The sequence below is a fragment of the Dromiciops gliroides genome, chromosome 4, assembly GCF_019393635.1.
Source record: "Dromiciops gliroides isolate mDroGli1 chromosome 4, mDroGli1.pri, whole genome shotgun sequence".
NCBI classification, from domain to species: Eukaryota; Metazoa; Chordata; class Mammalia; order Microbiotheria; family Microbiotheriidae; genus Dromiciops; species Dromiciops gliroides.
In genome coordinates, this window is record NC_057864.1 from 225,788,349 (window position 1) to 226,076,706 (window position 288,358).

Below are 288,358 nucleotides of genomic sequence, written 5' to 3' on the forward strand. Positions count from 1 at the left end.
GGAACACTAATGAATTGTTGGTGGAGCTGTGAACTGATCCAACCATTCTGGAGAGCAATTTGGAATTATGCCCAAAGGGCGATAAAGCTGTGCATACCCTTTGACCCAGCAATCCCACTTTTAGGTCTTTTTCCCAAAGAAATCATGGAAAGGGGAAAGGGACCCACATGTACAAAAATATTTATAGCTGCTCTTTACGTGGTAGCAAGGAATTGGAAGTTGAGGGGGTGCCCATCAATTGGGGAATGGCTGGACAAGTTGTGGTATATGAATACAATGGAATACTATTGTGCTGTAAGAAATGATGAGCAGGAGGAGTTCAGAGAAACCTGGAGGGTTTTACGTGAGCTGATGATGAGTGAGATGAGCAGAACCAGAACATTGTACACAGTATCATCAACATTGAGTGTTGACCTACTGTGATGGACTATATTCTTCTCACCAATGCAATGGTACAGAAGAGTTCCAGGGAACTCATTATAGAAGAGGATCTCCAAATCCAAGAAAAAAAAAAAAAAGAACTGTGGAGTATAGATGCTGATTGAACCATACTATTTCTTTTGTTTTGGGTGCTGTTGTTTTTTTTTTTTCTATTTTGAGGTTTTGCATTACTGCCCTGATTTTTTCTCTTATAACAGGATTAATGCAGAAATAGGATTAATGTTATTATGGATATATATATATGTGTGTGTGTATAGATATATATGTATATGTATATAGATATATAAATATAACCTATATCAGATTACCTGCTGTCTAGGGGAGGGGGGGAGGGAGGGGAGGGAGGGAGAAAAATCTGAAATTGTAAAGCTTGTATAAACAAAAGTTGAGAACTATCTTTACATGTAACGGAAAAAATAAAATACCTTATATGTAAAAAAAATTAAAAATAAAATAAAATTTAAAAAAATCAGGCACACATAGACAGGTTCCCCTTCATTAACCAGGAAGCTGGACTGATGCTTATCAAAATTATATTATGGTGAAGTTAAAAAAAAAAAAAAGATCACCTAGGACCCTGAACCCAAGAGCCTTAGTAACACCATTGCTTCTAGCCTAATTTGCTTAGCCATCATCCTGAAAAACAAAGCATCTGAAGGTGTAATCTGGCAACTGATCCTACAGGGTTATAGCCATAGCTATCCAAGATCCAGAAAGGAAAGTTCTTGCCACAAAAGTCCTTGTCACTATTAAATAGTTCAATATCAGCAGCTTATATTATTTAGTTAGGGCAAATGACATTAAAGAAGTATTAACTTCTGCTTTGCTTCAGCACCCTAAAGACCATCTAACTTACCCACTAATTCAATTTGACTCGCAGCAGAAGAAGTGTTGTTCTCCTCATTAAAACGTGAGCTCCTTGAGAGCAGGGACTGTATCTTTTGTATGTATCCCCATTTCTTAGTACAATGTTTTATACATAGTAAGTGCTAGATAAAAGCTTTATTTACTCATCTATCAACCCATTCAATTATTCATTATTGTTATGGCTAGAATTTCTAGCATGAAATTAAATAGCAATGGTGATAATAGACACCCTTGCTTTACCCCCTTATTCATTGGAAAGGCCCTAGTGTATCCCCATTACTTATAATGTTGTCCTTTGGTATAATATAGATACTACTTACCATATTAAGGGAAGATGTCTCTGTTACGATGGTTTTTAGTGTTGTTGTTTTTTAAAAGAGGAATGGGTGTTTTATCTTGTGAAAAATTTTTTCAATTCTATTGATATAATCAAATGATTTTTGTTCTTGTAATTAATATGATCAATTATGTTTATATTTTTCCTCATAGCGAACAAACCTTTCATTTCTGATATAAATTTAACCTACAAATAGGGTAATAGTGTGTATGTGTAATTCTTGATATGTTGTTGTAGTTTCCTTATTCATTTTTTATTTATAATTTTTGCATCAATATACATTAGGGATATTGGTCTAGATTTTACTTTCTGTTTGACTTGTGGTTTAGTTATCAAGACTGAATTTGTTTCATAGAAAGAATTTTGTAGTACACCTTGTGAGAAATTATAATAACCAATATTTTGGGGAGATTCAGAGGTTCCCCCCACCCTTTTCCTCTTCTGGGTTTGTTTCTTAAGTGTCCTTGTCACTATAATAAGTCTTTATGGTGTGATTCCTTTTTATTTATTTATTTAGTTCTTTTGGTTTGTGTGCCTACTAATTTTTCGGGTCTGCTTTCTGACCTTGAAGTTTATGTTTAGGAAGTTTTAGTAGGTTATTGGTGGACTCAATCACTGTCAGCCAGATAGAAAGCTATGCAGGTTCAGAGTGACATAAATACAGGGTCCCTTCAGGCTTGAGGTTCTTGTCTTCATTACTATTCTGCAGATTCTAGACTGTGATGGATGTTGGACCTGAAGCCCTTTTCACTCCTGGGTCAGAGCCACACAACTGCTTTTTAGCTTCTGAATTTGTTTCTCAGCATGCAGCGTCCTTCTCACTCTGTACAGCCTCCTTGCACCCCTGACCTGAAGTAGGACCCCATCTCAATTGGTTCTGAATTTTTGACTTGGAACTTTTTATCGAAGACAGAATTGCTAGTTGGTACTTTTTCTTTCTTTCTTTTTTTTTTGCATCTTGCACTAAGTTAGAACTCTTCTGTATGGGTCTTGGACCCCTTTTTGCTCTTGTGTATAGCCTCAGTCCTCTATCAAGTTCCTTTGCACTGAAATTCTATGTGCTAAGGGTCCCTTGTTCCACATTGTCCACTGACCTCTCTGTCTATCTCCCTGTGATGACCTGGGCTAAAAATGTGATTCATTGTGATTTTTTTCTTGGATTTCCTGATCTGGACTCCATCTAGTACATTTTCCAGATCTTTTGGAGAAAGAGTGGTGCTGAGGGAAGCTAAGCTGCATTTCTTCCTGCTACTCTGTCATCATGGCTTGGCCTGCTCTGTTCTATCTCCAAGAGAGAGATCTCTGTTCAGAAGTTTTTTATAGCAGCTTTATTTATAACTAACTGCAAAAAAATGTAAGCAATTAAATGTCCAAAAATAAGGGAATAGTTTAATACAGTCTGCTATATTACTGTAATAGGATGTAATTAGGACTGAAATGCATAAGGAATATAAATAAATCTGGAATATTACATAAATCTTATAGTATAATATAAACATTGAGATCAGTGTCTATAGTTATTATGCATAATCAGTAAATCATTAAGTAATTATTAAGCTCTTACTGTACACAAGGGCACTATGTTAGGTTCTGGGGATACACCTATAATGTCCTTTTTTTTTTTTTTTTTTTGCGGGGCAATGTGGGTTAAATGACTTGCCCAGGGTGTCACAGCTAGTAAGTATCAAGTGTCTGAGACTGGATTTGAACTCAGGTACTCCTGAATCCAGGGCTGGTGCTTTATCCACTTCACCACCTAGCTGCCCCCTGATCCACCTATAATGAATGAAATAATTCCTACCTTCAAGGAACTTTTATTCCAGGACGGGGGATGAATCGATAAATAACCATGGATTGGAAGCACTAAACGTGGATCCCATGGAGAAGAAAGAGTGCTGGGGAGAAGCAGAGGGAGGAGTTTGAGGTTTCATTTTTAAAGGGTTTTTTTTGGAAAGAAACCAACTCCTGTCTGTGCCATCTTGGGTGGGGTTAGTTCATTAACATGTCCAAGTCATCTCAAAGTTATTGGCATAACTTTGAAGTAACATGTCAAAATTATTAGCACATTTTTGATGTTTGGCTGGTCTGTAACTCTGAAGGTCTGGATTTTGTCTGAAATTTACAAATCATAGAACCAGAAACCTTAACAAGCAAAGCTGAGATGACTTTCCTTGATTCAGCACATATTACCTGGATGTGAATTTTGGCTAATATATGATTGTTTTGGTTTTTAGTTATGGTTTTTTTTTTTTTGGTCATGTCTGATTCTTCATGACCCCTTTTGGATTTTTATTGGCAAAAATACTGAAGTGGTTTGTTTTTCCTTTTTCACTAATTTTACAGATGAGGAAACTGAAGCAAACAGGGTTAAGTGACTTGCTTAGGGACACACTGCTAGTGTCTAAGGCCACATTTGAACTCAGGTCTTCCTGACTGGCACTCTATCCACTGTTCTTTTGATCTTTGGGATAGTTTGTATGTGACTTCCAGGTTCCCCATTGCAATCTTATTTCTTGCTATTGCTTCTTTATACAAGCTCCTCATAATCTAACTTATTATATTTACTTGAAGAGGTAGTAGTAGTTAGGAAGACCAGAACAAGATACAGCTTTAACACAGGGGACAACAAGGACATATAGAAGTCTATACATGAAAACTTATAAGTGAAGCTTTTCCTAATCTCCCCAACTTCTGGTATCCCCCACCCCCATCCCACTATTTCATTGTATTCAACCACTTTGTATGTATTTGCCAAGGTTCACTTCAAATTTGTATCATATTTATTGACAGGTGTACTTGTCTCCTCCTTTAGAATGTAAGCTTCATGAAAGAAGGGATTGTTTCATTTGTTGTGCATTTACCCTGGCTCTGGCTTAACTAGACATTGATTGATATAGAATAAACAACAAGGGGCAGCTAGGTGGTGCAGTGAATAAGGCACCGGCCCTGGATTCAGGAGGACCTGAGTTCAAATCCAGCCTCAGACACTTGACACTTGCTAGCTGTGTGACCTTGGGCAAGTCACTTAACCCTCATTGCCCTGCCAAAAACAAAAAACAGAATAAACAACAATACAAATAAATATAAAGCAGTTCAAACAAGTTAGATTTCAGAGAAAGGGGAGTGACAGACAAAGGGACTCCAAGGGGCAAAGGCGTGTGCAGAACATTCCAGATCCTGACACTGAGTGAGTGAGTGAGTGAGTACATGAGTGATGTGTAGGAGTAACAGAGAAGAAGCCTGTTTGGCTAGACAGCAGAATTCAGGAGAAGCAATGTATAATGTGGTTGGAAAGACTGGTTAGGGCCAGGTTGGGAAGGGCTTTGCTTAAGAGTTTATATTTATCATAAAGGCAATAGGGAGACACTGGAGTTGATTGAGTACAGGAATCACATGGTCAAATGTGCTTAAGAAAAATCCTAGGGTAGCAGCATATAGGATAGTCTGGAATGGGATTAGAGTCTTGAGGGAGTGAGACCAATTAGAAGACTGTTACAATAGTCCAGGAGAGAGGCAATGAGAAACTGAGGGGTCATATGTGAGAAATGTGGAAGTATTAAATGGCAAGATTTTGCAAATGATTAGATATGTGAGAGAGGGAGAGTGATGAATCAAGGATGTTGGTCAGGTTATAATTCTCAAAAGAAAAAGGGAAGTTTGGAAGGGGGGATTTGAGTGCTCTATCACTTCAGTTTTTGACATGTTGAGTTTGACATGCCTCTGGGACATCTAGTTTAAAATGTTTAATAGGCAAATCTTAGTGGGCAATTGAAGCTCAGGGGAGAGCCTTGTGCTGAATATGTATATATACACAAATACATATATATGTACATGTGTATGTTCTCTATTGTCTATCTATCTATCATCAGTCTGTCTGTCTATCTATCTATCTATCTATCTATCTATCTATCTATCTATCTATCTATCTATCTATCGTCCTAGTTAAACCCATGGAACTAATGAGGTGACTAAGAGAGTGTAGAGAGAAAAAGATATGGGGGCTTAGGTCAGAGCTTTGGGAGATAGCAGTGTTAGCAATTAATAATAAAATAATTTAAAAAATGGATTTCTTGGGGGGAACCAGAGATTAGTTTTTGTTTTTAGACATTTTTTAGGTCTTCTGAGGTTTGATGTTTCCTTGAGACCATGTGTTGTCTCTTTGAGAGACAGCTGGGGTCTTTTTGGGCTTTTCTTCTACTAATTGGCACGCTGAAGCTCTCTCCCTGCTTTCTTTACAAGGCCGCCTGAGACAGTGAGAAGTTAGGGTGACTCATGGTCAATTCTGTACTGTTATAGTATATATATATATTTTTTAGTGAGGCAATTGGGGTTAAGTGACTTGCCCAGGGTCACACAGCTAGTAAGTGTTAAGTGTCTGAGGCCGGATTTGAACTCCGGTACTCCTGACTCCAGGGCCGGTGCTCTATCCACTGCGCCATCTAGCCGCCCCCTGTTATAGTATTAATAACATAATAATATGCTTACCCCAAACTGCTATCTATAGCAATAGTAATTATTTTAAAAAACACAGCAGGTAATCCATGGATAACAAAGCAGGTAATGTCCTGAAACACCAAAGAGTAGAGAAGGTCCAGGAAGAGAAAGTAATTAATAGTAGAGCAAGTTAATTCTCTGGCCCCTATCTATTTCTGCATCACAGAAATAAAAGGGCTGGAATTACTGTCAGCGCCTGGAGAGCAAGGATTATTTTTTAAGTTTTCTTAGTATTCCCAGCACTTAATGCAGTCCCTGGCTCACAGTAGGCACTTAAGAAATGTTTATCGACTAAGATAGGGACCCTTCCAGCTCTAGATCCATGGAGTCTGACAGCATGGGCAACATTCCATACCCATAATCCTCTTCTTCAGGGGAGGGGTCACTTATTTTTAAGTAGTATTAATATTATTCTCTACAGCGTAAACTCTTTGAAGGTAGGTACTGTTAGTCTCTCTATCCTCGCAGCCTCGCACATAGAAAGTGCTTAATGTGTTTGCCGAATTGAATTGCATTAGAATTACACTTACTAATAACAAAGAATATTTGTTGACAGAATGAATGAAACTAGCCGTGCTGTGGGTCAGAAGTGAGAGTGGGTGTGTATCTCTACACTACAGAAGGGCTCCTGAACTACCGGGAGACCAGGTCTGGGCAAGTCTGCAGGGTGGAGCGAGCCCAGAGCGAGGTTGAAACTGATTGGTATCTGGAACGCCGGAGGTGGGCGTGGGTGGGGACGGCCTCAGCGCTGGGGAGCAGGAGGGGAAGGCGGGCTGGGGGGACGGGCCGGAGGCGGGCACTAGCCGCGCCCCTCGCAGGCGGAGAGAGGCCGAGCTTGCTGCATTGCAGCCGCCGCGGCGCCGCTCCACTCCTCCCGGACAACAATGGCGGCTCCGAGCCCGAGCGGCGGCAGCGGGAGCGGCTCTCCCGGCGCCGTGGGGCCCCCCGGGCCAGGCCATACGGCCGTCAGCAGCATGCAGGGTAAGGAGCGCCTCCTCGCCCCGCCCCAAGACCCCCGAGCTGCCAGTGGCGGCCGAGGCCTCGCTCTCTGCCCCCCCCCCTTCCGCAGCCCAGAACCCCCCCCCCACACCCCCCCGCCGCGGGCTTTCCTGGCCTAGTAGGCGCCGCTCTTGGGCCTGGTTGTGCCGGCAGCCCCGGAGCTTTCTCCCACAGCCCCCGCCGCTCCTAGAACCTCCTTCTGACCCCGGCCCGGATTGGCCTCGGCCTCACCTGGCGCCCGGGCTGCTCAGGCCCCCCAGGGATCAGTGCCCTCAGCAGTGCCCTCCAACCTGGTGATGGTGCAGCCCCCCCCCCCCCCCGACCGCCCGCCCCCGGAGGACGAAGGCGAGGAGGAGGAGGAAGAGAAGGAAGGCCATGCTAAGATTCTCGCTGCCTCTTACTTCGTAACTCTCCTTAGGACAAATGCCTTATGACTTTGGCGTGAATTGGCTTTTTGGGTGGGGGGAGGGGGAATCGAGCCAAGTTTCATGGCTTCCCCAGGAGTGCCCCTGGTAATGAGGTGCGAAGGTGGTGGGGATTTTTTGGTTGTGGTGGCAGTCCCTTCCATTCAGGCCTTTTTGCTTGAACTTGGATATGAGAAAATGGGAAACTTTATTTAAACCAAAGAACACAAACGTGTATTGTTATGACACTGCCTTCTCGTGTTGTCGCTTAGCTTTTGAAAACATCTTTTAAGAAGAGGTTTTTTCTCTCCTTGTTAACTGAGCTTAAAAGGTGCAGAAATAGGGTTGACCAAGTCATGCCTCTGACCTATACTAGTTGTATGACCATGGGCAAGGTGCTTGACCAATTAGTGCCCCCGAGCAATTCTCCTAAGATTATAAATTACAGATGGATTGCTAGGATGAAAATCACAAGTTTAGATTCCCCTCCCACCTCTCGAGCCCCCCAACCCCCCTCCCCCCAAAATCTGAAGCTTTTGACAGAATTCATCATTTTAGTCATACATACGTGCTTGGGGTTTGGGAGCAGTTGAAATTCAGATGTGTTTTGTGTAGCCTTAGGAATCTGGTAACTTTTTACACTTTTTTTTTGTTGAATGAACTGAACCGGGGGACAGTGACTATTGTGACATTTTGATTGCTCTCTTGGAAGAGTTGGTTGTCTGTAAACACTTATTAAGTACCTCCTGTATGCTAGGCATTATGCTAAGTGGTGAGGATGTGAGGAAAGGCAACAGACAGTCCCAAGCCCTAGTTCTAGGAGTTCACAATCTAAATGCCTGTGATAAAATACAATAATCATCACAGGAAAGGCCAATATTAAAAAGGGATCAGGAAAGGGTTCTTTTAGAAAATGAGACTTCAGGGGGCAGCTAGGTAGCACAGTGGATAAAGCACTGGCCCTGGATTCAGGAGGACCTGAGTTCAAATCAGACCGCAGACACTTGATTACCTGTGTGACCCTGGGCAAGTCATTTAACCCTCATTGCCCGGAGGGGAAAAAAAAAGAAAGTGGACCTTCAGCTGGAACTTAAAGGAAGCCAGGAATACTAGGAATTGGTGATAAGAGGGAGAGCATTCAAGTTGAACAGCAGATATCTCAATACTTTGCAAACCTCTATTTGTCAAACAGAAGTACTCTGTCAGATGGGTTTATTTTAATTCTCAGACATTATAAATATTCCTGTTTCCTCCATCAGTGTAGATCACAACTCATCTGCATCTTTTCATCCTGTGTGATTCTTGTTTATGTTCTATAGACACTCCATAAGAGATCTATCCAGTATTCTTTGGGGCTTCTGAAATGTTACAGATATCAGCACAGCATTTGGGCTAATTGTTGGTTATCCTTCCCTGCCAATACTTGACCCACTAACCTTTTTTGGATCATATATGTCCTTGATGATATCTCTTAGGCTATTTCTTTTTTAGGTAGGTCATAACTAGAAATAGGCAGTCTACTTGGATCAGCCATCAGTGTTAGTGGGGAAAAAAGACAAACATCAAAAAGTTAAGTAAAGCAAATTATTATAAAGTATAAAATGAAGTCTAGAGGCAGCATGGTATATTGCAAAAAAAAAAAATGATGAACTTGGAGTAAAGCACTAGAGTTCATATCCAATTACTGTCATTTGCTACCTGTGTGACCTTGGGCAAGTCACTTAAACTTTCTGGGCTTTGGTTTTCTCATCTGTAAAATGGTGGGGATTTTGGACTAGATTACCCCCAAGGTCCTTTCCAGCTCTGGTTCTATGAAACTTTAAAGCAGTGGAGTCAAACTCAAATAGAAATGGGGGCCTCAAAAACTATACTTAAGAATTCCTTATGTTTTATTGTGTTTTTATTTATTTTGTTAAATATTCCCAATTATATTTTAATCTGGTTCAGGCTGCACTAAGGAGGCCCTGTGTTTTGACCCTTTTCTTTAAGGATTCATAAAACCTTGCCTTTATTTGTACTACTCACTTCACTTAACTTCAGCTTGAAAGACCAAACAATCCCAAAGAGACCTTTGAGGTTGAAGTGTGAAGTGGCCTTAACTGTAAGGAGGTAACAGGAACCTCTTATGAGTGTTCTGTTGTTTTAATTTTTTTTTTTTTTTAGCGAGGCAATTGGGGTTAAGTGACTTGCCCAGGGTCACACAGCTAGTAAGTGTTAAGTGTCTGAGGCTGGATTTGAACTCAGGTACTCCTGACTCCAGGGCTGGTGCTCTATCCACTGCGCCACCTAGCTGCCCCTCTGTTTTAATTTAAGAAGCCGTAATTATAAAAAAAAATCCTCAAATGAAACATTTCCTGTAGTGTCTAGTCCCAGAAATGTCTAGGAAGTAGTAGGATACTGAGGGAGCTGTGTGGAAAGAGCATTGGATTTGGAGTTAGAAGACCTGGGTTTAAATCCTGACTCTGCTACTTAGTGCCACTGTGACAATTACTTAAATTCAACAGGTGGTTCAGTGGATAGAGCACTGGCCCTGGAGTCAGGAGGACCTGAGTTCAAATCTCACTTCAGACCCTTACTACCTGTGTGACTCTGAGCAAGTCACTTAGCCCCAATTGCCTTAAACATCCAGGGCTATCTTCAGTTATCCTGATATAGTTATATCTTGCCACTGGGTCAAGGTGGCTCTGGAGGAGGGAGTGAGGTTGGTGACCTTGCACCAACTCTCCCTCACTTAAATCCGATTCACTGCAAGTCATGACATCATCTTAATGTCACGGTCCTCTTCAAGAAGAACAAACAACAATAATAAATTCAACAAACATTTAAGTGCCTATGTGCCAGGAAGACACTGTGCTAGGCAGTATCTATACAAAAACAAAGATAAAACAGCCTTTATTCTTAAGGGAGGAGGCAGCTAGGTGGCTCAGTTGGATAGAGGGCTGGGCCTGGAGTTAGGAAGATATGAATTCAAATTTGGCTTCAGACACTAGCTGTATTACCATGGGCAAATCACTTAACTTCTGTTTGCCTCAATCCTTTGTAGAAGGAAATGGCAAACCACTCCAGTATCTTTGTTGAGAAAACCCCATGCACAGTGTGGTCCATCTGGTCATAAAGAGTAGGACACAATTGAACAAAAACTCTTAAGGGTTGTATTCTATCAATCAATCTTTATAATAATCCCTCCCCACTCTCAGATTCTGTGATACCTGTGAATCAAGCATTTATTAAGTGCCTACTATTTGTTAGATGCTAAGGATATAAGCTTACATTCCATGAAAGGAGAAGCATCTATACCTATAAGTATTTATAAAATAAATACAGGGTAATTTGGGAGTTGTAGGTAATACTTGTCAGGATCAGCAAAGGACTTTTGTGGGAAGAGCACTTGGGCTGAGTCTTTGAACTGGGGATTCTGAGAGTTGGAGATGAGGGATTGCAGTCTAGGCATAGGGAGACAGCCTGTGCCAAGGCAAGGGATGTGAGAGATGTAGTGTTGGGAGGTGCAACGAGAACACTACTTTGACTGAACTTCATTTAGGAAGGAACACATTAGCCGAGACTTGAATGATTCTAAGAGGCAGAAAGAAGTGCCTTTTAGGCAGGGAGGATGCTCTGAAAAGCAAAAGCTTGGAGGTGGCCTGTTGAATTTTTTTTTTTTTTGGTAAATATTTTTTCCAATTACCTGTAAAGATAGTTTTCAGCATTCATTTTTTTTTTTAAGTTTTTTTAAGGCAATTGGGGTTAAGTGACTTGCCCAGGGTCACACAGCTAGTAAGTGTTAAGTGTCTGAGGTCAGATTTGAACTCAGGTTCTCCTGACTCCAGGGCTGGTGCTCTATCCACTGCGCCACCTAGCTGCCCAAGCCTGTTGAATTTTGAGAACAGTTGTTAGGCCAATTTGGCTGGAATATAAAGTACATGAAGAAGAATGTGCAACAATTCTGGAAAAATAGGTGGGATCCAATTTGTGAAAGGCATTAAAATCTGAGCTGAAGAGTTTTTATTTTTCCTAGAGGTAATAGTGAGTCACAGAAAATTTTTGAGTAGGGAGTGACATGGTCACACTCGTGTCTGAAAAATGTTAATTTAGCTGCTATTTGAAGGCTGGATTGGCATCAAGATTAGAAGACTATGTTATGGAACTGATTAAATAGAAAGTCAAGACTGGAAAGAAATGAGTAGAGGCGATTGATTTAGAGAATTGGTACAGTGGAAAGAATACTGCTTTTGCAGCCCAAGAGACAAATTGGGAGGCTATTGCAATAGTCACCCTTTACTTAGGATGATGAATGTTAGTGGAGAAAGGGGGATGATTGTGGGAGATGGTAGAATCAGTTAGACTTAACAACTGATTGGATTGTGGGGATAAGGGAAAAGGAAGAGTTGAGGATGGATGGTTCTTCCTTTGGTAACCTGGGTGACTGGGTGATGGTCACTCAGCAGAAATAGTAAATGAAGTCTGGAGGAATGAACAGTTTGAGGATAAATATGAGTTCCATTTTGGAGGTGTTAAATTTGAGATGCTAGGCTTCCATTTCCTCCTACAAAATGAAGATGTTGGGTTAGATCAACTTTGAGGTCATTTAAAAATGTTATGATTTTATGGTTTTTAAAAATTTGACAAAGGATAATTATAGGAGATTAAAAGCCTGTTTATATGCAGTACATTTTTCCATCAAAACTTTCCCTGGATCATGGGGTGGGATGCCTTTTTAGACTATCTAGTTTTTCCATTTATCTGGATTATTTCTAGTCCTGATGGATCAACTCAATTTAAGAATTGTTTAAGGTTCTGTCGTGCAGAATATTGTACTAGGTACTAGAGAGTCAAGCAAATAGAAAATATAGTTACTGCCCTTTACTGTGGTGTTATATAGTAGGGTTTAAACTTTATCCGCTTGTGACCCCTTCTCGGGCCTTTTTGCCTGAGAAATTTTTACATGACCCCAGGTAAATAGGTATATAAACTAGGTATACAGTAATCTTTTACTATTGTCTGATTTTTCTCAACCCCCACTTTCAGTTATGACCCATAGTTTAAGAAACTAGGATATATAGGGTCATAGATTTAGAACTGGAAGTGACATTACAGGTACAGCTCCTTCATTTTACAGATATATTCTTGTACACTAATAAGAATAATAGTCTAAATTGAGGGAGACAGCAATGCCAAAGTAGGTGTGGCAAAGTTAAGAAAGAGATTGGACCTTAGTTGAGCCTTAAACATCAGAGATTCTGAAAGAAAGGATGAGAACAGAGTATATTCCAGGAATGGGGGGCAAAATGTACCAAGAGGGAGATAGTATGCTGAATTCAGGATTCTTAGTAGTCCAATTTTGTTTGATCTTAGAATCTGTGAAAGAAAAGAATATGAAATGAAACTGGAAATGTAAGTTGGAGCCTGATTGTGTACAGCCTTAATGCCAAGCTGAGGAGTTTATTTATAGGGGAGACAGCATGATGTAGTGCATTAGATTTGGAGTTAGGAAAACCTGGGTTCATACATAGTTTCCCTTAGACACTAGCTGTGTTACTTGGGCAATGCACTTAACCTCTCTGTGCTTTATTTACTTTATCTGTAAAATGAAGGGTTTGGATTTGATAGCCTCTATGATCCTTTCCTGTTCTGAATCTGTGATCCTATAGATGTATTGGAAAGGGGATATTCTAGAAGCAGGAATTTTGATTAGGAGGTATTGTAATAGGTGATTAGGGCCTGAATTAAAGTGGTCGCTGGCGGGGGTCACCTAGGTGGCGCAGTGGATAAAGCACCAGCCCTGGATTCAGGAGGACCTGAGTTCACATTTGGCCTCAGACGCTTGACACTAGCTGTGTGACCCTGGGCAAGTCACTTAACCCGTCATTGCCCTATCCCCCCACCCCCCCCCCACCCCCCCCCAAAAAGAAGAGAAAAGTGGTAGCTGTTAGCAGAGAAGAAAGGGGTGGTGCTGTGTCAAGTTTTACCTCCACAACTGATTAGACTTAGAGGTGAAAGAAATGCTTGTTGATTGATGGTACATAGGTGCTTCATAAGTGCCTTTTGGTTGAATGAGTGAAGATTGAAAAGGAAGAGGGAGACAAGAGAAGAAACTGGGAAGTAAGCACTTACTATGTGCTAGGCACTGTGCTGAACACTTTACAAATATTATTTTATTTGATCTTCACAACAACTCTGTGAGGTAGGTGTTACCCCCATTTTACAGGGAAGGAAACTGAGTCAGAGAGGTTAAGTGAACTTACCCAGGGTTATATAAGTCTTCAAAGTTGGATTTGAACCTCAGGTCTTCTTGTTTCCAGACCTAGTGCTTTTTCCACTGCACTACTTACCTGCATCGGCTGGTGAGCCCTGGGAAAAGACTCTTATTTGGCAGTTATGAGATGTTGGCAAGTTTTTTTTGGGGGAAAAAAGATTTTATTTGAGATGATGGGGTTGTAAGCCAGATTGCAAGGTTTTGAATACTGAGGGAGGAAGAAGTTGAGGCAAGGGATGTAGAAAACTTTCCAGGGGTTAGGAGGCTGTGAAAGGGAGAAGAGATGGGATGATAAAGTAAGGGGATGGCAGAATCAAATGCATTTTTTTTTAAAGCTTAGGAAGACATGAGCATATTTGTAGGCACCAAGAAATAACTGATAAAGGAAAAATTGAAGATTTGAGAGGAATGTCAAAGAGCCTAAGACAAGGGATGACTTTGGCAAGAGAAGGGTTACCTCCTTCTAGAGACTAGAAAAGGAGTATTGAATAGAGAACAATGTACCATGATTTTGTGGTGTGGATTTAGGGAAAATTGGGAATTCATAGGAGATTGCTTTATTTTCCAAGTAAATTAGGTGATGAGGTCTTCTGTTGAGAGGGAATAGTGATAGAATTGTGTGGGCGACTTGAGAAGAGAATATTTGGAACAGCTGTTAGAAGAGCTGATTGTGGTAGAGAGAGATTAAAAGGATTGCCCCACAGCTGTTAGGGCCTAGTTGAGATTAGTTTACATAACTTTCTAGAAGTCCTAGTCAGCAAGTTTATGTAACTTTTTCCATCAAGTTTAACAGCCAGGAAGAGAGAAAGAGATAGGTAGGGCTAACTCAGGGTTGGAGTTTGTCAAAGTATTAGCTGGCTTTGTGTCCCACCTAAGACCCTTAATAGTTGCGTGAACCTGGGCAAATAGATTAACTTGTATTAACCTCAGTTTCCTTATATGTAAAATAGGGATGATAATAGCATCTGCCCCTTTTGATGATTGAGAAGATCAAATGAGGTAATGTATATAAAGTGCTTCGAGAATGTTGCAGCCTGTATTCATGTAAACTATTATCAATGGGGCAAGGGCATTGAGTTTAGAAGACATTGGATCATGCAACTGATTAAATTTAGGTTCACTACTGGAAAGAAATGAGTAGGGATGATTGATTTAGAGAATTGGTACAGTGGAAAGAGCACTTGTTTAGAATCAGAATCTGGATTTGAATCAAAACTCCTTATTGTGTGACATCAGGCATGTCAAGCAAACCTCATGGGGCCTCAGGTTTTTAATCTGTAAAATGAAGGAGTTGAACTAGAAGACTTCTCAAGTCCCTACCATCTTTAAATCTATGATTCTGGAGGTTCCTGAGATGACAAAGAATTGATTTAGGACAAGTGGTTACTTTATATTGAAAAGAGGAATTTCAGAGTTTTGGATCATGAACATAGCACAGTTATGGGTGATGGTGAGATCTAAGACTTGATTACCTTTGTAGGTTGACTGAGGTTTTGTTCTGAGGCTGGTGTGTGCATTCTGAATTAAAAAATAGGAATGTTTAAGGAATTGCTTTTGATATGATTTCCTTCCTCTGTGAGATGCCCTGTGCCCCTTCCTATTTTATCTACTCCTATTTGCCACTATAATTTTAGCTGTTTCTGTTGATTTTCTGAGTGGAATGGGAATATGATGTTACTACGAATGCTGCTTTTAGATCTGAACTGACCACTTATGTTTTGGAGACAGTCCTAAGACTATAATATGAGGGTTGTGGTGTGCTTCAGGAAAATGCAACATATGTCTCTATACATAATATTATGGTCATTTATATGTATATATTTGTATATACATATACACAAATGTATATATACATAAATACACACACTATATGTACACACAGTGTGTGTGTATATATATATATATATATATACACACACACAAATACATTTTGGGGGTATAGATGTGTGATTTCATCAGTATAGGGAACTCTTTGGATACTTCCTCTAATAACTTGAATTATGCTATCTTAGAGAGTTTTCTGGAGAATTGAGAAGTTTAGTAACTTTCCCATGATTATAAATTATATGTCAGTGTTAGGACTTGTACAATATGTCTAACTAATTTGCAAGTTGACCCATCCAATACACCACATTGCCTCTTGCACTACAATATATTGCCTGAAGAGAATTACACAGGAGAGATAAAGGGTAGTAGAAAGATTTTTGATCAGAAAAGGAGGAGAACTAGTTAAATATGGATAAGTGATATAACCCATATTAATTTTTCCAAGTAGTTATTCCTTATTTAATTTGTGATGGTCATATTGGATATTCTCTGCCATACCAAACTTGTACTATTTGGACATTTCCCCTACTATTCACTATCCTTCACTTTGGTCTGGTTATTAAGGATGGTGAAGGTGAACCCATCCTGGTTAGAATGAGTTAGAGTGGGTGACCCAGCCATGCTTAAGGAATAGGTTTGAAGGTCTTTCTACCTTTGGGAATCCACTGTCCTGAGGATTGCACTTAATGTGTCCTGACTCACTATGTAGCCTTTCATTCTTGTGAATTGCCCAGTCTTGTTCCTCCCATATTTCTCTGAACTTCTAATGTTTGTTTATTATTAAAGAGCATAATAATATTCCATTAAAGTCTTATTTTTAAAAATTCTAATTTTATTAAAAGTTTTATATTTCTTTATTTCCTACTTGATGGGCCCTCGTTTATTTTGATGCATATGGTATTTTTTTGTGTGGTTATGTTTTCCATGGGGAATATGACCAATAGTGCAATTAGTGGTATAGGTGCTATGAACAATTTGTTACCTTTTCTTGCATAATTCCAAATAATTTTTGAGAAGACTTGGACCAGCTTTATTAAGTGTATTAGTTTGCTTTCCTGTAGCCTCTTTAGTGCTGACAATCCTTCTATACTATTTAAATAGGGTATGGGGTGAAGCATTAGGTATTTTAATTTGAATTTCTCTTCTTTTTAGTATGTCCTCTCCTTCACCCCTTCTTGTGCTATCCTGACTGGGGCTCCACAGTACTTGAATTCTTTCTTCTTAGCAGCTTGCAATATTTTCTCCTTGACCTGAGAGCTCTGGAATTTGGCTATAATATTCCTAGGAGTTTTCCTTTTGGGATCTCTTTCTGGAGGTGATCGGTGGATTCTTTCAATTTCTATTTTACCATCTGCTTCTAGAATATCAGGGCAATTTTCCCTGACGGTTTCTTGGAGGAGCTCTTTTCTTGATCATGGTTTTCAGGTAGACCAATAATTTTCAAATTATCTCTCTTGGACCTATTTTCCAGGTCAGTAGTTTTTCCCAGAAGATATTTCACATTGCCCTCTATTTTTTTATTCATTTGGATTTGCTTTATTGTGTCTTGGTTTCTCATAAAGTCACTAGCTTCCATTTGTTCAATCCTAATTCTTAGCAAGTATTTTCATAGAGCTTTTGTACCTCCTTTTCCATTTGGCCAATTTGGCGTTTCAAGCTGTTGACTTTTTTCTCATGTCTTTCCTGCATCACCCTCATTTCTCTTTCCATTTTTTCCTCTACCTCTCTATCTTCAAAGTCCTTTTTGAGTGCCTCTATGGCCTGAGACCAATTTGGAAGCTTTAGGTATAGGGGCACTGATGTTGATATCTTCCTCTGAGGGTGCACCTCATTCTTCCTTGTCACTGAAGAAACTTTCTATGGACCTCACCTTTTTCTGTCTGCTCATCTTGCCTTTCTTTTACTTGACTTTTAGTTCCTTAAAGTGGAGCACTGTTTCCAGGCTGCAGTATCCCAAGCTTCAGAAGTCCCAGGTGGTATGATTTAGGGAGAATCAGGTTCTTCACTCCATAGATGACCCCAGACCAACTTGCTAATCAACCAGCTTTGTGTGTTGTGGTTGTCAGCTCTGATGAGCCTGTGCCCCTCCCCCACTTGGGCCAGTGCTACTCAAGCCTACCTCCTGGTTCCCAGCAGGGGTGAAAAATCCAAGTTCTGTCTCAGCACCAGCATAGACCCCTGTAGTCTCCTCCCTGACAAGGACTTGGCCCTCTCACCAGACTGTGAGCTTAGTTCCAGATGACACTGGTGCTTCAGCTGATTCAGAGGCTCTGTGGGTCTCCTTTTCTGGTGAGGCCTTCCTGGGACTGGATCTGTGTCAGGGTGACTGTGGGGTTGGGCTCAACTCCTCTCTCAGCACAGGAGCTCCCTCCTTCTGACCTTCCAAGCTGTTTTTGTTTAGAAGATGATTTCAGCACATTCTTCTGTGGGTTTTGCTGCTCCAGGCATTGTCCTGTTCTATTATTTGGATGTTTTTTGGAGCGTCTGTGTCATGAATTCGAGAGCTCACTGCCTTTCCTCTGCCATCTTGGCCAACTGTTGCCATTATTACTTTTTTTAGCAGTTGATTGTTTCTTTCTTGGACTATTGCAATAGTCCAAGAAAGTCCAATAGTTTACTATTTTCCTTCTCCAGTTCATTTTCCACATAGCTACCAAAATAAGATTTAAAAAATAACATCTGACCACATGACTCTCAAACTCAAAAATCATCTCTAGTTCCCTATTGCCTCTAAGATATGTCAGCCTGACATATAAAGACCATCATAATCTACTTTCATCCTACTTTTCCATGCTTATTTTTTATTACTTTTCTCTCACTAGTCAGGCCAAACTGATTTGTCCCTTACCGTGACATGAAAAGTACGTTTCATCTCCCACTTTTATGTCATATATATGTGGTGTGTACTCCCTCTTTTCCTCTGCCTCTTAGAATCCTTACTTTTCTTTAGGAATCAACTCAAGTACAAACTCATAAGCAAAAGCCTTTCTTGATTCTAATGGTAATCAGTAGTTTCTCTTCAGTTTTAAAAAAATTATTTAGATGTTTAAATGCTGTATCCTGCTAATAAAATGTAAGCTCCTTGAAAACATGTACTGTTTTTCCTTTTATCTTTGCATTTCCAGTCTTATGTCAGCTTAGGAAAATACTTATACCTCCATAGATGGTAATCCTCATGTGACTTAGTAGAGAAGTCCTAAGGAAGAAATCTAAGCTATCAATGTGTGAAAAAACGTTAAAATTACTAATTATTAGAGAAATGCAAGTTACAGTGCCTTTGAGTCCTTTATCTCTCACCCATTAGATTAGTGAAGATGACAGAAAAGGGAAATGACAAAATTGGAGACTGTGGGAAAATAGATACATTAATGGAGCTGTGAATTGGTCCAGTCATTCTGGAAAGCAATTTGGAAGTATGCCCAAAGAGTCAACTGTATAAGCTAGTGATAATATTACTAGGCCTCTACCCCAAAGAGATCAAAGAATAAGGAAAAGGAGCCAAATTTACAAAAATATTTATAGCAGCTTTTTTTTTTTTTTGGTGGAAAGGAACTGGAAACTAAGGGGATCCCTATCAATTGGAAGTACTGAACAAATTGTTATGAATGTAATAGAATATTAGAGCTCTATAAAAATGAGAAAAGGAACTGTTTCAGAGAAAACTGGGGAGACATATAAACTGATAGGCTGTGTGAAATGAGCAGAACCAGGTGGATAATATAGAAACAACACCATTGCAAAGGAAGACTACTTAACACCGATCAGTGTAATGACCAACCATGGTTTTAGAAGATTGAATGAAGATGGAGTATGCTACCCATCTTTTGAGTGAGGTGATAGATTTCAGAGTGATACATTCATTTTTGAACATGGCCAATGTGAGAATATGTTTGTTTTTACTCTGTGTATGTTAAAAGGGTTTTTGCTTTTAAAAATTTTCAATTTGGGGGTAGGTGAGGTATAGGGATTGAGTTACCAGAAACTACAACAACAACAAAAGAACAGAGGGAAGTCCAGAAGGAATCACTGATAAGCAAGATGATTTTGAAAATTAAATGTCAAGTTTATTAATTTATTATAAAATTAAAAAGAACAGGAGGTTCTACATAATGGAGATTTGCAAGTATTGTGTACAGACCCCTTATGTTCTATAATGTATATTGAAATTTTCATTTTATTTGATGTTTTCTGAATTAAGATTTTTTTTTTTGGTGAGGCAATTGGGGTTAAGTGACTTGCCCAGGGTCACACAGCTAGTAAGTGTCAAGTGTCCTCCTGGACACTCAGGTCCTCCTGAATCCAGGGCTGGTGCTTTATCCACTGCGCCACCTAGCTGCCCCCTGAATTAAGAAATTTAAAAATGTTTAAAGTAAATTTTTAAAAAGGAAAAGGGACATTCATAAGTTGAAGAATAACTGGGGGAGTTCATGACATTAGACTTAGTTGAAGGAATTGAACATGTTTAGCTTGGAGAAAATAAGACTCAGGAGATATAATAAGGGTCTTCAAATATTTGAAGGAAGAAAATTGTAAATATAAACATTTTTGAAAGTCTGAAGAACTATGATCAGTGCAATTATCACTGACTCTATTAATGTTAAACATGTTTACCACCTAATAGAGATGATAGATTTAGGGTGCAGAATGAGACAAATTTTTGTGTACAGCATATGAGGAAATTTGTTTCATTTGACTGTAAATGTTTGTTACAAGGAATATGTTTTTCTTTTCTCTTTTTCAATGAGGTAGAGGATGGGGAAGAGAGGAAATGATTTTCTGTTAATTAAAAAATTAAAAAAACAAAGAGGTGGGGACACTACAAACAATTCTACATACCAACGATGTGGAATGTTGCATTTTCAGATGCAGTCGCTATGGTCAGTTTTGTTTATTTTTTTTACTTTGTTACAAAGCAGACATCTAACAGAATGTGGGGGTAAGAAAGGAAAGGGAAATGATTATCTTTATCATTATCACACATAATAAAAATCATTCTCACATAAAAGAGGAACCTCTATAAGATGAAGAGTGTTGAAACACGGATGAAGGAATAAGAGAATAAGTATCCTGTGAAATGAGCCAAAGGTTGAACACAATTATACACGGGCCACCTTTTCCTCCTCCCTCCCAGCCTCCAAAGATCAAAGAATATTTAATTGAAAGGGGAAATAAAATAGGAAGGGACAAAGAGGGTTATGTTTGAGAGGGAGGACAGAATAGGTAAGGGAATGATTATAAGCAAAGTCCAACATGAGGGGTGGTCATCAAGAGGAATTTTAAAGGAAAGGAAGAGAGTGAAAACCTAGGATGATGGGTAGTGCAAGAGGAAGAGAAGATGGACAATGGTATGGAAATAGATCACTTCATTTATAGATCATATCTGTTAGGAAAACTTCATTTTTTAAAATCTACTTATTTGTAGAGAGGAAGGTGGAATACAGAGAGGAAAAGAGTACAAAAGGACAAAATGGAAATTATATAATATAATTATATTGTAATGGTGAACTTGAATAGGGTGAGCTTACTCAAAATGGAAGAGGATAGAATGGACTAGAAAGCAGAATCTAACAATGTTGCTTACAAAAATATATTTGAAACAGATTTACAGAGTTAAAATGAAGAATAAAAGAAAAATCTCATGCTTTGAATGAATTGTAGAAAGCAAAGTGTAGCAGACATGATTTCACATAAGGCTATAGTAGATGTAGTTACAATAAAAAGAAACAAACATGGAATCTCCATTGTAATTGAAAGACACTATAGATAATAAATCACCATCAATACATAATATATATGCACAAAATAGAATAGCATCTACATATTTGAAAGAAAAGGTAATTGAATCTGTGGGAGAAAAAGATAGTAAAACTGTTGTCTAGAGGGACTTCAATGTACTCCTTTCAGATGTACATAAATCTAATCAAGATAAACAAGAAAGAAGTTAAGGACCTGAATAGGAATTTAGAAAATTTAAAGATGTTAGCTTTCTATTGATTATTAAATGGGAACAGGAATGAGAGGTATCTCAGCCATGCTAGGCAACTTTACAAAAATTGACCCAGCCTTAGGGCATAACAAGTTCACCAGAAATTAAGAGAAGCAAATACTAAACATATCATTTACTGATAATGGTGCAAAAAATTATATTCAATAAAACTTCTTTGAAGAAAATTAAAATTTAATTGGAGACTAAATTTTTAGTAGGTTTTTTGTTTTGTTTTGTTTTTATGGGGCAATGAGGATTAAGTGACTTGCCAAGGGTCTCACAGCTAGTAAATGTCATATGTCTGAGGCTGGATTTGAACTCAGGTTCTCCTGAATCCAGAGTTAATGCTTTATCCACTACACCACCTAGCTGCCCCCTATTGGAGACTAAATTTTAATCCTGAAGAACTGATGGGTCAAAAAATAAACCATAGGAAAAACAATTATCAAAGCAAACTATGACAAGAATACACAATTTAAAAAGAAGTCCTTTTGGGATACACCTAAAACAGTCTTTAGGGGAAAAATTATATCTCTGAACACTTTAATCAACAATGGAGAAGGACAAATCAGTGAATTGGTCAGTTGATTAATACAATTAAACAAAGATGCCATTGAATTGATAAAACCAGGAGCTTTTAAAAAAACCCTAATGAACATTTAGCTAATCTGATTTAAAAAAAGAAGAAAATCTTGCCTTTATCAAAAATGAAAATTCCCAACAATTGAAGAGAAAATAAAACTAGACTCTGTTTTGCCCAAAAATATGCTAATAAAATTAATACCTCAAAGGGACTGGATCAATACTTACAAAAACATAAAATACCTAGATTAAAGAAAGAAATTTAAGTAGCTCTCTGTGAGAAATTTATTTTTCTTTTTCTGAACAAGGGAATCAGAACAAATAATGAAAACCCAAATGGAAAACAACTTCCAGGACTGGATGGATTTATTAGATATTAAGGAACAATTCTGTTTACAAAAATGGGGAAAGATAGCACCTTTGCAATCTCTAATAGATATGGTCTTGATACCTAAACCTGGGAGAGAAATAAGAGAAAGAAAACTATAGACCAATATTCTTTTTTTGTAGACCAATATTCTTAATGGACAGATATTTTCAATATAATATTAACAAATAAGTTACAATAACACATTAAATAAATAAAATAACACTATGACCAGGCTGGATTTATACCAGGAATGCAGGGTTGGATATAAAATTTACCATATTAATAGCATAAATAATAAAAAACATTTGGTTATGTTAATTGTTGTTGAAAAGACTTTTTTTGAACAGAATTTTATTTTCCAAAATATATGTAAAAACAAAATTTTAACATCAGTTTTTAAAAAAACTTTGTTCCAACTTCTCTTCCCCCCTCCCTTCATATCCCCCACCCACAAGAACTCAAGCAATTTAAAATAAGTTATACATGAGTAGTCATGGAAAAATTCCCCGTATTAGCTAGTTGTGAGAGAAAACAGTCAAAAACCCAAAAACTTCAGATTAAGGAATTGTCAAAGAGGAAATGAAAGAAAAAAATTTTAAATGTGTTTCCATCTGTTTTCAGGTACTATCAGTTCTTTCTCTGCAGATGGGCTGCAATCTTAAGTCTTTCAGGGTTATATTGGATCAGTGCCTTGCTGAAAATAACCACACGCTTCCCAGCAGATCATCCCCCACTATTGCTGTTATTTTGTATACAGTACATTTCACTCTGCTTCAGTTCATGTAGGTCTTTCCAGATTTTTCTGATAGTATCCTGTTCATCATAACCTGTATATAGTACCTTAAGCTTGACAGAGAATTTTCTTCGTAAAAGCCCAACAAAGTAGATACCATACATTTTGCCATTATAATCAATCATCATAACTGTTTCCCTCCATCCCACATCCTTCCCATGACATTTAGTTCTCTTCTTTTTACCTATTCCTCCTCAGAGGTGTTTTACTTCTGACTATCCTCTCCTTCGCTCTGTACTCCCTTTTTTCACCCTTCCTTCCTTAGCCTCTTCCCCTCCTATTTTCCTGCAGGGTTAAATAGATTGCTCCTCCCAATTGGGTATGAAAGCTATTCCCTCCATGAGCCCACTCCAGTGAGATCAGGGTCCCTGTGTTCTAAGTTTTTCTTCCCTCCTCAACCCTCCCTATGAGATCAAGCAGTTCAATATGTCATACTGGTGCAGTAATGCAGAACATCTTCATCTTCCTTGAAAGTGTTTTGCTTTTTACTGCTCTCTCTCCCAATCTGCCCTTTCCTCCTTCCCTTCTTCCCCCCTCCCCTTTTTTCCCTCCCCCCTCCTCAGGGCAAAAATATATTACTATACCTGCTTGAGTATGTATGTTTGTCCTTCTTTGAGCCAATTCTGATGATATTAAGGTTCACTCACTCCCCAACTCCTTCCCCCTCTTCTACTCTCCTCCATAAGCTTTTTTCTTGTTTCCTTCATGTGAACTCTCTCCCCAGACCATCTCTCCCTTTCTCCCTCCCCCAGTTTATTCCTCCTACACCTCAAATTTAATGATGTCATCATGGATTAGTTAGGTGGCACAGTGGACAAAGCACTAGCCCTGGACCCAGGAGGCCCCCAAGCCCAAATTCAGTCCCAGAAATAAGACACCCCACCCTGTCTGCCTGACAAAAAACAAAATATAAATGCTTTACAGATATCATCCCTTCGTATTCAGTTCAGCCCTGTCTTCTGTGAATTTCTTACTGAGATAGTTCTTATGATTTCAAAGTATTATCTTCCCATGTAGGAATGTAAAATGGTTTGATCTTTTAATATCCCTCATGAAGTCCGTTTCCTGTTTACCTTTTTATGCTTCTCCAGGGTCTTGTATTTGAAAGTCAAATTTTCTATTCAGTTCAGGTCTTTTCATCACAAATGCTTGAAAGACCTCTTTCTCATTGAAATCCCATTTTTGCCTCTGAAAAACTATACTCAGTTTTGCTGGGTACTTGATTTTTGGCTGAAGTCCCAGTTCCTTTGCCCTCTGGAATATCATATTCCATGCCCTCTGGTCCTTTAATGTAGAAGCTGCTAGATCTTGTTTTATCCTTGTTGGAGCTCCACGGTATTTGAATTCCTTTTTTCTAGCTGCTGGCAGTATTTTCTCCTTGACCTGGGACCTCTGGAATTTGGCTATAATATTCCTGGAGGTTTTCCTTTTGGGATCTCTTTCAGGAGGTGATCGGTGGATTCTTTCAATTTCTATTTTAGCTTCTGCTTCTAGAATATCAGGGCAATTTTCCCTCACAGTCTCTTGGAGGATAGTGTCTAAGCTTTTGTTTTGGTCATGGTTTTCAGGTAGTCCAATGATTTTCAAATTATCTCTCCTAGATTTATTTTCTAGGTCAGCTGTTTTTCCAAGGAGATATTTCACATTGCCCTCTATTTTTTCATTCAGTTAGATTTGCTTTACTGTGTCTTGGTTTCTCATAAGGTCACTAGCTTCCATTTGATCAATCCTAATTCTTAGGCAGTTATTTTCATCAGACAGTTTTTTAATCTCCTTTTCCATTTGGCTTTTCAAACTGTTGACTTTTTTCTCATGACTCTCCTGCATCACTCTCATTTCCCTTTCCATTCTTTCCTCCTTTTCTCTACATCTTCTTTCTATTTCTCCTACTTTCTCTTCAAAGTCCCTTTTGAGAGCTTCCATGGCCTGAGACCAGTTCATATTTTTCTTGGAAACTTTGGATGTTGGAGCTTTGACCCTGTTATTATGACCCTGTTATTATCTTCTTTTTCTGAGGTTGTATTGTGGTCTACCTTACCCCCCAAAGAAGTTTTCGATGGTCTTCTGCTTTCTCTGCCTACTTATTCTGGCTTACTATTTCTTGGCTTTTAACTCCCCTTCTTAAAGCGTGGCTCTGCTTCCAGGACACTCTGTTCAAGCTACAGCGTGGCCCCAGGGCTGTTTGGGCTTCTTCTCAGCCTGCCTGGCCTTGCTTTTATTTGATTTTAAACTCTCCACTGGGGGTGGGGTGGGGGTGGGGCTGCTTCTCAGCTCCACTCCTGTTCTCAGCTTCAGAGGGTCCCAGGTGTTTTGGGTTGAAGGGGGGCAGGTTTTAATTTCACCTGGCCTGTTCTCAGGTCCAGAGATAACCTCAGGCCTACTTACTAAGGAACCAATCAGCAAAGCTTTCTGTGGTGTGGTTCTCAGCTTCCAATGAGACTGCTCCCCTGATCCCCTCCCCCACCTGGGTCTCCAGCCACTCAGGATTTCTTCTTGGTTCCCCACTGGGGTGGGACAGTCAAATCCTTCCCCCCAGTCCACTGGAACCCCTGCAACCCCCCCCCCCCCCAAGCCATTCAGTCTGACCCTGCGCTTGGTTCCAGAAGACCCCGGTGCTGCAGCCTATTAAGAGGCAGCGAGGCAAATTCCTCTGGCAGGTGTCTGGTGTGTCGGCCCGATTGCAGGGTTAGGCTTTATTTGTGGCCCAGTACAGCCCCCTGAAATCTATCTATAGCTGGGGAAAACTCTCAGCCCGTATTTTTGTGTTTTTTCTGTCCCAAGGGTTCTTTTATTGCTGTTTTTCGGGTGATTGTATCAGCAGCCCTGTGGGTTTAATGTCTTTCCTGTGCCATCTTGGCTCTGCCCTCTGAAAAGACTTTTGACAAAACCTAATCCTTTTTCCTATTAAAAACACTGGCATTGGGGCAGCTAGATGGCGCAGTGGTTAAAGCGCTGGCCCTGGATTCAGGAGTACCTGAGTTCAAATCCAGCCTCAGACACTTAACACTTACTAGCTGTGTGACCCTGGGCAAGTCACTTAACCCCCATTGCCCCGCAAAAAAAAAAATAAATAAAAAAAATAAAAACACTGGCATCTATAGGAGTAAATAGACTTTCCTTCCCATCTATCTAAAACCAACACTATATTATATTTAATGGAGAAAAGTTAGAGACCTTTCTCATAAGATTAAGGGTAAAGCAAAGTTGCAAGGCAACAAGGAAGCAACCATTTAATAACAACAAAAAGACAGTCCTTGCATTCTAATGGGGGAAGACAATTGTCCAATAGGGAGCTCAAAGGTAGTGAGAGGGCAAGGAACTCGCTAATAGGAAGTAGAGGGCTGTTCCAGGTTGAGAAGGCCACAGGGTTAGAAAGATGTTCTAGGGTGAGGAGACCTGAGGCTGTAGCTGAAGCATAGTGGTCAAGTCCAGAATATCAGAAGCATATCTGGGTGGAGAGAAGGGGGAATGAAGGATACCCATTGTCACTACTAGTATTAAATATAATGTTAAAAATGGTAGCAAATAGACAAGAAAGAGAGATTGAGGGAATAATCACCACAAGGAGGAAACTTAATTTTTTAAGAAATGACTTAGAGAACAATAAATACAGCCAAAAATTTGAAGCAATAAATATAGCATATAAAATTAAACCCATGATAAGTCATTTGTATTTTATCTTTTCTGTTCCATTCTGTCTTTTCCAGCAGATTGCTTCCTGTGCATATCTACTCTCTATCTTCAATGGCTCCCTGTCTACTTCCTTACGGGCTTCAAACAAACCCATGTCTCTCCTATCCTCAGAAACCCTCACTTGATCTATGTATCTTCTCTAGGTATAGTTCTATATCTCTCTTCCTTTTTGTGGCTAAATTGTAGCTGTTCACTACAGTAAGTGCTTCTATTTCCTTTCCTCTCACTCCCTCATCATTGAACTGAAATTCCTCTCTCAAGTTACCAGTAATCTCTTAAATCACCAAATGCTTTTTCTAAATGTTTTATCAATCCTAATCCTTATGGGCAGTTGTTGATACTGTCAGTTACCTTCATTTCCTTGATACTATCCTTTCTAGGTTTTCGTGGCACTGCTCTTTCCTAGCTATCAGTCTCCTTTGCTGTAGCTTCATCTGGGTTGTGCCCACTCACAGTGTTTCCAATGGTTCTGTCCTAGGCCCTCTCATGCTTCTATACTACAGCTATTCTTTCCATGTTATGTTTGTTATCATGGTTTTGATATATCATGGGTTGACATAAGAAATTATATGGGAATTTTTTTTTGAGTTTTATGGAAGCCACGGATGACATGTGAAAGCCAGCAGATGACACAGAAAAAGTTTAGAAACTCAGAAATGCATGAAATATATATACACATATACATATATGCATACATGTACGCATACACATAACATACTTCACATGCAATATTGTATGATATCAACCCAGATTTTAAAATAAACACCCTATAAAAGAAAAAGAATCAATTCAGACTTATTCTGGTCCTAAGGGAGGGCAAAAAAATTTTATGCAGGTTTTCCAGATCGCTGGCTGCATGCCCTATGATGTGGAAGGGATAACTTCATGATCTCATTAGATCTCATGAATTCAATTATCTCTATGTTGATGATTCTGAAATCTACCTACCCTACCCAAATCTATCTTTTGACCAAGTCTTTATCTCTCTCTATTGGACATCTTGAACTAAATGTCCTGTAGACATCTTAAACTCAACTTTTCCAAAACTAAACTCACTATCTCCTCCTCCAAACACCCCTTCCCCCCATATTCCTTATTATTGTTAAAGATACCGCCATCCTCCTAGTTATTCAAACTTACAACCTAGGTGTCATCCATGACTCTTCTTTGTTAACCTCATCTAATTTGTTGCCAAGTTCTGTCTACTTTACCTACTTAACGTTTTGAATATACATCCTTTTCTGAACCGGATATTACCTTTGTGCAAGCCCTCATCATCACAGACTTGAATTTTCAAATAACCTCCCTTGTTGTTCTCCTTTGTTCAAGTCTCTCCCCAGTTCAGTGCATACTCAACTGTCAGATCAGTCTTCTTAAATCACAGGCCTGGTCAAATTAACCCCACAATTCCCCTTTTCAGTAAATTCAGTGGCTCCCTATTATCTCTGGCATAAAATATCATATCTTCTGTTTGACTTTTAAAGCCTTTTACAACCTAACCCTTTCTTGCCTTTCCAGCCTCACTCCCCTTACCCCCTTCACTATTCTTTGAGTCAGTGACACGGGCCTCCCTGCTTTTTCACTTTCAAAATACTCTGTCTTCCATTTCTGAGCATTTTTATTTGCTATCCCCATGCCTGGAATTCTCTCCCTCCTTATCTCTGCCTCCTGGATATCCTGGTTTCCTTTAGGTTCTAGCTAACAAAGAAGAAGCCTAGCCTTATTTCCTTTAATGCGATTCTTGCCTTTCCTCTGTTGATTATTTCCAACTTGACTATGACTATGTCATGCTTTGTACCTAGTTATTTTCTTGTTACTTCCCTCATTAGACTGAGAACTCCTTGAGAACAGAGACTTGTCTTTTGCCTTTCTTGTGTCCTTAGCACAGTACCTGTTACAAAGCAGGTGCTTAATAAATGCCTTTTGAGCGACTGCTTATTTTCTAAGTTAAGTTGGACATGATGTTCTCTGGAGACTAGAGAACAAAAAAAAATTCTGGAATTGCTACTGAGGGGAACACGCAAGTCAATCAAGGTGGAACAAAAGAATTACTGCATAACAATGAGAGTATGGTTGATATTAGTTCACATTCAGCAGATTTGCTGGAATTGCTTTAGCAGTGTTCAATAACCTGGAAGCAGGAGCAGATGGTAGGACTAATTCAGAGTTGAGGTTCAGTTAGGCATGAGTGGCAAAAAAGTAAGAGTAAGGTGTATGATGTATATCTGACCTGGTCAACTGTGACAGTATCAAGATCTTCCATGCTATTCAATCCCCATTCCTCATTTAGATTAGGCTGGTCCTTTCCCTAAAAGGCAAGGAAGCTTATATCTAGAAAACTTGTTTGACCTAGGAGGCTGAGGCTCAAGTGTTGCTACTGTTTATGCAGCTTCTTGTTATGTTTAGGTTTGGTACGTTGTGTTACTGTGACTTCATGTACAGAAGGTCCATCTGTCCACCTATGCAGAATCTGGGGTCCTTGGAATTTCTTTCAAGGATGTATTGGAGTGGGATTTGGCTTGAGGTAGGGAGACCAAAAGGAGGCTGTAGCAGTAGTCCAGGTGGTAGGTGATGAGGTCCTTAACTAAATAAGGTGGTAGATGTGTGAGTAGATGAAAAAAAGGTGGATGAGAGAGAAAAGCTATTTGACAGATATGTGTAAGATGAGTTAGAGAGGAGTTGGGGATGACACCAATTTTATGGACCTAGGAGACTGGAAAAAATGAAAGTGTCATGGGGGAAACACTGGTTCTGGATATCCCTCTGTTAAAGAATTAACTCTTGCACACTATGGTATGGGACTGGGAGAAGAAGTTTAAGACTTCAGCTCCCAGGGAGGAATAGATTTAAGACATTTTCCTCTCTGAACCAGAGGGAAGACAATGCTTTTGTAGGAGGGGGAATAGATGGAGGAAAATTTACAGCTGTTGGGGAGTGGGGGTATACTTGCCTAAATTTCAAGGCACCTGATTTTCTGGGTACCTTTGACATGTCTGTTTCATTATCTGGTTGATGACCTGCTTTGTTTTCCCAAAGGAAGAGTAATCTCTAACTGACCTCAGCCAGTTGAGCCTTCAACTGGACCGAGGCCTCCCACTACAAAAGTAGGGAAGAAATAGTGAAGTTTGGATGGAGGTTTTGTATAGGGGAATGGATGCTGAGTTCCCTTTTGGACATGTTAAGTTTAAGATTCATGGCATATCCATTTTAAAATGTCCAATAAAAAGTGATAACTACCAGATCTCAGGAAAGAGACTGGGCTTAGATATAGAGATCTGGGAATCAGATGAAAATTGAACCCAAGGAAGGTCATGAGGTCACCAAGTGATAAAGTATAGAGAAAGAAGAGAAGAGAGCCCATAGTGGGTTTAATGAACTAGCAAAGGATACTGAAGAGGAACATCAAAAGGAGTTAGTTGAACGATGAGGTCAAAAGCTGATATTGCAAAGTGTTTATTATTTATGAATTTTAAAAATTCTGATTTTAATATTTACCAACCATTATCAACATCTCAAGTCATGAAGAACAAGGAAGAGGAGATGACACACGAAACTGGGATCCTATAATGTTTTAAGTTTTAAAAATATCTTTATAATTTTAACTGGTTAGTAACAATTGCTTTATTGTTTCCTTTTTCTGTACTTCTTCCTTCCCTCTTTGCAACTTTTAAAAATGCTTTATTTTCACATCTTTAACAGGCCATCAACTTCCTTCTCTGAAATAGGTGCTTCTCTCTCTTTTCCAAAGACATGTACAATCATTAAGACAAATGCAAATCAAAACAACTCTCAATTTTCTACCTTATCCTGATTAATGTGTAATCAAGCAAATAAAAATCTTGGCCAATTGGAGAAAATACCTATCTGTTTCTATATTTCTCTAGTCATTCACTTCTCTACCAATAGGTGAAAGATAGGCTTTCACACCAGTCTTTTGAAGTAATGATTGGTGGTTGTTTTAGTCAAAGTTCTTAAGTCTTTCAGAGTTATTAACCCTCACATTATTGTGGTTAATATGTAAATTATTTTCTTGGTTCTTCTGATCACTACAGTTTGTACAATTTTTTCCATATTTCTCTGGATTTGTCATATTCCTAATTTCTTATGGTGCAGAAAAATTCCATCACATTTCCGTAAAATAGTTTGTGCAGTTACTCACCAGTTAATAAGTATCTAAATTGTTTTCAGTTCTTTGCTACAAAAGTACTGTTGTAAATGCCATTATACATAAAGGTCCTTTCCTTCCTTTCCTGACCTTCTTTGGGGGTACATGCCTATTGTTTGATAGGTAAAAGTTGTATATATAGTTTACTGATTGTTTTGATATAGAATCACTTGACTCCACTTAATTCCTGCCCTCCTCCAACCCTTCCAAGGAATTCCTATTTTCCAAAAGAGTTGGATAATCTTTCATCTGAGTAAGGTAGGAGATACAACTTTGTTTTGATCTGCATTTCTCTAATTAGTGACTTACTCTGTTTTTTTCACATGGTTATTGATAACTTGCATTTCTTAATACGAGACTTGCCTGTTCATATTCTGTGGGCTATTCATCTGTTGGGGAATGACTCTATTATATATTTGTTTCAATTCTTTATATATCTGGATGTTAGAACATTATCCAAGAGTCATTTGTTGTGAAGATTTTTTTAAAACAAATTGTTTCCATTCTCATTCTAACTGCATTTATTTTGCTTGTGCAGAAGGCTATATTGGGTAAATAGAGAGGAAATGTATATTTTCAATTGCTAGCTGAAGTCCATTCCTAGTAACTCCATTCAAGGCAATAACTAGTAAGTTACTCATTATTTTAACCTCTTTACTTCATAAAGCCTGGTAATTTTGCCTGAAACATGCTGCTTATTCATCGTTTAGTAATGCTTGTGCTTCTCTCCCCACATACAAATTCTGTTCTTTTTTCAAGGCCTACCTAGAAATCTCCCTCTTCATTGAAGTCTCCCTTAACTAATCTCTAACCTACTGTGATTTTTCTTTTCTTGTTTTCTTGGCACATATATTTCTTACAGACTAAAGAAACCCAGGTCCTTAAAACAAGATCTTAATTTAATTGTTCAATGGATTATTGAATCTTATTTGTAGTGCTGTTGTTAAGGGCAGTCATTTGTTACTTAAGATGCAGAACTATTAGAAAATATTGCTGTGACTGGGTTTGTCTACAAATTAGGTTTAATTCACATATACATGTGAAAATAAAATATCACTTAGGGTTAATATTAAGGAGACCCCAGTTTAAGTAAAGAAGTGATTGCAGTCAGCACTAGAAGGGGAATCTTAAATCTAATACATGTAATTGTAGGGCATGTTACTCCCATTATCAGATTGGGTCCCTAGAGCCTGGCTCTCAAGCCAGCATTTTTATAGTGCTTTAAGGTTTGCAAGGCATTTTATACACATGCACATGCACATATATATATACACACACATACATATCTCATTTGATCTTCATATCTGACAATATATCATATCTAAGGATCTGTAAACATACCCTGTGAGGTAGTGAAATAGGGAAACTGATAATGAGAGAGGTTAAGTGACTTGACCAAGGTCATAAAGCTAGTAATTGTTTGAGGTGGGATTTGAATTTAGGTCTTCTTAGCTTCAAGTCCACCACTCTATCCATTAGAAGCAGACTTTAGCTACTGAACCTTTTAGGGTCCCTGCTGAGTTTTCTCATGCTGTGTGTGGCTTAGGAACCCAAAGATGTATGGGTTTTCCTCAGTGATTATCAGTGGATGTTAATTAGCCAGATTTAATTAGTTTTTAGAAAGTGGTATCTTACTAAATTGGTATAACAAAAAATGGTTGGTACAAAACATCTTTCCAAAATCTGTGATGAAATCACCCACCAGTGCATAGAAAAGTCCAGTCCACCAGTCCAGAGAAAAGTGAGCTTGAGTTTTGAGGACACATTTGGTGAAGGGATAACTTTCTTTTTTTTGTGAGGCACTTAGGGTTAAGTGACTTGCCTAGGGTCACACAGCTAGTGTTAAGTGTCTGATGCCGGATTTGAACTCAGGTCCTCCTGACTCCAGGGCCGGTGCTGTATCCACTGCACCACCTTGCTGCCCGAAAGGGATAACTTTCATCTTATTTTCTCTTTTGTGGGGGCACTCCTGATTTTCCCTGTAGACATAGCATAAAGATCCCTTGTAGAGTAAGCTGCTTTTTCCTGTATCTAGTTTGTTCTCATTTCCTAATGCAGACAATGCCTCTTTTGCTAGGAATTCTCCTAGGATGCTAATGAAAAAGTTCAAATCCTCTGGCCCTCTGAAACCAAGACTGTAGGCTGGGGTTGGGGGGGGGGGGGGAGGAATCTCCCTTTTCTTATCTGGTTCCTTTTTATTGATTGTCAGTGGAGATTCCAGACTTTATTCACACCTGATTATTTCAGTAGAGATAGATGGTGTTTACCTGATAAAGATAGTAGGGCTCTATTGGGGTGGGGTGGTTGCCTCAATCTGCCTCCCCCCCCCCAATAATTACCCTCTGTTTATGGACATTAGCCATAACTTGTTCTTTAATCACCTAATACACTTTATTTCTTAGTTGGTAATGTTCTCTAGTTGTTTTTTTTTTTTAAATTGACTTGTTTCTTATCTGACTTACTACAAAATTCTGTAGAGCAAGAATTGTATTTTCATTTCTGTTGTAGCTCTGTGAGCTGGGCATAGGAACAACCTGTTAAATGCAAATACAGTGATCAATTTTAATTCTCCTTATTTCTTAAAGACCTCAAAGTAAATTCAAGTTATCCTTTCTTAGAAATTTTATAGTGAGGGAAGAAAAGGGAGATTAGGAGGAGTTATTTTAGCTATCCTGCAGAGGCTGAGAATTGCCTTGGTGATTCTTGGTATGTTTGGCTCTGAGTGTCCCCTTACCCTGATGCTGATTATCCCTCTGTGATTGGTTTCAGGGTTTGTATGAGTTCCCTTTGGAGAGTGACCCTGTTGTGGTACTGTGATTCCAGGTTGTAGTTCCTGAAAGGATTGGTGCTGGGTGAGGGAATTCCTGCAGACTTTGAGGTAATTGTCTTTGGCTCTGTTTTCTTTTTTTATGATGGGATTAATGGTCTAAAGAGAGATAAGTCTTTCAAAGGGGTGTAAGAAACCTTTTTGTTTGTGTTTGGCCTTTTGGCTGCAGCTTTGGTGTAAAGGCCACATCTGCTCAGGGTGATTTTTTTTTTCCTGATGCCTTAAATCAGATTGCTGGATTCATAAGAGTTCCTTGTAGTAGTGTGAAGTTGCTAGGCCTACCTTGAGCCCACACATAGCTTTGGTGATAATTTATTTTCGTTTCTGATGACTGGGTTGTATCTGTTTCAGTGGTAGACTTATTTTTACTGTTATACTAATTAAGGGCTACCAGTGTGTCAGACACGTGGGCTATCAGATTACCCCTATTTTATGCCAGCCTCTCACCCCCTTTCCTGATTCCATAGACCTTGCCAAACTTTTTGATTGCATAACCTTATGGGCAAAAGTTTTTTGAGCACACGCCTCCCAATATGTATTTATTTATTCTACTATTTTACATATTAATTGAAAAGGATGAGGTGTTTTTTTTTTTTTTTTTTTTGGTGAGGCAATTGGGGTTAAGTGACTTGCCCAGGGTCACACAGCTAGTAAGTGTTAAGTGTCTGAGGCCGGATTTGAACTAAGGTCCTCCTGAATCCAGGGCCAGTGCCCTATCCACTGTGCCACCTAGCTGCCCCTAAGAAGTGATATTTTAAAAATATTTTTTATTTACTAATCATCTAAAACTTTTTCCTTTCACTTAAATTATTGATAGCATTTTCAATGAGAGCAGTGTGATTGAATATGCTTTATTATTTCTTACAATCTTAGTTTAACACTTTGTAATAATTCATGCTGAAAAACAAAGCTCACTACAATGGAAGAAATACATCTTGCTGACTATGCTTACTAAATCATTTTTACTCATTTTCTTTTTAAAAATAAATTTATATTTTGCTTTTACATTACCTAGTTTTCCCCTGTGTGTGTGTGTGTATTGGGAGAGTTTTCCTGGCTCTGCAGTTGTTCATGAAAATCTTTCTAGTTTCTCTGTATTCATCATAGTCATGGATTCTTACAGCTATTCAGTTGAAGAGCATCTACTTTCCTCTCCCTAAGTTCCTTGCTACCACAAAAGTGTTGCTAAAAATATTTTGGTGTATATAGAGAGCCTTTCTTTTTGTCAGTGACTTCTGCTAGGTATACCTGGCAGTGGAATCTGCATAATTCCAATTTGCTTTCCGGAATGTTTGTTAATTCACAACCCAACTCCACCAGTAATATTCATTAATGTCTGTCTTTTCACAACTCAAATAGGATTTATTAGTCCCACCTTTTGCCTCATCTTTGCCAATTTGTTTTGTTTGAGGTAATATTCATTTTTCAATTTCATGTACAAATTATGAGAAAGTTTTTAATTTCAGTTGGTAAATTTCTGTATTCTATGATGCCAGTTATTTGGTTTTACAAACCAAATTTGGTTTTACAAAATGAAAAAGTATTACTTTTTTTTGTGGGGCAATAGGGGTTAAGTGACAAGTGTGCAGATATATGAACCTTTTTATAGGTGCCACACATTGTTTTTGCTAATGAAAATTTAGTTTTAAAATGTCTTAATAGAAAAATTAAATAATTCTGATGGCTTCATGCTTTTAGAATATTATCTCAAGTCACTAGAAACAAGTGTGTGTGTATACACACGCACACACACACACACACACACACACACTCAAGGTTAAGGTAGTGACTAAATAATCTTAATTTCAAATTTATCTGTCCAGTTTCTCAGATCTTATTAGATGTTTGTATATATATGTGTATGTATCTATATACATATATATATATTTTTTCATTGCTTTTTACCACCTACATGTGCTGAGGAAGAGCTTAGACTATAGTAGAAAGGATAATGTTCCCCATGCCATTTGTTTGTTGTTCCCTTGTGCTCCTATTATTAGTATTTTTAATCCTAGGAATCTGAGCCACTTGTTCATTTTGCTAGGGTTAATTTAGTTATAGATCATTTATAAATCTACTTACTAGTAGGCATATGTAAAATGAGTACATTGAAAAGTACTGAACATGAATAAATGAGTGAAGATGTTACTGTCACCTTGTGGAACTACATCCCCAAGTCAGAATTCCTTATGAACTTATGAACATAGTTCTGATGAACTATGTGACATATTTGACTGTAGGTTAAGTGAAGACACTATTGTAACTACATATGAATAACTTTTAATTTATTTAAGTTCTCATATTTTCTTCTCTTACCCCATTGGATCTTCTTGAACACTCTACTTTGCATACCACAGTCCTAGACAATGTAGGATTAGAGTAACATTTTTGAAGTTGAGAACTTCTCAGTTACTTTGGGCAAGTCATTTAATTTCTGTGGCCTCATTTTCCTCATCTTTAAAATACAGGTGGGTAGACTAGATTTATAAGGTCTCTTTTAGCTCCAAATGATATTATTACATCGAAATCATAGGTGTGTCCTGATTAAATGTTTGACTAGTAACCCTGATTTATGAAAAATTTGAACTGGAAAACTGGCAATACAAACATATCGAACCACATGTCTGTATATAGCATTTAGTATAAAATTACAGGAACATATTGCATTTGTTTTTGCTGGGCAATGAGGGCTAAGTGACTTGCCCACAGGCACATAGCTAGTAAGTGTCAAGTGTCTGAGGTTGGATTTGAACTCCCTTGCCACCTAGCAGCCCCCAACTACTTCTCTCTCTCTCTCTCTCTCTCTCTCTCTCTCTCTCTCTCTCTCTCTCTCTCTCTCTCTGTTTTTTTTTGTTTTGTTTTGTTTTTGGGGGTGAGGCAATTGGGGCTAAGTGACTTGCCCAGGGTTACAAAGCTACTAGTAAGTGTCAAGTGTCTGAGGCTGGATTTGATTGAACTCGGGTCCTCCTGACTCCAGGGCCGGTGCTCTATCAACATATTATAATTGAGCTTGAAATTATGAGCCTGATGTGGGATAGAATTTGGGGCCAAATTGATTGTGAGTCATCCCAAAAGAATTACAAGATTCAGTGACTCGGTTTCCCAAGTTTTATTGCAATACTGTGAGTGACGACAGGGAGAGAACCTGAAAAGTGGTGGAAAGGCATCTCTCGAATGGTGAAAGGAAAGACAGTTATATTTATAGTATGGATAATTGATTAATAATCTCCACCTTGGGTAGGAGGTTCAGGGGAGGGCTTATCCTAATTTGGAGTTCCTGGGGTCCTAAGCCAACCCCCGAGGCAGGTACCTTTTTCAGTGGGGGTGCATTTTTTGGGGGGGTTTACATGTCATAAGATGAATCTGGGGACAAATTTGGCCTTTTCTGCGCATGTCTCTTTCTGATTCCCATGACTAGTTTCAAAATATCTTCATTTTTCATTTTTTTTTCTAGTCTTAAGTTTCTATACCCTGTCAATTCCTTTATTGTTATAGTCTCAGGCCTTCATGGCCTAGCTCCCTCTGTTCCAGTTATGGGTACTGATTTCTGTGGGTAAGAGAACCTAGCATCCTGACTTGTAAATTATCCATTAACTGGGGTCTAACTCCCTTTTGGAGCTAATATCTGAATTAAAGCTTGGGTCTTAGGTTTTTCTATTAACCTTTATTGTATTTCTTTTCTTTTTTTTTTACATACTGTGTTTCCTCACATTTTTCATTAATACTGTTTGAATGAAAAAACAAAACAAAAAAACAATGGCCCCTTTCCTTTTTCAATAAAATTTTAAAAAGCTAGTTTTTCCAATATCTGCTTTTGGCTTCCTTTATTTTTGTGGTTATGGTAGCTTTGAAAGATAAGTCCTGTGATTATTAAATGAAATCCTTTTGATGAGAGATCTTTAAAATGAGTGTGTTTTTAATATTATACAAACTTTCCTTCCCATCCTTAATTTGGCTCTATCCCAATTTCTTCCCCCACCTTCCTTATACCCCAAGGATTGGGAGGATTGTTGATGCCCCTAATTCATGTTCTCTAAACCATGGTGAAGAAGTACCAGATTTGAAGGCCTAGATTTTGATTTTTGGCTCTGCTTGTTATGGAATCAGAATAAATAAATCACTTCCCTTTTTTGGATTTTCTCATTTTCCATAAGAAGATTTGACTATGCCAGGGCTTTTATTCTGTTTTTGGTGGCTTGGTCCCCATTTGTCAGTCTGGTAAAACCTGTGGATTGCTTTTCAGAATAATATTTTTTAAATGCATAAAAGAGGCTTACAAAGGCAACCAATTGTATTGAATTATACATATGTTAACCTGGAAATTAAGGAAACAGAGGAACCTAAGGGCAGAGGAACTATAGCTTGCGAATTGCAAAGCTCGAAATCTAGGAATACCCAAAGATGGAAACTGAGGACAGTGTTTTTATGAGGTAACAGAACAGAAGGGAACCCAAAGATCGCTTCAGAGTCTGGTACAGCTACTTAATGTAAATGAACCTTTTAACAAAAGAAACAATAGAACCGTTCCTAAATTAAGTATAGATGCTACTAACTCTAAATAGAAACTACTTAATGTAGGTGTAGGTTTTTACATATAAAGGTCGGGGAGTAAGGCAGGCATCATTTTGCTTGGGGGGAAGGTCTGTAAATCCATCTAGAGTCTGGAATTGACAAAGACAGTCAGCTCCAGGCAATTCATCTGCCTGGGTAGGGTGACTGGGTGAGGAATCAGTCAGTTCACAGTAAAGTTGTAGTTATCCCATATTAAATTTTTTTTAAGAAAACAAGTTTATGGACCAAGCTTTTCTAGACGAGACAATCTTTTAACATCCCTACTAGCTCTTCTTTTTTTCTTTTCCTACTAGCTCTTAATCCACTGTTGTGAGGAGAGTGAAAGATTGGATTATTTATGTTCCTAGGACCAGAGGTGCTTAAGCCCCCAAACCAAAGCTTAAATGAAAATGATTTATTAACTATAAATAGTAATTTTTGCAGATAATGCTTTTTCCGCCTTTCCTTTCTTCTTTTATAGACATATTGTCATCTACTGTGAAGTTTTATTGATGCCTTTTTTATAAAATGAATTTTCAGATGCTTTAAAACTATAAAATGTAATGTAATCTTAACCTGCATTAAGAGGTATGCAGTATACAGAATTAGGGTGATATTGCTACTCTACTTAATTTGCCTTGGTCAGGCCATTACATTTTAGGAAATGGATAAGTTAGTGAGCTTCTAGATAAGGTCAAACAAATTAGCAAAGGCAAATCAAGTGTCCTATCATCAGATAACAAAAGCAACCTTGTTTTACATGTTGCAAAGTCCCTCCTCTATATGGATAAGTTTTCCTACCAACTTTTTCCCTTCAAGGTGTGAATTTTTATAGTGTAGGATGCATTAAGTATTAGAGATATTTCATTTCTTGATTGTTGCTTCTCCTTATTTGTCTATATATCCTCTTGCTTAGGCAAGACTTGAGTGATTACTGTAGCTTTAGATGGAAAATCATTTCTTTTAGGCAATAGGTTTTTTCTTCCATCTTTTCCTTATTTATATCCTCCCTTTTTATCCATCACCCTGTATGTAAAATTAATATCTGAACATTATAACACTGTCACTTCTGATTTGACTTTAGGGTACATGTCAGATATGAAGTAACTTTATTACTTTGAAGTAGGAGAGTAATAAAAAGATACTTGAAGTGAATACCTCAGAATTTGTTGACATTGGTTTGGCAAGTCTTTTTTCCTATAGATAGCACAAAAGTAACATTTAGTTTAGAGGATAAATTATACCACCTTTCTGGTTAAAGAGTTCAGATGAACAGGATTAGATTAAAAGAGTCCAAGTTTAAAAGAATAGAAAGTTTGTTAGAAAGAAACAATTCACTAACCATATAACAGGTTACACTGCATCATGATTATAGGAGTTTAAAAATAATCTTAGCAGGAAACATTGAAAAAGAATATATATGTGTGTGTGTATATATACATACATATATATACATACACATACACATACATATATATATATATATATATATATATATATATATATATATATATATATATATTCACAGAATATGCCATGGTAATCCTGAACAAACACAACTGAGTAGTAGTGATGGAAGTTTTCTTCAAGATTTTTAACATTTGCCTTTTCTCCTACATCTTATGATAGTTTATCTGCAATGAGATTTGCTTGTTGCTCCTTTTTATTTGTTAAGATCTAATGCTTATACTTTGTCCTCTTTTTTTCTTTCTTCCTTCCTTTCGCGGGGCAATGAGGGTTAAGTGACTTGCCCAGGGTCACACAGGCAGTGTCAAGTGTCTGAGGCTGGATTTGAACTCAGGTCCTCCTGAATCCAAGGCCAGTGCTTTATCCACTGCGCCACCTAGCTGCCCCCTCCAGTCTTTCTTAAAGTTTCTTTTAATTGTACCATCATTACCCCTGCCCTACCCTCCACTTTTTAAACTTTCTTCAAGTTTATCTTGTATTTGGCTTTACAATTCCTACTTAATTTCTTCAAGTGTATCAGTTATCCATTTAAGGATAGCATGTCCATTTGATTTATCTTAATTTTTTTTTCTCTGTGTGTATGATTTCTGCTGACTTAGCATTTTGAGTTGTTCCATGGATTATGTTGTGTGTATGTGTGTGTTTATATTATATATAACAGTTCTGTCCTTTCCCCCCTCCTCACACCTCATTGATTGATTTTCATTTATTTTAACTATTTTGCTACTCTTTGGTATTTCTGTATTCTTCTTTCTTTCTTTCTTTCTTTCTTTCTTTCTTTCTTTCTTTCTTTCTTTCTTTCTTTCTTTCTTTCTTTCTTTCTTTCTTTCTTTCTTTCTGTCTGTCTGTCTGTCTGTCTGTCTGTCTGTCTTGGCAATGAGGGTTAAATGATGTGCTCTGGGTCACACAGCTAGTAAGTGTCAAGTGTCTGAGGCCGGATTTGAACTCTGAATCCTCCTGAATCCAGGGCCAGTGCTTTATCCACTGCACCTCCTAGCTGCCCCCTCTGTATTCTTTTTTGAAGGGCATGAGCCCTCCAATTCCCTTAAAGTTTGGTTGACTGAAAAGGTTTCTCTGACTCTTGAGGTGTGGGAGACATTTAGTCCCACATTCTGTTCTAAAATATGAGGTATATTGTGAGAGAATGGTAGAAAAATCTGTATTGAAACAAAACTTCGATTTACTTTTGAGGTAATTGGGGTTAAGTGATTTGCCCAGGATCACAGAGCTAGTCAGTTTCTGAGACTGAATTTGAACTCAGGTCCTCTGATTCCAGGGCTGGTACTCTATCCACTGTGCCACCTAGCTGCCCCAATTTTATTTTATAAATACACTCCATAGTTGGTTATAAATTTGCTATTATCTTTTTTTTTTTTTTTTTTTGTGAGGCAATTGGGGTTGTGACTTTCCCAGGGTCATACAGCTAGTAAGTCTCAAGTGTCTGAGGCCGGATTTGAACTCAGGTCCTCCTGACTCCAGGGCTGATGCTCTATCCACGCTATTATCATTTTGTTCAAGAAAATGATGATATACAAGAAGTGTGAGTTTGACCCTAAGAAAAATGATGGGTGAAAATACAAATGTAAAACAGAAAGGAGAAGCCAATCATTCCCACTAGGCTTAAATGACTTGCTTGCTTAAATGCATCTAAAATGATTTGATTTGGTTTTATTTTTAATTTTTATAATTTTTATTTTATTTGTGATATATAATTATATTTTATACACATACCAAACATATATAATATACACAAAGACATATATTACATATGTAATGTAAATTTTCTACATTATTACATTTAGATATACCTAGATATATTCTAATACATATAACTTAAAATATTAATTAAATTACTAATTTTATTTCCTTAAACAACTGTTTTAAAAATAACAAATACCTATCAATTTATATAAATAATTTTTATGACAAATTTGTTTAAATAGAATTACTATATACATAATACCTAAATAACTCATAAATATACAACATATATATGTATATATATGTGCATGTGTTTATAAATACATATATACCTCTTGTACCCTTCCCAGTACACCCTTCCCCCACCTTTCCAGATTAAACATTTTTATTTATATTTTTCTATTCCAATATCTATCCCTCCCTTGCCCCCTCCTCTCCCACCTCTCTTAGGCAGTAAATAATCCGATATGGGTTATACATAAATGATCATGGAAAACATCACCATATTTGTCACTTAATCAAAGAATGTGAGAAATAGCATGCCCCAATCTGTTCCATCAATATCAGTTCTTTCCCTGGAGGTGGATAGTATGTTTCATCAGTATTCCTTTGGGATCATTTCATTGCTGATAATAGTAAAGTCATTTACAATTCTTCAAACAATATTGCTGTCCCTTCATAGAGTATTCTTTTGGTTCTGCTCGCTTCCCAGTACATCATTTCATACATGTCTTTCTAAGCTTTTTTGAAACTCTTATTTTTTCAGATAATTTATATAGTATTGGGATTAATTGTTCTTTAAAAATTTGGTATAAATTCACTTGTGAATCCATTTGGTCCTAGATATTTTTCAACTCATTCAACTTCTCCTTCAAAAACCCAGATGCTATACCACTTGGTGTATACCTGTTAAGTATTGATGTGATTTCATTGCCCATGGTATCTCTCAACAAAATATAGTTTCCCTCCCCATTTCTCCCAACTAGATCTGTTTTTGCCTTCGTTTTGTCTGAAATCATAATACCACTACTTTCCTTACTCCTGTCAAGGCATAATAATAGATCCCACTCCAACTCTCTACAGTCACCCTGCATGTATTACTTTGCCTCAAATGTGTTCACATTTATAGTTATGATGACTGACTGTATCTCTCTATGCTGTTTTTCATCTGCTCATCCTTCCCATTCTGATCTCCCCACCCTCTCCTTTCCCACAACTGCCTTAACTATGATCACTGCCTTCCCCAATATCCCTTCCCCTGTATCAGTCCCCCCCCCCCTTTGTCACTGACCCTCTCTGAACTACTCTATAGGGTAAGATAGATTTCTCTATCAAACTGAATATATTTGTTGTTCCCTCTTTGTGCCAACTTTGACGAGAGTAAGGTTTAATCTTTGCCCATATCCCCCATCTTCCCCTCCATTATGACAACCTATTCATTAATTCCTTCCTTCCTTCCTTCCTTCCTTCCTTCCTTCCTTCCTTCCTTCCTTCCTTCCTTCCTTCCTTCCTTCCTTCCTTCCTTCCTTCCTTCCTTCCTTCCTTCCTTCCTTCCTTCCTTCCTTCCTTCCTTCCTTCCTTCCTTCCTTCCTTCATTTTTGTGCCTCTTTGTGTATGTGTGTATGTTCACCCCATTTAGTTTATCCCTTCCTACTTCTTCCATGTAATTTCTTTTTAGTCCTTTATTTTATTTTCTATGGTGTTATATCAATGTCACCTTATGATCATACCCTCTGTCTACATATACTCTTTATTTGGGGGGGGGGCAGGGCAATGAGGGTTAAGTGACTTGCCCAGGGTCACACAGCTAGTGTCAAGTGTCTGAGGATTTGAACTCATGTGGAATCCAGGACTGGTGATTTATCCACTGTGCCACCTAGCTGCCCCTATATATACTCTTTCTAATCATTCTTATAATACATTTTTGTACATATATCAAAAGTACAGTTGTAGTTGAAAAATGTATTTGAGTTTTCTTTAGGACTGATTGTTAATTTATTTGTGCAAAGTCATAGAGCTTGTAGGAAGAAAAGCTAAAACCCTTCTCCTAGCTCCTAATCCAACACTTCCTGAAGTATACCACAGTGTGTCCAAATCAAGCATAACTTTTCAACTAATGTAGTTACTTTAGGAATGAATTTCAAAGTACACAGAAATAAGCCACATGATTAAGCATTATAATATTCCAAATTTAGGAGTAAAAGAGAGGTAAGACAGTTACTCAGACAGCTTACAGTTTCCTGGGGGCATATAACATGTACTCAGATAAATAAATTTAAAGTAATTTCAGGGGGAGAGCTCTTAATAACTGGGTAATCAGGAAAAGTATCTTGTAGGAAGTAACACCTGAAGTATGTCTTATAGTTATTTTCTTTTCTCTTTATATTTTATTTTGTTGTAAAAGTAATGAGCACCAAAAAAACCAAGAACATTTCCATATTGAAAAACAGAAAAGAAAAAGGATCACATATGAAAACACAAATTTCTTATAGAACTTGTTTTTTTATCCTCAGTTTAACAGATACTGAAAAAAAACCTTGCATTTGCATTTCCATTTCCATTATAGAACAAGAAGGAATTGTATATGAAACTGTAAATTTCTGTCATTTAGAGCAGTTTTTCTTTTAAAGTATAATAAATTCAACATGTAACTTTTAAATCTGTCATGCTTGCTTGTGATTCCCTCTGTCCTTTTATATTCTCTTTTTGGAACACTACCCTTCTCCCTCCTCCCTCTAAAACTCCCCTCTACTCTACTGCTTCCCACTAAAGGGAGAAAAGCAGAAATCTTCTAACAAATACACATAGTCAAGCAAAACAAATCCAAACATTGGTCATGTCCATAAATGTTTATCTTATAGGGCATCTTGAGGCTGTCATTTTCAGGACAGAGGTAGTATGCTTTATCATGTATTATTTTATTATAGTTGATCATTACATTGATCACAGTTTTTAAGTCTTTCCAAGTGATTTGTCCTTATTGTTGTTAGCTTGTTTATTGTGTGATGTTTAAAATCTAATGTGGGTCCTTACGTGTCCCCCCCCCCTCCAGTTTTGTGGCGGAAACTAGCTAAGATTTACTGATAAATTCAGCAAGAATTTAGGCTTTTACGTATTTATTAAAGTGTATTAGAAGTTATTGAAGAGAGGGAGGTTGAGAACAGATCTTATAGAATGGAAAATCCTAGTTTAGATCTATTTGCTATAGCCAGAGAGAAACCCTTCCTTTTCCTAGCAGCCCATGTGAATTTCTGCTGACAAGCTGATGTCCCTGATGAAAAGAGGCTGATTCAGTGAGTGAGCCTCACCTTCCTACTTCCTGTTTTCCTCCCCACAAGGGGAGGTCCTTCAAGCTCATTGGTTGAGGGTGGTCTCTTGTTGATGTAGTAGTCCACAGCCTCTGAGAACAACACCCCACTCAGGGCCAGTCAGGTGTGGTCTTGATTCAATCATCCTTAAGTAGGTTCTCAGTCAGTCTCTGTCTCACCCAATTCAATCAATTCCAAATCAGTCTTCAGGTGGGGCCCCTGGGCAGCTGCCAAATCCCTTTATCACAATTGAAAAGCATGACACATTTAACATGATACTTTCAACCTTCTTTTGACTCCTGGATTTGCTTCATTTCTCTTATGTATTTAAAATGCTTTAATGGCCATCTTTTTTTACCTTTGTTTTTTTGTTTTTTGTTCTGTAACCCTACCGCTAACTCCTCTGTCCCAAGTCTCTCCCAATAAAGGAAAAAAAGAAATACAGACCTTGTAATAAGGAAGCATACTCAAGCAAAACAAATCCATACATTTATGTGTCCAAAGGATGTGTCTCTAATTCTGTACTTTTTATCTATCACTCCATCTGTCAGGAGACAAGCAGTATGTTTCCTCTGGAGTGGTGGTAGGTTACTGCATTCAGTAGAGTTCTTTCAAATTTGTTTTTCTTTACAGTGTTGTTCATTGTATGATTTCTTCTCTTGGTTCAGCTCACTTCAGCAGTAAAGGTCATACAAGTCTTCCAGGTTTCTCTAAAACTGCCTTTTATAATTTTTTTCATAGATATGGTATATCCCATTCCATTCATATAACCCCAGTAAGAACAAAGGATATGAACAGGAAGTTTCAAAGAAGAAATCAAAAGCAATCAACAACCATGTGAAAAAATTCTTCAGATCACTAGTAATTTGTCAAATGCTTTTTTTTTTTTTTGGTTTTTGGTTTTTGGTTTGGGCAATGAGGGTTAAGTGACTTGCCCAAGGTCACACAGCTAGTAAGTGTCAATTGTCTGAGGCTGGATTTGAACCCAGGTACTCCTGAATCCAAGGCCAGTGCTCTACCCACTGCACCACCTAGCTGCCCCACTGTCAAATGCTTTTATTAAAACTACTGTACCTCACAGTAAAAATGACATAAAAGAAAAATTAGACTTTGTAAAAGGGGCTGTGGCAAGAACAGGCACATTAGTTCACTTTGAAATTGTGGATTGGTTCAGCCATTCTAGAAAGCAGTTTTTAACTAGATCCTCAGAATTGCTTAACTGTGCTGACCCTTTTACCTGGCAATGCCGCTAGTAGATTTATGCCCCAAAGAGATCAAAAACAGCGAAAAGACTCACAAATGCAGTAGTACTTATAGCTGCTCTTTGGAAATAAAAAGGGTGCCTGGTCATCAATTGGAGAGTGACTAAACAAACGAATCTTGAAATTATTTTAAGAGGTGGAGGTGAGGAGGGAGTGAACTTTTAGGCAATGTAAGGTGCATTATGTATCCAGTTAGTAAAGGAGGTGGCACATAGCATTCAGAGAAAAGTAAGGGGGACAGTTGGTGTAGAATTGAGAATGTGTGAAGGGGAGCAATATGAAATGTCTCAAAAAAGTAGGTGGGTATTTTATTTTAAGAGGGCTAAAATGCCAGTCATTGAAGGTTTTTCAATAAAAAACATCATTATTTACCTTAGAAATATTAATTTGGAAGCTATATAGACAGTGAACTGAAAAAATAGATAATGGAATCAAGGAGAACACCACAGTAATCCGGGAAACAGATGATGAGGGCCTGAACTGGGATGGTGAAAGAAAGGGATATTATATAATGTGAAGATAACTGGAGGAAGAATCAACAAATTAGGAACTAGTTGAGTGTTGGGGTTGAGGGAGAGGAAACAGTCAAAAGTGACTCTGAGGTTGCATGCCTGGGTGATTGGGAAAAAGGGAAGTTTGGAGGAGGGATGGAGTTTTTGGGATATTGAGGTAACTCAAAGTTTTAATTCCTAATCACTAATAACATTTAAATGGATTTGAAATTAAAAGTATGATAAAGTACCTTTGGACATATGTCCCCATTTACTGATGTGTAGATAATGCAAGAAATCTAAAGTTATGTTTTTAGGAAATTCCACATGTACAGTATTTCAGCTAACAAGAGGTAATGTGAACTGGTTTTCTGTTTTTAAAAACTATTTTATTGAAAGTTGAAAACTAAATGTCATGTTATTTTAATTTTGGTGTGATTCTTTGAATTACATTCAATGAACTGGAACTTATCTCTTTTACTTTAGGCTTTCAGATAAACTTCTGTGAAAAGGCACAAAGTAAGCTATACATTTTATAGTTATGCTCCTTTTTTTCATATCCATCTTGGTATTGGGAATGTGTCCACTATTATTTCAACTAACCAACCATGGCAATTTTACATGAATAGAGCTTCCATTTTTCATTCTTTTATCAATCACATTTTCTCTTAAGAGTTATTTATTATAAAAGTTTTTGCCCCCTATCTGTTGAAAATGTCACAACTGGAATGGTAAAATAGATGTGTATGACATTCAGATTGCTGATATTAAACCATAATTTTAGCTCACCAGTTATGACACACTTTTCTAGATGTAAATATAATCTTTTATGAATATGTAATATATATAATAGACTGTCAGATTGGTATAGATCAGAGTTTTTGAATATATACATTGTATATATTTAAAGCAAATTTTCTCAGAAAAATTTTGTAGCTATATCATAAAACTGATAGTTTAATTGTTGTGCATATTTTCAGATTTTCTTTTTGCTAGTTTGTGATAGGAAAACAACTATCCCAAAACAAGATATTGGAATTCTTTTATCTAATTAGAAAAGCTTAAGTATTCCATATCTTAAACCCCCCCCCAAACTAAACTAGTTTAAGAAAAAGGTTATTATATTCGAATTTTAAAATTTCAGTTATGTAAAATATGGTCTTAACAAACTACTTAATCGAGATGAATAGAGGAGACAGACTTTCTTCAGCAGCACCTTTCTCCGTCCAATTCCCCACCTTGCCAGAGGTTTCAGAATAGACTGTAACCTTAGATATTGAGACTATTTCCACTTTCCCCATCTCACCCAAATGGCAGAAGGTGGTTTGTGATATATAAAGCTTTTAAATATATTTTTATAAGGATTTAATAAATGATGTACAATCAGTGTCTATTACCTCTTCTGCAATACTATCCTTGAGTTTTTAACATTTCAAATTAAAACTTGATACACACTTGTTTTTTAAATGAACATTTTTACACATACACAAATCCAGTTTAAGTAAACAAACAACTGGACACTGTTCTCATCATCCCCCCAAGACAAATTACACCCAAACATTACTTTTTGAACTTTAAGAAATACCACCAACTCTTCTTCCCTTCCTTCCCTTTTTGTCCTGCATGAGTAGTTAAGTTTTCCTTTTGTTTAAATTACAGCAGGAAGGTTTTTAAAAAATGTTTTAAAAAACATTTTATGTGTGTTACTGTCAAAAACATCAAAGACTGTACCAAGATTTGGCAAGGTATTTTAAACTGAGGCATTTTAGTATCAACAACCTATTCATCTATGCCATTGGACTCTCATCATGGGAGGGGATGATTGCAGATGGTCATTAGCAGCAATTTTTTCTCCCCTTACCTTCCCCTAATTGTGACAGGTGCAGTGGATAGGTTGTTGGACTTGGAGTCAGGAAGACCTGAGTTCAAATCCTTCCTCATACTTAGTACTAGTGTAACTCTGAGCAAGGCGCTTAACCTCTGCCTCACTTTTTTCACCTGAAAAAGGAGGGTATTGGACTTGATGGCTTCTGAAAGATCCTTCCAGCTCTAAATTCCTGATCCTATGACTACTAAGTTTGGTATTATGTGAGTCAGGAAAGTCCTGGGATCAAGCAGCAAAACCAGTTAGTTTCCATAGTTATATTATGAGAGAGGTGCCTATTCATTGCTACCTCCAAACAGTAATGTTTGCAACATAAAACAGTTCCTCTACCCCTGGCTCCTCATTTTCATGAGGAATTTCTCTTCTTTCAGTGATTTTTCTTCTTCATCCAGGTCTCCAGTATTTTTATTGCCAAGTGAGTTAGCCTTTCTTGTTATTTCCTGATGGTGTGGTTTTGGCATATTTCTAAATTAGCTTTATATCAGGTACATATTAAAAACAGCCCGATTGCTTAGATGTGTGTGGGGTGTGCCATGACTCAAATGGGAATGGATAGTCTGAAGCATTGAAGCATAATGGAGAAAGGAGATGTTGGTGATCATAGCACTTTTCTTTTTCATGACCTCTGTATTTAAGGATCTGGCAGCAGCACCACCTGCTCTGGGTAAAGCTATAGACACACCAGAGATCCCCCATGATAGGCATTCTGAATCTTTCGTGTCATAGACCCTTTTGGCAGCTTGGTGAAGCCTGTATTATCAGAATAATGTTCTTAAATGCATAAAATTAAATTCACAGGATTACAAAGGAAACTAGTTATGTTGAAATACAGTTACCAAATCAATGTATTTTAAAAATTGACAGGTTAAGAACCCCTGTCTTAATGGAAAAGAAATAGATGAAGGAGGAATTGGAAGAAGCTAGCCAGCCATAAATTTGGAAGTCAGTCAACAAACATTTCTTAAGTGCTTACTATGTGCTAAGCATTGTGCTGGGGACATATAGAGAATCATGAAACAGTCCCTGACCTCAAGAAGCATATATTACAGTGGAGATAGCATATAAATAATGAAGTATGTGAAAGACACAGACAATAGATGAAGGTAATCTGAAAGGGCAAGAGGATTTGGGAAAGGGCAACAGATTGGGAAAGATCTCTTGAAGAAAATGGCATTTGAACTGAGTCTTGAAGAAAGCCATGGAAACTATGAGGTGGAGGTGAAGAGGCAGAGTGTTTTAATCACAGGAGACAACCATACAAAAGCATGGAGTACTAAGTGAGCCAAGTGTCTTGTTCTGGAAACTACAAATAGACTAGAGTAACTGGACAGAGTGTGTGGAGGTAGAAGAGGGTGTGAGAAGGCTGGGAAAATAGGAAGGGGCCAGGATATGTTTAAGTGTCAAACAGCAGACTTTATAGTTGATCTTGGAGGTGACAGCGAAGCTAGTAGAGCTCATTGAACAAGGAAATGATATGAACAGAGCTGTGCTTCAGAAAAACTACATCATCTGCTTCATTTTAAAATTACTTGCCTCTGCAAATATTTCTTTCTGGTGCTGGACCTGTTGATCCATTTTAATTTGTATAACTGTGTTTTGAAAACTTAAAAGTCAAATTTCATTTTTATATTTCATTTTTCTGTTTGCATTGGAAGTTAGGTATAATTTTCTTTTTGTTGGTTAAAATGGTCACACAAAATAGCTATATTCCTTTTTTTTTCTTTCGACACAAATCTCAGCAAACTTACAATCCCTTCACATAATACAATATCTAAAAATAAGGAATTTGAAAAATTAGACATTAGAAATTCTGAGAAAATGAATTTTCTGCCCTGGTTTTATTGAAACCATTGTTTCTACTGTTATCTTCAATGAGTGGAAAACTTCTAAAACAAAAAAAAAACAAAACAAAAACCCTCCAACTCTTCCTCCCAAAAAACCCCTTCAGAATAAAATTTTAGTTCAGTATCATATATCCTTTTTAGATGATGGTATTTAAAACCATTGGCCAGGTAAAGGGAATTTTGGTGAGATTCAGAATCACTGCTGAAAACTCAAGGTTAAAAATAATACTTTGTTATTCCTTAAAATGACTTATAAGACATTTTTGATGACTAATGGAAGCTCTGAAATTTTTTTTCCTCATCGTCTGACTTTCATATAACTTCTATTCTTTATGTTGTTATGTTAATTAAAAAAAACACCACCACAATAACTTATTACAAGTTGGTGAATTTTATTGGAGAACAATTATAGTTTGGGATTGCACAATTTTTTTCTGGGCACTAAATTTCTTTAGTAGTTCAGTAAAAGTCTCATTTTGTATGCCTTTTTATATGTATATTTATGTATATATTTTTGCTTATATTACAAGAAAGTAATAAATGCTTTGCTGATATTGAGATTTTTATGAAGTTGGAATATCAGGTGGTAAACATGGTTAAATATTTAAAACAAATTTTCTGAAAAAAATTGTGTAGAACCCTTAAAATTGGTATTATGATGGTTTAATCAATTGCTGTTTAAGAATATGTTGCTATTGTGTATAAAGATAATTTTATGGCTTGTGGCAGATTTGGATTACCACATAATGGTATTCAGATCAATGTGGTTAATTTGTGCTTCTCATTCTTTTGCAATATAATTTGCTTTACCTTATAAAATAAGAATTCTTTAGGGCTCTGATTCCCAACCATTGGCCTTTGGGTTATTGCAAGGAGTTCATCAATCCTTCAATAAGCAAACATGCTTTTTGCATACTGAATACATATCTTGCACGTAAATATGATGCTAGATTTCAAATATATATAGATGCTTATGTGATTAATGAAATTAAAATCAGTATTAAAAGCATTACTGAATTCATAGTAACCTTTTGGCATTCCTTTATTTTTTCAATCAATATATGTGAATAGCATAACTACTCTCATCCAGGTTGGGGGTGGGGGGAGTTCATAGTTTTTGACTTAAAGGGTCTGTCATACTCAAAATTTAAGTTCAGATTTTCAGATATGTCAAAAGTAATTAGGTAAAATTTTCTCAGGTATGCTTTTTCTTTATGAATTACACATCTTCCAGTTTGGATGAGAATTGTGCACTGTCATTAATGTTACATTAGATACTTTTCATTCTGCAGTTTCAAGAGCAAATTATAAATGAAATATGTTACTGAATAAGAGATTGTCAGTTTTGAGTTTGGTTTGTGAATTTAAGAAAGGATTTGGTTTTCCTACAAGATGTTGCATTTTAATTTATACAGTCATAGATTTCTTTCTTTTTTTTTTTTTAATTTTAGCAGGGCAATGGGGGTTAAGTGACTTGCCCAGGGTCACACAGCTAGTAAGTGTCTGAGGCCGGATTTGAACTCAGGTACTCCTGAATCCAGGGCCGGTGCTTTATCCACTGAGCCACCTAGCTGCCCCCCAGTCATAGATTTATAAGGCTCTTTTTTTTAATGCTATACTTCATCAGAAATCTGAACCACTGTTGGCTCAAGAGAAAACTTTGGAAAATCTTCAATTTGTAGACAGCTTTTAGTGATATGTTTTAGTATTTCATTTAAAAAATACTATGTTAATTGGGAATATTTGGATATGAACAGCTTGTTTGAGGGGAAGTATGCTGTAGTTGAAAGTGTGCTAAACATAGAGTCTAGAGTGACCTGGGTTTAAATTATACCTCTGGCTTCTGCTAGCTGTATGACCCTTTAGCATTTCTACAGTTAGTTTCCTTTTCTGTAAAATGGTGATAACAACGCTTATGGTACCTACTTCATAGGATTGTTGTGAGAAGAAACATGATAATATATGGACAGTGCTCTTCAAAAATTAAAGCATTATATAAATATTAACTATCACCATCACCACTACCACCACAATCATCATCAACATAATTTCTTTTAGAGACTATCTGGAGAGGTTAGTATTCTACTTGTTATCCTCTTTAAAAAAAAAATGATTGCTATTTGTATAGCTATTTACACAAGTTCTGGGTAAGCAAAATATTATTTACTAATATTATACCAGTAAAGTATTGACCACATGTCTCCCATGGTCTCAGACCATGTGGTAGAGAAAGCAGGGAGAGAGCTTCATCATGCCAATTAGTGAAAGCAGAAGAAAAAGCCCCAAAAGACCCATGCTGTCTTCCAGAGAGAGTAGCACGTGGTTTCAAGGAGATCCAAAAGAGCTCAGAAGACCTAGAAGACCTTGAGAAGACCCATGCTGTCCTAAAAGAGAGAGAGAGGCATTTGTTTTCCAAGGGTTTTTATCCTCTTTTGATAGGCAGGTTGATAAAAGCTAATTGGTTAGTGTTATTCAATTCCATTGGTTGACATGATTTGAAGGTGGTCTATTATATTAACATGAACTCTAGAGATGACATCAGGGAAAAGAATGCTAAAGATTCTCACTGAAGTAGGCTCCAGGCAAAGTCAGTGACTATATGTGGTTTAATCCCAACAGTCCTTCAGTGATCTAGACAAAAGAATATCTCCATTTCTTTTGTTCCCTTGGGTTTGTCCGAGATGAGATTTGTTGAATTTTCTCCTGGAGAACTGACTGTACTGGTTTGGGGGAGGGGGAGGGGGAGGACAAAGATGCACAAAACATTGAAAAACTGATATGTGGGTCTCCCAAGAGATCCATCATTAATAATTGTTTTCTCACACCTCCCCTTCTTTGTTAATAAAATCACCATCATTCATCTTCACATAATTCTGCTTGATATGAAAAAAATGACTGAAAGAAGTGATCCTTCCTTCCTTCCTTCCTTCCTTCCTTCCTTCCTTCCTTCCTTCCTTCCTTCCTTCCTTCCTTCCTTCCTTCCTTCCTTCCTTCCTTCCTTCCTTCCTTCCTTCCTTTTTCTCTCTTTCTTTCTTTTTCTCTCTTTCTTTCTTTTTCTCTCTTTTTCTTTCTTTTTCTCTCTTTTTCTTTCTTTCTGGCAATTGGGGTTAAGTGACTTGCCCAGGGTCACACAGCTACTAGTAAGTGTTAAGTGTCTGAGGTTGCATTTGAACTCAGGTCCTCCTGACTCCAGGGCTGGTGCTCTATCCACTGCGCCACCTAGCTGCCCCGACTAGATTAACTTTTAAGATCACTTATTATCTAGCTCACAGTAACACCAAGTCCTTTAGAAGCAATGAAAATTAATTTGGACATAGATACTCCTGTCTTTTTTCCTCTTGTGGGTTCCTTATGGCAGGGAGCTACTTAGTTCAGATCAAGCAGAAATAAAAATTGGTGATTATTTATGTTAAGGGCTAAAATTCTAGCTAAACTGTCTAAAATATCTAATGAGTGGTCGCCAATAAATTATAAACTTTAGCAAGAGTTAGACTTTTAAGCATTTATTAAGGAGAATAAGAATTTGGTAAAGAGAGAGAAAAAGGCCTAAATTCCTAGCTATTAAAGGGAGAGCACATTTCTAGCTCCGCTCTCCACCAGAGTCCAAAGGAAAGAGCCCGAGACTCAGCGCCAGTCTCTTCCTTCCTCCTCCCACTAGTCTGCGTCACTTCCTCCCCGCCAAAGAAAAGACTCCTGGTCTTGCCCTCAAAGACCTTCGCTTCATGGGCAGAACTCTTCTACAGTAAGTATCCAGCAGGTGGCGTTATTCCAATCGTTACATTTATGGAATTTTTTCATAGGGGGCCCAGAATTTAGACTCACCTAGGAATGGTTGCTGTCAAGAACTCCGTATACTCTAAGCAAGTAGGCCTTTTTTAGAGTTGTTTGGAAAATGGAACACTTCAAGCACTAGGAAACCAACTTGTTCCAGCTCACATCTTTATTTTGATTGCTTCATCTGTTTATCTCAAAAGTTAAAAATATTACCAGATCATCATTCTGATAATCTGGAAACATTCACTCTTGCTTTGGATTGAATATGTGCAGTAGTATCTGTATTATAGAATGGCAAAATACATTGCCGGTTTCAAAGCAAGATTTTTCTAATATCATCTTTTCAGGGAAGAGAAATAATTGTGGACTCAAAGGAAAAATATAGTCCATTTATGTAGAATTATTGTGAGATAATTCTTGGTCTCCTTTGGGAAAGTTAAGCAGGGCCTGAAAATACCCATAACCCTCCCAGTATACGAAATACCCCACTGAGCTCTTCACAGAACCATACAACTTTGGAGTTGGAATGGATTATTAGTAGTCATCTAGTTTGTTATAACACTCATTTTGAAACTATCTAATTCTATTATCATTTAGTGCATCTTCCCATCTTTTCCATAAGAATACAGTGAGATACTTTTTCAAATACTTTATGAAAAATGAAACTACCAATTTAAGTAGATATTTTTTAAAAAATTAGTATGGCATGACCTGTTCTTAATAAAACCATACTTCCTCTTTGAAAGTACTTCCTTTTCTAGATATTCACTTAACTATTTCTCTAATGATGCATTCTAAAAATTTCCCAGGAATTAAAGTCAAACCCGCTAAACATCTCTTTCCTTATTTGAAAACTGGGATTTTTTTCTTTTCCAGTGTTGATATGCTTCCTCATTCTCCACAGTCTTTCATGTATCATTAACAGGGTCTCAGAAATAAAACCTTCCGATTCTTTCACTACTGGATATGTAATTCATTTGGACCCAGGCACTTAAATTTATCCAGGGCAGCTAGGTGCTCTTATCTAATTACTTGTTTGGCATATCAGTTCCTATCAGTCATTTTTTTTTGTGTTTATGCTGTTTTAAATTCATCTTCTGTTACCTGCTGTTGCTTGTCTCTTGCAACATCTTTTAAAAATCCAAGTTGGTTAGGGGCAGGTAGGTGGTGCAGTGGATAAAGCACCAGCCCTGGATTCAGGAGGATCTGAGTTCAAATGCGGCCTCAGACACTTGACACTTACTAGCTGTGTGACCCTGGGCAAGTCACTTAATCCTCATTGCCCAGCCCCTCCCCCCCAAAAAAAATCTAAGTTGGTTGCTGAGTTCCTTGTGCATCCACATTGGTATCTTAAGACAAATCTCATTTTTCTTCTTATCAGAATTATTTCCCTTTGTGTCTTCACAGAGTTTTATTATTTTGAGCAAATTTTCTATAGCTATCAGGAAGGACATACCTTAGGCGTGGCTGCTTAAAGAGATAACTCCAAAAGTCAGGACCACCACTTCTCATTCAAGCCTTTCCCCACCCCCAAAGGGAACCTAACATTTTCAGGTGGTCACCCCCATCCATCCCTCACCATCTGTCCTCTATAAAAGCTTTTGCCTTTCTTCTGTTTGAGAAAAAATGTTTCTCAGAATCATGTTGTCTCTAAGCCATATTCTCCCCTTGAGGTGAAGTCTTTGACTTCCCTCTTGGTCAGTCTCTCCGGCACCCAAACTTGGGGCACAGGATCTTCCTCTCTTCTTTCATATATTCTCTCTCTCCTGCCTGACCCTTGCCAGCACTGGGCTTTTCCACACAACAGGCAGAGGTGTCTCCCTCCTCATATCCTACCATTGGGTTTAATATCTCCTTAAATAGGACAATGTCTGGGTAAAGATTTAAATAGCCATAAGCCCATAGGGCAGAGAGGGAGTGTTCCAAAGGATTCCCCTTTAGGGTGAATCCTAAAAGATTAGGTGTCAGAAATATGGGGGGGGGAAAGAGGTGGTAGGGGTCCTTAGCTATTCTTTAAAGAATTACACCTTTTATATACAATCTGATTAGAATAAAAAGGTCTTTTATTTGGATACTGGAGAAAGTGACCAAGAAGGAAGTCAAAGACTTCACCTCTAGGGGAGAGAATGGCTTAGAGACAACTTGACTCTCTGAGACACATTTCTCCTGAAACAGAAGAAAGGCAAAAGCTTTATTAAAGGACTGCTCTTTAATATAGGGTGAAGTAATCCTAAAGGCACAGTCTGGAATGTACCCTAGATTCTGGGTGTATTTCCAATGGTTTAGAGTGGGGATAGGTGAGATTTCACGAAGCTGATTATATTTATTCCTACATTTGGAAAAATGCAGCATTTTTCCCCCTCCTGGTTTGTTTTTGTTTTGTTTTTCAAGAAGCAATTGGGGATAAAATTTTCCTTTGACATATACCAATTAGATGATTAAAGGCAAGTCACTTAACCTCTTAGTTTCTGAGTCTAACACTTTAAGTTTCTGATAAAAGGCTGCTTTATATTGGTGGTGGGAATTTCTATATTTCTTATCTTAAAGACTATGTTTTATTTAAAGTTGAACTATTGACAGTATCAAAATACTTTGTAAATTTGAAGCATTCAGAACAAAGTAAGCCTTTTATATTTCCCTAGTCAATTCATTACCTTATCCCACGCACCACAGCAGTTTTCTAAAACCCCTTCATTTTTCCTTAAACTTCTCACAGATCGTCCTACTCCACTCTTTCAGCTGAGAACCTTGCCACATGTTTCACTGAAAGCTTTGAAGATTTTTGCCAAGAGTTAATTCTTTCCCCCCTTTCCTCATCTCATAAACTTCAGATGCATTCTGCCACTATCTTCTCCTTTTCCTCTGTCTCACAGGAAGAGGTAGCCAATCTTGCTAAGGCAAACCCCTCTACCTGCACAAGTGATGCTATTCTGATCTTTCTTCTCCACCAGATTGTGCCCTTTATCATCTCCACTCTCTTACTTGTCTTCAGTCTCCCCTTGTCTACTGGCTGCATGTTTTTTCTTTTTTCTTTTTTGCAGGGCAGATGAGGGTTAAGTGACTTTCCCAGGGCCACAGCTAGTAAGTATCAAGTGTCTGAGGTCGGATTTGAACTCGGGTCTTCCTGGATCCAGGGCCAGTGCTTTATCCACTGCACCACCTAGCTGCCCCAAAAGATGGTGTTTCAGAATGGGATTTGAGTTTATGTGCCACACCTAGGAATGATTCACTCCTTCCCAAGGATGGAATATATCTGACAAAGGCTGATGAGATTGTGTTTGTTTGGATCTGGCCAATCTTATTATCCTCCTAACATTTTTATTTCATTTATTTATTTATTTTTGTGAGGGCAGTGAGAGTTAAGTGACTTGCCCAGGGTCACACAGCTAGTAAGCATCAAGTGTCTGAGGCCAGATTTGAACTCAGGCCCTCCTAACTCCAGGGCCGGTGCTCTACTCGCTGTACCACCTAGCTGCCCAAAGCTTGTCAATTTTAATCAAGAGAGTAGTCCCCCTTTTCTCCTCCTACCTTCCTACCACTCTGGTACAGGCTCTTACTCTTGGTTGGTCTCTTGGCCACAAATCTCTCCTCACTCCACTCCATCCTCTATTCAACTGCTAAAGTGATCTTAAAAGTAAAGACTAAGTTTTGTATTTAGTGAACTCCTATGACTCCCAGTCACCTCCAGGATCAAATATAAAGTTCCCTGTTTTGGCTTTCAAAGAAAGCCCTTATAACCCATCCCATTCCCCTTTACCTTTCTAGTCTTCCTACACCTTATTCTTCCCCATGTACTCTGAGATCCAGTAACACTGGCCTTCTTGCTATTTCTTCCACAAAACATTCCATCTCCATCTCCAGACTCCAGGTACTTTAGCTGCCTGTCTCTCATACATGCAATGCTTCCCCTCCTTTCCACCTCCTGACTTCACTAGAGTCCTTCAGGTGCCATCAAAAACCTGACCTTCTATAAGAAGGCTTTCCTAATCCCCCATAGTACTAGTGCCTTTCCTCTGAGACTACCTTTCACATCCTGTATGTAAATTATTTATACATAATTGTTGGCATGTTGCCTCATCCATTGGAACTTTAACTCCTTGAGAATAGGAAATGTTTTTTGGTGTGCATGCACACACACATGTGTTCTGTGTCTTTGTTTTGCATGTCAAGTACTTAGCACAGTGCTTGGAACATAGTAGTCTTTTAATAAATGTTTATTGACTAATAAGTGATTATGATAATAATACTGATAATATGTTAATAATGCTACTAATAATGTGATAATAAGACTAATAGTGCTGATAACAGCAGTTTGAGTTGTTTGGAGGTTTTGAAGACTTGGAGAGCTGGAAGGAGACATAGATGGTAGTAAATGTTAATGATTTGGAAAATAGTCAGGGGGGGTAATATCTAGAATTAATATTCTTCAGAGCTAATTAAAGGTCCTAAGAAATCAGTAGTGGTCAAACCATTTTATGTGTTGTAAGACGTTTCACTAGTCTTGGTATCCAAGCCTAATGACCATCCAATTCCTTTGGGCTGGATATGTGCATGAAATTAATCACAGCTGCATATCCAAATAGTTTTTATATGAAGACTTTAAACATAAGATAATTGTAGTTCTAAAAGGCAATTAGAATGCTTCCAAGATTCCCTAAAGCACAATTTAAAACTAGATAGCATGCCTACCTAAGGTGGACTGATTCAACTAGGAAGTACAGTGGATTAGAGCCATGGCTCTAGAGTGAGGAAAATCTGAGTTCAAATTCTGACCCTGGGCAAGTCACAACTTTCTGTTTCCGTTTTCTCATTTGTAAAATGGGGATTTTGCCTGTTATTCCAGTTATCTTTTGATATCCTACTTTAGTGTTTCAGTCCCCTATAATGAATGTGTCTTTTAAAAAAAAAGTTATTTCTAGAAGATCTCATAGGTGTTCATAGAACTGATTGAATTTGGCCTTTTCACCATCAGTGGTTGGAACATAGACTTGTATTACAGGGATGTTGAATGGTTTTACATATGAAGAATGAAATGATTATCTTTCTCTTATATTAATAACCAGTTATCAAATTAGGATTGAGGTTTTTTCCCAGGGATCATCCCTGTAGGCAAACAATCAGTATCTAAAGGACATTGCTGATAGATGAGATTGTTCAGGAACTGTGAACATCCAGAGAATCTAATCTAGGTGAATTCCAGCCTCAGGCTCTTGACACCCTCTCCTGACTGTGCCCCCCCCCCCAATATTGTTTAGTGGAAGTGGTCTGGTTGGAGATGGATGCCTTTGTCTAGAGTGTTGTCATAAGCTGAGTCTTATGATCAATCCACAGTTCTCAGCTGGAGCTGAAGGTTTTAGGCTGACATCTTGGTCCACCCCCTCATTAATTTTTTACCAGTCAGGGTTGGTCTCTGTCTGGGGTTCCCATTTCTCCAAAGGCATTTATGCATTCTTTATTCTTCATGGTTTTGTCTTTGGCTACAGAGAGAGACCCCTGATCATCAATTTATTGATTATTTGCTAGCCCATCAATGAATTGATTATTTATTTATTTTTTTGGGTGAGGCAATTGGGGTTAAGTGACTTGCTCAGGGTCACACAGCTAGTAAGAGTCAAGTGTCTGAGGTCGGATTTGAACTCAGGTCCTCCTGAATCCAGGGCCCTAGCTGCCCCATGAGTTGATTATTAATTACCCAGAAACTCTGTGTCTCAGGTGCTTCAGGAAACTGAGGCAGACAAAGGTTAAGGGACTTGCTCAGTCACACAGAAAGTGAAGCAAGAAGAATGTCCTGATTCTAGGCTCAGCACTCTTATCCACATCACTACTTAGCTGCCATGTTGTGAAAACACTGTATGTGTAGAGGGGAGGCAGAAGGTCCATTTTTGCCTTTTTTAAAGAATGTTTTCAGTAGTTATATTATCACCTTTTATTCCTTTTATTAAAGGTAGAAAAAACCCTATCTCTCAAAAAATGAAAGGATTCAATAAACATTTATCATGTTACTCGCCCATCTTAAATTTAAAATAGCTCAAGTATATTATTATATGTCTTCTGAATCCTAGGAATAAAAAACCCACAAACCAAGGAGCTCATGTTTTACTGAAGGCAAACATATAAAAGCAAACGTAAGTTAATTTGGAAAGCAAGAGAGCACAAATTAAATGGGGGACCAGGTGGTATTGGGGTTGAGCCTTTGAAGGAAGCTAACGATTTATTGTGGAGCGCTGGGCAAGTTTCAGGGATGAAGGACAGTCTGTGTGAATGAATGCACAGAGGTAGGTACATGAAGGGGAATAATTTTTTTGTGTGTATGTGTGTGTGTGAGGCAGTTGGGGTTAAATGACCTGCCCAAGGTCACACAGCTCGTAAGTGTGTCAAGTGTCAAGTGTCTGAGGCTGGATTTGAACTCAGGTCCTCCTGAATCCAGGGCCAGTGCTCTATCCACTGTGCCACATAGCTGCCCCGGGAATAATTTGAACTAAGAATTAGAAAACAGGAAACTTGGGAAAGGCATATTTAGGATGACAGAATTGTTTTAGATCTGTTTAAACATAATAAATAAAAAGGCAAGGTTTTCTAAGTCAATATATGGCTGTAGGAATCTGTTTCCATTAGATTTTGCTATGGTCTAACAGCATGCTTAGAACCCAAACCACTCTGTCTATGAAGGTCCATTTTCATTTTAAAATAAGGTTTTATTGATTCTTTTAAAATATCACCTGTATTTCCCAGTGTATGTTGACTCATGCTCTCTCCTAGTATAACAAAAAATGTAAAAAAGATTAAAAAATAGTTCCAACAAAATTTAACAACACATTGAAAAAAAGACTGACATTATATGTAGTGTTCCAAACCTACAATCTCCTACCTTCTAAAACGAAGATTGGGAGCTATCTTTTCACAACTCTTCTTTTGAGGCCAAGCTTGGTCATTATAATTCCATAATATTCAGTTTCTCATATTCTTGTTGTTTTAGTCATTATTAATATTGTTTTGTGGTTCTATTTACTTCATATCCATTTATGTCTTACCATGCTTCCCTGTTTTTATCATATTCATTGTTACTTATATTACATTAATATTTCATTACATTCATGTACAATACACATTATCTAGCCATTCCTTACTCATTGGGATTCTAATATGTTTGGAAATCCTTGCTATTATAAAACTAAAATGCCAGTATAAATATTTTGATGAATACAGAAACTTTCTTTTTATTTTTAACCTCCTTATTTATATATACCTAGCAGTGGAATCTCTCGGTCAAAGTTTAGTAATTTTCTTTAGTTGCTTTTCAGAATGGGTGGACCAATTAATAGCTATGCTAACAGTGTATTAGTTTGCCTGTCTTTCTACAATTTCTCCAGTATGGACTATTCCTAATTTTGGTTACTTTATCATTGCTTTGTATGAGGTGAACCTCAAAAGTGTTTTGATTTGTAGTTGTCTTGTTAGTAATTTTGGAGCATTCTTCCATGTGGTTGTCAATAGTTTGCCATTCTTTTCAGAATTTTTTGTTTCTACTCTTTGATAACTTATCATTGGAAATGTTTTTTGGTCTTACATATTTGTGTTGGTTGCCTATATTGTATATCAGACCCTCATCAGGGAGATTTGATTCAGTGGTTTTCCCCTCCCTCCCCCCCATTTCTCTTTTTTATCCTAGTTAACATGATGGTGCAAATAAATGCTTTTCCACTTCATGTAATCAAAATTATCCATTTTATCTTTTATGATCAGCTCTATCCAGTCAAATATCTATTGAGCACCTACTATGTGTCAGATGCTGTGCTAAATTTTGGGAATACAAAAGGAAACAAATATTCCCTGCAGGTGTCTCTCTGCCTCAAGTGTTTTCCCACTTCATTCAGCTGCCAAAGTGATTTTTGTAAAGCACATATCCAACGACTTCACTACCCTACTTGGTAAACTCCAGTGACTTCCTATCAATTCAGTTATTGTTCAGTTTGTGTCTGATACTTTTTGACCCCATTTGGGATTTTCTTGGCAGAGATACTGGAATGGTTTGCCATTTCCTTCTCCAGTGGATTAAGGCAAAGAAGGTTTAAGGTGATTTGGCCAAGGTCACACAACAAGTGTCTGAGGCCAAGATTTGAACTTAGGTCTTCCTGCTCTATCCACTGAACCATCTAGCTACACCCCTAGTGCATAGTAGGCCCTTAATGTTTATTCATTGATCTCTCTCTCTTCATATATATGTATGTATATGTGTGTGTGTGTGTGTGTGTGTGTGTGTGTGTATACACACACATGTAAAAGACACATTCAGGATAACTTGGAAATATTCATCTGGGGGAGGTACTAACGAAGGTAGAATTTTAAATAGGACCTGAAGGAAGTCAGTGAAGTCAGAAGATAGAGTAGGGGGATAGCAAGTGAAAATACAGAATTAAAAGAGGCTTCTATTACTTCTTTGATTAAAGCTTTGTCACTTTTTGGTTGTATAACCTTTATAGTCATTGTGTGAGCAATTTGTGGGTGCTTCCCATCTTTCAGTGTCTCACAATCTGAGAAATCTCTTAAGAAATCTTATCTAAATTTTATATCTCATCCAGTGATCTGAACACAGTAAACACATGATATTCAACATAATTTATTGAAGTCTGAAGAAAGGAAGCATTGAGAACCTGACAGTTTAAGTGGTCCTTTCTTGGCACTCAGTCATTGACAGTTCTTTGTTTTCTGTCCCTCTTCAACAATCATTCTTTGACCTTTTTCTCCATTAGAATTTGAGATCTGCTATTATGATTTTTTGTTTTCACTCCCACCAAAAGGGACAAAATGGAAACTCACTTCTTTAGTTCTCTAAACATAATCTGTTTTGCACAGTGTTTCTGACAAAATAATTTTTTTTTCAGGTAAGACAATGAGCTGCTTTTTGTAACAACTGACTATTTAAAAATATATCACCTAATATCAGAAACAAACTTTCACACTATTTCCCCCCATTATTCATGGAGGAAAGATAAGTGTTTACTCTCTTAGCTCAGTAAAACAAAATATTCCAACTTTAAAAACAGGTCTTTTTTGTTCGCATAAGGATTTTAAACACCTCTTGGATTAAAGTAATTATTTTTACATTTAGACATTGTAGGTATTCTCCTAGAGACACATTATCCTTAATATGAGCAGCCCTGAAGAGTTCTCTGCAGGCCATCATGCCAGAGGGTCTAGTCCTCTCACCTCTGGCTCTAAGAAGCTTTAGCCATGCACAGTCACACCACAGTAAAACCATCTCAGCACTTAGGCTGAGGGTAACTGACAGGCCTCAAACCCGTCAGTGAGTTAGGGGAGATGTCTACCCTAAATATGGGAACACTTCCCCCTGATGAATGGGTGGATGAGAACTATTTTTTCCAATGGCCATGAAGGCTGCTGAAATGCAGGTGGTATGGAGTTCTTAGATCTTGGTCAGACATCAAATACACCAAGGTCATCTACCATATTCCCAGACCATTTTCAGTTGTTTTGACTTTCTTCTTTCCACTAGACTTTGATGACTCAGGAAGTGAAAGAGAGACGGATGATTATGTGTACTCTGCCTTACTTAAGTCCAATTTACACACAAGTCAGGACATCACCCCATGATGTTATTGGTCTTCTTCAAAAGCAAAGCATAAACAACAACATTCTAAGTATAGGCAAATGACCACAAGCAAATAATCTTTTAGCACTGAACATATAAATCTCAATGTGTAGAATGACAGAAACATATTCATAAAATGTAATGGGGGAAAATGGTTTAGCATACCTTTTTTGTTGTAGGTATTTGTCCTATAATATGTGTTAAACCAATTTACTTAAACAGTGTTTAAGGTTAGGAATGGAATCAAAATTGTGGAATGAGAGTTAGTATTTTTTCCTGTATAACAATCTGGTAAATATGTCAAATCAAATCCCAATTGAGAATGCCAAGGAAGTTTTTTTTCCCCTCCAGACCAGGGTAGCTTAGGAAGATAGAGAGGTCTGTGGATACTGGGGTGGGACTGGCCAGGAGCATAGTGCAAAGAGATGCCAAATGATCTCCTAACTCATATTGGGAACAGGAATGCATGCCAGATATCTCACAGCTTTGTTACCCATTACCCAGTTCCAGGTCACAGATCCAAGGAATTGAGGGGCAGCCCTCAACCAAGTGTAGAAGTCTAGCTGAGTTCTGAGCACAAAACAAATTCCAGAATCTTAACAGTATGGCTCTGAGCACAGGAGCATGGGGGGATTAATTTCTAGCCTTCAGTCCAGCACATAAGCTTGTACTGGAAAAACCAGGGCAAAAGACCACGAGCAAAAGGGAAGCAGCAGTTCAGTCATTTTGAATCTTCACAACCTCCCAGCAAGATAACGGTGACTGAGTTCAGCATCAGTATAGTAAAACTCAACCACACATATAACAGTTGACCCAAACCTAGGTCAAGAACTTGCAGAGGTCATACCAGGTGAGCTGTGAATAGATTTCTTCCCAGGTCATACCACTTTGGAAGCACTGAGAACTTGTAGATCCTGGACTGAGCTGTGAAAACAAAATATTTCTCTCAATCCCCAATAATTGAACAGAGATGAAGACTAGAATAAAGTCCAGAGTCAAGAAGTAGACTGGAAGAATGAACAAATAAAAAAGAATATAACTATGAAGAACTATTATGATGACAGGAAACAAGCAGAAGCAAATGAGCGTAGTAACCTAATGTTTGATAAATCCAAAGTTCCTAGCTATCAACTCAGTACTCTACAAATGGGGAGAAACTAGATGTAGTCAAACATCTCATACTATGTATTAAACCCTGAATGGGTACGTGATTTATACAAAAAGAACATTATGTGTCAGATCTATGGATAAGGAAAGAATTCATGACCAAACAAGAGATAGATTCACAGGAAGTAAAATGTACAGTTTTGATTATATAAGATTAAAGCATTTTTTTGTACAAAGAAATCCAATACAGCTAAAATAAGGAGAGAAGCCGGAAATTGGGAAAACATTTGCAAGTTTGCCTGATAAAGGTCTTATTTCAAGATATCTAGGGAACTGAATCAAATTTGCAAGAATAAAAGTGCTGATTTATAAATAGAGAAAGGCTATGAATAAGCAGTTTTCAGAGGACAGAACCCAAGCTTTCCATAGCCTCATGAAAAAGTGCTCTAAATCATTAATAATTAAAGGAATACAAATTAAAACAATTCTGAGATACAATCTTATTATACCCATCAAACTGGCTGTGATGACAAGACAGGAAAGTACCAATAGCTGGAGGGGATGTGGGAAAAACAGGTACACTAAAGCACTGTTGGTGCAGCTGTAAACTGGTCCAACCATTCTAGAAAGCAATTTGGAACTATGCCTAGAAAGCTATTAACCTTGATCCAGGGGTACTGCTACTAGGTCTGCATTCCAAAGAGTTCAAAGAGGGAGGCAAAGGATCCATATTTATAAAATTATTTATAGGTGCTCTTTCTGTGATGGCAAAGCATTGGAACACAGTGGGTGCCCATTCATTGGGGAATGGCTGAACAAATTGTGGTATTTAAATGTGATGGAAAACTACTGTGCTGTAAGAAATGATGAAGGTGATGGTTTCAGGAAAACCTGGGAAGATGATTATGAACTGATGCAGAGTGAAGTGAACACAACCAGAAGAACAGTTTATACAATGACAATATTGTAAGGACAGCTCTGAAAGACTTAGGAACTCTGATCAACACAATGACTGACCAACCATAGTTTCAAAGGACCGTTGTTGAAGCATGCTATCTATGTCCAGATAGAGAACTGATGGATTCAGAATGTATATTGAAGTCTTCTTCCTTCTCCCCTGCCCTCCCCTCCCCTGTCTTCCCTTTCCCTCTCCCTCCCTTCCCCCAAGAATGACTATATATGTTATAATGGGGTTTGTTTTTCTTGCCTTCTCAGTGGGTAGGGAGAGGGAAAGAATTTGGAACTGAAAACAAAATACAATTAGGGGAAAAAAAATAAATCATAGGCTCTTTATTGGTGCAACTGCCTCTCTCCTTGCCCCACTCAGTGCTTCTCTTCTGTTTTCCTGGACCTCAGCATGTCTTATGCCCTCTAAATAGGCCATTCTTATTTATGGTGTACAATTTTATTTCTTATTTGCATTTTCTAGGTAAACGTAAAGCACTGAAGCTGAATTTTGCAAATCCTCCTTTCAAATCTACAGCACGATTTACCCTGAATCCTTCAGGAGTCCAAAACCCACACATGTGAGTATATTTTCCTTATAAATGAAAGTAAATGCTCAACTTAAGCAAGGATTCTAAAATTCTATATAGTAGAGATTTTCTGAAGCCAGGGGTTGTCTTTTAGGCCTTCTATTATACTGCTGTTTTAATCCAAATTTGAATTATATGCACTACTGTAGCATCTTCAAGATTTGTTTTAGTAAATTTAAGTGGTGGAAATGAGCAGAAAAGTTAGACAATTCTGCTTGTTCCTACCAGTAACCCATGTTACTTTCTAGTTTCTGAACCTGAAGTAAGATCTATCATTTATATTCAAAGTCATATACAGAAAAGTTATCCATAGTTCCCCACAGATTCTTCTCCTTGCTATTCAGTTTCCCTTTTGATAGCTTAATATGCCCTTGTGTTTTCTAAGATAGCTTCCCTTTAAGGCTTTTTTTTTTCTTCCATGTGACTATTATTGAAATGAACTCATATCCACATAAGTGTTGATGTTCAATGACTGTAATGTGATTGGTATAGTTCTGTAGCATCTGTTATTGAGTTAGTCACAAACTTGATTTTAAGGCGATTTTTGATAAAGTTACTTTTTAAATTCCTAGTGAGTTAATGGGTTTCTTTGCTACTTAGTTGACTCATGAAATTCATTCATTATTAAGTAGGTAAAATGTGTGTTAATATTTTTTATCTGTTCCTATATATGACATGATATTACTTCATAGATTTTGTTTGCAAGGTTTGCCTCTTGGGGTTATTTCCTCTTAGACACTCTGCACACCCCTGAGGGAGGTACAACACAGATAGTTGTATGTGCTCATGTGACAAGGATGCCTGTATTCAGTGTCTTTGAATGCTGTGAAAAAGAAATGTATAATAGACAATAACTGTTTAATGGCATTTATACTACAAAATAAAAAAGGAATATTGGATATTGATGTTGTCATGATTGGGTTTCTGTTCATCTGTCTTTACAGATGCTACACGAGTTGCTTTTCTTTCTTGTATTTGTTTTTACTTTCTTTCAATCTTATTCTTCAGTCACAATTTGCTGCCAGTGTATTTTTTCTTCCCTTTCTTTCCTGTACTTTCCCTTTTGCCTGATAGCATTGTTCATCATCTTGTTTCTTTTCCTTACTTTTATCTTATCCCTCTCCTGAAGGCCCTGCATGAACTTGGCATGAATTCAGGAGTTAGGTGCCCATTGCTGGCACCCTTTCTTCTTGGGATAGAGGGCAGTAGACTGTGCAGGAGTCCAATAACCTAAGTGAATGTTTACCTCATGAATATTTGTCTTCTGAATGAGTTTGGTTGTAGAAAAGGACCCAGAATAAGACATATGCTAGAGATTTAGAATTTTCTCATGACCGTGAAGTAAATCAATTTTTTAGAACTACTCCTCAGATAATTATAAACAAGTATTATAACGGTACAAAACAAAACAACAAAAACCTAGGCAGATTCAGGCATCCTTTTAACATGTAAGTGTATTGACAAAAGGAGCACACTATATTTATTAAGATTTTAATGTGTTTAAACCTGTAGTATTCACTCCATCTTCAAGATTTTTATTTAGTTTTTTTAAAAAAAAACAAACCTGGAAAGGGTAGAACACTTTTAGGTCATCTATTATGAGGATCACAATAAAATATCTTAATTTAGTTTCATTTATAAAGGATTTGTAATTTCATAATTTGGGGGAAGTCCCTCTATGAATGCAGATTGCATTAGGACTAGAGTTATTAATTTGGTATAATTTTTAAAATATTTCAGGGATTTGAGGACAATTTTTCTACATTGTTTTGGAAATTTTCTTTTGGTTCTTTGGCTGGTAGCTGTCATACTATTCTTTGTTTTGGACCTCTATCTAGCAATGAGATATTTAGAACTTCCTGTCATTTAATCAGATTTTAGCTTCTAGTAATAGGTTATGAGAGATCATGGAGACTCTTATACAGCCTGTCAGGATGAGGATATTCATCTTTCCAAAAGTCTCTGTAGAAACCCCCCCCCCTCCCCACTTAGGAATGATTTTTAAATATTGTTACTTTCCCCCCTCCTATCATAAAAAGTTCAATTTAGACATATACATGGCCTTATAAATTTTTAATATCATTCAAATGGTATTATCGTAAATGAATACCACACCAAAAAGAATACATTTTTGTTAAAACAGATTAATTGCTAAATGATTAAAGAATAGCCACATTTGTTGTTCTTTTAAAAATTCAACACAATTTATTAGGTCCACATTAACAAAACAGTGTTAGTATGAATTTTCATCCAGGACATGGGAGTTGCTTTGTTGTATTGTAATAAATTGACAACAGAACTGTTGCAGGAGAATTGTAAAGGGCAGTGTGGGGAAGCTTGACTTAGTCATTGTTTGCTCCAGAGAACCAAAGAAGACATGGATAATGGGGAAGACCTTTGTAAATGAATTCTTCTAGACATTGGAGTGTTTTATTTCCTCTTTGATTCAGGAGTCCCTAGGCTTCCTAGAATCATATTAACAAGTCCAGAAATCATTGCTGCTCTTCTTGATGGTCTGTATAGCTCCTAGATAGTAATAACTCAAACTTATATAGCTTTTTAAGGTTTGTAAACTCACCAAAATAACCCCAAGTCCCAAGTTGTTTGAGTATTGTTATTATTATTATTATTATTATTATTCCAATTTTACAGAGCAGAAAACTTAGGCTCAGAGAGGTTTAAATGACTTTCCTTCATAATTAAAATTAAGATCAATTTTACTTTTTCAGTACTTTTTCAATTACAGCATATTTTCACTCAGATGTGTTTTTATGATCATTTTCTTCACTCTTTGTCTTCAGGAACTGATTTTTGGCAAGTACATTACTCTTGTGAATTTGCTATTTTAGTAAATCCAGTCAGGTGTGACTGGGAAGTCATTCATGATCTCTAGAAACCGAGGGCGTATATACTTCCAATTAAACAGTTTTCCTTATATGAGGGAAATATCCATTTTACTCTAACCAAATTGTAACACAATGTTTTATTTTTAGTCTGAGGTCTTAGATTTATAGTTTGAAAGGGACCGTAGCCATCCATCTGCTTCATTTTGCACATAAGGAAGCAGACCATGACAGGTTACTTGACTTGCCTAAGGTTTTGGTCAGGTACACTCATGTGGGTCCATATTGTGATGATTGTATTTGTAATAGGATTTTGTAACATGTTAACCCCCAAAATACTAGAATCAAGACTATGAAAATTTTTTACAGTATTAGCTTAACTCAGGAGTCAGTGGCACCCACAGTAGGAGGAGGAATCAATTAAACCAATTTTCAAGGAGTAATAACCCTTGAGCAGTTGGGAAACTGAAGTACATAGCATATGTATGTAAGTGTACCTCTTTACAGACTTGTGGCTCATCTCCCTAGAAGCAGGATCTGCATTTGTAGAGTTAAGTGAGTTTTATTAAAAAAAACAAACAAAATCAAACAAAACCAAAGATATTTGTAGCAATACAACATGGTTATCTCATACCTGCTGTTGAATCAGTAAGAACTGAATTTTAATCCTGATCACCAGTGTTACGATCCTTGGCAAGTCACTTAACCTCTCAGCCTCAGTTTGCTCATCTATAAAATGGGAATGATAGTACCTACAATGCAGGGTTGTTGTGAGAATTAAATAAGATAATGAATATAAAGTGCTTTGCAAACCTGAAAGTACTGTGAAAATAGTTATTTTCTTGATTCTGGGCTACAAAGTGGGCTTTGCTAACTAGTTTCTGCTCGCTATCCCTTATGACAAAGCCCCCAAATTGAGTGACTGTTGACCCACATCTAGTTGGTAGGTATAGTCACAGACCCCTTTGATGGCAACCTGGTTCAGGAACTTTCTGGAATGGGAAAGGGGTAGAAACTCAGGACATATAGCAAGTTTGTGCTGTGTAATTAGTAGAGGTTGTCTTCCACATCCACCTCTCTCCTTGGGAGTCTACTCAGTTTTGGTTGCATACAGAATATTTTGGTTTGGAAGATATTTTTCTAAAGCTGTGTCTGTTGAGTCTACCGATTAGGTCTTTGTTTCTACAACTATCAGATTGGGGAAAAAAAAGAAAAATAATTCCTTATAGAGAGAACAGGCTATCACATTAATATCTCTACATTTTCTCTGGTTGTCCCCTAAGCCTGGAATTCCTTCCTTCCTTATCTCTGTTTCATGGTGGCCAATGTTGTTTCATCCCACTCTCTTTTTATATATGAGGAAAGTATGGTCCAGAAAGATTGAGTCTTTCAGGATGGCTTACGTTTGAGTCCTGTGACTTAAAGCTCAAAGTTCCTTTGAAGCTCTGGTATTATATGTTTAGCCTTTAGCAAATTACTTACCTTTTTAGTATGTTTGCTTGATACAATTGTATATCCTTCTTGATACAATGAACAAACTGATTTAGGTCAGGGATGTTTAACCTTTTTTGCAGCTTGATGAAGCCTTTGGACCCCTGCTCAGAATACTATTTTTTAAAGCATACAATGAGATACATAGGATTACAAGGGAAACCAATTATATTGAAATAAGTTCATCATTTATAAAACAAATTCAGGTTAAGAATCTCTTGTCTAGATGATTTCTAAGGTTCTTTCAACTCTAAATCTGTGCTATTTTGATATTACATTTAAAAAAAAATCAAATCTGTAGTAAAAGGAATATGATTTACTGTCATTTAGGACATTAAGAATGAACCTCAGGGGCAGCTAGGTGGTGTAGTGGATAGAGTACTGGCCCTGGATTCAGGAGAACTTGAGTTCAGATCCAGCCTCAGACACTTGACACTTACTGGCTGTGTGACCCTGGGCAAGTCACTTGACCCCAATTGCCCCGCCAAAAAAAAAAAAAAAAAAAGAATGAACCTCAGACTCAAATTACAGGTAGTAATAATGATGTAATAGTAATTAAAATTTTTGAACACTTGAAGGTTGACATTTTTCTTAGTGTTTTTATGATCCCCATTTTATTGATGTAGAAACTGAGAATTAAAGAGGCTACAGCCTCTTTGGTCATATATCTAGTAAGTTTCTCTGATACTGACAAACTATCACTAAAATTAAGAAGGCTTGGGAAAGGCTTTTTGCAGAAGGTAGAAATTTAGCTGAGTTTTTTTGTTTTGTTTTGTTTTGTTTTTTTGGTGCAGGGCATTGAGGGTTAAGTGACTTGCCCAGGGTCACACAGCTAGTAAGTGTGTCAAGTGTCCAAAGCCGGATTTGAACTCAGGCCCTCCTGAATCCAGGGCCGGTGCTTTATCCACTGTGCCACCTATCTGCCCCTGTTTTAGCTGAGTCTTGAAGAAAACTAGAGAGGCTAGAGGCAGAGGTGAGGATGAGAGAGTATTTCAGGCTAGGGGGACATCCAGTGAAAATGGTCATGGTCTGGAGATGGAATCTTTTGTGCTAGGAACAGCAAAGAAGTCCCTATCACTGGATTGCAGAGTATGTCGAAAAGAATATGCTCTAAAAAGACTGGAAACTTGATGGGACTCAGGTTGTGAAGAGCTTTAAAAACCAGAGGTTTTTATAATTTATTGTAGAGGTAATAGGAAGCCAATGGGGTTTGAGTAGGGAGGCCAGTTTGATAGGTGAGTAAAGGATGTGCAAGAGTGGGGAGGGACTTGAGGGACGGAGGCTTAGCAGCAAGCTGTTACAGATGATGAGTATCTGCACCATGGTGCTTAGTATCCCATGTTATGAAGATAAAATAACAGGCTTTGATGATTGATAGGATTTGGAGGTAAGAGAGAATGAGGAGTTGAAGAAGACATGAAGTTTGGGAGCTTGGGTAATTAAGAAAATGGTGGTTCCCTCAACAGGGGGAATAGGGAAGTTAGGAAGAGAGGAGGGTTTTGGGGAAAACAGTGAGTTCAATTTTGGACACGATGTAGTTAAGGTGTCTTAAAGGCAGGTGGAGATGTGAGACTGGAGGTTCAGAGAGAGATTAAGACTGGACAAATAGATTTAAGAGTCACTTGGAATAGAAATGATAATTGAAGCCATGAGAGCTGCTGAGATCACCAAGTAAAATAACAAAAGGAATGGAGAAGAGGGCCCAGGACACATACCCACAGGTAGAGAAGGTTTACCTAGCAAGGAATACAGAGTAGTCAAAATAGATTGACTGGGAACCAGGAAAGAGCAATGTCACAAAAATCCAGAGAGAAGAGAATGATCATCAGTGGGTCAGAGACTGCAGAAAGGTCAAGTAGGATGAGGATTGAGAAAAAGTAGATTTGGCATTTAAGAGATCGTTGGTAACTTTGGGGAGAACATGTTCAGTTGAATGTTGAAGTAAGAAACCATATAATATAAAGAGTGATGAAGAGAATGAGAAGAAAGGACATGGAGGTATCCATTTTACACAGCCTTCTCAAGGAATTTAGTCAAAAAGGGGAGGAGAGATAACGGATAATAGCTAGCAGAAATGGATGGGTAAAATGAACTTTTTTTTGAGGATAAAGGAAACAGAGGTATGTCCATAGACAGTAGGGAAGTAGTTGGAGAGACTGAAGATTAGTGAAACAGTATGAAGATAGAGGGGGCACTCTGCTGAAGAAAACAGAATGGAACAGGATAATTTGTGCACATAGAGGGGTTTGACGTGGCAAGGAGAAAGGTCACCTCTTCATGTGAAACAATAGTAAAGGAGATGTGAGATGAAGAGGAGGGGAGAAGAGAGTGCTCAGGTTTCATAGCCCCAATTTTTTTTTTTTTTTTTTTTTTTAGTGAGGCAATTGGGGTTAAGTGACCTGCCCAGGGTCACACAGCTAGTTAAGTGTTAAGTGTCTGAGGCCGGATCTGAACTCAGGCACTCCTGACTCCAGGGCCGGTGCTCTATCCACCATAGCCCCAATTTTTAAAGTGAAATTGATGCAATTTTCTCAGCTGTCAGGGTAGAAGGAGGGTGAACCATGGGAGCTTTGAGGAAGGATGAAAATGGTTGGAAAAGGTGCCATGGTGAGTGGAATAGGGAATAGATTTATTGTTTCATCTTGGCAAAAATAGTGGAGATTTGCCATTTCGTTCTCCAGCTCATTTTATAGATGAGGAACTGAGGCAGACAAGGTTAAGTGACTTGCCCAGGGTCACACAGCTAGTAAGTGTCTGAGACCAGATTTGAAGTCAGGAAAAGGAGTCTTTTTGACTTCAGGCCTGGCACTCAGTCTATTCTGCCACCTAGCTGTCTTTAGTGAATAGTAAAAGTATTGCCTTACTTCAGTAAGGGTCCAGTTGAGATGATGTAACAAATTGTAGTGGACTCAGTCCAATTTTATGCTTTTCTCTGACTTCATTCAGCAATATATGAAGGCAGTAAATGGTAGGGGTAATCTAAGACTGGAGGTTTGGAAGGTTAAGGTCTTCAAAGGATTAAGTGGCAAGGGACTGGAGAAGTAGACAGTGTTGAGTTGAACCGGATCATCAAAGGGGTCAGGGTGGTGAAGGAAAAGGAATATGGCTTTTCTAGTCTTCTACTTGACTCACTTTTGTGCTAGTGCCTTCCTTCTGAGACCACCCCCAGCTTATCTTGTCTGTATCTTCTTGGCATATAGCTATTTGTTTCTTTCATTAGACTGTAAGTTCCTTGAGAGCAGGGACTGATTTTTGTCTTTTTTTTTTTTTAAATCTCTAGTGCGTATGTACATGAGGTACTTAATAAATGCTTATTTACTGATTGATTCTGTCATTTAGAGTCTTAGCTGTCCCATTCTGCTTTGTGTCACCAGCAAATTTGATAAACACTTCACCTATGTCTTTATTTAAGTCTTCAATAAAAATATTGAACAAAATAGAACCAAATACTGATCCTTGGAGCACCTCCCTTAGGATGAGAAGGAGGTTGAGATCAACAACCACTCTCTGGATCTGGTCATTCCAACTATTTTTGAGCCCATCTAATTATTATCAGTCAACCAAATACATTTCATTTTTAAAATAAGGATATTAAAAGAGACTTTGTCAGATGTTATGACATATTGCTATTTATAAGTCCTATCAGAAAAAAAGAAAATGAAGTTAGTCTTTTTTTTATCTTTGAAGTTAGTCTTTTTTTTTTTTTTTTGTGAGGCAATCGGGGTTAAGTGACTTGCCTAGGGTCACACAGCTAGTAAGTGTTAAGTGTCGGAGGCTGGATTTGAACTCAGGTACTCCTGACTCCAGGGCCGGTGCTTTATCCACTGTGCCACCTAGCCACCCCTGAAGTTAGTCTTGCATGTTATTCTTCTTCCTTTTATGATTATTTTGTGAACTTCATATAAATGGAAGTAGATAGAAGCAAGGCTCTTAGTCTCCATATGCTTACACTCCAATTTCTGTAGAAAAATGTTGATGACTACATGTAACTGCAAGAGAGGGTCAGTATGTATTGAGGACCTATGATGTTTATCACTTGTGGCTATGGCTTTTATGTATACAGTGAATTATCACTCAAGATCACTGACTACCCTGAGGCCCCTTGAGAAATAAATGTTTATTAACTGGCATTGAAAAATGAGAGTCTACATAGAGGAGGCTTCCACTCTTTTTGAGCACTTTTTTCATATGATGTCAGTTTATATCCTTTGACCATTAATTAACTGGGGAATGACTTTTATTCTTAAAAATTTGGGAGGTTTCCAGTCTTAGAACTCTTTTCATTCTACCATGCTGCCTCTGAATTAGATTGCAGTTTGGAAATTGTACAGTAAATTAGTTCAAAGAACAAATATTCCATTACTTAAATGTTCATTTTTTTGAGGATGCCATACATCAATATAAATCATGAAACACCACTGTCACTGAAGTCCAAATTGTGAGTTATCCTTTAAATGTTTAAATCACTCAGTTATTATGTGTTGTATGAATTTGGATTGTCTTACTGAGTTTTTCATAGAATTCTAATTTTCTACAACAGATGTTCACAGATATTTTACTGCAGTTATTTAAGTGTGTTTTTCTTTTTTGAATGCTTTATTGTGTTATGTATAAAAAGTTTGAGAGACAATTTCTGGATACTAATTTAATAAGAGGATTGTCATTTAGCGATCTCATGAACCAAAGACCTCCTCATGGAACCCACTCAGTGCTTATATACCCTTGAAGAGTGGGTATTCTTGAAAGTGGAAATCAACTATGATTGATTAACAAGTAATGAGAAAAATAATATTATAATAACAAGTGAGCTTATTCTAATAAGGATCTGGGGTACATGACTGATCAGTCTGTTTTGGACAAAGTGACTTACTTATCTATACCAGACTACGAGGTCAATCTAGAAAAAAGGGGGGAAACTATTTAAACTCAGACCTGGCTGACTAAAACATAATGGTATGAAATTCACCACTTCCCCAGGCCTAGATTATTTTTTACCTTTTGATCAAATCTAAGTCTTCCTTGCTGGGCACATCTTGCCCAGTATTTCTTCTTATCATCAACCCTGCCCTTCAAAGGGTGGCTGGATAACCTATAGGGGCTGATTTCTAAATGAGTAAGTAGGAAGGGGAAAAATCTTAGTCCTGATTCAATAATTGATTATTAGCATAAGAAAAATAATAATTTCTTTCACTTGATTTTGTTGCTTTTTACACTAGGGTCATTACTCAATACTACCCTCCCCTTTCAGCTCCTCTGTAATAACAAAGAAAACAGTTAATCTAAACCAACTGACACAATTACTATGTCTGACAAAGTGTTCAGCTTTCTTTACCTGTACTCCATCAAGTCTCTACCAAGAAGAGGGAAATTTATTTCATCCATGGTCCTTTAAACCCAAGTTTAATTATTTGTAGTTACAGTGTTTTAAATCTTGCTATTAATTGAATTTTTTCCAAATAACAAAAAATCTATCTTTCTCTTCTACTTTCCCTATTTGGGAAAAAAGGAAAAATCTGCAGAACAAACTCACATTGGTTATGTCCAAAAAATATATGTCTCATGCACTCCTGAATTTACCTTTCTCTCAAGAGTTGGGTGGTATGTTTTATCTTGGACCCTCTGAAATCTCATGGTTGGCCATTGCATTGATCTTACTGCTTAAGTCTTTCAAAGTTGTTTGTCTTCACAATATTGTTATCATATCAGATATTCTCCTGGTTCTGCTCACTTCACTCTGCATCAATTCATACAAGTCATCTCTCTGAAACTGTCTCCATCATTTCTTATAGCAAAATAGTATTCCATTTTATTCATACAATAATTTGTTCTGCCTTTCCCCACTGATGGATAGTCTCTTTCCAGTTCTTTACCACCACAAAAGAGCTGTTATTAATATTTTTTCTACATTTGGATCCTTTTCCTTTGAGGTATAGGCCCAGTAGTGGTATCTATGAGTCAAAGTGTATGCATAGTTTAATAACTTTTTGTGCACAGTTCCAAATTGCTTTCCAGAATGATTTGTTCAGTTCACCTTACCAACAGTGCATTACTGTAACTATTTTTCTCACAGCCCCCTCCAACATTTGTTCTTTTCCTTTTTTTCAGTTTTGTAAACCTGATAGGTATGAAGTGTGGCCTCAGAGTTTCTTTAATTTTCATTTTTCTAGTTGTTAGTAATTTTTTACTTTTTTTTTTCTCCACGTGGCAGCTATGTGACATGGTAAATAAAATGCTGGGCCAGAGTAAGGAAAACCTGAGTTCAAATTTGGCCTCAGACACTTCCCCCAGGGCAAATCACTTAATACCAGTTTGCCTCTATTTCCTCAACTGCAAATGAAAATAACAACAGTACAGGATATTGCAGGGATCAAGTGAAATAATATTTGTAAAGTTCTTAGCTCAGTGCCTAGCACAGAGTAGGTGCTATATAAATGCGTATTCCTGTCTGCTTCTTCTTTCAAATGGTTTTTGATAGCTTGGATTTCTCCCTTAGAAAACTACCTGTTTGACCATTTACCAATTACCATTTTGGGAATGGATTTTGTATTTTTGGATCAATTCTCTGATTTAAATCTCTCTTGGAAATGAGGCCTTTATTAGAGAAACATGCTGCAAAGATTTTTCCCAGTTACCTGCTCACCTTCTAATTTTATAGCCATGATTTTGTTTTTTTGCAAAAGCTTATTAATTTTATATAATTGGAATTTTTGATTTTATTTTCTGTGAGCCTATATATCCTTTGTTTGGTCATGAACTTTTCCATAGAATCAAAAGATAATTGCTCTTCTAATTATTTATGATGTCATATTTTATATCTAAGTCTTGTGTCCATCCATGGTAGTCTTTTTTGCAAATATCATGGATACTTCAGTTGAAGTTACCAAATGTACCATGACACTTCATTTTAATCTTTCATTTTGGACACACAATGAAACCAGTGGAAGAGAATCCTATTATATACTGGGAAGAGTATTATCTTTAGAGTCACAGGATCCTGGTTCTGCCATTTATGGCTTCTGTCACATTGGGTAAGTCATTTGATATCCCTGGGCTCCAGGGGGTTGGACAAGATAGTTTCTGAGGTCTCTAAATTATGCAATCTTTGTCATATCTATTAACCATGGGTGTCCCTCAAGGCTTTGCCCTAACTCTTTTTCCTCTGTATTCTTTCATTTGATGATCTCACAATATCCCATGAGTTCAAATTATTATCTCTATGCAAATGACTCCCAGATTTGTTTATCTAGCTCTAATCTTTCTCCTGAGCTTAAGACATGAGCCACCAACTATTGGACATTTCAAACTCAGTGTATTTAAAACAGAACTCATTATATTTCTCTCCAGGTTGACGTTAAACTGTAATAGTTATGGTTAAACATATAATAATAGATGAGCAAATAGAACACATTTCTAATAGTGCTTAGTCAAGAAAGTATTATATAAGAAACCTATATTCAATAGATACTTAATAGCTTCTAGCTTCCTGATTTTAAAATTCTCTAGTTATTTCACCATATTTAAATTTGGCATAATATGAAGTATGTCTTCAGGGACTTTATTTAAAACTGGGTCTTTATTCAGAAATTATTCAATTTTTTAAAAGTCTACATGCTATCCAGAATCCTGTCTGTGTACATTCTGAGAAGTGAGGTTTTTGTTGTTGTTGGTTTGTTTGTTTTGCCTATCAGTAGCTTGGTTTGATTCTTTTCTATGCCTATAGTTTCCTAGGTCACTGTTTCTGAAGTCTCAAGATGCTAGTAAGGTCTTAGGGAAACAAGAAGGATTAGGTTTTGGGGTCATGTGGGTTGTAGTCCTTGAAGGGACCAAGTCTAGTATGGCATAGGTTATAGAATCAGTTTAGGGACTGTGATTGGGGTGGCGCTGAGCCTTTGTATTCTTGACTTCTAAGAACCGTATCCAAGGTACTAGTATATACTTTTCAGATCTCATGTACATCTGTATGCCAAGGGTGAAGGTCCCTCTAACCTTTACCTCATTTTCATTATATTTTAAGTTCAAATATATACAAAAATGCAAGGAAAGAAAAATAGGTAATGGTTTACAGTTATGGTAATACTTATAAGATAATATTCTTTATTTTAGAGAATCTTTAATTCCAAAGAAGGAATGCAGTTTCAAAAATTAAATATAAGATTTTTTTAAGCAAAATGATAAAACTTGGGAGAAACAAAACAAGGGTCTGCTGAAGACACAGCATGTGTTTGTAGTTTTTCATAACTTTATACCATTGTTTAAAAAAGTCCCATTCTTAAAAGGTATGTCCTTCAGAGCACAGCCTCTTTATTTTCTCTGGGTGTTGTGTATCTTTGTAGTCCAGTTTTGAAGAAGCATTCTTTAGGAAAGTGACATATAGCATATATCTTAGGTATATTTTTTCTAGGAAGCTAGAGAGGAATATCATATCCTGAAGTCTTTAGTGGTAGTAAAGCTGTTCTTCTATTTACTGTTATTTACTTTTAAAAATAGTATATTATTTTTTCCAATTACATGTAAAGACAACTTTTAACATTTTGGGGGGGGGCGGGCAATGAGGTTTAAGTGACTTGCCCAGGGTCACACAGCTAGTAAGTGTCAAGTGTCTGAGGTCAGATTTGAACTCAGATCCTCCTGAATCCAGGGCTGGTGCTTTATCCACTTCGCCACCTAGCTGCCCCTCAATATTTTTTAAATAAGATTTTGAGTTTCAATCCTCCCTCCCCTCTTTCCTTTCCCTTTTCCCAAGATGGCAGGCAATCTGATATAGGTTATCCATGTGCAGTCACGTAAAACATTTCTGCATTAGTCATATCATAAAGGAAGAAAGAGAACAAAAGGAAAACAAAGAAACAAACAAAAAATGAAAATAGTATCCCTTGATCTGCATTCAGACTCCATAGTTCTTTTTCTGGATGTGGAGAGCATTTTCCATCTTGAGTCTTTTAGAATTGTCTTGGGCAATCATATTGCTGAGAAGAGCTAAGTCAATCATAGTGAATCATTGCACAATGTTGCTGTTACTGTGTACAATGTTAATTGTTACACAATTTTAGGCCTTTTAAAAAAAGATACTTCATGACATGGGATTTTTAAAACTGTTGCATTTTCCAAGCTTTCATATGCCTTGCCCTTTTAAAACTGATTTAATAAGTGCTTAAAATTTTACACAAAGGAAGTGGCCATAGGATGCCAAATTTATCAAGCCAATTGAGTTACAGAAGTCAGCCACTGATTGCCATCTCCAGTCTGATTTTCCACATTTTTAGTCCTTTGTTCTGATAAATAGTGAAAGTCATTGTTGATAATGAAGTCATTCTTCTTGCTGAAGTTTGAATTTACAACTAACTAGCTCCTCAGGGCAACACTAATATTCTTAGAAATTTTTTGAGACCCTAAATTTTTAAAGTGGCTTAGGCAAGATCAATTAAGTTACACTCAGGGAATTTATTAAATAGGTATTTTTTTCCCTTTCTTCTCCCCTCCCCTCCCCCTCCCTCCCTCCAGTCCCCTCTCCCCTCCCACCCTCCCTCCCTTTCTTCCTTCCTTCCTTCCTTCCTAAGATTTTTAAAAGTCTATACTCTATAAGACATACATAAATAACTACTAAAAAACAGAATAAGTGGAGAAGAGAGGTACAAATACGATGCTTGTGAGCTGGAAGGACGAAAACTTTCCCTGTGGAGGGATCAGGGAAGGTTTCATTCCAGCCGTGTGTGTGTGTGTGTGTGTGTGTGTGTGTGTGTGTGTGTGTGTGTGTGGCATTTGGGGTTAAGTGACTTGCCCAGGGTCACACAGCTATAGTAACTGTTAAGTGTCTGAGGCCGGATTTGAACTTGGGTCTTCCTGAATCCAGGGCTAGTGCTTTATCCACTGTGCCACCTAGCTGCCCCCCAAAGGTTACTTTTAAAAAAATAATACTGTTGTTATTGCCTAATATGTTCTGATTTTTACCTCACTGTATCAGGTTATTTAGGTCTTTCTAGGTTTCTCTGAAATCATCTCTTTCACTTATTATAGCACAGTATAACTATAACTTGTTTACCCATTTCCCAACTGATTACACCTCCTTATCTGTTTCTAATTCTATGCCATTATAAAGATATAAATATTTATATGTATCCTTAGAGCTTGTTTTGCTTAAGACCAATCCCTCCCTTAATTTACCTTCTTTCAACTTCCCCTTTCACTCTTCTGCCTGTTCTCTCCTATTTCTCTGATGAAGTATATTCTGTACTGTTTTGTGTGTGTGTGTGTGTGTGTTACTCTTGATGTTCTGAGGGGTACATGTATTATCTCACCAATTACAATGTGAACAGCCTGTGTTTGTTTAGTCCCTTGTGATTGTTCATTCGTATTTACATTTTTGTGTTTCTCTTGACTTTTGTGTTTGGACTTCAAAGTTTCTATGCAGCTTTGGTGTTTTTTTAAGGAATGCTTGGAAGTACTTTGTTTCATTAAAAGTCTTTTTTCCCTGTAGGCTTATACTCAGTTTTGCTGGTAAGTTATTCTTGATTGTAAACCTACATACATCTTTTTGCCTTCTGGACTACAGACAGTTTTTGCTTTATATAAGTGGACTTAATCATAAACTTCTCCATGAAATGGTTTGTATGTAAGGTGAATTTGCCCCTATCCATCCTCTGCACTTAGCCATACAAAGACATATTCAAAAGAATATCTTTACAGAAGTCATAAAATGTACTAAAATGCAGACAGACATATTAAATACTGTATCATGATAATAAACAATTATGAAATGAAAGGTAAAGTTAATGATAGAGTATACCCAGTACTGTACAGTAAAGTTAACATAGGTATGCAGTATGTTGCCCCTTCCCCACCTATTGTACCTAGCTTTTATCAATCGTAGTTGCTGCACAACTTTTTTGGGGAAGCTATGGAGAGATGTTTAGACAATGACTCTCTTTTTCCTGGTATATCTGATATTAGCAAGTAATATTATCCTCAACTAGTCTTTAAGAATTCTTTATATAATGTTGAATTTGCGTGATGTGAATTTATATAAAGCACTAACTCTCTGTATTGTATTCCAAGTTCTCTATTGCTTATGGTGGTATCTGGTAAATCTTGTGTGATCCTGACTATGGCTCTTCAGTATTTGAATTCTTTATTTCTGCTCCTAGGGTCAGAGTCAGAGAGCTGTGTTTGCTTCTGAATTTCCTCCATGTTCTAGGTACACAGCCTACATACAGCCTGTGACCATTTCTCTCCATGAATTGCCACCCCTAGACACAAGTCTCCTTCTCAGTTCTACTCAGATCTCTGACTCAGAGCTGGGTAGTAAATGATAGAGAAGCCAATTTGCACCTATTGTCGTTTATGCCCTTCTCTTCAGGATCTGAGACCTCTTCTTGCCCTGGTGCACAGCCTCTCCCTGTGCTGGGAGGTGCTCTCCTGGTTAGAACTTTTCATACTACTATCTGACAACCTTTGTCTAATCTCCCCTTATTGACCTGTGCTGGAAAAAATGAATTGCTCTGATTTTTTTTTTTCTCTTGGATTTTCTAAGGATTCATTTTGATATGGTTTTTTTTTTTCCTTTTTTTTTTGTGGGCCAATGGGGGTTAAGTGACTTGCCCAAGGTCACACAGCTAGTAAGTGTCAAGTGTCTGAGGTCAGATTTGAACTCAGGTACTCCTGAATCCAGGGCCGGTGCTCTATCCACTGCGCCACCTAGCTGCCCTTGATATATTTTTGATGACTGTTTGGAGGAGTTTTTGGTCTTGGGGGAGGTGCTGTTGTACTGTATATTTAAAAAAAAATTCCAATGACCAACTTTTCCTTTTTCTTTCATTTTGTTAATCCCATTGCTCATCCTACTCCTCTCAATTCCTTGTCACTCTTCCCCATTTGGAAGAAAGAAAAGGAAAATCCTTGAATAAGATTTATGTAGTCAAGCAAAAAAAAAAAAAATAGCCACATTGACCATGTCCAAAAATGTATGCCTCATTTTGTACCTTGAGTTCATCCCTTCTCTGCCAGGATATAGGTAAGATATTTCATTACTGTTCCTTTGGAAAAATGGTAGGATGTTTTGATTTCTATTGGTCTCAGAGTTCTTAAATCTTTAAAAGTTGAAGTTGTTTTTACAATGTTGTGATTGTATAAATTGTTCTCTGGCTTATTTTTATTTTACTTTGTATCATTTCATATGTCTTCCCTGTACAATGAAGTAACGTTCCATTACATTCATTTTATAGTATGATTACATATATGTTCTACCAGCAATAAGGAGAGGTACTTCTAACAGGACTTGTCCTTTCTGAGCAGAAGATCTTTCTTTAATCTTTGAGGAAACTAGATGGCACACGGGTTAGAGCACTGGTCTAGGACATGAATTCAAGTCTGGCCTCAGAAACTTCCTAGCCATGTGACCCTGGGCAGTCACTTTAACTTCATTGGCCTCATTTTCCTTATCTGTAAAATGGAAATAATAAAAACACCTACCACCCAGGGTTGTCTTGAGGCTCAAATGAGATGATATTTGTGAAGCACTTAGCACAGTGCTGTGAGATTTAAAATTGGATACTAGAGCATTAATCTCCCCTCTTTAACCTTTCCCTTAATTTATCTCCCAGATAAGAAGCTTCTGGTCTCTAGTTAGAGCTTTTATTGTTTGGTAGTTACAATGTGATGTTGATTAGAGGTATAGGAAAATAGAAATACAAAACAAATAGTCTTAAGTCTAAGCTTAGTCTCTATTCCGTATAAAACTCACCAAAAGTTCAAGGCCACCTTTGGGGGGGAGAACCGAGTCAAGCATGTGCTGCTAACGGTGAGCCAGGCCGAGTCCAACTCCAGTCAGCTGTGCAGCGCAGTCATCGGACAAGGAGAGCAGGAAAGACCTCACTTCCGTTCTCTCCTTGCCTTTTAAGCTCGCACCCGGAAGTGGGGTGCTTAGCAGCTGGGCCGGTGTGCGTAGCCCATGCACGGCTGTTGGTCTCCTCCCTGAAAGGGTGGTCCTTCAAAAACTGGCATACTTTTTACCACAGTGCCTGGCACAGAGAAAGCACTATATAAACGTTAGCTATTGAGTATTTTTATTATCTCTTGGGGATATAGTCCTAGTAGTGATATTGATGGGACAAAAACTTTTCATATTGTGGACTCTGAGTGGATTTTGGCTACTGAGGCCTGCCAAGTGGATATGATTTTGCATCAGCATAACATCACTAGTTTCAAGTTTAGCAGCATAGGTGACAGTTAAGGAGTGCGCATTCCTAAATCAGAAAACCCTAATGAGGAATGCCACCTTCCAGAGGGTGGCCTTCATACAAGTGGAGTCAGCCCTATATCATCATAAAAGTTTTGCCATCTGAATACCAGGCACCTTGTGTGCTTTTCGGGAAGTTAGGTATTTCCATTTAATTAAAGGTTTGGGATTGGGATTGAGTCAATTTATCCACCAAACTCTTTGATCCACTACCACAGATCACTGCATTTTGTGGCTGGTGTTTAGTATGGGACAAAAGCCACTCAGCAGTTTTCTTATCCTCATACTTGAATTTGATCTCCAAATCTTTCATGGTATACTGACTGCTTCACAGCCTTCTTCAGCTCTCCTCCAGTCATCTCTGCTGAGCTTGAAATGCCCCAGTCAGCTTACTATTTTGCAAAGAAAAATTTTCATCTAGTTTGATGTTGTGGTACTTGTTTCTTTACTAATTTGAGAATGCTGAATACCAGATTGAGGTTTTGCGATTGCTAGCTAAATGGTAGTAATAGTGTATTTTCTTTGCCCACAGTCAACTCCTTTTGAATAAATACTTTGACTCCAGTCCTTAGACTGTGTGTGTAATTTTGTGTGCTGAGTTCTAAACCCCACTTCCCACTATTGAACACTAATCTATAAAAGATGGTGGGGGGGGGGAATAGCCATATCATTTGGTATATGTCAATTTCTTTTCCCCTTCCCATCAGTCTTCCATCTGTTTCTTTTATTCCAAGTAGTCCAAGTTTTTATGCTCGCTATACAGTGGTGTTACTCTATATTAATCTACTTAGACTTCCAAGGATATTAGAATGAATAGCATAGTAGTTTTGAATTGGGCTGTTTCTTTTATGAAAGTATAAAGGGTTTGTTTAGGAAGGCTAGCTATAGAGATTTAACTTTCTAAGTGATTTTTTTCTAGTGTTGATGACCACAGTTGATACTTTTTGTTCTTGATTCTTTCATTGTTGTTGTGTTTGACTCTGTGACCCTGTGGACCATAGCACACAGATTCTTCTCTCCTCTTTTATCTCCCAAAGTCTGTCCAAGTTCATGTTTGTTTTCATGACACTGTCTATCCATTTCATCCTCTTCTGTCCTCTTTTTCTTTTGCCTTTAATCAATCTTTCCCAATGACAGGGTCTTTTCCAATGAGTCTTCTCATGTGGCCAAAGTATTTAAGCTTTACTATCAATAATTTGTCCTTCCAATGAATAGCCTGAATTAATTTCTGTAAGTATTAACTGACTTGATCTCCTTGCTGTCCAAGGGACTCTAAAGTCTTTTCCAGCACCACAATTCGAAAGTGTCAGTTCTGTGATGCTCAGCTTTCCTTATAGTCCAACTCTCACAGACATACATTGTTACTTGAAAAACTATAGCTTTGACTGTATGGACCTTTGTCAGCAAAGTGATGTCTCTATTTTTTAGGATGCTATCCAGATTTACCATAGCTTCCCTTTCAAGGAGCAAGTGTCTTTTAATTTCATGACTCTAGTTGCTGTCTGCAGTGATCTTGGAACTCAAGAATAGAAAATATTACAGTGCTTCCATTTTTTTCTCCCTGCATTTACCATAAAGGGATGGGACCAGTTGCCATGATCTTAGTTTTCTATCAGCACATCTAAAAATCTGGACAAATGCCTGAAAAGTGAAAATAAATAGTAGAAATTGTAGCAATTGACCTACAATGAAAGCATATTGTAGATGATATGCCTATTTAAGCATTTTAGGGAACATGTATTTGGTTTGAGTAATTTAACAGCTTGAAATAAAATACTGTTATGAATATTAGAGCTTAATGTGTATCTTATTCAAAGCAGTCTATCAGTGTTTAGCATGTTAGAGATTTATGATATGTTATAAAAAGAACTCTATACAAAATGAAAAGAATCTCTATACCTGTCCACTTGAAGTCTGTATTTTAATAATAAAAGATTTCACACATGATTTTCACAGATTTTTTTTTTTTGGGGTGAGGCAATTGGGGTCAAGTGACTTCCCCAGGGTCACACAGCTAGCAAGTGTTAAGTGTCTTGAGCCTGGATCCGAACTCAGGTCCTCCTGAATCCAGGGTCGGTGCTCTATCCAATGTGCCACCCAGCTGCCTCTTCACAGAATTTTCGAAGCCGATTTTGTTTTGGGAAGAAATTCAGCAATATATGATTTAGTTAAAAATGCACACTTTTCAAAAAAATTGTGCATAGTAAATTTAGATTTTTTAAAATCCCTTTAAATTGGTATACTCTCTGTATGCCCAGAATACCTAAGACTTTATTTTATTTTTTAAAAAATAGACTTTGAAGACAAAAACTTTCCAAATAACATAATACTCAAATGGATCTTCAGTCTCAACATTCTAGATCTTCCCTCCAGTGATGATGATCGAAACCTATCCATGAAAGCCTAACCTGTGTATCCTGTCTATGTCCTTCCACTAATTCACCTCAGTGTATCTACCCAGAATATTTAGTCTTCCATGACTTTCTTGTGATGTGGAAGGATACCAGGGAAGTGCTCAGGTTATTCACCTGCTATTCTTCACCCCTTCTGTGTGATCATTCCATCTTCTTTTTGGATCATACATTTCTCTGATCCTTTATGCCATTTCTTCACAGTCACTTTTTTTTTTTAATTTTTTTTGGTGAGGCAATTGGGGTTAAGTGACTTGCCCAGGGTCACACAGCTAGTGAATGTTAAGTGTCGGAGGCCGGTGCTCTATCCACTACACCACCTAGCTGCCCCTCACAGTCACTTTTTACATATTGCAGCCTGTTTATACCCACTATATACCTTTTTGTTGCCCTAGACTTGAACTGAGGGAGGAAGAAAAGACTCAGGAGAAAATGAGGAAGAGTATTGGGGTACAGAGAAGGATGAAGACTTGAGAATGCTTTTGTCAAGACAGAGGAAATCAAGTTGGGTCTGTCTTTCAAGTTACTAATGAGGTGATAAGATCTAAGTAGGTGAGAGGAGCTTTATAAGGGTGTTGGAGGTAACAATGGATTTTACTTCTAGAAAGTACAGAGAACATAGAAATTTTGCCATGGCTTGCATAGAATTTTCAATGTTTGTCTTTCTGTTGTGGCCAAGGCATTATACTCATTATGAGTATACTCATTTCCCTCATAGAAGAAAAGGTAAATAGAATTGAAAGACCACTCTCCAATTTTCAGATTATTAAGTGAAACTTCATTTCCTTTTTTAAAGTGGAAGATGTTCAATACAAAAACAAAGAAAAAGAATCTAAAGAGGCAAAAAGAGAATATTTATTTATTTTTGGAGGTTGGAGAATGGAATAGTGCATAAAGGAAAATGGGAAAGAAGATGAATGAATAGATAGAACTAATAATAGATTATTCTCCCCCCACCCCAAGTGGAAGCAGAAGAAGAAGTGGAAAAGAAGTAGCTGCTTTTCCTCTAGGTTTTGTAAGGAGAGTTTATCTACTAAGAGTTCAAGGAATAAGAAATAAGGATGGTTTTTGCCTCCATGCTGATGCCTACAGAGATGCTGATAACAATAGAGAACTCTTCTCTATTCCTGATTATGTGTCTAGGACAAAACAAAGCCTTCCTGGTACTGTCAGTCCTGATGACTGATGTCTACTTCAAGTGATTCACATGAGTGAAATTAATACTATCAGGTGGAACTAGGAAATATGACTAAAGATTATGACATATGGGGAAGAAACTGAGCAAAAGTTATGTTTTCATCTTTGATGCTGACTGCTGATTCAGAAAAGTAATAGTGGCAGGCTTGTTATGAAATTCATATCCTGAGAACAGGAATTGGACTTCTCTTCTTCACTTAAAAATATAAAAACAACAAGCTTCTAGCCAGGGATGGAATAGAACTAACAAGGCTGGTAAGAAGGTATTTGCTTAGCATTATCTAATCAAAATGACTTTATTCTGAAAAAAGATGGGGAATGCTTGCTGCCTCTACATATCTACCAACTTCTGTTTCAAAGAGAGTATACAAATCAGAGAAGAACAGCAGTTTAGTTATCCAGTATTCATGAACAATAAAATCCAAGAAAGAAGCCAGCAAAATTCTCATCAGTCTGCATAAATAAAAGGAAAGGTGAACTCAATGTAGGAAAGCAGATTTGACTTCATAGTTTTCATTGAGACTTGGTGGAAATGAGACCCTGGACTAGAATATAGCTTTGAATAATATTCAAAAGAATGAAGATAAAGGTAGGGAAGGGGCAAAGTAGCATTATATATTAAGTTCTATTCATGTAAAGAAATCTCAGAACTAGAGAGGAGGAGAATTTAGCAAAGAACCAGTAGAGGTAGAAACATTCCATCTCAAATTTAGAATGTTTACACTATTTCCCCCTAAAATCCAGATTTCTTGAATATTCCTCCTATTTCTGCCAGCTTTCCCATCAGCCAGGCTCAAAATTCTGGTGCCAGATTCCCACTTGCTCACACCCGTGTCCAATTAGGTGGCAGATCCCTTTTTTTCCAACTCTAGAACATCTCTTTTTTCTGTCCTGTTTTTACCTCCCACAACCACCATACTACTTCAGGCCCAGATCCCTCCCTACATGGACTCTTCTTGTGGAAACCTCTTTGTTCTTTCTGTTTTGAGTCTCTTTGCAGTCCAGCTTGTCCTCCTTAGAGCTTCTCTTCAATATCCTCCTGCTCCCTTCTTACTCCTCACTCCATAAACTTCAGTAGATCTGTATTCCTTCTATGGAAAGGAACTGGACCTTTGATTTCACTGATTTAGGTTGGGACCCTCTGGAGAATTCCCTAGGATACAGAGAAATTGTGACTTGTCTAAGCCAGTATCTATCAAAATATCTGTTGGGGTTTTGAGGCCAGTTCTCTATGCACTATTTTTTGTTTTGTTTAATCTCTGTGTACTATAATCACACTTCCTTTAGGATATTCTTTTTTTTTTTTTTGGGTGAGGCAGTTGGGGTTAAGTGACTTGCCCAGGGTCACACAGCTAGTAAGTGTCAAGTGTCTGAGGTCAGATTTGAACTCAGGTCCTCCTGAATCCAGGGCTGGTGCTCTATCTACTGCACCACTTAGCTGCCCCTAGGATATTCTTTGAGAGAGAGAGAGAGAGAGAGAGAGAGAGAGAGAGAGAGAGAGAGAGTGTGTGTGTGTGTGTGTGTGTGTGTGTGTTTGTGTGTGTGTGTGTGTATATACAGCCCCCCCCCCCCCCCTTTTTTGTTCTCACCCTGGTCCCTCCCTACCCTCTTATGTAATATTCTCCCTTTACACACCCTCACAGTTCAGCTATATTGTCTGTCCTATTTGCTGTCCTTCATATACATCCTTTGATTCCCTGTTTCTGTTCTTCTCACTGGTTTCCCCTCCCCTTATGCCTCCACTACAGTACTTCTTAGCACCAAGTATTAATGCCTTTCCTCTCAGAGAGCCTGAGTTCATGGAGCCACCCATGCTGTCTCCCCCATTATAATACAAGTTGCTTGAGGACAAAACTTTCACTTTTACCTTTGTCCCCTCAGTGCTGAGCACAGCAACTCCATGTAGTATATGTTTTGTAATGTTGGTTGATTGGTAAGCATAGACTTGTGAGAAAACTAAAGTCAATAAAAAAGGACTCTGAGTTGTGCTGAAGAGAAGAGGAGGATCTAGGAAGGTATAAGAGAAAGCTGCTTGATAACTGACAATAGAGCAAATGAATTATTTAGTTTATTCAAGAGCAATGTGGTATAGTAGAAAGAACACTAAATTTCTAGTTGAATCCTAGGTTGGTCATTTTTGTGACCTTGAGGTGGTTGTACTTGGATGACCCTAAGGGTCCTTCTGTCTCTAAATAAATGAAAGGGGGCAGTTAGGAACAGGCCATGCTAACCAGATTTCTTTCTTTCTTTCTTTTTTTTGGACAAGATTACTAAGGTGAAGGGAATTCTATAGTATAGTTTGCCTACATTCTAGCAAAGTGTTTGATCCATTTGCTTATTCCATTTTTGTGGACAAGATGGAAAGGCTTAAGTATATTTGATTGAATGGTCATACCCACATTTAGTAATGGGTTGATGTATCCTAAAAACTTGTGTTTAACATTTTTGTCAGTGACTTGAAGAAAGACATAGATTGAATGCTTACCAGATTTTTAGTTGATACAAAGTCAGCTAATACATTAGATTTAGCAGTCATTCAGACTAATGACCACTTATTAAGCACCAACTATGTGCCAGGCACTGTGCTAAGTGCAGGGGAATACAAAAAAGAAGCAAGAGTCTCTGCTCTCGAGGAGCCCACAGTGTAATGAGAGACTAACAAGCAAACAAATATGAACTAACAAGCTACAGGCAGAATAAAAAAGAAAGTGATTAATAGAAGGTTTGGGAAAGGCTTCATGAAGGAGATGAGGTTTTAGCTGGGATTTTGGGGGAGCTAAGGCAGGTGGGAGGTGGAAATGAGGAGGGAGAACATTCCAGGTATGAGGGCCAGCCAGCCAGAGGAACTGCTTGGAGCCGAGAGATGAAGTGTTTTCTAGTCACTACCCAAAATGACTGTAATACAAATATGGGACCTAATCTGAAAAGATGAAATTAGTTGGGATAAATGTAAAGTCTTATATTCAGGTTCAGAAAAGTAACTTCATATGTACAAGATGAAGTGGGAATTTTTAATGGACTATTTTAATATGAATCAGTAGTGTGATGTAGCAGTTAAAAAGAGCTCATGTAACCTTAGTCTTTATTAAGACAGGTAGTCTAGGTCCAGGGATTTAAGTACAATCTTCCTGTACTCTCCTTTACTCATACTACCTGTAGACTGTTGTCCTTAGTTCTGCGTGTGGCATTTTAAGGATATTAATAATCTGAAGTTTCTATAGGAATGTGACAAGCATGGTGAGAGGTTTTAAGATTATGCCTTGTTTCTTAAAGAACTGAGGAAGATAAGACTTGGGGCATAGGGTTAGTTAGGTCATATGATAGCTGCCTTAGGTATTTGAAGGTCTCTCACATGCAAAAGGAGGGCTTAGACTTGTACTAGTTGGCCATTGAAGACTAAACAAGGTACAGTAGGTGAAGGCTTGATACTGTGATCTTGTTCAGGAATGGGTTGGATTACCTCTGATACTCCTTTGAGCTCAGAGATTCTGGGATTCTGAAATTTTCCCTTGAATTTCATTGCTAATTAGAGACTAAATTTCTCCTTAGTTCAAAGCATCAGAGAGACCATTTTCAGAGGCAGCATGGCATAATGGAAAGAGAGTTGGTTTGGAAGCCAGCAGACCTGGATTCAAGTTCTGTCTCTGATCCATGCTGGCTGTGTGTGTGTTCCTGAGCAAGTATTCAAGACTTGAGGTTTCAGAGAAGGTACCAACCTGCATTAGTAGAGGAAATTTCTCACTTAGATTTGCCTAGAGCAATGAAATCACAGGTCTAATCTCTACCTCCAAATGGCAGAATCTGTAGGTTGAAAAACTATAAACAGAAAGCAAAAGGACAAAATCCTTTTGTTGGGGGGAGGGGAGAGGGGTAATTTAATCCTTCTAGGAAATGGAGTTTGTTCTTCATAGATGTTTCTGAACTAGATGTGTCCCTGTAGATTTTCTTCCCTTTTGAATCTCCCTGACAATAGTAGTTGATAAAAAATAAAAACTTTCAAGCGTTTTATATTTTTCCCTTTTTGGTCTGAACATTTCATGTAGGCAGTTTTTGAGTGTTGATGTTTGGACCTTCTGTGTATAAAGTGTCCTCAGCCTCTGATTGTAACTTGAATCTTTGAGGGTTCCAGGTGCTAGAAGGTATGTATGGTCATTGAGGAGATAGTTAATCAAAATGTTGCTATACTTAACTGATTTTTTTTTGGGGGGGTGGAGTCTCAAGCTTAAAACTTTCAAAGTACTTACTAATAATAGGTGAAATAGTCATTACATTAGAATAGTTACTCAAGAGCAATACTTTTAAGTCTAAAAGCACAAACTAGTGAAAAAAATGGGTATATTCACTAAAGTGAGATAAAATATTCTTAAAACTTTGAAGAAAGGAAGCCTTTTCATTGGTACTATAAGATTAAATTTTTTTGTTCATGTATCTTGGCATCTTAACAATTTTTTTCTTAAAATGTGGAATTAAATAGTGATGTTTTGGGCTAAGTACTGGACCATTGGCATATCCTTGGTTTGAGATAGGTTGTTCAACTGGCTTGGTAAAGGAGAATGTTTTTGTACTCATTTTTGTATATCTGTGCATATAATTACAATATTTTCCATTAATTTTATCTTTCCACCAACACAGAGCTGCACTGTTTACTTTTTTAAAATCCTGTTTACCCTTGATCTCCAGGTTGGAATTGTAGAGTCAGTATTGTTGCCTTAATGGGGAATTGCAGTGACGGCCCCCTCCTGTGGCTTATTTTTTGTGTGCCACTTGCTCACTTTCTATATATATATGTATTCTATTCATTAATTGATGAAGAAGCATACAATATTTAATTTAATAAATGACAGTCGTTCTGGTAAGGTCAGTTGGCTCTGCTGATGCTTGGGAACTTTGTGCATTCTTTTTGGCATTAGGAACCTCCAGAGTACTGTATAGCAGGGTAATACTACTCTGAAAGGGAGATTTTCTATCTCCTGAGATTCTGCAGATCAGAAAATCCTTGCAGGAATTTGAATATTTAGCTTTCTTAAGTTAGAAAATAACCTTGCAATTGGAAGTGTCAACTAGCTTGCAGAAATAATTTTATCAGAAGCAGAAGTAGAATTTTGTGCTTGAGCAGAGGAGACATGACAGTTAACTACAAATAAATATAAATACAGATTTAAAAAATTTTATTCATATTTTTAAAACCTGGAGGTCAGAATGTTTCATTAGCTTTTGAGAAACCAAGCCTTCCCACACATTTATTCAGTGCTACCGAAAAGAAAAAGTTAAAACTTATTTAAAATGTGGAAAAATTGCTTCCCAATATTTTAACAGAGAGAGACTGAGAACACACAGCATTGAATCATCAGGAAAACTGAAGATCTCCCCCGAACAGCACTGGGATTTCACTGCAGAGGACTTGAAAGACCTTGGAGAAATTGGACGAGGAGCTTATGGTTCTGTCAACAAAATGGTCCACAAACCAAGTGGGCAAATAATGGCAGTTAAAGTAGGTGATGCCCATAATTACTTTTGGTACTTTAATCCATTAGGTGGTAAAACTTGATGGGGGCAGTAATGCTCTTTCTGTTGTAGTTATATTCTAAGTGAAGGATATGTTTATTGTAAATATAGTGTCTAACAAATTGTTTATCTCAAAGGTGTATTGCAGTATTTTGACTCAGACAAGCTTATATATGACAAGTGCTTTGTCACATATGCTTGCATGTGTAAGTGTTTATACAAGATAAAACTTTGGCTGGACTCCTTAAGGTGTGTCAGACTTAAGGCCCTACCACTTGTCATGGGTGGGTATTGACCATAATGGTGACCTCTTGAGAGAGGGGCAATGCTAAGATCTAGAAAAGAATGGAAGGGGCAGGTTAGACAGGGGAAGGGTTAACAACAGCTGCAGAAATGGTTTCTGTGGAACCATGTTTTTCTGGCTGCCAGTAACTTCAGCCTTAAACTGGCCTTGCTGACTAGATTTTACTTCCTTAAGGCTGCCCTCAGAATGTGTAGTTGATGATGATCATGTCAGATTCTACACAGTTTGAGAGTGACATACTTATCTGTTTCTTCTACTTCCCCTTTCTTTTTCCCCAGGACCCATAAATAAAGATTATAAAGGACCTTTCTGGACAGTTGGTAGTAGCCAAAAATAAAAAATGTTGACTGATTTCTAAAAAATAATTTGTGGGCTTTATATAAACTTTTAGTGGATTTATGACTATTTTCTCCCTTTTGAAGAAGGGAGAATTTATTATGAACTCCTATTCCCTCCCTCCCCCCAAAAAACAAAAAACAAAAAACCCCAAACTCCCAAAATATAGGAAACCCAGAACAAAACTGAGTTATTCCCTTATCCCATGAAGTAGTTATTGTGGAAAGTGTAGTAGGATGTTTAGATGAGAAAACATCAATTTGTCACTTGACTGTAACTAGATATTAATGGTATTAGGGTCAGTATTCTTTCACTGTCTTAGCACTTTTGTCAAACTGATATATAAAAATGGGTATAGTAGTCTATGCTGAAATAAGTCTGGTTGTAGCTTTTTAAATTTTTGGCATTTCCTAGGGGATCACGTGAGATATAAAAAAGGCAAATTAACATTGATAATCTGAAAAAGTATGTTATAATTCCCTAGAAGAGCATTTTGACTTGTGTGTTAATTTACTTGAGATGTATGCTGTGAGCCAGAAGAAGAGACGTTATTTCAGTGTGATTACTATGTATTACTATATATTACTATGTTCAGTTAGCTCAGGAAATTTATTGCTGAATTTTCATTTTTACCAAAAGTGAAACTTATAGTTGTTTATTTCATATAGAGCTGAGGTTTTACATATTTCATCCATGTGCTAGGGACGAAAGTGATTTTTGCTTTCCCCTATGTGTGTTTGTGTGGGCCAGCAATACAGATTTGAGTGATTAATGTATAGAGTAATAAATGTCCATTTTTCCTGAACAATTTGGGTAGAAAGAATATGTATCTAAGAAAAGAACTCCACTTTAGAGCAAAGGAACCTTTTTAGGAAGCAAGGTGAGTCATTTCTACCAAATGAGCTTTCCTATTTCTATTTAAGACACATTGTCGTCCTGGTCACTCAGTTTCACTATCTTGGAGTCATTCTTTATCTTTCCCTTCTTCTGCCCCAACCCCCATTCTATTAGTTCAAGAGTTTTGTGGATTGTACCTCTGCAGTATCTTTCAGCCCTCTTTCCATTTGCACAATAGCCTCCCTGGTTCAGCCCCTCTTCACCTCTTCTGGAGCAATGCAACATCCTCCTAATTGATCATCCCCCTAATCTTTCCTCTCTCTAATACTTCTTTCACACAGCTGCCAAAATAATATTCCTTTGTTTGATTTGGGGGGTGGGGTGGGGCTGGGCAATGAGGGTTAAGTGACTTGCCCAGGGTCACACAGCTAGGAAGTGTCAAGTATCTGAGGCTGGATTTGAATTCAGGTCCTCCTGAATCCAGGGCTGGTACCTTATCCACTGTGCCACCAGCTGCCCCCAAAATAATATTCCTAAATCATATTTCTGACCATTTTATTTCCTGCTTGAAAAGCTGTAGTAGTGTGCCCTATTGCATCTGAGATAAATATAAACTTTTCACCATAGCATTTAAAGGCCTCCTGGTATTTACTCAATCAATGAGTAATAAGCCTTTAAGGGTTAATTAAAGAGTTATTAAAGGGTTCCAGGAGTTTTTTGGAGTAATTTTGGTACAATAGTTCCTTCCTGGTCATATAGCAGGAACTTAAAAATATCTAGAACATCATCTGTATAGAAACAGGCTATAGCTGTATTTAGAGTTATAACAATCACCTGACTTGCCCACTTGTCATATCCAGATAGATTTAGTATAATAGCAACAGTGAAGATAATTCACCATTTCTTCCCTGTTGCAGTCAGATATTTGATGAGTACGAATATAAAAATATATTGGGAGCTAAGTTATTGTTAAATGTCTTTTAAATGCTTCACTTCTCCTTACACATAGAAAAGCAATTTCAACTTACATACTTGGCATTACTTCCTCCAGTTGTCGTAATAGTACTCTTTTCCATTCCAAAAGAATTGAGATTATGAATAAGTAATTTGGGCAGGATAGAGTCTTGGACCTGGAGTCTGGAAGACTCATCTTCCTGAGTTCAAATATGGCCTCAGACACATACTAGCTTTGTAACCCTGGGTAAGACACTTAACTCTTTACCTCAGTTTCTTCATCTATAAAATGAGCTGGAGAAGAAAATGGCAATCCCCTTATTGGGTCATGAAGAGTCAGACATGACTGAACAATAACAACAGTAGCAACATAAGTAATTTGGGTCTATGGCAGAATCATGTGGTCATATGTTGGAATGTTTGGGATACATCTTGAGTGAACACATTAAATTTTAAATCCTTTTAGTAGGGAATCTCCCTTTTCCCCCAAATAGAGTCTAAAGTCAGTGCTATAAAATCTTTTACTTACCTGTTCCAACAGAGCTTTAAATAGCAAAATCAGAACTATTTAGATTTTGTAAGTTCATCATTGTCCAGTTCGAAAACTTTTTAAACATATCCTGTTTTGAATCTGACTAATTTTCACATTACTCTTAGGGTATCCCTCTCAGACCTTCTTCATATGATTGGAACTCTTCCCACAATAGACATTATCATAGTTAGGTAAGAAAGTGGAAAAGGTCTGGGTGGTGACTCTCACAGAGTCACAGAGCCTACTTGCTCCTCATTGTTGAAACCCTCCTTTTTTAAGTGCAGCAACCCCACCAGTTGAGTCAGGTGCTTTTAAAAATAAAGTATTAACTGTACTTTGTATATTAGACAAAAAATTACTATTAAAGTAATAGCCTATTAAAGGTTATTTTTTAGAACTAGAGAAATAATTCCATTCATCTTGTTTTGTTTACCACATTTGGAATATTTTGGTATTACCAATCTGTAAATCTAAATAGGATTTGTCTCACAGTCCAGAAATGTGTAAATCCAGAAATATGTAAAGAAAGCACCACTATTTGAGCAATACTCTGAGTTCTGATATTACTAGAGATTCTTTTTTTGTTTTTCTTCTTCAGAGCAGTCTGTATTATTTAGATATAGGAGGGTTGGAAGACCACGTGAAGGATCTCAGACCCTTACTCCATTCACTTTTTCCTCTCTCTGAAGCCTTACTTTATTGTTAGCAAACTCTCTTAGATTGATTCTCCTCATGCTCATTCCAGCTTCTCAGTATACAAACCTGGCAGGCTTCAGAAGATTTGTCTGACTACTCATTTCCTGCTCCCCAACATATTAGTTTAGGTAGAAAAGCTGGCGTACTCCTTCCTACTCTTGGGTACTATCTTACTTTTCTACCTCTATTTCCCTGATGTTAAATGCTATGGAAAAAAAAATTATGAAGCCTTTTGAAGAGGGCCTTTCACAAAGGTCATTCACAGTTCATTAGAAATCTCAAGACTCAAAGTTACTATAGAACCTGTGCTGCCAGAGACGATGAGATTGGGAAATAAATGCTTGCTCTGCATTCAGTTCAGTTAAACCACTATATGACTTGACATTGGGAATTCAGATACAAAACCAGTCAGTTTCTGCCTGTGAAGAGTTTTCATTCTACTCAGGAGAAATAAACATGTTCACATACATATATATTCATCATCATAGCTAACATTTTCAAGTGCCTACTATAGGCACTATGATATAACATAAAGGGTGTTACGTCTTATAGCTTAAAATAGCACTAAGACTTTTGGAATATCCTGTAAAAGTAATTTTAAAGGCAGGGAGCACTAACTACTGAGGCAATTGAGAAAGGGGATGTGATACTTGAACTGAACCTTGAAGGAAGCTAGGGGAATCACAGAGGAAAAAGTGAGGAAGCAGGGCATTCCAGGCATGGGGTCAGCTTGTTCAAAGGCATGGAGATGAGAGATGGAATGCCATGTAAAGGGAAGAGCAGGTAGTTCAGTATGACTACAACACAGGAATGTGTATATGTGGGGGATAGAAGAAGGAGTTAATATAGAATGAACTAAAAAGTTAAGGTGGAGTCTGATAATAAAGGGCTTTAAAGGCAACAGGGAGCCACTGAAACTTCTTGACCAAGAAGTTAACACAGTCAGACCTGTGCCTTAAAGAATATCAAGTTGACATCTATGTAGATGGATTAAAAGGGAGAAGCTAGATTTGAGGAGTCCAGCCAAATAAGACACTACTGGAGTAGTCCAGATGAGCAATGTTGAGGGACTAAATTACAATTTTATGGTGCAAGTGGAGAGGAGGAGGAGGAGGATGTGAGAGATCCTGTGGAAATGAAATCAGTAAGATACTTAGCTGTGGTGAGTGAGGGAAAGAGAAGGGCTAAGGATGGCTCCTAGGTTGTAAAGCTGGGTGACTGGAATAATGGTGGTGACCTGAGCGGAGGAGGGAAGTTAGGAGGCATGGATTTAAGAGGAAAGATGTGGAGTTTGGTATTGAATGTGGTGAATTTGAGATGTAGATAACCAGCAGGCTTTTGGAGATGCAGTGATTGAATTCAAGAGAAAAATAAAAGCTGACTTGTATCTTCAAGAGTCATCTGCATAGAGATGATAGTTAAACTCTTGGGCATTGATAAGATCACCAGGAGAGAGTGTATTAATAAATTAACAAGTATTTATTAAGTGCCTACTATTTGCCCAGTTACTGTGCTAGGTGTTAGGGATACAAGTACAAAGAATAACGCTACTTTTAGGGGATTTATATTCTAATGGGGGGAGACAACACATTCATAAAATAATAGGCACAGCAGAAATCTACAATATGCATTTTTATACAGACTTACATTTATGATATATATTTGTGTGTACTTGTATATAAACAAAATACTCAAATACTTGAAAGTTAAGTATATTGGGAGGAGGGGGTATCAGGACAGGATTCATGCAGAGGATGGTGCCTGGGCTTCATTTTAATGATAGTGAGGGACTCTGAGATAGAGGCAAAGAAAATGCATTCCAGGCATGGGGGACTGCCAGTGCAAAGGCATGGAAACAGGAGATGGTGCATTGAAAGTAAGGAACAGAGGCAGCCAGATTGGCTGAGTCACGGTGCAGAAGAGAGAATAATGTCCAGTGAAACGGGAAAGATTGGTTGGGGCCATGTTGTGTAGGGCTTTAAAAGACAAACAGAAGAGTATATATTTGGCAAGAGGAAGATATTAGAGTTGGTTGAGTAAGGGTATCACATGGTCAGATATCTGCACTTAAGGAAAATTACTTTGGCAGAAGTGGGTAGAATTGACTGGAGTGTTGAGAGAAGTGAGTTAGGGAGACCAGTTAGAATGCTATTCCGATAATCTAGCAGTGAGAGTTGGGATTAGGGATCAGATACTAGAGAAATTGTCAGGGTAGAAATGTCAAGATTGGCAATTGATTGGATATGTAGGTTGTAAGTTGAGGATGATGCTGAGATAACAAACTTGAAGACAGGAAGGATTCTCTGCCTTTACTAGAAATAGGCAAGTTTGGAAGAGGAAAGGATGGGTGGAAGGGAAGATTATAATGTCAGTTTTAGATGTGTTGAGTTTTAAATGTCCAGTAGGCAGTTGGTGATAAGCTGAAACTTGGGGGCAACGGGCAACAAAGATGGTACAGCCCAACTCTCTTGCATAACTGTGCCAACAAAGACATAGAAAGAATGTCAGACCAAGTATTGATTGTGAAATCCAAGGAGAAAGCATGAGCTATTTTTTTTCCAGCCAAGGTGAGCATAAGGAGATGGACAGGGGCAAAGAGGAATCAAAGACTGTTTACTGGGCAAGAACAGGAACAAAAGCAAGTTGCAGCTGTGTGCAGCATTGACCTAGGAGCAGAGTCATTGATTTCGGGCTCTAGTCAGGTCTTAGGCCTGCAACTGAGTGACCATGGTAGGGAACTCAGACCAAGGGGAAGCCTGTGGTTCTGTTGCTTCAGACCTATAAAGTCTTACAGGTATATAGTTGAGTCCCCCAAACTCAAGCTGGACTCAGGGGTTTGCAAACTTCAAACTAGGAGAGCAGTAATTAGTAACTAGATCAGATTGCCTTGAGTTCAAACTGACAGTTTTCAGGCCCCAGGCTAGAACTGCCATTCAGATCCTTGAATAACATAACATTTAGTTCCCACAGAATGGAACACACACCCAAACAAGGCCCAGACATTTGTTCCAGAATAGCAGAGTTGGTCTCGAACATAAAATACCAATTTAGGAAGTAAGGCTGGAATGAATTCCCACAATAAAGAGCTGTTATAGAGAAAGGGTCTCCCAATATAAACACAGAAGAGAATGACTACAAAGGAGAAGGGCTGCCTTTTTTCAGAGACCAGGGGAGAGGAAGAAAGAGTGAAATCATGTCAAAGACTTTTGAGATGAAGAGAATGGGAGAAAAGGGAGCTTATGTTGAATGGCCTCAGGTTTGTCTCTTCTCTCCCCTCCACCTCTGACCCCCCCCCCCCTCTCCAAAATAAGAGGAATGGTCCTCAGGTGGGGTGGGGATGGGAAGGAGTAAAGGACCAATTATTCAGTAAATATTTTTAAAACACCCATATCTAACCATTACTGTGCCACCAGGGATACAAATAAAAAGAGAGTCCCTGCCTTCAAGGAGAATGGGAGAAGAGAATATACAAAATGAATCTGAAAAGTGGGGGAGAGGAGAAAGGTATGCCATGTGGGGGTCTGATGAATTCCAAAGGAACCCAAAAGCAGTGCAGGTGGCAGAAAATGCAGAGAACTATGGGAGGGATGATAAACTTTTAGAATAGGTTCTCTGGGGAGTGAGATAAGGAATCTGTTAGGAATAAATGGATTCACAGGCTTGCTGCAGGGAGGTGTCAGCTGAGATTGATAAAATATATTTGTGCTGTATCCTGTCAGCATAGCTATGAGGATTACCTAGGAAACAGTGGATAGGACGCAGTGTGGAGTCAGGAAGACCTGAGTTCAAATTTGGTTTTTAGACACTTACTAGCTGTGTGACCCTCAACAAGTCACTTAACTTCTTTTTGCTTCAGTTTCCTCAGCTATAAAAGGGATAATTACAGCACCTACCTGGAAGGGTTGTGAGGATCAATGAAATGTTACTTATAAAGTGCTTAGCACAGTGCTTGGCACATAGCAGTTGCTTAATCAGTGCATGTTTCCTTTCTTTCTCTTCCAGCTTTGTTCAGCAGCTTGTGAGCATGAAAGGTGGAAACTGATGGTGGGAGTAATCTAATGCTGAGGAAAATGTTGCTAGGATAGAGGGACAAAGGAATTCAGTGGAGCACAGTGTAGAGTTGAAATGGCTAATTGTTGAGTTGAGTTTGGAAAGGGAGAAATGTATAGTAGGGGTAATGGCCTGATAAAATACTGAGGAATGGAGGGAATGAAGATCTTAATGGGGTCAAAGAAAAAGTGGTGAACCATTGGGAATAATAGGCTATGGTCAGATAAAGGAATTTCTAATCAGGGAAGTGGAACATTTGTGTGTTATGGCAAGATTAAGTGTATAGACTATCCCTCTGTGGTACCTGAGGTGGAGTAAAGAGTAGATCCTAGAGATTTAAGAGATTTAAGAAGATTAAGATTAAGAGATTTAGGAAGTAAGAGTTTAGGGAGTTTTTAGCTCCCTGAATAATAAAATCTTCCAGTATAATGGCCAGAGGGAGAGGAAAATGGTGAGACAGGTTCTGAACTTCTTAAGAAAGAAGGGAGAATGGTTTGGAGGTAAGTATGCTACAACTACAATGATTTTGATGAGTAAAAAATTTTAATTGTGTGAACTGAAAATAGGGAAGGTTACTGAGTGAAACACAAAAGGAGAAAGCCTGGAAGTCAAAGGGGAGAGTTAAAAGTGTTAATATTTCTTCTCCAGGACCAATGTAAATGAGGGTTTAAGAGACATGGTACAACCAGTGCTGAAAAGGATATCTAGAGATGCAGTGTTATCTGAGGCGAGTTCAGGACTCTGTGAGGGCTAACAGATAGAATGAATGTGAGCCTCAAGAGGTCCCAGATGAAGAGGAGTTTGTCTGCTATCAAAGTAGAAAAAGAGAACAGGGCCCAGGACAGATACCTGGGATAAACCCACACATTGAAGACACGGATGACCCTCTTTTCAATTTTCAATTGAAAAGGTTAAGAAAGCAGTGTCACAAAAACCCACAGGGGAAAGAGAAGGAAGGAAGGGGCAACATTATTAAATTATTAAAACATAAGTCAAGAAGGATGAGGGCTGCGAAAAGGCAAAGGACGTCACTGATAATTTTGGAGAAAGCAGTTTTACTCCAGTGGTGGGAAGAAAAACCAGATTTCAAGTGATTGAAAAGTAAGTTGGAGGTACAGAAGTTGAGGTAGGGAATGTAGATGGCTTTTTCTGGGTCTGCCTGGGATCTGGGCATGTTTGTAGATAGCAGGGAAGGAACTAGTGTTTGGTTCATCGGTAAAAAATTAGGGAGAAGGGGATGATCAAAAAGGCAGGCTTCTGGAGAAGGGAGAGGAGGGGGTCAAGGCATATGCAGAGAGCTGGCGAGAAGGACCACTTCTACCAACATTGGAACAAAGGAGAGATTGTAAGTGATATTGTTGACATTTGAGTTTTGAAATGGAGATGTAGAGATCTTGCTCCATGTGATCTCCATTTTTCTGATATGAGGTTGTGTGCTGGTAATTGGGGGTGGTGTGTATGGAGTGGTGCAGATTGTACTACACTTGGGTTATTATATAGGTATGCTTTATTTCGTCACAACCTCATTGAGGCTATGGAGCTGACACAATTTCTGTAGATCATCAATACCCATAGGTTTTTACTAGACTAGATGACTGGCCAAAATTCCTTGCTTCCTCCTTACCATTTCCACCCCAGCTTTCTAGCATTTAACTGTGGAAGCTGATCTTCTTGAATCCCACCATACTCCATTTATCATAAATATGCATAGGGGCCTCTATCAACTGTTTTTTAATTTTATGGCTGGTAAATTTCTACTTCCTGCTCTCCTTATCCCTGTAATTCAAAATTTCTGTTGCCTGATGAGGAAATAATTCCCAAAGCTAGTCAGTCTATAGTCTCCTCTGTCCTTCAAGTTTCAGTGAGCTTGGAAGAGGCAGCATGTAGTAGTGGATGAAGCATTGGACTTGGGGTCAGGAAGATCTGGTTAAATCCTGCTTCAAGTACTTATGATCTGTGTGACCCTAGTCAAGTTACTTAACATCTCGAGTGTCACAGTTTTCCCCTCTATAAAATGAGAAGGTTGGACTTGCTACCCTCTAAGGTTCCTTCCTGCTCTAAATCTGTGGGTCCCTATTTTATTGCTCAACTTTGTCCCAAGTCTCTTTATCTTATGTTCTTTCCATCTTCCCTTTATCTCATCTCATGTTGTTAGAACATACCTGGAATTTGCCCTCAAACTTAAAGAATTTCAGAGTTGGAAGGGACCTCCATGTCCATCTTACTTTAGTCCATAACTGAAAAAGATTCCCCTTTACAACATAGTTGTCTAGTGGTCATATAACTTTTGCTTGAAGACTACTGATGGCACTAGATAGAAACCTTCCAGCTCCTGAGGCAGCCCAATTCCACAAATGATTAAGAAGTCATCAAGGCAAAATTCCCTATATGCTGCTTTCATCCATTGCTTCTTGTTCTGTCCTCTAAATAGAACAAAGTTTTTTTTTAACCCCCCCCCCCCCCAGTAGAATATAAGTTCCATTAAAGGGGAGGACAGTTTAATTTTTGTCATCCTTTAGTGCCCTAAACAGTGCCTTACACAGAGTAGGCACTTAATCTTTGATGAACTGAATTAAATTATCTCAACTGAGTCTTCACTGATGCTAGACAATCCTCCTATTCTTCCCTTAATAATTCAATTATGTTCCCTGAAGTGGCTGTTTCAACCATCTCTCCTTAAGCCCCCAAACAACATTGCCTTGGAAGTTACTGAGAAGATGAAGTTTACTTATTACACTTGAAAATACTCTCTTTCAAGGTTTATCTGTCTTTTGTTCTAGTCTTTGAGGAAGAGTTGTCGTGCCTATTTGCCAAGGCTGACCTTTTCCACTAATGTAGAATACTTTATTTTTTACCATATACCCCATGTGATAGCATAATGACTTGTACATATTAAACACACACAAAAAATTGTTGAATTGAATTTTATTTGCAATAATGTGTAGCTTAGCCTTGTCTCTATTTTAGGACTTTGGTGTTCTACCTTAAAAAAATTTCTAAATACAGTAAAACTTCACTTATTTAAATTGAGGGAAATATCCAGTTATAATTACTAGAAGTCCTGCATTTTTGGAGTATTTTAGGGGAATGTTGTATTATTTTCAACTACATATAGTAGCTTAACCTAGGCAAAGAAAATGCTGGCAAGTAGAGATAAATGGGATTCTTGTATATAATATATAGTTATTTGAAATTGCAGTTTCAATTGTGAGCAAATGGATGTTTCTAAAGTAGTTCTAAATACCAAATGTGGTTGATAATTTTATTTACTTTTCTCAAGATTTTTTTTTAACCCTTTCTTTGTACAATCTGGAAAAATTTGCTTAGGAAAAGTGAATTCTTAATCTGAATTATCATAGGTTGTAAATTAATGGAGTTTGGATTAATTCAGACTTATTAATTCAGTCTTATTGAGTTGAGCAATGAAATAAGATAATGTTAATATATACATATATACATATATATATACATATGTGTGTATATGTTTTGTATAATTAGAAATATTAAGTATATACAAATGTATTCTTGTAGAAAATGGATAAAATTCAGGTAATCTAAAAGTGGTGCTGCTTAAACCTAGCTGTTAGTATCTCACATTAAACCTTAATAAATGACAAATTCAGTCTGCTTCAATCTTGGTATCCCATAGTGTCATGTTTGCTGGGAAACAGAACTTTTACCTGCATAAATTGAGTCACAAAGTTGACTCTGATTTTTAACAGGATTTTGCTTGGTCAAGTCATGTTACCTCCTTGGCCCTCACTAAAAATTATGGGGTTGGCCCAAAAGGCATATGAAGACCTTGAAATGAATATACTATCTGCTGATGGAACTATATCTTTGGGCATGATAGTAATAGCTAATATTTATATTGCTCCTAAAGATTTGTAATGATACATAAATGTGTGTGCGTATGTGTGTATGTGTGTGTATATACATATCTCTATATATCTACATAGCTTACACATTATGCACTATAGATACATGTATACATACACATATTGTTTCATTTCATCTTCATTATAACCATGTGAAATACATGTTATTGCTATCTACGTTTGACAGATGAGGAAATTGAGGCTGAAACTTACCCAGGGTCACCTACCTTGTGTCTGAGGCATAATTTGAACATGTCTTTTTGACTCCCAAGTCCATCCTTCTACTCACTACACTAGCAGTATCAAACTCAAATAGAAATGGAGCAATCACAAGTTTACATAATCAATACTGCATTGTATTTTTACTTATTTTATTAAGCATTTCTCAATTTTATCTGGTTTTAATCTGATTCATAACCAGCATGAGCTTACCACTTCTGTACTACGCTACCGTGTCTCTTGGATATATGTCTCCAAACCTTTGATCCAATTTATTCATCCTTTAAACATTTATTAAGTACTCTTTGTGTACATGCACTTTGGTAAGCACCAAAGGAAATACTATTTTTAGAAAAGACATTCTTTTATGACTAGCCAAAAAATAGTTCTACCCTCTTTTGAAGTTTTGTCCATAACATATAATTTCTTATGTTTGTTTCCTAGAACTCAATTCAGAACTGGAAGGAACTTTAGGTATTATTTAATACAGTTCCCTCATTTTACACATGATAAAATTGAAGCCAAAGAGGGGAACCAGTTTAGGGAGATATTGTACTTTAGTGACTGACATTAGTAATGTTCATAAGCAATAAAAGTTTTCATAAGTGTTATTTTCATATGTCTAAAGAAATATATAATGAAAAAACCCATTTCCTCCTGCTCCCAAACAAATGAGTATTACTCTTTTTCCTCCTCAATCCCTAATTTCCTCCTCAAGCCCCCCAATCAGTGTCATTGCTGACAGCAGCTGGCCCCCACCCCAACTTGTCAGCAGTTCCTGGGACTGCTGTTCTGATTCTGATACACAATATAGATGCTAATAAAGTTGTCATATATTAGAAAAATTTGTTTCCAGGAAAGATGTAATTAATTTTTTTGCATAAATGAGCACCAAAGGTTTATGAACATCTTTCACTATTATTGGGTTTGAGTCATTTTTACCTTTTTGAAATGATCTTTTTGATTGAAAGATGAATCTTAATATCATTCCCAAAGCAAAGTTTCCAACTGTTAAATGAATAAGAACACTGAGGCAGTAAGGGAATGATGGGGAAATAATTCCTGATTTCTATAAGCATTTGATCTAATTTTTTTTCTTATTTTTCTTTTGGGAAATAAAATACAAAATGAGATTTGCAAATATAAACTTATGATTAACCAGTTCTTTCATGCAGAAAACATAATAGCTAGTGAAGAAGTAGTGAATGATAAAATTACAATTCTTTCATTTGACATGTCTTAGATCAAGAGAAGCATCTGCTTCTTCTATTTAAGCCTGTGCTTCTCATAACCCCCTGGGATGTCAGTTGTTTCTCTGTATATTTGGTATATCTGTGAAATGGAAATTCATTTGATTGCCCTCTTCTTTCAAGACACTTGTGGAGGAGTGCCTTGAAATTCTTAGAGGACAATACTATAATGAAAAAAACAAAAAACCACTGGCATGTTAAATAAGGTGAGTTAACGAATTTGAGGTTGTGAATGTCACTATGAGATAAAAAACATAAATTTTGTTGATTTTTAAAAAATCATTATCAACCTGTTTTTTCACCTGCTTTTCTACCATAAGGAGAATCCTCCTCTAGTTTTATTTTATAGTCTTTGACTTTGCTTTGACCTCTTGGGTCATTGCTGATAATATGTTTACCATTCCTAGGAATCTCAACTTGCCATTACTATGTGCCAGGAGTACACCAAGGAACACATTTTTAAGAAGAGAGTGATGACTTAAAAAGGATTCTCCCTCATTTCCAGGTTCCCCTATACAGGTTTATTCTAGCCTAAAGTCTGAGTGAAAGTTTTGATGATTTTTGCTTTTAACCTGATCTAGAAGAAAAGGCCTGGGAGTCAGGAAGTAGATTTTATTTCCAGTTTTGACCCTAAGTAGCTATGTGGCCTAAAACAAGTCATCTTAATTAACTGAGTTTCTTCAGCCAGCTTTAACCTTCTATCATTGGTATGTACATGTGCTCATAGTTTCTCCTGTGAAAACCCTTTAAAATGTAATTTTATTATAATTTTTCCTGTATTTCCTTTCCTTAGTTTCTTTATAGCTGCCATAAGGGCATTAATTTTTGCAGTATACATGTCTTGTTGCCTAACTTTCATCATTATTAATATGTGCTTTGGTGTCAGATTCCCATACTCATTCAGAAAAGGAATTTCTGAAATGTCTGTGGTAGATTCAATTGATGAATAGTTAGCATAAATACGGAATTGATTTTTCATTTTGGGAAAGTTTTCTTATGACGTAGAATATTGCTTATGGATATTTATTTCAGAATAGTGCTTATTTTTAAAAAATCTTCGTGTAGAAGTCTTAAAAACAGGTTCCTGAAATGGTTATTTTCTGTTTTTGTGAAATAACTTTTCATAATAATTATTTTTTCAGAGGATTCGATCTACAGTGGATGAAAAAGAGCAAAAACAGCTGCTTATGGACTTGGATGTGGTGATGAGAAGTAGTGATTGCCCATATATTGTTCAATTTTATGGAGCACTCTTCAGAGAGGTATGAATGAACATCTGTGGCTTTTAACAAAAGAATACACAGCTGAAAATCATAGCTTTAGCGCTAAAAGTGACCTAAGAGATCAGGATGGCTTCCTCACTTTATAGATTAGGAAATTTAGACACAGGGAGGTTAAGTAATGATTACTGTCCGTGTCCAGTTCCATTCTTTGTTTTTGGTTAAATCTTTTAGTAGATAAGATCTCAGAGGGCATAGGGATAATTGAGATGGATATTCATAATAGATCATAAGTTTTATAGCTGGAAAGACCTTATGAGATCATCAGGTCCAACTCTGTCATTTAACATTTGAGCAAACAGCCTCACTTAAATAATGAGTCTTTGTACTGGAAGGGACCTTAGGGATTAGCTAGCTAATCTATCCTCCTACCCAGTATAGGAATTTTTTCTATAGCACTTCTGATAGATGTTTGCCCAACTTCTACCTCACTACTTGTAATAATGAGGAGTTCATTTCATGAGGCAGCCAATTCCATTGTTGCACATTGTATATTTTTTTGGCTTTTTCCTCTTCACCTTTTCTCAACTATTATCCTTGATTACTTCTACATTTATATTGACACACATTTCCCACCGTCCTCTACTCTTCTGAATCACCTGGCATCAATACTTTTTAGTTCCTTGCTGACCTGGCTATACCAAATACTATTCTGTCTACCAACTTATGAATGATTCTTCTCTTCTCTGAAAATATTCTAAACTAAACTTAACTGAGAATTCTTAATGCATAGAATCTAGTTTGTACACTCAAACTGGGCATGAACTAAACTTCTTCCACCATCTGGACTGCTTTGATGGCTGTTTCAGCATCATGTGTGCACATCCCCATCCTAGATTCTGTTGTCCCTCTGTTCTTTGCCATGTTTATCATACAATCTCCAATTCTGTATATTCTTTTTTCTGGTCTGTATTTCTTGAGGAAGGCAAATTCAGTGGGTCTAATGGGAGAGAGAACTGTGTTTTCTACAATCTGATTTTTCTGAAATCTACTTGTGCCCCTAGTATCCCACTGAAGCTTCATTTATAAAATGACTTCTATTAGCCATTCTCAGTTCTCATCCTCATAACCTCATAGGTCTAAAATTTGAAAGTATCTCAGAGTTATCTATTTCAGTTGCCTTATTTTAAAATGGAAAAACTGATGGTGTAGGGGGTTTATATTAATGGTACTTAAACCTATGCTTGAAACCTTGGAGTCATCTTTGACTCTTCCTTTACTCTCATGCCTTTGTAATATATCCTATATTTGAATTTTCTTGGGAAGGGGTGGAAAATTTCATTTTCATTACCTAGTATTAGAACCCATAATACTTCATTTCTAGGCTATTGTAGTAGCTTCCAGTAAGTCACCTGTATTTTAAGTTTTTTCTCCCTGCATGGTACTGCCAGATTAATTTTCCTAAAATGTAGCTTTCGTGTTAATTGTTCTGACAAACATTCCATTGTTCCTCATTATATATATATTATATATATATATATATATATATATTATATATATATTATATATAAGATGGTTTCAGACATATTTATACTTTTCCAGAAATACCTGCCATATACAAATCTTCCTTTCAAGCCAAACTGGTCACTCTGCTCTCTGCTATATATGCTTTAAGAACTCTTTGCTTCTGTGTTGCTGAATTTATTCTCATGTTCTGTAATATGCTCCTGCTTCTTCCCTGCCTCTCCTAAATTCCATTGTCTGTTCCAATTTCTCTTTTCCCTAATGATACCTTTCCCTTTTCTGAGCTCATGTTTTGTTTATCCCAGAGGAAGTTGCTGGTGTAGTGGATAAGCTGTTGGGCTTGGAATCAAGAAGACCCTGTTTCAATTCTGGCCTTAGACACTAGCTGTGTGACCCTAGCCAAGTCACTTTACCTCTTTCTTTTCATTTCATTTTTCTTTCATTTTAGGGTTTATTCAACCCTAAAATGGAGACAATAATAATACCAGTCTCACAGGGTTGTTGTGAAGATCAAATTAAATATTTGTAAAAAGTGTTTAGCACAGTGCCTGACATAAAAGTAGCCATTTCTTATTCCCTTCTTTCTTTTCCATTAGGCTTTTATCATATGCTTCTTTGTATTTTCAACAATTTTTTTATGTGTGTATGTCTTATCTCTCCAACTAAATCAAAAGCTTACTGAGGGGAGGATTTTATCTTCTGTTTTTAAAAATTCTCCCATTGTACCTATTATGGTTCTTATACGTAGCAGATGCTCAATAAAATTTTGTTTTAATCGACAGAAAGTTGTTTTTATATATAGTGCCTTTAATTATAGATACAGTAGATACTGAATAATAATAAATATTTATTGACTCTGGTCTAGTATAGCTTAGAGGTATTGGTAGTTTGGGGGGCATTTTTGGGGGGTCATTACAGTTTAGCCCCCTTTCATCAGATGATTGTATTTGAGGTTTTCTTTCATTTATTGTTTTCAGTGAAGCAAAGATGTTATACTTGAGAGCTAAAAACTCCTATTAATGTAACTTCACTGGTCTAGTCACATCGTGAAAAAAGGAGTGCTCAAATCAGAGAAAACAAATAATTGAGTGATGAACACATGAGTTTCATTGTAGATATGTTGGGGCAAATGTATTTAATTAAAGTTTACAAACCAAGTTATTTCAGATTTATCTGAAGGTGCTAGCCTGATTGATTGATTTAATTCATTCATTCATTCATTCATTCATTCATTCATTTATTCCATTATTTGTTTATTTATCTTATGGTACACTGAGAGTTAAGTGACTTGCCCAGGGTCACACAGCTAGTAAGTGTCAAGTGTCTCAATTTATTTATTCAGCACTTGAGACGGGTATAATCAAACTTTATAGAATTACCGAGTACAAAGGTTGAAAGTGAATTTGATCAGCATGTCCAAAATGTGAGAATTATGGAGCCATTATCTCAATAATGAAAGAAAGTAGTGTAGGTAAACAAAATTTAAGTACTGTTTTATTCAGTGATTTTAAACATATTCAAATTAGTTAGTAAAAGGGTAAAAACATAAAGATATAAATGTTTAATAAAGTCAGATAAATTTACATATTAAAACCATACACATTAAAACCAACAAGACAGCTTTGAAAGTTACATGCTGAATTTATTATACAATGAAGAATTGTTTTCCTTTTACAGAGTTGTTTTGAATGTTGTTTTTATTTTTCTTAATATATATTTTAAAATAAAAGCATCCTGTTAACAGTGGTCACAGGTTTAGGTGTAGTCCTCTTATTTTTCTTCTTTGTATGTAGAAATGCTCATTTTGAAGGCTGTTTTAAGTTTATATTTTTTTTTTTTGGCAGGGCAGTGAGGGGTTAAGTGACTTGCCTAGGGGTCACACAGCTAATAAGTGTCGAGTGTCTGAGTCAAATTTGAACTCAGGTCCTTCTGAATCCAGGGCCAGTGCTTTAGTCATTGTGCCACCTAGCTGCTCCTGCTTAAGTTTAGAATTTTAAAAATAATGCATTCTTATGTGAGATTGTTTGTTCATGTCTTTCATGTCTATTTTTTTTCTGTCATAAGTCTTCCATAGAAGATAAATGCTGGAGACTTTACTCCTAGGCCTTTTAAAATCTTGGAGCCACTAACGTACTCAGGTTGTCCATTGGTTATGTATTGGTCTCATCTACTTTTCTGATCTTATGTTTCTTGGTTGATATTTTTTATACCCCTTTAGACAAGCTTCATTGGTAATATGTGACATTTGGGCCATTTTCAACTTTGATCTTTTTTCCTCTTAAGGAAAAAGATGGGGTTTTGTGTTGGTCTTTGAAAACTCTGTAGTTGTTTTGTTTTGTTTTTTAATTGGTGAGGCAATTGGGGTTAAGCGACTTGCTCAGGGTCACACAGCTAGTAAGTGTTAAGTGTCTGAGGCTGGATTTGAACTCAGGTCCTCCTGACTCCAGGGCCAGTGCTCTATCCACTGCACCACCTAGCTGCCCCTCTGTATAATATTTTAAATGAATTATGGATTCAGTTAGATAAGAAATTGTTCCCTCACCCCTTGAAAACTGTTTGAGTTGATTTAAGGCCTCAGAATAGTTAAAGAAATGTTACCTCCAAGCATTGAAGGATGAGAAATAAACAAAGCTAGGTGATCTGATATCTCTACATCATACAAGGGACTTTCATGTTCTAGCTAATAAGTTGTTAAACACCTCAGGTTACAAAATTAAGTTTTCAACTCCAAGTTTTATATTCATAGCTATAGAATCATTCAGAATTTAATATTATCTTAAAATTTATTTCAGAAATAAATTGTGAACTTTGAAAATAAAAACAAGTACAGACTAAGAAATGTAGAAAATATACTCAACTGTCGAGTATCTACTTATTGTCTCTTTTTTTCCCCTTTCTCAGTCTTTCTCCCAATTCCTTAGCTACAAATCATAAATTCTTAGAGATCATCTAGTCATTTTTTCAGCCTCAAGTAGGAATGTATTCTCCAACATCGCTGACAGGTGAAAGTGCAGGACTTTGGAAGGCAGCTCATTCCATTTTTAAACAGCTTCATTTGTTCATTTCTGCCCACAGCCTATGTGAAATGCAGGAACTGGAAGTAGCTTATTGGATATATTCTCCCTCTTCATTTCTGCATCTTAGTAGGTGGTATAGAATTCTGGCCTTGAAATCAAGGAAAGATCTGAGTTTTAATCCTTCCTCAGATACTTAATAACTGTGTGACCCTTGGCAAATCACCCCTATTCTCTTTTTTCCCCCAATCTTAATAGTATTTTATTTTTTTCCAGTTATATATAAAGATAGTTTTCAACATTCATGGGGGGGGGGGAGGGCTTTGGGGGTTAAGTGACTTGCCCAGGGTCACACAGCTAGTAAGTGTCAAGTATCTGAGGCCAGATTTGAATTCAGGTCCTCTTGAATCCAGGGCTGGTGCTTTATCTGCTGTGCCACCTAGCTGCCCCCCAACATTCATTTTTATAAGATTTTGAGTTCCAAATTTTTCTCCTTCCCTTCCTTCCTTCTCCCCTCCCCAGGAGGGCAAGCAATCTGATATAGGTTATATATGTACAATGACATTAAACATATCCCTAATCTTCCTTTTTTTTTAGGCAGTTGGGGTTAAGTGACTTGCCTAGGGCCACATAGCTAGGGTCAAGTGTCTGAGGCCGGATTTGAACTCAGGTCCTCCTGAATTCAGGGTTGGTGCTTGTCCACTGCACCACCTAGCTGCGGCCCCCCCCCCCCCCCCCCCCCCCCCCCCAAATCTCTTTAGCTTCAGTTTTCCCATCTATAAAACCAGGATAATTGTACTTTCCTCACAGGGTTGTTGTAAGGATAAATGAGATAAAATTTACATATGGTTTCTCGCAAAACTCAAAGCATTATAAATTTTAGGATTTAGAGAATTGTGTATGATGTGAGATGTTCAGTTGTTTCTGCATGTTGTGTATCAGTATTCAAGTTTTGATGATTCCTTTATAGTATAGTTTCACATCTGTTACTGCTTTTGAACTGTGCATACTCTTTGATCCAGTGATAATACTACTAGATCTGTACCCTAAAGAGATCAAAGAAAGGAAAACAACCAATACATCTAAAAATTTTGATAGCAGCCTTTTCTTTGGTGGCAAAAAATTTGGAAACCAAGGGATTGCCTGTTAATTGGGGAATGGCTAAACAAAGTATGGTATATGAATAAAATAGAATGCTATTGTGCTGTAGAAATGACAAAATGGATAGTTTCATAGAAACATGGGATTTCATAAATATAAGTATAAATAAACTAAGTAAGCAGAACCAGGAAAATAATTTATACAAACAACTTTGAAAGACATAAGAACTCTGATCTGTGCAATGACCAATTATGATTTAGGGGATTGGTGGTGATGTATGTGCTTCTATCTTTTGACAGATAGATGATGGACTCAAGATGCAAAGTGAGGCATGTATTTTGGACATGGCCAACATGTGAAATTGTTTTGCCTGACTATGTATATTTGTTACAAGAGTTGCTTTTTCTGTTTGTTTTTTTCATTTGGTGAAGGAGTAATGTAAAAGAGAGAGCAAATAAATACTTAAAACATTTTTTAAAAGGAAAATCTTTGTTAAAGAAATTAAAGTGAAATAGAACACTATGCACATTGACTACAGTTTTATAAAGAAAAGGAATTTTGAAAGAACTCTGATCATTACAATGAATTGCATTGATTAAACTTCTGAGAACAATGAAGCGTAATTTCCTCTGCCTGAGAGGAGATTTTTGGTGCAGATTAAGATACTCATTTTTGGACCAATGTTTGATGTGTTTTGCTTGACTATGTTTTATTTGGGGTGAGTATGTGTTGGGAAGGGGGAGTGTGTGTTTTATTTGAGAGAGGGTTTTGAGAGGAAGAGGGAACTTATATCTAGTGATGCCAAAAATAAAAAAGAGAATCAAAAGGGTCATTGTAGCATTTTTTAGAAAAAAATGCACTAAAGACAACAGAAAATGAAGTAAAAAAAAATCTAGCAAGATAGCTTTGAAATTACATTGGTTTTATTCTTTTTCAAAATGTAAGCTTCTTATGGTAGAGATCCATGGTTTCATGTGCAATCTTCACTTTCTTTTCTGTGTATGGAAATACTGGTCACTAAGTCACTTAGCATTTATTAAGTATTTCCTAGGTATTGTGCTATACTGTGCTAAGAATGTGAAGAGGCAAAAAAGAGTTCCTGCTCTAAAGGAGCTCACAATCCAAATGAGATGACAGCATGAAAGCAACTATAAATACAGGCAAAATACAGTGAGGATAAACTGAAGGAGAAGAAAGGAACAGAATAGGAACGGAATTTTCTGGTTTGCTTACACCATTTGGTGGAACTTCCAGTTTTTATTCTTGTATTATATGTTTTTGATGATCAAGATCCACTTTATAACTAACTTTAACTGTTTCAAACTCATTATGTTCCTTTACTCTGAGAAGCTCTCTATGAAATATATAGATTTCTTCAAAACTTCCTCTGTCGACTGCAAAAGACTAGCATGAAACACTCTCCAATCCTTATATGTTGTTTTCTCATTGCCCCATGCTCTTGTCCTGCTATATCCAACTGTGCTGTTTGGTTAATGGATCTTCAATTGTTGGATCATGATTTGTGACGCACTAGGACTGGACAAACTAGATAACAACTGCCAGTTTACTGGTGCTGCCTTCTGACAAGCCTATACTTCTTCCTGGAGTCATCCCACCAACCTGCTGTGGCCATGGGGGCTAGCTCATACCAGTCCTTGATTACCTTTTACTCTTCTTCCCATCCCTCCAGGGTCTAGGGCCCAGAGGGCTGGTTGGGCACAGGGATCCTGGGCAGGTGGTGATGACTTCTCATGTTTGTTGGTATTTATCAAGTTCAGAATTTTAAAAAAATTAAGAAAGTACACATATAACTTTATTTTTGGTTTGCGATTTTTTCCCCCAAGCAGTTGATCCTCTTTCCTATTGTAGATATCTTTTGAAAGGATCTCTTTCTGCCTTGTAGATGCCGTATGTTCCCTCTGCCACCATGCATAGTTGGTTTAACTGTTACTTCTTCTCTGGACTTTGACCTGCTCTTCTCACTCCAACACCCTTTTATGATGCAATTCTATTCATAATCATATACTACTCCCCTCTATAAGACTTGATTTTATATTCTAAACTGATGCTGATCTTGACTGCCATCTTAGTTTACCTGGCAAGGAGAGCAATATTTCTTGGTTTTTTGGTCTTCCAGTTGTGATGCTTGATTTACACTAGTTAAATTTTGTTAGGAAGTAGTAATATTCCATGTTGCTATCTTTTCCTTTAGTAACTCCTCATTTATTTTGGCTTGTTGGAACGATTTCAATTATGTTTTATCTTTTTTGAACTTGTATTAATTTCAGTGTTCTAATAAGCAAATATTATAACTGTACAAAGATAGCATACTCAGAAATGACTCCCACCTTTATAACTATTAATTTGCTCTTAGAATATAATCACTTTTACTTTTGTGATGTTTTTTGGTGTTGGCCATCATGTAGTATGTATATTCATTTAATTTGTAGAATTTTTTAAACTTTTTAGAATTTCTTTACCTCCTCATTCTCTGTAATGTTGGTACATAGGCTGTGGTTCTTTGTTTTTACTTTTCTACAAATGTTTAATTTTGAACCTGGCAAAGATTACCAGGTGATATGTCTTATGTTAGGATTCATAGTAAAACCAATTCCACAAGAACCTGTGAGAACTTCCTTCCACTTAGCTTCAAAGTCATTTTGTATTTTGGTTTTATTTATAGCAAGAATGTTGGCATTGTAATGGTTCAGTTCCTTCAGTAATGTAACTACTCATTACTAAATGGACAATGATCTGACATCTACAGTACCAACAATTAAAGTTAATGCTTATAAATGGTCTAAAAACCTTGTTTTTTGGCACTCCCTTTCTCTTTTCTCACCATAACTGCAAAAGTGGAAAGTTGGCTACATACAGAATCAAAAGCCAGTTTGTGGTTTTTTGTGGGTTTTTTGTTTTTTGTTTTTTTTTTTACTTTGGATTGTTAGGACCAGTGAATTCATCACCAAGTGATTAGCCTCTTGTGCTTCCCTATAGCCTAGCTTGGCTACTGACAGAACTTTATTTGAAGTCTTACCTACCAGCCTAGTAAAATCTGTCAGAGCTTGTATTCCATTGGCATAACCATCAAGAATTCAGGACAGTTTCTATGCCTAGATGAGACCATGGGGTGGGACTTTATAAGATGTAAGAAAACTAGTTTACATCTATGTCACACTAACACTGTATTATTAAAGATGCTTAATGTTCATTATTTCATTTTGTTCTCAAATAGCAGCCCTGTTATAAATATTTTCCCATTTATAGAGAGGAAGAAACTTAGTTTCAGAGAGAGGAAATGACCTGCCCAAGGTTACACAGCTTGCTAGTGGCTGAACTAAGCCTGGGCCCACTGTCAGAGGTTTGCAGTTAAGATTTTGTTTTATTTAATAGCATTTACAGGGTAGCATTTCTGTAATAGAACGTCACTTCATTTGTCCTTAGGAGAAAGCCATTAGTAATAGTGCTGCTCCATTGGTTACAAATTCTCTACAACACAGCTTGAGAAACACGTTTTGAATCTTAAGTATTGTATATTCTTGTGCACAGCTGGTGGGGAGGCAAAACCGAAAAAGCCATATTTTTGGCTGTCAGCCTTTTAAGTCTCTTCATTCTCATCTACCTCTAACACCTCAACCATCTCCCTAATAAAACTCATCTAAGATAATCACTATTCAACCTCCTTTCCAGCAGCCTTCTCATCTTCTTGGCCTTTTACCCTCACTTCTGATTGGTGAGTCTCCATGTGGGCTCCCATTTTACAAGGTACTTGGGCCATGTTCCCTTCACTCCAAACTCCCTCTTTGCTCTCTAGATTTTTCTACCTGTTCCCCAGAAACTTTGTTCTAGCTTGGGTATCTTCCCATCTCTCCTTATCCATCACATCTTCCCTGTCTGGCTCCCTTTCATATATTGTCTTTACCTGTTAGCTCCTTGAACATACAGACTTTTTGGCTTCTGTACTTAGCACAATACCTGGTGCATAACAAGTGCTGAATAAATATTTTATTTAAGTCCCTTAACCTTTTTGGACCTCAGTTTCTCATTTTGAAAATGATCTCTCTAAGCCTAATTATAAAATTCTATGATCTTATATATGAAAACATCCAGCTAGTAAGAGGAAAGGGTTGGCATTTAAAACAAAAATGTTATCGCTTTAGTTCATAATGTCAGTTCAAAATATTTATTTTAATTTACTGACTTTTATAATAAGATCAGCACCAACCTCTGTTGTTTCAGATACTACAATGTATTCATTATTAAAACTTTGTTTTTAATTTGTTAAAATTTTATTTCCTATTTCAAAATATACATCTGACCCTATTACAGTTTAATCAAGGGTAAACGTAGACTTAGTTTAAAAAAAAAGATGGCAGTTAAGAGATTATTTGGAATTTTCTGCATAATACTGTTATAAAATGTTAAAGAAGGAAAGAGTAGTTAAAAACCACACACAACCAAACAGATTCTTATCTAACATGACTAATTTGCTATCTAAAGTACTTGGGTAATGCTAATGGATAATTTAAGGATAATGGATTTTCTTTTTTTAGGGTGACTGTTGGATCTGTATGGAACTCATGTCTACCTCGTTTGACAAGTTTTACAAATATGTATATAGTGTATTAGATGATGTTATTCCAGAAGAAATTTTAGGCAAAATCACTTTAGCAGTAAGTATCTGTTTTTTATTATTTCCCAATGATATTTCAAATATTAGACCTCTTAAAAATTTTAAAGAATTTACTAAAGAACAATTATATCACATCCACTCATCTTCTTGCAGAAATGTCTTAGAGAATAATTGATGGCTTATAGATATGTTCTGCCTAACATTATTACTTGGGTTTATGAAAACATAATATTAGGCAGAATAATATCTTCATAGAAGCTGGGCTAAATAATTTTGTGGCAGTTTCTAGCTTCACACTAGGTCTCAGTTAAAATATGTAAATGATATTATTTTGAAACTAGTTTGGTTGGAGAAAGGTTTAGAGGTCTTGTATAAAAAAAATTAGTATTTGTACAGCACTTTGCTTTAACTGACCCAGTGAACCAGAAAGTAGATCTTGTTATAACTTGGAAAAACAATTAATTTTAGTTGATTCTTTTTTCCCTTGCCACTTTTGTTTTTACCTTTTCCTGAAATTTCATGAAATACTATTCATAGTTATCATCCCTCAAATGATCAGCATGGTTGTGGTTATGTTTTGTACTTTGTTATTATCAAATTTAATTCAAGTCCTAGTTTCTTCCCTCTATTAATTTTCTGGTGATTAATAGTAAAACTGAACAGTGATCTATTATATCCCAGATGTGACAAGAGCAACAAAAGAATAAAAATGCATGGGTTTATTACTCAGTTTCAGGGCTCACCAATAACATGAAGAGTTCATGAGAAAAAATCTTGAATAAGGGTTTGATATCCAAGATATATAGATATCTAACAGAAATATAGAAGACCAAAAGCCAGTAGATTCGTAGTCCAAGAATACAGTTTTCAAAAGAAGAATTGCAAACTATTAACAACCTCATGAAAGAATACTTTAATCACTAGTTAGAAAAATAAGCATCAAAACAACCCTGATGCTTTACCTCATTAACCAGCAAGTTGGTAAAGATGGTAAAGAGATGAGAATAGTCAGTGTTTGAAGGGTTGTGGAAAGACATTAGGCATTCAAATACAACCATTCTGGAAAATGAGTTAGTATTATATAAATAAAATGAATATAATGTCCACATCTTTCACCCAGAGATTCTACTGTTAGACAGGAACATGCTTGTAATAACAGCTTTTATAGAAGCAAAGAATTGAAAAAAACCTGATGCCCTTCGATTGGGAAATGACTAAATAAATTGTAGTACATGAATGTACAGAATATTACTAAATGTAGGAAATTGTGAATATTACAAATATAGAGACTCATGGAATTTCATACATGATCTGAAGCAAACAGGGCCAGGAAAACAATGTAGACAATGAATTTAACAATATAAATTGAATTAAAAACCACCAACAAAATAATTGATAATACCACAAAATTATAGAGAATAAGTTTCATCCCAGTATAAGACATATGAGAAAACACCACTTTTGCAGAGGTGGGGAAGGCATGGGGGTAGAGGGTCCATGGGTGAGGAACATGGCATATATTGTCATTTTTCCTATGTACTGATCAGTTTTGCTAGTTTCTTCTTTTTCTTTTTGCTGTTAAAATAATTCTTTGTTATGATGGCTTTCTTGGTGGGGGGGATAGGAAATTTAAAAAAAAGTTCATAATGTGGGGAATTGTCTTGTTTTAAATTACTAGTAGAAACTTAGCTGGTGAGATGGATGAGGGGATAATCCTCTCCTCCATTTTATGCTAGACATTTTTATTCTTGAAGAAGCCGAAGAGTACAACTTTCATTGACCTGTTTATTAAACACATCAGTTATTTTCTGTAACTGTCAAAGAGCAAGAAATATAAGAAACTAGATTTTACAAATTATTTCTAACTAAAATTATAATAGATTACAAATATTTTAATAAGGAACTTTTAAAAATTTAGAATACTTAAATGTAATTTCTCCTAATTGATATATATTTCATTCCTCTTTCTGTTTTTTTTTTCCTAGACTGTGAAAGCACTAAACCACTTAAAAGAAAACTTGAAAATTATTCACAGAGGTAGGTAGGCATGGGCATTCTCTTTGTGAAAAAGATTAACTTTTTTTCCCTTAATTTGAACTATCATTGAAAATTATGCCACATATATTTTGGTATAATTTTTCTTTGAAAGCTCTTTTGCATTGTTGGCAGCAGACACCATCTGCTCTTAAAAAAATTCCTTTTTTTATCCCAGATAGCTCAGTCTCACTAATACGAAGTTTGGAAATGAATTCAAACTTTCTTACCATTTGTATTTAAGGTGTCCTTTTCATTCATTGTGAAGAAGTTTTTCTTGATATGGTACTATAATAGCTACATAAACAACTACTTTAAAGCTAGGTCAGAAAACTAAGATTGCCAAATGAAGAATTCCACAAACTTTCCAAATTGGAGTAAGGGGACTAAGTTGTTTTATTCTTTCACCAATACACCAGCCTGGGCAAAACTGCTCGTCATCATTAGGAGGCACTGCTCTGCCTCTGAGGTACCTAATTTGATGTTCTTCCTCTTGTTATTTTCTTTGTAAGATCTACCCAATAACTGTTGCAGGCCATGTTTCTCCTCAAGTCACCAACTTCTCATCTTTACTGAGAAGATAAAATATATGCAACATGAGCTCTCATATTTACTCTCATTTTCATTTTCTAGCTGTGTGGTCATGGGCAAGTATGCATTTGTAAAATAGGAATAATAATTGTGTTATCTTCTTCACAGGGTTGTTTGAAAGAAAGTGCTTTGTAAACCCTAAAGTGGTAAAAATCAGCCAATATAGATAAAATTCTTTTGTAAACCTTAAAGTGTTATATAAATCCTAGGTATTATTATTATTATGAAACTTGAGTAGTTATTCCCCCCAGTTTCAAAGAAAATAATGTTCTACTTCTTCATGCAAATCTAGCCTTTTCACTTTGGCTTTTGATCTATCTATTTCTGAATCCAGAGGGACAGTGTTGCCACTTTTAGCTCCTAGTTCTCTAGCATCTTTATTAATCTTTCCATCTTCCTCTGGCTTTAGAAATATGCATGTGCATATATATATATATGTATATATATATACACACACATATGTATATATGCATACTTGTATATGTAAATTACCATCTATGCACACATCTATAGATATATTTTTATATATCTATATCCATATCTATATATTTGTCACAATTAAAAAAACAACCCAGCCAACCTTCATTTTACCGTACAGCCTCCTCAGCTTTGTTCTCCATCTGTCCTATTCTATATTGCTGAACTAACTTAATGCATAATCTATTCTTGCTGCCTCCATTCCTCTCCACCTACTCTTTCATCTCCTTAAAATCTGACTTCTATACTGAGCATTTCATTTGCATTATACTCTTGAAGGTTGCTATTGACTATAGTTAGTCATTCACTATAAATTTATTCAGCACCAGCCACTTGTATCATAGCACTATGCTAGTTTCTTTGGAGAATACAAAAAAAGTAGCAATGGTCAAGTCATACAGAGGTCCACATGAGTAGGGCAGATAAAATGGAGTGACAAGTTCATGTAAGATACTGGTGGGAATAAGATCAAAAAAGTATACTGGGTTCAGATTGTGAAGGACTCTTTTTTCAAACTAAAGAGTTTGGACTTTATTCTGTGATCTTGAAAGTGTTTTGAAGGTTTTAGAAGATTGGAACAAAAAAAATGAAACATATTATAGGAAGATTAAGCTCTCAATATTGTTGAAGAAAGGCAGGGAGATCAATTCTGGACCTTTAGGGTATCTACCTTGAGTGAATTTACAGTATTATTGGGAGACCACACACACACACACACACACACACACACACACACACACACAGAGTTATATAACAATACAAGATGATAAAAGACACATTCTAGGCAGTGGGCCTATTGAACAAAAGCAGAGAAATAGGAGACAAGAAACTCAGAGAAAAGTGAGTAGACCAAGTTAGCTTAGGTAAAAAGCTTAGGTAGGTAATAGTGGACAGTGAATTCATAAAGGTAATTTGGGGGCAAAATCTGCACATGCTGGTTATATTAATTTCTTTATCCTGTACCTTAATGTGGAGCCAGTGAAGGTTCTTTTTTTTTTTTTTTAAAGTGAAATTCTTAAGAAAGAGACCAGCATGAGGAAATCACCGGGAGACTAGTTAGAGGGCTACAATGCCTGCTAATTCATAGCACATGATTTTGTATTATTCACTGTTCTTTAATCTTTATTAATTAGCCATAATCTAATAAGGCAGGGATATATATTGCTTATATTTGCCATGATATCTAGTAGAGCCTTCTCTGCTTAGCAGAATAAACGCTGACTGGTCTTGGTTGCTTTGGGGAGTAGTGGAATGGCTAGGGATGGGAAGATTTAGTTAGAATATGAATATTAGTACCTTGATTCTTTGGGGCTGAATCTCATAAAATCAGTGCTCTGATTTTTTTGTTTGTTTTTTTTCACAGTGGTTAAAACTTATTTTGATATTTATACTTTCTGGTTCTTTATATACCATTGATCTCCTTATTTACTGTTGTAGTTATCCTGACACAAATTGTCATAAAGGACTGTGCTCTCTTTCACATAACTTAAAATTTGAAAACACTTTTTAGCAACATCAAGCACAGAAACAAATTTATGTAATATGTAAGGTTTGAGGCAGCATGGCACAGTGAATGTAGATGGTCTCAAATCCAGGAAGGCCACCTTTGACATATAGTGGTTGTGTGACTCTTGAAAACCTTCAGTGGTTCCCTTTTGCTTATAGGATAAAATACAAGCTTTTTTAGTCTGGAGTATAAGACCTTTTACAGTCTGGTCTCTACTTATGTTCTAGCCTTTATTCACATTGCTCCCCTTATATACTATTCCATCCAAACACCAAACTTAACATGATGCTTCCAAATTCCATGCATTCATACCAGCTGCCCTTGATGTTTATAGTGCACTCTCTCCTCCTTTCCACCATTCAGAATCCTTATCTTTCAAGGTAAAACTTAGGTGTCCCCTTCCTAAGGGAAAATTATGTCTTTCTCAGATTTTACTTGAGAATTTGTCTGGATATCTCTTTTGTCTTCAACTTACCTTAACCTTGTATTATATTTCTCTAGGTGCATGTCATATCCTCCCTCAGTAGGCTATAAAGTCCTTGAGGGCAAGCACTAGTCATTTTTGCTTTTGTTTCTACTATGCCATGAATATAGCAGGTGCTTAATTTAATTAGCTGAATTTGAATGTGTTGTCCTCCTGTTTGAATCTACAAGTGCTCTTGAGATGATCTGCCTTAACTGGATCTTATGCTAAGCTGTCTCTGCAAGTCTGTTTTCTTCTCAGCTGCATTTTTCTTTTCTTTTGTGATGCATTACTGATTCGAGTTTCTATTCTCCTTAGTTGTGTTTTACAAATGAGCTTGTATTCTAAACCTTTGCTATCTTTGGCTGTCGTCCTGCAATTTGGCAGTGAGATTGTATTTGCTGGCTGAGACAATTACTAGGCTTTTTGTCTTTTTAATATTTGTAACCATTTTGCATTGGTTAAACATCCTAATCATAGTCCTACTGTCCTACTTTTAATAGTCATCAGCTTATTTAAAAATAGCTCTGGTTGGAGCAGCTATAATCTTACACACGCTGTCTTTTCATCTTAATCTTTTCTTCCACTTTCATATTTATTTTGACCTTTGCTCTAAACAGTTGATGATCTGACTGCACAGAGACAGCTGATTCTGAGATGACTGCTACCTCTGTAACCAGTCATTTCTTGTCTATTAAGGTATAGTCAACTTTGGTTTTATGTTTGTTTGTTTGTATTCTGTGTTTTGTAGTGTTCACCATGGCAGCACCTTTTGATTCAACTTGAAGAAAAGTATTCATCAAATACAAGTATTAGTCTTCTGAATAATGCACAGGCCTTTTGCCTCTTTCATTTCTCAATCCTTAATCTTATTTTCCAGTCATATTCACAGAATTCCCATGAGCCCAATCTTCACATTGAACTGATAGTAATATCAAGTTATGTATTGACCTAATTAGGAAAATCCTATCCTAGTTTACATTAGAATTTTCTACTTATCCATACTCTGAAATAGTTCTTGGCTGATAAACTTTATTTTATTTTATTGTTTGCTTTTTACTCTTTGGCAGTACTGAAATACAAGATGACCAAATACCATATAAAATAATATTTCTGATTGCTTTTGAGTACACTTTGAAACCAATTTCATGAGCTCTCTGCATTACCTCGCTCTGTGATCTTAATCCAGGCTTCAGTTTTCTAAGCTGTAAAAGGAGGTATGTAGAGAAAAGAGAAGACATTGAGTAAAAAAAAAAAGACTGATTCTTAACATTCCATTTTCTGTTCCTCTGCCACTGGAAAGGGATCATTCTGTGTTTTTATGCATTTTATGATTGACCCTAACCGAAATAACTCTTCACCTGGCTGTCAAGTTTGTAGTGGATGAGTCACTTTACACTTAGCTAACCTAAGTCCTCAGATATTTTTGAAATTTGAAATTTTTCTGGTATGGTCTTTGAGAACCAAGGGTCCTTTTCATGCCAAAGGAAGACTACTCCTAAATATCTTTGGAATTTGAGAATTGTTGGATAACAGTCTTCCTGACTCCATGACAGATCTTCTTTGGAACTACATCTCATCTCATCACAGGATTTAAGAGACCAACAATAAGCCTCTCTTTGTGCATGCTCTTTAGCAAGGAGGTAGAGCCCCTGTCACCAGAAGTGAACAAAACATGAAGTCCCCTGGAAAAGGCATCAATATGTAGTCTCAGATCCATGGGGAGTTCCCCAAATTAGCAGATCGGGGCACTCCCCCAATTGTACTCATTATGTAGGGATAGGGACTGAGCAGCAGGGATCTTCATTTATTTTTAATGATTTCATTGGCATAGAAAACTCTCAGGTGAAGAATTTCTCTCCAATACAGGTCGTTAACTTCTCTGCAATTTATATCTTTAGAGAGTTGCTTAAGACACCATAGGTTAAGTGAATTGCCTAGTGTCACACAACTAATACATGTCATAGGCAAGTCTTGAACCCAAGTCTTCTTAGCTTCCATGTCATCTCTCTGTCCCTTATACCATGCTGCCTCCATTACACATGGACCACAAATTGATTCAGGATCTTTGGTTTCAGAAATGAAATCTTATAACCAGAAAAGAAACAGTTACAACACTGAGGATAACTGTGACTTTCTTATTCTAAGTGACTCTATAAATATTCACAGGAGAATGATTTTTATTAATCAGGTTTTTAATATATTTGAAGAGGTTAAAAAACAATTATCTAGAATTTCACATGCACGCACATAGCCCCACAGTACTATCTGGGAACAGAAGGGGAAAAAAGACATTCTCATCTTGTCACTGAAACAAATCTTCCCTGAAATTCTTACACAGTCAGAGAAACCACTGTAAATAGTTTTGAAAAAGCTAAAATATTATGGAGATGACCCTAATTCAACATCTCACAAAAATCATCTGTGTCAGGGTAGTTGTCTGAGGAGAAAATATCATTTTCAGAAATCCCCATTTTTCTAAATGCCAGCCCAGGGCCATCAATTCGAGGGCCAATTATGCCAAGTGGCATGACACAGTGGTAGAGAAGCACACAGATAGTTTACTCATTTGGTCTTGGCCGAAAGCTTACCTTTGTTTATTTTTTTGTGTCCACTATTTGAAGGAGATTCAGGCAGTATTCTTTGAGGAAAGCTGACAGAGTAATATATAGATTATACAAAAAGTCTTTTGGGAGCAAGACTTAATGGGATACCCTATTTAATGAGGCTAGAAAAATAGATTAGGGTGAAATTGTAAAGGGCTTTGAAAGTTAAGTAGAAGAGTCCTATAATATGATCTAGAGGGAATAGGAAACCATTGAGTAGGGGAGTGACGTGGTGATAACTGTGAATAAGGCAAATCACTTTGGCAGCTATATGGAGGATGGATGAATTTGAGTGGGGAGAGATTTGATGCAGGGAAACTATTTAGGAGGTTATTGCAGGTAGTCCAGGTGTGAAGTGATGGGGACCTAAACTGAGGTGGTAGCTATTTGAATAGAAATAAGGTATTGAATAAAAGATATATTGTTGAAGTGGTAAAGGAAAGTTTTTGCAACTGATTAGAGATGAGGTAAGAAGGAGTGAGGAATTGGATATTATCAAGATTACAGACCTGAAAGATTGGAAAGTGTTGGAGATGGTGGTACTTTAGATAGAAATTAGGTCATATTGAATTTGAGATATCTCTGGGATATCCAGTTTGAAATGTCTGATAGGCAGTTAGTGATATGGAATTGAAAGTCAGGGGAGAAACAGAGTCTGATTTAATATATTTGTAAGTTAATAGAAATGATGATTAAAACCCATAAAAGCTAATGAGAATGTCATAGTAAAGAGAAGAGGGCCTATATCAAAGCCTTGGTTAATATTCTAAGTTAGAAGATGTGATCCTAAGATTGTGAGTGGCCAGGTATAATGAGAATCACTGGAGACCAGTGCCATGAAATTCCAGAGTAGAGTATTCAGGCAGTCAGTAGTCAGCAGTGTCAAATTTAGAAAGGTCAAGAAGGCCGAAGGCTGAGAAAAGACCATCAGATTCATTGATTAAGAGAGAGCTTTTAACTTTAGAGAGAACTTCAGTTGAGTGGTCAGGTCCCATATCTGGCACATTCTGGCTGTGTAACCCCTAAAGAAGAGACACATTTCACTTCTTGGTTTCCCAGTCAAATCTCTTAAGACTTATGTTGCTGAGAAGGCAATGACCTGCCTTTGATAAAGGAAGTTCCTTACCAGGATCTCCCAGGCAGATGAAATCACACAAAAGTCTGTTGTGGGGGAGGAGGGGAGGGTTGGGATGGGGAAGAAATGAGAAAAAACTACACATATGATTCCATTGGAATAATGTAACTCCTCTCATTACAGGTGAGTTACACCCCCTTTTCAACAACTGGGCACTAAGAGGTTAAGTCACAGGCCAGTAAATGTTAGAGGCAGGACTTGAACACATATCTATCTTTCTGATTTGAGGCTTGCTGTGTTTCTATTACACAACACTTTTTTTCCTCTTTATGTGTGTATATGTTTATATAAAAGTGTTTTCTGATAGTTCCTAAAAAAAATCCTGTATCAAACCCATCCCCTCATTTCTGTAAAAAAAAAAGGCATAGACATTGCCTGAATATTTCCTATAAAATGCTTTTATTACTATTTACGATTTATAAGGAAAGACATTTGGAAAAATCATGTTTTCCTTATTTGAATGCAAATTAAATCTTTACTTCATGTTCTGCTTTTTAAGGATAAGAAAGTCACCTTTCATCCATATTTGTAGATTTTTCAGCTTGTCCTGTAAAGTCAACTTTGGCCATGTTCTGTTTTTGTAAGGCATAAATGATCAAATGTTACATTTTTTTTTTTCTTTTGGGATTGGTAGATCAAGCATTATACTTATAGTTATTCACCATAGAGATTTTCTGGTGTCTCCTCCCCCATTTTACAAATGAGGAAATATTATAGAGCTGTGAAATAACTCACCTAAGGTCACATAGCTAGTAAGCATTGGAGTTAGTAAATACTAACTTAATGTTTGCTACATATAGTTCCTAATTTTGCTATTTTTATTCAGTGTTTTTAAAAAATTGCCATTTATGTAATGAATTTAATTTATCTTTTACAGACATAAAACCTTCTAATATTCTTCTGGATAGAAGTGGAAATATTAAACTCTGTGATTTTGGCATTAGTGGACAACTTGTGGATTCCATTGCCAAAACAAGAGATGCTGGGTGCAGGCCATATATGGCAGTAAGTTTATTGTCTTAATTGGTTTGTATGTTAATTATCATGTTGGTGAATTGATCATTTTTTCTACAGTACCTTTTTAGGAAACAGCCTTCTGTTTACACTGTACTACCTATCTAGAATGCTCTCCCCATTTCTCTCCACTTAGCTAAATTCTACTAACTCAGCTCAAATCCTCCATTTGCCAAAGTGATCTTTCCAACTTCTTTGAACACCTATAACATATAATGTCCTTACCAGTTGTTTAGCCCTTATACATAGGCTTGTGAATGGTCAATAACTTTCTCTGTGTCTTTCTGTCTCTCTGATTTATTCTTTGGAAACAGGGACTGTGTTATATGAAGCTTTGTGATTATGCAGTACTTGCCAAGCTCAGTGCTTTGCATACAGGTGCTTGGCAAATGTTTTTTTGGTGATGTTGCTTCTGCTGATGTTCATGTTTCTCAGGCCAGTATTGAAAACATTTACATTTAGAGCAGACTTGGTGGCCTTGAATTTTTAGCAATACAATTATTACATACATAACTATCATCTCTATTCAGTTTTCACATGTTACAAAGCTAGGAGGAATAGCTTTTGGAGGACTGGGCAAAATCTAAGGAGAGAAAATTTAATAGGCGTAAGTAATTTTACCTTTATGGGTGTTTTTTTTAAAGTCAACTTTACAAGTATAGATGTGCTTATTTAACATTTCATCTGATAAAAGTCTATGAGATTTCTAGGGGACCGTATCATCATATGGTAGTCAAAGGAGTGAATGCTTGAAGATGCTCAGCCTCATTATGAGGTGGAATGCAAAGGACTGTGTCCTGCCATCAGTTGTATTTCTACAGTAGTGGTGAGCCTGAGAGTGTCTTCAAGAGAGTGACCCCCTTGAGGAGGAGCTTTGAGATTGCCAAGTGAGAAAGAAAAGACATAGCCAGGATTCTATAGCTGCCTTCACAAATTTTTAAAGTTATATTGTGTAAGAAGAATACTTGTCCCTAGTAGGTAGAACTAGTAGCAATGCCTAGAAGTTACATGTTTTCATGAATGGAAAAGTTTCCTGACAGTCTAAAAGTAGAATGGGTAGCTTTGTAAGGGACCCCCCTAATCGATGAAGAAACTGAGATAGAGAGGTTGAGTGACACTAGCCCCAAGTCTTCTAACTGCTGTTTCTGCTGTATCACATTGTTTATGATAGTTATTTCTTCCTGACTAGAGGCCTTAATGCAAAGGCCACTTTGAATGACCACTTGTTGGGTATTTAGAAGGAATTCATATACAGGTAGGGATGGGACTGAATAACTTGAGGTCTTATCCAGCTCTGGCGATCTGTGATTTTGTAGAAATTAAAAAAAAATATTCATTGGCTGGAGCAGTTCTTCAAAATCTCCAAAACCAAAAAAAAACATAAATAAAAATGTCTAAATTTAGGCCATAGAAGACTAGTGTACACATATGGGATTAGAGGAAAGAGGTGGGAGCTTCATAGTTCATATAAAAAAAATCAGGACCTGCCTTAACACCATTAATGTAGAATTCAGGCCCTGGGAACAGGTACTTTGAAAGAGAAACAAACAAACTAGAGTTTACTCAAAGGAGAGAGGTTTGTGAAGGACTTGGATTCTGTTTCATGAAGAATAGTTCAAAGAGCAGAGTATTTATTTGAAAAACTGACACATGGAAGAGGGAGTTGATTTATTCCATATTGTTCCAGAGGCCAGAATACCAACTAATGGGTGGAAGGTATAGAAAAACAGATATCTGATTTATACATTCCCAGGTATCAGATGTGAATCCATTGTTTCCAAGGCCTCTGTGCAAATTCAACCCTCATTTTACCTTGGTGGTGCAATATTGCCATCTAGTGACCCAAAGTGATATCATCAGAGTATAAAATAGAGTTAGTGCATAAGAATAAGGAAGATCATGTAATCCTTTTGTGTTTTGGGTAAATGATTCCTTTCAAACTGTGCTGACGTTTCTACTTTTACTATTTGTGAACATTCAGACATTCTGTAGTGATCAAATTGTTCACTGAGAGGAAGTCTATCCCATGTCTTTTCCCATAACCCAGTTATCCCAGAAGGGGAAAAAATCATCAGCTGTTCCTGTAGTATTGTGTATCACATTTGAAGCAACCATTTCTGTTTATATTATATAATATAAAAATTGCCAGGCACTGTACAGCAGAATATCATAGTTCTGAGAATGAAATATATTTCTCAGTCATCTGCTCAGTGATTTTATTTACTCTTCTTGAGAGCAGGGATTGTTTTTGTTTTTTTTTTTTAATCTTTGTATCTCTCATAGTAACTGATACATTGTAGGTGTTTAATAAATGTTTAATTGATTATTCTAGTAAGGGCCAGAGAAAGAGTGAGCTACAGCTGGCAAGTTAAGCATAGGACAACAAAACAGCTTTTTTTGTTGCTGTGGATTAAAAAAAAAAAGTTACTTTAGGGATGGGGGGGTGTGGGGGCAACTAGGTGGCACAATGTACAGAGCACCAGCCAGTCAGTAGGACCTGAGTTTCAATCTGGCTTCAGATACTGTGTGACCCTGGGCAAGTCATTTAACTCCAATTGCCTCTAAAAATATTGCTTTGGGGAAAAGAAGAAAATTAAAGAAGGGAAACAACCACTTATTGCTCTGAGAGGATGTGGCAATGGTAACTGCCCTAAGAGTTCCTTAATTACCAAAGATAATTCCCTCTGGATGGGAAAGGACAATGTAAAAATAGGTAATAGGGAGTTGATATCCTAGGTAAGGCAATAGTAAGAATATTATTGAGCTGCTCTTGATGAATTCAAGTCACCTTACTCAGATGAATAACATCCTTGATTACTGAAAGGACTGGTTGATATGATTGCTGAGGCACTGTCAGAGATATTTGAAAGTTTGTGGAGAATAGTTGAGGTACTATAGGAATGGAAAATAATGAATGTCCCAATTTTCAAAAAGATAGAGGAAATCTGAAAACTATAAGCCAGTGAACTTGAAATTCCTGAGAAAATTCTGAAGTACATTACTAAGTAGAATGATTAAATAATATATAAAGGATAAAGTAGTGATTACAAAGAGCTATCAGGATATCATTTAGAAATGGTCATGCCAAGCTAACCATATTCCCTGTTTTGATAGTGTTACTGTACTAGGAGATCAGGGGAATATGGTTGATATAGTTTACCCAGATGTTAGCAAAGTGTATCCTGCTTTTCTAATGGAAAAGATTGAGATATGTGGGCTCTAAAGTACTCAAATCCTCCCTGTACTGATGTGATCTGTGAGATGTGTGTGATTTCTGACATTGTAAGAGTACCAGTGGAACATTTATTTGCTCTGTTCATCCACATGGCATATCTGATCATGTGACAAGCCCATACTTTCTATCATATTGATGACATCCTGAAACTCTTCTTCTTCTTTTCTTGATTATATGTTGAATTTTGCTCATCTCTACAATATACCATTCCTGCCTTTGTGTGATGCTCATCTTCTTTCATGGCAATGATGTTCCAGGTCACACATGTTAATACCAGTAAAATGTTCATATTGAAAAGATATAGTTTTGCTATTATGGAAAGTTTGATGTCAGTGCTTTGCAATTTCCCTAAAGCCACCCACCCTATTTTCTTCCATTTTCATTCTATGCCCAAATTCTTAGATATCTATACCATCTGTCATAGATATTGATATTATTGGACAAGTTATATAGGCTGTCCATACATATGCATGATGAAATATGGACAGTATATATCCTTCATCTTTCCTGTGTGGATGGACATTGTAAATTCCTTTGAGTACTTAAAAATCTCTTCCAGCAAGTTCTTTAGTGTTTGGCGATTTGGTATAAGCAGTATGTGCAAATAGGAGCGATTTTATGATCCAGTGGGAAATTGTCCTTGTTCTTGGGGATCTTCTCCATCACAGTGAACAGTACTTTTACCAAACAAATATTTCCTTGTTTTATGTCTCATCTGATGATTATTATCAGAATATAATTGAAGAGTATAGGTATTTTCTCTCATTAAATCTTCTTAGGAATCCTGAATGATTTTCATTTACATATGTCAGCTACTTTGGCATATTGCTCAAAATAGCATAATTAAATGGATTCAAAACTAGTAGATGACTAGAGAGTACTTATTAATAATATCATGCCGACTTGTATGCTAGCCCTATTGCATAATAAGTGCTTATTAAATACTTGCTGAAGGGTGATTTCAGAAAAACCTGTATTATATGAACTGATACAAAGTGAAAGGAACAGAAGTAGGAGAACATTGTACACAGTAACAGCAATGTTGTATGGTGATCAGTTATGAATGACAGCTATTCTCAGCAATAAAATGATTCAAGACAATTTTGAAGGACTTAGAATGAAAAATGCAATTTGCCTTCAGAAAAAGAACTGATGGAGTCTGAATGCAGATTGATGCATATTTTTAAAACTTTATTACTTTTGGTGGGGTTTAAAAAATTTTTTTTGGTCTCCATTTTTCTTTTGTAACATAACTGATGTGGAAACGTTTTGCATGACTGCGCATGTATAACCTAGATCAGATTGCTTGCCTTCTCAAGAAGAGGAAAATGGGTAGAGAGACAGAATTTGGAACTCAATTTTAGAAAAGTGAATGTTGACAATTTTTTGCACATAATTGAGGGAAAAAATAAACATTAAATGTAAAAAGAAGTACAGAAGTGCTTGCTGATTGATGGCATTCCCTGGTGATCCTTGCTTATTTCCATCCTGTTTAACATTTTTATTAGTGATCTAGATAAAGGTATGTGTGGCATATTTATCAAATTTACATGTTTTACGAAGATAAGAGAATCAAAATCCTAAAAGATGTTGAAAGTCTAGTGAATTGGACTGAATCTTAAAAAAAAAAAAAGCTTTAATAGGGAAAGATTCAAGTCTTGAATTCAAAATTAGATACATCTAGTCTGTAAGCTCAGTTTGAGTAGGGATTGTCCCATTCTTTGTGTATATATATGCCTAGCACCTAAGCATAAATTATGTTAAGTAACATAATAGTTACTTAACAAATCTCCTTCCACATGACAGTGCTTTATATACATAAAAGAGCTACTATCTCTTCTTGAACTTTTATTTTTTCCAAGATATGTGTTCCTATGTCCTTCAATTAATTCTTGGATACCATGATCAATATCCTTTTTGTTTTTTTGTTTTTTTGTTTTGTTTGTTTCCAAATTATTTATTTATTTTTGTGGGGGCAGAGAGGGTTAAGTGACTTGCCCAAAGTCACACAGCTAGTAAGTGTCAAGTGTCTGAGGCTGAATTTGAACTCAAGTTCTCCTGAATCCAGGGCTGGTGCTTTATCCACTGTTCCACCTAGCTGCCCCAATATCCTTTACCATATGAACATAGTCTCTTATCTTATTAATGACCTTCTTAAAATGTGGCACCTAGAACTGAATAATGTACTCTAGGTTATCATACAATGCTACAGTCATCTCTTGTTATGTATATGCTTTCTCTTTACAGAATTCTAGAGGAATTTAGGTTTGCATTAGTCTTTTTTTTCCTTTGGCCACCACATTGCAGCATTGACTCCTGTTGAGCTTACAATCCATTAAAAACCTCAGTTGGTGGAATAGGGGCAGCCACCTATCTGGATTCTCCTAACATTGTCCCCCAAACAACTTTGAAATAATGCTTCAAATCAAAGTTCGAAGGGGCAGAGCCAACAAAAAGTCAGGGTGAGATATTTTTCCACCCTTAACATAAGAGGTGAGGCAGAAGTGGATATCATCGGAGTAGAGGCCTGGTGGAGATCTATCTGAAGTCAACACATGTGGACTGAGGCAGCAGAAGCTCCCAGGCCAGAGAGGATAAGGAGGTCAGGGAACTAGTCAGAAAGAGATTACAGGGGAACTTTTGCTGATACTGATTGGCAACTGTATTGCCCATATGCAGTTCCAGGATGGAGAAAAGCATTGGGGGTTGTTCACAAGGGAGCAGAGGCTTTGGTCATAGTTCCAAAGCAAAGAGGAACATGAGCACATGCCCTTTCCTTGGTGAAGATCAGAATGCAGACAAAGAGAGCAGTGACTGCACCTTTCCTAGGATCACACTAACTTAGAAGACTCCAAAACTTTGCAAACTCTTGGAACTAACTCTAAAAATAGCACAAAATCCCCTGAAGCTTGGGACATTGCCTCTCCACTCTGAGGTGAGCAGAGCCCAACTTTAACAAAGTTCATAATGAAGAAATAAGTTGGGGAAATGAGCAAACAACAGCAACAAAAAACGAATTTGACCATAAAAAGCTATTATGGTTGCAGGGAAAAGAAAGGCATAAACTCAGAAGATGACAATATGAAAAATTACTAAAAAAGCCTCAAAGAAAAATGCTAATTGGATCCAAGTTCAACACGAATTTTTGGAAGAGTTAAAGAAGGAGATAAAGAGAAGTAGAGGAAAAATCTTGAAAAGAGAATTAACAGCTTAGTTAAAGAGGCATTAAAAATACTGCGGAAAGGGGCAGCTAGGTGGCGCAGTGGGTAAAGCACCGGCCCTGGATTCAGGAGTACCTGAGTTCAAATCCGGCCTCTGACACTTGACACTTACTAGCTGTGTGACCCTGGGCAAGTCACTTAACCCCCATTGCCCTGCAAAAAAAAAAATACTGCAGAAAATAACTCTGGAAAAACAGAATTGGCCTAATGATAAAAGAGGAACAAAAATTCACTGAAGAAGAAAAGTGCCCTTTAAAAAGTGGAATAGTTCAAATGGAAAAGGAGGTACAAAAGCTCATGAAGAAAATAATTCCTTAAAAATAAGAATTGAGCAAGTGGAAGCTGATGACTCCATGAGACGTAAAGGAATAATAATACAAAGTCAAAAGAATGAAAAAAATTAGGGTAGTTAGAAGGAGTTTACATAGACCAAAGTCATGGGTGTGAGTCTGTTATGTTGGAATGATTTTCCAAAAAAACTAATAATGTGGGGAGAAAGGGGGCTGCACTAGGAGAAGGGGGAAGGGAGGGGTAGAATGTGGTAAGTTATCTCACATAAAAGAGGCATACAAGGAAGAGCTTTTATAGTAGAGGGTAAAATGCAGAGTGGTGGGCATGGGGAAAGGTGGCAGGCAATGCTTGAACCTCACTCATTGGAATTGTTCAAAGAAGGACGACTCAGTTTGGTATAGAAATGTAACTTAACCAATAGGGAATTAGGAGGGGAATGGCATAAGAGAAAGGAGGAAGGATGGTAAAGGGAAGAGTGAATTAAGAGAGGTATTGGTTAGAAGCAAAATAGACTTGAGAAGGAACAGGATAAAAAGATGAAAAAGGATAAACAGAACAAAATGGGATGGAGGGAAATACACGTTTTAACTGTGAATGTGAATGGGATGAGCTCACTCATAAAAAGGAAGCAGTTAGCAGAATGGATTAGAAAATAGAATCCAACTAACTAAATATTGTTTATGAGACACACTTGAAACAGAAAGACACAAACAGTTAAGATAAAGTACTGGAGCAGTATCTATTATACTTCAGCTGAAGTAAGAAATTAAATAAAGAGCTATGGTAGCAATCATGATCTCTGACAAATCAAAAGCAAAAGTAGACCTAATTAAAAGAGATCACCAGTAAACCACATCTTGCTAAAATAGAGAATGAAGTCATATAGAAAATTGTTAGTTTCTCTGATAAGAACTCATTTCTCAAATATATACTGAGTATAGAACGAAGTCAAATTTATAAAAGTAAGAGCCATTCCCTAATTGATAAATGGTCAAAGGATATGAACAGGCAGTTTTCAGAAAAAGAAATTAAAGCTATCTATAGTCATATGTAAAAATACTCTAAATCACTATTGGTTAGAAAGATGCTAATTGATACAACCACCTCACATCTATCAGAAATGACAAATCTTTGAGGGTGGAGTTGTGAACTGGTCCAACTATTCTGGAAAGCAGTTTGGAATTATGCCCAAAGGACTATAAAACTCTTTGACTATACAATAACACTACAAGGTCTACATCCCAAAGTGATAAAAGAAAAGGGAAAAGGACCTATATGTACAAAAATATAGCACCTCTTTTCGCGGTGGCAAAGAATTGGAAATTGAGGGACATTAATCAATTCAGGAATAGCTGTACTGTTGGGCTATAAGACATGACAAGGTAGGGTAGTTTCAGGAAATACATGGCAAGATCTATTTGAACTGGTACAAAGTGAAGTGGGAAGAACCAGGAGAGCTTTGTAACAGTAACAACAATGTTGTAATGATGATCAACTGTGAAAAACTTGGCTACTCTGATCCAAGACAATTTCAAAGGACTTATGATGAAAAAATGCTATCTTATTTCCAGAGGGGAGAGTACTGATGGATTCTTGAGTATACTTTGAAGTATAATTTTCTCACTTTTTTTTTCTTGCTATAAAAATATGACTAATATATTCGGCTTAATTTCACATGCATAATTTACATAATTTTACTTGCATTCTTGGTGGGAGAGGTATGGGAGGAAGGGAAGAATTTGGAACTCAATTTAAAATGAAAAGAATGCTAAAAAATAGAAACAAATTTTTGAGAGAAAATAACCTGTTATTTTTCTGATGAACTGCTAGTAAGCCATTTTGAACAATCAAATTGATATTTTGAATCAATTTAAACTTTATCCCTATTAAATTTCATCTTTTCTATAGCTCAGTATCCTAATTTTTCAGGATCTTTTGGGCTTCTTATTTTTATATTTAATGTGTTAGCCATATGTCACAATTTTAAGTCATTTGTAATAAGCATACTATCGATGTCTTTCTCCAAGTCACTGATAAAAATGTTAGCTACCACTGAACAAAGTGGCATACAATTAGAGATATCAGTGGCTAAGATAGTCATGTGGTAAAGAAAGCTCTTAATCTCAGGCTGTTGGATTATACATTTCTCCATAGGCAGCAGCCAGACTATGTCTAGTCTTCAGTCAATCAATAAGCAATTATCAAATGGTCATTATGTCAGGCACTCTGTTTCTGGTACAGGTATATCATGGTTTTGTACATTGTAAAACAATGTGTCTGTTTTAGTTTTGGTATGTTTTCTTATTTTTGCCCAGAAATCACTAGATCTGTGTGTTTGTCTGTTTATTAAAAACAGCTATATTGTATTGGACCAATACTATGAAGGAATAGCCTTCAGTGACTGCCAGGTCTCTCCCCTTCCCTTCCCTTTCCCCCTCTTCCCTTTCCCTCTCTTGTCTCCCTCTTCCCCTCCTCTTCCCCATCCTCCTTTCCCCTCTCCCTCTTCCTCCTTCCTTCTCCTTTCCCCCTTTCTATATGTATATGTGTGTATATGTATATAATATATATGCATGTGTGTGTGTGTGTGTATAATGGACAAATATATATGTATATGTGTGGATATATTTCTATGTGTATTTATATACACGTGTACATGTCTGTACACATACATAAACACATGTATCACATTGGAACTTAGCCTATCCTTATATAGCCTTGAGAGAGTTACCTATATTTTATTCTAATGCACTTGCCACCTCATTTTCCTAATCATCTAGAAAATGTTCACTAAAATTTGTCCATGGGGAAATTGCTAAGGAACTGTAGTTAGCATTTCTCTACCCAAAAGAAGTCCTCAGTTATTCTTACCCTGTACTTACTTATCTTGTTTGTCAAAGGATTTTAAAAAGTCTTAATGTATGTAGCTAATCTATTCCTGGGTTGACTTTTATTCTCAAGTGCATTTACCTCCTTAAAGGTGATTAGATTTGATCTGCTCTTACAGATATTACATTGATTTTCCCTCAGTGTTATGTTTGCCATATTTTGGTATTCTCTTTGTAGACTTTTCTCACTATATAGTATCTAATTTTAAAAACTTACTGTTGGTCATGATGATCCCAAACTTAAAATATAAGTGGTTTATAAAACTATCTTGACTGAATAATAAATGAAGAAGTCTTCTTTTTTGAGAGAATAAATTCTTAATGCAAAGAAATAATGGTTTATTAATCGATGTCTTTGGAATGTCATCAACCCTTCTGCACACTCCACTATAATAGTATTTTCCTTAGTAGCCAAAAATTATACAAATTTAACAGACTGATAGACGATGTAAGGGGCTAAAATTCTAGCTAGTCTGTCTAAAATATCTAATGAGTGGTCGCCAATAAATTATAAGCTTTAGCAAGAGTTTAGACTTTTAAGCATTTATTAAGGAGAATAAGAATTTGGTGAAGAGAAAGAGAAAGGCCTAGATTCATCTATTAAAGGGAGAGAGCATGCCTCACTCTCCTCTCTACTGGTGTCCTGACAAAAGAGAGCGAGAGCGCCAGCCTCGTCCCCTCTTCCCTCCCACAAGCAAACATCACTTCCTGACGCCAAAGAGCCGGATGTCTTGCCCTCAGACGCCTTCTCCTCATGGCGGAGCTTTGCTACAGTAAGTCTCCAGTAAGTGGCGTCATTCCAGTTGTTACAATGAGAATCCACAATTTTTCTCACAACTGTAGCCAGTTCATGATGTGATAATTTTTATATAACCTTCTGATATTTATCCAAATATTTGAAACTACCTACTTTTTTGTGGCTGACTGGAGTTAATAACAATGCAGTAGTTTTATATTGTATTGAAAGTAGAGTCTAAGAAGACTAAATTTTTCTTCAGCTATGAATTGCCCTGTGTATATAGAGTTTATGTCTCCCCGCCCTTTTATTTTTTGGTGAGGCAATTGGGGTTAAGTGACTTGCTCAGGGTCACACAGCTAGTAAGTGTTAAGTGTCTGAGGACAGATTTGAACTCAGGTCCTCCTGACTCCAGGGCCGGTGCTCTATCCACTGTGCCACCTAGCTTCTCTCCCCCCCCCCCCCCCCCAATGTCCTAAGTCAGGAACACATTTTTGGTGATCTTCCAAAGGCATGAAGTCAATCACACAACTGGTGAGTTGGGAGGATTGTGTCAGTGAATATAATTTAGCAAAAATACTCTGAGTTTCTTAGAGAAAAAAGTGGAATACCAAGTGATCTGTTATATCTCCCTCTAAAAGGCCCCAGAATATACTTGTTTGTTTAATCTGAGTTCCTATCCCCATGTTGAAATTGGATATTACATTTACTGGGGCTTCCATTTCTTTTGTAGCCTGAAAGGATAGACCCAAGTGCATCGAGACAAGGATATGATGTCCGTTCTGATGTGTGGAGTCTGGGGATCACACTGGTATGTTGAATAATTTCTTTTGCACTCAATTTCTTAGTCGTTAACTGCTTTTTTAACTGAAAAAGAACAACAAAGCATGAAATAAGTATTTTCCACAAAGTTGTGCTAAGTATAGAAGGTATCTATTTCTTGCCTTCCACCTGATTTTTCTTTCTTGTGGATTCTTGGCTGTAAACAGTAAATCCCAAGTCAAATTTGATATATCCTTGCACTGCCAACAATATTGGAAATGCCAATAGGCAACCAAACAAATTATGATGATAAAGGTACATAGTTTTTAAAGCAGATCAACACCTAGACATGATCTATTCACCTTAGTATTGCAATAATGTTATGATATCCAGAACACTTAAAATACTTTGTTATAACATTATGATAACATTAATTCATATCAGCAAATTGAAGCAGGGTACCTTTCTTATTTAAAAAAGTCATTTTCATTGCTACATGCATACAGCCCATTTAAAAAACTCTTTGTCTACTTACACTGTCACTTGCTTGAAAATTTTAAGGGAGGGGGACTTCCTTATCTTTGTTTTTCTTTTTCTGTCTTGGTTTCTCCACTACAGTTCTGCAGTGCTCTATCATAGTAAAGTGTTTACCCAAAGTTCTCAAAGACTGCCTGTAAAGCCACTTTCTTACTGAATCTAGGGCCCTTCAGTAGACTGTACTTGTCATCCCAGGGCCAACCTAGCTAACAGTAGCAACAGTAGTAACAATAATAATAGCTGACACTTGCATTTCACTTAAGATTCAAAATTTGTCCCACATTTTATCTAATTTCCTATTAGAAGAAACCTGTAATGTAGGTATTACAGGCATATTGTTCCCATTTTACATATGGGCAAATTGAATTTACAGTGGTTAAGTGACCTGCCCACGGTCATGAAGCTGGTAAGTATTGGAGGCAGGATTTGAACCCATGTCTTTCCCAACATAAAATTTAATGCTCTTCCTAACATGTCACCTTGACTCTTATTAGGTTATTTTGAAGAGGTCTATCTCGGGAGGATTGGCTACTAGGTGATGTCAGACTTTAGGCTCTACTTTGGGAAGGGCAGTGAATACATTTTAGCCATATTTGAACAAAATCCCGAGATGGAAAGGAAACAATCCTGCTCAACAGCCCCTTGCACATCCCTCCCCCCCCCAATCCCCCCAAACTCTATAATCAAATTTAGTACTTGAGCAGTAGATTTGTCACTTGGTAGCCATCCCTCTAGTAATGAACTTCTTCAAACTTAGCAAGGAGTGTGATTTAATGGATTCTCCAGAATCCCCAAACTAAAATGATCACCTAGATATTGAAGGTTGTTATTCTGCATTTACGTGTAGTAATGCTTGAACTTCATTTATCTAGCAGGCAGTGTTTCTTGTTTTCACTGTTTCTTATGGATACAATGCAATTGCCATTGAAACAGCAGCAGTAAGCTACTTGAATGGGGAGATCCTGGATTTCCATAGAAGTGTCAGAACTGAAGAATTCTTGTGATCATATTGATCCTCAGATCCATTCTAATTTTGCCTTTCTCATGTAGTGGGATGTCTTCATGTTAAATCCCATTCTCCAGAAAAATATTTCACAAATTTATTCATACAAAGGTACAAATGAGTGATGATATAGCAGCATATTGGGCAGTCCATGGAAATGTAGGAGATTAAGCCTCAAGAGAACTATTTTCATAAGTTCTCCTGGAATAAAGCCAGACATTTGATGTGGAATAGAGAATCAGTGAACTTCTGGTCCTTACAACAATTCAGTTGAAGCATATTCAGAAATTAGGCATAAAGATGATAAAATTTGTTGGGTCAAACAAAGAAGAAGGTATATGTTTTCCAGATGAGTTATATCTGTATTGAAACAGTCAGAATATAGAATCATAAACATTAAAGTTAAAGAATTAGTTTCTAATAGCCTTTAGCTCAGTGGGGGGAGGTATATGCTGGAGGGGTGGGTGGGGGGAGGGAATTGGGGAGAGGGCTTCCTAGTGTAAACACATCATGAAGACAAATTCTGCCTAGCTATAATGCTGGCTTGATTTTGAATAATAGCTTACCTTTCTGTGGGTAGGCATACTAGCATTGTAACTCAGACCTTCTAAGTTAACTTAAATTGGAGAGATCTGTGGAACAACTGTGTCTAGGTTTGCTATTCTCTCCAATTGTCATATTTTTCTCCAATAATTATTATAGTTAGTCATCAGGAGTCTAATAGTAACATGGCCAAAACATTGGTTAGCTGTCAGTACAGAGAAATTAGATTTTGTTAGTACTGTTTTTTAACCATTATTCTAGAAACCATATTTTAGTATGTGAGGCAAATGCTTGATGACCGTTTGTTGCATATATTTTAGAAGAAATTCTTATTCAGGACTAGATTCCTTCTGAAATAATTCTGTAGAAGAGCAAGAAATCAATATGCTGGGGATTGCCAAGTATTTTAGGGGTATATGTAAGACAGATATTTGAGTTTTGTTTTGGATGGTTTTGAGGGATTATTGTAAATACCATTGTTATAAACCTAATTCTAGGTGAAGGGCAGAGGGCATGCTTCTGGTTAGGTGTTACTTGATGTCCCATTAATAACAAAGCAGAACAGGACAAGAAAACAAGGAATTCTAAAGACTCGTTCACTGAACTCAGCTCATATTTGGTTTTCCTAACTTACATGTTTAATCCTCACTTCATGAAAGTGTTTGACCTGGGCCTTCTGCCTGGTCCCCTACCTGGGTACACTTCTGATGTGAATGGCCTAATACCAAGTACCTGGGACCTATCTCAGAGAAGCCCTTAATGGACAGAATGTTTTGTGTCACCTTAGGGGTGTACCCATTTAGACTCTGTTTCCCTACCTTCTCCCTCGTCCTCACCTCTCAGATGCCCTTCACGATAGAGCTATCTACTCTGGATGGACTCTGGATGGACTCAGGAGTCTTTGAATTGGAGGCAGCATGATACAGTGGAAAGAAGACTGGCTCTGGAGTCAGAGGACCTGAATTCAAATCTGCTTCTGATGCTTACTACCTGTGTGACCTTGGGCAAGTCACTTACCCTCCCTGGGCCTCAGTTTCCTCATCTCTAAAATGAGGGGGTTGGATTATATGGCCTCTGAGGTCCCTTCAAGGTTTATTTAGATCTCTGATATAACAGTTGATTACTCAAGGAGCCCTACCCACACACAAGCATGTCCTTTCTCCAAGGTAGCTCTATAGCCCAAAGTCCTTGAATTTGTCTGGTCTGCAGTTTCTTTGATTTGCCTGATTTCTAATTGTAGTTTTCTATGGGCTCCACAGTACAATTTCCCCCAAAATGATTACCCTGGCCCTACCGGGATCTGGTCTTGGGGTCCTAGGTAGAGCCTTCCCAAAACTTTTGTTTGGGGGCCTGGATTTTAAAGCCACTTACATGGGCTATTAAATGATTCCGAGTGTATGTTGCTTTTACCTCTCTCCTCTCCTCAGTATGAGCTGGCTACGGGCCGATTCCCTTACCCAAAGTGGAACAGCGTATTTGATCAGCTGACACAAGTAGTAAAAGGAGACCCCCCACAGCTGAGTAATTCCGAGGAAAGGGAATTTTCCCCAAGCTTCATTAACTTTGTCAACTTGTGGTGAGTACTTAACACACTGAAACTTGATGTTAACAATAATAAAGGCTTTACTGAAGTTCATGCCAATGTGAGGACCCTACCTGGCAATCTCATCCTCGCATCAGAATTTCCTATCAGGCTTTAGTGCAAAAGCTATCCTCCTCACTGTTGTTTCTCACACCCTATGATCTGTCTTATACCAACATATTTTAGTCATCCTGAAATAGGAATTTCATCATATTATCTCTCTCTTTTTTTTTTATGAGATATTTTATTTTTTCCGTTACATGTAAAGATAGTTCTCAACTTTTGTTTATACATGCTTTACAATTTCAGATTTTTCTCCCTCCCTCCCTTCCCTCCCCTCATATTATCTCTCTTAAAAAAACCAAAATAAAAACTAAAAGTGGCTCCCATTGCCTATTGACTTAAATCTAAATTTCTCAGCCTTGAATTTCAGGTTAACTATAATATGTTTGCACTTTTGCTTTCCAGCTCTTTAGTGCACTTACTTAATTCATATTGTAGTTGTCTGAGTATATATCTTATCTCTCTCCTAGCCTGGAAGCTCCTTAAGGGCAGAGGCTTTTGAATCTCCTCCAGGGTCTAGCACAGTGCTCTGTACATAATAGGGAGTTAAATGTTGGTTCAATTAGTGAATACATACAAAGATGACTTTCTTCTTCTTCTTCCAGGTTCTGATTCTCACTGTCCCCTGAATATGCCAAATTTATGACTTGCGTGTTTGCTCCTGCCTATTCCCTGCGACAAAACATCTTAACCATTCCCCTCTGTTTGTCCAGCCCATACCTACCTTTCAGGTCCCAGCACAAGTAGCTCCCAATTTGAAGGGCCACAGAGTACTACTGTGGGGCAGTAGCATCACTACAAAGAGTCCATGAATCCTTATTAATTGATCAACCCAATAAGCATTTAACAAACACTATGTGTAAAAGACTGTAACAAAGTCAGTAGAGAGCTTTAGCCTTGGATCCAGGAAGAACTTGATTCAAATTCAGTCAGTGACACATACTGACTATGTGACCCTGGCCAAGTTACTTAACCTATTAGCTTTTTAAGCAGCTCTCTAAGATTGCAGGGAAGATTCAGACCTCCATTGCTTAAAAAGGTTTCCCCACCTGGGAATTCTCTACGTCCATTAAATAACAGGTCCAGCTCCTATTCCTATGTGCAGGGCACTGGGAATACAAAGACACAATCGCATAATGTATTTTAAATCAATATACTTGATGCAGTGTTGGATTTTTTTTTTTAATCTTAAAAGAGGATCTTATATTTTAAAATGTTTGGAACTGCTTGTCTGCAGCATGCATTTGATGCATTAATTCAAGAGATTTTGTCTTCATTTTTTCTTTGACCTTCTCAGTTCTTAGTCTATTGTGATATATCCTTAGGAAGTACTGGAGTAGTTAGGAGTTGTTCTGAGAGGAAAATTTTCTATTGCCCTCTAACCAGACTAAGAGATTTGGGTGAAAATCAGCATAAAGGTTAGCTAATTGTAGGAATTCTTTTGATTTTCTGAACATTTCTATGGCTGAGACTGAACTGATTTTCCTAGGACTCTTCAAGCAGCTTTGGACTCCCTGAAAACTGGTACAGTCTAGGAAAAGGAGCATTGAGTTTGGAATCAAGAATTTGGATTAGAATCTCACCTTTGTAATTTATTGCTTGTGTGACCTTGGGCAGGTCACTCTATGGGTGTCAGTTTCCTCACCTGTAAAATGAAGGGGGTGGACTACAGCGTCTCCAAGATTTCCTTCTGTCTTTGAATATTTGATCCTTGCTCCTTCAAAGAACTAGTTCAGGCTAAGAGTAGACTTTATAATCCCTGAAATCTAGACTCACAGCTTCATTAAACATGACTAGAGTTTAAGGTTATCAGGATTGTATTATACTATCCCTGTCCCTCACAGAGGGACACAGAGTAAAAACAGCAGATTGTTCATTTATTGACTTGGTTTATGATATTTTCATTAGCCTAAGAGCTGCAATAAATTTGTCATTGATTTTGGTCCTTTCTACAAAAGGTGCTTAAATATTTCTATGATGTAAATATGCATACACACATGTAAATATATGGTCTCTGTTTTACCAATGTTCATTTGCTCTTCTCCTGGTGAAGTAACTGTTAGTGGCCATTTTGGATGTCTTGATGGATATAATGCTTACTGGACTTAATTAAAATTTGGCCTTAGACACTTACTAGATATGTGATCCTTGGCAAGTCACTTGACCATTCTTAGTCTCGGTTTTTTCATCTATAAAATGGGGATAGTGATAGCCCCTACCTCCTAGGGTTTTATGAATATCAAATGTCTAAAGCACTTTGCAAATCTTAAAGCTGTATATAAATGTTAACTATTTTATAGATTAGGAAACTGAGAAATACAAAAGTTAAATTTTACCCAGTCTCAAACCACAAGTGGTCTCTCTCATTACATATAATTTCATTTACCTTCATTCAGGTACAGAAGAGGACTTGTCTAGTCCAAGTACTTGATTTAGTAACAAGTTAGAAAACTGAGGCACAGAAACTTCAAGTGACTTTACTCAAGGTTACACACCTGCCAGAACTTTATTCATTCTCCTTAATAAAAAAGGAGGTTGCTTTTTTATTTTAATCAGATCTTTTTCAAGTCTAAAATTTGTAAGGAATAAATAGTAATGCGGCTTGTTTAAGCATACATACCAGAGTCTAAACATCTAAATGAGTATTGTCTCGTTCAAAGGAGTTGCCTTATCAGAGAAGGGCTTGAAGGACTCTACAGGGGTTCTTTATTCAGTTCACAGTATCTTTCTGCACTTATTTTTGTTTATTCCTTTAAAGTTTAATATGGCCTTTTTTTACACACAGATATTTCCTGATATTTCCCTCACTCCCAGAGTGTTGAATCGATCCTTTGGACATAATATGAATTTTTGCCCTTAACCTGAGTTCAACTGCTAGGAGAAGTTCTTTTAAATAGTTTTTTTCCCTCTTTCCACCTCTTTCATGCTTTTTGTAGTAATTGTCATTCACTTTTTTTTTTTTAAACGGGGCAGTGGGGTTAAGTGACTTGCCCAGGGTCACACAGCTAGTAAGTGTTAAGTGTCTGAGGCCAGATTTGAACTCAGGAACTCCTGAATCCAGGGCCGGTGCTTTATCCACTGCGCCACCTAGCCGCTCCCATGTCATACACTTTTAAAAAGAATGTTAGAAGGAATTAAGATACTCTAAGTGTCAGGAAAACAAAGTGATAGAGGAAAAGAAGCAGTGGAAAGGGCACTGGATTTGGAGTAATAAAACCTAGTTTCCAATCTGTGCCTTTCTTGCTTTTTGTATTGACTTTGAACAAGTTACTTAACCTATTTGGGCCATCTATAGGAGGAGATCTATTTCCTTGTCTATAAAATGAGATCATATCTAAAGTATCTTCCTGTTCTGCACACTTTCATGTATGTGAAGGCATTTCTTCTCTGCCCCCAGCCTACTACATGATGATGGTCATAGAATCACAGGTCTAGAGTTATAAGGAATAGAAATTACCTTGCCCAATCCTCTTGTTTTACAAATGAGGAGACTGAGGCCTAAAGAGATGAAGTTATTTGTTAAAAGTCATATAAGTAATAGAGACAGAGCTCAGGATTCAAACCCAGGTCTTGTGATTCCAAATCTAGCAGACTTTGTACTGTACTATGGTGCCTCTAAAGAAATTAAATTTTCTTTTTTGAAAAGAAAATGCTTTCTTAATGGCATAGTTTCTCTCCATTTTAACAATTCTATTTTTATATTGTTTTAGCCTTACAAAGGATGAATCCAAAAGGCCAAAGTATAAAGAACTTCTGGTGAGTATGAGACTTTAGGGCTTACAGGTCTCTCATATCACTGATTGTTTTTGGGTAGACTGTGCAATTTGACTCATTAGAATATAGTCATAAAAAGCTGAACTTTTTGTATTTTAAAGTTTTTTTTTCTATAGGACATTCAGAAATGCATTTCTGTAGAAAATTTTGGCTCTAGCATAGAATTAGAATTAAAATTGTGTTTCTGAATTCGTGATCACTTTGTCAGATTTTGACCACCCTGGCAGTTGTAGGTATTGAAAACTCCAACACAGGCTAGCTGACCACTGTTGGTTGGGAAGTTCTCGTTCGTTCTCTCTCTCTCTCTCTCTCTCTCTCTCTCTCTCTCTCTCTCTCTCTCTCTCTCTCTCTCTCTCTCTCTCTCTCTCACACACACACACACACACACACACACACACACACACACACACACACACACGGGAATATTTAAGTATGAAAAACAAGTATCTATATGGGGGAGGCACCAGGTACATATATAAAGTGTTTGCAAATGTCTCCTAGTTTTTTATGACTACAAATGCCTGTGTTATTCAATGCAACATATTTATCAGTGAAGAAAAGGAATTCAGAAAAATCTAAATTATCCAGATTGCCTTGGCTATAACATAAATATTCATGGGAATATTTCCTTGTCTCTAGTGCATTTTGTGCTGTTTAACTGTAGGTAGTAGTAGCTCACATTTATAAGGAGTAGGATAAGACAGATGTAAATATCCCTTAAGAACTTCCCACCCCCTTTATAAAAAAAGATAGTCAAAGGGTCATATTTTTTTATTCATTCCTTAAAAGAATATTTATATTCAAATGCAGTTTATGTACATGTCATAAGATCACAGATTTAGGTCTAAAGATCCAACGTTTCACTGATGTGAAAACTGAATCTCAAGTGAAATGGCTTTAAATTATAGAGAATTTGAATATTTAAGTAGTTATACTGTCTCTGCCATTTGTTTAACTTTTATTAGGAAGATATATCTATGATCCAATAACTTCCAATCCCTCAAAAATATTGAGACGTTGAAAAACCAGCCTTAGTATTCCAAGGGTAATATCAAGGTGGAGTCATATTTTTCCTTAGTGTTGATTCAGATTAGTTAGTTTTAGACAAGCAATGGAGAGTCATTGCCACATTGGAAAGAAATTGCATGAGCCAAAGAAATAGAGCTTTAACATCTGGATGAAGGATCATAAGTATTATAAGACCCTTCTAGATTGCTAACATGTCCTGCTAAGCTGATCAGTTTTTATGGAGCTGATACTGGTTGGTGGAAGCCATTTTGTATAAAGCCAACCACTCCTGCAAAGGGGACTCCTTTTGGTCCCAGACATTAAGCCTTTGGGAGGGCTCCTCCCCACACACACTCACACAACAGGACAGTGGAAAGTCTTCTTTCAGAATGCTTCCTTTTGTGTCTCAACATGCTGCCTGACCACTTTTGTGTGAGGAGGGGGAGCTGTGCCTCTTGACATGGTTAGGTTCCTTTCCACTATGGTGATTAGTTACCAGCAGAAATCAGCTTCTTCCCTTCTCTGAAATAGGGGTGTCAGTAGTAGTTATGGACACAACATGTTTCCAGTTTCCACGTACACCTAACACCAGATATTAAAAATTTGCCTTTATCACATTCTGAACTTGTACACTTGCTTGTAGCTTTGGGTTGTATTGAAAATATACAAAGTTCTAGCCAGAAGTATTAATTCTTGAATTTTTGATTGCTTTTTAGAAACATCCCTTTATTTTGATGTATGAAGAGCGCACAGTGGAGGTTGCATGCTACGTTTGTAAAATCCTGGATCAAATGCCAGCAACTCCCACCTCTCCCATGTATGTTGATTGATATTGCTGCTACGTCAAACTCTAGAAAAAGGGCTGAGAGGAAACAAGATGTAAAGAATTTTCATCCATCACAGTGTTTTTATTGCTTGCCCAGACACCATGTGCAATAAGATTGGTGTTCGTTTCCATCATGTCTGTATACTCTTGTCACATAGAAAGTGCATCCCTATAATATCTGATTGATCACACAGTGTTAGTGCTGGTCAGAGAGACCTTATCCTGCCCTTTTGTGATGAGCATATTCATGATATGTGGAAGTCAGTATAATTGATCTATTGACAGTGATTGGATTGCATTTTAAATTCATTTCTAGACTCAAAACTTGGAGATGCAGCTACTAGAATGGTGTTCTCAAATTCCCAAATATTTTAAGAAGGAGGCAACATTAGTGTGCCATGTGCGAATATAGAGATGTAGGACTGAATGAGAAGAACTGGCAAGGCCAGTGAGACACACACAGCGCCTTCTGAAGTTGAACGACAAAGGAGGAATTTACTTCTTCACTAAGTGCAATAGATTTACTGATTTGATGTTCTGTTGCTTTACAGTCACTGTGTATGTTCTGGGTCAGTGTGCTCAACTGAATTTCCTGTTCAAATGAAATATATTAAATTAGAGTGACTGTCTTTACCAAAAAAAAAAAAATGTTGCGTTGAAAGAGACTAACATTAAAACCCTGAGACAGGACAGAATGTGTTCTTTTTCTCCTTTCCCAATACAGCTTTTCTTCATTGGGAAGATCCAAGAGCTTGCCACTTGTCAGAGAAGGTGCTGACCCTAAGAATCTTTGATTTATTAGAATTCAGTGTGCTGCCAAAATGATGCTCTACCTACCACAAACCCCCAGGACTAAAAGAAGAAAAAAAAAGTGCAAAAGGCAAAGCTGAACAATTTTTTTTAATCCTAAGGTCTTCTCTGAGACAAACAACTTACAGTAACTCCAGTTCCGATTCTCCTTTGCCCCAGGCCTGATACTTTTCTAGGCGTAATGCCCTGATAGAGAAGAGGAGCAAATTGCTTTGCTTGATTAGATAGAAGTTTGTTTCCTACAAACAGCACAAGATTTTGCTTCTAGTCATCCCTGCTCCAGAACTTGAGTTCTGAAATATTCACTTCATGTGGCTGCCTACGGTTGCTATATTATCATTTGCTTAATCTGCTATTTGAACCTTTCATCTTCTGTGAATTTTTTTATTTGCCCCAAACTTCTCTAACGATGGCCTTTAACCCCAAATATGTCTTATGAAATATTTTAATATTATAGGGGTTTGGAAATATGGCACACTGGATAGTGTGATAAAAGAATCTGTTTTTTCTACTAGAAATAAATTTGGCCAGAAGTCAATTTGAAATGGCTTCCTGGAATTGGAATTCTTGGTGGATAAGAAAAGCCCAAAGATAGGAAGTGTTAAAAAGCCATTTAAGTCTCCTGCCTTTTGCTAACAACCATCCCCTCTTTGGGTGTCAGCTGTGTACCCTCTTCACTCTGTATCCTGGGGCACAAAAAATTAGGCTGTGTGTAGCAAAAGTTATCATGCATGGTTAGAGGCATGCTAGAGTATGTATTAGACATGGTTGGGTCTGCAAGGGATACCATTACAGAACTAAATCATGGCAGCAATTGCTCATTCTCCTTCCAGGGCTTGTGATATTAGAAAATGGAACAATAAAGAAAGAATGGTGCTATTGGAAGTTACATGCCTGTAATTTCAGATTTAAAAATGGTTCTTCCTTTTTGGTCATTATGTCTACTTGTCAGAGACATGAGAAGTGACAGGATGTATGCCTTCCTTCCACTGCATTAAGCCATTGCTCTTTCCTGCATCTCTACTGAGGGGAGTTTTCTTCTCTATTGTCAACTTCTTCCTGTCTGGTTCAGCACGTGGTCACTTTGCTATTTTTCTAATGGAGATGAAAGCAATTCTGACTGTCCAGGAGCTAGTCTGACCATTCTCTTGTGTGGATGATCTTATAAGAGGCAATTTATTAGTGTATTAATCATAGATTATTATAAACTATTAAGGGCAAGGAGTTTATTACAATGTATCTTTATTTTTTAAAAAAAAGGGTATACAGTGTTCACGGACTGTGAAAATAGTGTAAGAACTGTACATTGTGAGCTCTGGTTATTTTTTTTTTCTTGTACCATAGAAAAATGTATAAAAATTATCAAAAAGCTAATGTGCAGGGATATTGCCTTATTTGTCTGTAAAATGGATCTTAGTAACATATCTGCTTCTCAGAGCTTTGGAATATTTTATCCTGTATTCTGGTTTGAATTACTTCTCTATTTAAGATATATCATGGAATCGAAGTGTTTATGTAATAGTTCTATCCTTTTTTGCCTGCAGGTCAGTTGTAATAAATCTAGGATGTGATGATGACCTTGTTATTTCATTTTCTAAGGTCAGATATTTACAGTGAACATGAATTAAATATCCATAAAGTATCCTTATCTCCTTCATACCAGGGGTGGGGGGAAGAGCTCCTTGGAGGAGTGACGATTGCTTTTTCCTGTTTATATAAGGCAACAAGGTTGTCTTCTCTCTGAAGTTCATCAAATAGTTACCTTGGTCACTGTGCTTTGAGTGATACGGTGCCTCTACAGGCAAACTTCCATTTATTTGTTGATTGCTTTCCCTAAACAACCCTTATGCGTGGCTCTGGAAGACTCGAGGTATCAGGATGACAACGTTGATCACTTGGCTACATTGTTACATATGACTAACCCCAGAACCTTATCTTGGCCTATACCCCTGATTATTATATGTCATCTTTATTCATTGTGTCTGATGCTAATAGCTCTCAGGCTGGAAGCAGGTACTGATCTGGATACATGCTAATGCTCTCAGAGCTGCTACTGAAGGGCTGGTAAATTGGTAAGATCCATGGGACCTAAAGGGAGAAAGTACACATAAAACTGAGAGTCCTAAAAGTAATTTGAGGAAAGAACCTTGAACAGGCTTATTTTAGTCTAAATAGTCAGCTGTTTTATCATTCCACATCAAGAAATATCTTTTGTACCCTCACACCTGGGCCCTGGCTACAATGCTATCCTACTCTGGAAGAAAAGGCTACAGATAGTCTGGATCTTTCAGCTAGGGAAAACAGACACTGTCCCTCATTCTTTTCAGGAAACTGCAACATGGGTTGAGATAGGGAATTGAGGAATATGATAAGAAGGGAGGGCTGGCCCCAGTGGAACCATGGGTTATAATTATATAGCAGCCTAACTTTAATTGACAATCAGAAAAATAAAATGGCAACTCGGAATCTGCTATACAGATTCTAGAGACCCTCATTTTCTAAGCCTAGTATGCTGAGACATCTCTCTCTGCAAATTGTGGAGAAATACCATATAAGGTTTTTGGGGTTTTTTTTTTTGTTTTTTTTTTTTTTTTAGTGAGGCAGTTGGGGTTAAGTGACTTACCCAGGTTCACATAGCTAGTAAGTGTTAAGTGTTTGAATCCAGATTTGAACTCAGGTACTCCTGACTCCAGGGCTGGTGCTCTATCCACTGTGCCACCCAGCTGCCCTTCATATAAGGTTTTAAAAGTGACACTAAATTGCACCTTAACTTTAGAATAAGATGTGATATATAAATTGGTAGAACACAAGTAGATAGGAATCTAGATAGGAATCTTCTTTTGGTCAGGTTTTCTATATTATTGTGTATGGTATATGTATGGAATGTACTTCCAGTCACTTAGAGAAATGATACATGCACAGTTCACCAAGAGCCTTCTCTTCAGAGGCAATGCATCACATGTGATGTCACAGACAGTGGAATAGATCTTAAAAAAGCATTTTGGACCTCCAGACTCTCTGGAATACTTCTGTCTTTGGTGAGACTTCTGCCTGCAGTTGTGTCATCCTCTACTAGGTGTTTCATTTTTGTTTTGTTTTTGTGGGGCAATGAGGGTTAAGTGACTTGCCCAGGGTCACACAGCTAGTAAATGTCAAGTGTCTGAGGCTGGATTTGAACTCAGGTCCTCCTGAATCCAGGGTTGGTGCTTTATCCACTGCGCCACCTAGCTGCCCCCCAAAAGGTATTTTTAAAAGTCCAATGGCAATGCAAAGAGTTCAGAGAAATACATGATAGAATAATGCGGCTGCCCGACCCAGCTATTCCAGGCCCTTTGTTTATTTCCCTTTTTGACTCATTACCAGTCTCAGACCCAAATCAGAATCTGAAAGCATCTGCTTTACTATGTGCCATTTCAGAATTCTGAAGCTGAAAAGGAAGAGATATGGGGCACAAATGAAACTGACCAAGGTAGCAATAATGGAGGCCAAGTTGCTTAATTCCCTCAATCGACCCTTGGGGTGAGTTAGCTGCCAATGGGAGCTCACAGTGGGAGCAGTGGGAACAGAGTATATATGCAGGCACACGAAAGAAAGGCTTGTTTTTGGGTGGTGGTTGGTTTTTTGGGCAGGGCAATGAGGGTTAAGTGACTTGCCCAGGGTCACATATAAGTGACATAAGTGTCAAGTGTCTGAGGCTAGATTTGAACTCAGGTCCTCCTGAATCCAGGGCCGGTGCTCTATCCACTGGGTCACCTAGCTGCCCCCAAGAAAGGCTTTTAAAAACAAGAAGATGGAAGAGTGGAAAGCGGAAGGAGTTAAAAGTGGGAAAATGGGGTAGAAGTAAAATCCAATGAGTTTTTATTAAGTGGCCATTATTGCCCTACACAGTATATATGCTGGATACCCAAAGACAAAAATGAAACTATAGCCTAAAAGGAGCTTAGGTTCTCCTGGAGGAAACAGGCACAGATAAGTAATTACAGAATAGATGCTAATTAACTGGGGTGGGTGGGGGTAGTGCACTGCGGTGAACCAGGAAAAACCTTGTGTAGGAGGTAGCCCTTCAGCTGAGCTTTTAAGGGAACTCAGCATTCCAAGAGGCAGAGATGAGGAAGATGAGGATTCCAGGCATGGGAGACCAATACCCTATGCACAGTCATAGAGAAAAATGACAAGCTGTATCTGGGTGATAAGCTCTGTCTGGAGCATAGAGTATATGAGAAAAGGCCTTATGAAAGTAGGCTGAACCTGGGTTACTTTAAAGATCAAATAGCAATTTGCATTTTATCCTAGAGCAGGGGGTTCTTAACCTGGGCTTCACACGGTCCTAAGGGGTCTGTCTATAGAGAAATTTCACATGGTCTGTAAACTTGAATCGACAAAAATGTTGCATCTTTAGTTTTTGTGAATCTAACTGAAATTTAGCATTTCCTTTCATCATGATTTTTTGAAAAGTTATTGAAAGCAGTCTATAGACTACTAAAAGGGTCCATGATAGATTCCATGCCTCCCACCCCGCAAAAAAAAAAGAAAAAAGAAAAAGGTCTAAAAACTCTTGTTCTAGAGGCAGTGGGAAACCATTAAAGAAAGCCTTTAGGAAGTTTCTTTAGTAGAATATTGCAAGGCAGATAGGTAAGGTAAAGGAAGAATGTCTGGGGCTGGGGTTGGAGATGGAAGTAAGATGCTAAACAATATGCCTCAAACTGTCAGAAGCTGTGGTTTTAAAACTTAGTACTGTGTATTTTAGATCAGTCAGTTCTCTCTGGGCCTCGGCTGGACTCCTTAGAAATTGAGGTTAGACTATCTGATTTCTTTTTTTCTTCTTAAAGATATTTTTTGGGGGGTGATGGAGGCAATTGGGGTTAAAGCGACTTATCCAGGGTCACCCAGCTAATAAATGTGTGAGGCTAGATTTTAATTCAGGTCCTCCCGAGTGCAAGGCCAGTGCTATTTCCATTGAGCCACCTTAGCTGCCCTAGACTACAATTTCTGAGGACCCTTCCAGCCCTATGAACTAGGATCTCATTTTGCATGATTTTCACAAAATAATAGTTTAGTGTGGGGTAAAGGCTAAGGCTAAGGGGTATAACAGTAGGAAAAGGGTACTTCATTGGAAGATAATGCATGGAGGGCAGAATGACCTAGGAAGAGGACTGAACTGAGAGGATTATGGGATTTAAAACCTGATGGTACTGTAAATAGTTAGGGAGTCCAACTGACATTATAAGGACGAATAAATATGCTGATGGTCTCCAGATTTAACGATATTTCCCCTGGGATAGAGGGCCTCTAATATTACCTATGCTATTAACTTGTATGGACATTATTTTCCACAATCTATAAAATCAGGAGTTTGGATTGGGTGATGTCTACGGTCCCTTCCAGTGCTGGCAGTCTGATTCTAAGTAGCATTTTATATCTTGGTGTATGTCTGCCTATAAAAGTTGTTGAAGTTCTTTTTAAAAGTTAATTTTACCTTGGGGCTGGTGCATTATTTTTTGCTATCAAAGTGGATAAATTCTTGGGGAGATCCAAGAATCCCTAACATGTTAAGTGGGATATTCACTGCTAATAGACTGCTTCACATTTAAATCAGGAAAACAGGAGTACATGATTATAAGCATTCCTTGGTGAAGCTCATGAATCCATAACTTCTTAATATTCATGTAGGGATGATTGTAGGTTGATTTTTGTGACCAGCTTACCAGAATTTCTCAATGAGTGTCTTCCCTAAGGGAGTGGTCCTCTAGAAGTGACTGTGTACTTCAGGTCCTCAGTTTTTGTCTGGACTACTGCAGTACTCATATACACATATTTTCTTGCTTCTAATATCTCCTTATTTGTGATAACAAGGCCATCCGTTTCAGTCAGTAGCTGACTTTTCCTTTTACAGAGAAGGACTTCCATGTGTTTCAGTATAGGGAGGTTTGTCCATTAACAGGGTATGTGTAAAAGACTGCTCATCTTTGAAGTGCTATATGAAGTTTTAAGTTATTATTACCCCTACCACCACTACCATCATTGTCATTAGCTCCTTAGACTCATTAGGGCTGATATCTTAGCCTCCAAGCCAGTATTAAGAATCTACTTACTTCTGTAACCATGGGCACTTACTTGGGCCTTAGTTTCCTCATTTATAAAATTAAGATGTTGAACCAGGTGGTTTCAGGGGTTCCTTCCAGCTCTAAATTTTATGATCCTACAAATCTAGTCCAAATATCCCTGAGCTTTCTTACACCTGAGGTGAATGCTTTAATAACTTTTCAGATCATGTGATGGTCCCTTGAAAGCTTTACTCTCTGGCTGACTATATCAGCCCTTCTGTTAAAACCCGGAATGAATGAGAGAAATGTTTTGAGCTTGCATTAACACATATGACCATTTAGGGGAGCCTCAGAGCTGCAAAAACAAGCTCAGGAAGCTGGATAATTTTAGTCAAGATCATGGGATTTAGAACTGGAATGAGAAATAGATGAGGTTAAGAAATTTCACTTGTTCATGATGTTTGGCAGTGAAAGGGAGAAAATTAGGACAGTAGGGGAGTGGATGGAGGCAGCAGGGTCAAGTGAGAAAATGTTCAAGATGGAGGAAGCCTAAATATGTTTGGAATGAGTCAGAGAGAAAAGGGGGCAGGAAAGGAGAAATGTAAAAACCCAAGGGCAAAGGAAATAGGATGAAGGCACAACTTGAAGGGTTAATGGTAATGAAAGAAGAAGGATACCGCCATTCTTTACTAGAGACCATTTAGAGCATATGTGAAGATTCAAAAATATTTTGAGGTGGAAAAAGGGAAAAAAAGGTCCCACTGGATATCTTTTTAATAAAGTATGAGGTAAGATTATCTGCCAAGGGTGAGTCAAGGGTAAGGAGTATGCTTTAACAAAGTATACAGAAAGTTTGGAACAGCAACTGTGAGGAGTATCGCAGCTGCTGTGACAATGAATGATGGGACTGGTCAACAACAGTGTGGTTAAATTGCATGAAGTTGTCAGCTACATGAGCATCAGTCTGATTTTCCCCAGAGATACACTGAAGCCCATGATCAAGAACAGAAGTGAATGTTGAGAATGATGAAGAGTCAGTGATTAGCATGAGAGACATGACAAAAGGTTAAGGGGCAAAAGGAATTTTTGATGTTAGTGAGTGCAGCATGAAAGTGGATTTTAGGCAGTACATCAAGGAAAGTGTAAGGGAGATTAGTAAACTGAGTGAAAAGGAAGGAACAATGATAATAATAGCTAACATTTATATAGCACTCACTATATGCTAGTTACTGTGCTAAGCACTTTATAATTATTATCTCATTGATCCTTGAAACAACCCTGAGGGGTAAGTGCTATTATTGCCCCCATTTTACAAATAAGGAAACTGAGGCAAACCTAGAGTCACATAGTAAGTGAGGCCAGGTTTTAATTCAGGATTTCTGATGAGAGTCAAGAACTGGTCTGAATGTTTTGGAGAATTAAATATCATTAAAGAATCTCTGGTCAAGGAAGAAGGATCCTAAATTCTAGGTCATATAACAAAGCTATATATACCTGCATCCAAACTTTGCTCCTTCCCTCTCCTTTCTTTCTTTTTTTAAAATAGAAATGGTTCCTTTTCTTTCTTTTTTTTTCTTTTTGTGGGGCAATGAGGGTAAAGTGTCTTGCCCAGGGTCACACAGTAAGTGTCAAGTGTCTGAGGCCGGATTTGAACTCGGGTCCTCCTGAATCCAGGGCCAGTGCTTTATCCACTGTGCCACCTAGCTGCCCCTCCTTTATTTCTTATATCCAATAGACTCCTATCCTCTCAGATGACCATTATGCATATGGTTATTCCCTTAGGCTTGGACTATATTTGCCTCCTATTTGGTTTCGCTGATTCTAGACTCTTCCTTCTCCAATCTGTTCTCTATGCAATTTGGCAGAATATCTTCTCAAGTTTGGCCTCAAAAATCTTCAACTGTTGTCTACTATTTCTATGACAAAAAGCAAATTCTTCATCCTGGCACTAGCCCTCTACAATGTCTCCAATAAATCTTTCTACCTCTCTTGAATATTGCTCCCCTTCATAAGATGCAGATAAATTGACTGAATACCTGTGCCTTGGACTCAAAGCTGTTATCTTTCATCTTTTTATTGTCTCCCATCCCTAGAATATACCTATCCTCATTTCTGCTCCTCAGAATTGTTTTCTTCTTCCAAGCACAGGTGTAATTTCTCTTTACATCCTTTCCTGTTCATACACTGCTAGTCTTCTCCCCCTCCTTAAACTGCATTCTATTTTTTAAACTATATACTGTATACCACCAGTAGAATATAAGCTTCCTGAGGGCAGTAACTGTTTGATTTTTGTCTTTCTAATCTATGTGCCTAGCACAGTGCCTTGTATGGAGTGAGCAATTCATAAATGTTTATAAATTGATTTGACAGATAAAATATTAAGCCTTTAAAAGCAATCCTTTAGGTAACGAGTTTATCAAATTCAACAAGCATCTGGAATGAGAATTGAGCATCAGTCAGTCAACAAGTGTTAAGTTATTACTGTGTGACTATACTGTTTAGGTGCTAGGGATAAAAGTATGAAGTGAAACAATCCTGATGGGGGATAAATATATACAATGTAAACACAAAGTGAACAAATGCAAATATAAACAAAGTGGTTAAATACCAAGTAGTTTGGGAGGGAAGGGCTCTAGTCTTGGAACAAACAATGAAAATTAAGGGGTAGCTAGGTGGCACAGTGGATAAAGCACTGACCCTGGATTCAGGAGGACCTGAGTTCAAATCTGGCCTCAGAAACTTGACACTTACTAGCTGTGTGACCTTGGGCAAGTCACAACCCTCATTGCCCTGCCAAACAAAACAAAACAACAGAAAAAAATAATGAAAGGCTTCATATAGGAGATGGTGCTTGAACTGTCTTACACAGAGGGACTTTGAGGTAGAGGTTAGGAGGGAGTCTCTAACTAGCACCTTCTGCTCCTCTGTTTTTTCGACCTGGGTTCTAAGCTTCCCTCTCTTGCTTCACCTCTGTGAAATGAAGGTGCTCAACTAGAAGACACTTTAGATCCCTTAGAGCTCTAGTATTCCATTATTCTTTGATCTTAGATTTCTCCATTATCCCTTTGTAGAAAGTCATACTAAATACGTTTATAGGAGGAAGAAGGAGAGAAAGGACATGGTGAGCTTCCTGGACTGCTGGTGCCCTGGACTTCTCTCAGGGAAAGGGGTAATGAATGGAGTAGTTGGAATATAGCTGATTTCCCTCATTTAACCCCCAATTTCTAAATCCACAAAATGAGGGGAATCCTCTGTGAGTCTATAATATTTCATAGTTGTTGCTCAGGCTAGCTCCTATTGAAGCCATTGGACATGTTTGGTGTGCAGGGTACATTTTAGTTGCAAATAGTAATTCTATCCTTGTATCTTTTGTGAATCAAACTTGAATGCTGGTCAGGAAAAGACCCCAATTCCAGGACATCCTCTATCCTGTTTCTGACAGGCAATAACACCTAAACATTTGTTAAGTGACTCTTCCAGATCCCAGGATTTCAAATTTCAGGACTTTAAAAAATTAGTTATTTTGTAGAGTTGTATCCTTAGGCATCTATATGATCTGCTGGGAATTCACTTGATTGTGGTCACAGGATCTAACAGCCACGTTGGCGGTCAATTTGCAGTTGAAGAAGCTGAAACCCAGGAGGGGCAAGTGACTTTATGTAAGGTCACTAAGTAAATTCTTTGACCATGCCATTGAAATACCCTCCTCACCACACTCATCCCTTTGATAGCAGCCCCCTGTATTACCCATAAGAAATACTACACACTATACATCCTGGGTGTTGAGAGTGTCAGCTAGGTATGCTGTCAAATTGGGAAGCTCCTATGGCAAGTGCTTTAACTTAATTTAGACCATCCTGTGTGCCCTGATAAGTGGCTCACAGGCCACCTGGCCAGCGCTCTGTTGTTATTTCCTTGGGGACAGGTGATTCCAAATTTTTGCACCATAGACTTTTTTCTTGGGGGGGGTTCACGGTTTGGAAGGGTGGGTAGATGGTGGTGGTAGAATGGCTATAGATTTCCGTATTTTGCCTTATATGTACAGGCACTGTGTGAGGGAATGGGAATAAAAAGACAAAATGAAGCCGTCTTTGCCCCTAGGGAGCTTACAATCTATTAGAGGGAAACAATATGCACACAAATATGTTTTTGCTGTTCAAGAAAGTGCCTAAAGGAAAATGGATGGTATCTGGAAGGGGCTCTGGAATATATGGTATAAGGCTAAAGGTAGGTGGAGGACAAACACAAGGCATTTGGGGGCACAGATGCAAGTTTCCCAGGTGTAGCTGTGATACATTTTTTTAAAGGAGTAATATTAGCTCATGTTGATGTAATGCTTATGATTTATAGTGCTGTTTCTCAACAACTCAGACAGGCAATCTAAATGTTGTTTAATGATTTCATTTTAGTAGGAGAGAACAGAGGACAGGATAGGCCCACAGTCACATAGTAAGTGGGGGAGCTGGGATTTGAACCTAAGCCTCCCAATTCTAAAGTCCATCACTCTTTCCACTTCCCCAAAACCCACTGAGATGAACCAGTCCTTTTCTGCCCCTACTTTGGCTCAAGGTGGCTTGATACGTTAGCATACCCTATGTTTCTAATAACCTGTAAATATACCTGACTGCCTACTCCTTCCCCTTTTTTGGGGGTGGGGCAGGGAAGTGAGGGTTAAGTGACTTGCCTAGGGTCACACAGCTAGTAAGTGTCAAGTGTCTGAGGCTGGATTTGAACTCATGTCCTCCTGAATCCAGGGCTGGTGCTTTATCCACTGTGCCACCTAGCTGCCCCCTACTCCTCTCCTTTCAACCTACCTTGCTTACTTTTACCCCATGCATTGCTTCATTCATGTCAAACTTCTATTCCTTATCGCTTTTTAGAATTTTTTTTTTCCAGTGAGGAAATAAATAACATACCTAGAGAAATAGGTTGTGAGCAGAAGAGGGCAGGACAATGTCCATTCCCCCTACTCATGGAGGTAAAACTGAGAATTTTAGCTTGACAGCTTCAGGGAGGTCATAACCTCTTTGTGCTTCCTTCAGATGATTCTAGACTACCTCTGGGATGCTCTGACTGACAGAACCTTGATCTACTTACCCTTTGTCTTTCTCTATGTGTCTCTTTTCATCTCTCCATTATTTTTTCAAACAAATATTTTAATTATTGTTATTTTTTCATTGTAATTTCCAGGACACAGTCTCCTTATTCTTCTACTTAACCTTCTCTCTCTCTCCCCCCACACTGAATATTCTCTAGTAACAAAGAGGCATGGTTAGAGAAAACAACCCATCACATCAATTATGTTGAACAATGTATATCTTCATATCCTGGAAATTCAGTCCTTTGGCCCCTTTCTCTGAATTGTTGGTTCCTCCCAGAACCTTCATTTAAAGAAAAGTGCCACCTTTTCAGCACTCTTTTATATATTGTCTTCCTCCATATACAATATAGAATATAAGCTCCCTGAGCGTAGGGAGTGGACTGTCTTTCTGCTTGTATTTGTATTCTCAGTACTTAGCACAGTGCCTGTCAAATAGCAAGTGCTTAATAAGCACTTGGTTTGTTGACCAATAGTCTACTATTCCTCTACTGAGAAGAAGCTTTTGCTTCATTGTCAGTGCTCTGAGGTCAATTCAATATAGTAATCAGACCTCTGATATCTTTTATTTTTTAATAGCATTTTATTTTTTCTCCCAATACATGTAAAGATCGTCAACATTCATTTTTGCAAGATTTTGAGTTCCAAATTTTTCTTCTTCACTCCCTATCTCTCCTCTCCCCAAGACAAAAAGCAATTTTATATAGGTTATATGTGTAGTCATGCTAAATATATTTTCATATTAGTCATGTTGTGAAACAAGAATTAGAACAAAAGGGATAAGAATGAAAAAAAAACAAAACAAAACAACCCAAAAAATGAAAATAGTATGCTTTGATCTGCATTCAGACTCCATACTTCTTTTTCTGGATGTGAAGAACATTTTCCATCATGAGTCTTTTGGAATTGTCTTGTATCATTGTATTGTTGAAAACCATCACACAGTGTTGTTTCTCTGTACAACGTTCTGGCATTATTTTCCTTTACATTATTGTGGTAAGAATACAATTTCTCTTGGTTCTGCTTACTTTGTTCTGCAACAGTTCATCAAGTAAGTTTTCCTTCAAGCTCTTATTTGTTGTTTTTTCTATTTTGACCCAAAACACCCTCTCCCAATGCAGATTACTGCTCTGCAACACACCCACTTTTTTTGGGGGGGGGGAGCAGGGCAATAAGGGTTAAGTGATTTGCCCAGGGTCACACAGCTAGTGAGTATCAAGTGTCTCAGTCCAGATTTAAACTCAGGTCCTCCTGAATCCAGGGCCAGTGCTTTATTTACTGCTCTACCTAGCTGCCAACACACCCACCTTTTTATAATTTTTTGTTTGTTTGTTTGTTTGTTTGTTTTTGCTTTCACAGTTTGACCTTGCCTTTTTAGAATCTTACAATCATTGAATGTCAAAGCTAGAATGGAACTTGTGATCACAAGAGCCAAGACATAGGATTGAAATTGTTAAGATAACTTAAGGAGCATATATTCCAGTCCCCTCATAAGTAAACTTGCCTAAAGCTACAAAGCAAGTTAATGGCAAAACCAGGCTTGGAAGCCAATCTCCTGCCTCTCAGTAGAATATTCTTTCCATGACCCTATAGTGCCTTTTGACAATGACACACCTGGGTGTCAGTGTGTGTGGCATAGCAGCTGATGTTCCTGGACTCAAAGCAAAGGCAACTCTAAGGAATGAAATGCTCCATTAGGTTTTATGACCCCAGTAACTTTTAAAGAGCTATTTTATTTTATTGTGACTTCAACCCCTGTCTAATGAATTTAAACAAATGAGGTAAATATGAATCACATACCCATATAAAAATGGAAACAATTCAGGAGAAAAGCTTTTGGTCTGTGTATAGAATAGCCCCTATCCTCACATCTCCTAAATATTTGCACCTCTGTGTGCCAAAATGTGAGCACATGAGCAAAAAATGTGTACTTAGAAAGTAGAAAAATAGTACTTCTTAGTTTGAAATGTTTTGGAGAGAAGCCAAAATGAGGCCCTGTCTCTGGCTTGGATTTGGGTGCTGGTACTCACATTTGCAGTGCTCAACAATTTCTGCTTTGATCTTCAAAAGGTCTTACCATCCTTGTGAAGGAGGCTGTTCATTGGGTCTGAGATACTCAGAATGGCTCTTCCTTAGAGAGATACTCTGAGGGCAGGACAATGATTCTATTGCAACTCAGACACTCAGGTAAGAGCTTACTCACCTAAAAATTATGGTTTCTTGATGTTGAGGGATGTAGATTTTTTTCAGGATCTTACCACTGACCTACTTTCTTCCTTCCAGGAACTTTCTCTGGTCTATTCTTGGGCTTCCACACAGGGACCTTCTCACTCTTTACAGAGAACTCTTGTCTTAAACACTCTAGACTCCTCACAGGGACTTTGCCGATCCAATTTATTTATCCCTCCTTAACTACTTGATCCAATTGATCCCCTCTACACATACTGCTCATAAGTGGTAATCCAGCCTCCACTGGAAGACCTCTTGTAATAGGATTTTTAAACCTCTCCAAAGAACTCAATTTTGTTAGGCTTTTTTTTTTTTTTCCTCATGCGGAGCTGAAGTTAGCATCCCTGTGTCTTTCATTTACTTTTCTAGTTTTATTCCTTGGGGCCAAGCAGAATCATGATAATTAATCTCTCTTCTAATACTTTAAAAACTATTGTGTGACAACTAATCATGCCTTTCCTCAAACTTTTCTTCATTCTAAATGTATATCATACTCTAGAACCAAACAAAGCTTTGTGTTTATACAGAGCAAGTTCAATCATTAGGGCATGTTCTATAATCATGCTTTTTGGCTCATGTTCTCAGCTAAATTTTCCCCTAGGAAATTCAAAATTTGATTTGTGTCTGGGTATCTACAGAAAAGGCAAATGAGCCTCAGTTCCCAGGCAAATACTCAAGCTAACAACATAAGGAAACCTTTATTTCACCCAATAGAAACCATAAAAACATAAAGAACTTATACTTTAGTTCACAAATCATCAAAACTCTCTGGTGAACCTCTAACAATGGGGTTGAAGTTCCCTAGTTGGGGGAAGACATTCTGGTTGATAGTAAATTATTTGACCAGTTCACACAATGCAGAATAATCACCTCATTGTTGCTCTGTTCTTTGGCTTTGAATTCAGCTTAGTTCAGGAACTCTCCCTTGAGAAACTTGACCTTGTCCATGAACTCATCATTGTTCCAATACAACCCCAGTCCGCTATCATTTGGAGGACCATGTGATCCTTCCTCTGGGGCCATGTCTCTTCCTGTTTCTCCTCCTCCTCTTCCTGTTCCTCCTTTTAAATTCTTTCCAGACAGGGTCTGACCAGACTCCCAGTGCTCTAGCAAAATACTTCACTGTTAAATCTCTGTCTCTCTTTTATCCTGGGATGCATCCTATTCTGTTGCCTCCTTCCATCTGCCCTCAATTATCCTCAGTACATTATGTAATTTCTTTCAGAAGGTTACTGGAGATTTTTTTCTATTTTCAATTTACTCTCTGATTTCCTGATTTCTCAAAATATGATATTTAGGCCTTTTTTGTGGTTAACATCTTGAGATAGTCTGATGAATTTTAAGTTATCCCTCCTTGACATTTTCCAGGTTAGTTGTTTTTTAGAGGAGATATCATACATTTTCTGATTTTTTTTCCAGCCTTTTACTTTGGTTGTCTAGTGGTCTCATGGAGTTATTGATCTCTGTCTAGTCCAATCTAGTTTTCAGAGTCTGTTAATTAGGTAAAGTTTTGCCCCTCCTGTTCTAAGTTGTTTATTCTCCTTTCTATTCTCTTTCTGAGAGGTCTCATTTCTATTCCTATTCTTTTCTCCAGAGCTCTCATAACAAAGAAGATGGAAAGAAGATCAATTCTTAAAAATATGAAAAGAAGATAAATTCTTATTTCCTTTTCTATTCTTTCTTCTAGGTCTTTCATTTCATTTTGTGATCATTTTAAAAAATGCTTCATTTCTTTGATCAATTCCAGTATATTTTGTGGCAAATATATGATTTTCCTTTAAGGCTTTCCTTATCTGCTATGGAGTTATTTTCTAGTGTCATTGGTATTTTCTTGTGTTTTTACTCATTTTTTTCAGCCTTACTACATAAATTAGGATTTTATGTTAGGGCCAGGTTCTGTGTGCTTTTAGAAGGAATGACAAGGCTTTCTTTGGTTCTAATCCATATTACTGAAGCCTGGAAAATGAATGTTCTGTTCTTCCAGGGCCTCTGGATTGGGAACCGTTGTATTTCAAAAGGTCAATCTGTGCAGGGTAGTATGTGCTGGGGTTTAAGCCAAGATGCACCTTGATTATTGCCCTCATGGCTTGAGCCCAGAAGCCCTCTGTCCTGGATTTCATTAAGGTCAGAACAACACAGCCTCAGGATCCAAGGGTTCTTTGCTAGATCCTGGTGCAGGATCCCATCCCTATGTTTTCAGAACATAGCCTCTGTCTTGAGGCCTCAGTGCTTTGCTGCTTTCTGTCCTGGAAGGTTTCCATAAGTCATGGCCCAAGTTTTCCATCTGGATCCTTTCCCTAATGCTCAAAGATTTCTGTCTCTCTCTTTTTGCTTATTTGGGCTGGCAAAATGCACTTATGATTGTTTCTCCTTGGATTCTTGATCATTTCTCAGTTGGTTGCTCTTTTTAAGTTTTATTCTTTCTGGAGAAGTTACTGAATAAGATAAATCCATAGTTAGGGATACATGGATGGTGAATCAACAAAGAATGCTAAAAAGGAGTCAGAAATATAGGCAGAATGAACAGACAGTTATTAATTACTTAATATATGTCAGGCACTGTGCTAAGCACCGGGGACACTAATTTAAAAGCAAGACAGTTCCTCTCAAGGAAATTACATACTAATTGGGAGAGAAAATGCATACTAATGAATGGTGGCCTGAGAGATGTTCTTTAGTCTGAGAGGTCACATGGTGGTGAGTGGAGCAGGTAGGGTAGATTCTGAGAAGATGGTCATCAGATTTAGCAATTAAGAAATCATTGATCTTTGTAAGTTTGGATAGAGTAGTTTTAGTTGAGTGTTGAGGTTAGAAGCCAGATTGCAAGTGCCTGAGAAGTAAGTAAAAGAAGTGGAGGCAAGGAAAGTAGACAGCTTTTTCAAGGAGTTTGGCTGTGAAAGGGAATATTATAGGACAGTAGCTTTAGAGATGATGGGGTCAAGTGAGGGTTATTTTTTTAAAGGATGAGGCAGACCTGGGAGCATTTATAGACAGCAGGGAAAGTGCTACTTGATTTCTTGCTTTGCACAAGAAATTCAACCCTAATTTTATTTATGCTTCATTCAATATCAACGTAAGTATACATGTTCATAAATGAGCAAAGCATGAATTTTTTTTGCATGTATGATCTTTAAGATCTTGTCAAGCTTTATTATTTTAATATCTTTCCTACATTGAAAATGGTTTTGTTTTCTGTTTAATTGTAGGCTCAAATATTTTTCTTTTAAGTTTGAGTTACATATCTTTTAATTCCATTACTGAAACAGGACAATTTATATTTGAAGCTATAGCTTTATGAATGGAAGGACCTGGTGGGAACCTCAAGATTTGTCATATGTCAGAAGTGAAGTGTCATTAGTAACGTGTCTTCAAAAGGAAAATAAAAAGGACAGATATGTTACAAATCAGACCAGTTTGATACTGGGGTTCAGAAACAAGGAGGGCAAATGCAGATGTTTGTCTCGGACTGGTAGGGCAAAAATCAGGAAATATATAGTTCAGAATACCTCAGTGTCCTGTATAGAAAGAGACAATAAAACAAAAATAGTTGAGTATCTCAAAATACCTCTTTCCAATCTAAGCCAAATCTAAACAAGAAAGAAGTTTGAGACCTGAATACAATTTTAGAAAATTTAGATAGATCTCTGAAAATTATGAATAGGAACAAAAAGGAATGCATATATTTTTTAACTGAGCATGACACATGGAAAACATCAGGAAAAGAAAGCAAAAATAACTTTGTAAATAGTAACTTTGAACCAGTAGTATTTTTAAAAGAAATTTTAGCAATTCAGTATTCACAGAAACATCTCAGTCATTTCATGGAGGAAACATTGCTGATCACAGCACAAGAAAATCATATTTGATAAAGTTCCTTTGAAGAAAGGATTGAAATTCATTGGAGACTAAATAACTTAATTTTAATGAATTCATGGGTCAAAGAACTCATAAATCATAGAAACAATAGAAAATTTCATAAAAGAAAATGATAATATGCCAAAACTCTTGGGATTTAACCAATACAATCCTGAGGGGAAATTTTATATTTCTAAACACTTTCATCAACCTCTCTGAATTTCATCTTCCTTCTCTATCAGAGAAATCAGAATAATAATGCCAGTTGTTCTCATGTAATGAGGTTATTATGAGAATCAAATGAGATTGTATATGGAAAACTCTGCAAACTTTAAAGCACTATAAAAATGTCAACTATAGTAATATTCTTATTCAGTTATTGTGACTAGATGGCCTTTGAAGTCTCATCTAAATAGTTAAATAGACTCATAAAATATTTATTAAGTGCTTACTATCAGGCACTGTGCTAATTGTAGAATATACAAATAAAGCAAGGACTTTACATTCTAATGGAGGAAGACAATTCATAAAAGGGAGCTGAAAAGCAGGGGGAGAGGGAATTAGCATCACAGAGGCATGGCATAGTTATGGCCTGGAAGTGGAGTGTGGAATATAAGGCCAAAGCTAACCTATCGGAACTGAAGTTGGATTCAGGGATAGAGTCCAAGGTTCTAGTGAAGAGGCAGAGATGATGGTATGAGATGCATGGCATGGAAAGGGTCTAGAAGTATGGAGGAAGACTACAACTGGGCAAGATAAAGCCTTCTAACTTTGAGATTCTGTAAACAACAAAATGAAGATTCAGAATTGATCAGAAAAAAGTGGGCTGGTAAAAATTGGATTGCTTGAGTACTTCTTTGATAACCATGAAATACAAAAAGACCTAGAGAAGAACTTTTAGGATGTTGCATAAATCCTCTCTGAAAGGCCTATGGGCATGAACGAGAGACCTACAGGATGAGAAAATACAGATAAATTCCATTCTGCATCAATGAATGGAAAACTCCAGTCAATGAGACCACAGATCTGTAAGTATCAAAGTGGAAACATGAGGCAGTACGGATAGGTAATGAGGGAACAGAACAACTCTGCCTGGAAGGAGTGGCAGTGGGGGAGGGGAGATTGGGTCAGGAAAAAATATTCTCTATCCCAACCCACAGAGTAATGACCTACTTATATTTATGACTGCTTGCCTACGTCATTCCTCTATCTTCTCTCCCCCACCCCCATAAGAATTAGATTCATTTTTCCATTGAAGTCACCAATGTCTGGGGCCAATTACAGGGTTAAGAAGAGGCACAACTCAGCTATTTTAGAGATTACTTTACAAAGTCATAAAAAGCACAATTAAACCAACATTATATTACAGTTACTAAAAATATCACAGGATCGTTGGTTAACTCAGGGTGTGAGATATCCCATAGACTAATTTAGTCACTGGCAGGATGCCACACAGTCTCCAGACAGAATCTGCATCAAACTGGGGGCTGCTAAATATAGACATTTTGGTTTGCTCAGAACAATCTGAAAGTCAAAATAACCCTTTAGCTGGGATGCAAATGAGGCATCATCCTCCAGGGACATCACCTTCTGTAAGCCCTCTTTGCCATCTCTATTCTCAGTTTTCCCAGCCATGAGTTCTGGAACCTTTGGAAAAGCCCCAGGATTTGAATATTACAGGAGATTGTTTAACGTAGTGTCTCAGATGGAAAACTACTCCTACTTAGAGCTGCAGCAAAGTGTCAAATATTTACACAGGACCCTGCCTTCACTCTTTGGCAGCTGCTTTTCTGTATCTCCTGAAGCCCCAGGTTTGATGCTCTTTATGTGATTGTCACTGATACGCCTTCACTGGCTGATTGCAGAAAATGAACCTGAGAGAGAAAGGTATGCTTATTAAATTGAGCTGGGCAACCACTTTGTTATTAACTGAGGAGGTTCATGGTACTTCTGTGAACTGGTCATCTGTGAAGTAATCATATGGACCTACGCATCTCTTTGGATGGTAACCTCTTTCAAACTTATGGTGGGTAAATTAGGAAGTTTGCTTTGGAAGGATTCTTTGGAAGTCATTATGTTCAAACCCTAGGTAATACTGTTCTATATTTATCCCACTGATACCATTGCACATTCCATTCTTAAGGGTACTAAGGAGATCCTATGTGACCTCACTCAGAAGTTTACTCTATTTTCTTATGTTCAGACCTTAATGGAGATGGAATATTACTAATTACTTCTTCTTTTTTTTTTTTTTTTTTGGTGAGGCAATTGGGGTTAAGTGACTTGCCCAGGGTCACACAGCTAGTAAGTGTTAAGTATCTGAGGCTGGATTTGAACTCAGGTCCTCCTGAATCCAGAGCCAGTGCTCTATCCACTGCTCCACCTAGGTGCCCCTACTAATTACTTCTTGAGGAGAAGGGAAGGGAAGGAGGGAGGAGGGAAGGAAGGAAGGAAAGAAAGAAATAAGCAAGGCTTCAGTGCCTACTATTTTCTAGGCAATTCACAAATGTTATTTCATTTGACCCTCATTTAACATCTCTGGGAGGTAAGTGCTATTATCCTTACTTTATACTTGGGGAAATTGAGGGAGACAGGTTAAATGACTTGCATGGGGTCACAGAGCTATCTGAAACCATATTTGAACTCTGGCCTCCTGCCCAGTGTTGTAGCCACTGTACTACTTACCTGCCTCTCGACAATATGGTGGATCTAGAATTGGATTATAGAGGTTCAAATAGCTTCCTGAGCTATATGAAGCAAATTATTTAACCTCACTGGGTCTCCTTTTCCTTATCTCTAGCAGAGGCTATCACATGATATGAAGGACATTGCAAATTGGGGGGGATTTATTGCTGTTCTAGTTCCTTGCCCCCACCCAGAAAACTAGAAAGCTTCACTATCTGGTAGAATAGTGGCTGCTAGTGATTCACCAGTTATATTTACAAGACTGAAAGAAAGAATTTTATTTACAAACCAAAAAAACCCCAAACTAAACTCATATCAGGAACCATGGGAAATAAGGGGAAAAAATAAAACCTGTGGGCAACTTTACCTCCCCAGATCCTTTATTGTCACTTCCATAGTTAAGTTCCCATTTTGTGCTCTCTCTGATGTGCCTCCTACTTCTACCATGATTGGGTTTTTTTCATTGACATTCCATGCCTACAAAGAATCATTTCTGATCTGCCTGCAGTTCTTCAGAACTCCCAGCAGATGGGGACATGTCTCCCAACTTGAGATACCCAGCTCCCAGCTGTAGGGGAAAGCATGCATGTTGCTCTTGGACATCAGGGAACACGAGTTGCTTCTAATAGAAAAAAAAAAAAGCAGTTTGTTTGTTTGTTTAAACAGGCTATTGGGAGAAGGGGAGAAGACCCAAAGAAAGAAACAGCCCTGGATCAGGGCTATTTGGAGTGGAGAAGATGATGATAATAGGTTACACAGAGAAGATGAAGCTGCTCTGTATTTTGCTTCTACTATCTTTTCAAAGAAGGATAATTTTTAAGTTGGAAAACAGAACTGAAATTGTGAATTAGGGAATTGAACCTCAAATAAGTAGGAAGATTGAAAAATAGTAATTTGTTATCCCTGGTTAACGTATGTCAGCAGACTTAGACGTACTACACCCCAGAGCATTGAAAAACTGGTAGATGTGATTGCTGACATGCTCTCAGTGATCTTTGAAAACCTGTGGAGAAGTGACCCAGCACTGAAAAAATGTAAACTCACCCATTTTCAGAAGAGGGAAAAGAGTCTGAAAACTATAAACTCCAAGCAAAATAGTGGAATATAGTAGTAAAGGTGTGGTTAATCAACATTTAGAAAAAGAGACCATTATTAGAAAGCCATTTAGACTTCATCAGAAATAGGCCACACCAGATTAACTTAATTCCCTTTCTCTGACAGGTTTATTTATCAGAATGATTGATCAGGGGTTTGCCGAAGATCTAGTTTACCTAGCTTTTAGCAAAACACTTGACAAATTCCCTCATGTATTCTTGTGAACAAGATAGAAAGATGTTGGTTAAATTATGATATTGTTAGATTTGTAATATAATTTGTTTATAATAACTATTCAAAGAGTGGTTGATTAATGGCATGAAGTTATCCTGCGAGAAGGTCTCTCACACAATGCACAAGAGATTTATTTGTGTTTGGCCCGAAAGGTGTTAAACATTTTTATCAATGACTTGGAGAAAGTCATAGAAGTCATGCTTATCAAAATTGCAAATGATACAAAGTAAGTGGTATACTTAGGTATATACACACTGAGTAATAAAATTAAATTTAAAAAAATCTATAAATAGAACTTTGGGCTAAATCTAATCAGATTAAGAGTTTGATATGGCAGTAAAAAAAAACAAAAGAAAACCTTTGAGTGCCTTAAAAGTGACATAGTATCCAGGATAAAGGAGGTTAGAATAATAGCTAACATTTATATGGTACTTTGAGGTTTTCAAAATTATACCATTTGATCTCACCAACCCTGTGTATTATCCTCATCATATAAAGGTTAAATGATTTACACATGGCGGTGTCTGAGGCAAGATTAAAACTACGGTATTTCTGACACCAAGTCCAACCCTCTACATATGCTATGTCACCTAGCTGCCCATATACAACTGTTCACAATCATATTGTTGTTCTCTGTTATGTTCAGACCGTATTTGGAATATTGTGTTCAGATCTGTGTGCCACACTTTAGGAAGGACATTAGCAAAGTGAAGAGTGCCAAGAAGAAGGCTACATTTTAGTGAAGGACCTTGAAAACATGCTGTTTGTTAACTGGTTGAAGGAACTACAGCAATAGAGCATTGAAATCTGATTGTTAAATTTTCAGTAGGAGTAGCTACACATCTGGCAAATACAACAAATGATTGTCTTGTTGGTTATCTAGACTTGAGAAAATGATAGAGAAAAATGTTAATTATACAGATTAAACTTAAAAATGTGTCTGCATACATTTTTCTTCCCTGGAGAACCAGTTATTATTTTTAAAAATTTTTTTTTAAATTTAAAAAAATTTTTTTAGTGAGACAATTGGGGTTAAGTGACTTGCCCAGGATCACACAACTAGTAAGTGTTAAGTGTCTGAGGTCGGATTTGAACTCAGGTACTCCGACTCCAGGGCCAGTGCTCTATCAACTGCACCACCTAGCTGCCCCCTTGGAGAACCAGTTCTTAAACATTTACTAGGACACCACTGCCTAGAGGTGAAGAGACTCAGGGGTGACATGGTAGCTGCCTTCAATACATGAAGAGCTATTGTATGGAAGAGAAATTAAATTAATTTTGCTAGGCAGTAACCTATTGGCAGAACTAGGAGCAATGGGTGAAAGCTACCAAAAAGAAAAAAAAAAGATATGTTTAGGTTTAATATGAGGAGAAACTTTGTAGGTTGGTTGATAATTTCCTTGGTATATTGCAGTATGGATTCTGATGTTCTTTCCTATTCTTACTCTCTGTGAGTGGAATGGGAGGAAAGTATGACTCTCCCCCCAAAATGGAATGAAGGTGAAAGGTGCTTCCTCACTGGAGGCTTTAAAGCAAGGGCTGGAGGACAGTTTGTTAGGTTGTTGTAAAGGGGATTCTTGTTAAGATGGAGCTTGGACTAGAAGACCTCAAAGGTCCTGTCTAACTCTAAGATTCTGTGCTTCTCTTTCTGTGATGATGTAATTTAAGACAGATTACATTACAAGTATGAGTAAAGACCGATTGGAAAAAGACATTTAGCCTGATTAAGTAGTAGAACCATAACTAGGTTGTCAAGAAATTAAAGTGCAAAGTACATAAATGACACTTTGGAAGCAACCAGGCTTCTGTCAGGAGTTGAGTTCACTGAAAGAATTCTATAGAACTCTGAAACCCAAACTCCAGTGTTAGGCAGCAGAGTGAATTTAGGAAGGTAGACAAGGCTATGCTCATTCCAAAAAAATCATTAAATAAGTGACTAAAGCAAATTAAAAACTTGGAGAGGATATATTTTAACTTATTCTAATAAATTTGTCTGATTGTTTTTATCGGCTAACAAATTGCTCAATTATTTATAAAATGTCCTAATTCTATTTCTGTGCATACGAATTATATCAATTTGGGTTTCTTAACATTTTGTTTCATGGACCCCTTTGATGGTCTGGTGTAGCCTATTGACTCTTTTTAGAATAATCTTTTTAAATGTCTAAATAAAGTACATAGAGTTAAAAAGGAAACCAGTTATGTTAATTCAGTTATCAAAGTTTTTATTAAAAAACCAAGCTTCTGGGGGCAGCTAGGTGGCACAGTGGATAAAGCACTGGCCCTGGATTCAGGAGGACCTGAGTTCAAATTCGGCCTTAGACATTAACACTTTCTAGCTGTGTGACCCTGGGCAAGTCACTTAACCCCAATTGCCTCACAAAAAACCAAAACCAAAAAACCCCCCAAAACAAAACCAAGCTTCCAGATGTTTGGTTAATAACCTCTAATAGATTCTGAAGTGATCAGGCCATCAATTTCATCTTCCTGGCATCTGCTAGCTCCTGGTAGCAATGAAGCCAAAGGGATATAGTAATGTATTTAAATTTATAAAAGATGAAATGAAGAATAAACAATGTAAGACAATAAAAGGACTCCTTTTTCTCCCTTCTTCCTTTCCCCCCTCCAATTGTTGGTAGTAAGAAGTGAAATAATCAAGTTTAGTGGTTACGAGGAATAGAAACTCATCTATACCCATCTTATGGGGTTTATTGAATAATATATAAGCCATGTGGACATACTCTTTATGAAATGATATGATAAAACATGTATAGCCACTTCACTACCAACCACTAGGTCCCCGTCTTTGTCTAGCCCAGGGAAATGATACTACTCAATTTCAAGATAAGAGACAGACAACTGGCTGACTGGCCCATAAATGTTAGGGGCTGTTTGGTTTTATACTGAGGGAGATAATAAGAACTGGAGCTTCTTATAGTTGTCACAACAGTGAAACTACAGATAAACCTAACATAGTTGTTAGTAGAATTTCTTTGGAGATAGGCCCTTTACTCAAGTATATTCATCAGTCAGTCTAGCTGTCTTTATCTGCATTATTTGCATATTTCTCCTGTTGATGATGACACTTGATTTAACTGCTTTTTTTTTTTTTTTAACAAAGAAGTGATTAAGTTCAGTGATTGGAGAAGACAGTATAATGATAAAAGTCTAAATGGATAAGGTAAATATATTAAAATCCTTTTCCATCTTCTTTAGCAAGGAGGACAGTTATTAATTAGGATTAATAACTAAAAACTGAAAGAAAAGCATAAAGGAAGAATTAAAAGAGAATAAAAGAACACCCAGACTCTTTAAATTTATTGAGGCCTAGGTTGCATAAGGAGAATTATTGTTGTTTACATTTGAAGAATTATGGATAATGTGGGAAATACCAGAAGACAGAAGATAAAAAAGTATTGTTGCACTTTTAAAAGTAAAGTTGATTCTGCAAACTAATGTTTGAAGATAGCAAATTCTAGATCATAAGAGACTTTTTTCCTGCTCCTCCTCTTCCCTAGGGCCATACAGCTACGAAGTTTCTGAGGTCAAATTTGAACTCAGGTCCTCCTGACTTCAGGGCTGGGGCTCCATCCACTGTGCCATTTACCTGCCCCTAAAAGATCTTTCTTGATGAAGAGAATTCAAGTAAGTGGTTAGCAGTAACCCAATGCGAGGGGCATCTAGGTGGCACAGTGGATAGAGCACTGGCCCTGAAGTTGGGAGGACCTGAGTTAAAAACTTACCTCAGACACTAGCTGTGTGACCCTGGGCAAGGTCACAACCCCAATTGCCTTTAAACATCCGAGACCATCCCCAAATGTCCTGATAACATAACTTGACACTGGACCCCAGTGTCTCTGGAGGAAATGAGGCTGGTGACTTTGCACAGCTCTCCCTCACTTAAATCCGATTCAGTACAAGCCATGACATCTGTCATGGTCCTGTTTGAGAAGGAAGGACAAACAACCCAATGTGAAAACTAGGTTGGGAAAATCAAAGGAATGATGAAAGAAGGAAATGGAAGACCTTGGGTACATGAGTGGTATTTTTTTTTAAATCACTTCTGCTGATTGGAGATGAAAGCTTCAGAAGAGAAAAGTGGATAAGATAATTGAAGAGCTGGGTAAGAGAATGGTTTAAAGAATGGAATTTGGATTTCTGGATCAGGGCTTAAGATACAAATATGGTAGGTATGACCATGTGAATGAATAAATTCTAGTTGCCCCCTAACACCTACAGGATCAAATAGAAAATCCTCTATTTGGTTTTCAAAGCCTTTCATAACCCATCCCCCTCCTACTTTGCCAGGCTTCTTTTACTTTACTTCCTGCCAGCCTCTAACCTCCTAATTTATGATCTAGCCCTGTTGCAATTCCTCTTTCTTCTGACTCCATGCATGTTTTGGGGGGCAGGGCAATGAGGGTTAAGTGACTTGCGCAGGGTCACACAGCTGGTAAGTGTCAAGTGTCTGCGGCTGTATTTGAACTCAGATCCTCCTAAATCCAGAGCTGGTGCTTTATCCACTGTGCCACCTAGCTGCCCCCTGACTCCATGCATTTTTACTGGCTGTTAGGCATGCCTGGAATTCTCTGCCTCTTTTCTACCTCCAAGCTTCTCTGGATTCCTTTATAAACCAGTTAAGATCCCATTATCTACAAGATCTCCTTTAATGTTAGTCCCTTTCCTTTACTGATTATCTCCAATTTATTCTGTATTCATCTTGTACATAGTTTGAATATTGTCTCTCCATTAGACTGTGAGCTCCTTGGGAGTATCCCTAGAACTTAGCATAGTGTGGCGTAAAACAGGTATTCAATAAATTTGAGTGTATATAATGTGGGTTGGGAAGTGTGACATAATGTATAGGTCAAAAAGTCCTACATTTAAAATGCCACCTCCTATGCATTAACTAAATGAGGTCAAGTATACTCTTTTAGTCTCAGTTCCTGTATCTGAAAAATGTAGTATACCCACCAAGTTCCACAATTGATAATGGTGGAAGAATATTCCTCACCAAGATATCTTTACACTGATGAAATTACAAGTATGGACCCCCCCCAACCCCCAAATAGGTTATTATTACTACTAGTTGTCTAGTGACTTTTAAAATCAAAGTCTTTACATTGAAAGCAGAGTTGGGAGAAAACTTCCTGCATAAAATCGAGAAGTCAGATACTACACAAGGCACTTCAATATTTCAATATATCATTAATGTCTTTGATGTGACTCTTTCCTCCAATAATGCAGGTCATAGACCATCCATGGATTCTCATTTTCTGTGATTCTTATTCATGTCCTTCCATAAATCTTCCTAGAGCATCTACCCAACATAATAGAAGCCTTTGTTTATGTCTTTTCTGTTAGCACCACTATAGCACTTGGGCTTTTTTCTCCCTTGCTTTTTTTTTTTTTCTGGGACACTGAGGGTTAAGTGACTTGTCCAGCATCACACAGCTAGTGTCAAGTATCTGAGGTCAGATTTGAACTCAGGTCCTCCTGAATCCAGGGCTGGTGCTTTATCCACTGCGCCACCTAGCTGCCCCCTCTCCCTCGCTTTCATTATATGACCACGTTATATTCTTTTCTCACAAAATTACAGTTTGAACAGCTAAATCACAGAGGATTTAGAAGTGAGTAAAGTGTAAGAAGACTGGAAAAATATGAAGAGACCAGGCTATGAAGGGCTTTAACTTAACAGACTATTTTATATTACATCCTGGAGGTAATAGAAAGCAACTGAAGTTTATTAATGCAGTAATGGTCAGATTTATCTTTTCAGAAGATTACTTTGGCAGCTCTGTGGAGAATGGGTTAGAGTGGGGAAAGCCTTGAAACACAGAGATGAACCAGAATTTGAGGTAAGGAGAGCCTGTACCGGGGTAGTGGCAGCATTAGAGGAGATGACTAATGTGGTACATTAAAAGTAATAGGTACAAATCATCCCCTAAAAGTCTATGACAGGGGCAGTTATGTGGCATAGTGGATAAAGCACTGGTCCTAGATTCAGGAGGACCTGAGTTCAAATCTGACCTCAGGCACTTGTCACTTACTAGCTGTTTAATCCTGGGCAAGTCACTTAACCCTGTTTGCCTTAGTTTACTGATCTGTAAAATGAGCTGGAGAAGAAATGGCAAACCACTCCAGTATCTTTGCTAAGAAAACCCCAAATGGGATCACAAAGAGTTGGACACAACTGAAAGTGACTGATAACAAAGACCTGGAAAATGTCTTTGAGATGTGTGGCTTAAAGGATATGTGCTTAAATGTTGTGACCTTTATGTAAAACTACAGTGAAAAGAGGACAATGAATATTCAAAGTTCGTTTTTAAAGATGTAAGGTATACTGTATATCTAAGTTCAGCCCCAAAGTTCATTGGTATAAGTACTCTCTATTGGTGGAGATAAAGGCCCTGCTCTACATGAAGGGCAGGGTAGAGCTGAAAAAAAGAGAGGGAGCTCTAGCCTTCAGCAGTTAATCTTTGAAGATTCATTAGGGTGCTCCTGGTTTCCATCTTGGAGGCCAACTCTACTTCAGGTTGCTGAAGACTCTGGAAAGACATGAGAGGAGCCAACAGTCTCCATCATGCCCCTTCCTAGCTTGCTACTTTAGAGACTTTGGGAAATTGTCCCTTAGGTCAGAATCCAGGATACTCTCTTGGTTGCACTGAGTGTTCTCGCTCCCAATGGGAGAACTCCTTCATTCTGGATTCTCTGGCATATATTCTCCTATGTATACCTTTTCTGATTTCTGTTTTGCTGTGATGTGGATAAATGGACTTCTTTGTTAGTGTGTTCACTGTCAAAATGTTATTAGGTGGGAAAGGGGTCAAGCTTCCCACTCAAAATGACAGTGATAAAAAGTTAGCTCAAACCCAATCATCTTCCTTAGGTTCCCTTAGTATTTAGGGGAGCAGGTAGATGTACTTCTATCCCAGCACCCCATCTCTCTGAGGAGAGCAGGGTGGTGGCCTCTGGCTCTAATTCCTTGCTTCCCTTCCTGGTAGGAACCGAAAGTCTCCTTTGGAGAAGGGGAGGGTGAAGAAGAGTCTAGAGACGTCCATTCTGCCCCCATTCTAGACATATCAGGACTACATCCTACCCACCACAAATGGTGTCCCTTTAGAGTCCTCCTTTATAGATACATGTGGAGCTTTGTCCATAGGGATATAATTTTTGAGCTCTTCTCTTTCTTTCTTTCTTTCTTTCTTTCTTTCTTTCTTTCTTTCTTTCTTTCTTTCTTTCTTTCTTTTGCAGGGCTATGGGGGTTAAGTGACTTGCCCAGGGTCACACAGCTAGTAAGTGTCAAGTGTCTGAGGCCAAATTTGAACTCAGGTACTCCTGAATCCTGGGCTGGTGCTTTATCCACTGCGCCACCTAGCTGCTCCCGAGCTCTTATTTTTGAAAGATATATTAATTGGGTTTGGGGCTAGATTCTTTTTTCTAAAGTTGGGACAGTTTTATTCTCTGTCCTGAACTTATTCAGTGTCTTTTCCCCTCAGGACCAACTGGTGCTACTTGACTACAGTTTTAAGCCCAAATCATTGTTTTTCTTTTATTTTCTCTCTCTCTCTCTCTCTCTGTATATATATATATATATATGTATATATGTATATCTTTAGTATAATGAGTTGGGGCAACTAGGTGGCACAGTGGATAGAGTGCTGAATAACGAGGTGGTGATATTTGAGGAAAATGTGGTGAAATGGATTATAAGCTCCTTCAGGTCTGGGACTGTCTTTTGCCTCTTTTTATTTCCTTAGCACTTAGCACAATGCCTAGCAGTGTTGGGGCAGGTAGGTGGCACAGTGGATTGAGTGTTGGGGTCAGGAAGATTCATCTTCCTGAGTTCACATCTGTCCTCAGACATTTACTAGCTGTGTGACCCTGGGAAAGTCACTTTAACCCTGTTTGCCTCAGTTTCCTCATCTGTAAAATGAGATGAAGAAATGGCAAACCACTCCAGTAGCTTTGCCAAGAAAACCGCAAATCAAGCCATGAAGAGTCAGACAGACTGAAATGACAACAGCACATCGTAGATGCTTAATATATTTATTGATTAATTAAATTGGACTGGCACAGCTGGGAGAAAAAGACATTCTAGGTGGAGGGAAGCATGTAAACAAAGACTCAATAGAAGGAAAATAAAGGGCACATCTAAGTGCATTTTGGTTAAGAGCACACAATGATTGAAAAGGAATCTGTTGTCTTAAAAGCCTTCAGTAAGTCAACTAGAATTCAGAGCTACATTATGGCAAAACACACACTTCACTAATTAGCTCCAAAGAACAAACTGAAAAAGTTGCTGTCTTCTGGGAGTGGATGACTGACTATAGGTCAGGATGGATTTCTGGCTGTTTCTAGGGCTGACAAAGTGAGAAACTATCTTGAGTCATTCCCTTTCCCTGGCTTTTAAAAAAATTCCTTTTATTTTACTGTTTTGAAGCTAAAGCCTTTGTATTTACTCTTTTTCTGGTTGGGCTGGTGCTTTTAGATGGATTTACTTCTAAGTTTGATAAAATTTCCATAAGAAAGAAGCTTGCTAGAGACACTTTTAAAATCTTAGCCCCCAAAGAAGGACCCCAGGCTGCCTTTCCTTTGGTTCCTCAAATGTGGTTCCTAGCCTGGGAAAGACTACATTGTTCTGGCCAGACATTTTAGAGTCAGAGGAAGAAAACACCACAGCCCCCTAAGATTCTCATTAATAAATAGTCCTACTTAGTTGCTGTGTTTTAATTAATCAATAAACAAAGGCAGTTGTCAGATTCTGAGGTTGGATTTAAGCCGATGAATGACTTGTATCCCCAGAAAAATAGATTATTTATTTATGGTGCCAGATTTTAAGCTTAAATTTCTTATATAAACTTTTCTTTTCCTAAGAATAGTACATGGAACATATTCTTTGACATATCTTTGGTTTCCTAGGACTCCAGTCTCCTGGCTCATTGTAGAATCATACAAATACTGGATCTGGAAAGGACCTTTGAGATCCTCTAGTTTAACCCTGTTCAAAACTGAGACTAAGACAAAAGAAGAGTCAAGAATCAGTCATCTAACAAGAATTTATACAGCACTTGCCACTAACTAAGCCCTATGCTAACTGATGAGGATACAAACACTAAAATAAAGGTCTCCATCCATGATTGGACACAATGGAGCAAGCTTGGAAACTCCAGAGATGAAGATCACCTGTGAAAGGGAATCGCCTCTTTTCTGATGAATGTTTTTGTTTTGTTTGTTTGTTTTTGGTGAGGCAGTTGGGGTTAAGTGACTTGCCCAGGGTCACACAGCTAAGTAAGTATCAAGTGTCTGAGGTCAAATTTGAACTCAGGTCCTCCTGTATCCAGGGCTGGTGCTCTATCCACTGTGCCACCTGGTTGTCTCAGAATCACCTCTTTTCAAAGGAGCCCATTGCACATGTGGGCAGCTCTAAGTGTTAGGAGATTTCCCACACATCAAAAGTTACATTGTCCTTTTGTAACACATTGGGGCCTGATTCTGCCCTCTAGAGTTAAATAGAACAAGTTTAACTCCTCTTCAGTAACATAGAGCTTCAGATCCTTAAAGATGGTTATTTTGCTTCTCTTAGGTCCTCTCCTGTCAGCTAAAACATCCTAACTCCTGTTCCAATGCCCTTTCCACAACACATCCCTATGGGAATTGCTTATAATATGAATGGCTTCTGTTGACTTAAATAGCCATGAGAAACTAAAAATCCCATAATAGAGAGAAGTACATGGAAAGTTAGGACTGGGTTTCAGTTTCTTGGAGTGGTAATTGTAGTAGATGCTGGTTCCCTAATCACATCTCTTTCTGTGGGAAAGAAGTGAATAGCAGCCTAACATTGGATTTCTGTGTTGGGCACTGCCCAAGTAGTTATAGTAGGCGTTGTATTTTGGGCAGCTAGATGGCACAATGAATAGAGTTCTGGGCCTGGAGTCAGGAATACTTCTCATCCTGAGTTCAAATCTGGCTTCAGATACTTCCTAGCTGTGTGACCCTGGGCAAGTCACTTAACCCTGTTTACCTCAGTTTACTCATTTTTAAAATGAGCTGGAGAAGGAAATGGGAAGCCATTACAGTATCTTTGTTAAGAAAACACCAAGTGGAGTCAACCAAGAGTGGGACATGACTGGAACATATGAATAACAACTACAAAGGCATGGGTTTGTTTTTGTTTAGTTTTTGCAGGGCAGTGAGGGTTAAGTGACTTGCCCAGGGTCACATAGCTAGTAATGTCAAGTGTTTGAGACCAGATTTGAACTCAGGTACTCCTGAATCCAGGGCCAGTACTTTATCCACTGCACCACCTAGCTGCCCCTACAAAGGCATGTTTTAAGGAAGCCCCTAAGAAAAAGCAAATATGTTACCTGGGATGGATAACACATTAAGCTATTTCAATCCCACTATCAGATTACCATTGATTAGCTTATGATGTGTAATGATTTTCTAAAGAAATAGTAGCCAAGTTGTATAATGGAAAGACTATCAGCTCAGGAGTTTAAGAGAACTTGACTAAGTTACTTGAGTCTAGGTTATAAAATGAGGGACTGGACTTGTATGAGATTGTTTCCAAAGTTTTTTCCAAATTCGATTTTACATTTTTGTCAGATAATTTGTGCAGAACATTTAAAATTCCTTGAGCAGCATATTTAACCTGGTTAGTAGGGTACCATGATCAGTAAAGTGGTTTTCTTGGGAGAGGCTCAAGCTGCTGGTGCTGACTCCTGCAGTTTTTCCACATTTGCGAGACTCAACTACAGAATTTGTGGTAATGGGGAACACATTGGTGCTCTCCCTGTGTCCTCCTTGTGCTGCTTAAGGACAGACCAGTTCCTGTCCGTGAATGGGCCTGCTCCTGTCATACTTTCATAAGTTTTTATTTTCCAAGTTCTGCATAGATGTTTGCCCTCTGCTCCCCATATACTAACACCAACTACTCTTCCCAGTCTACTGACTGTTTAAATACTAGTGTTTTTACATCAAAAATTGTTCCCAATAGTCCCATGAAATACAAAAGCCAACAACTCATGTTTCAGAGGTACACAACAAACAATACTTTAAAAACCACAAAAGTAACAAATACTTTAAAAAAAATTTCATGAAGCATGATTTCTTTGACAGCTGGCATCAATATACCACTTTTTCAGATTTGTAGAGTGCTTTACTTATAGTATCTTGTTAATGCTCACAAGAATCCCTACAATTAGGTATGGGTGAAGAAACCAAGAACCATAGGTTATCTGACTTGTCCAGAATCACAAAGCTAGTCTATAGGCACATGTCTATAGTAAGATTCAAACTCAAGGCTTCCTGACTCTGAGGCTAGCACTCTACTGACCTGCCTCTTTAACTGAAAATTTACATATTCTGTCAGAAGAAAATTATTATGAGTTATTAGTTATTTAAAAAGTCCCCCTTTACTCACATGCAGGCTAGATATAGTCATACAAATTATACACAGGTAAAACTTGGTATTACTCAGGAAAGCCTAAAATCCCCAATTAAATTTAATAAAATTAGTATTGTATAAAAACAAACAACACGTAGCCAAATATGAGGTTGTCTCAATCTTTCTTTCTTTTTTTCTTCATCTGGACATGTTGTCCAAATCTACTTTGTAGGGGAACACAGCCAAATTTTTCTTCTTCTCTATAAAACAACTCCTTAAATCAAAGACAAGTTATTGATAATGATTAAAAATAATTGCTAGCATTAAGGTTTCCAGAGCACTTTATAAATATCTCATTTTATCCTCACAACAAACCCAGGAGGAAGGTGCTATTATTATCTCCATTTTATAGATGAGGAAACTGAGGCAGATAGAGGTTAAGTGACTTGCCTACAGTTTTATAATTGGTAAGTATCCAAGGCTGGATATGAACTCAGGTCTTCCTGACTCCAGGTCCAGTGTCCTATGTACTGTAACACCATGATTCCTAATTAATTATTAATGATTCAAAATCAAAGAAACATCATAGATTGTAAAAAGTCATTCAAAGATGCTTGTGGATTATGGATTTATTGTCTGTAAGTACCAAAGAGGCAGTAATGAAGTCACAAGAAAGAGAAATTTGTCACAACAGTAGAACTATTTGGGTTCAGCACAGGTTTGTTAATTTTTTTTTAAAGTCAAACACTATCAACACATCGAAGGGTAAACACAAATGATTATTTTTCCTCGAAAATATTTCTTGTGATGGTCACATTGATGAGTCCAGAGAGAATGCTATTACTTTGTAATGAAAATGAGAACTGAGAGGATAGTTCAAGTGCCACATTATAATTAAGTATTAAAAGAACAAAAAGATTATTGCTTCCAAAACATTGGGTTAGGATGCTTTACAAATTATTTGCCCAAGAGAGTGATGAAAATCACACGGGATAAGAAGGCATGAAGGGGATTGCAATCTGAGTTGGTAAAGGGAGTCCCCATGTGGTATGGTGCAATGGAAAAGTTCTGAATTTGGAGTCAAAAGATCTGGGTTCACATCCCAACTCTACTGCTTACTACATATGTGGGCTGGGACAAATCACTTAGCTTCTGAGTACCTTGGCTTCCTTTCTTATAAAATTAAGGGGTTGGATTCAATGGCTTCTAAGCTTCCTTTCCAATCTAGATCTATGATCCTATTATCTAAATATTAAGTGAGCCAAATGTCTCATTATCACCTGTCTTCACTACTTTATTAATTGCCTCCCAAAAGGTCTTTTGCCTTTCCAAATTATTCTAAATTATTCCAATAATTCAAAATAATTCAAAATTATTATTGTTATCATAAAAGATCATGGGATCATTGATTTGGGTTTAGAAGAGATTGTAAAGGCCATCTATTGGAGAGATGATTCCAATGCCAGCACCCTTTTAGTTCAGGTTCAACGTGGGGACAAAATACAGCACTCATAAATCATTGAATATTCAGCAAAGGAGGTTTGCTTTACCCTAACATCCAAAAAAAATGTATCTAGGATACAATGGGACTTGGTTCTTGAGATGCAGCTCTCCTAATCTCTATCTGGAAACATCTGATCAATACATCAAGGCAGATCAAGTAGTAGTAGGCATCAACCAATCTCAGTGGTCCAGGTTCCATATGCCTGCATCTTTTTATTCCCTTAGATGACCAAGAATCTGTGTGAGAGAAGCCTGGGCCAATTGGGTCCCAGGGACAACGGACAACTTTGTCCTGGGCCTGCTCTATACTGGCTTGGGGTAGGTGTGGGAGAGCAAGGGAAGAAGCTCTGTCAAGGAAGCTAAGGCTTCAAGACTATCTTAGGTAAATCCTTCCTATGTTGTGGGTTGCAGGAAAGAAGTTGTATGAGGGAAACATTGGGCCTATCAAACCATCTAAGGACAATAGAAATTAAATAACTTGTCTAAGATCACACAGGTAGTAAGTAGTAGAAGAGATGGGATTTGAACCTATATCCTTTGATTCCAGTGATCTTCTCACTATTCTATCCTGCCTTCTTAAAATCTAGTCATGCTACTTCCCTGTTTCAAATCTTTATAAGGATCCCAGGTTTTATTTACCATTGGAAGAGACAGTTGGACTTTAGAGATCAAGTAGTCCAACGCCCACATTTTACAAGTCAAACAACAAACATTTAAGGGCCCACTTTGTGTCAGAAACTGTGCTAAGGGTTGGGGATATCAAGAAAGAAAAAAACCAAACCCTATCTTCATGGTGTACAAACAAGATATACAGAGTATTTAGGGTAATCTGATAGTGAAGGCACTAGCATGATGAAGGGGGATTGGGAATGGCTTATAACAGAAGATGAGATTTTTTTAGCTGACACTTGAAGAAAACCGAGAAAGCCAGGGGGTGGAGAAGGGAAGGAAGAGAATTCCAGTCATGGAAAACAGCTAATGCAAAGTGCCCAGAGTCCTCTTTTTAGAGGAACAGCAAGGAAACTAGCGTCACTGGATCTAAGAGTGTGTGTGGAGGAGTGAGGTTTAAGGCAATTGGAAAGGTTACAGAAAGGTTAGGTAATGAAGGATTTTACAAGTTAAACAGAGGATTTTATATTTGATCTTGGAGTTAATAGGGATCTACTGGAGTTTAGGTAGATGGTTCAGTAGATGGCTGAATGGAGGAAAGACTGGACTGTGGAGAGAACTGAGCCCAAGAGGTCCTTCTACAAACATACCTAACAAGGAATCCTCTAGCTTTGCTTCCTGGTATTGCCCCGACTATGTCTCTTGGAGAGCTAGGAAGCATATAACTACTGTTGGACGAAATGTTGGGAGAGATGAAAGTTGGCGGGAAGAATGCTCCTAGGGGTGGTTCTCTCCAGTTTAAGTTTACATATGTGGATCTTATTGAAGAGAATATAGTGCTGATGTGGGGATCTTACAGGTCTCTCTCCTGGGCCACTTCACTTCTTTCTGTATTACATTTCGCTTAGTGATCTCATTAGCTTCTATGATGTTAATTTCTTCAGATGACTCTCAGATCAGCTTTTCCAGACTCAATCTTGATCTCTGCACTCATATCTCCAACTGCCTTTTAGATATCTTGACTTGGATGTTTCATAGACATCTTAAATTTAATATATCTAACATTGAACTCATTATATTCTCCATTTTCCAAGTACCCCTCTCTTAACTTCCCTATTATTATAAAGGGAAGTCACTTGAGCTCTCAACCTAGGTGTCATCCATATCCACTCTTCACTCTCTCTTACCCCTTATATCCAATCAGTTGTCAAATCCTATCATTTCTATCTTCATGCCATCTCTCATATACACTCATATCTTTTCTCTGACAATACCACCCCCTGGTTACAAGCCCTCATTATCTCCTACCAAACTATTGCAATAGCCAGCTCATTGGTCTCTGCTACAGTCTCTCCTCACTCTTGTCCATTCTGCACTTGGATGTCAAAATTACCTTTCTAAAACATGGGCCTGACCATATCACACTTCAATTCAATAAACCGCAGTGGCTCTCTGTTACCTCCAGCATCAAATATAAAATCTGTTTCACATGGCCTCTTCCTACATCTCCAGTCTTTTTATACCTTACTCCTCTACTCTTTAGTCCAGTGACAATGGGCTCTTTGCTTTTCCTCACACACAAGGCTCCATCTTCAATATCTTGAGTGTTTTCCCTAGGTGTTCTTCTTGCCTGAAACTTTCTCCCTTCTTGTCCTAGCTCCCCTTTCCCCTTCAAGTCTCAGCAAAAGTTCCACCTCCTTCAAGAGGCCCTTCCAGTTCTCTCTAATCCTAGTGCCCTCCCCCTGAGACTACCCCATTTACCATGTATCTCTCTGGTTTGTTCACAGTTGTTTTCATGTTGTCTCTTCCGTTAGACTGGGAGCTGCTTCAGAGGAGAGACTGTATTTTGCCTTTCTTTGTATGCCCAGCACTTAGCACAGTGCCTGGAACATGGTATACCCTTAATAAATGCTAGTTGATGACTTTATTTTTTTTCAGGATTAACACTAACATTATTTCTCTTGTGTAGTTTCAGCCTAACAGTAATATTTCTATGACAAATCATATAGAAACAAAAAGGAAAGCAAGAAGTATCTAATCACCAAGCAGATACTTAAAAACAATGATAAACAATGTAAAAATGACACTGATCTTTTCAGTCAAACTCACATAGCTAAATTACTGTCAACAGATATTTTTCAAAGACAATGTACAAAAACAGTTTACAATTATTTAAGAATGTAGAGCAGCGGGGTCAGCTAGGTGGCGCAGTGGATAAAGCACCAGCCCTGGAGTCAGGAGTACCTGAGTTCAAATCCGGCCTCAGACACTTAACACTTACTAGCTGTGTGACCCTGGGCAAGTCACTTAACCCCAATTGCCTTACCGAAAAGAAAAAAAAAGAATGTAGAGCAGCTGGGTGGCACAGTAGATAAAGCACTGGCCCTGGATTCAGGAGGACCTAAGTTCAAATCTGGCTTCAGACACTTGACACTTACTAGCTGTGTGACCCTGGGCAAGTCACTTAGCCCTCATTACCCCGCAAAAACAAACAAACAAACAAAAAACAAATGTAAAAAAATAGTTTATCAAAAAATATGAGGAAAAAAATCAGTATGCATTGCAATGACAACAATGTCATACTACATTTTAAAATGCAATTTAAAAAGAGGAATCTTTCTAAATCATTAATGCTCCTTTATGGCTATCTTTCATCCAAGGAGCTCTTCTACCTGCCTGGTGCACAAATATTCCCATCTTTGCAAGCTTCTGAAGCAAGTCAATTATTTTGATTTATGCAATGGAAATGAAATGACAGAAGAAAAATGAATGAACTCTAATTTGTCAACAACAAAGTATTTATACTTCAAATCAAGGATGCAAAAATCTATCATGAGAAAGAGAATATTGTATTTAACATCAACCAATATCAGAAAGATACACGCAAATTGGATATCAAGATGTTATTTTAAGAAAAAAATAATATATCTGTATTAAAGTAAAAATAACTGGTAAACTTAAGGAATAACTCCAAATGACAAAACTCTAGTAGCAAAATAAACTAAATACAAAGGAAGATTTCTCTGACAAAATCCTACATTCACTGTAAAGGCAGCCAAATCAGCTGAAAGAGACCCTAAAACCTTTCAAAGGAGACTTCATAAAAACATGGTAAAGAGCAATCTTTTTTTTTTTTTTTTTACCAACTCAAGAAAGGTTATATGAGCTAAAATGTAGCCAACTAGAACGAACACCAGAACACGTTCTGGTTATATTCATTAAGTATCTAATTTTGCAAGACAAAAAAAAATACCCACTAAATGCCTCACATTTTCAGTGTAGTCTATATTTTGAACTGTAGACTTGCTAGCAAGTCTTCTTCCCAGCACACCCCTTCAAAAGATTCCTTCAGTAGGTGGCTATTCCTGAAAAACACCAATAACAATATAGCATGTCTCATTAAAAGTACCAAGTAGCTTCAAAGAGTCTGACAAACCAGTCCACACCAATTTCCTTGGTGAGCTACCTCAATTTAATAAACATTTTGAGTTTTTTCCCAGTAAAAAATTTTGATAGTCAGACAAATCCACGAATCTAGAATTTGACTGACCTATAAAAGGGTATTGGGGAAAGAGGGAAGGGGAAGGGGGTTAGTAGAAAGAAAACACCCCCCCCCCAACAAAAGAAGCTAAGTTATATGGGGAAGACCTAAGTTTCATATTGAAAAGGAAAGGGGTAGACCAGATCAACTTCTTAAGTCTCTCCAGCCTCCCATTCTCCCTAGATAGCTTACACAATAGTCAATATGAATTTGGCACCTACTCTACTGCACAATATATGAACAACTTTCCTAACTTGTACAAATCCATCCATTGGCTCTCCCAATAATTACCATGGGTAATTATTTCAAAATTTAAAAAGAAATTGTCAGGGCAGCTAGGTGGCGTAGTGGATAAAGCACTGGCCCTGGATTCAGAAGGACCTGAGTTCAAATCTGACATGAGTCACTTGACACTTACTAGCTGTGTGACCCCAGGCACATCACTTAACCCCAATTGCCTCACCAAAGAAAAAAAATTATCAAGTGCCAAAATTACGTGAACTCTCATTTTCCAGTAAAATTGTTGCCATTTACTAACACAATTCTCAGAATTAAATGTCAGTGGAATCAGGTCAATTTTCCAGGGACACCCCACTCTGAAATTATTTCCTAGTGTCAGGTCTGATGAGAAATTCTTGATGCAACAGCCAAGTATATATACCAGTTTGTCTCACTCTGCCAGTAACTGTGAGGGCTCAGAGGTGAGTTCCCACTTAATAAATGGTCTTGGGCAAGTCATCAAACTTACCTAGGACTCAGGCTCCTCGTAGGCTCCTCCTTTACCTGGGTGACCTTGGACTAGAGGCAGCTTGCAGTCCAGTGGACAGAGTTGGGGAGACCTGAGTTCAAATCCAGCTTAGACATGAGCTGGGTGACCCTGGTCAAGTCACTCAATGTCTCTACCTGCCTGAGTGTCACCATCTGCCGTCCTGGACAGAGAGTCTCTCAGAGTCCCAGACTTGACTTTATTTTTACACAATCCCTTTGAAATGAGTAGAAAGAAAATTCTTGTGGTGCCAGTTATCCAAAAGTTATGACATCAAGAATGCTTCCAACTCCTTTGAGAGTGTCATTCATTGCTTTACATTGATCTCTCTGTGAATCCAGGTCTTTGAGGAACCTTAAACAATCTTGTCTTACAATGGACACATTGTAAGAGTTAGAAACCAAACTGTTCCTACTGTATTTTCCCACCTATATTCACTTCTTGAAGCCCTGGTCAATGATGGGACTTGATACTAATAATCTACAATATTAAAATATAGCAATTCATATTTCTAACATTATTCATAACCATCTTAGAAGTTCAAGACATCGACAGAAGAGAGGTCACAAAAGCCTTCATGTAAGTTTTTTCCCTATAAAGATGACATTGTATTCATCAGAGCTATGCAACACAGAGTACAGACTCTGGCATGTTCCACAGCACACTGGAAATGTTTTGATTATGGTCTCAGAAACATTTTGTTTCTGCTACCTGAGAAACATCTTAGCTAAGTATAGAAAAGGTTATTGCCAGAAGGTTGGGTCCTAAGGCTGATTTTTGGGGTAATTCCAAGGGTAATGACCCTTGAAACAGAAATAGAAAATGGTTTTCAGCTCTGTGTGACCTCATTCCATATTTTTGGGAGGTTTCAGTGCTTTATTTCAGGGATACACAGACAGGATGTTAGCTGCCACACACTGATTCAGACAGAACACTATAGGGATAGGTGCTCAGATTTCACTGATACAGGATGTTGGCAACAATCTTGGCCTCCCACTTATCCCGGTTATTGAGAATTTTTTCTTTTTTTATAAAGCAGCTTCTCATGGGTCTCTGTGGAAAACTCAAAGTTGGTTCCCTCAACAATGACATCAACCAAACAGATTTCCTGGCAGAAGTCACATTAGATATATTTGGTCATCTCAGTATCATACTGGATTGACTTTCTGGGCCCATTGGCCTTGGTTTCTATTTCACTTGTGATGGCCCGAGCAGCAAACTTCACAGACTATATAATGCTCTTCCTCTGAAGGAAGAACTCAGTAAGGCCTGCTTCCTAGGAAGTGGGGGCTCAACAGACCCTTCTCAAAGGTGTGGTTAATGCTGGCAAGTTCCCCAAACAGGAGACAAGCAGCTCCAAATCTCAAAAGAACCCAGTTGAAAGCAGGGTTCTGGACTGCTATGTCTGTCATGTTCATGCCCCTGGCTGGCTCCCTTATATTAAGATACTTGTAAGAGGCAGAAGAAGGACTGGAATGTAGGCCAAAGGAAGGCTGATGACAGGGAAGTGATGTGCAGGCTACCTAGGAATGGACATGAAGCTGTCATGTTTGTGTAGTTTTTCTGGAGGAGCTACTATCTACCCTACTCTACTTATGAAATGATACCATCAGGTGGTAGTATGAATAATTTTGTACCTTAATTCTTAATAAACTATGGTATTTCACTCCTTGTAGCCATACAGCAATACTGGAAGACTATTATTATTAAAATGATGGATCTTTGTATCAGGAAGAATTTTAGGGTCATTAAAAGCATTGTGTAAATTCTCAAAGGTAATCCAGCCCTGAATTCTTCCTTCTGAACTAGTTACATAGGTTGTCCATAAAACTACATGTCACAGTTGGGGTGATAAGCATCCACTTAACTTTAGGAATAATTATTAATTTTATGAAAGTTTGTTACATAAACTACTATATTTAGACTACTCAGAAGAGTCATAACTATACATCATGAATGCATTTTTTCCAGAAGTGTCAGAAAGCACTGAGTAATCAATATGAGTTCTCCACAACATCACAAAAAATACAACTGAGTGTTTCCTGTGAATGTTTAACTATAAAAATCAATTACTCCAAGGAGAAGGCCCCCAAAAGCCTATAAACTACCTTAGCCAACAAATACTTGATTTCCTTGCCAAGAGGAAAGAAATTGCAAATCGAGGACAACACTGGCTTAGAATATAAATTTACTTGTAAGATTCTGAAGGATGATGGAAGGAGCAGTATCACTTTATAAAATAGGAAAATCAGTGAAAGCAAAAACAAGTCTAAAGAAAGCTTGGCATGAAACCCAAATGAGCCACATCATCCAAAGAACATTAATAGATGAAACTGGCAGGAGTAAGACAAATAGATGAAAAACAGAACAAATTGTCAACATTTCTATAATGAGTAATTTTCATCATCATGGCAGAGGAACCACCATATTTGGACTTTATCACCTCAGACCCTAGAGTGCTATACAAAGAAATGGAAATGGCACTTAAGACAGTTTTGGGAAAAGTAACTGGACCAGACCAAGTACACAGATGAAATCCATGTTGGAGGTGACATAGTTTTGAAAGTCCCTTGCAGAATATCACAGGGAGGAGAAGATACTAAAAGAAAGGAAAAAATATATAAATAGTATTATTGCCCCAAAATGGCACTTAAGAAAATATTAAAAGCTATAAAACCCCAAATTTAAAGAATGAAGTGTATCTCTCTCCTCTTTCTTCCCCACAACCCAACACACACTTTGTTTTCCCATGACAGATATTGGTTTTCCCTAAAAGGGCACAAAACTGTCCCTGGGACCTTCTTGGTTCCTATATTCCTTGACTTATCTTCCTAGTTACATAAGGATCCCTCCAACTTGGTGGACGTCTGATGACCACTTGAGTCTAGAGACAGAGATCTCTAAGGAACTGTGCAACTGGTGGCCTTGTCAATGAAAGGAGCATGGGGACTATTGGGGAGAGGGAACTAACAGCACAGCCAAGAATACACTATATGGTCTCTGATCCAGAAGTTTTAATTCCAGAGGTTCTACTTCCAATCCATTCTGTTGACAGGAGAGCCATGAGTTAACCTAAATGAGACTAGAGGTGAGGAAGAGACTTACAAACTGCCAAACAAATGAACAAATCCCAGAATGTTCTTATTACTGCTTTCACAAGGAGGATGCATTCTTGCTTTGGGGGAGCAGGGTATCAGTGGGCCTTTTCCAGCAAGGAACTAGAGTGATTATAAGAGAAGCTGAAATAGAAACTAGAGCAATGATTTCTGAGAAGGGAAGATGGCACCTGCTGAGAGGCTCTGAAGCTGAATTCCATATGGTTGGAGGAATCCTATGCATTTACTTACACAGAATCAGTTAAATTTAATAGCGCTTCCAGATCGGTATCATCAGCCTTTATCTCTTTTTATGTGGTTAACATGGGGAGTTCTATGCATCCAGTCCCATAAAAATGAATTCCCATTACAGCTGGCTCACTGAAGGGGATCTGCAAATAGGGTGGGAGGGGAGAAGAATAACAAAATGTACTGCAGTTCTAGGTGAGCAGTAGATAATACCTCCTCCAGAGGGTTTTGGGTGTAGCTCCTGAAATATGGGGTTGATAAGAAAGTAATTGTTGTTGTTGTTTTTTGTTGTTTTTGTGAGGCAATTGGGGTTAAGTGACTTGCCCAGGGTCACATAGCCAGCAAGTGTCAAGTGTCTGAGGCCGGATATGAACTCAGGTCCTCCTGACTCCAGGGCCGATGCTCTATCCACTGTGCCACCTAGTTGCCCCTGGTTTTTTGTTGTTGTTGTTTTTAGAAAGTAATTGTTGATTAGCCTTTGGGGGTGCTAGTAAAATCATACAGGACAATTTAGTTCTAGGGCACTAGGGGCTCTTCAGCATTTCCCACGTCTAAGGCATCCTCTAAAGTCCATGCCCCATTCAAATGAGGTGACAGAAGGAAGACCATGAAGCAAAAGGATATCACAAGCTCTTGGGAGTTATTATCTGTGGGTTTGCTTTCAACAACCTTGATGCATGTTACTGGTGAGGAGAGTTAATTGAAAACTCTTAAAGTAATTCAAACTATCTCATGTATTTAACATCATACAATGGGGTGGGTGGCAAGGGGGTGATGGCAAAATCAAGAGTATGACTCATCTTTGTGTGAGGCTGAGTTGTAGTGGAAGAGTAGCTCATGAGAAGTGAGGAGATGGGCCATCTCTGAGTTTTACCTTTTAAACAATTCTTCCTAGTAATAGGGTTGGATTCCCTTAATGAGAGACCTCACCCTGACTTTTGATGGCTATGTAATACATCTTTTTTCATTTTTTAAAAAAGTTTTATTGATGTGGGGTTATTAAACATTACATTTACAGATTACTTCCATTTTGTGAGAGATTTATCATAACAAAATAAATTAAAATTAATAATAGTGACCTCATCAAATGTGCATGTATTATTTCACGTCTGTACCATCCTTTCTTTATTTTAAAAAATATTTTTTTCTCCTGTCTTCCATTCCATGAGAAACAAAATGAAATAAAAACATTTTTTCTTGTGACAAATAGTCAAGAAAAGCAAATCTCTCAATGTCTGTGTACAAATATATATGCATACATATATACATGTCTCTGTGTGGATATACATACATATATATATATACATATATATATACACACACATATATATATATATATATATACATACACACATACACGTGTGTGCATTTCTTTACCCTAAATCTGTCATGTCTGAAAAGTTTATTTCAACATTGATTCTCTAGAATCATGATGAATGAATTGATTATAATTCTTATACTTTTCAAAATTCTTTATTTTTACAGTGTTGCTGTTATTGTATAAAGCTTTCTCTTCTTTTTGCTTATTTCATTCTTCATCAGTTTCATTTATTTATTTATTTATTTTTTTCACGGGGCAATGAGGGTTAAATGGCTTGCCCAGGGTCACACAGCCAGTGTCAAGTGTCTGAGGCCAAATTTGAACTCAGGTCCTTCTGAATTCAGGACCAGTGCTTTATCCACTGCACCACCTAGCTACCCCCTCTTCATCAATTTTATAAAGCCCTCAAAATTATTTTGATAATTTTCACATAGAAATTGTTCTAGTTCATCTAAACTTCATTCTTCATTAGTTAATATGTCCTTCTAAATCTTTGAAAAAATTGGAAAAAAAAACCCCTAATTTCTTACAGCACCATAGAATTCCATCAATTATTGGAGGAAATAGAATACTTAAATAATGATATATTAGGAAAACAAATAAAAAGCCTCTTAAGTGAGCTCCCTAAGAAAAAATCCCCAGGAACAGGTGTATTTACAAGATAATTCTATCAAAGATTTAAAGAGCACTTAATTCCAATACCATATAAATTGTTGGAAAAATGTTAAATAAAATGCTAGCAAGAAGATTATAGCAATATATCACAAGGATCATACACTTTGACCAGGTGGGATTTATACCAGGAATGCAAGACTAATACTTGTAACTTGGTGGGGACTATGCTATATGGGAACTGAGTTAAGCTGTGCATGGAATCCCCTTTTCCTTCCCAGGGGGTGAGGTAGTATAAAGGAAGGATCACACCTTCCTGGTGTTGGGGGTGATGTTTGTATGTCCTTGACATTTTTCTTTGTAAAAGACAATAAGGCTGTTAAAATGAAACCGAGTTTTTGGGAACCTCTAAAACTGAGGTGACACCATTCATGGGTGTTTGAGCCAGTGGTAGAGAGACTAGATAATCTAAAACCCCTTACAGTTGTCAGAGAATACAGTGAGTGGGGTAAAAATGTAACATGTCTGGCCTTTATCCAGTCACTTCCTAGGGTAGTCACTGTTGTAGTTAGAATTTTTTTTATTTTACTTTTTTCAAATCCTTTTAAACAAGGTTTCATAAAATTTTAGAACTCAATATTTAGAAATAATTCATCTACAACAACTTCATCTTTAGATTCAAGAGAGAGAACATGACTGTTAAAAGTTATCTCACTTTCCTCAGGCTAAAATCACTGCCTAATGCTTTAGATCTATTTCTTACCAGCGCTGAAATTGGCTTATGTTGTGCCCAAGGCAAGCCTATTGTAATGATTGGAATGATGCCACCTACTGGAGACTTGCTGTGGGAAAGCTCCACCATGAGGAAAATGCCTCAGAGGCATTGTGGCTTTTCCTTGGAGTCAGGAAATGACGTTTGCTCATGGGGGCTGTCTATCAAGGCTACCAGCCAATCAACTTGAGGAGCCTCCTATGGTCTGGGAGGAGACAGGAAGGAGGAAAGAGAGCCTGCGTGGAGAGCTCAGGGGGCTTTTTGGGTTCCTGACTGGATGGTGGTGGCGGCAGAGGACTTCACAGGAAATTTGAGGAAAGATAGGAATGCCAGGCTGTTGGAATTCTGTTCTCAATCTTTTTCTTTCTATTTTCCAATAAACCCTTAAAAACCTAAACTTGTTTTATCAGTGATTTTAGTCAGTTTTCCCCAAAACTGGGGGAACAGATTAGAATCCACATTTAGAATCTTAAATTACACACTATAAAAGTGTACCTATCTCCATACTATTGGCATGACATACTTGGAATAGCAGGTGCATGTTTTATATAGTTTCTATCAACCCTTAGTTTTGTGTTCCCAAGGCAAACAATGTCTTGCTTTACCCGTGTTAAGCTGCTCTCTTTAGAGATAGGGATATGCTATATGTCATGTAGTATCTTACCTATGAGACCGATGGGCAGATTTATTTATTGTTTCTGAGGGAAACTCGGGAGAGCTCAGGCAACTTCCTGGCTTCTCTCTGCCATCTTGGCTCTGCCCAATGGGTAGATTTTATAGGCCTGCACTGTTTGCTTTTAAAGACTAGCCCTTCTCCTCCTTAATGCCATTCCATGCTAAAACTCAGAGCTACTCAGGAGTACACTTTTAGGGTAGGAGATTCTGACCAATAGTAAATGTAAAAGCATGTTGAACTGACCTACTCATAGCAGTCTCTGCAAATTCTCACCATGCCAAGTCACTAGGCAGACTTTAAAGGGGAGAGAGGCCACTGCTTGCAGTTTGTTTGTTTTTTTAATTGAAAAATGTACAACATTATGTTCTCATTTACTCCAGAGAGGATAATCTGATTTAGTTGACTGCTTGGGTTTCTTGTTTCCCTCTATTGTCTTCTGCCATCTTACTGATTTTCATTTCCTGACCTGACTAAACTTAAATCTGCCCCATACTCCCTGACAGTTCAGGGAATCCATATGCTTCTGATTTCAAGTCTGTTCCATGAGTCAGGCTTCCTTCAAACTTGGGCCCTTTCTCCTTGTTTCATTTCTTCTGGCCATTCCTAGGTGACTAGATTCTAGTTCCACTTTTACAGTGGAAGTTTTACTTATAACTTGCCACTTGGACTTCACTTCTTGAGTTTTAGTGACCTCGTCTCTTAAATAAGAGGGTTGTGATGGATGATTTCTTAGGTTCCCTCCAGTTCTGACATTCCTATGATGCCAATGTAGCATGTAGGCTATGGCTCTACTCTCCTAGAATCAGGCCTGCTATAATAATCTCTCAGAATTCCAAAAGGGTAACTCTTAAAGGTTTAGGGTATTTTTACCAACACTGGCCAAAACCATCACCATTGGTGTTACTCTTCCCTTACTTTTTTTGGGGGGTGGGGTGGGGTGGGAGGATTAGGGGTAGTATTTTAGTTTCATTTAGTTACTTAACATCAATTAGCTTTTACAAAGAGATATTTACAGATACAACAAAGACAAGTGCACAAGTATTTTCCCCTATGGCATACTCTCACTGTACCCTCTTGATCTCTGGGAGAGTAGGCTAAAAACTTAGCTCAGGTCCTATATATCATTGGTCCCACCAAATAAGTTCTACCTCTGTACTTGAATCCCAAAGGTTAGTCCTGAAGACTAGTTCTTATTCTGTAAAACTGGAGGGCCCTCTTGAAAACATTCCATGGAAAAGAACAAAAGAAAAAGGTCAAGGACCAAGCCGTAAGACCTCAGAAAAGAAGGCCTTAAGATCTGTTTCCCTATAGTATTATCTCCTACTGGTCACTGTGACTGGATACTATAAGTTCTTTGCTGATGCTGACATGCCTTTATGAATACTTCAGAAGCCAATCAAAGAGTTTCTTGTGAGAAAGTAATTATTAATAATGGGTTTTGGGGGAACCCAGTGACCCCACACCCACTCAGGAATTCTGGCTGGTTTCTCAGAGTCAGTCCAAAGGTGCATTAGAGATCAAACTAACTCAGTAGAGATCAAGACCAAACCTACCTGAAAGTCTTTGCCTTCAGAGGGTCTTTCACTCAACCCTGAGGTCAGCAAGGTAAAGCTCATTTTGGTATTGACCACCCCAACAGGTCATGTAAACCAATAGAATTGAATGATGCTAAGCAATTAGCTTTGAGCAGTATGCAAGAGCTTCCTCTCTTCTGGTCCACAAGCAACTTACACTCTCTGGCGCCCTGGAACCTGGAGTGAACCAGCCATGCATTTTCTCTCCAGTCCCCTTGCTAGGATTTTCTCTCTCTCGTTTGCTATGCTTGTCCCCTATAGTCACTAACCAATTCTCTTACCCTGGGGCTGGCTCCCTTCAGCACTGCCCTCACCCCACCCCTTTCCTGGGACCACATGTATATGTGATCAAATTAATAATAAATGCTTGCTGCCTAAACTGGTTCAATAGTCTCTAATTTATAAGTAGCAATATATTAGAAACCCCAGGTAAGTTCCCCAATAACTGAGAACAGACAGGGTTCCCTCCAGTATTTCAAACGACACATTCCTCTCCACCAAAGCCAGTAATGGAGTGTCTTTGTAGGCTCCCAAATCTCTCCAACGCACTTTCCCTATAGAGCCTCACAATTCTTTTCAATTCAAGTTCCTAGTGTCCTCTATATCCTCTGTATAGAGAGGTTGTAACAGCTAAAGAAACTGATGACCAGAAACCTATCATGCTATGGAATATTTTAAACTATAAAATGCTATAGAACTTATAAATGTGAACTTATTTTGTCATTCTTCCACTGACTATATTATCTGATCAATTAATTTTGCCATAGTATTAATAAGAATGAAAAGTTGGAATGCTACTTCCTCCTAGATGACATTTGGATGTTATTGGTACCCTTGAGAAGTAATGTGTCATGGTGCCTAGAAACCTGGCCTCTAAGTCATGAGGACCTGTGTTCAAGTCCTACTGTTGACATATACTGGCTGTGTGATCCTAGGCAAATGTCTTCACCTCTGACTTTCCCTTGAGAACAGTCTAAAACTATAAATTGCAGAGTAGATGCCAGTCAACATTAGTAGAAGGAAGTTTGAATTGTCCAATGAAATCACAATTTCAGATAAAACAAAAAAAAATGGGGATTTCTGGGGTAGAACCAAGATGGCAGAGGAAAGGCAGTAAGTTCTCAGAACTCACAACACAATTGCTCCAAAACACCTCCAAATAATGCCATAGGACAATTCCTAGGGCAGCAAAACCTATAAAAGAACAGGCTGAGATAGTTTTCCAGTCAAAGATGGCTTAGAAAGTCAGCAGGAGGGGGCTGCTGTGCCAGGGCAGGAATGGAGCCCAACCCCATATTCACACTGACACAGATCCAGTCCTGGGCGGGCCAAGCCAGGAAAAGAAACTCCTGGAGTCTCTGAATCAGCTGCAGTGCCAGTGTCATCTAGAACTAAGCTCAAGGTCTGGTTAGAGGGCTGAGCAGTTGGCAGAGGGGAGATTACAGGGGTCTCTGATAGTGCTGAGGTGGAACTTGGGTGTTTCGCCCCTGCTGGGAACCAGAATGTAGGCTTGAGTAGCAGGTGGGGGAAGGGTGTAGGCTCATCAGAACTAACAACCACAGCACACAAAGTTTTGCTGTATGGTTAATTAGCAAGTTGGCCTGGGGTTATCTATGGGCTAGGGAACAGGCCAGGTGAGTGAAGAATCTGCTCCTCCTTAAATCACACCACCTGGGACCCCCTGAAGCTTGGGACAATGCAGCCTGGAAACAGTTAAAAGTCAAGTAAAAGACAGGAAAGATGAGCAGACAGAGAAAGGTGAGGACCATAAAAAGTTTCTTTAGTGACAAGGAAGATCGAGGTGCACCCTCAGAAGAAGATAGCAATGTCAGAGCTTCTACATCCAAAGCTTCTAAGAAAAATATGAATTGGTCTCAGGTCATAGAGGCTCTCAAAAAGGACTTTGAAGATAAAGTAAGAGAGGTAGAGGAAAAAATGGAAAGAGAAATGAGAGTGATGCAGGATCATGAAAAAAAAAGTCAACAGCTTGAAAACAACAACAAAACATGTGTCTTCCACATGGAGGAGATACCAATGTGAGAATTTCAGACATCAGTGACAAATGAAATGGTTGTTATTAGTACAATGAGATATATACAAAGTACTTTGCGAATTATTATTCTACAATACAATAATATTCCATCACATTGATATACAATAATTTTATCAGTCATTCCCCAAATTTGTAATGAGGAATCTCAAGACACTTTTAGATTCTAGTTTTTTGCTTCTGCTTTTCTTCTTCTTTCAATCCTTCTTCAGTTTCTTCAGGATTAGAAAGGGATTACTCTTATACTGATTTTTTCCCCTCCCCACAAGCATCATCCTTCCATTCCTGTTTGTTTTCCTGTTGAGTTATCATCAAATGAGATAATAATTTAAAAGTATTTAGCAGAGTGCCTGCCACATAGTAAGCACTATATAAATGGTAATTTATTATTATTTATTATTATTATTTTTGAGTTTGATGTATTTGTACCCTAAATCCTGTGTGTGCTCATGAGCAGGGCTCAATCCTCTTTTGTCCTTTGATACAGGAATGAGGTTAATCTGATACCCATTCCCCGCCTCCTCACTTCCTTCATGTTTGTCTGTTTTTTTAATAACATTATCCAATTCTGAGAAATAGTAAATCTTGGGGGCAGCTAGGTGGCGCAGTGGATAAAGCACCAGCCCTGGATTCAGGAGTACCTGAGTTCAAATGTGACCTCAGACGCTTGACACTTACTGGCTGTGTGACCATGGGGAAGTCACTTAATCCCTCATAGCCCTGCAAAAAAAAAAAAAAAAAAGAAATAGTAAATCTTTTTCTTCTTTTTTGTGCTAGTATATAGCCTTTAGTCCCTCAGAATAGAACCAATTCATTCCTATTTATTCTGTTTTTTTATGTAACTTCCTTAATTACCTTTGAAGACATTAAAGTTCTGAAGGGATACTTGTTTCTTCTATTATTAGAATGTTAGCAATATGTTATCATATATATAGTTCTTAACTTTTGCTCAAGTAACATCACCTTTCTAAGGCTTTTCTCCACTCTCATATTCGCATTTCAAAGTTCCTCCTCTGTTCTTTCATCAGAAATGTGTGAAAGTCCTCTTAGATTAAATGTCCATTTTATTCAACTGTCCTGGGTAAGCTATCTTTGGTATCAAGCTTAACTTTTTTTTTTTTTGCCTTTTGAAATATTGTATTCTATGATAGTCTCTCATTTACTATTTTTCTTTTTTTCTGTTTTTTTCTTTTCCTTTTTTTTTTTTTTTTTTTTTTTTTTTTTTTTTTTTTTTTTTTTTTTGCGGGGCAATGAGGTTTAATTGACTTGCCCAGAGTCGCACAGCTAGTGTCAAGTGTCTGAGGCTGGATTTGAGCTCAGGTCCTCCTGAATGCAATGCCAGTGCTTTATCCATTGCACCACCTAGCTGCCCCTCTTATTTACTATTAAGCAAATAGAACTTATCAAGTGTTGGGTGATTTTTCCTATGGCTACTTGGTACTCAAAAATGCTTCTTTCTGGATGCTTGCAGTATTTTTTGTTTTCTTTGATGAAGGAACTCTGAATTTGGGCTATGTATGACAATGAGAACATTTTTGGGAGTGGTTCCTTCCTTCCTTCCTTTTTAGTAACTTGCCCAGGGTCACACAGCTAGTAAGGGTCAAGTGCCTGAGACCCTATTTGAACTCAGGTCCTCTTGAATCCAGGGCTGGTGCTTTAACCACTATTCCACCTAGCTGCCCCAAAGTGGTTCCTTTCAAGAGATGATCGGTTGGTTCTGTCTTAATTTTTTCCTCTTGTTCAAATAGATCTGAGTAGTTTTCATGGATTATTTCTTGAAATATAGTGTCCAGGCTTTTAAAGAAAAGTCATGGGTTTCAGGGAGTTCAGTGATTTTTTTTTTGTGGGGCAATGAGGGTTAAGTGACTTGCCCAGGGTCACACAGCTAGCAAGTGTCAAGTGTCTCAGGTTGGATTTGAACTCAGGTCCTCCTGAATCCAGAGCCAGTGCTCTATCCACTGCACCACCTAGCTGCCCCCTGAGTTCAGTGATTTTTGATTGATGATTCTTGACCTGTTTTCTAGGTACAGTTATTTTTTATATCAAATATTCTATCTTTTTTCTCATATTCTGTTCTCCTATTATTCTGGTACACTAAATCCTTTGCTTAATCATTAGATTAATCATTTAGGACTAAAGAATCTCAGAATTGGAAGGGAGCTTAAAGTTCATCTTCTTCAACTCCAATCCAGTGCAGGGATATTATCCACATTATCCCTGACCATTGATTATTAAGCTTTGCTGAATTTCAAATGATGGGAGACAAAGGTGGACCATTTCATTTTTGTTTGTTTGTTTTTGTAGGGCAATGAGGGTTAAGTGACTTGCCCAGGGTCACACAGCTAGCTGTGTCAAGTGTCTGAAGCTGGATTTGAACTCAGGTCCTCCTGAATCCAAGGCTTTATCCACTGCACCACCTAGCTGCACCGACCATTTCATTTTTGGACAGGTCTAATTGTTAGAAAATTCTTCCTTTAACTGAACCAAGATTAGTTGGTTTTCTGTTTTCTGTTTTTAGCAATTTTCATCAACCTGAGCTTTGTCCACTGAAAAATGTGCACCACCATGACCCTTAGCCCTGATTTCCTTAGCTATTAATCATCTGCTACACCTCTGGGTCTTCCTCTGGATCTATTAGGTAGTGTCATTTTCTAAAGGTCATTGATGGTGGATACAGGACCAACTACTTTGTTTTACTCCTTTCAGGACTAATGACTAACTTTTTATTTTAGTGTTCCCCAAATTTTCAAGATCTGAGTGGAGTCTAATCCCAAAGGGTACCAGTCCTTTCCTCTTGTGCTGGATTGGAACTATGATTACAGCATCTGTCTTCTCCTCCTTACCAGGCAGCTGATGGTATGGTAGATAAAGTGTTGGGCCTGGAGTCAGGAAGACCTGAATTCACATCTGGCCTCATTTCCTAGTTGTGAGCATCACTTAAACTGTTTGCCTCAGTTTCATCAACTACAAAATGAAGATAATACCTCCTAGGCTTATTATGAAGATCAAATGTTATATTTATGAAAAGCACTTAGCATAGTGCTTGCCACATAAGAGGTACTATATAAATGCTTATTCTCTCCTCTTCCTCCTTCTTCCCCTATGGAGAAACTCTTAGGTATCATTCATTGGGCCACAAGATTCATTTGAAAAGTAGTTTTATAGAAAAGAAGGCTGCTTTCTCCTTATTCTCACTTTTTTTTAAATCACTTTCTAATGTTTAGGAATCTCTTTCTCCCCAGTTAGTTCTTCAAGCCAGAAAAAAGAATAACCATACTAACCAAATACTTTGGCATGTTCTTGTACCGCCCACATATTTTTTATTTTTTATCTTTGGATCCCAGGGTTTTTCTACAAATCCTGACCAGGGCCAGCTGGCATTTTTCCTGGGGCCTTGTTTTGGTGAACAGTAACAAGTTAGTGGGAAATCAATGTTATACAGTTTCGGTCTCCGAAAATTCATGAGAAACGTGGCCATGAATTTTGCCGATTTCTGTTTTATTTCAGGTGGATATGGACTTTCCCCATTTGGGGGTTCATTTGTAAGCCACAAGCTTCCAAGAAATGAAGTCCAGAATGTTAGAGCTGGAAAAGACCTTCAAACCACTATAGTTCAACTCTTAGAGTTTATAGATGAGGAGACTGAGACCCAGAAAAGGAAAACTTACTCAAAGACAGTTTATTGTCTTATGTGTTCATGTAAATTGTGCTTTCCTCACCCAAATATGAAATCTGTGGATTCTCAGCATAAATTTGAAATGTAACATATGTAAAATAAGAATGTCAGACTTGAATCTCCTTACAAAAGAAGAAGCCTAATGTAGTTATAAGAATTCTTGACTTGAGCTTAGGTCCCATCATACCTGAGTTTGAATCTGGACTATGTGAATCCTTTAACTTTTTGAACTTCAGATTTCTTGACTTTAAAATGGGAATAGTAATACTTGCACTACTTTCCTTGGAGAGTTGTGGTGAAGAAAAGTGCTTTGTAATTCTTCTTCTTTTTTTTTTTAGTGAGGCAACTGGGGTCAAGTGACTTGCCCAGGGTCACACAGCCAGTAAGTGTTAAGTGTCTGAGGCCGGATTTGAACTCAGGTACTCCTGATTCCAGGGCTGGTGCTCTATCCACTGCGCCACCTAGCTGCCCATAATTCCTTAAAGCATTATAGAAATATGAGTTGTTATAAACCTTTATTTTAAAAATTATAACCCCTCTTTTCTATAAGTATTTTTAGATATGTAAAGTAGCTGGATTTTTTTTCTTCTTTAAAATTTTTTAAATTAATTTTTTTATTTGTGGACTAAAACAAGCATTTCCATAACAAAGTATAATTTAAAAAGGATGATTACAAATGAAACTGCAAATCAGTTATGTACAACTTTCTATTCCTCTTAAATATATAATAAAGTTATCATGTAAATTTCTTTTTTTCTCCCTATCCTAGAGATGACTACCATTAGACATAAATATGTATATATGTAAAATTATTCTACACATAATTTTATTTTATCAGTTCTTTCTCTGTATGCAGATAGTGTCTTCCTTCATATATCCATTGTAGCTAATTTGGGTATTTATTAAAAAATGCAAAACACACAATTTTCATAAGCACACTCTGACAAGTATTTAAAACATGAAACAATAGGCCATAACTCCTGTTATACTTATAAGGTGTATATGTGTGTGTATTCTTCATGTCCAAATGGGTTTGTTTAAATGTTGCTCACAGGGAGGCATGAATAGATATCTTTGGAGTCTCCTGGGACTCTCCTTCCCCAAGGGAGACTTTATTCCTTCTAGGAAGGGAGCAGAGGTCATGAGGCTGGCCATTCCATTTTCCTCAGAGTGGTGGTACCAGGCTATTAATATATCTATGTGCTTCCCTCCCCAAATATTGCTAATCTAAGGGAAATAATTTTTAGTTTCAAATGGTGCCCTTGGTTGCTAACCCTTAATTGGTAAGGAATGATGCAAGTTATATCAAAAGGTTTGTCTCTTTTCTCACCAAATGCCAGTTACACAAAAACCATCACACGTGGTAAATAGCAAATAAACCCATTTATCCATGCCTAGAGCAAATAGAAAACAGTGAAGCTATAGAAATAAGGATGTATCAGATGATACAAAGGGTGAACAAGTTCTCTTATTCAGAAAAAGATATCTTAATCAAGAGCAAATCTCTGGTCTCACCCAAGGAAATTCCCTGAAATTTTTAGGCAAGCAAGTTAAGAATAGGGACATGCACCAAGTAGTAGACCCTATGCACATCATCTTCTTCCTGGAGTTTTTTTCTTCCTAATGGGACATCTCTCTCAAGAACTAGGAACTCTCCTCTCTCAAACCTTCTCCAACTTTGCTCTGAATCATGTACTAGTCATTCTCTACTGATGGGGAGAGTCTATGCAAAATTAACTTGAGCTACATTTTGTAACTGGCTATTGTGTGAACCTAGCCATCATTAACACATGCTTGGATTGAAGCAGTCCTCCACCTAAACTTTGGAACTTGTGCAGGCATTCTGTCTCCTGTTTCTTCTAGAACAGAAAGTACATTCAAAAGAGTCCCTGGCTGCCAATTCAGGCTTTTTCCTTCTCTAGTTGTGAGTGAGGAACGAAGAGGTGCAACAGGCCCCTTCCGATTGGGTAAGGATGTTAGGCTCTCTTCCTCACTAAAAGCAACCATGAATCTGAATGCATGTTCCTACTGATTCTGAGAGAAATGTAGGGGTATCAGACCAGATTGACCTTGTGAGCTGTGAAAGTTCAGGAGAGTGAACTAATAGAGGATGAAAAGCTGGAGTCCATGACAGATGCTGTGGACAGCTGAGTGTCTTGAAGAGGGAGTTTCCCAGTTATTGGCTTGACCTACAATAGAATGTAGATTTAAGGCAGCCAAGAGTGAGTGACAGCATATTTATCTGCTATGTCACCTTGATTCCTGGACTCAAACTTAAATCATTTTCTAGAAAGCATTTGCCAACAATTTGATTTGTGAATGTAGCATAACTGATGAAGGAATTGCTTCACAGGGCAGGCTTCAAATCACTCTTCTACCTTCATATAACTAGATAAAAAGGTTAATCAAGGATTATACATAGCAGTCACTTAACAAAGAGTTCAAATCCCACCAGTTGTCACTTATCACTTGTGAGATCTTGATCATGTCATTTAACTTTTTTGTGTTTCAGTGTCTTCATCTGTAAAATCAGGGAATGGAACTAGGTGACTTCTAAGTTACTTTTCAGTTGTAGAGCTATAATCCTTTTAAGTAGAAAATTAATGAACAAATGTTCAAGGCATTTGTGTTTATTAGACTGCTTTGCCCATTTAAATACTTAAAATTAAAGGCATCTCTTTGAACTTGAAACTTCTTAGCTACTTCACTGAAGTAAATCTATAAATATTGGAAACTGGTAAATTCAATTTTTGTGTAGGGTTTCAGGTCAAGAGACTTAACAGTTTGGGTAGCCTTTTTGAGCTTGGGGGGTTTTATTGTTTAATTATATCTATTAAGTCTTTTAGTTATATCTATTAAGTCTTTCTTTTAGTTGTTATTGCTTTGCTGCTGACATCTATTTCTCAATTTAGTTCTTCCATGAGTCACTGACCATGCTTAATCTGAGGTGATGGCCTAAAGCCAGCAGTGACTCCCCCTAAGCACTTTTTTTTTGGTGGGGGAGATAAATTATGATTCAGAGGCAAAGCTCACAGGGCTTTAAACTTGACTATAAGAGGAATATTTCTGCCCTCTAATGATGAGAACATCCAGACTTCATATTCACAGGTTTCCAGAAAAATCCACACAGCAGCAACTAAAGGTGGTTAAAGTTTAGAAAAGAATAGGAACAGAAAAGAACACCAGGAGAATAGAGCTAGCAGGGAATGGTATTGGTGATGATAGCTTGCTTGGTAAATTCATGGAATCAACATTAAGTATCTACTCTGCATAGGAGCATGTTCTAGACACTGGGGGACACAAAAATTAAGTCAAAACACGGTCCCTGTCCTTGTAGAGTACAGAATCTATACAGATGGCTTTTGGTTGATGTTAAAATATAATTTTAGCTACCAATCAAATAATAGACCCTCTAGTCTAACAGGGAACTCCATTCTGTGACACCTATGCTTATCCATAGGAAGTGTCAAAGACAGAGTGGTTTCAGTTGGGTTTGAGTTTGTAGTGGTATTTTTTTTATTTGTCCAGAGAACTTTCATAAATAGTTTGTTTACTGTGATGACCTCATTCAGGCTTCCTTAGAAGCAAAAGGGCATCTGGGAAGTATAAGAAGTTCTTGGCTTAGTGGCCTCCATGGAGGAAAGGGCAAGGGGGGAGAATTCCATCTATTTAGAGCAGTGGATATTTTGGTTTCTATTATTTAGAAGTTTGTTATTAGTATCTTTCTGAAGTTTGAGAATGTTTTTGTACCATAACCAAGGCTCTTATAAGAGCCCAGCCAATGTCCTAGGTTGGGTTGAACTCATTTGGGTTAATCCCAATCAGAGGAAGGGAATTTTCACAATGGAAATGGTTCAAATGAAGGCTATATTGACATTTATGAAGATTCTAGAAGTACAGAGCTGTTTTCTGAAGAGTAAATGTTGTAAGGTTAAAATTCTTTAGTCTAAATTTCTTCTTGAGCTAGGAAGGGAGATACTGAATTGGGCTTCAATTAGTATAAAGTACCTGAAAGACACTGGACTAAAAATCAGGAGACTTGGATTATAAACCAAACTCTTCCACTTATTAACCATGTAACTTTGATCAAATTACCTTTTGTGTATCTCTCTTGCTCTTTCTCCTTTTTTGGCAGGGCAATGAGGGTTAAGTGACTTTCCCAGGGTCACACAGCTACTAAGTGCCAAGTGTCTGAGGTCAAATTTGAACTCAGGTCCTCCTGAATCCAGGGCCAGTGCTTTATCCACTGCACCACCTACCTGCTCCATCTCCTTTTCTTAATCTATAAAATAAGGATGTCTATTCATTATAAAGTTGAAATAAAGATTAAAAATCATATGAAAACAAATTTGAAAAATATTGATACTCTATGATATACTATGCTCGCTACAAAATTTAGATAAGACACACTTCGTGATCTCCTTGTTTTAGATCATTTTAAAATTACATGACCTCATGGCATTTCAGCTCACTTATTTATAGAGACTATGTCTTGAAAGTTTGCTTTAGCTCTATGAAACTGACAACATGTGATAAAACGTTTAGGTTCCACTAATTAAAAATATTTCTCATCAAATTTGGGAGTGGGCAGATTAAAACTGTGTTGGATTAGAGTTACTGGGGAAACATGCCTTCTCCTGATAAATTATGGATTTTCAGAGCTTAAAAGATTCTAGAAATCATTTAGCCCAGTCCCTTTTTTTTACAGATGAATTAAATGAGGCTCAGAGAAAGGAAGTATCTTGCTCAAAGTCTCAGAGTTAGTTATGTGAATAGAAACCAGGTTCATTTTTCTCATTTCAGTGCTACTATATTATTATTAGTAGTCCTTTACATGCATCATATTGATATGGGGGGAAAGTATGTGGGTCCTTAAGATTCTTCGGTAAAGAATTACACTCTTGAGCAATTCCTATTTAGGAATAAAAGAACAGATTTATTGGGGGTACAAGAAAAACTGGCTGGGAAGAAGGTTTAAAACACTTTCCTCCCCAACTAGCCTGGGGAGTGCCCTTTTATAGGGCTAAGATGGTGTGGGTAAAATGTCCCTTATTGGGTGATGGGTTGGAAGTAGTCTGGTGGTGCGCTGGGGTAGTTTGATGATGGGTCTTGGGCAATCTGGTGATGGGCATTAATTCCATTTTGGTTGGTAGCAAGCAGTGTGCTGGTGGGTGCTTTCTGTGTCCCCTCCTGGTGCAGCCACGCCTAACAGGATTCCCTCATTGCGGTGGTAAGGAGGACTGGAATGCAGTGTGGTGGTCCTCGAGCTTGCTCACTTCCATCCGGTGCGGTGCTGCTTATTTCTTTGGGTGTGTCTGTCCTTTGGTTGAGCTCAAGGAGAAGGTTCCTTGATCTCAAGGGAAAACTCCTAGGTTTTCAAGGAAAAAGTTCCTTGACCTCCCTAGACAACTTCTGGGGTAACCAGGGCCCATAATACTCCCATAACAATATTATTTGATAACTTGCAAGGTAGGTACTTCAGCTATTTACATTTATAGATGAGAACACTGGGGCTAAATTGTTAAATGACTTCTTCATAATGAACAATCATAATACATTAATTAATAATTAATTAGAAGGCAGCTAGGTGGTGCAGTGGATAGAGCACTGGCCCTGGATTCAGAAGTACCTGAGTTCAAATCCAGCCTCAGACACTTGACACTAGCTGTGTGACCCTGGGCAAGTCACTTAACCCTCATTGCCCCACCAAAACAAAAAATAACCAACAAAAAGCAAAACCAAAACCAAAAAAAAAAAAAAAAAGCATCCAGGCACAGTGGAAAGCACTGGAGATACAAAGACATTTTAAAAGGAAATTATCCCTGGTGTCAAACAGCTTACATTTTACTGGAGAAGCCAACATATGCATAAATAAACATATACAAAATACATTGTAGAATAAATAAAAGGTGATTTTTTTGGTGGGGGGAGGGGCAAGCCATCTGGGGGGAACTGGAAAATCTTCCTACAGAATATGTCTTTGATCAGTTTCGAAGGAAATTGGACTCTAAGAGGCAGAAAATAAAGAGAAAGTATATTCCAGGCATGCCTATGGGAAATAATGGAGATGAGAAATGGAGGGTCATGTATCAGGAAGAATATGTGGGTTGGTTTGACTAGACCATATGTGGGAAAAATAGGTAGAAGCCAGATTGTGAAGAGGTTTTCATATTAAACAAAAGTGTGTTTTTTAAAAAATTAGATCCTAGAAGTAATAGAAAGTTCCAGGAATGTATTGAGCAGAAGAATGTCATTGTCAGAGCTACACTTAGGGAAATCACATTTAGGAAAATCATGTTGAACAGATTGAAGAGGAGAAAGATTTGAGCAAGGGAGACAAATTAGGTGACTATTTTCATAGACTGGATGAACAGCCACGACCACATTGCATTACAAAGAAACAGGATTAGGTGTCTCCCAACTCATAATCAATGCTATACAACAAAATGCTTCTCAGTAGGATATATAACATGGAAGATGTCCATGTGGTTTCATCCCCATCATCCTTTACCCCCCAAGACGTACAGGTAATAAATATAAGCTTTGTCTTTCTATTTATTTACCAGCAAAATCTCAAATACCACGTGTCGAAAGCTAAACTTTCCCTTCAAGTTGACTCCTACTTTCTAGAGGAAGCCTTTCCCAATCCCTCTTATTCTAGTGCCTTTCTTATGTTATTAATTTCCTTTTTATTCTGTATATAGCTTGTTTGTACTTATTTGTTGGTATTTCATCTCCCTCAATTGATTGTGAGCTCCTTGAAGAATGGGACCACATTTTGACATTCTTCATATCTTTATCACTTAGCCCAGCATACAATAGGCACTTAATAAATGCTAATTGACTGACTTTGCAACTTCTTCAAAGAATGATCATTACCTTCTTTTCCTTTGCCTCCCTATCCAGTCATTCACCAAGTCTTGTTTTGCTTGGATATTCACCCAGACTATTTAATTTTTTTGGTGAGACAGTTGGGGTTGTGACTTGCCCAGAGTCACACAGCTAGTAAGTGTCAAGTGTCTGAGGCCGAATTTGAACTCAGGTTCTCCTGAATCCAGGGCCAGTGCTTTATCCACTGTGCCACCTAGCTGCCCAATTTATCTCTTTCTAATCAAATTTCTTAGCAATATATCTGGACCTCTTTTTAAAAAATAAAACTTATTTCACTTTCTTTTATATTGTTATTTGTGTTCTTGACCTTCCCTGATTAGATTGTGAGCAGAGCCAAAGACAATAACTTTCATATAACAATGACTTCATAAGTGCTTGTTGAAACCCAGGGACTATTTGAACAAATTACAAAACACTTTTCATACAAATAAAGACATCTAAATGATTGGAGAAATATCAATTGCTCATGTGTAGGCTGAGTGAATATAATCAAAATGACAATTCTACCTAAGTTAATTTATTTCATTCAGTGCCACACTAACAAATTATCAAGGAATTATTTTATAGAGCTAGAAAAAATAATAACAAAATTTATCTGGAATAACAAAAGATCAAGGATATCAAGGGAATCAAAACATGTGAAGGAAGGTAGCTCAGCAGTAGCAGATTTCAAATTATATTACAAAGCAGTAATCATGAAAACAATCTGGTACTGGCTAAGAAATAGAGATCAGTAGAATAGATTAGATATCCAATACATAGTAGGAAATGATGAAAGTAATCTAGTGTTTGATAAACCCAAAGATCCAAACTTTTGGGGCAAGATCTTTTGGGGGCAAGATTTGACAAAAATTACTGGAAAACTGGAAAGCAGTTTTCCTGAAACTAGATCAGCATATCCAAACATATTGCAAGAGAGCATTAAAATGGATAAATGATTTAAACATAATGGGTGAAATCTTGAGTAAATTAGGGGAGTATAGAAAGATTTATCTTTGAGACCTATGGATAAGGGAAGAATTTACGACCAAACAAGGGAAAGAAAACATCATGGGAAGTAAAATGGATAATTTTGATTACATGAAATTTAAAAAAAGATTTTCCTCAAACAAAACTAATGCAGTTAAAATTAAAAAGAAAGCAGGAAATGGGGAAATGTTATTGGAATTTTCTCCGATAAAGGCCTCTTCTCAAATATATAAGGACTTGATTAAAATTTCTAAAAATAAGAGCCATTCCCCAATTAATAAATGGTCAAAGGATATGAACAGGCAGTTTTCAGAAAAAGAAATCAAAACTATGAGTAGTCACATGAAAAATACTCTAAATCACTATTGATTAGAGAAATGGAAAATAAAATTATTCTGAGATACCACCTCATGCTTATAATATTGTCTAACATGACAGAAACAGAAAATAATAAATACTAGGGGTGTGAGTGGAAAAATAGAGACACTAATGCACTGTTGATGGAGTTGTAAACTCATCCAACCATTCTGGAGAAAGATTTGGAACTGTGTCAGAAGGCATGTAACAGTGCATACCCTCTTAATTTTTTTTTTTTTTTAGTGAGGAAATTGGGGTTAAGTGACTTGCCCAGGGTCACACAGCTAGTAAGTGTTAAGTGTCTGAGGCCGGATTTGAACAAAGGTACTCCTGAATCCAGGGCTGGTGCTCTATCCACTGCGCCACCTAGCTGCCCCAGTGCATATTCTCTCTCTCTCTCTTTTTTTTTTTTTAGTGAGGCAATTGGGGTTAAGTGACTTGCCCAGGGTCACACAGCTAGTAAGTGTTAAGTGTCTGAGGCCAGATTTGAACTCAGGTACTCCTGACTCCAGGGCTGGTGTTCTATCCACTGAGCCATCTAGCTGCCCCAGTGCATATCCTCTTGATTCAGTAATACCACTACTAGATCTGTATCCCACCCTCCCAAAATAGGGAAAAGAACTTATTTGTACAAAAATATTTATAGGAACTTTTTTTGTATGCTGCAAAGAAATGGAAACTGAGGAGATGCCCATCAATTGAGTAATTGCTAAACAAGCTGTGGTGTATGACTGTGTTGGGATACTATTGCATTATATAAAATGACAAGGAGAATGGCTTCAGAAAAACCTGGTATGTCTTATATAATCTGATGCAAAGTGAACTGAGAAGAACCAGGAGAAAATTATACACAGACAGTAATAACAATATTACAATGATAATCAACTGTGAAAGACTTAGCTACTCTATCATGACAATGATCCAACATGATTCCAAAGGACACAGGATGAAAAGTACTATCCACCACCAGAGATGAACAAATTGAAGCATATTTTTTTCACTTTTTTTTCTTGGTGTGACTGTGTGTGTGTGTGTGTGTGTGTGTGTGTGTGTACTTCCCTTTGCAATATAGCTCATATGGAAATGTTTTCATGACTTCATATGTATAATTGATATATTGCTTGCCTTCTTAAGGGGTAAGGGAAGAGTGAAAGAGTGAGAGAATTTAAAAATCAAAATTAAAAAATGAATGTTAAATATTTAAAAAATGTAATTGGGGAATATTTAATGAAATAAAATATTTAAAAAATAAGTTCTTGTTAAATTATCAATTTCCTTTCTGTTTTGCTGCCACTACCTGGGCCAAAATTCAATCCCATTTCATCATACTTGATTATACTGATTCATTATTGTCTTAGCCAGGTATCTCACCAAGTCCAATCCATTCTGTATATTATTGTCTTATTAATTCCCCTAAAGGGGCAACTAGGTGGTGCAGTGGATAAAGCACTGGCCCTGAAGTTAGGAGTACCTGAGTTCAAATCTGATCTCAGAGACTTACTAGCTGTGTGATCCTGGGCAAGTCACTTAACCCCAATTGCCATAAACATCCAGGGCCATCTCCAGTTGACCCAGATGGCTCTGGAAGAGAGAGTGAGGTTGGTGACTTTGCACAGCCCTGCCTCACTTTAAATCCAATTCACTGTAAGTCATGACATCGCCCAGATGTCATGGTCCTCTTGGAGAATGAAGGACAAACAACAACATCAACAATAACAACAACAATTCCCCTGAAAAACTATGTGATATAGTTGTTATATCTATAGCTATACATATACACACATACACATATATTAATATATGAGGGCAATTAGGTGGCACAGTGGATGGAGCCCCAGCCCTGGAGTCAGGAAGACCAGAGTTCAAATCTGACCTCAGATGCTTACTAGTTATGTGACCCTGAGCAAGTCACTTAATCCTGTTTGCTTCAGTTTTGTTATCTATAAATGACCTGGAGTAGGAAATGTCAAACCACTCTAGTATTTTTGCCCCTCCTCCCCCGCCCCAAATGGGGTCGTGAAGAGTATGAAACAAATGTACAATATATTCATATATCCACACATATGTATATATCCACAGATTGTGTATATATGTAGATATGTTTATTTGAACATAAATACACACACACACACACATACACACACATATATATATGCCTGTATCTATCTTTTCTCCACAGCTAACATATGTTTTCCTCAATGTCAGGGACGAATTTTGTATTTCAATGTGGCTATATCACTTAATTTATTCCATCAACCCCTAGCTGTTTCTATAAATAGAATTCTCATAATCCTAGTCAAGCTGGACTCTGAAATGCCAACCAAGAGCTAAGTTTGAATTTATAGAATTGGTAGCTCTTTCAGGAGAAATTATGACCATCTTTGCCCTGACCTATTCTATGGAAGACATTTAGTTTCTTTTTATAGATATTGTTTTCTAATTGGCTTGTTGAACCATGAGCTACATCACATGATGCAGATTCAGTATTACCTCCTTATTCATTCTCTAGGAGTTTTGAAAAAGTGTTCCTTCTGAATGAATGAATTATGTATTGATGAGTGGATGGGGAATAGCACTTCAGAAAACCCTGTGAACATCCAGAAATACTCTCTGGGGACCACCATAGTTTAAAAATCCTATGTAGGGGCAACAAAGATCAGTAGAATTACTGTCAAAACATACTCAATATAAATTTGTCTCTCTGAAAATAATTTGGTCATGCTCTTTTTAGTCATGTGACCTTAGGGAAGTAATTTTCCCATTCTGGGGCTTGGTTTCCACACATGCAACATTGAGAGTGTTAGACTATACAGTCCCTAATTTCTATTTAAGTTTTCACATTTCATCATCATCTTAAGGTTTCATTGGTGAGAATAACATCTACTTATGTTTTTATGCAGCTAATCACTGTATTTGTTTATTGTTTGTATCAGATTTCTGGTTGTCCTTTATGTCCTTCTGTGTCAGTAGTGACCATATGGGAGGGCCCTGTTATTTCTAGATCTCTTTGGCAATGGTCTTCGGCTTTCTCTACCTGGCTATGAGGTGAGGTAATGGTTATGGTACTGGCCAATGTTTGATCCGCCTCGTATATACTACCTCTCTCTCATTGAAGACATACTGCCTTTCCAACCAGGATGAGTTACCTTCCCCACTCATGGGGATGGCAATCCCCTTCTGGAAAAAAAAGAAAGAAAAGAGAAAAGGAAAAGAAGTTACTCTCCTTGATGGTGGAGGTGAGAAGAATGGGGCAGGGTGGAAGTAGGACTGATAGTGAAGGAGGATGCTACTATTCCTGATGTTAACCAACTTAGATTTTAAAAAGGAATGTAAAGAAAATGGAAGTAAGGATTATAAATACAAAAACATGGTCTAATTTTTTTTTTTTGCAGGGCAATCAGGGTTAAGTGACTTGCCCAGGGTCACACAGCTAGTTAAGTGTCTGAGGCCAGATTTGAACTCAGGTCCTCCTGAATTCAAGGCCAGTGCTTTATCCACTGCGCCACCTAGCTGCCCCTGCATGGTCTAATTTTTAAAGAATAGTGTCAGGAGAGTTGAGACATCATCTCTTAGAAAAACCAAGTCCATAAATAGTAGAATTTTTAAAAAATCTATATGGGGCGGGGAAAGAGAAGGCTCAAAGAAGGAATAAGACTGTTCAGGGTGAATGGAAAGATGATAATGGTGGGAAGACAGCAGAGCTTTTCAGTTTTTGCTTTACTTCTTTTTTCTATGCTGTGGAGAATGATCTCTGGACTTGAATGGTCAAAACAAAAATGGTGTAAGGGCCAAATTTAATATAGGGGAATTAATTGGTCAGCTCACTGTAATAGTGGGGTAAGAAAGGAGATTAACAGCCTCTTTCAGAAAAAAACAAAACAGGGTTTATTGATGGGAACAAACTTAAAACACAAGTAAGGTTAATAAAAATAGGGACAAGGAAAAAAAGAATAGGAGAAGGAAAATTATATGACCTGCAATCACACCACCACCTGGACTCAGCAGTTCCCAAAGAGCAAATGTCTGCTTCCTGTCTCTCTCCCTCTCTTACACCAGAATGAAGACTCTCTTACCTTCTCCTTCCCAGAAAACCCCCTCCCTGTTCACAGCCCCTAGCTAATTGGCTGGAAGCCCTGATTGACAGAACTAACAGGTGGCTACTACAAACGCCAGCCCCCTCAGCTTCCAGACAACGAAGGTCACCTGACTGCCCTCACCAGGCAGGCCCATATAGGCCTTGGCACGTGGTGATGATGTGAACTGCAGCACCATGGTGGTGGCTGAAGCTGGTGAATGGAGCACTGTGTCAATGAAGAGGGGGTGGTGCCCAAGGCCCTCCAGGGTGTGTGCTGGGGCTTCTAATTTTAGCAAAATATGGGTTCATAGAAACCTCAAATCACAATTAATTCCTTACAATGGTAATACCTATTTGAAATTCCAGGTGAAATTTAAGGTGCCAGTGACAGAAGCACAAAATCCTAGGATACTGAAAGTATTTATATATTTTATTGCTGGATCAGTATCAGTGATCTTTGAAAGATCATTTAGGTCTTTCAAATTTCTGGCAGGCTTGGAAAAGGACAAATGTACTGATTTTCAAAAAGGGGGAGAGGAATCTATGCTTATAAATGTGTGTTCTTAGCTTTAATTCCTGGTATAATGCTAGCACATAGTATTTAACAATCAGCATTTCTTAAGCAATGATTATGTGCCAGGCATTGTGATAGCACTGGGCATTCAAATTAAAAGAATGAAATATTCCTTTTTCAAGGAACTTACATTCTAACAGAGGAGACAAGTGTGTATACACACATGTGTGGACATACTATATATGTGTATATATATATACACATATATACACATACCTGTAAAGGGGATCTGGAACATGTGCTGATCCCATCAGCTTGCTCAAATAGTATCTCTCACCATAGAACATGCCAGGGAACAGATGGCATCTCTCTACATGGAGGATGCTAGGGACCTGCTTCCTGGAGAATAGTTATGACATGTAAGGGAAGTACCTTGGGGTATGTACAAATATTCTGTAATTTGTTTTTGTCAGCTAATGATACAGTGAAAAGGTTCTTTGGTTGTCTGAAGAGTCATTTAAAAAAGCTTATAGTGTCAGCTAGGTGGCCCTGGATTTAGGAGGGCCTGAGTTCAAATTTGGCCTCAGACACTTGACACTTACTAACTGTGTGATTCTGGGCAAGTCACCTAACCCTCATTGCCCCTCAAAAAAAAGCTTATAAACTCCAGTATTTCTTTTTAGCATTAGCATAAAAAGTTGGAGATCAGTGACCAGTGAAGGAAATAGAGTCTACAACCTTGTGAGTTTCAGAGGGCTCCTTAGGATCCTATTGTTCCAGAATTCAGGTTTGTGGCCACCATTGATGTCTCCAATGTGTGAAAGGAGTGGAGTACCTCTCAGCATCCCAGCATTCCAGAGTCTAGGTTTATCAGCCAGAAGAGCAAGGAGTGCTCTTTGGGACAAAGGTGAGAAAAGAGGTTTATCTGGCAGTTATGTCACGTCTGGACTTGAGCTTGATAAGAACAATGTTATGTAGGAACTGAACTAAGTCTGAACCTACTTCTTCAGAGTCTGTGGGGGAATAGGGAGGTATACCCCCAAGGCATTGGGTAGAGAGGATGTTTGTATATTTATTTTTGCTATATTGTTGAAGTAATATCCTTCTGAAAAAACTAATCTATTGTTAAATGGAACTATACTAGTCACTGACCTTCTGACAAATAGAACACAGCCAATGGGGACTTGAGGTAATGGTGTTCATGAAGTGAGAGGCCTCAATTTTCTAAAGGTACCTTACAACACTGAAGGGAAAAGGTTAATAGCCTGGCCTGAGACAGTGGGTCCAGAGTATATATATATTATATACAGAATTAACATAAAACAATAAATATTATGAGAAAATTTAAGGGGCCAAAATTCTAGCTAGTCCGTCTAAAATATCTAATGAGTGGTCGCCAATAAATTATAAGCCTTAGCAAGAGTTAGACTTTTAAACATTTATTATGGAGAATAAGAATTTGGTAAAGAGAGAGAGAAAGGCCAATCTAGGCCTTATCTATTAAAGGGAGAGAACATTCCTAGCTCTGCTCTCTGCCAGAATCCACAAGAAAGAGAGCGAGTCAGAGCATCAGCCTCCCCCTTCTTCCTCCCACAAGCAAACATCACTTTCTGACGTGAAAGAAAAGATGAATGGTCTTGCTCTCAGAGACCTTCTCCTCATGGTGGAGCTTTCCTACAGTAAGTCTCCAGCAGGCGGCGTCATTTCAATCGTTACAAAAAGTTAGTGAAAATCTGTAAAAGAAAGCAGTAATTCCAAATAGCTAATCTGACTTTGTGAAGAAGAGCTAATTTTATTTCCTTCCTTCCTTCTTTTTTCTTTCATTCATAATAGACGAGGGAAATGCTATAGATATCATTTACTCAGATTTGCCCAGCAAGAATTTGACAAAGTCCTTCAAGTTATTCTTCTGAGAAAGATTAAGAACTCCACAGTAATATGGTTAGGTGGATTAAGTCCTGGTTGAATGATTGGAATCTATAGCTTCTGTGTCATTTTGGAAGGAGGCATCTAGTTAATTGCCCTAGAGATGAGTGTCCATGTACATTTTTAATCAAATACTTGGATAAAGACATAGACTGTATGCTTGTCATTTTCAGTTGACATAAAGCTAGAAAGGATATCCAGCGCATTGGATGACTATCAGGACACAAAAATAACTTGGCAGTCTGGTAAAATGTGCTGAATATAAAACGATGAAATTTAATTGGGATAAATATAAGTTGTTACACAAGTTTTAAAAAACAGCAACTTCCCACTATAAAAGGGAAAGCAGTGGCTAGACCGGAAGTGGCAGGAAAGGAGTAGCAAACCGTCTGAAAAATACCTATTGGAAGAAAGTTTAGTCAATAATATGCAATATAGAGGGAAAAACCCAGCCTAATTCAATCTTAGGCTGTATTAAAAGAGACATTGTGGCTAGGGAATTGATAGTCTTGTACTCTTCCTAGTCAGAAGGCATCTGAAATGTCTTACTAAGTTTGGGGTACCACAGGTGGAGAGTGGCTAAAAAAATTGTTTTGTGATGGTGAAGGGATTTGAGATTATTTGTCCAGGGTGATGAAGGGCCTTAGAAATATACTATATGTAGTTTGCTGGAAGGAAATGGAAATGTTTGGCAGAAGGCTTAGCAAAAGGGCAAGTGGATACTTGTGTAGGTGGGGGAGTTGGAGTACTCCTTGCTCCCTATGACCACTTCCAGGATATCCCCCCATCATTATCACTCAGTAACCTCTCCTTTGAGGTTCACAAAATCGATATATAGCATCTGATAAAATCCTAGTAGCTATTGTCTCTAAAGACCTCAAGACACTCCCCTTCATTCCTCAATGAGTTTGGTATCTGGTTCAGTCTTTCTCTTCTCTCCAACCCCTGCCTTAATATTAGGCAACTCCCAATCTCCTAGTTCCTCAATTTACTCATTTCTAAGGACCTATTCTTCAACCTCTTTTTAGCCACACACAAAGATACTACTGATCTTGTTGTCACTCAGAAAAACACCACTTCCATGTTCTCGAACTCTGAAATTCCCTTATCAGGTCATAATCTATTGTCATACCACTTCTTCTTCTCCTTTGCAGCCCCAAATCCTGTTCTTTTTCCACACTATGACTTCTTTTCTCTTTTTAATTTTATTTAGAATTTTATTTTCCCAAATTAAATGTAAAATACATATTTTGACATCAATTTTTTAAAATTTTGTGTTGAAAATTCTCTTCCTCCCTCCCTCTCCCCCCACCAAGAACTCAAGCAATTCAATATAAGCTATACATGAGCAGTCATGCAAAACGTTTCCACATTAGACAGGTTGTGAAAGAAAACAGACAAAAACAAAACTTCAGATAAAGGAACTAAAAAAAAATTATGCTTGAATCTGTATCCAGATACCAACAGTTCTCTCTCTGTAGATGGATTGCATTTTTCATAAGATGTTCAGAGTTATCTTGGATCATTGTATTGCTGAAAATAACCAAGACATTCACAGCAGATCATCTTACACTATTGCTGTTATTTTGTATATAGTACATTTCACTTTGCATTGGCTCGTGTAGGTCTTTCCAGGTTTTCCTGATAGCATCCTGCTCATCATTTTTAATAGTAAACTACATTCATATAGTACTTTTTTTTTTGGTGAGGCAGTTGCATCAATCATCATCACACCTTGATTTCTAATCCCTTGGATCCTTAATTCTCACTCATATCATCATCTCATTACACTAGTTACATTCTCCTCCTTTTCAGGTCTTGACCAGTTCAACTCTATGCAGTCCTCTTCACTTGATCCCTTACCTTACTCACTAATTGTACCCTGTCAATCCTCAGCCTTGGATCACTCTCAATATCTGCTGCTTTCGTACATGTTGCTGAACAAAGGTCAAGAAAACTTGCTACACTACAGACTGAATCTACTACAAATTTGTAACTTAACTTCAACAGGGCCCTTTCTACTAGTAGGCAATTCTTTTACTTCTCACTAATTAAGTCACCATTCTTCTCACCATAGTGGGTCTTTCAAAACATTTCATACTTCCTCAAACTTACCATGACTCTCTCCCCTATGACATCTTATTTGAGAGCCTTACTTCATATTGGCTTTAAACTGAGGCCACTTGCTGAAAGCTCCCTCTTCTTCACTCCTTGTTTGTCACCCAGGTGCCTTTTGTCACTATTTACTCCTTCATTAATTTCACATGATAAGGTAGTCCTTCTTCTTGCCAACCCAAACCCTGTACAAGCACAAGTAGTCTCATTCTGTCACATTTTCTCCAGGAGATTGCACCTTCTATTGTCCACACTTTTTCATTTATCTTCTATTTTCCCCAGTTTTCCCTGGCTTCTTCCCTACTGCATATATATATATATATCTATATATCTATATCTATATATCTATATATCCCCCATCCTCAAAAAATCTTTCACTTGACCTCTCCATCCCTGCTATCATCTCATATCTCCCCTCCCCTTTTGGGTAAATTTGAGAGCAACTTTTACAATAGATGACTATTTTTCCTCTCCTCTTCCCCTCTTCTTAACTCTTTCCAATCTGTCTTCTGACCTTATCACTGAATCAAAACTGCTGTTCCCAACATTGCCAATTATTTCTTTTTTGGGGGGAGGGGAAATGAGGGCTAAGTGACTTGCCCAAGGTCACACAACTAGTAAGTGTCAAGTGTCTGAGGTCAGATTTGAATTCAGGTCCTTCTGAATCCAGGGCTGGTACTATATCCACTTTGCCACCTAGCTGCCCCCATCAATTATTTTTTAATTGTCAAATCCAATGGCTTTTTCTTAATCCTCATTCTTCTTGACCTTTCTGTAATGTTTGACACTATCAACCATTTCTCCTCCCTTGATACTCTAGATTTTTTAGACACTACTCTACCTATCCAACTACTCCTTTGTAGACTTTTTTGATGGAGTTTCATTTTATGTCTTCTAATTGCAAGTGTTCCATAAATGTTTGTCCTGCACACTCTTATATTTTCCCTCAATGCTATTTCACTTGATCATCTTTATGCTGATTATTCTCAAATTTACTTATCCAGTTATAACCTCTCTGGTAACCTCCAATGTCAGATGTTTAACTGCCTATTGGACATCTTGAACCAAATATCCTGTGGGCATCTTAAACTCAAAAATCCCAAACTGAACTTATTACAGCCACCCCACCCCCAAACTTACCTCTTCCAAATTTTTCTATTAATATTGAAGGCACTACTATTCTCCCAGGCTAGGTATCATCTTCAACTTCTCACTCTCTCTTACTACTCATCTCTAATCTCTTGCCCTTTGCAATATGCCTCTTGTATATACCTCCTTCTCTCCTTTGATTTTTTCACCACCATGGTGCAAGTTCTTGTCTTCTCTCTCTTTGTTAGTTTGTTCTGTCTGCTCTAAAGTCTTTCCCCATTCTAATTTATCTTTCACTTAGGTGACAAAAGAAAATTTCCTAAGTTGCAGTTCTGATCACATCACCCCCTACTTGATAAACTCCAGTGGTTCCCTATCATCATCACAATCAAATACAAACTGCAGGCATTTAAAATACCCCACCCTTCAAGGTTTCTTATACTTTACATCCCCTCTCCATGTTTTTCAATCCAGTGACACTGGCCTCCTTGAAGTTCTTTACAATCTATCTCCATTCTTTGGACAGTTTTTTAATAAAAGTATTTTATTATTTTCCAGTTATGTGTAAGGAGAGTTTTCAACATTTGTTTTAATAGGATTTTTAGTTCCAAATTTTTTTCCCACCCTTCCTTCTCTCCCCCCTCCCCAAGATGGAAAGCAATCTGATATAGGTTATATATGTACAGTCACATTAAACATATTTCTGCATTAGTCATATTGTGAAAGAAAAATCAGAGCACAAGGGAAAAACCTCAAAAAAGAGGGGAAAAACATCCCCAAAGTACATGCAGTATGGTTCAATCTGCATTCAGAATCCATAGTTCTTTTTTCTGGATGTGGAGAACATTTTCTATCATGAGTCCTTTGAAATTGTTTGAAATTTACTGAGAAGAGCCAAGTCTATCACAGTTGATAATTACACAATATTGTTGTTACTACGTACAATGTTCGCTTGGTTCTGCTCCTCTCACTCAGCATCAGTTCATGTAAGTCTTTCCAGGTTTTTTCTGAAATCTTCATGCTCATCATTTCTTATAGCACAATAGTATTACATTACATTCATATACCACAGCTTGTTCAGCCATTCCCCAATTGGTGGGTATTCCATCTATTTCTAATTCTTTGCCACCACAAAGAGAGCTGCTATAAATATTTTTGTACATGTGGCTCCTTTTCACTCTTCCATGATCTCTTTGGGATACAGACCTAGTAGTGGTATTACTGGGTCAAATGGTATGAGCAGTCCCATAGCCCTTTGGGCATAGTTCCAAATTCCTCTCCAGAATGGTTGGATCAGTTCACAGCTCTACCAACAATGAATTAGTGTTTTTGGAGAATTTTTCATTGACTATCCTTCATATATGGAATGTACTTATTTCTCACCACCATCTCTTGGCTTCCCTGGCTCCCTTTAAGTCCCAGCTAATACTTCATCCTCTACAGGAAGCCTTACTTCTAGTTCTTTCTTTCTTTCTGTTGATTATTTCCTATTTACCCTGTATATGGCTTGTCTATACATAGTTGTTTACAGGTTATCTACCCCAGTAGGTTGTGAATTCCTTAAGGTCAGGGGCCGTCTTTGCCTTTCTTTGTACCCCTAGTGCTTAGCACAGTGCCTGGCACATAGTAAGTGCATAATAAAGGTTTATTAACTGAGTCCAGAGAATGGAAGATGTCTGATCTGGCACTTTGGTGAGAGGAACTCACCAATGATGGGCCAAAAGGAATAGGCATTTAGGTAGCACCTGCTATGTGCCAGGCATTGTGCTAAGTACTTTATAACTATCATCTCTTTTGATCCTCACAACAACTCTATGATGTTATTATTATCCCCATTATATAGTTGAAGAAACTTGAGACAAACAGATTAAGTGACTTGCTGGGGATCACACAGTAAGTGTCTGAGGCTGGATTTGAACTTAGGTCTTCCTGACTCTAGGCCCAGCACTCTTATGTACTATGCATGAAGAACTGAGCAATGGAAAAAGGGTGCTCTTGTGACAGAGGCAGAATGCAGCTGAAACATGGGAGTGACTCCCCCCTCCCATTTCATGTTTTCAGTCAAAGACTTTATGGTTATTTGTTGGGTTCATTAAAGAAGGCATTTTAAATCCAAGCTTTGTTTAGACTACATAGCCTTCTGACTCTGAGTTTGATTCTGTGAGCTTCTAAAGCGTTAGGTAACAATGTACTCTTCACAAATATGCTCTCATTGTTACAGTTCTTCAATTCTTTTTTAAGTGACTTCTAAATTTGAACATTATGTAAATTCATCATGAAATTTAGCTGGGAGGCACAAAAATTTGCATATATTTCATATTATCCTAGAGACAATGGAATCTAAGGTCAGAGGAACCAAGCTCAGTTAACACTTTCATGTGAAAGCACATCTGTAGAATGCCTCCAGTCTGGCTAAAGCTAATATTTAGCCTTTGGAATTTAAGAATAAACCAAAGGAAAATTAATGAGTTTGCCATTTATTCTTCCTTGCTGGACATTATCAGAATTCAGCTCTTAGACATAACATATATACAATGAGGTGCAGAAAAAAAAAGAATTGAATTCACTTGCTAGTGTGTGTTGGAGTATTTCCAGTGACAAAACGGATCTTACTGTTGAATTTCAGCCTCTGCTAAAGCCAACTTTAGTCAGTAGGATCTAGTGGGTCATTTTTTTCCAGTCTGACCTTTTGATAATGACTGAAGGCAGTAGACTTTATTGAACTGATTTTGTTATTGAGCCCATCTTTCTTTTTCTCCTACCTGACAGGTCTGCCAGAGGATGCTTTTCCCTTGAGGTCAGCTTTATAGAATCATCCAGTCACTTGACAAACATTAAATGTCAACCAACTGTGTGCAAATGCAAGTAGAAATAACATGTTCTCATAGATCATACAAACTTGCTGGGGAAACCAGGAGAGAGGTACAAATAATGAAAACACAATATAAAATGTAGTGACATAAGAAACATACCAGGAAATTGCTAAGAGGTTTGTAGGAGGGCAAGGTGACCTTCATTTGGGAGGTGATAGAAACCTTAATGTAAGAAGTGGCATTTGAGCTTGGCCTATAAGAATGGATGAAAGGGAATACAGCAACAATGTAGATGAGGCTAGAAGTGGCTAATCAAGTTTTTCTTGAGGATAATAAATAAAGGAGGGAAGTTGGAGATAAGGCATTAAAAGTAGGGTGAGACTAGATTGTCGTAGAAGGCCTTGAATGACACTGCCATACTGAAAGTTTCTGAGTAATGTAGTGAGATTATCTATCTATCTATCTATCTATCATCTATCTATCTATCATCATCATCTATCTATATCTATCACTACACTATTCAGATATGAGTATGTGATATGTATATATGTATGTATGTATGTATGTGTGTATACACACATATATATGTATGTGAGCAGGGGAAGACTTCTGACTGCAGTGTATACGGTAGGTTGAGATGAGGAAAGATTAAGAGATCAGGTAGGATGTAATTATCTAGGGAGGAGGTGATGATCAGTTGGTTGCTTTATTAATTGAAAGGGTTTTCCTCCCTGACATTTCTGTCCCTTCAGCTGGGTCCACTACTACCCTTATCCAGGTGCTGAAATAAATGTGATTCCTAGGCAGAGTGAATAGAAAGACCTATGTGTGGTTAGCTCTGGTGAATCAATATTGAGTCAGCTTTGCTGCTATTTATGCTTTGAATTTGTACTCTTGTTCTAATAACTGGGTTCTTGTTATGTTACTTGTGACCAAACATCTGCTTAGTATAACCATTATGTCAGATGATGCTTCTTTATATAAAGGAGTGGGGTATACTTCAGCGAGATGCTCACTTCTCTGATTTATTACCTCCACCAAAATGATCTAGGTAAACTATCAGCTCTACTTCCAAGTATACATGAGCGTACAAAGCTTGAAACATAAACAGTTTTATTTTTAAATTAATAGAAACAGATAGGAATTGGAACTGAGAACAAAAAAAGTAACTCTACCTACCTTAATTAATAATGGTTCCCTATCGGCCTCTATAATCTTAATGACTTACAGTATTTATCAAGGGGCTCCATTTGGGTGACGTTTGGGGTAGCACTTTAACATAGTAGTTCCTCATCTTAATTTTTCCATTTGCATCACATTGAATTAAATTGTTTGCTATCCTCCACCGACGGTACTCAACTTGTTGTAGCTGGCCTCTATCTCAGCAGGTGTTAGTCTCCTTATAGCCATGGTCCTCTATGGCCCCTTCTAGCAGGTGTCATTACTCCTTTGACTTATGTTGTTACTTGGCCCTTGCTCCTCTTCATGTTGTTTAGCTTTATTCCAGGAGATAATCCTCATCTATGTTGATTTATGTGCACAGTTCCGCTTGCCACATTTCAAAGTTCTACTCTCCTTAAGCAGATGGTTCTTGACCTTTATTTGCTAATCAGTCTCTTCACCAGCTCTGCTATCTGCTCTCCTCCAAGAGATGTGGAAAAGATTTACAGTCTCTGCCACATTAGTAATCTAATCTAGTAACTAGGCTCCTATCTACCTTCCCAGTTTTAAGATGCTACAGTGTACCATATTTCACTTTATTCACTCTGGTCCCCATTTTCTGTAATTCAGTATGTGGAATATGTTTTTCTTTTTCTTTTCTTTTCTTTTTTTTTGTTGGGAATATGTTTTTCTGTGGAGTATGTTTTTCTGGATTTCTCAAGTATGTGGCAGTCATCCCTTTCCCCAGGGGACTAGCTCAGTAATCTGTCTCTTATGGAGCCACTTTGAGAGGGTTCATTGTATAATTCAAAATACAAGTCTCTTTTGAGTCTTAGGTCCTCTTATGCATCTAGTCTCTATCACACAAGCCTTTTTGGTGGATTTATTGAGAGGAGGAGCTGACTTTCTCAAACTATCCAAATGAGTTTCAACGTTTGATCCCATAAAGGTTATGAAGTATCAGGATTGTTTCCCTCCTTTCACTTATTTCTCCAGGGTAGCTCTGCCAGGCTATTAAAATTCTTCAGAGCCTTCTTTAAGAAAGATCTCTAAAAGGAAATAGAGAGAGTCAGAATTGACTAAGCCAGAGAAACCTCGTGTAAATGGATGAGTTTGATTTGTAGTTCCTGCTACATTAGGAACATATGTCCAGTAATTGGCCTTGTGCCTTCGTGTGTTTCTTATTCCCAAGATATCCAATTCCCTGCTCCCATGATTCATATTCCATTTTTTTGGTATTAGATTGCTAGCTGAACTTCACCATGAAATGGAATATTATTCATGAGGAAAGAAAAAATACATTTGTATAAGACTTTTAAATTTGTAAAGCACTTTATATGCATTTACCTCTTTTGTTCCTCTAAAAAACAATCCCATGGAGTAGGTGATATAGGTGATGTGGGTATAATTTTTACCATATTTTATTTAGGTAAGGAAACAGTGCAAAAGGGTATGGTTAGAACCCTATTTCTGATACTATTTGTTTCATTATAGGCAAACTATTTAACCTTCCTAAGCCTCAGTTTTCTCATCTAGAAATTCAGGATGATGATAGTTGTATATTATCTATCTCACAGTTAGATAATATAAAGCTATTATCATCCTTAATTTCCAGATGAGAAAACTTATTTTAATGCCTATAATCAAACAACAAGTAAGTGTCAGAAACAGGGTTTCAACCTATGTCTTCTTGATTCCAAGTCCAGGATTCTCTTCACTATACCACATTGCCTGTCAAATATGTACATAAGTATAGAAAAGATGTTTTCTCTATATACTGCCTGATGACAAAATATATAGAAATACTTTGAGGATCATAAGATCTAGAACAACATGAGTAAAAAAAAAACCTGAACACCATAATGCAAGAAATAATACAAGAAAACTGATCAAGATTTCTAAACAAAGAACACGGAGTTCTGGTTGAAAGAAAACACAGATTTCCAACAAGGGAAGATTATGAAGAACACCGGAAGAAATTCTACTAATTTTTAAAAGACCAATAAAAATTTATTTTAAAATTCTATCACAAATACTCACCTAACTGTCTATCTCACAGGTTTTCTGCAAAGTACAAATGAGATCAGTTATGAAAAATTTTTTGCAAAATATAAAATGCTATGGAAATGAAAGATATTAATAATGATGGATAGAATAAAGGTGTCTAAAGATAAAGAATTGCCACAGTATTAAATAAGTGTAACAACCTGGTACCAGGCAAAGGGATACAAAGGAGCTTGCCTTATCTTAAAGGGCCCCAAATTTGGCCTCACATGACAACTGATTTTAGTCCTAGTTTTTGCTCTAAAGAGAGGGTTTAGCCTTTTTTCTCACATTCTCTGGCTCTTACACCCCTACTCCAGAATTTATGTATAGCTCATATCTTCCTCAAAAGGGAAAATAAAAGAAAAGTTTTTAGAGTACAATGTAGATCAGGCTTAGGCTAGCTACTTATTCCATCTACCTCTTCCCTGTCCCCACAAAGGCTTAAAACACAAAAAAACTCATAAAAATACATAGACAAAGATTTAAAACATGATACAGCAATATAAAAATCATTGTATTCTCCATAGAAGTTGATATTTTTAAAAAGCATGCAGCATTTAGTGCAACTATTAAGGCTTTTCACCATCACCTTGACTCTGTAGTCTGATCAGTTCTTTCGAGGTTCATTTCTTCTGCCCAGGCAGACCAAGTACTGGGCTCATCATCCCTTGAGCTGCATCATCCAGGTAGGTTGCTCTGCTACTGGGAAGCTCCTATCAGACTGTGCCAGGAAAGCCACTGTTCAGTGGCTGTCAGATAATGCTGGACAAGCTATTCTGCTCTTGGGCAGCTGCTATAGGCTGCTCTGCCTCTGGGCTCTTCTTAAGATCCAGCATCTCTGCTTAGCAAGTTGATCCACTGGTCTCCTGATTTGCTCTTCTATGGGCAGTTGCATTCTCTCCCTCCCACCTCCCAGCTTCTGGACTGGGGAATGCTACACACTTCAGATGGAGTTTTACTGTTCCCTAGTCAGGTGGAGAGCTACAAAAGATATTTCAAAAGGGGTCAACGGGGGCAGCTAGGTGGCGAAGTGGATAGAGCACCAGCCCTGGAGTCAGGAGTACCTGAGTTCAAATCTGGCCTCAGACACTTAACACTTACTAGCTGTGTGACCCTGGGCAAGTCACTTAACCCCAACTGCCCAGCCAAACAACAAACAAACAAAAAAGAGGGACTGACAAAAGCTTCCTATATAAGGTAAGATTGTAGCTGGTATATCAAGAAAGCCAGGAGGTAGACATAATGTGGGAGATAATTTCAATCATAGGGGATAGCCAGTGAAAATACCCAGAACAGAGAGATGGGTGTAATGTTCATGAAATAGCAACGAGTAAACTGTTACTAGATCAAAGAGTAAATGGGTGAGTCTAAGATGTAAGGAGAATGGAAAGATAGAGTAATGATATTGTTTATGAAGAACTTTAAACTTCAAACATTAGGTTTTGATTTGATCTATGACATGATTGGGACCCCTTGGAGTTTCTTGGGTATGAGGGTGATGTGGCCACACTTATGCTTTAGGAAAATGGAGAATGGACTGAAGTTGGGTGAGACTTGAGACAGACAGACCAACTAACAAGCTCTTACACACGTCTTCAGGTGTTAGGAGATCAGAGTCTGCACCAGAGTGGTGGCAATGTCAGAGGAGAGAAGGAAATATATTTGAGATATGTAGCAAAAGTGAAATTGAGAGGTCTTGTCAACAGATTGAATATAGTGGTGTGAGAGATAGTGAGGAGTTGAGGATGACTCCTAGGTTGTGAGTCTGTGGGAAAGGGAAGATGGTGGAGACAATAATGGGGTAATTTGGAAAGGTGGGGGAAAATGTAATGAGTTTAGATTTGAACATGTTGAATTTAAAATGTCAGAACATGCAATTCAAGAAGGGTAGCCGGAGATGCAAGACTGGAGGTCCACAAAGATATTAGAGTTAGCCCTTTAATGTAGATTTTTTTTTCAAGAATTTTAGCCATAAAGGGCAAAAAGGGAAATAGGTTGATACCTAACATGGATGAAAGGATCAAATGAAGACAATGGGATATCCAGATGAAGATGTTCAGCAGTCATCTACCAATTTAGAACTGGGATTCAATGAGTTAAGTTCTAGAAATAAGTATTTGTGACTCATCAGCATGCCAGTGGTAAAGCCAAGGAAACTGATAAGATCATGAAGTGAAAAAGCACATAATTAAAGAGGACCCAGGAAGGAGCCTTGAGGAAAAAAAATGCTTAGAGGGGTAGGAGTAACTATTGAATAAATAAAAAAGGCCAAAAAGTTTCAGTGAGGATGTTTCCTGCCACAATGGCTACTATAATGTGAAGCCAGCTACATAGCTCCCACATATATACCCCAGCAAAACCCTAAAGTTCTTATGAATCAACATAATGATCATGGAAGCTAATGATGTGAAACTAAATTAAGTGACTTCTGTCCCAGAACTTTACAAAAAGTCCGAAGTCCATGGGCAATAAGAATTTCTAATCCCTTTATTTTGTTTTTTTGGGTGTCATTCTATCAATGTCATCTTATAACCACATACTCTGTTTACATATATACCCCACATACTCTGTTTACATATATACCCCTTCTAATTGCTCTTATAATAAAGTTGTTAAGAATTACAAATATTATTTTGTCATATAGAAATATAAACAGTTTAACCTTATTGAATTTCTTAGTTTTTCATGTGTGTGTGTGTGTGTGTGTGTGTGTTTAAGGGGCAATGAGGGTTAAGTGACTTGCCCAACTTCACACGGCTAGTAAGTGTCAGATGTCTGAGGCCAGATTTGAACTCAGGTCCTCCTGAATCCAGGGCCAGTGCTTTATCTACTGCGCCACCTAGCAGCCTCCCAGTTTTTCTTTCTTGTTTCTTTTTACTCTTTTATATTTCCCTTGAGTCTTGTATTTGGAGGTCAAATCTTTTATTCAACTCTGACCTTTTAATCAGGAATGCTTGAAAGTCCTCTATTTCATCAAATGTGCAATTTCCCCACAGAAAGATTATATTCAATTTTACTGGGTACATGATTCTTGGTTGTAAACCTAACTCCTTTGTTCTCCGGTATATTATATTCCAAGCCCTGTGATTCTTTAATGTGGAAGCTGCCAAATCCTGTGTAATTCTGACTGTAGCTCTATGATATTAGAATTATTTCTTTTTGGCAGCTTACAATACTTTCTCCCTGTTCTGTAAGCTTTGAAATTTGTCTATTATGTTCCTGGAAGTTTTCATTTTGGGATCTCTTTCTGGTGGTGAATGGTGGATTCTTTCAATTTCTATTTTGCACTCTGGTTCTAATATATCGGGGAAGTTTTCTTTGATAATTTCTTAAAAGATATTGTATAGGCTTTTTTTTTTGATCATGGCTTTCAGGCAGTGCAATAATTCTTATATTATCTATCCTGGATCTATTTTCTAGGTCAGTTATTTTTCCACTTAGAAATTTCACATTTTTTTCTCTTTTTTTACTTACTTGATTTTGTTTTGTTGTATCTTGATGTCTCAGAATTATTAGCTTCCATGTGTTCAATTCTAATTTTTAAAGAATCATTTTCTTCAGTGACCTTTTGTATTTCCTTTTCCATTTGGCTAATTTTGTTTATTAGGGAGTTATTTTCTTCAATAAATTTTTTGTAAATCCTTTTCACTATTCTCTTGCATTACTCATTTCTTTTCCCAATTTTTCTTTTCCTTCTCTAATTTGCTTTTTTGGATCTGAGATCAATTTATATTTTTCTTTGAAGTTTTACCTGTAACCATTTTGTTACTATTTTCTTCCTCTAAGTTAATACCTTGATCTTTCACCATAGCAACTTTTTTTTTGCTCATTTCTATGCCTTTTTTTTTTTTGTGATTTGGAATTTTTTTGAGAGAGTTGGGCTCTATTCCTGCACTGTCCCAAGTTTTTGTGCTGAGGTTCTGGGTCTTACTGTTGGCTTTCACTGGGCTTTAGGGCTTAGCCACTTGCTTTCTGAGGGGTTAGTCCTCCCCTTCGGCCTCTGCTGGGTATGGACTGGCCTTCTCCAAGGGTGGTTTCCTGCTGCTGGGTTGCAAAAGTCTTTCTAGAGTCTGGCTCTGGAGGAGTGTTCTTGTTGCTGGTTGGCCCCAGGGCTCTACCACTGGGTTGCACTCTCAACAGGACCCTCTGTTAGCAGAGGAAACCCTGCTGCTGGGTTGCTATGGTAACAGAGTCACTTGGCTAGCAGGCCCTGGAGGGATAATTTTGTTGCAGATCTGCTGGAAGGTTAGAGCCCCCTGCTGCTGGTTTGCTTTGGAAAAAGTCTCTTGGCTAGTAGGCCCCAGGGGTGGGAAGCTGCTGCTGACCACTCTTGAGCGGGACTTCACTACTGGTCAGCAGTGGGGTCAAGGCCTCCCTGGTAGTCTGTGCTAGGTGTGGGGTACCTGGTGAGGGTCCCTACTGTCCAGACTGCTCACTTGCCCAGGGGGCTGCTGGTTTGGACGTGGGTGGGGCCTCACTGGTGGATTGTCCCAAGCTTAGAGCCCTGCTTCAGGCTCCCTGCTGCAGAATCTGATGCTGCTACTACTGCTCTTGGACCTCACTTCCCTCCCACCCACGTAAGAGTAACCTTTCTTTTTGCAGGGCAATGAAGGTTAAGTTACTTGCCCAGGGTCACACAGCTATTAAGTGTCAAGTGTCTGAGGCCAGATTTGAACTCAGGTCCTCCTGAATCCAGGGCCAGTGCAAGACAAACCTTTCATGCTAAGCTGCTTCCCTGCTCCTGGAATGATTCAGAGGCAGTTTTCTATTGGTTTGGAGGGGAAATTTGGGAGAGCTTCAGAGGGTTCCTTCTTCACTTCACCATCTTAGCACTGGAAGTCCCCATGGGCAATAGGAAAGGGGGTCTCCAGCAAAGCCAGTGCTAACACAAAATTCTTCCAGAAATACCATCATTGGGACTTGTGTATTTTTCAAGAGCCATAAAAGAGCAAAGGAATTCCCTGAAAAAAGGCCCCTGAGAGCAACTTTGGAAGCCCTGGGCAGTGACCAGCAATGTGACCACTGACAGTCGAGGTCCAGTATTTTGAGCTTCCTAACATTGTCCTGAAGGCACTGAAGTTGCCTTCAAAGATCCTGAAAGGCCTAACCACAGTGGTGGAGATCAGTAAAGGAACCCATGAGCCCAGGCTAAGACCAAGAACATCCAACCATCCCAACCAAAAGTACAAGAGAAGGTTTTTTTGCAATCAAAGCTACAGAGAAGGTTAAGTCAAAGAAAACACCAACAAATATTTTAAAAAATTATAAAACTAAAGATATTTCCAAAAAAGGAGCAAGTAGTTCTAAGAACTATGAGGAGAGTTCTTAAAAAATGGCTTTTCTACAAGGACTATTTGAATGGATAGAAGAAACATAACAAAATAAAAAAAACTAAATAAAAAGCTTTGGAGGGAAGAACTGGAAGGAGAGAATGTAGCTTAGATGAAAAAGTGGTAAAATTTACCCAAGAATGACCTCCTAGAAAACAAAACCAATCCAAACAAAATAATAGTTCCATGAAAAAACAAGAAATATTGGAACAAAATTTTAAAAGACTGAAAAATAGAACAAATTCTCAGATTTATAATTTCAAAAACTTATGACCTGGGCAACAGGTCAAGGACAGATAATTTAAGAAACATTGAACTTCCTGAAAACCATGATTTATAAACAAAAACAAAAAGCTTGTACACTATATTTCAAGAAGTCATAAATGTAAGTTGCACAGATTTTTTAGAATGATGGGGAAAAGCGGAGAATCCCAAAAGGAACAGCTCTAGGAATGTCAGCCAAAATCCAGAACTTCAACATCTAAGAAGAAAAAAAAAGAACTGCAAATATTTAAATTCCCAAGAAACCACAGTCAGGCTTACATAAGACCTGGAAGCTTCTATGATAAATTAGAGGAGATAATGGAATACAATATTCCAGTTGAGCAAATTAACATAGAGGTAGGGATGGTAGAAATGGGCATCTGATGAATCTTATTCTTATCTAAAATGGATGAAGGCGGGGGCTGAAATATTCTCTCTGTCTCTTTCTGCCTCTCTTTGTGTGTCTCTCTCTGTCTCTGTCTCTCTGTCTCACACACATACACACATAGAGGCAGAATTTGATTTAGAAATATATAAGATGCAACAAGTAGCCAAGATGGGAAAGTTAAAAGGGGTATGTAATATCATAGAAATAATAACAAAATTAACTTCCTGATTTTGAAAGTTGGATTAAAAGGGTAGAAAAATAAAAATAAAAGAACTAGAGCCTAAGGGGAGTCTTACATAGCAAGTTCGACATTTGGGGAAAGGCTGAACAAATTGTGGTATGTGAACACTCTAGAATATTATTGCACCATAAGAAATGAAAGAAGAGAAAAATTTTAGAGAATTCTGGGTAGTATGAATTGAAATAGAGTGAAGTGAGTGGAACCGTGGAAACAACTTATATAAGGTCAGCATCATTGTAAGAAAAATAACTTCGAAAACCTTAGAAACTAATCAATGCAATAATTAACCATTCCTCCATAGGATCCATGATGAGGAATGCCACCCATCTCCTGACACAGAAGTGTTATTAGGTACAGAGATATTCTTTTTGACATGTGGATTATTTTTGCTTACTGTGCTTATTCATTTTAGGTTTTTTTCTTCTTATTTTACTCTTGTTTATTTTTTCGTTTTTTTGTTTTTTTGTTTTTTTTTAGTGAGGCAATTGGGGTTAAATGACTTGCCCAGGGTCACACAGCTAGTAAGTGTTAAGTGTCTGATGCCGGATTTGAACTGAGGTACTCCTGACTCCAGGGCTGGTGCTCTATCCACTGCTCCACCTACCTGCCCCTTACTCTTGGTTTTTAATTAGGGGAGGCAGTTGGGAAGACAGTGTATAGCAATAGTGGTGCCAAAAAAGAGAGGGATATTATAACATTTTAAAAAAATGCACAGAAGACAATGGAAGGAAAGATGAACATACAAGATAAATTTGAAAGTAATGTGTCAAGTGTAAAGTATGCTTTTAAAAAAAGTAATAAACCTTTTTATTTATAGTTTGGGGTTCCAATTTTTATCCCTCCTTCCCTCCCTCCCCTCCACCCTCCCATAGGCATTAAACAATCATATAGGTTATACATGTATGATTATGTAAAACATTACCATATTAGTTTGTATAAGAAAACTTGAATAAAAGAAAAAAATGAAAGTGAAAAATAGCATGCTTCAGTCTGTGTTCAGTCAATATCAGTTCTTTCTTTGGAGGTGGATGGTATGTTTCATCATTATTCCTTTGGATCATTGTATTGTTGAGAATAGTTAAATCTTTCATAGTTCTTCATCAAATATTTCTGTCAGTATGTACAATATTCTCTTGGTTCTGCTCTCTTCACTATACATCAGTTCATACAAGTCCTTCCAGGTCTTTCTGAAATCATCCTGCTTGTCATTTTTTTTTGCAGGGCAATGAGAGTTAAGTGACTTGCCCAGGGTCACACTGCTAGTAAGTGTCAAGTGTCTGAGGTCAGATTTGAATTCAGGTCCTCCTGAATCCAGGGTTGGTGTTTTTATCCACCGCACCACCTAGCTGCTCCCCTGCTTGTCATTTCTTATAGCACAATAATATCCCATTACAATCATATGCCACAGCTTATTTAGCCATTACCCAATATATGGACATTCCTTTGATTTCCAGTTCTTAGCCACCACAAAAAGAGCTGCTAGAAATACTTTTGTACAAATAGTTCTTTTCCTCTTTTTTGGGATATTTTGCTGGATCAAAGGATATACACAGTTCTATAGCCCTTTGGGCATAGTTCCAAATTGCTCTCCAGAATGGTTGGATCTTTTCACAACTCCACCTACAGTGGATTAATGTCCCAGCTTTCCCACATCCCCTCCAACATCCAATATTTTCCATTTTTGTTATATTTGCCACTGTGATAGGTGTGAGGTGATACCTCAGAGTTGTTTTAATTTGCATTTCTCTGATCAATTGTCAGCTAGAGAATTTTTTCATATGATTATAGATAGCTTTGATTTCTTTGTCTGAAAACTGCCTGTTCATATCCTTTGACCATTTATCAATTGGGGAATGACTTGTATTTTTATAAATTGGACTCAGTTCTCTATATATTTGAGAATGAGGCCTTACAATATGCTTTTTTAAAAGCAAGCAATGTGAAATGGACATTTATGGTTTCATATGCTCTTCTTTTAATGTTTAAGTTCAGAACAAAAAAATCTTCTCAAAAAGTAGCAGTAGTCAGAGAGAAGGGTTGTCTCTAAACTCTAATGAATTCATTTAGCACCCTGTTCCCAATCCTAGTACTGGAAATGATACTCTGGAAGGCCTGCAAATGTTGACCAGCCTGGCTTCTTCCCCATTCCTACTCCCCTAGCTTGATCAATACTAGACTGATAGTAGCTGAGGAATACAAGGTCAGGACTCAAGACACATGTTTTGCTTGCAAAGAACTCAACATCTAGCTGTGGACAGTTCTGTCCCCCAAGAGCTCACTTGGGACAGAAATTGGTGTGGTGAAACATGAATTACTGAGCACAGGAGGAGGCTGAGCCACTTTTAGGGTCAGTTTCCAGGGAAACCACCGCTAAAAGAGAAGGAGGTAGAAAGGGAGCAATATGGGAACATAAATAATTCACAACTGAAATTAAAAGAAGGGAAACTATCTGAAACTATTTTACCCAATTATAGTCCAACACAACCAATAACAAATGAAATGGATCTTCATTCAGGATATAGGCACTAACTATGGGTATTAGACATACACTATTTCCCAAGAGTGTGGTAATCTCCACTAAAAATCTCCTGAAAAGAATAAATTCTGGAAGGTCTTAGTGCTTCCTTAGAGATAACCTAGTGTAGTTCATGTAAACTCTGGGTATCTTTTTCCCAACTCTCATTCAAAACAGATGATTCAGGTTTGCAGAACTTGGCTATCTACACCTCCCCCCTTAAGGTTCTATGGATACCTGATGTGAAATCAGGAGTGATTCTGTAATGCTATTGACTTGAGCCACCAACAGTGTATTTCCTTCATAACTACCCCTCTTCTTCATTAGAAAAGGGCATTTACTAGGGTGATAAAATATGAACGATTGGTATAAAATATCATCCTAAATGTCTGTGACATACACTCTCTAAATACAAACAAGATTGAGGGGAAAGTGGGCTCAAGCTTATAGAAGATGCATGGCAAAGGACAGCCCCTACTTGCTGGAATTATTTTTCTTTAGAAATTCTCCCTAAGCATTGTGTAGTCTCTTTGTTGAGATCCTTGTAGAACCATGAGTTCAGTCTATCCGTGGCTTGCAAGGATGCAGACAATGCTGCTAGCTGATCTAGGGCCATTATTTAGGACACTGATGGGAAAATTGAAGCCAATGCTGTCTTGGGGGGTGTGATACTTGAACACAAATTGGAAGAGAGGAGTTGCAAGAAGGTTCTCCTTAAGTCTAAAGGGGTGAGGAAAGGAAACCTCCTTCCCTTCCTCCTCCCTCAGATAGCTTCTTCTCAGCAGTTTCAACTAGTACTTCTTCCCATTTCTGGAATTCCATCCCTTCCCAACTTCTTTGATAATTTGTAAGTGATCCCTAGGGCCAAATTTCCTCATACTATTGTGAGAATTGGAATGACACCCCCTGCTGGAGAGATATTTCAGGGAAGGTCTGCCATGAGGAGAAAGCATGTGATAAAGAAACCACGTGAATTTAGTGTCTAGAAGTTGCCTGGCATCCAGAACTTACATCTATAGAACCGCCTGTTAGTTTTGTCAATCAGTGTTACCAGACAATTAGCTTGGAGCTGTGTGTGTGTGGATGACCCTGTTTCCTGTTTTGCAGGAGGCTTGGGGAAGAAGCCCCAGTGGAGGGGTCTCTTTTGGGTTGGAGACTTCGGCTTGGGAGCAGAGGAAGGGGATTAGGGAGAGAGCAGGCAGATCTAATTTTTTATCCACGTGTTTCTCTGTACTAACCCCTAATATATTTTAATAAATACTTAAAAGTCTAAACTCATGCTAAAGCTTCTAATTTAAGGTGACCACTAATTAGATTTTAGTAGATTTTAGACACCATAGCTAGAATTTTAGCCCCTTACATTAACATATCTTACTATGTTCAAATTACATTCTTACTATGTTGCAAGGTCAAAGGCTTTTTAATATTTATTCTAAGGTCTATTCATGATTGACATATTTTCTCTCCTAGTTAATATATCAAGACTAAAACAAAGTAAGGTGGTTTCCTGACACTACCCTTACACTAGTGCAAGTTTGGTGATAGATTAGGAAATTGAAGCCCAGAGATTTGAAGGGATTTACTAAAGGTCATGATGTGTTGACAGCATAGGACTGGAACCCAATTTTCTTGTTTTTTTTTTTTGTTGTTATATGATAATTTAGATTAGCTGTATATATAGAGGGAGCACTGCAGTTATTTCTGAACATTTTCATGGAAAAGTATTTATTCATGGAGTAATGAGGACCAAATATCTTCCATGACTCATTAGTCTATTTTAATATTCATGATTGCAATAACATGGGTCTTTCCCCTTACACTCTATATATCTAGGTCATATTATTTGGTCTTCTAATCAGTACTAATGACTAATACCCTGTCCTGGTTTTAAGTTGTGTTATCAGGGTAATTGGGTCCTAAGTTCTTTAGAGTTCTCTCTAGTAACTGAAGTGATGACTCATGAGTACTAAGAGACAAATGATCATTAGATCATTAGGGAAACATGAGAGACCTCCCAAGAGGCCAGAGCATACAAGAGCCCACATTACCAGCTAGGCACTTATGGAAGAGAAAAGGCAGAAATTCAATTAAACATAACAGAAAGCCTCTCAGAAAGCCTGGGCTTGAGTTTTCAGTACACAATGGTCTGTTTTACTTAGAAACTCCATGACATAATTGGCCATTGTCACACCTACCAGCTGCTGCCCAAGAAGACTTCAACATAGCCACTATGTTCTTATGTTCTTGCATTGTGTGAATTGGAAGCTTGTTTCCAAGTGCTGAGATTCAATAAAGTTGTGCTTGTACTATTGGTATTAAGTAGAATCTTTTCTAGTTTGTACCAATCCTTCAAAGTCCAACTCACACTTCACCTTGTCCACATTGTCTTCTGTGACTTTACAAGCTCATCTTGATCTTTCCTTTGTATGAAGGTCTTTCAGATTTATAGTCAATGCCAATATTACTGTAGTATGTTAAAGTTGTGGGCATATTATCATGTTATATAAGTAATTATATAAAATTTGAGAATGTGTAGATTATTTTTTTCCTTTCTTGGCTTCAGACCTGACTTCAGCCCTGAATTTCTCCCAGTATAAATACCCTTTGTGTTTATGGCCCCTCCTGATTAGTTGGCTTCTCTCAGAACTTCCATTTTTTAAGGATGACACCCAAGCCAGCTATGCCTTCATTCCTCTTCAGGCTACACTCTTGACTTTCTGGATTTTCTCCACCATTCCCATCATGCAAGAAATTCTTCAACCCCCTCCTGCTCCTTTAGGTTCCTTGTATATGTTGTTTTCTCCCTTTAGAATATAAGCTCCTTGAGAAAGAGGCTATCTTTCTTTATGTTTGTATTTGTATTACCTATGCTTAGCAGTGCCTTTGACTTTATAATAGAGAGAAGCCAAGATGACAAGTAACAGGAAGAAGTAGGGCAAGTTACACCTCACAAAATTCCTCCAAACAGATCTAGAAAATGCACCAGACTGAATCCTGATAAGAAGTTCAAGAAAAAAGTTATGGTAATTTTTTTCAGTCCAGATCTGTATAAGGAGACAGAGAAGTCTGTGTACACTGGGGTTCTGTCTATCTAGGAGTATACCTCAAGGAGCATTAGCACCCAAAAGAGGACCAAGGCTGGTTGCCAAACTGTGTAATTTAAATTTCTAAATGTAGGTTCTAATCTGTCCCCCCAGTTTTTTTGGGAAACTGACTAAAATCACCGATAAATAAGTTTAGGTTTTTAAGGGTTTATTGAAAGATAGTAAAAGAAAGAGAAAGATTGAGAACAGAATTCCTACAACCTGGCAATCCTATCTTTCTTCCACTCCCCTGTGAAGTCCTCTGGAGTCTAGCTTCCACCACGGCCAGGTCAGGAACCAAAAGAGCCAGAACCCCACCACCAGCATCTGCTTCCTACTTTTTGTCCTCCTCCCAGAAATGAGAGGCTCCTCAAGTTGATTGGCTGGTAGCCTTGATATACAGTACCCATGAGCAAACGTCATTTCTTGATGCTAAGGACCTTGACCACATGGCTTGCCCTCAGAGGCCTCCTCCTCATGGTGGAGCTTTTACACAGTAAGTCTCCAGCAGGTGGCATCATTCCAATCATTACACTGGGCAGCCAGTTAAGACCAGGTCCCAGATGCATTCCAGGGTACAATGACTTATGTAGGCTGGAGGAACGTGTCAAATGGTAGCTTTGTTGCTCATTGCCCAATTCCACATCACAGATCCAGGGAAAATTTTGGAATGGAGCCATGTCCCAAGGTGGCATCCATGGGTTAGGAATGATCAGAGGCCCTAGGCTGTGTGCTGAGTGAGGAAGTTCAGAAGAAAATAGCCGTTATGTGACTCTGACCCCAAAAGTCTGAGTTCCAACTTCTAGCAGAGTCTGTAGCCTCCAGGAAAACAACAAAGACAGGAATCCCAGAACAAAGGAAAGCCTGAAATTCTCTTACTTAGAAGCCCAATTCTTTGACTCCTCACTTCTTTTCTGGGCCATTACCCCTTCATTACCTACAATCTCCTTTTTTCATTTTGATACCTTGATGAACTAGTTCAACTCCACACTGTCTTCTCTTAAGTTTCTTTCCCCCTTATTTTGTTGCTGATCTTGCTCTAGTAAGACTCAGCCTTGAATCACTCCCATCATCCATTACCTTCACTTCTATTCACACATCAGGGTAAAGTGATATAATCATTTCTCCAAGTGATTTACTGATACTATGATGTTTACCATTATACAACTGATATATAGATTGTTACAACTGGGACAGACAATATTTGTCCTTCTTTTTCCTACCTCCTTGACAATTGTGTATGAGAAATGGGAGATAATATTTCAGATAGAGATGTCTGGCTGACAGGGTCAGGACTTATTTTGTCTTTATAGGATAGTAGAAGAGCTGACAGCTATTACCTGGGTCTAGCTGCTACCTTCTGCCTTCTTACTACTTCCCTTTCTTCCTAAACATATTCTGTTTCCATATTTTTCTCCTCATAGAATTATAGAATTTCAGAGTTTGAAAGACCTACAGAACCTACATAATATAACATATACCAGAAAAAATTCCCTAAATAATATTCTTAGTTGGCTAAAATAAATAAGGAAAATGGAGCTTACTTTTGCATTTCACCTTCTCTATAAACCCACCTGAAATACTTCATTAATTTTACAGATGGAAGAAAAAAAATCACTGTTTGGCTATAGCGACATTATAGTGAGAAATTAGCAGCAAATTTGTGGTTGGGGAGGGAGAAGATTAATATCATTGTTCTGGAACTAAGGAATTCCTGGGCCCAGATCCTTGCTGTTTCCTTGGATGTTCAGAAATAGTATGTATGCTAGAATAAGCTGATTAGAAGTGCATATAACAAAAAATTACTTATTATCCACTGAGGTGGCACTTAGATTTCTTAAGCTATTCTATTTAAATATGGTTATTTGGAACTAATCTGGCCCATCCTCATCAAATCTATCTAATTCAACCTTCTTCAATATAATTGGACAAGTTATATGTTACTGTCAAGCCTGTGCTTGAAAAGTTACAGTCTTGAATGCTGACTTTTCCATCTGTGCTCCAAGTTCTGTCCCATTGGAACACTGCAATATCTTTGTTCCTACACTTATTCAACATTCCCTCTGTATCTGTTCTTTCTGAATTCATCCATTACTTCAGCCAACATTTCAAAATGTCTATCACGTGAAGTATATTAGGCATAAATGGCAAGCTTGTGTGAGGACCAGTACATGGTTGAACATTTTTTTCTTTTTTTTGGGGGGGGCAATGGGGGTTAAATGACTTGCCCAGGGTCACACAGCTATTAAGTGTCAAGTGTCTGAGGCCAGATTTGAACTCAGGTACTCCTGAATCCAGGGCTGGTGCTCTATCCACTGTGCCACCTAGCTGCCCCTGAACAATTTTTTCTAACATGCAGTTTAGAAAGAAGCCTGGATAAGCAAGATGATTTTGAAAGTAACATGGAATTATTATATACTTAAAAAAGCAAGTGGTATAAAATGGATATTCACAATTTCTAATACAATCCATTGTGTGTGTGTGCACGCGCACATGCATTTGCTCATGTTCTACTGGGTAGATGAAAATGGCCTTTTTTTTAAGCAGGCAAGGTTTTTATGTTCAGAAAAACAAAACAAAACAAAAGCCAGTTTTTTGGCTAGTCTTTAAGTCTAATTAAGAAGAGAGAAAAAAATGAAATAAGTAAAATAGCTAACAAATAATGTAAATCACAACAAAACCAGAAGAAATAAAAATAATCAGAAATATCATACAGTTAAATGCTAACAACAAAAAAAAGAAAACATTCAAACTCAGGGAAGACCTAAGAAAGAGCTTAATAACCTCATCTTAGAAAATTGAATAGAAATGGTTATAAAAGAACTACCAAAGTTTGTGTATTTGTGTGTAAACTGTTGTTGACAATACTTCACAAATTATTCTCAAAAATTAAAAAAGAAAATATATTCTTTTCTTTTTTTGCAAGGTAATGAGGGTTGAGTGACTTGCCCAGGGTCTCACAGTTGGTAAGTCAAATATATTCTTAATGCTTAAATGTGGAAAGATAAAATACAGAATAAGAATTATAGATCAATATCATTTATGATTATCAACTTAAATTAAAAAAAATAAAATCTTGTCAGACTAAAACAATTCACTCAAGAAATTGTTCATTATAACCAATTTAGATTTATAGTAAGATTGCAAAGAATGAAAACAACATAATCATATTCAAAATAAATACATCCCAAATCACTTGATTATCTCTATAAATGCAGCAAAAGCCCTTGACAAAGTGTAATACTTATTGCTGCTAAAAACCTTACAAAGTATAGGCATAGAAGGACTTAAAAAGCATCATAAAAATATCTACCTAAAACTAAAAGTAAGTATCATATGAAAGGACACACTAAAAAATTTCCCAATTCATTCAGTAGTGTAAGAAAGGTGCCTACTCTTGCTACTATTATTAGATATGGTTCTGGAAGTGCTTGTAACAGCAATAAGACAAGAGAAAGAAATTAATGGTGTAAAGATATATTAAAAGAGGAGTTAAAAGTATCCTTGTTTGCTGATAATACAATGGTTTACTTAGAACATCCTGGGGAAGTAGCAAAGATACTGATACAATGATCAGTTTCGGTTGAGTTGTAGCTTAAAAAAATGAGTCCTCAACAATTAACAGCATCTCTATGTAATAATAATAAAATCTAAAAAAAAAAAAAACGAAACCAGCAATCGAGGGGGCGGCTAGATAGCACAGTGGATAAAGCACCAGCCCTGGATTCAGGAGGACCTGAGTTCAAATCTGGCCTCAGACACTTGACACTTACTAGCTGTGTGACCCTGGACAAGTCACTTAACCCCCGTTGCCCCGCAAAAAAAAAAAAAAAAGAAACCAATAATAAAATCTAAGAGGCAATAATAGAAAGGGAATTCTCATTCCAAAATAACAACAAAATGCATAAAATATCTGTGAATGAATCTACCAAAGTGCAAAAAAAAAAAATAGTTACCTAATACTCCTCAAAGAAATGAAGAACTAAAATAGTTGGAGGAATATTCAGTGCCCATGACTGTGCTGTGCTGTGCAAATATAATTAATATCACAAAACTCTATCCCAAAGGTAAGCTACATTTTAAATATTATACCAATGAAGTTATCAAAGGAATACTCCATAGATCTTGGTAAATAATAAAATTACTTTGAAGAAATAACAGATCTAGAATATCAAAGGAAATTACGAATAGATGTAGGGGCAAAAGAAGAACAGCACTCAGTCCTCAAGCTGTTATAGTAATGTTTGAGGTAAATATTTCTGTGTAAAAGCTGACCCAACTATTAGTAAGTAATGGAACTGGGGTGCAGGTTACTACCCCAGTCCACTTGGGAGAACAACATCAGTAGAGTTTGTAACTCCCACCCCATCCCCTTAATAGTCTCAAAGAACCCTGGAGAGTTGAAAATGTAGTTCACCTAACCTTCAGGTGGTAGAGGCCAGGGTAACTTGTGTTTATACAAATACATATATACATAACCAAAAGCAATGCATATATGCAAAACCAATTCACCAATTGATAAGTAGGCAAAAGATATTACCAAGTAGTTCTCAATGGAATAGTGAACTCTTAGCAACCACATAAAATAATTCTCCAAATCTCAATAATAAGACAAATGCAAATCAAAATAAACCTGATATTTCATTTTACATTTTGCAAATTTGCAAGTATGACAAATGAGGGGAATAATAAATATTGGGTTTATTCATATTAGCAAATATTAGGGTTACATAGGTATATTAGTGTATTGTTAGTGGACCTGTGGATCACTAAAACCATTTTGTAAAAGAATCTGGAATTTTAAATAAAACCTTCTATTACTATGATAAGCCAGAAGGCCAGCAATAAGAAAGTTCCCATATACACCAAAATATTTATAGTAGTACTTTTTATGGTATCAAAAATTGGAAACAAAGTGAATGTCCATCAAATTAAAAATTGTGGTACATGGATGTAATGAAATATCACAGTGCTCCACACATGAATGTATCAAATATAGAAAAGCATAAATAGATCATTATGACCTGATGTAGAATGAAGGAGAATCAAACAAATATGTATGTGACTTCGACAATAAAAAAAGGTCATACACAAAAAATCAAAAGTGAGTTTTGCGAAATTACAAAGGACAAGCACAATTCATAAGAAGAGATGACAACTCCACCTCCAATACTATTATAGATATGGGAGGTTAACAAATGTCACACATGGTACATATTTTCAGACTTTTTCAATGAGTTGAATAATTATGTTGATCTTTTGCCTCTTTTTATATATTCTCTCTCTTTTTTCATCTTTAAAACACTATTCACTCTATGGGATTGATCTTTGGAAGGGGGAAAGGAAGATGCTGGGGGAAATTATGGTGATTTTATAAAAAGATATCAATGAAAATTCATTAAAAAAACCCAGACAGCTGATTATGCTGCATTTGTGGGAGTGGGGTAACTGTGTTGTTTTGGGGGGTTTTTCCCCCAACAGTGAAGAGAGAATTCTATCATTGGATCAAGACTAGAGAGTGGCATTTTTAAGTACAGTGCAGTTTTAAAAATCTCTGTGGAGAAGGACAAGGTAGCTAGCCCAACAGGCAGAGACAGTGAGAAGAACAGCAGAAGGTTGTAACAGTCAGTGAGGGTACTCTTCCCAGAAGTTTAACTTGAAGCCTTGGAGTGACTACAGCCTTTTCCTTTCCTTGGCTTGCAGTTTAGTTTATTAATAGAATCCAGCACAGTGACTGAATTCTGGCGTCTTTGAGAAATAGAGAAACCAATACTGCATTAATGGTCAATTTACTCATCTCTTTGTTTTCCCCTTTTGTTTTATTGCTGATGTCTAGGCTAGGTCAATTACAGTGGGTTTCTTTGCAATTTACACATTTTCTTTTACTGATTATTTATATTTTTAACAATGATTTTCCAGATAAAGATAAGATATATTTAATGCATTTTATGTATTCTATTTAGTTTTTTGGGGGAGATACTTATCCTAGGGAGATTGGTACTGGCCCTAGATTATTTATTTGGCCAGCCAATCTTAGTCCATATCTCAAAGCTATCAGAGCCTTCAGGTTTTTCTCCATACACTGAAAGGAGAGATTGGAAGGGGTATAGAAATCATACCATGTTTCTCTACTGTGACTTTTGCTAGGCAAAATTAGTCTCTTTGCCTAATCAATGGCTGTTCAGCTTTAACTTCTTTCAGAATCAGTGACTGGTCAACTTTAACTTCTTTCAGAATCACAATCATAGTCACAGTTTCTACTTATATAATATTCTCAGATAATATACCTTGTCATATCAATGGACAGTTCTGAGTCTGAGGGTTCTTTTCTAGATCATTGTCTGACTTGGTCACTTTCCCTGAGAGACACGTATCTAAAAATTAATACCTTGAAATTTTTAACTGCAGTGTTAGCTTCTAACATCTCATAGAATAGACCTTTTCCACCTTGTTTCTAGAGCCTATTTGAATGTTTTCTTTCTTTTTCTTTTTTTTTTAATATATGTTTTCTCCAGTATATCCATTTGCCAAATTCTGGGTTGTATAATGTCCCTTGCAGTGATTCTCTGAGAAATGCTATTCAAATCTGCAGGTGATAAAACTTAGTGCTATTTAGTAGGGCCTGACAAAACCTAACCACATTGAATTTCTAGTAGTGAAAGCTTGTGAAAATCTTATGGTGCTTTATGTGTGTAAAACACCTTATTATTTATTTATATTGTTTGAATTTAGTTCTATGTGGCTAGAAATTGTCTAACCCAAAGTTGACTGCAGAAGTCTGGCTAGAGATGCTCCAATTTAGCCAGAGACCACCACGAGAAATGCTTGGGTATATTCAAACATTTGTGTTTTGTTCCATTCATCCTGGTCTTGTTTTGGGCCCACCCAAAGCTTGTGTTTTGGTTTCCCCAATAGCTCATTTTTTGACTTTGCCCCCATTTTATTGAATGTTTATACTTCTATATATATATGTATATATCAAACAAACTGCCTATGCGCAGCAGCAGTTTATGTGCTGGTACTATTTTTTAACTCCATATGGTGTGAGACATCAGAAATTTAAGAGGGAACCACACCTTTTTCTGCTTCTCTCCTTTGCCAAACTGACTTAATAAAATTTTTTCTAAAACCTTTTTTTTGGTTTTAAGATTTGTTCTTGACTGACAGCTGACTTTATAATCATCAGGTCTGTAGAAAGAATGTTATGCTTGGGTACTTACAACTCCTCTTAAAGTTTTGAAAGTTTCAATTTTAGCTTAACATTTACTTTACCTGAGCCTTGTAGGTTATATAAATGATGTAGATTATTGATAGAAGGAAGAATCTTGATATTGATTGAACACAGATTGAAGCATGCTATTTTTCACATTCTTTCTTTCATTTAAAAATTTTATTCAAGTCTTCTTATACAAAATTACTAACATGGAAGTGTTTTACATAACTATACATGTATAACCCATATCTGATTATTTACTTCCTCAGGGAGGGGAAAGAAGAGGGAAAGAAGGAGGGAGGGATAGAATTTTAAACTCAAAACTTTAAATAAAAAGTTAATTTAAAAAAAAAAAGGAAGAATCTTTAAAAAGGATCCTTGATGATTTGACTTGTAAAATGGAATCCTCTTGTCACTTTGTGTTTAATTCTCAAACAGAAAAGACATGATATAAAATATTCCATAAAACTATTAATTCACTTATACATGTAAAAGTTTTAATGTAACTTAAGAATTTAGCAATAAAAGACATGCATGAAATGATGTATTGTGAAGTGAGCAGAACCAAGAGAACATTGTACACAGAGACAGCAATGTTGTTTGATGAAGAACTGTGAATGACTTGACTATTCACAACCATACAATGATCCAAGACAATCCCAAACGACTATTGATGAAATATATTGCTCACCTCCAAAGAAGGAACTGGTATTGATGGAACAGACTGAAGCATGCTATTTTTCACCTTCATTTTTTCCTTTTAATCAAGTTTTCTTGTACAAAATGACAAATATGATAATGTTTGACATAATCATACATGTATAACCCACATATTATTGTTTGTCACCTCAGGGAGGAACAAGGGGAGGGAAAGAGGGATAAAAATTGGAACCCAAAACTATAAATAAAAAATATTTATTATTTTTAAAAATTACCAATAATTATGAAAACATGTTTAAGGCCCTTGGATATAGGTTTTTTTGTGTGTGTGAAATCTATCTGTGTGGCTTTTGGAAGATATTAAGTATCTTTTAAAAAAAATTATCAGGGGGCAGCTAGGTGGTGCAGTGGATATGCACCGGCCCTGGATTCAGGAGGACTCAAGTTCAAATCCAGCCTCAGACACTTGACACTTAACTATCTGTATGACCCTGGGCAAGTCACTTAACCCTCATTGCCCTGCCAAAAAAAAAAATCTTTATCATCTCCCTCCTTTTGAGGTGTAACAATTGGAATGATGCCACCTGCTGGAGACTTACTGTAGGAAAGCTCCACCATGAGGAGAAGGTGCCTGAGGGCAAGCCATGTGGCTTTTCTTTGGCTTGTGGGAGGAAGAAGGGATGAGGCTGGCTCTCTTGCTCTCTTTTGTGAGGACTCTGGTGGAGAGTGGAGCTAAAAATGCGCTCTCCCTTGGATAGATAGATGAATCTAGGCCTTCCTTTCTTTCTTCACCAAATTCTTATTCTCCTTAATAAATGCTTAAAAGTCTAAACTCTTGTTAAAGCTTATAATTTATTGGCGACCACTTATTAGGTATTTTAGAGAGACTAGCTAGAATTTTAGCTCCTTACAGAGGATATATTTTATCTTCATATCTTAGCTTTCAGGCCATAGGAAAGGGAAGTATTGTTTGGACAGAGAGAATGTGAACCTTTAAAGACAGTTTTTACAAAACTCAAGTTAAGCAAAGTAAGACATGGTTTGTCCTTATTGTATAAGATAGGAAGTTGACCCCAAATTCAGGAGAGTAGAAATAGAAGCAATAAGATCCATTAATTCTACATTTTTAATATAGTAGGCTCAGAGATTACTGATGATTATAAAAGAAAGATCTATTATTAAGATGTCATAAGATGTTCATTATTTTGCTATCTCTGAGGAATCTGATGTGAAAGGAACATCAGACATAACAACATCAAAATTGTTCCATCAGCCTAACCTTAAAGTCAGAGACTGACTTCTCATAGTCATTGAGCTCTGATTTCAGAGAGAAAAGTCTCGAATACCTTTTGGAACAGCCAATCATGCAACAGAGTTCCATATTATTCAAGGGGTCTTACAGTCAGACTTATGAGTTAAGAGTTAGGAAACTTTCCCACTCAGGAAGAAAAAAACACTATGTGGATGAATAGGGGACTCCTAATCATATTTCAAATTATTTTCAGAACCAGTTTCCTTGTCTTTTTTCACTAAATTTGTCTTTTTGCAAATGACCATTTTTTTAAGCATCTCAAATTCAGGGCAAAATTTTGCTATTTTATGATCAGAGTTGAAACTTCAAAATTTACAGAATGTTTCTTATTTTACCAAATAAAACACTTAAACATTCTTTTCATACTTAAGAATTTGTGAATCCATGGTATATTAGAATTCTTTTTAGGTGACTCAGTAAGGCTTTGAAACTTCAAGGTGCAAAACCACTTTTTTGTTTTCTCTCTTTGCTTTTAGAGTCACAAGAGACAAAACTTTTAAGGGACTGAGCATTCTCTCATGGGTGAAATCAGTCTAGGCATGGAAATAGTATTCTCTAGTGGGTAAAATCACAATCTTCAGACATGGAAGAGAGTGAGTGAGGAGCCTGGATGCATTTGTATGCAAATTCCACAGTCTCAACTTTTACCCATCTTAAAACCAATAGGAAATTGATGCTATTATGATTTGGAAATATACACTAAACATAATTGGGTCATAATTTTTTAGTTTCTTTTTAGTTTCTAATGCCATAATTTTCTGCAAATGACAAAAGGATATCCTTACTTCACAAATACAATAATGATAATAATAAACAACCCTGTTTAATTTAATATTAGTGCAATAGTTGAGTTACAAAGCCATTTGTTCCTGTACCACTCCTCTCAGAGATTCAACAGGATTCCTTCTTGAAAGTCTTTTCAGGGGCAGCTAGGTGGCGCAGTGGGTAAAGCACCAGCCCTGGATTCAGGAGGACCTGAGTTCAAATCTGGCCTCAGACACTTGACACTTACTATCTGTGTGACTCTGGGCGAGTCACTTAACCCTCATTGCCCCGCAAAAAGAAAAAAAAATTAAAACAAAATTTTAAAAGTCTTTTCAAAATAGTAGGTAGTGAGGGTGCCTCCCATTAAAAGGAGGAAAGGGCACATTCCTTGGCTGGGTTTCCAGGCTCAGACTTTTCAAGGATAAAGAAGAGGAAGCTGCTCTTAGATGGGTCAATGACCTAATTTCTACTGTCTATCCAGATCTCTTTTATTTATCTATATCTCTACTGCTAGAATTAAACGATCTTATCTAGATAAGGAGTACACTTTGTTCTAAATTTTGGTTACTATCCTTAATCCATTTTCCTTATGACAGAACTTAACGTTTGCTCTACCCCCTTTCCTGAAGGGAAAAGCTTGGAAAAGTTTTTAGGTTAATAAAAAAACCTTGTTTTTATTAAGGAAGAGATTTAAAATGTTTCCACAATATTATCTATCTCTCTGCATTCCCAACTTAGCTAGAATTAGGAACATAGAGATAATAAGACTACACCCTTTGAAAGCTGTGATACTTTTAGCTGAAAAGGTCTCACTCTTTCCACTCTTTTTTCTTTGTCTGGTCAGACCAGTAGAAAAAGGACAGCTGGATTTACCAGGACAGAGAATGAAAACATACACTGCTGACCGCTCACTATGTACAACATAAAAACAAGTGAAACACAACATTGTTTTATCTTTCCATAGTCTCAGGGAAGAAAAACTTTTATTATGGTTCTAAATTCCCTTTTTAGGGGGGAACTACTGCCATTCAAACAACAGAGAACACAGAGATAAAAGTAGATAAAGAGACAGTCTCTTCAACTCAGAGATAAGCAAAGAATGATCAAATGCTCTGAAGGAAAATCCTGTAGAGAATTTTCCTTTACTTGGTTAAATTAAAAAAAAAAATTTTTTTACCACTGGCGTGGCTGGATTCTTTGCTTACTTAGTTTATCTTCCTCTCTGAAACCTTTGAGAGCAGGTCTCAACATATACCAAAGCATATTTTTTCTTAGGTTAGGTTGGGAACTCTTTATTTTAAAATAGGTTTAGGGGATCATTTGAACCAGCTCATGTGGTTTTACATAATTCAAGCTAACTTACAGGCTGAATCAAAAAGCTGATATCCACAGAGACTATATTGTAATGGCCATTTAAGAAATTGCCAAGTTGCATGGGCAACATAGGTCTCCTCTCTAACACTTGTTTTTGAAAATGCAAGTTTGTTTCAATAAGCTTAATATACTAGGGAATAATTTGAATGTCATGTGAATTTTGCATTTGCTTATGCATGATATTGTCCTCTAGAGACAAGAAGGCAATGAGCCTTACCCATTCATATCTTATTTAATATAATTATCCTACCATTTCACAATAACTCATGAGCTAAATTTCTTCCAATGATGGTTATTTTCACAAGCAAAGTTCAGGTTTTTGTCAAGATAAAGTGTCATATTTATTATAAATAATATGGTGAGCAGGATATTCATTGTTAACTATGTAACATATTTATTTAACATAACTATTTAACAGAGTGTCCCTGTTTTTATTAGGTTCCTATCTTTATTTTTGTGCCATTGACAGTGTTTCTGAGTGTTATATTACCTCATTTCCCTATAAGTCCTGTGGTTTTTATTGAAAAATTTTGAATAGCATGGTCATTTTTAGGAATGTATATATCACCTTATAGCAGAATCAACTATATATGAAGAAGTGAAGGAAAGGTTATCCTCAGGCTCCCCTCTTGAGTCGTAGATTCATTTTTTCTTCAAGTATGATTTTGTTCTAACATATACACATTTGTATTCAATGCAGGCCCGCAACCTACATAGAGGAAGAGGATCTTTGCTTATATTGTCAGGTTAAAAGAAGAAACCAGGTGATATGAGGTTCAGGGAAAGCCTTTAGTCCCATTTGGTTGGAGAATGAGGAGGCCTTCCTATTGAGACAGGATGGTCACTCACCGAGCTCTTGCTTTCTACTATTCTTAATGTGTCTTGGGAAATACATATAGCTTCTAGGAAACTCAGACTTTTGAAAATGGTTTCTTAATCTAAGAGGTGTCTTAATGTGGGAGAAGTTCCATAAACACTGAGAAACATCACTCCTTTTCAAATAATCAAGGGTCTACACTAGTTTTAGTTTATATTCTCAAGGAAAAATTTAGAGGGAAAATGACTCGGAGTATTCTTTGTGGGGGGGAGGGGAAAATTATCACAGGAGGCTAACTGAATAAAATCTTAACTTATTCACATTCTGTTTTGAGTTTGGTGAGAAATTCAACAACTTTTTTGAAGGGGTTCCAGTCATCACACCTTTTGTGGCTTAACTGTTGTGAAATAGTCAGAATTGCTAAATTGCAAGTCTCACCAGGTCATCCCCTATCCCCATTTAATCAACTCCCATAGAGTCCTATTGCCTCTAACACCAAATAGGAAATTCTCTTTTTGGGTTTTAAAGCCTTTCATATTCTGACCCCTTCCTACCTTTCAAGTCTTCTTACATTTTATATTTCTCCACATACTCTGCAATCCCTTGACACTGGCTGCCTTGTTTCTTGCACACAATATTCCATCTGTCATCAGTAAGTAATATTTTCTGTCATTAGTAAGAACCTAAATTTTTGAAATGCAAGTAAAAGACATTCAAACACATTAGCAAAAACCTGATTGTAACAGCCTGAACTTCCACCATCTGGCTGACCTGGTAGCGTCAGTGCTGCCCATGGATTTGGCCTATGTACACTCTACATTACTTGCTACAAATAATCTACTTCTAGAAAATGATGGGAAACTCCAAATTTTTATTACTTTAAGTACAAAAGATTTGAATTAGCTGTATCAATTTACTGGTCATTCATCATAAAGCCTTTCCAGTTAGCAAAGTAAACAGAGATAATAAGTGATTTTAATCAGAACTATTGTTGATTCTGACCTAAACTCTGCTATGATGATCACATCAAATGACAGGGGAATGGACTGGGGAATTTTTTTCTTTTTTTAAAAAAATTTCTTCTCAATTACATGTAAAGATATTTTTTGAGTTTCAAATTTTTATTCCACCCTCCCTTCCCTCTCCCATTCTGAGGTCAGCAAGCAATTTGATATAGGTTATACATTACTGTCATGTTGAACATATTTCCACATTAATCAGAACAAAAGAAAAAAACACAAGAAAGAATAAATAAGAACAATAACCAAAAAAGCTACAACCAAAGTGAAACTAATATGCTTCAGTCTGCATTCAGACTCCATAGTTCTTTTTCTGAATACAGAGAGCATTTTCCACCATAAGTCTTTTGGCATTGTCTTGGATCAATTTATTGTTGAGAAGAGTTAAGTCTATCACAGTTGATCATCACACAATATTGTTGATACCATGTACAATGTTTTCCTTGTTCTGCTCGTTTCCCTCGGCATCAATTTAGATAAGTTTTCCCAGGTTTTTCTGAAATCCATCTGCTTATCATTTCTTACATCACAATAGTATTCCATTATATTCATATATCACAACTTGTTTAGCCATTCCCCAATTGATGGGCATTCCCTCAATTTCCAATTCTTTGCTACTGGGAAGTTTTTTGAAGTGAGAATTGCTGTATGTTTATTTCATGAAAATTATTTTAAAATTATTTTAATTCCTTATGTGATTTTTTTTTATGTCTGCAAATTGTTAGGCCTCTGAATCCCTGTCTTTACTTTCAGAAGTCTGCCTTCCTCTTTGGCCTCAAATTTTTTTCTTTAGTTTGAGGCTAGAAGCTTTCCTTATACTTCTTTTCTTAATGATGAACAGAATTTGCACTATATGACTATATGACTTTAGTAGGTCTAGTATAATGCTAACATATACAGAAAGGCTTAGGGTTCTAAAAGAGATGGTTGATAGATTTACTAAACTTTCTTTAGTGGAGTCTTAAAAAATTGTGGTATTTTATCTTTTGGTTTCATAGAAATAACACTTTTTATTTATTTGTGGTAGTTAAAGAGAACTTGAATTATTACAATTCATATATAATCCAAACATTTATTTATTTTTTGCCAATAATTACAACCCCCAGAAATGTTTATGAGGAATAAAGGCTCATGTATAAATCTACAGAGGTCAGAAGTTGATTTGGGTTTGCTCAACCTTCCATTCAACCAACTGACCAACCAACTAACTAATCAACTTGTCAACCAACTCTTATTGAGTACCCCTTAAGGGCAAAGTGGTGTGCCACATAAAATACACTAACCCAAAATATTACCAATCTAGACAAGCAGATAAATTATTTCTATAGAATTTAAATTCCTTGAGAGTAAGAACTGTTTTGTTCCAATAACTAAGATATAGTATAAGCTTAGCAAATATTTGTTGAATTGAATTAGACTGAATATATTGACAATGACACAAGGGACAATACCAAACCACAATAATAACTCAAATATCTTGAGTAGTTTGAGGTTCATAAAGCACTTTTCTCAAAACAAATATGTGAGGTATATAGAACAAGCATTAGCCCCATTTTAAAGATATGGAAATTGAAACACCAAGAAATTATGTGACTTTTAAGGAACACTCAAATCATTGTGGCCTTCCACTCTTTGTAATAGACCACTCTTGGATTCTATACCATGATTTTATCTGGGTCTTAAAAGATACTGATCTAAAAGCCACACAATTGGGCAAGTGTAATGTGTTTTCTGGGGACAGAAAATAGACCAAGTTTTTTTGCAGTAGATTGTAAGCCCCTTGAGGGCAGAGATTTTTAATTGTTATCTTTGTATCCTCAGTGCTACCATTAGACCACACATATCTATCTATCTATCTATCTATCTATCTAGCTATCTAGCTATCTAGCTATTTATCTATCTATCAAACCATGCTATGCATATTTCTCCTTATCAGTTCTTTCTCTGGATGCAGATAGCACCTTCCTTCATAGGTCCTTTGTAGTTAATTTCAGTATTTATTTATTTATTAATATATTTTTAAATTTTGGTATTTATAATAGTCAAAATAACTTAGTCACTCAAAGTTGTTCTTAAAACAATATTGCGATTTCTGTTTACAATGTTCTCTTGGTTCTGCTCATTTCACTCCTCATTATTTCTTGCAAGTCTTTCCATGTTATTCTTTTCTTTTCTTTTTTTGTGGGACAATGAGGGTTAAGTGACTCACCCAGGGTCACACAGCTTAGTAAGTGTCAAGTTTTCTGAGGCTGGATTTGAACTCAGGTCCTCCTGAATCCAGGGCCAGTGCTTTCTCCACTGTGCCACCTAACTGCCCCCTCCATGTTTTTCTAAAATCATTGAGGTCATCATTTCTTATGCCATCACAATCATATGCAACTTGTTTAACCATTCCCCAGTTGATGGGCATCCCTACAATTTCTACAAAGAAAGCTGCTATAAACATTTTAGGACTTAGAGATTTTTCCTTTTTCCCTTATCATATTGCTGATGATTTTAGGTAAATGCTTCTTATCAATTTAGGGAAAAATACACTTATACCTATACTTTCAACTATTTTTAATAGGGATGAATGTTGTACTTCATCAAAAGCTTTTTCTGCATCTATTGACATAATCATATGATTTTGTTACTTTTATTATTAACTTAATTAATTGTACTAGTAGTTTTCCTTATGTTAACCCATCCCTGCATTCCTGGAATAAATCCCACTTGGTCACAATATACAATCTTTGTAATATATTGTTGTAATCTTCTAGCTAAAATTTGATTTAGGATTTTAAAATTCATATTCATTAATGAAATGGGCTATAATTTTCTTTCTTTGTTTTTACTCTTCCTGGTTTATGTATAAATGTTATATTTGTTTCATAAAAGAAGTTTGGTAGGATGCCTTCTTTGCCTATTATTTAAAATAATTTATTTCATATTGGAATTAGTTGTTTGTTAAATTTTTGATAGAATTCACTTATAAACCTATCTGGTCTTGGTTTTTTTATTATTAGGAAACTCATTTATACTCAATTATAACAATTTCTTTTTCTAAAATTGGCTTATTTAGGTATTTTATTTCTTCTTCTGCTAATTTAGGCAGTTTATATTTTTATATTCTCCCATTTCACTTAAATGATTAAATTTATTGCTATAAAATTGGGCAAAATAATTCCTTATAATTGCCTTTATTTCATTTTCATTATTGGTACATTGACCTTTTTATTTTTAATATTAGTGATTTGGTTTTCTCTTTTAAAAAAATCAATGGTTTATCTATTTTACTGGGCTTTTTAATAAATCCAGCTCATTATATTTATTAATTCAATGTTTTACACTCAATTTTATTAATTTTACTTTTAATTTTTAGTATTTAAAATTTATTGTTTAATTGAGGATTTTTAGTTTGTTCTTTTTCTAGTTTTTAAAAAATTGTATACATAGTTCATTAGTCTTCTTTTTTCTAATTTATTGATATAAGCATTTAGAGATATAAATTTTCTTCTGATTCCTTCTTTTTCTGTATCACATAAGTTTTGATATGTTGTCTCATTATAGTCATTCTCTTTAATGAAATTGTTTCTTTGATTTGTTCTTTAACCCACTCATTCTTTACGATTAACTTGGTTAGTCTCCAATTAGTTTTTATTCTTTGATTTAATAGTCCCTTATTAAATATAATTTTTATTGCATTGTGATCTGAAAAGAATGCATTTGATTTTTCTGCTTTTAGGTATAAAATTTGAATGCCTTAATATATGGTCAGTCTTTGTAAAGGTACCATGTACCACTGAGAAAAAGGTGAATTCCTTTCTATTCCTTTTCTGTTCTTTCCAGATATCTATCGCATCTTGCTTCTTTAAAATTCTATTCACCTCTTTGACTTGTTTCTTATTTATTTTTTGGCTATATTCATCTAATTCTGAGAAGGGAAGATTAAAGTTCCCCACTATATACTATCTATTTCCACCTGTAATTCATTTAGCTTTTTCTTTAAAAATTAAGATGCAGGGCAGCTAGGTGGCACAGTGGATAAAGAACCGGCCCTGGATTCAGGAGGACCTGAGTTCAAATGTGGCCTCAGACACTTGACACTTACTAGCTATGTGACCCTGGGCAAGTCACTTAACCCTCATTGCCCTGCAAAAAAAATTAAGATGCTATAGTATTTGTTACATATAGTTTTAGCATTGACATTGCTTCATCGTCTATGATACTTTTTATCATAATGTAGTTTCACAGTTTATCTCTTTTAATTAAATCTATTTTAGCCTTGACTTTGAGATCATGATTGTTCCCCTGCTTTTTTTTTTTTGCATCAGATGAAGCATAGTAAATTCTACTCCAGTCCTTTATTTTAACTCTGTGTGCATCTCTCATTTTAAAATGTGTCTTATAAACAACATGTTTTTGGATTCTTATTTTTAATCCATTCTGCTTTCTGTCTTTGGTTTATGGGTGAGTTCATCCCATTCACATTAAAAATTATAATTACTATTTGTGTACTTCCTTCCATCCTATTTTTCCTTACTATTGTACTTTTTTTTTTTTTAGTGAGGCAATTGGGGTTAAGTGACTTGCCCAGGGTCACACAGCTAGTTAAGTATTAAGTGTCTGAGGCCGGATTTGAACTCAGGTACTCCTGACTCCAGGGCAGGTGCTCTATCCACTGCGCCATCTAGCTGCCCCCTACTATTGTACTTCTAAGCCTCTTTTCACTCTATTCCTCTTCACATGTCTAATTTACTTCTAACCACTACCTCCCTAATCTGTACCTTTTTAAGAATCCCTCACTCCAAACTTTATGTCACCTACAAATTTGATAAGTGTGTCATTATTCAAGTCACTGATAAAAATGTTTAACAGTGGGGGCAGCTAGATGGTGCAGTGGATAGAGCACCGGCCCTGGAGTCAGGAGTACCTGAGTTCAAATCCGGCCTCAGACACTTAACACTTACTAGCTGTGTGACCCTGGGCAAGTCACTTAACCCCAATTGCCTCACTAAAAAAAAATGTTTAACAGTTTATAGCTAAGCAAATATCCTTAGGGAATTCATTGGAGTCCACCTTCCAAGTTAATTCTAGCTTATTTATTATTGGCTAATCTTTTGGTTCAGCTATCCAAACCACTGCATAGCTATACAATTATACTATTATCTCTTCCACATCTCTCCACCAGAATAACACAAGAGACTATCAAATCCTTTCCTAAAATCTAGATAAATAAAATCTAGAGTTCATAACCCTTTGTGTCATGGATCTCTTTGGCAATCTGGTAAAGTCTATGGATGCCTTCTTAGAATAAGTTTTTTAAATGCATAAAATAAAGCATATGATTACAAAGGAAATCAGTTGTATTGAAATACAGTTACATATATCTGTGCATGTATTATACTTATATAATATGTGAGAACTGGAATGATGCCCCTGCTGGAGAGATACAGTAGGGAAGCTCTGCCATGAGGAGAAGCCATGTGTAGACAAGTCATGCCGAGTTAGCGTCCGTCCGGAACCTGACCGGCTTGCAGCTGTAGAGCTGCCTGTTAGTTCTGTCAGTCAAAGCTAGCAGCCAATTATCTTGGAGGTGTGTGTGTGTGTGTGTGTGTGTGTGTGTGTGTGTGTGTGTGTGTGTGTGTGTATGGTCCTGTTTCCAGTTTCGCAGGAGGCTTTGTGAGGAAGCCTGGGAGGAGAGGTCTCTTTTTCCCCCAGGACTTCGGTTGGAGTGGAGCTGAGATGCTAGCTCCCTGAGATAGATAGATGATGTAATCTTGGCCTCTTTCTCTCTCCTCACCAAATTCTTATGCTCCTTAATAAATACTTAAAAGTCTAAACTCTTGCTAAAGCTTATAATTTATGGCAACCACTCAATAGATTTTTAGACAGTTTAGCTAGAATTTTAGTCACTGTACAGATAGCAACTTTACAAATATCAAATTTGCATACCTGCTGAAATCTATCAGCTTGTATTAAGAACTTTTGAAGATTCCCACATATTCAGTTCACAGACCTAAGCAGAAATTTTGTAAAATCATTAAATAATTACCCAGCCTTCCTAAATCTCTAGGGTTTTTCAAAGATCTAGAAGAGCCTCAGCTATCAATACCAGGCTTGAAAATGCCTTGATTGAGGAACCAGACCCAAATCTACTTCTTGACTCACTTCAGTATAGTCCTTTCTCCAGCTCCTTCACTATAAAAGTAATGTGATGGGTCTGGTCTGAAAGCCTGATATGACTCAAAAGAAATAGCCTAGAGTTGTAAGAAAAGCAAACCGAACTGATATATCCTCTAGAATTACAGTTCCAGGATCCCAAAATAGTATCAGGGCAGCTGATTTTTTTTTCTCCTTTAACATTCAAGAAATAGAACATACCTTGAAAGGTTCAAATGTCCAATCGAAAGTATAATAAAGTTTATTTTGGTTAAAACCTGAAACAAGTCTGAGTTTGAATTTTTTAGCCTAGTTGCTTTGTGTAAACTGTTTATTTAACATCATTTTTGGCTCTTATTCAATAAACCACCATCATAATCCCATTCACAGACAAAACAGATCACAGATTAGTAGACAGTCGTGTTGTAAAACACCAAATCACCTACTATCTCTGTGAAATATAAAGACCTATTTTTTAAATGTACTTTTACCAGCTCTATTTTCATTGCTAGGCTTAAAGGTCACCAACCCTTTCCTATCAGTCTGTTTTTTTTTTTAGATTTCTATGGATAGTAGAAATTCTGTTCCCCTTTTAAAAAATACCATTATAATATTGGAATAGATTTTAATTAAGCACATAAAGTGTCCTGGACCTGAAGCTTTTGTTTTCCAGAAAAGGTATGTTGGCTTGGTGTAGATTGGAAGAGATACCAATGCCCCAAACCACCTATTGTTTACATTTCATTTTAATGTGCTCAAGTTCAATAAAAGTTTATCAACTCCATTAAAGCAGTGGCTATTGGAAATGATTTAATCTCCTTAGCACAAAAACCACATGAAAGAAATCCAGTTCATAGGACAAGACTGAATATGGCTACACTGGGGGGGTTGGAGGATAGGAAAATAAATTATTTAAAAGAAATGAACCATCTATCAGAGACAGAGTGTCTGTCACCTGCATCACTCACGTGTAAGTGGGCACGTGTGTGCATGTGTGTGTGCTGTGCCCTTTTCTATGTGAGGACCTGGCTGTCTGCCAAAAGTCGGAGTGCCTGATGAGCTGCCAAACACAGGAGTAATAGGCTGCTTAATATCACAGCACCAACACTCTCCTGCACAGACGATGAATTGTGTTACATTTGAACAAACAAATGTCATGTGAAAGGGTGCTAGTCAAATGTCTCTTGGCAACAACACAATGAGGACATATATCTTGAGGACAGCAGCACACGGTGACATTGCATGTATACAGCACCTTCTGGAGTGAGAAGAGAAAGGCAATTTTCTTTTTTTGCTTCAGGGCTTGAAAACCAAAATGCTAATTGCTTCATGGCTTTTTGGGCATGCAATTACATAGAATAAATGGGGAATCCCTCAGAGACAGTGTATTTATCCCTGGCATCACTCTCATGTATGCTTATGTATGTGTGAACATGTATATATGTGTGTTTATTCCATGTACAGGGTACCCACACTTTTAGGAGTGAACCTAAGAAACTTAAAGTGTTGTGTCTTATTTACAATTTGTGCTTTCAACCTGCAAAGTTAATGTTTTTATTGGTTTTGATAGTTGATTGAATCAGTTACTTTAAAATAGCCCATACAATTTCAAAGAGTTTATGTAAAATGTTGAATCAGAAATATGGGAGGAATAAGAGAATAAAGAATCCACAATAGGGTACATGACTCTGTACTTGTGTATGCCTGTGAGTGGAGTTGTGTGTATTTCTGTGTGTATGTGTATGTCTATGAGAGAGAGAGAGAGAGAGAGAGAGAGAGAGAGAGAGAGAGAGAGAGAGAGAGAGAGCGAGCGAGCGAGCACCAGGCACAGGCAGACAAATAAGAAGACAGGGAGAGAGAACCAAAGATACAGACAGAGAACACTGGCTCTCTGGACCACTGACCTGGGAGGATATGGGTCCTCCTTGACACAGGTATTTCTAGAACCTCCAGACTAGTCATCAGAAAATGATTTTTTCACAGGATTTAATTAATATGTTGAGCTCTTGTTATATAAGTTTCCATGCAAATTAAATAATTGATTATTAGACATATGTAAGGATCTTTAGGTATATTTCTGAAGACTGTGTTATATAATGCATGGCTATAAAATAAAGTTAACTGTGACTGCCCATACTCTGCTTTTTTCAGTTGCTTGGATATCAGGGGAAACCAGTAGATGAACAGGTAAAGGCAGCAGGCTGGAAGTTTGATATTCAAAGTTATGAAAAGTGAAAGCTTTTCTGCACTAAAACAGAAAGCATGGAAAAGGACAAAACTTGGGGAATCAGATTAAAATGTAATTGGGAAATGTTTGACAAAGTGAATAAAAGTCAAACAAAACACAGATAATGTTAATTTGTGGTTTTCTAAGTCAATATGCAGGAGCAGTCTGACACCAGAAAGGAAGATCTACAAACCTCCTGGAGAAGATGAAGTCTTATTTGATGACAGCTTTCAAAAATGCCTTTGGCCAGTCTCTGCCATGCCCATCTTGCCCTCTCTTTTTGATTTATGGCATAAGAAATATATGTCAATGTCTTAATCTAATCATTTCTGGAGGTCAGTATAATGGAGATAGGGGATCCTGTTCCTCTCACATAGTATGACCTTTCCAACTTTGCACCCATGCACTTCTTATCTCATTTTTTCGTATGTTTTCCCTCCTCACCTGCACCTTAATTCCCCTGGTTTCCTTCAAGATTCAACTCAAATCCTTCATTCTGCAGGAGACCTTGCCCAGGCCTCTCATCTGTTAGTACTTCCTCCTTAGAGAGATTGTCTATTTACTTTGTATATATCCTGTATGTTCCTTGTTATTTACATATTGTCTCACCTACTTACTTGACTTACTCCAATTCACTTACCCCATATCATAGTGACAGTATATAGATCTGGGTTTTGAACCTTAGTTTCTGACTATGGATCCAGGCCAATCTTCTTTCTATTCTGCTATATTATACATCATCTTTGTCTCCAGATAGGGGTAGACTAAGGTCCTTTTAGACCCTACTCTTAACATACATTTTTATAAGTAAAAATGCATATACATTCCACCTGCTCTTGAACTTTGTGCACATATATCAAAAAGTGAGATATTGTGGTTTAGTGGAGAGCTTGTATTGGAGTCGGGAAGGCCTCAAATCCATGCATGCCTCTGCTGTATACTTGTTTTGTGACCAGCATAAGTCACTTCTAAGTATTCCAAATAAAACTCCAAGGTAAGTTAGTTGTACTGAAAAAATGCTAATTTTTATTGGTATTTGATGTTTGTTAACTTTTTTTATTATATAAAATACTTTAAAGCCTGACAATTCTTATCATATGTCCCTTTATTTTCATAGACCCAGGTAAGGCACTGGCTGTTCATATTGGATAGAGAGAATAGCACCCCATTTGTCCTTGTTATTTTAACCATCTGTGGCAGCTAGGAGTCAACTGCCGTAACCTCCTTGGGAAATTCTTTACTGTCTCTTTCAGTCTTTAGAGTAAGTATATTTTTTCTTTTAGCAGGATTTTATGGAACCACTAGGGTCCTACTGGTAGGCAAGGTTTGCTTTACTTTTCATTTCTTTTGGTAAACAGATGATATAAATTAGGTTCAAAACAAGGAAGGGAGCTCAGAACAGAATGAGCTTTGAAGTTTAGAGTTTTAGTTTTCAGGGAATTCTCTTGGCTGGCTTACAAAGAGAATGAAAAGCCATCATAAAGAGAGTGGCTTTAGATTTTCACTTCATCCTCAAAATAAAAGATTAAGGAAGACAATTCTTGTGTAGATGGCTAAGTGGGTGCCTGTACAATTTAATTTCATGCTCATTATTTTCTTCTGAAGTAGTGTGCACTAGCAGTCATTTGAAAGTATTTTTTTTTTAGTACTGGCTAGATCTTTGGAACATTCCAGGTTTCCAAAGTTTTTCAGAATCTCCTAGGTCATGAGCCCTTGTTGGAGATTACTGAGAAGGCAGTATAATTGCAGTAGATGAGGCATCTGGGTTCCAAAACAGGCTTCTCTTCTATCACAGAATTTCTTTCAACCTCTAAATGATTTAATTTCTGTACGAGGTATAGGAATTATTGAAGTAAATTATATTTTAGACAATGGACAAGCCATTTGACCGATAACTAAATATTTTTGAAACAGGATACACCTAAGACAGTAAATATGAATGGGTTTTAATGCTAGGAAAAGGAATGAAATGTTTGTAAAAGCTACTGTTATGAGTAGAATAGTTAGCCAATTAGGGAAGTTGTGAATATTGTCTTGCAGTATGGGCCCAGTTGAAATTATGAAACACAAGTTTTTTATCTACCCAGTCAGCATGGTTTCATGACTTTTTCCAGCTTGATTCACCATCATATGAGTAGGAACAAAGGTAATGGATGGTCAGAGAAACCCAAGACTGAGGCTTGGCAGGGCAAGGAACTTATGAGAAGAGGACAAGGCAGAACTTGATTGTTTTGCCAAGGTGTCAAAATGGGCAAAGGAGGAGAGTATAGTTATTTCATTGGTGATGGCCTAGGAAGACTCCAGAGTTTGGAGGACATGATGGAGACACAGAACAGAGCTTTGAGTTGCAAGGCAGAGGGAAAGGCATAATAACATAATGTGATAAGATAAGGGAATTTCAAATTTATGAACATGAAAGTGGTGTATTTGTGGGTGATGGTAAGACTAAGAATATGATATTTTTTTGTGTGCAGTTGAGAAGAAGTGGAGGAGTAGGTAATGTGAGTAAGTTGAGGAACCATGACTTACCCAATGTCCCTTATATAGTTTAAGAGGTAGAATTTGAATCCAGGTTCTCTGATATTAAAGCTAGTGCTTTTTAAGCTGATGGATGAAGAGTCCTTGGAAAACCTTGAAGAGCTTTTTTAATTGTGTAGTATAATTATCCTTATTGGAATTAATTGCTATTGGTGAAAATTCAGACATCAGTAGGGATGATTGTTTTGGGTGATGGTTTTCTGCTGTAATAACTCAAAAACTACCACTATGTTTAAAGCTTACCTAAACTTAATATTGAATGGATAGCTAATGAGGGGACATCACTTTGTTTCTGAGTAAGAACTGTGACACAATTGTACAAGAAAATGCAAAGGAAATTGTCTTGTGCTATCATAGTCATTGTGGTCTGACTTTTTGTTATAGGTGCAGCTCAAAAGCTAGCACCCTTTTTAATTAAGGCTTGATGTCAGGATTAATGAAGTACTTGTGTGTCACTGAACATTTAACAAAGGATAAGGTTTACTTTGCCCTAATACAGTAAGATTATGCAGCAAGGATACAGTGATATAGCTTCTCTGAACTCAGCACTCCCCCATCATTTCAAGAGCACTCTTACTCTCCATCTTGAAATACATCTGGTCAGTAAGTCATCAAGGTAATATGACTCCCCTGGTTTCAGGCACCCACTAAGTTTGAGAGACCCAAACTACTAACAGATTAGATTGTGTGTGTGTCTGTGTGTGTGTTCCTCTCAACCAGGAAGATGCATTAGGGAAGCATCCATCAGTGAGCAGGAAATTCTGGCCTTATCCCATACCACTCCTTGGTGGCAAGGACCAAGGGATCTTATAGAGCAAAACTTAAACTGTGGGGTCACATAATTTAATGTGGGGGTTGAAAAAATTTGGCAATAGTAAAAGGTTATGTATACTTATTTTATAGAAGGACAATTCTCCAGGTATTTACTGAATAGTTCTCTTGGCAAGGGTCATATAGGGAAAAATCAAACCAAATCAAAGTAAAAACAAAAATAAGGAAGAATACAAAAGCCCCAAATTTTAAGCGTTTCTTGTTCTGTACAGAAAGACCAAGTCTCATACCACCAAGTCAACTAAGGGATCTTGTTTTTTTTCTAGTAATCATATACCTATTATAGTTATAAAGCACCAGTTTCACTTTCCCCATGTTAGAAAGCAAGACACCTCCCAATAATACCATTCCTTGGTATTCTCCAAACCCTTTCCAGGAAGGAATTCCTTGAACCATTACAGAGTAAAGGAAGTCAATTGAGGGGGTTCTGAACTATTTCTCTAGGATATATTTAGTCCTTTGAGGAGTGAAGGACCTTGAGGCCATGGCAATTGTGCTGGAGAAGGAATAAGGAATAGCTGGAAAGAGTCAGCCAGAACTGTGTCCAAAAATAATATATTCTTATCAGATAAGTCTTCCTGGACAAGAAACCACTAGACAAAAGATCCCTTCCCCTTTCCATAGATAGCTGATGATACAGTGGATAGAACAATGGACTTGGAATCAGAAAGACAACTTCAAATCCAGCCTCAAACACTTACTAGCTGTATGACCCTTAGAAAGTCACTTGACCTTTGTTTGCCTCTGTTAATCTTTTGTTTGCCTATTATAAATGGGGATAATAATAGTACCTATCTCCTAGGATTGTTGTGAGGTTCAAATGATATAATATTCTTAAAAGTGCTTAGCATAGTGCCTGACACATAATAGACAATATATAATTTTAATTTCTTTCCCTTCCCCTTTCCAGAGTAGTGTTGATTTGTCACAGACATGGTTTCTGGGAGGTTGGACACCTGACATAGGCAGTTAGATGCATAATGATGCAGCTGTTCATTCCTAGGGGCAGACCTCTTTTGCTGAGATTGGTGAGTGCCATTTTGCCAGTTGGGGACAGGTTGAGGGCCACATGTTTTAGGAATAGATGCCTTGTTCTTAGTGAGGGGGGAATCATAAGTTTCTATTTCCATTACAGTATAATATTATTATGCAGATGTCCAAATTGACACTGGACCCACTTTCTAGCATCCACTATTCTTGTAACAGCTCCAATCTGGTTATTTAGCCTTTGTCTCTGATGAATGCCAACATGCCCCTTAAACAACTGTATGCAGTGGGGGACATCAGCAACATTTCTCTATTTGTCTTAACTTCATAGGGGACAACCTTGTCTAATTCTCTACTCTCCAGGTTTTAGGCCACTTGGCCACACCCACAGTTAATGGAACTACTATAGATGAAGATTTTCTCTGCTCTATCCTTCAAGGCTCTCCTACACATGCCAGCCATGCAACCTGGAGATCAGTCAACTGGCAGAACTTGCCAGAACCTCTACTCCGTAGGGTATCTCCTGTAACTAGATTAGTGGATATTAAGGTTCACATGAATATACCTCTCTTGTAAAAGATGGAACCCATTGGTTAACCTAGCAAAATGGGATTCTTCAGGAGCCAGGTCTTTATAGATGGGAGAACAGTGGGTCAGAAGAGTAATCAAGGCCTGGCTTGTCTCTGGCACCAGAGTAACCTAGCAATCATAATTTCTAAGGTATCATTTTCATTTAGCAATAGAACTTCTTGTGCTTTATCTATCTTGTCAAAGGGGACCATCTTGCATCACCCAATTCATAATAGGCAACTCTGGACTAAGGATGATTGTATTACCCTTTGTCATCTGTTCAGCTCTAAAATAAGGCATAATAAGGGGCAAACAACTGCTTTTCAAAGACAGTATAGTGAGTGGCAGCTCTGGAGAACTTGGACCATCAGATACTTAATGGTGGCTTCTTTTAGTAACCCCTTGGTGACTGCCAAAGGTTCCACTTAGTTTTCTCTTCATGGACAGAGACCTCCAGAAAAGTGAAATTGCAAGCTTATAAGGGGAGAGACTGTTAGCCTACTTTACCTCTTTCAGGGGTATAGCCTATTCTGGTCCCCACTTGAAAGACATAGACTTGTGGCTGACTTGCTAAGTGAGGGCCATGAAGATATTGAGATGGGGAATGTAGACTTTCTAAAATCTATAGTCCAATAAATATCTGGTACTCTTTCTTAGAGAGTGATGATACAGCTGTCAGTGATCATCCTCTGGGCTTTCCATATTCACTGTATTCCCCAGAACTTGACTCTGTGGGCTGGATCCTGAATTTTCTTAGATTAGATTATCCATCCCTTAGCCTTCATATAGGCCACCATGGGCTTCTTCCGCCATTGCCTCATCTTGCCTGGTCAATAGTTTGTCATCTACACTAATATCTTGAGGCCTTCTTTAGGTCTCTGACCAAATTCTGGCAGTAGGAAAAAGAGCTTAGTTAGCTCTGGGGAAGGATGTTTAAGACATAATTGGTTCCTTCTAAAGTAAAAGAAAACCATTGCTCACTAGTCTCATCCACAGGAATAGAGAAAAAAGCATTGGTAAGGTTGATAGTTTTGGCAATTTGGCTCATAGCCACTCATCCTTGGCCTGCCTATCTTTAGAGATAGACATTATAACTTTGTTCAGCATTTTGTAGTTCATAGTAAATTATCTGGTACCACCTACTTTCCTTACAGGTAATGAGGGTTCTTGTAAGGGGATCTAGAATAATGAAGGACTCCAATTTCCTTCATCTCTATCACTATAGAAGGAATATCTTTTACCACATTGGTGACCCAATATTGCAGAATGTTCACTATATGACATGTTTCAGGTAACTCTAATGGTTTCCACTTGGCCTAATACACAATATTATACCTAAAGGTTTCTGAAAGGGCTTTCATTACTGCTTAGTCCCTAGAACCCCTTTCCTCCATAGATTGCCCTTTGCTCCCTCCCTGAATGACCCAGATGGGAACGGACTTTGTAGGATGCCTTAATCTGAAGGAGGCTGAATATCCCTAGTGCCCTGGTGCTTAAATTTCTTATATAGAATTACAAGCATCCCTATGGGCTGGCCATCAATTACTCTCTTATCAACCTCATGTTTCAGGAGCCTCACGCAAAGGTTCTTATGGGGATGGTGTCTTCCCTTTCTCCCCACCTAGAAAGTCTGAGGTGGGTTCTATGATTTCTTTCTCCATTCCTAGGGTATAAACTTGCACTTTTAGCATTATTTGCCCAAACCACAACTGTCCCAAGTTCCTGTTCAAATTTTACCATTTGATCAGCTCACACTGGTATGCTTGTGGTTGGGGAGACAGCTAAAATGTGATACCCATCTGAGTGGGGCTCAATCAGCTTTTCTATTAAGCATTCAAATGCTATGCCATTTTGTGCAAATATGTTAGTACTGATGTTGTTTCTTTGTCTAATCTGATTGTAAACACAATGTAGTTTTTTCTATTTATCTTCTTTAATAAGACCACATTTTTCTGTTGCCATCTCTTAGAGCATGATCTATACTCCTGATTTAAAAAAATTCATTTGAGGCACAATAGATCATATTCTACTCACTGATTTTACTACTTTATTAATCTTCATGTTTTAAGTCTGTTTCTTGTATTGTTGAATCCAGCAAAACTCCTAGGCAAGGAGTGCCTGGGCACCAGATGAAAATGCAATTAGGAAATGTTTAAGAAAAATAAGTAAAAATATAATATGCCTTAGATGATGTTAATTGTGGTTTTCTAGGTCAATAAGCAGGCTACAGGAGCACATTTCTATTTGAGTTTGATGGCATTGATTAAAAAAATTATCCATTTCTTCACTCAACAAACATTTAAACACCTGGATAAATATGATGTGGTATGATGGAAAGGGCACTAAAATTGAGGTTAGTGGACTGAATTTAAGTCTTGACTTTGACACGTCTTAGCTGCAAAACTGGTTATGTCATTTAGTCTCAGGCTCTTTTTTTGTTACATGATGACAATAATACATGATGAGTCCAATGGTACAGTTGAAAGAGCATTGACACAGAGGACCTGAGTTCAAATCCATCCTCTGCCACTTATTCCCTAGGTAACCTTGGAAAATGTATTGAACTTTTCTGGGCCTTGATTTCCTCATCTGTAAAAGGAGGAGGATGGGCTAGATAGATGGTCTCTGAGATCCCTTCTCACTATAGATCAACAATTATTTCCCTTATATGATAGTTGTGATAAAAGTGCTTTGTAAATTTTTGTTTTATCTTTGTAGTGCTGGAAAATCTGTCTCCCCTCATGTTTCTGTGGAGATTCTCTGGGCTTAATGATATAATTCACAGAAATAGTAGGACAGAGAAAATTCTGATGCTTTGGCATGGGAAAGGAATTCCTCTCACTTCTCTGAGGTTAGAATGAGGAGAAATCCTTTAACAGGATAAAAATGAACTTTGTGTTTTTGCTTTTCTCCTCTCTCTTTCTTAAGACTCCTGAATAGATTCCCAAGGTGGTTGTATTAAGTGTCAAAAGACTGGAAACGGGTATAAGCAATGATTGCTACTAGGGATGCTTGAGCAGCTGGGGACTGATCTGACCCATGCATCATGTCAACAAGTAAAACACTTTCAGAATTAGTTCATCCATGCTTTTTCTGCAAATCATCTCTTCAGACTTAGAGGATCTCCATAGAAATCAGAGACACATTCTTGTAGGAAAAAAGTACTGGATTTTGACTAAGTTGATCTACATTAAAATCCCTGTTTTGTCTTTTATCTCCTGTGTGATCTTGGTCAAGTTACTTGACCTTGTATTGTTGCACACCACTCTTTAAGGTTGAAAGTTACAGAATAGTTACTGTTCTGCATTGGTAAAGGACATTTCCCTGTGGAAAGTCCCATAGGCATATGAAATCATAGGTCCAGAGCAAAAAATTTAACAGAACCAGAGCGAACCTTGAAGGAAAGTGAAGAGCAAGACCAAAGCCAAATAGGAAAACCACAGATAATTGTGGCATTGAGAGAATATCCATAGATAATCCTAACCATTTCCAAAACACCATTCTAAGTACATTCCAGGGCTGCAATACCATGCCTTTTGTCTCTTATGTCAGTAGGACCATTTCTCCTGTTTATGAGACAGTGAGAAGTCTTCAAATCCTGTGGCTAGACCTCAGAAAATATATTATCAGTCACTCTGAGTCACTATCATCTCACTTGGATTTTAGGCAGAATATTAATTGACCTCATGCCATTTAAAGAGATTGTTTAGGTTTGGGAATAGCTGCACCAGGTGTGCTCTGTCAGGGAGTCCTGTGTCAGACCAATGGAAGAAAGGCAACAAGATATTTCCAATCACAAAAACCCCTTGGCTGTCTGGAGAGTGATAGTGAGCAGCAACCTCCATCCTCCATTACTGATATGTAGATAAGCATGGATATGAATTTATATATATTACATATGCATATATATACATGTCTGCTCACTTTTTATACACTTCTACATTTGATTGTATGTTCCTTAAGCAAGGTCAAAAGCAATGTCGAGATGTGTTTTTCTTATGTTATTTTGATTTCAAACAAGCCTGGTTTCAAACAAGTGGATTTAACTGTCATTTGACACATAGTATACAGAAGGAGCTGCCATGGAACCTGTTGGCAACATGCAGATGTTGGATGTTGGTCCAAAAATTCTGAGGCCCTTTGGGTATGTGTGCTATAATTTACTAGAATATGAAATCTAAGAAGTTGAGGATCATGTTTTAAACATTGCAACTAGATACTAACTACTTGGTTAGCAACTAACCATAGAACTTAGAGCACATCCTAATGTATATGTGTATATATGTATATAGATAGATAGATAGATTTATCATATACTATATTTATTTAAGCAGGTGGTAGGATTAGGGGTCTGTATTTCTCACAAAAGAGATTAGTTTTTCCTAAAAGGCAACAAAATTGTCCCCAGAAATAGATTGGCCCCAGCTTCCCTACTCAACTAAAGGCATGTAAAGTCCCACATGGAATCTGGACTACTTCAATGTGGTAGGTTACAAAAGAGTACAAGGGTCAACATACCCTGTCCTGATGACCAGACACCAAAGTATATTAAGATGCAAGAGCATCAAATGGCAAATAAACCCAATTATCCAAGCCAATAGGAAAACAAAAACCAGAGAAGGTATACATATGAGAACATCCCAGACAATATAGAATGAATGAGTTCTCCTACTGTGAGTGAGATTACTCAGTTCAACCAAGAAAGCCTCAGGTTTCACCCAAGGGGAAATTCCTTGAAGTTTCTAGTGTAGTCTTCTGAGGATAGGGGATGATTGACTGGTTCCTCAACTCATTGACTTCTTCCCAGGGATCTCTCCCTTGAAGAGATTCTGGAATTGCATATCTTTTCCCCCCAAATTGGAAGCTAGAAGACAGGCTCTCTTTTCTCAAGCTTTCACCAATTTATGGTACCATTTAAACTAAACTAAATAAATAAAAACACGTGCATTGAAAGTTCATGCAGTAGACATGGTACTATATAGACGATCATCTGAAAGTGTATTATAGTGACAACATGCCTAACCACAAGCAGGATATAACACATACACTTTTCAAAAGTACAAAGATATCTATAGCAATCATAAGCAACACACATACATCATTGACAAAATAGTGTTATCTAGCTACAGCAATAACACTATCATTAGGCCTCTATAGGCATCAGCTTAACTATAAGCAGCAGTGTGTATGTAAAGCAATTAACAAAGACACATTGCTATAGCATGAGCATAAAACACATCAAATCAACATAACAGCAAAATAAATGAAAGCATCAACAAGCTTCCTCAAACACTTAGTGATTCACATGTACAACTGCAAACACATACAATTATATGCAAGAAACACTCCACATGAATAGTTTTAAATATTGTTGCCTAGATACTTATGTTACTATATTTTCAGGTTTACCTATAACATCATAACTTAGCCTGGTGTTTAGTCTGATATCCTTGAATATGCAAGGACTGTTTTTCTTTTCTATTTGTATTCCTAGCACTTAGCATAGTACTTTGCACTGTTAGTGCTTAATAAAGGCTTCGTTCATTCATTCATTCTTTTGTGCTGGTTGTAGGACTCACAAATAAACTCATGGCAAATGGTTTGACCCTACTAATCAACAACTGCACTGTTATACACTTGACTGCCCAGGTCAGATGTCCAACATCCTAGATTTTTCTGTGACAAATCAATGCCATCTTGGATAAAGAAGGACTTTCCAGTTCTGAAGGTTACTGGGATCCAGTCTCCAGGAAGTCTTACCTGGTAAGAATAGACTGTTTTTGTATAGTTCTTGCTGACCCTATCTGGCCTTTTTTTGGTCTTTTCCAGCACAGAGTTGCTTTGGCTTCAAGGTTCTTGCCTGCTCAGAGGACTGTACTCCTGAGAGTTCAACTCCCCTCAGTTGGCAGGTAGCTGACGTCAGTAATTCTGATTTTTTGGATATGAGTACAAGTGCTTGTTTAGCCCCTGTGGAAGAAAATGGCAGGCCTTCACAGAAGTAAAGATTTTTTATCATTCCCTTGATTTAGCTCTCAGGGAGGGGAAGGTTTTGGTGGGTGTCAGGGAATATTGAGTAGGTGCCAGTATTGAGAGAGTTTGGGTAACAACTCAGATCCCTGCAGTTGTTGCATTGAAGAGGCTTATATCACTTAGCCTTGATGACCCTGATGCATGATGAGTTGTTGACTGTGCCAAAATTGCTGTAATCTGTTCTGTGACCTTGACGTTTCTGATGCTACTCCCACTTACCAGCATCACCTTACACCAGAATAATTTGATTGTTCTGGAGGTATCATCATCTGTGTTGTGTTCCCGATATTCCTGGTGCTCCTCTGGCTTGCTGACTCACCATCACTTTGCATTACGAGGCCCAATGTGAACAACAAAAATTTGGAAGCACCCAACAAATAGAGATGTGAGACTCTGGCCCTCTGAAGTAAAGGAGAAAAACCCTAGGATTTCTTTCTTTTGTCCTTTCCCACATTTTTCTTTTTATTTTTTGGTGATTCTTAGGAAGGAAATGTAGGGTTTTTCCATTTTGGGGGGGGAGGGGAGGGCAATGGGGGTTAAGTGACTTGCCCAGGGTCACACAGCTAGTAAGTGTCAAGTGTCTGAAGCCGGATTTGAACTCAGATACTCCTGAATCCAGGGCTGGTGCTTTATCCACTGCACCACCTAGTTGCCCCTTTTCCATTTGTTTTTGCAGGGCAATGAGGGTTAAATGACTTGCCCAAGGTCACACAACTAGTAAGTGTCTGAGGCTAGATTTGAATTCAGGTCCTCCTGAATCCAGGGCTGGTGCTTTATCCCCTGTGCCACCTAACTGACCCCAATGTAGGGTTTTTTCATTTTTTTCTTTTCCCCTCAGCAATGTCTATGCTAGGAGAATTGTCCAGTAAAAATCCTGAAAGTTGTTAAATTCTGGAAAGTCCTCTGTAAGATTCTTAGGACCTTTGCTACCATGTATGCAGTGGTATGTAGTAGGACCAAAATTTCCTCATTTTCTACAAAAGACAATTTTACTTAAAATGCAAAAAAGCTATCCTTAGGACTTCATTAGTTCTTATCTCCCTTGACACAGATTCCTAATAACTTAAGGGCATTAGAAAGTCCCACTCATGTGGAATTGGGACCCATACGATTTGGTGGATTTCTGAAAAACATATATATAAGTCATCATAACATGCCTTAATGACCAGATATTGTAACATATGGAGATAAAGGGTACTACATCCAAATGTTCCTGTTTTCCCACAAGCATTTCGACATTTATTATTTTTTTGGTCATTTTTGCAACTCTGATGAATACCAGGTGGATTTTCAGAATGACTTTAAGTTGTATGCATCTAATTAATAGTAATTCTTCAGACTTCCTCATTGGTTAAATGCTGCAACTTGTTCACACTGACCATGCACCTCTACATTGCCCTTTGTGTGATATTCACTTTTTATTTTTGGGAGACAATTGTACTTCACGTCTTGCTACCAGTTAAGAACAGCAGAATGTTCACATTGAAAAGATGGGCCTTTGTTTCCTGGAGAAGCTTAGATTCATTAAAGGAGCTTCACATTTCTTGAAGGTAATCCAGTTTGTTCTTCTGTTCAGATCTAGGCTCAATTTATTGTACATCTATAATGACTGTCCTACATACAAATAGAGATATTTAAGCTCTATAGGTTGTCTATCCAAAAGTATGTTGAATTCTGGGCAATAGACATTCTTCATCCACTAGTTCTTTCTTGTGTAGATGAATTTAATAATTACAGATCTCTTTAGGAAGGTTCTACAATATTTCAGGACTTGATGCAATAAGTATGATGTCAGTTACAAATACAAGCATACAACATCCACAAGGAATCCTTCTTTAACTTGAACTCTGCACTAGATCTCCTTTAAATAAATTTTTCTATACTATAGACTAAGACTGTAAGTTGATAAGAAAGTGTTGTCCTATATTGGTAGAAAGAGTTTTGTCACTTGGAAATTCATCAAGGAAATAACAGCACCAGTCTCTGTCTCTATTTATCTCTTCTATAAACTGATTAAGGATGGTAATGTTGTCATCTAAGTGAGGTGGTTTCATTGTCCTTGAGGGAGAAAATATCATTAATTTTTAGAAAAAATTTATTTTTTTCCTGTTTGTTGCCTTCCTTATGTTTTCACTTTTACTTAACCTTGGGGTGCCTTTGCTTAGTTCAATATCTTAAGTTTTCTTTAAACTGGGTTTATCTTCTACTGCTTTTCTCTACTTAATTGTCCACCATTCTTCTTTATAAGATTTTATAAACAAATTTATATTCCAATCTGGTGGTGCATTTAAGAGCCTCCTCTCTCTAGCTGGCAGCTAAGTTAGATTTTAGTTGATTAACATGCTTTTTAAGCTTTTTTGCTTTCCTTATGGAAAAATTAATTTAGTTTGGTTAACCTGGATAAAATGATAATTGCTGGTTAAGTACTTGTTTAAATAGTTCAGAGAAAACTCCCACATCAACAACAGGCCTTTTTAGGCTGGTAAAGTATCTATTTCATTCCTTATGATGTTATTTGGTATTCACCATGTTATGAAAGCATAAGGTTTCTTTGTGATTTATAACTTAACACCCCCTCTCATTCCTTCTTTCTGAACCAGACTTTGTCATGTATTTTCCCCTATTCTCACTTTTCCTACCTTTGTACTGAATTTACATAGTATTAGGGTATATGCTGATTTATTTTATAGGGTCTTATCAAGTACTTTACCACTTCATTTTCAACATATAATGTTGTTGTTATGCAGCTTATGGTTACAATTATTTGTATGGTTGTCTTTTTGCAAACACTTATTAATATACTAATACATGTGATGAAATAGCTCATGAAATGATATTTTATGTTGCTTTTGAGGAATAAAATCCATCCCATAATTTTTCTTCTTTTTTGTCTCTCCAAAAAGTGCCTGTGGGTCATCCTTCCATCTAGCTTCAGCTTTCTTCTTTTTTTTCTTCTGGTTTTGTTAAGTGAAAAATGTCAATATTGATATGATTTAGTTTTTCCATCAGTATGTTTAATAGTTGGCATTTAGATAATAATCAAATAAGTTAGGGAACCAATGATCAAATTAAAGTTTTTTGATGGTTTAACAACTTTTGAATTCTTAACACACTCAGCAGATTTTCTTGCCACTCTTTAGAAGTAGAAGGACCACAAAGGACTGAGTACCATTTTTTGTTTTCTTTTTTTCCTTGGGTAATGTTGTATAGGACCCCACCAAGTCCAACACTAATGCCTCATTATGGGGTGGTGGTGACCCTGGGTTCTTGAAGGCCATGCCACTGAAGTGTAAGTGAGACCCTGAAAACTAGGGGGAGGGAGGGAGGAATGGAACAAACATTTAAAAATTACCTATTATGTGTCAATCACTGTGCTAAGCATTTTATTGTTTTCTGAAGATCAATTTAATCGTTTGAACATAAAAATTCAAGAACAAATTTTAAAATAGATTTTTTTTTTGAAAAACCGAAAGTCAGCAAGGTGGCTCAGTGAAAGCCTTTCTGCCTTTATCCACTGGAGAAGGAAATGACAGATCACTCTGGTGTCTGGTAAGAAAACTCTACAGACAGTGTGATTTATAGGATCATGAAGAATCAGACATGAATGAATGACTGAACAACAACAACAAAGCCATTTAGCATTAATATCTTTCAAAATGTAGAGATCTAATGGAAAAAACAAAGCCATAAAGCTAGCATTGATATAGCCCTTTAGAGTTTACAAAACTCTTTATAAATATTATCTCATTTTAACCTCACAACAATCCTGATAGGTAGGTGTTATTATCCTCATTGTAGAGATCAGGAAATCGAGGCAAACAGAGATTACTTGACTTGCCCTGAGCTACATAACTAGTAACTATTGTAAAGTTGCTAAAATTCTAGCAATACTGTCTAAAATATCTAATGAGTGGTTGCCAATAAATTATAAGCTTTAGCAAGAGTTTAGACTTTTAAGCATTTATTAAGAAGAATAAGAATTTGGTGAAGAGAAAGAGGTCTAGATGCCTACATCTATCTATCTCAGGGAGCCTGCATTTTTGCTCCACTCTCCATGAGAGTCCTGACGAAAAAGCGAAAACCACCCATTCATCCCACAAGCCTCCTGTGAAAACTGGAAATGTCCTCTCCCTACACACAGCTCCAAGCTAATTGGCTGGTAGCTTTGATCAACAGTACCCACAAGCAAACATCACTTCCTGGTGCCAAGGAACTGACCACATGGCTTGGCCTCAGATGACTTCTCCTCATGGTGCAGCTATCCTACAGTAACTTTCCAGCAGGTGGCATCACTCCAATCGTTATACTATCTAAGGTCACATTTCAAGTCAGGTCTTCCTGACTCCTGGTCAAGTACATTATCCACCATATTGTTTGTCCTTTGCTTTTGAGGAGAACCAATGACATCATGACATATCTTGACTTGTACATGAACTGGATTAAGTGAGGCATAGATGCACTAAGTCATCAGCCTCACTCTCTCTTTTCAAAGTCATCAAAGTCTAATGACAGGACAAAAGTCAAGAGAACTGGCAATGGCCTGGGATACAGTGGATGACCTTAGCTTCTTAAATGTCTGACCAAGGTGTAAGTGCTCAACAGTGCCTGCTTTACCTGCCTTTGTGGCTATTGGAACTGTGAAAATATTTTATTAACTAGCCTAATTTGGGCCTAAATCTGCCTGGGGTGACTAATTCTGGGACTGTTTGACTATTTGGCTATCTGACTTCGTTAATTTAATGTGGGCTGCTTAGAAAGTTCCACCACACTGCTCTACTCCCAAATTGATAAGCAAAATATTAAGAAGCCTCTTAACCAAATAATCAAAGCAGAGTTTATTGATGAGATACTATTGAAAATTAACAATACAGGGAAATAAAATGTACAACCTGACTGCTTTCCTGCGGTCTCTTTCCACTGCATCTCTTTCCTACCTGCTGTGCTTTGAGCTTCTTTTTAATACAATAAGGACCTTAGCCGCCACTTGCCTTAGGGCACTCAGGTCCTTTATTCTAACTCCGAGCCCCTTTCACTTTGTAAATCCCCCTGCTTCTAACTTTCCTCTCCTTACTGCCACCACTGAACCCCTGTGTTTCTCTCTCACCAACCTTCTGTCTGTCTGCTCCATCAGTCTGTCCTTTGGCCTCTCTTTTCCCTGCTCCTAGTTCTTCTCATCTTCTCCTGAATCCTTGTAGCCCCGTCTCTAGTCTGTCGCACTCCAACCTTTCTAATCTCGTCAGCTGCTGCTTGACCTCTTCTCTGCCTCGTCTTGTCCGTCGGAACCCCTTCTCATCCGAACCTCTTCTCAGCCTCTCTCATCCCTCCTTGTCCGATTGAACCCCCTGCTGTCTAACTCCCAGGTCTATATATACCTTTTCTTCTCTCCACTCAAATCTCGGGGCTTCCTGTGCCCCCACAGACCAAGTTATTCCGCCAGCCAGGGCTGCGACTGGTGGTGGTGGTGGTGATGGGGTGCACTCCAGCCTCACGTGCCTCAGCACAGGCTATCTGGGATCTTTCGGATAGCTCCGCTCAGGTCAGAGTTTGCTGGGGGCTTTTTTCCCCCCAGCTGTCTGACCTGGCGTCTTGTACAGCCCACGGGCTTTCCGGCTCAGCTGAAGCAGAGGAGGAGGGGCACCAGCCCCTCCCACACAGAAGAGACCTGGAGGGCCTAAGGCTTTCTAATCTCAGCCTAAAGGTAGGGTCCCCAAATCAAAATAAATTTCCACAGAACAAATTGTTTTTATCAGCCCATTTTGCTGGGTGAAGTCTTCACATGCTTGGAGTAGACATTACCTAACTTATCAATGGTTTTGAGGTCTGTTTTTTACCCTCAGTCTTGTTTAGCCTGTCTACCAAGATGATTTTATCAGAATGTGGCCACTACATGTGCTATAGCTTCTTGGAATCACAAGTGAGGATTAGGTGACAGGTGGATACCAAAGGTGGATTAGCAGCCCTGAAAAGGGCTTAGTAAGCCTTCATACAAGAGGTGGTAGTACTCCCTGAACACCCCATACACCTGTATATCTAAGAAAAAGATAAAACACATATATCTGTTATTCTATCTTCTATTGGAGTTATTCCAAATGATGCTTTCAGTGAGCCTAAAGAAGTTACATACCAATGCTTTTATTCAGTTCGAAATAGTTATCAATTTATCTACCCATACATTAGTTCATTGGACATTAAGCATAAAAGAACAATAATGGATTAGAGGATTGTAGATCAATTTGGAAGGGAACCCAGAAGCCATCTATTCCACTTAAAGAAACTTGGCCAAAGTCACATAGACCATATGAGAGTTGGGATTTCAACCTTGATCCTCTGACTCCAGAACCAGTGCTCTTTCCACCATGTTCTGCTGCATCCTTAGGATAACAGTCATTCATTCATTCAAAGCATTTATTAAGTCAGACAAACATTAGCTAGTTGTCAGGGATACAAAGACAAATAATGAAATAATTCTTGTTTTCAAGGAATTTACATTCTATCAGTGGAGTCAACATATATAAATGTAAATTTAGAATATATATATATATATGTATATAATAAATGTAAAGCAGTTAGAAGAGCACTAGAAATTGGGGAGATTTGAAAAGGCTCATTGTAGAAGGTGGTGCTTGATATATGCCTTAGTGATATATGCCTTAGAAGACAAGAAGAATGAGAATAATGACAAAGGAACACATTTATATAATATTTTAAGGTTTGAAAAACACTTTGCATTTTTATTGGTGTTGTTGTTGAGTAAGTTTTTAGTCATGTCTGACTGTGTGACCCTATTTGGGGTTTTCTTGGCAAAGATACTGGAGTGTTTTACCAATTCCTTCTCTAGATCATTTTATAGATGAAGAAACTGGGGAAAACAGGGTTAAGTGACTGACTCTAGGCCCAGCACTTTATCCAGTATGCCACCTAGCTTTCCTACAACAAAAAACAACAAAAATTTCCTGTAAGGACTACTGTAAGAAGCATTCCATAAATTATATTGTGTTATCTTATGGTTATTATTTACTTTATATTACACACAGCTCTAATACCCAAACACACATTGTGTGTGTTCATGTGTGTATTTGATTATTTCTGTGGTTTGGATTTTGATCCATTCATTAAGGATTTAAATCACCTCAATACTAAAAATATTTATTTTATTTCTGAATCTTTTTTTCTTACTTCCTTTTATTGCTATAATTTTTATTGTATTATGACCTATAAAGGATGTATTTAAGACATCTTCCTCTCTCCATTTGTTTATAAATTCTTTTTACATTTGTATATACACCCTCTTAGAGTATGATATATTTATGTAAAAGTTCCATTTGAGCCTGGAAAATGTATTTACTCCTTAAGATTCAACAGACTTTATCAGTCCATCAAACTATTGTTTCCTCTTCCTTCTTCCTTCCTTCCTTCCTTCTTTCCTGTTAGATTTGTCAGCTTCTGAAACTGGGATGTTAAAGTCATTTACAATTAACACCTTACTTTCTAGATTTTTTTTTTTGCATTTCAGCTAACTTTCATGTTGCATTCAGTTATCTTTATATTTAATAAGTTGGTTTTTTTACAGTTTGGTGCATTCAATTAAATTTGCTTCAACAAGCTGATAAGTCCAGACTATGTACTAAATAGTGGAGGATAAAAAGGGCCTGGCGTGCTATGGTCCAAGGGCGCAAAGAGTCAGATGTGGGTGAACAATTGAACAACAAAAATATACTACATACTGTGCCAGCTTCCAGGGATACAAATAAAAAACTGAAATAATCTCTTCCCTCAAGGAGCTTATAGTCTATCATATATCTATTTATGTTCATTTCTAAAATTATCTGCAGTGTCTTAATGTTTGTAATTTTTTTGCTTGTCTTTTAATTATATACATTGCTTGATTCTAAACCATGACTGTAAATCTGACTTTGTTTTGGTAGAAAAACAGGAAAATTTATTATAATACTTTATTATGAATCTATAGTTTACACTTTTTTTTCCTCTAAGAAACAAATTGTTCACTTTTGTCTTTTAATTCATCATATGGCACTTCTTTTTATAGGTGATTTTAGACCATTGCCATTCAGGATTATAATTTGTTTGGTTTATCTTTATTAAATATTGTTTTATCTTTATTAAATATTGTTTTATTACTTATGAAACAGCATAATTTTGCTCATAATACACCAGTTTTAATCTTTGTATTCACATAAAGACAAAAACCTCTCCTCTTTCCCATGCCAAATGTTGTTCTCATATTTAGTTATTGTTTTTACATTTTTCTACTTTCTATTGTTTTTACACATTTCTCCCAAGGTAAGATAAGAGTATCCTTATTTTACAGATGAGGAAACTGAAGGTTGTGACCCTTGCCCAGCTAGTAAATATGTAAGGTAGAATTTGAACTGAGATCTTCCTGACTGTAGCTCTAGTATGCTATCAACTAACACACCTAGCTGTCTATGGCTACCAAAAATCAGTGCCAGAGATCATTCATTACCTTTTATTCTCCCTTTCCCTTCCACTTCCTTTCTTAAGGGATTAGAATCACTTCTCCACTATGTTTCTATGAACCACAAGAGCAAATACTTAAGCAGTGTCCAGATGTACTTGTAAAGTTCTTAGGAATCCCTTTAGTGATTCACAGCATTCTTTTTTTTCTGAAGCTTCACTGAACTGCACTTACTCACTTTCAACATTCAACAGATGTATCTGGCTCACTAAGAAGTTTTTTCATTGCACATGAGTGAGTAATTCATCATTCTCACCCTCTTCTAGGATTGTTTGGATCAAATGCTTTCCTCAGTCTCTCCCTGTTTTCCCTTTCCATTTTCCTATGGGTATTTAATAGCACCAGGAGCTTTCATACATCTCTTCAGAATGACATCATCTTTGGAAGTTGACTGTCATAAGTCAATATGGGGTAAATTTAAACTGCATAGACCAGCTCAACTCATATTCCTTAAGCAAAGCAGAGGCACTGTGGCATTGGAGTAGAGAACCTGACTCCAGACCTGGCCTTAGCCTCTCCTTCAGCTATTCCCTCAGCTGCTCTCTTGTTATACCAATTTGGACAAGCTACTTTACCTCTTTGAATCTCAGTTTCCTTATCAATACAGTAAGCATAAGGATTCATATACTGTCTGCCTTTCAGGGTTAGTGTAAGGAAGGTGCTTCATAAACCTTTAGCATCATAAAAATGAGACCTATTCTTATAATGAAGTTGGTGGCACAATAGTTAGAATGTTGGACCTGGAGTCAGGAAGAGTTGAGTTTAAATCCAACCCCTGACACTTACTAGGTGTGTGACTCTGGGTAAGTCACTCCACTTCTGTCTCAGTCAAATGAAAATAATAATAAAATGCTTTCTAAACCTTTAAGCTTTAGTGCTATCTACAAATGCTAACTATCTTCCAGGTCCTATGGTCAGTATTGGGAAAATAAGACAATTATATAAGACAGTATCTTCCCTCATGGAGCTTACAGTCTACTCATGGGGTAAGATACCAACATATTCTTGTGGTACAAAATAGATCATGGTAAGTGCATGAAGAAAGGTAAATATCCAGTGTTATTTGAGGGCCTAGCAAGAAAAAATAATTTCCATTTTGAATAATGACAGAAAGCTTTAGATAAGAGGAGTGGATAAGATTTTTTAAAAACTAAATTAAACAACAAGGATAATTTAGATCACAACTCCCTTTTCCCTTCCCTCCACTTGTTTTTCTCTATAAATAGGTCTTTATTCTAAATTATCTAAATAATTACTGGACCTTTATATCTCTCCTTGTTGCTATCATTGTGGCTTCTGTTTCCATTTCCTTTTTTCTTTTTCTGATATGAGTTTCAGCACCTTATAGGCTGCTGAAAATGTATTAATATGGACCATAGGAATCCAGATTAGAAGGAACCTGCAATACTACTCAATTCAATCCTTCATTTTATAGATGCAGAAATTGAAGCCTAGAGACAGGACATAACTTCTTCAGAGTCCTTCAGGAAGCAGTAAAACAGAGCCTTGCAACCACCTTTCTCCAAATTCAGTTCTCTTTTCCATAACCTTCTGCTGACTCCCAGATGAAAAGACATCATAACTTGAGCATAGGTCTTCAACAAATTACAGTCAAGAATCCTTTGTTAAATCTTCCTTAATAAATGTCTTGCAGTCTCTTCTTTCAAAGAGCTCTTATTTTCTGCAGGTGGGGATCAGGAGGCTATGATTGAAGTTATATGAGAACAAAGGTATTACATTTCTTAGGGCTGGCAAATGAGATGTGGTGGAGGGTAAAGAAGCCCGGATTTGGAGTCAGGGGACATGGATTTGAATCCTTGTTTTGATATTGCCCTTTCATTCTAAGAGATCTAGGCACTCATGATTTCTTTTGATAGAGGTGGGTCATTATATATTGATTAAAGCTAATTGTTAGCATCATTCAATTCCACTGGATGACATGACCTGAAGGTGGTCCACATTAAAATGGACTCTAAAGATGACATCAGTGAAAAGTATGCAAAAGACCTTTACTCAAGTTGCTTAAGGCAAAGTCCATTATACAGGTATGGCTTGATCTAGGAGTACCACGCTTTTTGGAGTGTGAGGGAGAAAGGACTGAGAAACTGATCTCTGGGTCCTGCCAAGAAATCCATTATTAATAAGTATTTTCTCACAATAAGTAACTAGTGGAATATTTCTTTATTCAATTTCCCCCTTCATTGTAAGAGATCTAGACACATGATTTCTTGAAATAAGTCATTCAAGCTTTTTCTTTTTTGATTCTGATTTTCAGGGAGTTTGATGATTCAGGATCCTTTCTTTCTGACCCATTTCCAGGTCATTTATCTTGAATATTATGTTCTTTACATTTTCTATCTCCCTCCCCCCAATTTTTGTTTCTCTAGTTTTGATTTTGTTTTAATAGTTCTTATTGTCTCATTGAATTGTTTTCTCTTTGACCCACACTAATTTTTAGTGTCTAATTTTAGTAAAGGTTTAACAAGACCTGTTTTAAGGTATTAATTTTCTTTGCTTTTCTTTCCTCTCTGGCTTTGTATCTCTTGCTTCATTTCTTCCATGTACTCTTATAATCCCTATAGCTAGGATAATTTTTTTCTCTGTGTTATAAATTGAACTTGTGGAGTTATTTGTCTCTTCTTGGATGCTGGGCTGATCTTGGGATTCCTATATGCTGGGTCCAGTGTGGGTCCTATATTCACTGCTTTGGGCCTGTCTCTGGTTCCCCTGCACTGGGCACTCTTTCGGGCCTGTCTCTTGGCAAAGGGCTGGGGCTGCCTCCAGACACACAACCAACTTCCCACAATTCTTCTAAGACATTTTTTTGTATTCAATCTGAGAGTAAGAATTTACTTCTTTAGATCTTGGTTTCGGTATAGGTGACATTGTTGCAAGAACCTTCTATGTTTTATTTGCCAATATTTTTATATTGGCAAATGGAAGTATGCAATAATGAGTGACAAATGTTACCCATATCACTTTGTCATGGTTCTGCCATACTACAAGTATGTTCACATAGTTATCATGCTACAGTCTCATTTGTCAATTAATTAATTAGTTGATTGATTAGACAGACAAATTTGACAGACAGAATTAAACAGACAAATTTCTTCAACTAAGAATGGTCATGCACCACCACCCACAGAATTATGAAAGAGCTATCAATCTGTTAGTCTTTTCTCTTTCTGATTTGTTTTGTTACTCTAAAGCCCATTTAGCCCCTTCTTTATAGAGATCTTAAAAAGGTCAACATGGGGCCTATTGATTTACAAAATGAGTTTTGAAACAAAACTTGAGAAGCCTCCTAGAAACATTTAGGCTATGCTTACTTCCAGAATATCTCCATGAATTGTGAGATTCACACAAAAGTCAGCCTCCTTGCCAAATATATATTCCAGGGTATAGATAGCCCAATATGGTTATAACGGAGTGGGTGGTGGTTATTTGCTAAGTGCTTTCTATAACTTACTGGCCATATAATTACCAGCAATTTAATGCTTGTGTGTGTGTGTTTGTGAGAGAGAAAAGGGGGGAGAGCGGGTATTATTTAACAAAAAAGAATACTAGACTAAACTGTGCTTACTCGTAAAGATAATCATGCAAAACAGGCTGCTGGCTTGCTTTGCCAATATGCCAACATTCTAATGGGCCAGGTTAGTTCATCAGTGTTGCCAGATAAAAAAGAAAAAGTCTTGCTTTATGTTACATGAGTTTCATAGCCAGAGTAAACAAGGCTCATTTAAAAAAAAAAGCTCATGCGCACTACAAGAGATGAAATAAAAACAGAGGCACAGAGAGAACTTGAAGATACAGAGATTTAGATTCTCTGAGATGTTTCATATTCCCCAGAAGTTCAACATTGTCATTGGCTGAGCACAGTGGCCAGAGATAGAAACCAACATCAAACAAAAACCTTTTGGATTTGCTCAAAGACTAGGAGATGGCATTTCTCCCATTTTCCATCTTTTATTTAACTCCTTTGAACTTCCACTATTTTCCAGACAATAAATAGAAACTCCATCTTCCAGTCTAGTGGAAGAAACATTGAATCTCCAGTCTGGCTTTGCCAAGTAACAATTATGCAACTTTGCAGACATTTTTACCCTCTTTGAGTTTCAGTTTTCTAATTTGTAAAATGGAGATAATAATATTTGTATGTCATTATTGTGACAGCCTACCTCAATGCTACAGATACATGATTTTCTCCTATATTCTTTGCATCTTGAAGCACCAAAGAGATGGTAAGTGGGGGGTGGAAGGCTGATAGGGTTGTGATAGATAACAAGTCACTGTTTTATATATATATGGGGGGGGCAATGAGGGTTATGTGACTTGCCCAGGGTCACACAGCTAGTAAGTGTTAAGTGTCTGAGGTCGGATTTGAACTCAGGTCCTCCTGAATCCAGGGCCGGTGCTCTATCCACTGCACCATCCGACCTCAGACACTTAACACTTACTAGCTGTGTGACCCTGGGCAAGTCACTTAACCCCAATTGCCTCACTTAAAAAAAAAAAAAAAAGGACAATGCCTTATTTTGCATCTTGTTTTCTCTCATCGACACTATCTCTCTTCCAGGAGTTTAAGCTGGTAACTATTTAGACCCAACTGGCAGAAAATTTGGAAGAAGACAAAGAGAAGGAAATTGATTAGGCCTTGAAGGTACTGAGCTTTGGCTCTACCTGGTGGGAGGCTAGGAGCATGTGTGTTAAGTGTTATTGAAAGAAGGAACACAAAGATAATTGGAGACAAATGCACTGGGATAAGAGAATCCTTCCTACTCCTTTACTTTTTTGGGGGGGGCAGGGCAATGAGGGTTAAGTGACTTGCCCAGGGTCACACAGCTAGTAAGAATCAAGTGTCTTGAGGCTGGATTTGAGCTCAGGTCCTCCTGAATCCAGGGCCAATGCTTTATCCACTGTACCATCTAGCAGCCCCTCTACTCCTTTACTTTTTAGAGTAAAATTACTTGAGGGGAATCCTTTAGGAATATAGCCTTTGGAAAAGAAGAGTTAGAGAGTTGAGATACCAGATCTTATTAATGACAGCAGCAATGTGATGGGATTTTTTAAAATAAAGTATTCTATTTATTTTTTTCCTGTTACATGTAAAGATAGTTCTCAACTATTGTTTGTACAAGCTTTTCAATTTCAGATTTTTTCTCCCTCCCTCCCCTCCCTCCCCCTCCCCTAGACAGCAGGTAATCTGATATAGGTTATATATATATATATAACATTAAACATATTGCTGTATTAGTCATGTTATAAGAGAAAAATCAGAGCAATGAGGAAAAACCTCAAAATAGAAAAACAACAGCACCAAGACCAAAAGAAATAATATGGTTCATTCAGCATCTATACTCCACAGTTCTTTTTTTCCCCTGGATTTGGAGATCCTCTTCCATCATGAGTTCCCTGGAACTCTTCTGTACCATTGCATTGGTGAGAAGAATATAGTCCATCATAGTAGATCAACACACAATGTTGATGATACTATGTACAATGTTCTTCTGGTTCTGCTCATCTCACTCATCATCAGCCCATGGAAGACCCTCCAGGTTTCTCTGAACTCCTCCTGCTCATTGTTTCTTACAGCACAATAGTATTCAATGTGATGGGATTTTAACTGTTGCTTCTTTCATCCTCTGTAGTACAAAAATTAATTTAATTTTTATGTAAATGAGTAGTTCTTTAGGTTCATTCTTACAAAGGGAAGCAGAGGACTAGGATATAGGAAGATGAGGGCAAAATGAGCCAAGAGAGATTGATAAATAATTCTTTGAATGCCCATATATGTAGATAAGATCTAGGGACCCTGACACTGGTGAAATCATGGGGAGTCTGGTAGCTCAAGCTTTGAATGCCACCTGGTGTCCTCATTAACTATAGGAAACCTGTTAGAGCAGTGGAGTTTGAGCATGCCCAAGGGGGCCAGAAGCAGCTTGAATTTGTGTTACCATCTGGTGGCTAAATAAAGCATTTCAAGTAGCTACCACAAGCCAAAACCCCTGGTATCACTATTAATAGATACAACACTCTCCTCTCTGGAAGAAAGCCTATCCAGCAAATTGTTTCACACAAATATGGTACCTACCTCACAGGGATATTATGAGGATCTAAAGAACTTTTGTCCTAGTAATGTCCTACAAAATAATGTCCTATAAAACATAGGCTATTATGATATTTAACATGATAATTATTATGATTATGATTATTAATAGTAGTTATTACTTGGTATATTCAGTTCAACCTGCACTTTTTGAGTGAAAATGCAAAGAATTTTTCAAAGCCCTTTGGAAAAAGGACTAAAACATAAAAAAAAAAAAAAGCAAAAACAAATCAGTCAAGGGTTCAAGGATATCTATATAAAGGGTTGATACTGGCAAGGATAATGTAGGAGCTATATCCTAACTAACCCTTCCCTCCATTCAAGTTAAGTTATTTTTTTCCTTTCAGAAGTATTGAGATTATTCTTAAGACTGAATTGGTTTGGGAAACTAAAGACTCAAATTCTAGGTATTACTTACTGGTTCCTGAGTATAAAGCAGGACAGATTTTTTTTTTTTTGGTGAGGCAGTTGGAGTTAAGTGACTTGCCCAGGGTCACACAACTAGTAAGTGTTAAGTGTCTGAGGCCAGATTTGAACTCAGGTACTCCTGAATCCAGGGCCAGTGCCTTATCCACTGCACCATCTAGCTGCCCCTGCAGGACAGATTCTAATGGGAGATAAAATACATAAAAAGATACTACAAGAGGTGGGAGAGGGATGATGATGAGGAAGTAGGAAGGAAAATATAGTTAGGATCATGCCAGAAAATGTCCTAGAGGCCTCATCCTCCAAGAAAAAAAAAAGTGAAAGCTCACCTTTCAGAGCTGGGGTATAGAGGTGGAGTCTAAGTTTCCAGTATTGTGAAGATATTTAAAAAAAAAGGGGGGGGGCTCATGCTAAGAAGATTGGTCTTGGAGTCCAGGAGGCTTCAAGGTGAAATCTTATCTATTTGATCCTAGAGACACAAGTTTCTTAAAAGTTTGAAATTCTTTTGATAATCAACTGGTTCAAATTGTTTGACCACTTATTTATTGGGTAATAGCTTTTGGCCCATGTTTTTCTGTTTGTTGTCCATATAGTGTGGATATCCCTAATCAGAGATATTTAATACAAAGATTTCCCCTGTCAAATGTTTCCTTTCTTATCTTAATTTCATTAATTTTGATTTAATGCAATCAATGCCTATTTTATATTTTTTTTTTGGGGGGAGGGTTAAGTGACTTGCCCAAGGTCACACAGCTAGTAAGTATCAAGTGTGTGAGGTAGGAATTGAACTCAGGTCCTCCTGAATACAGGTTTGGTGCTTTATCTACTGTGCCACCTGGCTGCCCCCTATTTTATCTTTTGTAATCATCTATCCCTTTTTTGATTAGGGAATTAATTCCCTATCCATAGCTTCTCTACAATCTCAAGTTTACTAGAACAAGGGGAAAAGTTAACTCAGCTTTGATTCAGTCTTATAATGTTAGTGTTAAAAGGGACCTTATAGATCATCTAGTACAAATCTCTCATTTTGTAGCTAAAGAATCAATTAGATTTCAGGAAAAGATTAGATTTAATTAGATTTCTGGAAAGATTTACATGAACTGGTGCAAAGTGAAGTGAGCAGAACCAGGAGAATATTTTACATGGTATCATCAACATCATGTGATCATCTATAAACAACTCAGCTCTTCTCAGAAATAGAATAATCCAAGTTAATTCTAAAGGACTCATGATGGAAAATGCTATGCCTATCCAGAGAAAGAACTGCTGAAGTCTGAATGCAGATCTAAGCATACTATTTTCACTGTCTTTATTTTTTTCATGATTCTTTTCCTTTGGCCTGTTTCTTTCACAACATGACTAACATAGAAATATTTTACATGATTGCACATATATAACATATCAAATTGCTTACCTTCTTAGGGAGGGAGAAATTTGGAACTCAAAATTAAAAAAAAATTAATGTTAAGACAAGCAGGATGATGTCAGAAAGGCCTGGAAAGATTATTTGAACTCATGTATAGTGAAGTGAGCAAAACCAGGAGAATGTTGTGCACAGTGACAGCAATATTGTTTGATGAAGAACTGTGAATGACAACTATTCTCAGCAATACAATGCTCTAATACAATCTCAAAGAACTAATGATGAAGCATACTATCCACCTCCAAAGAAAGAACTGATATTGATTGAACAGACTGAATGAAGCATGCTATTTTTCACTTTCATTTTTTCTTTTATCCAAGTTTTCTTATACAAAATGGCTAATGTGGTAATGTTTTACATAATTGCACATGTATAACCTATATCTGATTGCTTATTGCTTCAGGAAGGGGGCAGGGAAGGGAGAGAAAGAGGGATAAAATTTGGAACTCAAAACTTTAAATAAAAACATTACTAAAAATTTAATTTAATTTAAAAAGAATGTTAAAAATTGTCTTTATGTGTAATTGGGAAAAAGTACTATTTGAAGAAAAAAAAAGAATCAAAGTCCATAAAAATGAAATAATTTGTCTAAGACCACATAGCCATAGGAAAAGATAAGGCTTTTTGGTTCCCAGTCCAGTGTTCCCTTCAAGGGAGTCCTTTTTTATGCACCAAGAGTTCTGGTTCAGCAGACAGTTGAAGAGAACCTTTTGGACAGCAAACAAGAAGACCTGCACATGATTTGTAGCAGACATGGAAGCCTGCTGATTGTCTGAGCTATCATTGGCCATTCCAGTATTACAAAAAGAAGAGTCAAAGGAAGTCATGCCAAGACTTCACTACTATGTTTTGGGAGGCACATGCTGAGTAGAATCTTACACTGCTACATCCCTGGAACAACTGTTGAGGAAGTTCTCAAACAATTGAAAGGAACTTTTCTAACATTAAGTCTTGTGTGTGTGGTTTGTTAGTAAGTTTGGAAAATGCAATAGTGGTGCACTATTATTTTTAGTCCTGCCTTTGAAGATGATGTCTCAGAAAGATGATAACTGAATCCAAGAGAGCTGATGAGATCACCAAGTGAAATAATATAAAGGGAGAAGAGAATAGATCCCAGGACAGAACCCTTAGGGACACCCAAGGATAGTAGGCATGATAAAGATGAAGATCCAACAAAGAAGAATGAGAAGGAGCAGCCACATAGGAGTAGAGCCAGGAGAGAGTGGTATCCCAAAAACCTAGAGAAAAGAGAGAAGAAGAAAGTAATTGATGGGTGAAGTTTCATAGTTCAAGGCTACACTTTCATAGAGGGTAAAAATTAATTTTTTTTCATTTTTAGATACTGGGACCAGTCATAAAGTTTTGGTAGTTGTTAACCACTTATTGGGTAAGTTCTTGATCATTAAACCTTACTGAAAGTTTCAGTGTCATGATTTTATTCTTTGAAGTCTTTTTCTTGAGGGCAGCAGCATTGTATGTAGCTTTCCCATTTCCCCTAACTTTTCTGGCTCTTCTAGAGAGCTTTTGGAGAGCATCCAAACTAATGCTGTCATGAAGAAGCAAGTTTAGTCTACAGGATACACATTCTATCCTAATGATACATTACTATTTATTCATTATGATCTCCCATGTTACTTTCATGTTATTTGCATTACCATTTAGCAAAGCAA

General features: G+C 37.4%; 1 protein-coding gene and 1 pseudogene across 5 annotated transcripts; both read left to right on the forward strand.

The window, feature by feature from the left end:
• Window positions 1-6,954: 6,954 nt before the first annotated feature.
• On the forward strand, window positions 6,955-150,479 carry MAP2K4 (mitogen-activated protein kinase kinase 4). 5 transcript variants are annotated; one of them, XM_044004747.1, is made up of 13 exons: window positions 6,957-7,120; window positions 47,305-47,337; window positions 66,468-66,564; window positions 93,063-93,237; window positions 107,450-107,569; window positions 117,720-117,839; window positions 119,785-119,836; window positions 127,490-127,617; window positions 138,728-138,805; window positions 142,267-142,415; window positions 146,195-146,240; window positions 147,983-148,083; window positions 148,409-150,479. In XM_044004747.1, exons 1-13 carry the CDS (start codon window positions 7,024-7,026, stop codon window positions 148,434-148,436), a joined length of 1,224 nt encoding a protein of 407 aa, XP_043860682.1. In that variant the 5' UTR covers window positions 6,957-7,023; the 3' UTR covers window positions 148,437-150,479. The 5 variants fall into 5 exon arrangements, with proteins under 5 accessions (XP_043860686.1, XP_043860682.1, XP_043860684.1 ...); XM_044004749.1 differs by lacking the exon at window positions 47,305-47,337; XM_044004748.1 differs by having other exon boundaries at window positions 6,958-7,120; window positions 147,983-150,479.
• Window positions 150,480-180,787: 30,308 nt separating this feature from the next.
• LOC122727088 lies at window positions 180,788-180,940 on the forward strand (annotated as a pseudogene).
• Window positions 180,941-288,358: the final 107,418 nt, after the last annotated feature.

Coding starts and splice junctions, on each gene's coding strand:
- MAP2K4 (XM_044004747.1), top strand. CDS start 7,024: ATGGCGGCTCCGAGCCCGAGCGGCGGCAGCGGGAGCGGCTCTCCCGGC. Junction 117,840..119,784: donor TAGGCAAAATCACTTTAGCA/GTAAGTATCTGT, acceptor TTTTTTTCCTAG/ACTGTGAAAGCACTAAACCA. Junction 119,837..127,489: donor CTTGAAAATTATTCACAGAG/GTAGGTAGGCAT, acceptor TATCTTTTACAG/ACATAAAACCTTCTAATATT.